Source organism: Pelophylax lessonae (genome assembly GCF_965119305.1).
Source record: "Pelophylax lessonae genome assembly, chromosome: 2".
Lineage (NCBI taxonomy): Eukaryota > Metazoa > Chordata > Amphibia > Anura > Ranidae > Pelophylax > Pelophylax lessonae.
The window spans coordinates 97,124,162-97,412,519 of record NC_138769.1 but is presented as its reverse complement, the minus strand read 5'-3'; the positions used below and the strand labels follow the sequence as shown (position 1 = coordinate 97,412,519).

Here is a 288,358-nt window from a genome sequence, read left to right as displayed (position 1 = left end):
AAGGAGGGTGGAGAAAATGGGGGGCCAAAGAGCACAGGGTGGGCCTAGAGCACTAGGGGGGCCAGAGAGCATGGGGGGCTAGAGAACACTGAGGGCTACGAGCACAGGGGGTGGGTGGAAAGCATAAGGGGGGCCAGGTGAACAGGGAGGCTGGAGAGCACGGGGGGGGACAGGAGAGCACTGGGGGGGGGTGACAGAGAGAACAGGGGGGGCTGGAGAGCACTTAGGGGGGGCGGAGAGCATAGTGGGCGGAGAGCACAAGGGGGGGAGAGAACATGGGGGGCCGAAGAGCACAGGGTGGGCCTAGGGCACTAGGGGGGGCCAGAGAACATGGGGGGCTAGAGAGCTCTGTGGGCTGAGAGCACAGGTAAGCAGTGGGGGGCTGGAAACCGTAGGGGGGATCGGGGAGAGCACTGGGGGGTGCTAGAGAGCACTGGGGGTGGCAGAGAGCATAGGGGGGGCTGGAGAGCACTTGGGGGGGCGGAGAGCACAAGGGGGAAGAGAGAATGGGAGGCTGAAGAGCACAGGGGGGGCCGGAGAGCACTTAAGGGGGCGGAGAGCACAGGGGGACCTAAGAGCCCTGGGTGGATGGGGGAGCACTGGGGTTGGAGTTGGAGGGCACTGGGGGGTCAGAGAGCCCTGAGGGGGGTGGTGAACATGGGGGTGGAAGAGAGCACAGGGGGGGCTGGAGAGCACTATGGGGGACGGAGAGCACAGGGTAGGCCTAGAGCTCTAGGAGGGCCAGAGAGCATGGGGGGCTAGAGAGCACTGAGGGCTGAGAGCACGGGGGGGTGGAGAGCACTGGGGAGGGACAGGAGAGCAGGGGGGGTGGCAGAGAGCATGGGGGGGCTGGAGAGCACTTAGGGGGGTGGAGAGCATAGCGGGTGGAGAGCACAAGGGGGGGAGAGAGCCGGTGAAACAGTTTTCTGATCCACAGCATTTATACATAGTGTGATCAGTAAGGGATTGATATGGCAATAAATATTAAACACGAACAAGAACTTACAACTTTAATGTGAAGCCTGGGATTATTTTTTACTGCTTTGCATTGGCGCCCTGTGAAAATACTAACTTTGCATTGGCGCTCAGTGACAACACTAACTTTGCCTTGGCGCTCATTGACAATGGTAACTTTGCATTGGCACTCAGTGACAACACCAACTTTGCCTTGGCACTCAGTGACAATGCTAACTTTGCATTGATGCTCAGTGACAATGCTAACTTTGCATTGGCGCTCAGTGACCACACTAACTTTGCCTTGACACTCAGTGACAATGCTAGATGTAGCCGTGCTAGAATTACTGTGTCTTTATGTTGGATCGCAGTTTGGGCCATGTTAGGATGCTCCTTTAATAGTTTCATAAGAATGATTGGTTTCTCCCAAGGAGTGCTGAACTGGATTACGGGGAATGTAGTTTGGAAAGAGGGCGGAGACCATGGGATGGATGACTGACTGAACTACACTCCCAGGGAGCTTATGGGAGAGGGTATATACTGGGGGCGTGGTCGGATACGCGCTCTCTTGCTTCGGGGACTCGTGGAGTGTGGATCAGAGAACGAGAGCTGCAGAGAGAGATTGACACAGACGGAGGCCTGAGAGTGCGGCCTAGAGTGCGGAGAGCCCACCCTGACTGGAGTGGATGGTGGAAGTCACAGGAAGGTGACTGGTCCAGTGTGAGAGCTGAAGGGACAGCGAGCGGCGCTGAGAAAGCGGCCTAGTACAGTGTATGCTGAGAGTCTTCCTGTTACGCAGCATCAAAAGGAGTAGACCTGCTGGAGGACCAGAGGGTCGTTCGTGGACACTGACGTTGCATTAAAGTATATATTTGCACACATAATACACTGACAGCAGTTAGGATCTCAATAACATCTATAACCTTGGATTACAAATATCACCTGAAGAGTGATAAAGAGCTCCAACTGCCGGTGAAGAAGTGCAAGGCCTTGCTAGCATAGAGAGTATATTTTCTTTCATCCTTAACCACTTTACCCCCAGCCCTATTTCGGACACTTTTTGTTTACAAGTTAAAACCAGTATTTTTTCCTAGAAAACTACTTAGAACCCCCAAACATTATATATATATTTTTAGCAAAGACTCTGGAGAATAAAATTTCGGGCATTGCAAAATTTTTTGTCACGCGGTATTTGCGCAGCGGTCTTTAAAAAGCCATTTTTTTGGAAAAAAATTAGAAAAATCACATTTCACTGCATTTAAAAAATACTAAACAGTAAAGTTAGCCCATTTTTTTTGTATATTGTGAAAGATGATGTCACGCAGAGTAAATAGATACCCAACATGTTACGGTTTAAAATTGCGCCCCCCCCCCCCTGGGATGGCGACAAACTACGGTCAATAGAGATCTCAATCTGCGACGCTTTAAATTTATTTAACGGTTACCAGTTTAGAGTTAGAGTGTAGCTCTTTTTTTTTAATTATTGCCCACGCTCTGGCGATCGCGGCGATACCTCACATGTGTGGTTTGAACAGCGATTTCATTCGCGGCTCGACTTGCGTATACGTTTTTTTTTGTGAGCGAGCTAACGGTGACGGGTGGCTAAATTTTTTTTTTTTCCTATTTATTTTTTCTTTTTTTTTAACTTTATTACAGGTTTTTTAAAAAAAAAAAAATCTGATCACTTTTATTGCTGTCACAAGCAATGTAAACATCCCTTGTGACACCAATATGTAGTGACAGGTACACTTTATGGAGGGATCGAGGGTCTAAAAGACCCTAGACCCCTCCACTACACTTCCCTGTATGCAAAACGCTGAAAACGGCATTTTTGCATACAGCCGTTTTTCAAATCTGCCGCCTTTTGCAGCACAGTAACCCGGAAGTGACGTCATGGACGCCGCCTCCGGGTTACGTCATCGGAGACCCGATCGATGCCGTTTCCGGCATTCATCGGGACTCCATCCAGCTGGCGGACGTGCCGGCTGGGTGCTCGGGCTCCCGGTGGGACGGGAGCCCCGAGCAAAGCCACGGAAGGCGGCGGGAGGGGGGGGGACGTCCCCTCCCGCCCCCCCCCGGGTAACGATCGAGCGGCTCCAACCGTCGGCTCTAGCTAGAGGCATCATCCCGGTATAACCCCTTAAAGTCAGCCGACGTAGGTCTACGTGGCTGGTCGTTAAGTGGTTAAAGAGGGCCCCCAGGTTCTAGAATATTTCTGACTGACACCATATCTACTACTACCTACAGATTTATTGTCCATTATTTGCATGCCTGTTTCATTTGCTATATTCCAGTAAATAGTTACACTGCTATCTGAGTGTTGAGAGTATTTTTACACAATTTCTAAGAAAATGACTGAACCTGTAGTGCCTAGTGGGTCGGATATTTTTCAGGGTCCAGGGAGTGCAGAGGATGTTCAATTAACCTGCAGCCCCCAAGGGGGTCGTGCTACATAACATTGCATTGATGCTCAGTGACAACGCTAAGTTTGCATTGGCCCTCAGTGACAACACTAACTTTGCCTTGGCACTCAGTAACAATGCTAACTTCGCATTGATGCTCAGTGACAGCGCTATCTTTGCATTGGCGCTCAGTGACAACACTAACTTTGCATTGGCGCTCAGTGACAACACTAACTTGGCATTGGTGCTCAGTGAAAACACTAACTTTGCATTAGTGCACTGTGACAGCACTAACTTTGCATTGCAGTCAGGGACAACAGTAACTTTGACTTGGTGTTTAGTGTCAACACTTACTCTGCATTCATGCTCAGTGACAGCATTAAATTTGCATTGGCCTTTGTGACAATACTAACTTTTCATTGGTGCTTAGTGACAACACAAATTTTGCATTGGTGTACAGTGAGAAGACTAACTCTGCATTGGCTCTCAGTGACAGCACTAACTCTGCATTTGTGCTCAGTGACAGCACTAACTTTGAACTGATGCTCAATGACAGCACTCATTTTGCATTGGTGCTTTGTGACACCACTAACTATAAGAAAACTGTATATACTTGCCTATTTTCAGCCCCCTCTGGTGCGGTCATGTGATCTCCTGTGTCAGTATGCATGGCTTTATGGCAGAGGAATGAGCGCTGACAGCGGATCGGCCAATGAAGCCTCTGGGTGATGTCACTACTCCAGGCATAACCAGCTGTTTTTCATGCTCTCCCCTGCATTTGCCGCTAGCTGACACAGGGGAGATCATGCATCCCTATCAGAGCGGACTGACAATAGGTAGGTATATACTTCTTTCTTACACAGGTTAGTAGGCAGTTTTTAGAGCAGTTGAGGGTTAAGCTGGAACTTCACTGTAAGGTGGAAAAAATTCTAACTATATTTTTAAAAAAATTTGTTCTGCCCTCCTTCTATCTATCCAGTGTATAAAAGGTTTGTGTTCTGTAAGCACTGACAACAGCTGGACCATGGGTGATGTCCCAAGTTCCGGAATTCACAGACATTGTCGAGTGTCCCTTTACACATGGGAGCCAGAACTGAGGAATCACGTGACTAATCAAGACTGTATTAAAAAAGGCAAGTATACAAATTTTTGTTATATAGGGTATGCATGTTTTTAGGAATAATTAGTGGTTGGTTTTACTACCACTTTAATATTTCCTATTTACTTGATTAAGAAGTAATAAAAAAAAGGCATTTTTATTTTTAGCCCAGTTCCTATTAACCACTTTAAGACCGGAAGGATTTGCCCCCTTCCTGACCAGGCCCTATTTTGCGATTTGGCACTGTGTTATTTTAACAGACAATTGCGCGGTCGTGCAAAGCTGTACCCAAATAAAATTGATGTCCTTTTTTTCCCACAAATAGAGCTTTCTTTTGGTGGTATTTGACCACCTGTGCGATTTTAATTTTTTTTCGCTATAAACAAAAAATAGCGACAATTTTGAAAAAAAAAAAACAATATTTTTCACATTCTGCTATATAACATTCTCAAAAAAAAAAAAAAAATGTAAAAATCTAAATTTTTAACATTTTAGGCCAATTTGTTTTTTGCAACATATTTTTGCACTATAAGTGTATTTTGCATATAATGCACTATAAGTGTATTTTGATTGGTTTGGGCAAAAATTATCGCGTCTACTAACTACGGGAAAGATTTATGTCATTTTTATTGGGTTTTCTTTCTACTAGTAATGGCGGCAATCTGCGATTTTTTGCGGGACTGAAACATTGCGGCAGACAGATCGGTCCCCTGACTGACATTTTCTACACTTTTGGGGGTACCAGTGACATTGCTACAGTAATCAGTGGTAAAAATGTGCACTGTTACTGTAATAATGACGCTGGCAGGGAAGTGGTTAACATTATGGGTGATCAAGGGGTTAAATGTGAGCCTAGGGGAGAGATTCTAACTGTGGGGGGCGTGGCTTCTGAAATGACCATAGAGGCATGTGATCCTATATAGAAGGATCACATGGGCTCTATGATCATGGCAGGGAGAAGAACAGTCAGGTGTCCATTCTTCTCTCTCAGCGGGGAGCGATCGCAGGTGTCAGGGGACAATCGGAGCTGCCTGCCCGCTGACGAAGCGCACTCTCCCCCTAGCCTCCCGAGAGCGAGTGCCGTACATGTACGGTGATTTGCCTGGGAGCGGCTGCCTGCCGCAGTATAACTGGGGCAGGCAGTCATTAACCAGTTAAAGAGGATCTTTAGCTTAGGAATCAAAAAATTACAAATACTGTACCTGTCAACTTGTAATAAAAGGACACTTACCTGTCCAGGGATCCTGCGCCGTCCTCACCCTGGCTGGTTCTTCACCAGTCTTCAGGTCCCCAGCTCTGAAATCTTTAGTGTCAGAAGCCAGATGTGACTCCTTACGGCTTCACAGCTCGCTCCCCGTTGTGCATGCGTGAGCTGCATTGTGCTTTGAGAATGGTCCCACAGCCTTCTGGTACTTGTGATGTGTTCCAAGAGGCTGTAGGCAGGGGGGGGGACTGCATGGCAGAGGGTATTAAATCTAGATACATGCCCCCCCCCCCCCAAAACAAATGTAATGTGCCAAAGGTTGTAGAGTGGTGAGGAGGAGGCAGCAAATCAGAACTTCCATTTTGGGCGAAGTTCCGCTTTAAATAAATGCACTAAATTTACACGTGAACACTTTACACTTCCTTTAAGCTATCATTCTACCCAGAATTCGAAATAATGTTGCCAAGGGGAAAAATTAGGCACCAAAAGCATTTCCAGTTGTCCTCTTTAGTCTTGAAGTTCCTTTCCCACAGAAAAGTCTTTACATAACAAACACAAATAAAGAAATATTAAGTTTGGCGTTCCTTTCATCTGTCACTTCTTAGGACATATATAAATAGTTCTGTGCCTCTTCTTCTTACCTCTAAGTTGAAATAAATTACAGGGTATGGCACATACACCAGGAATAAAGGCTGGAAGACAATAGGCAGTTGGGTGTAGACCCCTCTGAAGTCGGATCAGTAAAGACAAGAGACTGATGGCTAGATATGACCCTTGACTTCACAAAAGGTCAAGAACATTTCAAAAGCCAACAAAGAAAGTTTGTGAAACTGAATCCTAAACGTAGATAGATGGACTAGTAAAATAAATACGTGTTTCACTACAACAGTTGTTTAGGAGGATTGATGGTACATAGGAACAAATAATTAAGATGAGGAGTATTATCCTATTAAGATGTCTGAAGACGTGAATATTTCCTGCTCCACCAAAACCAATTATCTTCATGCTTATGTGTGACTGCATGGCAAATATCCCCAGCCAATTGTTTTTGTAGTTTAATTAATTTTTCAGCCTATGTGACTAGCTATGTCAGAATAAGACTTAAGGGTTATATTTTTGGACAATTGCTGAGTCGGTAGTAGTGAGCCTGACCAATTTAAAATAAAATGGTGAGATGCAGATGCTATGTTGTAGCAAGCAATGAAGATGTATTAAAACAATAAACTTCACTCAGTTTTCCTTAAAGCCAAAGTATGACCTCTCTTTTTTTTCCCCATCTGATGCCCAAATGTCAGCTCCCTATTGATCCATGGGTGGCCATTAGATGGATTTCCTCCTGATATTTCCCTTTCGTAGTAAACAAGCTTGAAGGACTTTAGTCTTTGATCTTTAACCTCTCCCAATTATTGCCTTCATTTAGCACGCTAGGCCATTGCCTGGGCACATGCTACAATTTAAATATCTGCTCTCGTCGAGTTAACGCAAACTGTAGTCCCTTCCCCAAAGGTCAGCCTGCTCATCAGTGAGGAATTAATCATGCAGCAAGGTTGTCAGATAGCCTGAAACAGCATACTTCACATGCCACTGAAACAATAAACCTACTGTGGCATTTTCTTTGGAAACATTAAATCTTTGTGCTGAGCTAGTGAGAAAAATCTCTTTGAACAGTGTAGATTTTAGGTAGGATAAGAAACTTGAACAAGTCTCTGTGATGTTGTTGGAGCATGAGGTTGTTGGAGTTTCCAGATACCAATAAAAAAAAAGCAACTTTTGAAAAAAAAATTAAAAAAAAATAACAAAAAACTAAAAAAAGATTAATATAACAAACATACAGAATTGCCATACATTTAATATAAAAATATAAAAGTACAAAGCACATAGCATATTTAATGTAGCATATATGTGGATAATGCTGTAGAAAACAGGATACATCACAACAACTTGTACCATTCCTCTAGATCAGGGGTCTCCAAACTGTGGCCAGTGGGAGCAGAAAATGCAAAAGAAAAACTACATCATTGGTTTCAGTAGGAGGAATAATGCCCCATCATTGGTGTCAGTGGGGTGAATTGTGCCCCATTTCTGGTTTCTGTGGGAGAAATATTTCCCCATCATGGTGCCAGTTGAAGGAATAGTGCCTCGTATCAGTGGAAGGAATACTGCCCCAAGGGCCAGATAGAGGCAAGCAAAGGGCCCCATTGGGTCCACGGGCCACACTTTGGAGACCCTGGCTCTAGATGCTACAGTAGGCAAACCATTTTGAACATAAAAAATAGGCAAGTCACTTATTCACTTATTGGAAGAAAAACCAGTAACAAACTATTACCACATGTAAGATAGTACTCATAATAGTGGGTGGCACAGTGGTGTAGTGGTTAGCACTTTTGTTGTTAAAAATTACTTTGTTCAAGAAAAATTTTCTATCCTGATCCTTCAAATTTTTTTTAATCACTGTGATCAAAAACAAATGTTGAGTTAATGATAAAAAAGCAAACAAATGTTCTTAAAACAAAATATTTTTTGCAAAATTCTACTAGCTTAACATTGACTCTGGTCTGAATCTAAAAGCTGGCCATACACAAAATTTCAATAAAAAGAAAATTTGCTCCCCAGAATATTCTTTCTTGCCATCATTGAATCAACTATGTTTGCTCAAAAGCACTTCACAGTTTGTCCAGATTTGCGATACGAATGGAATCCCAAATGTAACAAACAGGTTTCATTACAGTAGGTACGATTTTTCCTGAATGGGAATCACATTCATAGTTAGAATTTTGTTTATTCGAGAAAAAATTGCTCCCTTGATTTTTCACTGAAGTCAAAAATGAACAACAATTTGACTCCACTGTTAGAAAATCAAACATTCCAAAAACTTTTGAATAAAACATTGAACGAAAAAAGTTCTGTGTATGGCCAGCCTCACACTGACACTAGCACTAACATAGATTAATCCCTAAATCCAAGATTTCATTTATTTTTTTATTTATTTATATATTTATTGATGTTAACAGACTTTTTTTTGTTCACATTGACTTCTCCTCTTGTGAGAAGAAAAAGATACAACGTATCTGCTTCTTCTTACAGAAGAGAAACAGTGCAGGGACAGGTTTTACCAATGGTGGTCACTATAATTGGCTATCACAGAATCACGTGATTGAAGGATCAGATCATTACTGTGAGACCAGGAGCTGTCGGTGACAACTGGATCTCCGTGTTGGGGGCACGCAATGGGGAATGTTTCCAGCACAAACATGTGTGGATCCATGAAAGGCTCACTTCTTGATGTCACACCGTCAAGCGACACCCCTGACAAACCTGCAGCATCCCGATTGAGAAAAACTGGTCCATAGAAAATACAGGAGAAGACACGTGTACAAATGAAGAAGCAGCTAAAGTGGCTGCTGTAGTTAGTAAACATTGTTAGTCTTTCCTCGACCTTCTGAAATAATCTCATAACTGCAGGAGTTATGAGAGGGGCTAGGCTATTCACTGACATGGAGGTGGCGGTCACTTGATTTCAGATGGCTCTAATGTCTATAAGAGGCCTCCAACCCAATGGGCTGTTAGCTGTCTGGGATAACAATCAACTGCGCAGGTTAAAAATTCACCTCTTGGATCAGTGTTCCCGGCAAAACCTCCCTACACGATCTGCTCCATTCTTGCTCCATGTTGCTTTTCATGAACGAATTGGGTTTTACTGATGCTACCAAACAGTCTGGCACAGCCAACCACCCTCCTATGTCTCTGGGCACCCTTAATCATGCATTAGTTGAACCTTGTCCAGCCACTAGTAAGTGCTGGGAGACCTCTCCAAAACTGCAAGCACCAATGGTAAGAGGTGGCAGTAGAGGTTCAACCACTATCACCTTTGCATCAGAAAAACAGAGATGACTGCTAACAATTGCTTTAGTAAGTTGATTTAAAGTTCATCTTTAGGCAAAAAAAAAAAAAACCCATCCATAATTATTCACAAATTTAACCACTTCTGGACCGGAAGATTTCCCCCCTTAATGACGAGGCCATATTTTGCTATTCAGCACTGCGTTACTTTAACCGGTTGCCGACCGCCGCACGACTATATACTGCGGCGGTCAGCCCCGGCCAGGCAGAGTGACGTATCGGTACGTCACTCGCCTGTCACTGACTTGCGAGCCTATAGCGAGCGGGCGCGCGCCCGCCGAGGCGCGCGCCCGCCGCGGCTCGTTCACAGGCAAGTCAGTGCGTGTGACCGGCGGACTCGATGTCCGCCGGCCACACTACGATCGCTCCTGTGAAGGGAGAAAGACAGAGCAGCTTGTGTAAACAAGCTGCCTGTCAGTTCTCCCTGTGTAAAAGTAAAGATCTGACCGTTCTACTATGTAGAACGGTTGATCTTTGCTTTTACACCAATAGCAATGTCCCTACACAGTAGAAAGCACGCCCCTAGGACACACTTAACCCCTCCCTTCCCAATAAAGTTAACCCCTTCCCTGCCAGTGTCATTTTTGCAGTAACAGTGCATATGTATAGCACTGATTACTGCAGTAATGTCACTGGTAACCCCAAAAGTGTCAAAAATGTCAGTCAAGGGTCCGATCTGTCCGCCGCAATGTCGCAGTACCGAAAAAAAAATCGCAGATCGCCGCCATTACGCGTTAAAAAAAAAAACACCAAAAATGACAAAAATCTTTCTCTTTGTTAGTAAACGCGATAACTTTTGCGCAAACCAATCAAAATACGCTTTTTGCGATTTTTTTTACCAAACATAGGTAGCATAAAACAAATTGGCCGAAAAATGTTAAAAAATTTTGATTTTTACTTTTTTTTTGGGGGAATTTCATATAAAAAAATGTGAAAAATATTGTTATTTTTGCAAAATTTACGCTCTTTTTTTGTTTATAGCGCGTGATCAAAAAATCGCACAGGTGATCAAATACCACCAAAAGAAAGCTCTGTTTGTGGGAAAAAAAGGACGTCAAATTCGTTTAGGTACAGCGTCGCACGACCGCGCAATTGTCCGTTAAAGTCACGCAGTAAAAAATCGCAAAAAAACCCCTGGTCCTTTAGCAGCCAAATCCTCCGGGGCTTAAGTGGTTAATGGACAATTGCGCGGTCGTGTGATGATGTACCCAAATAAAATTTATGTCCTTTTTTCCCACAAATAGAGCTTTCTTGGTATTTGATCAACTCTCTCATTTTTATTTTTTATCGCTATAAACAAAAAGAGCGACAATTCTGGAAAAAAAACAATATTTTTAACATTCTGCTATACAGTAATCCCCCGCTCCATCGCGGTTCAGTTTTTGCGGTCCCGGTAATTCGCGTTTTTTTTTGTAATGTTACTTTACTATATAAATCATTAAAAATGAAATATTTTTGTGTTTTCCATAGCTCTTGTTTCTATTGTTTTAAAAGTGTGTTTAAAGACCTTAAAATGCTTTTACATGTACAGTGACAGTAAAAAAAACATGCCTACAATGCATTTTAATAGGGTTTTTCTATTTCGCGGAATTTCACTTTTCGCGGCTGGGTCCGGAACGTAACCCCCGCAATGGAGGGGGGGATTACTGTATAACATTCTCAAAAAAAAATTTAAAAATCAAAATTTTTAAACATTTTAGGCCAATTTGTTTTCTGCTACATATTTTTGGTAAAATAAAAAAAAATCGCAATAAGCATATTTTGATTGGTTTGCCCAAAAGTTATTGCGCCTATTAACTACGGGAAGGATTTACAGTATCTCACAAAAGTAAGTACACCCCTCAAATTTTTGTAAATATTTTATTATATCTTTTTATGTGACAACACTGAAGAAATTACACTTTGCTACAATGTAAAGTAGTGAATGTGCAGCTTGCATGACAGTGTAAATTTGCTGTCCCCTCAAACTAACTCAACACACAGCCATTAATGTCTAAACCGCTGGCAACAAAAGCGTGTACACCCCTAAGTTAAAATGTCCAAAGTGTCAATATTTTGTGTGGCCACTATTATTTTCCAGCACTGCCTTAACCCTCTTAGACATGGAGATCACCAAAGCTTCACAAGTTGCCACTGGAGTCCTCTTCCACTGTTACATGATGACATCACAAAGCTGGTGGATATCAGAAACCTTGAGCTCCTCCACCTTCAGTTTGAGGAAGCCCCACAGATGCTCAATAGTTTTTAGGTCTGGAGACATGCTTGGCCAATCTGTCAACTTTACCCTCAGCTTTTTTAGCAAGGCAATGATTGTCTTGGAGATTTGTTTGGGGTCGTTATCATGTTGGAATACTGCCCTGCAGCCTTGTCTCTGAAGGGAGGGGATTATGCTCTGCTTCAGTATGTCACAGTAAATGTTGGCATTCATGGCTCCCTCAATGAACTGTAACTCCCCAATGCCAGCAGCACTCATGCAGCTCCAGACCATGACACTCCCACCACCATGTTTGATTGCAGGCAGGACACACTTGTATTTGCACTCCTCACCTAGTTGACACCACACACGCTTGACACCATCTAAACCAAATACGTTTATCTTGGTCTCATCAGACTACAGAACATGGTTCCAGTAATCCATGGCCTTAATCTGCTTGTCTTCAGCAAACCGTTTGTGGGCTTTCTTGTGTATTATCTTTAGAAGAGGCTTCTTTTTTGGACGACTTTTTGGCACTGACTGGCTGACCCCCCACCCCTTCAACCTCTGCAGCAATGCTGGAAGCACTCATACATCCATTTTCCAAAGACAACCTCTGGGTATGACGCTGAGCATGTGCACTCAACTTCTTTGGTCGACCATGGCAAAGCCTGTTCTGAGTGGAATCTGTCCTGTTAAGCCGCTGTATGGTCTTGGCCACCATGCTGCAGGTCAGTTTCAGGGTCTTGGCAATCTTCTTATAGCCTAGGCCATCTTTATGTAGAGCAACATTTTTTTTTTTTAGATCCTCAGAAGAGAGTTCTTTGTCATGGGGTGCCATGTTGAACTTCCAGTGACCGGTATGAGAGAGTGAGAGCGATAACACCAAATTTAACACACCTGCTACCCTTTCACACCTTGGACCTTGTAACACTAACGAGTCACATGACATCGGGGCGGGAAAATGGCTAATTGGGCCTAATTTGGACATTTTAACTTAGGGGTGTACTCAATTTTATTGCCAGTGGTTTACACATTATTGGCTGTGTTTTGAGTTATTTTGAGGGGACAGCAAATCCACACTGTTATACAAGCTGTACACTCACTATTTTACATTGTAGCAAAGTGTCATTTCATCAGTGTTGTCACATGAAAAGATGTATTAAAATATTTACAAAAATGTGAGGGGTGTACTCACTTTTGTGAGATACTGTATGTCATTTTTATTTATTTTTTTTTTTTTACTAGTAATGGCGGTGATCTGCGATTTTTTGCAGGACTGCGACATTGCAGCGAACAGATTAGACCCCTAACTGACATTTTTTACACTTTTGGGGGGACCAGTGACATTACTACAGTAATCAGTGCTAAAAAATATGCACTGTTACTGTAAAAATGACACTGGCAGGGAAGGGGTTAACACTGTGGGTGATCAAGGGGTTAAATGTGAGCCTAGGGGAGTGATTATAACTGTGGGGGGGGGGGCGTGGCTTGCGAAATGATCACAGAGACCTGTGATCCTATATAGCAGGATCACAGGGGCTCTGTGATCATTCCAGAGAGAAGAACGGTCAGCTGTGTTTACAACAGCTGACCGTTCTTCTCTCTCAGCGGGGAGCGATCGTGGATGTCAAGCGGCAATCGGAGCTGTGCATCTGAGTCCCCACTGCCGAGTGGGGGCGGGAGTGCGCCGCCGCCGCAAGCTCGCCCCCTAGCTGCAGGCGCGCGACCAACATAAGTTTGTGCAGGAGAGCCGCACTGCCCCAGTAAAAAGGCGGCGGGCGGGAATCAGTTCTTTTTACTTGCTAGAGTCCACTGATGCATGACACTCCATGGCGCTGGAATGAGGAACAGTGATTCTCTGCAGGAGTCCAGGACCACTGACCAGTCTTGTTGCCACATTTCTTCATGATGCCACTGCTGGAAGTCTTCAGAACCCTAAGGATGGAGCTGGGGGAGGGGGGACTTAATGAACCACTTGGTCTTTGGCTATAGATCATATACAAAATAAGATAACAAATCCAAATAGTCTAGAGCAGGTTTCCCCAACCAGGGTTCCTCCAGAGGTTGCTAGGGGTTCCTTGAGTAATAAGCAATCTCTGCCTTTCAGATAAGTTCCCACTGATACCATTGTTCTTTTTAGATCTCTGTAAGGGGGAAATTCTTCCCAATGACCACAAGTGTAAGGAGCATTCTTCCCACTGAAATTAACTCTAATGTATCATGAGTTGAGGATATAGTCATTTTTAGTAGAGGTTTCTCGAGCCCGTAAAGTAATTTCAAGGGTTCAACTGTCTTCAGAAGGTTAAGAAAGGTTGGTCTAAAGGCCTGTACACCTTGGAGTAGTGGGTTATAGTGAACATAGCATTGTTGTTAAACTCCAGCATTTATTATGTTAAGACTTACAGGTGGCTTTCTGCCCTAGATTCTATTGACCACCAGCTTATGCTGATTCTGCGCTTTTGTAATGCTAATATACATCTCTTTTTGGAGGCTTTATAATGCTTCCTCTTTCTCAGCAATTGCATGAGCACTTAGACCTTTTATGTACCCTATTTCCAGTCAATATCTTGTCATTCTTAGTGTTGCTTAGTATTTTTAGAGTACCTTGTATTTTACTTATTCTAATATTGTATTCTGCTCCTTAAGGCCTGCTTTTGAAGCGATGGTACAATAAACTGATTGTTAGTACACAGCTTTTGAGAGCTGATCATGACAGTTCATCCAATATTATCTGATGGGACAATCACAATTTTTTTTCTCGCACGATACCAGATCATACGGTTTTCATTTAATCAGTGGAGCTGTCAATCGAAAATACAATACAAATACACTACAACACATGACATCACTTCTGAATTTTTATTCTGTCGTACAAGAATTTTAGAACTTTATTAAATGCTTGATTTTTGATATGAGATTAGCATGATAAAAAAAAATGGATGATCATTTATCCGATAATCTTATTGTGTGTACCAGGCATTAAGCATTGCTTCCTTGACTGTTTTCCTTAATTGTTTTACTTGTTGCTGAATTTGACATTTGCTGTGTTTGTTATTCCTCCTTGATGCTAATCACTGTTTTACCACTTACCTGTGTATACTTCGGTCACAATAAATTTCACCTTTGCACTAAGTTTTGTGTCTCAGTGTTGTAACTTTTGTGTTCCACATTCCTTATAATTGCTTTGCACATAAACAGTTAATTTTAGATAGGATTTGAGAAACTTTATTGGTTTACGTGCACCCACTGAGGATATTTACGTTCTCCAATTGTCCTGGTAGCTATTGTCACTAAATTAGAAACTGATGGAAAATTCTAAATTTCATATTTGTTTCTGGAACAATAGAAGAGGGAAAATGTTTCAATGGGGACACAATAAAAGGGAACTTTTCCTCATTTTAGAGAAATTGCCTTTCACTTCCTTTTGTTTCTTTCAGACAGGAAGCTTCCGCGGGCACATAGAACAAAGAAAAAAATTATAGCACCTTTATCCATTTCCTACTCTTTCAAAGAGATACTCTTTAAAATATAAAATGTTTGTATATGGGTGGCCCTCAGAGCCTTAATACACTTTGTATCATCTAATTTTAAACTCCATGAGCAGGGGTTGGTGCATCGTGGCCCTTGCATTCTACTCTAAAGCAGGCCATAGATTTTCAGATTTTCTTACCTGCAACTGCGGAGCTATTGTGTTATCCTGGCGGGGCAGGGAGTGGGGGCCCGGGGAGCCGTCCCTGTCGGAAGAACACAGTGATTACGGATAGCAGCTATAGCCACTGGCAATAATCGCATACTAAAAATCTGACATGTTAGTTGTACACAAGTTATTTGATAGATCGACTTGGGTACAATCAGTCTGCCCATACATGGATTGATGTTGGCTGAACCAGATTCAATCCATCTACGGCCGGCTTAAAGCGGCATTCTGGCTTCAAATACCTTTTTAACTAAAAATACCCCTATAATACTAATCCATCGCCCTTTACAGAACCGCTATTCTCATACTTACAAGGTGTACAGTCTTGGATTTTAGTCAAAATCTTACTTTTAAAAATGCTGTCTGAGCGTGGCCATCTTGGATGTGGGCATCTGAAGCCGCAGTGTAATCTGCTGTGTCCTTCTTCCTGATTCCAGGGAGTGTTCTGGGAGTTCTTCCTGATTCCAGCCTCCTGGGAGTGATGACAAACAGCTCCCAGGATGCAATGCAAAGGCAGAAGTGATGTTGATGGCCGTGGCCACAGAGGGGGGAGAAGGAGGAAGTACAATCAAAAATGCCCTGAAAATAAGGTAAGAGACCCCCCCAAAAAAATTAAAATGCCCAATTGTTGATCAGCATAGCGAGCACTCCAGGAATCACTAAAGTTGCAAAATAGGCCGGTACTCCACTTTAATTCTCCTTTTATCGCTCCCCATCCTCCTTCTTTAATTTCTCTATCCCCCTCTTCCCTTCTTCCAAGCCTTTCTGACTCCTACCACCTTTTTCCTTTCTTTCACTCCTATCTGGTTATCATATTACCTGCCTCCCTTACTTGGCTACTATTATTATTATTATTATTATACAGGATTTATATAGCGCGAACAGTTTGTGTAGTGCTTACAATCTAAAAGACCAATATAGCCATGCCTAGCTTTAAACAACTCAAGGCCATTACTTTTATTTCCATATAACATTTTCAAGTCTGAACATTGGACTTGTTTGTATGATTGCAACCAGAGTCTCATTTCAGATTCTGGAATTGGGTTGTATGATTCTTTATTCTTCCATGAAGGGGTCCATGTGACCTCTTGTCTTTGTGTATTGTGTGATCTATGATGGCTCTGTGGATCTCAAGTTGTCCTACTTGTTATACTGATCTCTATGCTTACTTGTTCACCTTAAAACCAATAAAAATTTTGTGAAAATAAAATATTTGCGTAGTAAAATATAAAAGCCATATGAATAAGACTAACATGACTTGTTTTCTCCAGGCAAAAGACAGCATGGGCCTGTGAGCATAAGACGAGCACCACATCTGAAAAAGTTCAATTAAAAATATTGCAAAGGTGATGAAGAAAATTCAGTGACAGCAAATACATTCATTTGCCAAACTCAGAGGCTAGAAAATCCCAATTTACTCAGTAATGGCCGGTGAACACAGCCTCTACAGTGAGGCAGCTTTACTGCAAAGTGTTAGAAGTTAAACGTATTTACATTTCTCATCTGGTCCTTACACATTTGAATTGCAGGCTTTATGTGTTTTCCTTGCAGATTTATGAAGGTTTTGCCCGAACATAGAAAAACAAATTGAGACTTGCGAAAGGTACATTTCACTGTGCCTGCGACCTTCGTCAAAATAAACCCGCGGGGTGTAGCGAGTGCAATAGCTGTCAGCTCCGAGCTTAGTTGGGGCTTAAAACTGAGGTGCTATCCAGGGAAGGGGAAGTAACGAGCTTCTATCAGCTCTGTGCATTCTCGAATTCTGGGCCCCCCGAGATTCTGCTTTTTATCAGAGAGGCTAACACTGAAGAGACTGTATATTGTACTGACACAAAGGGGTTCTATAATCAGTCTTTATTTGTTTTGGGGATCGGGAGTGCCAATCGTCTGGAAATGTAAAAAAATGGGAGATAATTAAAGCCAACCTGTCACCACATTGTTTTTCATAAAACCTTCACTGTTATCAGAATAATAAACAGAAAAAGTTTGGGATTTAAAGTGTATATAAATCTAAAACCTTTTTCCTAATTTTAAATCGAGTAGAGAATGGTGAAAACCCCTGACAGTTTATTTATTTTTTATTTCTGCATTCCAGCCATGAGTAGCACAAGAAAGTGAGAGGAATTCTCTGTACATAGAGGAGAATGTTCCTGTTGTCACTAGAAGAGGTTTACTCCGTTGGAATCTACCCAGTGGTGACATAGACAGCACTAAAAAGCAGGTCTTCACTCAAAAGTGAAAGTCCCTTTCATCCTCTTGCCCCCCTCTGACTCTAACCAGTTTGCAAACTTTTTTTTTTATACAGAGCACCCAACCTTTTGTGATATGTACCCACTCCCACTTCCTCAATGTTCGCCTAGGTGAGAATTACATCAGCTTGGCCCTCCCACTCCCTGTCCACAGCCTCCTGGGACACATCAAACATCCCAGGAGGCTGCAGGACCAGTCTCAAGGTGCTGGCCCGTCTTGCACATGGAACTCACAGCCGGCTCACATATCCAAGATGGTGGTGAGGTCCAGAAATAATTGGCTCCAGGGAAGACAGCATTGGACTCCACATTCTGGTAAACGTGTCTTTCTTAAAAATTGTCAGCAGCTACAGTATGTACAGACAAACAGGGTAAAAAATGTTCTTATCCTTCCCTGCTCTAACCAACACACAAAAAAATAGCTATACATACACTTTACGCCAGCCCTCAAAATTTCCACTCATCTGCTTGCATTAGGGGAGTGGAAATAAGCTGAGGGAGGGTAGGGGACCACTTTGGAGGGGGGGGGGGGGTGCTGCCTAGGTCCATCTTAATAAGTGTGCACCCCTGGGCACTGCCCATGGGCCCCAGCCTCATGGGGGGCCCCTGCACTTTCCCTGTCCCCTTGCTTCTTGGCCATGTCGATCGGGTCAGCAGCTGGCTTAGCAGTGCAAGGGAGGCTGCCTGTAACACTACCCTGTCATCCAATTAAGTTAGGCTGTCCCTCGGGGATCTGCAATATGTCCCGAGGCAGTCGGAGTTGGTGGGCAGCGCCAGGGATGTGATTGCATTCTCTACTCCTCCCAAAGACTTGTTCACTCAAGCTGAGGAAGAGAGACCACAACAGCCCCGGGAATGTTCACATCCAGCAATGCTGTAAGTGACTGAGCACATTGTCACAACATACAGCCCTATCCTGCTGCTATTTCACCCTATACTATTCAAACCTGCCACTATACTGCTCTATACTACCCAAACCTGCCACTATACCACCCTATGCTACCCAAACCTATCATTATATTGCCCTATACTACCCAAACCTGCCACTATACAACCCTATACTAATCAAACCTGCCACTATACCACCCTATACTACCCAAACCTATCACTATACTGCCCTATACTACCCAAACCTGCCACTATACAACCCTATACTAATCAAACCTGCCACTATACCACCCTATACTACCCAAACCTGCTACTATACCGTCCTATACTACCCAAACCCGCCACTATACTACCCAAACCTGCCAATAAGTGCCTATAGTAGCCAATCATTATTATTATTATATCCTTATTTTATTTATCAGTCAGATCAATGAAATATGCTTTGTTAATACTGTTAAAGTTGTTATTGTTGATATTTATTTTTGTAACCTTATTCTGTATAAAACATTTAAGAGTGTCATTTCATGAGATAATTTGCGAGGGCATGTTTAGGGGAGGAATTAGGGCTGGTCAGGGTAAGGGTTGAGTGGGGCAACTGATGGCGAATAACTCTTAAGGCCTGGCTAATAGCTCAGGACTTGAAATTTTATAACCTTGCTTTATGTAATACTCTTTAATGAATGAAGCTGTTTATTCAATTAATTGGAAAATTCTCAGTATATTTAAGGACTTGTCAAAAGTCATCAAAAAGTAAAAAAAGTACAAAATGTTGTGTGCTTTTATCATTTGATTTTGGAGTGAAAGGACTTTCCCTAACAAAAAATCACAAACACTGTTAAAAATGTGTTCATTTAAGACAAATATTCCATCTGCTCCATTGAATTTTCTCATTACTATGGTTGCAAAAAAAACATTGATTTGACCCCACTAACGTTTAGAAAAGCAAACAAACGTCTTTTAAACAAGAAATTCTAAAAGTATATAGCCATCTTAATGAAACCAGTTACTTACCGTTTGTGAACGGCCAATTGGTGGACACCTTTTCCTAGAAGGGTGTTTATACTGTAAATGGTGCTGTTAAAAACCACACTTGGGTGGCCAACTGGCCATTGCACCCAATAATGGCTGTAAACTGTCCTCAGACGGCATTACAGACACAGTGTACAGATCAGAGGTTTATAGCCTACTTTAGATCATTTTAGAGCAGTTAGAAAAAGTTGGGGAGTTATTGGAATATTGAAGGCAAGATTCAGTTATGAAAATGGTAATCCCTTCTCTGTTCCCTAATAATTTATAAATCTTGTCCATACTGTAATTGATACATTTGAAAAGGTTTTGCTCTTTTGCATCTAATAAGAGGCAGCCTGCATCTACTAAGAGGCAGAGGAGACAGTAGGTGGGGAATAATGGTACACATTCTTCCCCAATTTACAGTTGTTTGTGCATTCAGACAGGGCAGCAGTGAAGAGCATATTGCCTGATTAGTGTCTGATCAAAGACTGTTTCTACACAGACATATGTATACATGAACATAAATATATATACATTAAATATACATAAAATGCATACAAATTAGAGCATTGATGGGGGCAGGGAGCTAAGTACTGAAACTAATTGGAGTATTTATTTAATCTGTTTATTACAGTTGGAAGGATGAATGTTGCTGTAAGTTAAAGCATTTTGCATTTTGTGCTTCACCTTGTTTCATAATCTAATGATTGCTTTCATTATAAAACTATATTCTAAAAAGAGAGAGCGAGAGGAAGACAAGATTTGTATGCTATTACAACTAATTAGGATAAATGATAACTTTACTTCAGCAAAGGAAAATTGTGACTTTTACCATTTCAGACTTAAAGCCGAACTCCAAGAACCTTGAAAATAATTAATTGCTTAGTATGGGGGAGAGTAAAAGCACTTTCACTTTCCTGAGCCTCCACTCCCAAACGTTCTAGCAGTGAACTGTCTCTTGCCGTCATCACATTCAGCGCAGGGCTATAACCCCTTGATGACGTTTAGACCAGTGGATAATGGGGAAGACCAGGGGGACTGATTTAGGATTGTGGAGGAGTAGAGAAATGGGTACGTAAATCTACTTTAAAGAGGTGCTGGACGTTTTTGTTTTTTTTTATTTCGTACCCTGCAAGGTAATGTCATAATGTGCAAAGTAATGTTAGATAACACCCCGCTTCAATCTGTGGTTTTGGGGGGTCACTGGTCTATCACATCAGTTCTACAAAAAATTGGCCAGTAACTGTTGTCACTGTGTGTAGCAGAGTTAACGCAGCAAAAGAGGCAACATTTTTGCAGGACTAAAATACACTGTTATAAAAGTATACTGTTAGATAACACCCCACTTCAATCTGTGGTATTGGGGGGCCACTGGTCTATCACACCAATTATACAAAAAATTGGCCAGTAACTGTTGTCACTGTGTGTAGCACAGTTATCGCAGCAAAAGAGGCAATATTTCGCCGCGAATCAACCACCGGGCAAACCGCAAGGCCATCACTAATGTCAATATGTTAAACTTACCTTAAAACTAAGCCTCCAGCAGCAAGATGTTAGAGCCGCAGGCGCTTCCATCTTCATCTGTCTTGCTTCTGGGTTTGCGAACTCTAGCTCTGTGACTGGCATACGGGAGCTGCAGTTTGCGGCACAGGGCTCTGAAGGAATGGTTTGGATGGCGAATGCGCCAGTGATGTCACCAGCTGCATGTACAATAAATATCTCCTAAATGGTGCTCGTTTAGAATTTTTCACTGCCTATAGGTAAGCCTGATTATAGGCTTACCTAAAGGTAAAAGTAAGAGATGAAAGTTTACTTCCACTTTAACAGGTACCCAGACCTAAATAAGCAACTAACCCTTGCAGTACAAGTGCAGTCACACTGCAAGGGATCATTTTCAAGTTTCCCAGAGTTGCCTTTAGTCTAGGTTCACATCTGTGTGGGTGGTTCCCGCTGCTGGTCCACACATGTTCCTGCAGCCACAACCACCCACACAGAAAAACATGCTGAATGCATGCCAGTGCACTGGAAATCACACCCGCACTGGGAACTGCACTGCACTTACAGTTCCCGTTTGAGCTGTGATTTCTAAAATGCTGCAGGGACCTCTTCCCTGTGTTTCTGGAGGCACAGCAGCCCATTGAAATGAATGGGTTGCCGTGCCTACACAAAACCTGTATCGCAGAGCTGCATCAATGTGAACCTAGCCTTAAAGTCTATGTGTCTGGGCAAAATCTGGCAATATGAAAGTAGTTGGAAAGTCACATACATGAATTACTTGTATCCCTGGTGTTTTAGGAGCATATTAAGTACAGTGCGGGTGTGTGTTTTTTAATATATAAAGCTAAATACCTTCTTTTCCTATTGCGACTGTGTGGTCACATGTCCTCCCTCCACTCTCCTTCCTGATCTAAGGGAGTACAGTGGGAGGGTCTGAGATTCCCTTTGACATATGCAAGCTAGCAGAGGGAGGACACATGACCCACATAGAAGCACTTGGCGAAGAAGGTATTTAGTTTTATAAATGAAAAAAAAAACTCACACACTGCACTTAATATGTTCATAAAACAGAGGGGATACAAGTAATTAATATATGTTACTTTACAGCCTCAAGGAAACAGATGCAGGATGGGAGGGGCAGAGAGGAGAGGAGATCAGCTCAGAGCGTAGACTACAGAAATTACAGGGAGAGATGGAGAGGGAGACATCACAGCAGGATGACATAGGGACATAATCTGACCACGCTATCATGGATCAGCAGCCATGATTAGTGTAGTCAGTACACACAGGGCAGGGGTCTTCAAACTATGGCTCTCCAGTTGTTCGGGAACTACAATTCCCATCATGCCCAGTCATGTCTGTGAATGTCAGAGTTTTACAATGCCTCATGGGATGTGTAGTTCTGTAACAGCTGGAGGGCCGTAGTTTGAGGATCCCTGACATAGGGGAACACAGGAACAGGCAGGATCCACCAAGTATTGCAGAACATGTGTTGGGACAAATAACACTGCAAAAGCACTCTGCTATTGATCATGCTATAAAGGAACAGGAGCATTTTTTTTAGGGTTACAACCACTTTAATGGCATATTCAGTACATCTCTGCAATTCATGAACGTTTTTCCATGTTTTATCACTTTTAAAACTGCGAATACAGAAAAGAACCTGTTGAACTGCCAAAAATCTTTTGAGCTCCTATATTATATTTGGTGTATCCAGTAAATGCATATGGTTTTGCTTTGTCTTGTTCACTGTCTTTTAAAAGATGCACCATGTGTATTGCATCTTGATCAAACCTACTCAAAATTGTTTTAAAAACTTTGCTTTGGATTCCAGGGTATTTATTTTGCTATCCAGATATTATGTGTATCCATTTGAATCCCATCCCTTTATAACCTGCAGGTATAGTCTGCCAGTTTAATTTGTAATGATTGTTAACAATGGCTGCCTGGTTGTTTCAATGAAAATTGGCAGGCTGAGTTTTTAAATGAATTATTTACTTGGCTCATGCACTATCCAAAACCTTCAGAAAGTTTGGATACTAAGTTAAATTCTAAATCTTTTGCAGGCTCCGGCTTCAAAACAACCTCAGACTATATGACCTAGTGCCGCCTGAAACATACACTATATTGGCAGTGCAAAATTCCTACAGTCCCTCCTTAAACTTACCTCTCATTCCCTATAGATGAGTTCAATAGACCTTGCATTCCCAGTTTTGTGCTTACAGTGAATGAGCATGTATAAAGTAATGCCTCGTACACACGCAACGATTATTGGCCGTGAATTTTCAGCCAACGTCCGATCGGCCGATTTTCGGCTTGTTAGTATGATGCTTCTGACAACCGACTCCGACTTTTCGGCCGAAAAAAATCTGGTGTGCAGGCTATAAAATTTTTGTTGGCCGTCAACACAACGGCCGATTTTCCGTCAGTCAGTACAAATTTCGGCAGACAAAAATCTGATGAGCAAGACTGGGCATGCTCAGAGAAGAAAAAAACACACGGAAAGTAAACAAGCACATGACATCACTTCTGAAGTAGATTTTTGTTGGCCAAGAAAATTTGTGTGCAGTCTAGGCACATTCCAACCAACACAACAACACTGGACAAAAGTCGGACGATCGGTCGGCCGATAATTGTTGCGTGTGTACGAGGCATTAGGGGTACTATAGATATCATTAGGCTTAAAGGGAGTTTTCTGTTGGTGGAGAAGCACAGAACAGAGGTGAGAACTGACACCTGTGCTAATGGATTCTTGAAGATGAAGAAACCACCTTCATTGAATCTGTTACATTGAGGCTATCTAGAGCTAGAGTGATCTTACTGAATTTCCAACCAAAATATAAATGTCTTTGCAAGTTAAACACAGAATCTCCATTTAAATACCATTCCTTGCAATTGCAGATTTGAGCTTGGCATTGTTGGTGAAAGATGTTCTATCTAGTAGTATGAGGATATTGCTATCATCAGACTTCACACCTTCTGAAGTTTCAGTTGTTTTCCAAGTACAAGATTTGATCTTTTTTTTCTTTTTTTTTAACATAATTTTGCACACACTGTTGTTATACATTAAAAAGAGAAGTATAGGTTTTTTTCTTTTTCAAAATTATACTTACCTAGGTGGATGCAGCATCGGTTCGATCCTGCACTTGTCTCCAGCTGGCTGACTGAAATAAATCTGGGGTGGTTTTGTACCTCCCCTATTTATTATAAACATGTATTATCTTCTCTATTCCTATGATGGTCTATTAAAGCTCTAATAAGGTTAATGGAGGGTACAATAACAATGCTAGCATTAAAAAATAAACAAACTGCTTAAATAAGCAAGGATCTAATTTATTATAAAGAAAGTAGAAATGCTAACATAAAACACTAAAGGATACTACAGAGCATATAAGACAAAACAAGCACAGATAATACTTTACCTATGGGCATCCTCAGAATTCTGTATTTTTCAGGCTGGGCTCAAGTGCAAAGAGCAGCAAGAGAGACAGAATTCTAGTTGGTGATTGCTTTTAAAGTTCACTCAGACTCCACCCACATAAACACCCACTGTCTGCTTGTCCAATGACAATTCATAAGAGGCCACCCTTCCTAATCAACAGGAAGTATCTCATCTTTCCAGAAAGTATGTCATATTCTCCATTAGGGGCCCCATCTGTTCAAGAATCACTGTTTTTGACCCAGGTCATCTTTCAGTAACAGCTTGCCTTTAATGTTGGTATAACCTCCCCAGGAGGTCTTATGTGAGGCTCCTCTACCTCCATACCTCACAACAGGATGCCTATGTGAGAACATCCTGTGAGGATAGAATTTCCCATTTATGACTCTTTGTCATGAACACCCTGCTGGGTAAACTTGCTCTGCTGGCATCCCAGGCCAGGTGTAATCAGGTTTCAACCATCCAGAAACATCTGATATTAGAGCAAGAAAACATGGTGCGTTCCAACAATGAGTGAGAACCAAGTGATCAAAGACTGGCGATCGCTCGGTTCTCAGGGCTCTGTGAGCAGAGAGCTGGTGACTTCAGTCACCGACACTGCTCTGCCCCCTACCCCCCCTGCACTCACTGGAGCACTGGGCTGTGGAGGGGACAGGAGCAGACTGCTCAGGCTCTCTGCAGCTGGCTGAGAGGCTGAGCCAGGTGCCGGTTCAGACATGTGGGCAGATCCCGACTTTATTGTCACAATCTTGCTCGAGCCTGGACTGGTTTTGTGACATCAGCCAGCAGTGGGCTTTAGCAGATCCACAGGAGAAGTACAGCCAAATGAGCTTTGGCTGTACATCTTATTTTAAGTAATTCTAAAGCTTAAACAGTTTTTACCTTAATGCATTCCTTAAAGCCACACCCCCCCCCCTCCACATAGGCAGAGAAACAAAGAAACTTGCAGAGTTGTAGTGTGAATAGACCAGCTCTCTGCTTATCTATCTCTAAGCTTCCTCCCCGACACAAATTTCCAGCTGCTTTTATCTTGGTCAGATTTCATGAATAGGGCTTACAACCACTTTGAGGTAAAAAAAAATGTTCAGACATGAGTCTCCCCATTGGCTCCCACTGCTGTCAATCAAACCCAGTGACCAAGGAGCAGGGGGCGAGGCGTCCATTGACACAGACAGCAGGACTCGGGAGCGAGCACGCACAAGTGCCTCCATGGGAATCGGCTTCCTGTGGGAGGGGCGCTGGACATAGAGGAGAAGGCAAAATTGCCGACAGGGGACCCAAGAAGAGAAGGTTCAGGGCAACTTTGTGCAATTCTATTGCACAGAGCAGGTAAGTATAGAGATGTTTGTTATTTAAAAAAAAAATTCCCTTTACAACCACTTTAACACTAACAATGAAATTCTTCTATTTGCTCCTTTTTCAGTTTCCTTTTGTGAACTACAGAACAACTCTACAATGTTGTGGAACTGAGCGGAGGGAAATTTCTTCTGTGGTTCAAATCAGGAGCAGGCAACTCAGGGTAAAAATGAAAATTGTCAACCTAGGACAGTAAATGTGTGTTGGGTACTCGCAATACAGAGTCTAAATAACAATTTTTGGTCCATACCAGCGCATTCCATGTATTTTAAACCCAAATAAAGGGAGCGATGTGAGGTTCCCAAAATGCATTGGTTATAGCACCTTCTGTTGGGAATAAAACCTTATTTTGGACTCTAACATTTCAGTGTGGGGCTTCAGTCTTCAGACTCAAATATCACTTTCACATTCCAAGGTTTCTGTGACAGTCCCTCGATTCATGTCTGCAGTCCACGCATCACCTAAACACCCATTGGGATACCACCAGTACAGTTTTACAAATACACCAATAGCACTAAATTATTATCTACCTAAGGTTCCAGCGCCATCAATCTACCATGTCAAGTGAATATGTAACTGGCAGGATCTCCACGTGAAAAGATAAAAAATCCTGAAGAAAAGAAGAAAACGAATGCACCCACCACATCTAAGGACTGGTAAGCTACAGCATAAAAAACATGGTTCTAAATTTGGACCCCCCTGGTTCATGTACAGGGATGTTGACAATGTGGTGACTAGTCCATGAGAGGCTCTGGGGTGTGGTGAGTTCAAGAGGGTATAATTTCTCCGGTTCAAGGTGGGTTTGGCGAAAATGAGTAAAGTCTAAATACCATTGAAGTCAGAGAGAGCTGAATGTTAAAAAAAATAGGCAGTTTTTTAGGCTAATAGGCAAGGGGTTGTCAAAGAAATGGAATTGGGGGCTGGACACTGCCCTAGGAAACATGTACCAAAGTAAATTAAAAAAAAAATGGGCTTGGTGGGGGAAAAAATGGCAAGACCCTTGCTCAGGCATGCAACCTGGCTGGTCAAGAAAGAAGAGGATAAACATATGGGTCCTAACTGCTGAATCATACCAGGCCACATGCTCTTAACATGGTAAGGGTATCTTGAATCCCGCTGGCAAAGCAACATGTCCCCATGTTGATAAGGACAAGGGACTCTTCCCACAACTCTGGCCCGGTGGTTGTTGGGATCTATGGGTGGGGTGCTTGTCAGAAGTCATAATTACAAATTTAAAAAAAAAACAATGTAAGCTATGTTTGGACTGAACCAAGATTGCATTATTATTATTGTACAGGATTTATTTAGCGCCAACAGGTTGCGCAGTGCTTTACAATATGAGGGCAGACAGTACTCCCTACTTGTGAGGCTTGAACAAATGGCTAAACAGTACAGTACACTGAGCATTTCTATGAAGAAAAGGCAATACTTGGCTTGTCCATCCACCTATGTTATGTCCTGTTCTCTGTTTATTGGACAGATTATTCAGTAAGATATTAAACAAACATTAAATGCAGGCCATGCTTACTGTTTTTAGACCAGACTCAAAACAATTTAATTTTGGAAATCTCGTTTCTTGTGTAATTACACTGTTACCAAGGCATCATATGCATTTATTTTAACAGTATCCCCAAATAACCTATATGTTTTGTCTTCCAGTTTAATATATATTGATTGTTAGTGGTGACTACATGGGCATTCCAATGGAAATTGGCAATTTAAAATTTTAAATCAATTATTTACTGGCATGAACAATATAACCTGCAGAATGTTTGAAAACTCCAGTGTTTTAAGAATTAAAAGCATTAAAGTATGAATAGATGTACTGGCTACATTTTACTTTTTCCACTCTTTACTGACATTCATAGCGCATGCTACATTACGAAAACAAAGCATAGGGTTTTGGCAATTTATTGCAAAAAATCCTAATTATTACAAGAATTATAGAATTAAATTGGAAATCTAAAAATAAAATATATATATATATATATATTCAGTACATCTCTCCAATACATCCACATTTCTCCATGTTTTGACTATGAGGCTACATTTGCACTATAGAGTTTCGGGAACACGTGCAAAATTGTGTGGTTTTATGTGAGTTTGCCGAAGCACAAAAATCACATGTCACGCCTGCAGTGCCATATATTGTTACTGGCACCCCAAACGTGGCAAAACAGATGCACTTTTTTTGCATAAAGAAGTGTATGGCACACATCAAAAGCATGCAGTTAAAAAATGTGTAAAGCTCAAAAAGTTGCATGAGCTACTGTGCCATATGCAGGATAGTCCATTGAAATGAATGAGCTGCTCCATGTATATAGCGCAAAAAATGTGCTTATGCGTGTTGCACTGTTGCGCACAATCATGAAATGCTATAGTGTAAATGCAGCCTTAAATACAAGTATAGGAATATACTTATTAATTCTGTTAAAAATCCAGTGAGCACATTCCTGTGCTTTATGCATTTGCTCAAAGTAGATATCCGGAGTGGGGCAACCTTCATTCTCCTGCTGTACATGCAAATAGTCAAAGCTGCACACTTGTCTGTCACTTCACAAAGAAGAATATGCTTGCAGGCAGTGGCCTTCTGATGAGGTGGTATAAACAATGTAAACAGGGCAGTTTCTCTGTGCTTATTGCAGTCTTTTAAAGCAGAACCTTCCCCTAAATTTTTTTAAATTTCCTTTATACATACTTTTTTCCAGCAGTCATTTGTCATGCGACATGTCGTCAAGATGGCGGTGATCATGCATGCGCACAGCGCCGCCGAGCAAGGCTGGCAGTGGCGTCAGAGAGGCGCTGCTTTTAAACAGAGGCAGAGGTCCTGGTAGCCTCGAGAATGCTCGTGGGCTATGCAGCGACTTCACCAGGCACCAAGACTTTGTGATAAAGGTAAGTGGTGTCCCTCTGTCTGGACTTTATTCTACTGGTGCCCTCCTCTGACTTAGTTATATCTTGAAGCTCCCCTCCAGTCCTGCGTTCGGGAAGATGGAAGCATCACCACCTCCCTGTGGCCAGCCCTCACGCAGCAGATAGTTAATAGGGAGAATCTGCCTTAGGACACGTCCTGCGGGGAGGGAGGGGAAGGAGCATTATGTCCTATGTTTCCTTTTGTGGTTTCTTTCTTTTCTTACAGCCCTTACAGGTCTGATCCCCAGCACAGCGAACGCAAAGAAAGTGATCCTTCGAAATCGCAACACCGGCATTCCTCTTCCAGGTCCAGGAGCAGGTCCCTTTCTAGTGCAAAGCACCACAGTAAGGACCCAGGCTCCTCACCCAGGTCTTCCCGTCACCCCAGCCACTCAGACAGAACAGCTTGCTGGGGATGCAGGTCTCGGGTCCCAGAAGGAAGATCCCTTTGTGACCTTTGTTACACTCAGGCGGCGGGTGAGAGAGGAAGTACAGACAGATAGTTGAAGTTTATGGTCAAACGGGTCCTTAAAGAATCCTGCAACTAGTTGGGAGCCAGCCATATCCACAGTCCTTCTTCAGACCCTCCACGCTCTCTGGCAAGAGATGCTCAGGCACAGAGAAAGAGATGTACACCACTCAGGCAGTTGGAACTTCACAGCCAGCCATGGGTGCAGGACCTCGTATCACCACCGCAAACAGGAAGCAAGAGAAATGGCCGCACACCAATCGATGGCTTGTGATGAAAGGCTTTATTAAACAAGGATGCAAGGTACAGCAAAATGGATGGTAGCCATCCTTCACATGACTCACAGCGTGCTTGTTCACTACTACTACTACTCAGAGCCAGGATACCTTGAAGTCTTCCCAACCAAGCCGCCCATTAGCGTTTTTTTTCCGACAGTGAGTCTGAGGCAGAAGATCCCTGCGTGGGCTTCGATTTTTCCCTAGTCTCCCCCCTGGTCAGGGTAGTGAGAGAAGCCCTAAGCTGGGAGGAACCAGTGGTCCCCCCCTTCCCCCAAGCAGAGAAAGTTTTTTCAGAAACTGAACAGAGAGCGCCTGAATTTCCTGTTTCTGGGAGAACTGGGAGAAGTTAGAGCAAAGTGGAAAGGAAACATTTTTCTTCTTTCGAAAATGAGGAAACTCTATTCCTGTAAGGAGGTAGAGGTAAAACACCAGGAGTCTCCGCCACTTGTGGATGCAGCTGTGATGAGGCTTGTCAACATATGACCCTTCCGTTGGAAGATACAGTGTCTGTTACATAGTTACATAGTTACATAGTTAGTGAGGCTGAAAAAAGACACAAGTCCATCCAGTTCAACCTATGATGTGTGTGTGTGTTTGCTAACCGTACATTGTATACCCCTGTATGTTGTGGTCTTTAAGGTGTCCATCCAATAGTTTTTTGAAACTATCAAGGCTCCCCGCTGATACGACTGCTTGCGGAAGAGAATTCCACATCCTTACTACTCTTACAGTGAAGAACCCCTTACGCACTTTAAGGTTAAACCGCCTTTCCTCAAGTTTTAGTGAGTGGCCACGTGTCTTATTGTATTCCCTTACTCTGAATAGTTTGTTCCTTATGCTAGGGTCGCCAGTACAGTATTTGTACATTGATATCATATCCCCCCTCAATCGTCTCTTCTCCAGAGAGAATAAGTTCAGTGCTTGTAGTCTTTCCTCATAGCTGATGTCCTCCATTCCCCTAATTATTTTTGTTGCCCTTCTCTGGACTTTCTCCAGTTCCAGCACATCCTTCCTGAGGACCGGTGCCCAGAACTGGACAGCATACTCCAGATGTGGCCGGACCAGAGTTTTGTAGAGTGGAAGAATAATCTCTTTATTTCTGGAGTGAATCCCCTTTTTTATACAACCCAGTATTCTGTTGGCTTTGCTTGCAGCGGCTTGGCATTGCATGCCACTTCCAAGCCTGTTGTCTACCAGTACCCCCAGGTCCCTTTCCATCCTAGACTCACCCAGAGGTTCCCCCCCTAGTGAGTAGCTTGCTTTCTGGTTACTGGCCCCCAAGTGCATTACTTTACATTTTTCTACATTAAACCTCATCTGCCATGTAGTTGCCCACCCCGTTATTTTGTTCAGGTCTGCTTGCAAGATTTCCACATCCTGCATAGAAGATATTGGCATGCCTAATTTAGTATCATCTGCAAATACTGAGATTGTACTAGATATCCCCTCCTCTAGATCATTTATGAATAAATTAAACAGGATTGGTCCCAGGACAGAACCCTGGGGGACCCCACTTTCCACACCCGCCCACTCAGAGTACTCCCCATTAATCACCACCCTCTGGACTCTCCCCTGGAGCCAGTTCTCTATCCAGGTACTCACCTTATGGTCCATACCTACCTTCCTTAGTTTGTACAGTAAGCGTTTGTGGGGAACGGTGTCAAAGGCCTTTGCAAAGTCCAGATACACCACATCCACAGGCTTACCTTTATCTAAGTGGCAGCTCACTTCATCGTAGAAGGTTAATAGATTGGTTTGGCATGAACGATTTTTCATGAATCCATGCTGATTACTACTTATAATACCGTTTTCATTACTAAAGTCTTGTATGTGGTCCCTTATCATCCCCTCCAAAATTTTGAAGACTACTGATGTTAGGCTGACCGGCCTATAGTTACCCGGGATATATCTCGGCCCCTTTTTAAATATCGGTACCACGTTGGCTTTTTTCCAATCAGCTGGCACCATACCTGTCTGTAAACTATCCTTAAAGATCAAGAATAATGGTCTGGCAATCACCTGGCTGAGCTCATTAAGAACCCTTGGGTGCAAGCCATCTGGTCCCGGGGATTTATTTATGTTAAGTTTCTCTAGTTTAGCTCTAAGTCTATCCTCTGTTAGCCATGGCGGCACTTCCTGAGGTGTATTATTTAGTTCGGCCTTACAAGCTGGGTTCGTGTAGCCCCCCGATTCCTTTGTTAAGAATGCTCTGGAAAGACGGATTGATACTGATCTTAAACGGTTCTATTTAATGGCAGGCATGGCCTGCAAGCCAGGCCTAGATCTACCAAGGCAATGGATATCTGAACGGACAGCATGGATGAGACCCTAAAGAGTGTCTCGGAAGAGGCTGCCAGAAGCTCACCCCATTCAGGAGCTGAAGATGCCATCTGCCTTTTTGGGGGAGGCTTCTATCTACATCGTCCGCCTTGTGGCCCAGGTTAATCTTTCCTCTGTCACCATCAAGCGTGCCCTTAGCCCTGTCACCATCAGCCGTGCTTAACTGACCATGCATCCAAGCAGGTGTGATGCCGGATTTCGTTTGAGGGCCCCTCCCTCTTCGGCAACAAGTTAGATAGCGCCATAGTCCGGGCCACGGTTGGTAAGTCAGGGTTCTTTCCCCAGGATCAGCGCCTGCTAAACCAGAAGTGGGCTCAACCCAGGAAGCATAATCCGGAACGTGCTAGGGAGGCACGTAGTTGTAGATCTGGTCGAGAGTTCAGGAAAAGCTGGAAGTCAAGACAGCCCTCTTTTTGTAAACCCTCTAAGGGTGGATGTACTGAGAGGCCACTAAGTCCTTTTGAGATTGGGCCCTCTCAGACATGTTAGGTAGGGGCTCCTCTTCTTTGCTATCGACATGTCTGGACAGCCACAATCCGGGACTTCTGGGCCATCAGAATGGTCTTTTCGGGGCATGCCTGGACCTTCAGCAATGCTCCCAGGCTCAGGTTGTCCCCACTTCTCTCCCGCTTTCAGCAAAAAAGAGGCAGACCTTTCTGTCTTACGTGGAATCCCTGTTAACTCAGGGCACCGCTGTACGCGTCCTGGAAGTTGAGTGGGGTCAAGGGATCTACCCACCTCTCTTCATGGTCTAGAAGAAAATTGGCACATGGAGACCTGTCATAGATCTTACCCATCTAAATCACTTCATCAAGAAGGAGAGGTTCAAAATGGAAACACTGCTCACAATCAAACAGTCGGTTCAACCAGGAGACTGGCTAGTATCTAAAGGACGCTAATTTCCATGTTCCCATAGCAAGAAACTTTCAACAGTTTCTCCGATTTGCCATTGGCCGGGTTCATCTACAGTTTACCTGTCTACCCTTTGTGCTTTCAACATTGAACGTTTTCAAAAGTCTTGTTGGCCGTTATAGTCCTAATAAGAGGTATTCGTCTACACTATTACCTAGATCAGGGTTTCTCAACTCCGGTCCTCAGGGCACACTAACAGGCCAGGATTGCAAGAAAACTGAAATACATCACAGGTGATATCATTTGCTGCTCAGTGATTGCAGTATTCTAGTCTGCATCTCCCCAAGGTAATACTTAAAATCTGGCCTGTTAGTGTGCCCTGAGGACCGGAGTTGAGAAACACTGACCTAGATGATCTTCTCTTCCTGTTCCAACACAGTGATGAACTATTGGATCACAGGGGTCAAGTCATCACCACTCTCCAACAGTTTGGGTAGCTCCTGAACATGGAGAAGAGTCACTTAGAGCACACACAGTTCCTCGTGTTTCTCAGGGCTCAGTTTGACACGGCGAAATCTCTCAAGGCACCATCTCTCTGCCTGAGGAGAAAGTCCCGGAGAAAGTCCCGGTGGTTTGAGACAGGAATACGTCTAGCTCTCTCTTCATTTCATCTCGGCTTCGGCAGTGACTGAGGATTATTGGTAGCATGGTGCCACGGCACCCATGGTGAATTGGGCGCTGTGGAGAATGCGGCCCTTCCAGAGAGGCTTCCTCTAGCAATGGTGGTCAGAGAACAAAAAACAACGCATCTACTTAACCCCATCCATGAGTGCCTTCCCTTGTGGCTTCAGCAGAAAAAATCTTCTCAATTGCTATTCCATTACCCCCCTTTCATGGGTCACAATAACTTCAGATGCCAACAATATAGGTTGGGCCGCCCACTGTCAAACAGAAATGGTGCAGGGCAGATGGGAGTCCCCTCCTCGAGGGATAGATTCAAGCATCCTGGAGCTTTGGGCAGTGTTCCAGGCATTACAGGCCTTCCGTCACCTAACGCTGGAGTCTTCAGTGATGCTCAGTTTAGACAACATGACAGCGGTGGCCTATGTAAGGAAACAGGGGTGAACTGGCAGCCTGTCCCTGTTACGAGAGGTAGAGCCAATCATGACCTGGGTGTAGAACAATCCGTCCAACATATCAGCAATCTATGTTCCTGGAGTCCAGAATGTTCAAGCAGATTTCTTCTCTCGAGTCCGGATGGACAACCACGAGTGGGCTCTCCACAAGGAAGTCTTTGAGTGGGTCCTGACCCTAGGGATCTCCCCAGAGGTCGACCTCTTTGTGTCCCCATGCAACATCAAACTAGCAAAATATTACTTGAGGTTTCGAGACCCCCAAGCCATTGGGGTGGATGCCCTCACGTATCAATGGAAGTTTCGCAGAGCCTATGCCTTCCCTCTGATCCCGGTTACTATGGAGACTCAGGACAGAAGCAGCAGAGGTAGTGGCAATAGTTTCATACTGGCCCAACAGGCCCTGGTTCCCCCTTCTGATGCTCCTCAGTTACCGGGATCCGATTTCTCTACCTCTCAGACCAGACCTGCTGTCTCAGGGCACTACCCTACAACTATCCCCAGCTCATCTGCACTTGAAGTTCTGGGGAAGGGTGGAGGCTCTAGGCTGTCCTGAGGAAGTCATCCCCACGCTCTTAAATGCTATAAGGAAGAGCTCTAACAGAGTCTATGAGAGAATATAGTCTAGGCTCATGGACCATATGTCCACAAGAACCAGTCCGTGCAGTGCCCCTAGAGTCCAGGACATCCTGAGCTTCTTACAGTGGGACCTGGATCTGACCCTTTTGGTCAGCTTGCTCCAGGTGCAGGTGTTGGCTATATCAGCTTTTACTGGAGTGTCATGGGCCAGGCATATGCTTGTCCGTCAGTTCTTCAATGGGGAAATGAGACTCAGGCTCCAGAGGATGCCGAGATTCCCCAAGTGGGTCTCCTTTGATTCTCGCAACTCAGGTCAGAAGAGGGCAAGCCGCTATCAATCAAAGAACTTGCTCTAAAAAACATTCTTTTGGTGGCCATCACATCAGCAAAAAGGATATCCGAGATTCAAACTCTGGGCTCGAAGGAACCTTTTTTAACCTTCTTCCCAGACAGAGTGTCATCTAAACCTTTCCTTTGCTCAGCATCTGCCCACCTGGGTGTGTACAGCAAGTTATTTCCCAAACGTATGCTGCCATCGAGTCTGTCAGGAAAACGGAAAATTGGCTATCAAATACTTACCGTAATTTTCCTTTCCTGATGGAATCCATGGCAGCAGGAGTCCCCTCCCAGTTCCTAAGTAGGCTATTTACAGAACAAAGATTTATGGGAGTGGGGTCCTGTATCATAAGAATGGAGGCGGGGCTAAACCCAAACGTATGCTGCCATGGAGTCTGTCAGAAAAACAGAAAATTGTCTATCAAATACTTACCGTAATTTTCCTTTCCTGATGGACTCCATTGTAGCAGGAGTCCAAACGCATGCTGCCATGGAGTCCATTAGGAAAGGGAAATTACGGTAAGTATTTGATAGACAATTTTCCGTTTTCATTTTACTTTCTTTTTATTTATTTTTTAATTGTTCATTAATGGTATATTAATAACCTTTTTACTGCTAGACTAGCTCAGGAGCCCAGAAAACTTACAGACGTTGCAGACTCAGTATGTGAGCTCTAGTATAAAACCAATTATTATAGCAGAGTGATGAAAGTAATTTCATGTTCATTAGGTTAGCGTGTACCCAGCTTAATGAGATATTAAAATAGCTTTAATTATTTATGAGCCGGAATGAAAACATCAGTTCTGCATATATTGTAGCTTGTAGTAATGCATGTATTGTATTGCTTTCTGACAATTTTTAGGACTTTGTGGATTAGCATTAGGCTTGTGTCAATAAGCAATTGCAACCTGCTATTGACATCAGCTTGGCTAGATTCACACATTTGCAATGCTTTAATGCAGAAGTCTTCAAACTTTCTAAACAAAGGGCCAGTTTACTGTCCTTCAGACTTAAGGGGGGCCAGGCTGTGGCCACTGGGAGTAGAAAAGGTCTGATGTCAATGGGAAATAATGCCCCATCATTTGTTTTGGTTGGAGTAATTGCACCCCATCATTGGTGTCAGTGGGAGGAACTGTGCCCCATATTTGATGTCATTGGGTCTTATCGTTGGCATCATTTAGAGAAACTGTGCCTCATAGTTGCTGTCAGTTGGAGGAATTGTGCCCCATCATTGATGTCTTTGGGCCCCATCTTTGCTGTCAATGGGAGGAAATGTGCCCCATCATTGGTGTGATTGGGAGGAATTGTGCCCCTTCATGAGTGTCATTGGAAGGAATTATGCCCCTTCATTGGTGTCAGTGGGGGGGGGGGGGATTATGCTCCATTGTTGGCATTAGTTGATAAAATAGTGCCCCAAAGGCCGCATAAAAGCCAGTAAAGGGCCGCATCTGGCCCCCGGGCTGCAGTTTGGAGACCACTGCTTTAACATATGCATATTGATGCCCATTATGCCACACGTTAAGGATTCGTTCACACCATGTGCGATGACCAGTGTTTATCTGCACTGGAATATTGCAGGTCGCTGCAAGAAAATAATGTTTTTGTATGTGCCTCTTTGACACCACAATGTTGTGTACATGTGCATTGCAGTTTATTGCATTAAAATGCAACCTGACTGCATTTTAACAAATGCATGGGAATGCAATACAACGCAACTGAAAGTAACAATATCAAAAATAAACTGTTGCTAGTATTCTGTCCCATCTAGGGACATGAGAACGCATTCCAACGTGCATAAAAACTAAACGTAAAGCACTGCAATGTGCATGAAAATGCATGTTAAAGGCAAATCAATGTGCATGCTTTTTCATTGTGGTGGGTTTCTTGTCCAGCATGGTGTAAAAGGACTGTAATGTGTGTTGCATTAAGGCTGCCTAATCATTTAAACAGGCTGCCAACTCACTTTAGCAAGCACTGAACTATACCTGACTGGTTTTGAAATGTACCGAACTGTACACCAAAGCACATTAGTGCACTACAATGCAGTACAGTGGTGGGTTGGGGTGCTATTCAAAATGAATGGCATACTAGCATACTAATGTAGCACTACTCCCTTGGGAGCTGCTGGTTACGGGTTCCCCTGGGTTACCTATAGCAACAACTTGACAATACAGCAGCATATTCTAAGTGAATAAAAACAAATGTATGCAGCGCTAGCAATAAATAAGTGAAAATATGAAATTATGATAAAACCAATCTATATCATATAAATTCAAAGAATAATATTATATTGTATCAATCACATTAAGTGCATAAAATTATTGCAATAATTATATAAAGTGCATGATAAACTAAAAAAATTGAATATAATTTTCAAGTGGAAAGATTAGCACTGGGAGGAAGTGGTTGTGCGGCTGGCTGGGCATACGTGCTGATTTGTGTCATAGATGGGTAGTGTAACAAGTGACATCGGAGACGATTTCAACTTGGAGGTCACATCGGAGGAACCCCACATCAGATCCTGGGTAAATGTGCAATAAAATCAAGGGCTTTTTTACAATCTTAATCCGGTGAGTGGGGAACCAAGAGGGCACCTTCACCTATAAGCACCTTTATTCACTTGGCACTTTGGCACCTATTGGATCATCAATAAGGACATTTTTCACCAAATTATCTATTTATGCACTTTAATCTTTCTACTTGAAAATTATATTCAATTTTTTTAGTTTATCATGCACTTTATATAATTATTGCAATAATTTTATGCACTTAATGTGATTGATACAATATAATATTATTCTTTGAATTTATATGATATAGATTGGTTTTATCATAATTTCATATTTTCACTTATTTATTGCTAGCGCTGCATACATTTGTTTTTATTCATTTATTCTAAGAATTTTCTTAGTGTTTGCAGCAGCTGCACACTTTCACAGTTCATCACTAATAATTTATCACTATTGTGCAGCGCGGGTTTAAATTTGCTTTTTCAGCATATTCTAAGTGCTTGGCTCAGTCAAAAAACAGTCCAGGGATTTTGTTTTTTGTTGAATTATTTGAGAACTGTGATAAGAGAAGGGATGAGTGGGATACTCCAACTGAATAACTATGCACAATTTGCTGAGACTTCTGGTTAACACTGGATGTGGCAAGGCTGCTGCTTCACCTTGCCACCTTCGTGAAGAAGATTTAAATTAACTGTGCTGTACTGTGAATCACTCTTCAAGGTCCTACTTGGCACCCCCTTTGTCCTTACTCTTCAGGGTTCTAAACGGCACCCCCTTTACTCTGACACTCTGTGTGAGCTGACTTTACTGGAGTGGTCCCCTTCTTGGGCAGACCCTTTGGCAAGTCCTCTAGTACTCACAGACACTGGTTTTCTTGGAAGACTCTGCCAGCAGCTCCACTGTCAGCTTTACAGGATCCTCTGCAGCTCAGCTCCACACCTGGTTCACAAGGCCGACTGCCTAAGACCACTTTCCTCATGCAACAGGAGGAGAGACAGCTGTCCACCTCCTCCTGGGACTCTGCTTCCCGCCAAAGACGCCCTGTCACATGTCCCCTTGGCTTTTATGAGCAATCCCAGGATGCACTGCAAGAGTGTCCTCCCACTGGGACTCCCACAAAAGCCAATGTGTCACTGGCCAGGTTTCCTCCACTGTCCAACAGGCTCCCCTATTGGATGCAGTGGGGACACACCCTCAGACCCAGTGAATCACACCTGGGAACATGCAACAGGCAACCTAATAGATCAGGCTCCCCTGATAAGCAGATGGAGCAAAAAAATGCTTTGAACCTAGCACCTGACTGGGAGGGCGCTACACTAACATAAGCATAGTGCAAACTGTGTTGCCTTGTGTCTTGTCATGATACAAAAGTGTAAAACCAGCCAATGAGAAGCTTCTGAGATGATTCATAATTCATTGACAGGTTTATTTGACTTTCTTCAAGCTGTTTTTGCGTTCCTGCAGATATGAATGGGGATATAAGCAGTTATGACACTACAAAAGCTATTGGCACAGCCTATAAAGCTGTTCTCTGGACACCAGTGTCCCTCCAGCTTAATCCCAATACACATGGGCCCAATGTCAGGAGACATCAGCTGGTTCCAAAAAAATTGTCCGACATTGCGGCCTGTATGTACAGTATGCCACCCTGTCTGACAGAAGCTGGCAGACTCCCCATCAGCGCTCTCAGTGAATGGCTGAGAGCATTACCAAAGTGTTCAGGTGGGGCCTCCCCCTGTCAGAACACTGTTGTAGTGCATTCCTATGGGAAATACATTTAGAAGAGACAAAGCCAAACCTGGCTGGCTGAACCATAATGTTAAAAAACTTATTAGGAGAAAAAAAATGGCCTTCAAGAAATATACCGTAAATCAGAGGGCACATTATCAGCTTTCCAGCAATACAAGGAGGCAAATAAGAAAAGTAAATACGAAATCAAAATGGCTAAAATGAACTTCGAGAGACAAATAGCGGAGGATAGTAAAAAGAACCCTACGAAATTCTTTAAATATATCAACAGCAAAAAAACAAGGGCAGAGCATGTTGCACACATAATTAACGATGAGGGGAGGATGGTTACAGAGGACACTGAAAAGGCAACCGTGCTTAATGCTTTTTTCTCCTCAGTCTTTACACAGGAAAAGAAGGGGTACACTGACCATTACTGTATGGTTAACAGTAATTCACAGGACTTGCCGCTATGGCTAACAGAGGGTGAAATCAGGGAAAGGCTGGATAAAATTAATACAATTAAATCACCAGGCCCGGATGGCGTACATCCGAGAGTACTCAAAGAACTTAGTAAAACTATATCTAAACCACTGTTCCTGATCTTTGCTGACAGTATTATGACAGGAAATGTACCAGGGGATTGGAGGAAAGCTAACGTGATACCAATATTCAAGAAAGGGCAGAGGCATGTCCCAGGAAATTATAGGCTGGTCAGTCTGACATCGATAGTATGTAAACTTCTGGAGGGGATAGTAAGGGACTATATCATAGAGTTTGCTAAAGACAACATCATCAGCAGTAATCAGCACGGGTTTACTAAAGGGCGTTCTTGTCAAACAAATCTCTTAACATTCTACGAGGAGATGAGCTGTGAGCTAGATAGGGGGAGACCAGTGGATGTGGTGTACCTGGATTTCGCTAAGGCGTTTGATACAGTTCCCCACAAGCGCTTAATTTTTAAAATAAGGTCTGCAGGCATCGACCACAAAGTTTGCTCCTGGATACGGAACTGGCTAAAAGGGCGTGTCCAAAGGGTGGTATTAAATAGCGCATACTCAGACTGGTCTGGGGTGGTAAGTGGGGTCCCCCAAGGCTCCGTGCTGGGACCAACTCTGTTCAATTTATTCATAAACTGCATTGAGGACGGGATCAGTAGTTCCATATCAGTTTTTGCAGATGACACAAAATTGGGCAGGGCAATAACTGCACAGCATGAAGCAGATATCCTACAGAATGACCTGAACAAAATAACAGAGTGGGCAACGACATGGCAAATGAGGTTTAATGTGGAGAAATGTAAGGTTTTGCACTTGGGGACTAAAAACATAAAAGCACAATACACTTTAGGGGGGGAACCTTTGGGGGAGTCAAGAATGGAGAAAGATCTGGGAGTCTTGGTAGAGGATAGACTAAGCAATAGCATGCAATGTCAAGCGGCAGCTGCAAAATTAGCATGCATAAAGAAAGGGATGTATTCCAGAGATAAAACTATAATCCTACCACTTTATAAAACTCTGGTCCGACCACATCTGGAGTATTCTGTCCAGTTCTGGTCGCCAGTCCTCAGGAGGGATGTGTTGGAGCTGGAGAGAGTCCAGAGAAGGGCAACTAAACTAATTAGGGGATTGGAGGACCTTAATTATGAAGAGCGTCTACAATCGCTTCATTTATTCTCCCTGGAGAAGAGACGCCTGAGAGAGGACATGATAGCAATTTATAAATACCTCAATGGTGATCTTAGCATAGAAAAAAAGCTATTCAGTCGCAAGGATTGCATGAAAACTCGAGGACATACAATGCGATTAGAGGAGAAGTGTCTGGACCTCAGGCAACGTGGGTTTTTTTTTTACTGTTAGGACTACAAGATTGTGGAATTCTCTGCCACAAGAGGTAGTTTCTGCGGGAAGTATGGCTGCTTTTAAAAGACTCTTGGACGTACATCTCAAGGATCAGAACATTAAGGGGTATGGGAGATGATTACGGCCACGCACGCCTACAGGTTGAACTGGATGGACTATTGTCTTTATTCAACCTCAACTACTATGTAATTATGTATGTAAAACAACAGCTCAGCAAGGGAGATCGCTGTACTATCGCCGGATAGTTACAATGTTTTTCGTTCAACCCAGCGGGTTATGGTGTGTATCTGGCTTTATAGAAAGCTCAGTTAAAGCAGTTGTATCCCGCTTTTTGACACTTTTACCTACAGGTAAGCCTATAATAAGGCTTACCTGTAGGTACAAATAATATCTCCTAAACCGGCATGGTTTAGGAGATATTTACAGTGCATGCAGCCGCTCGCGCGAGCGGCGCATGCGCTCTGAAGGTCCGGGGGGACCTTCAATTAAGTTGCCGGGAGCTTGCCGGAAAAATCACTCCCGCGCAAATGCAAATGCGCGGGCGTGACGTCATCGCGGCTCCGGCCAATCAGCGCGCTGGAGCCGATTCTTCCGGCCAATCAGCGCGTCGGAGCCGCCGAACCCGGAAGAGACGACGAGGGATCATGGCAGCGCCCGCATCGATGTCCGGGGGTCCGTGTCGGGGCTTCATTTTAAGGTAAGTTACACATAATGGGCTAGTATGCGATGCATACTAGCTCATTATGCCTTTGTCTTGCAGGTTTTTTTTTTTAATTTTTTTTTTATAGGGTTTACAACCGCTTTAAAAAATATAACAAAAAGGGGATTCTTATTAACAACACAGCCCCTAGTAATGTATCTATATGTTTTTCTCCCCCGAAGAACAGAACCAACATTTTTCAGGATCATCCATTGTCAGCATCTACTTCCTTGACTGATATGTCTGCTCATGGTTATGGTTATATAAATCCTGGCACTTGTGCAGTTCTTGGTTGCGTTAACAAATGTCTGACACAGATCAACCCCACAACTGGGGACAGCCATCAGGTATATATGATTTCTGCTTCATAGTCATATGTTCCTCTATTCTCAAAGCAAGTCATATCAGGGTCTGTCTGATTGAAAACTATAAACTCTGATGAGAAATCCCAAAGCTGGCCATTGATGGGCATTTTGTTTTTGTTCAGTCAGGGCTGTCTTTAACACAGGGCAAAAGGGGCAGCTGCCCTGGGCCCAGTCATTGTTGTGGGGCCCAAAGCAGCTGCCCCTTGAGCCTGCACTACCTGGTAATAAGTGGGTTTTAGAGGGCCCAAGAAAATATTTGCCCAGGGTCCAATCAATATTACGGCCCTGTGTTCAGTCACCGGGCTAAGTGAAAAAAAAAAAAAGATCCACACAAATTAGGTGACCTGGTGCACTTAGAGTACACTGATCAGTGGCTGCAGCTGATTGCCTGATTGATTGACTTCCACTATGTTTAACTTTTTGCTTAAAAAAAGGTTTATTGAACAACTCACAAGGAGAGAGGAATGGACACCCTTGGGGAATGACAGACTCCAGCAGCTGAACAAAAATCACACTGTCAGTCTTCACAGTTAACAAACCTTTAAGCTAACCTGGCATCTTTTAAATTTGAACTCCTAGCTGGAGTATAGATGAAGTATAGTAAAATCCCTGGACAAGACACCGGACCTCCTATGAGGTCCAGACAAATTCAGTTTTTGGGTACCTCCAAACAAAGTTCCTGCCAGGTGCTTCTTCCCTGGATGGCTCTCTCCGGCTGGGAAAAGCCAACTCCAGTAGGACAGTGTGAGCCTAGGCTCTAGACTCAAGCCTTGGCTTACAAGTATATGGGTGCCATCCCTAGGCAGCCGTTCTAGAAGTACAAAATATACACCACACACGAGCCTGGAAGAAGAGACTTTCACAAGGTCCTACCCAAATATTTATATCCACTCCCGGCTTGCACCACTGGCAAACCTACTAGTGTTTGGCAAGGGAGGGACACAAATATTCCTAACCCAACTTTAATGGGTCCTTGTGTTTGAATGCCAGGGACACACCACAGCAGCAGGCAAAGACACACTTTGAGCTTAGGGGATACCCAGTGAATACAGAACTATTTGGTGGGTAGGAAAGTGCGCTGATTCAATATAGGGTGTGCTGCTACCTTAGAGTGTATGTTGTAGAATAGGTAAAGAAATCAGGTGCGCTGCCCTAGTGCATATGTGCAACATACAAAATGATGTAAACAAATAAACCAAAAATGCAATAATAATGCAAAAAAATGAAAACGTATGCAAATCGTGTAAAACAAAAAATGTCCAGAAGGTGACTAGTGATACACCAATGTGCAATAAACGTCCATATTATAAGTCCATAAATAAAGTGCAAAAAATGGTGACAAAAACTTCCAGCTTGGGGAAAGGTGAACTGTGATTGGAAGGTGCAAAGTCCCACCACCAGCTTGGCCTCTTACCAGAAGTTAAACGTTAAGGGCATATATGAATATGACCGCTCCAAAGGTCATGCAGCCAGGTAGAAAAGTTCCCAGAAATACAGAAGGCACTCTGACACACTCGTGCTCCCTAGACTCTTACCGGACAAAAGCCAAACAAGAAGCCTGGTTCTATGGTGATGAGTGGTTCCTGGGGGTTACTGGACTCTAGGATGGCTGATGTAGTTGCTTGTGTCCAAGAGGAACAGACCCAGTCAGAAAGCCTGACGAAAGAAGATCCTGCCAAAGGTGGCTAGACTCTGATTGGCTGCTGTAACTCCTTAGTCTGGTCGACCTCAATAATAGGGGACACAACAGAGGGGACCGCAATGGTGCATTACCAACAGTAGATTTTTATTAAAACAAATGGTTGCACTTACAGTTGTGAAGACAATAATAGCGAGTTCCCTCACGGAGGAGCTGTATGGCGGGGTCCGCCTGCAGTGCGGACCGCTGCCTGGTCTAGATGTGATGACGCGGCGCCTCCTCTCTGACGCGTTTCTCCCGATAGGGCATCCACTATCCTATCTAAGTGGATGCCCTATCGGGAGAAACGCGTCAGAGAGGAGGCGCCGCGTCATCACATCTAGACCAGGCAGCGGTCCGCACTGCAGGCGGACCCCGCCATACAGCTCCTCCGTGAGGGAACTCGCTATTATTGTCTTCACAACTGTAAGTGCAACCATTTGTTTTAATAAAAATCTACTGTTGGTAATGCACCATTGCGGTCCCCTCTGTTGTGTCCCCTATTATTGAGGTCGACCAGACTAAGGAGTTACAGCAGCCAATCAGAGTCTAGCCACCTTTGGCAGGATCTTCTTTCGTCAGGCTTTCTGACTGGGTCTGTTCCTCTTGGACACAAGCAACTACATCAGCCATCCTAGAGTCCAGTAACCCCCGGCAGGACCACTCATCACCATAGAACCAGGCTTCTTGTTTGGCTTTTGTCCGGTAAGAGTCTAGGGAGCACGAGTGTGTCAGAGTGCCTTCTGTATTTCTGGGAACTTTTCTACCTGGCTGCATGACCTTTGGAGCGGTCATATTCATATATGCCCTTAACGTTTAACTTCTGGTAAGAGGCCAAGCTGGTGGTGGGACTTTGCACCTTCCAATCACAGTTCACCTTTCCCCAAGCTGGAAGTTTTTGTCACCATTTTTTGCACTTTATTTATGGACTTATAATATGGACGTTTATTGCACATTGGTGTATCACTAGTCACCTTCTGGACATTTTTTGTTTTACACGATTTGCATACGTTTTCATTTTTTTGCATTATTATTGCATTTTTGGTTTATTTGTTTACATCATTTTGTATGTTGCACATATGCAATACAGAACTATTAATCTCAGCTTAAGTTAATTACAGCCGAGAAACACAAAATTTAAATCGTCCCACCTGTTTAGGGTTTAGTGACTAAAGACAATACAGCAACAAATGCCTTTTCTAAATACAGGCATTGTAGGTACCTAAATTTGACCTGGTATCAGCCTCTTGTTTTATCAACTTATTAACTCAGACTGGACGAAGGAGAAGCAACACAACGAGCCAATCAGTTGCGCTGCAGTGCTTATGTGCTGATAGAAGGACAGGGCAGAGTGACAGAGAGATGAGCGAATCAGTCTGCTTTTTCCACCCATACTGCCCAGTCACAGGGTGGGGGAGGGACAAGACCTACAAGTGTTTTGTAATTACAGCAGTGAAAAATCAGGTCTCTGCTAGACATGGTTGTATGATGGCACTTGTTGGCAGGTGTTAGTGTCCCTTTAATTGTTATCACACTTTTAGTGATGTAATTAGTGGAGATACTGGCCCTTTATATAAGCAAAGAAGGGACAGCACTCTGGTGTATACTCTGCAATCGTGTGTTAATTGGGGGGTAACAAATGACAGCCACAAATTTAAACGCGTTTCAGCTAAACTGGCCTTATTCAGGACATGAATGAATAATCATAAATAAGGCCAGTTTGGCTGAAACGTATTCCATCACCTGTGCCATGCCTATTCCATCACCTGTGCCATGCCTATACCATCATCTGTGCCATGCCTATTCCATCACCTGTGCCATGCCTATACCATCTGTGCCATGCCTATACCATCACCTGTGCCATGCCTATACCATCACCTGTGCCATGCCTGCACCATCACCTGTCCAATGCCTATTCCATCACTTGTGCCATGCCTATTCCATCACCTGTGCCATGCCTATACCATCACCTGTGCCATGCCTATTCCATGCCTATTCCATCACCTGTGCCATGCCTATTGCATCACCCGTGCCATGCCGATACCATCATCTGTGCCATGCCTATTCCATCACCTGTGCCATGCCTATACCATCTGTGCCATGCCTATTCCATCACCTGTGCCATGCATATACCATCATCTGTGCCATGCCTATTCTATCACCTGTGTCATGCCTGTACCATCTGTGCCATGCCTATTCCATCACCTGTGCCATGCCTATACCATCTGTGCCATGCCTATTCCATCACTTGTGTCATGCCTGTACCATCACCTGTGCCATGCCTGTACCATCACCTGTGCCATGCCTATTCCATCACTTGTGCCATGCCTATTCCATCACCTGTGCCATGCCTATACCATCACCTGTGCCATGCCTATTCCATCACCTGTGCCATGCCTATACCATCACCTGTGCCATGCCTATACCATCACCTGTGCCATGCCTATTCCATCACCTGTGCCATGCCTATACCATCATCTGTGTCATGCCTGTACCATCACCTGTGCCATGCCTATACCATCTGTGCCATGCCTGTACCATGACCTCAAAGTCACGCAATTTTTTACCGCGTTTTTTGCTGCGAAGCAATACCTATTACATTTTTCTTTTTGCGCCCCCCCCCCCCCCCAAAAAAAATTTTGAGTACCAGCCGCCACTGGATCTACATAGATGTAGTGCTGTGCTGGACCTGAACTAAACAGCCCGTTGCAGGGCTAACTGCTGGGAGGGAAGAATGAGGACACATTGGGGACAGAGAGAGAGAAACCTTGACCCCCTCCCTTGACCCTTGCTTAGCAGGTCCCATGGCTTGGTTTAGAGTGGCCCCTGGGCCTAAGGAGGATCTCCTTTGTGTGAGAGAAATGAACACCCTATGTGAGTAACGTCTATTGCTAAAGTGACTGTAACATCTAAGGGGCATGGCTTTACCGTTGTGTAAGTCGATTTTGAAGTGTTCTGCACTTATGTGAGCACTGCATAGCTAGTTATGGGAAAGAAGAAAGTGTTCTGCATTGTGAACTGCTATCAGTGAATCTGAACTTTTAATGTGTTACAATGTACCTGTAACCTTAAGGCCCCATTTGCATTAGGTGATTTGGAATCACGGGCAGAATTGCCGTTCGTGGTGCGATTCTGTGCGATTGCCGGCTTTTATAAACTGTGCTAAGCTTGTTGCCCACTAAGGAGCAGGAGCTTCTTTTTGGGCTACAAATGTGCATAGGACAGCCTGTGTGCTTTTAAAATCACTCCTTTCCGCAACACGATATCTGAAGGCCTAAGAGAAGTGCTGGAGAGAAGTTGTGCAGTAAAGCAGTTAAAATGCACTTGAAAGTTGTTCAGACTGGGAAAATGTGTATGAGAGGGCTTCAGGCCAGAAGAAGGTGACAAAATGGGAACATTGCTCTCATTTTCTCTAATTTCAGAGAACTGGATTTATTACATTGTATTTATCCTTGGTGGTTAGAGTTGTTTTTTAATTTTTATGGGACCCCACTATGAGAACTAATAATGGAATTGTTCTATATAACTTTTTACCAACAAAATCATATGTAATGGTTTCACTTCGAATGAGGAGTGCATTAAGATTCACATATTGATACAAGGGATTTACTAATTGTTGCCAGCACCCATCACCTGAATTGAGAAAATAGCAGTTGGTGGCTCATTTTAGAACAGACACATTCCTTACACCCATCATCATGTGTATGTCCACCCTTAGGATAGAAGGCTCTTGATGTCACTTTAGAATTGTTATATTTGCTGCAATCACAGCAGGTCTGTCATCATTTTTGTTTTATGACCTATTTATTATTTCAATCCATGTCACTTACGTTTCGAACATACTTGACATGCCTAACAAAACTCTAGGCATTTACTTATACATATTTAGACCCAACTTTCTCCTCCATTTAGTTATTACTGGTAGTTTAGAAAACGCTCTTTTGATTGAAAATGTGCCAATGCATGTCCTAATGAGTCTTATTCTTGATCTAATTTGCCAACCATCATTGGACTCACCTCTTTAGGCTATCCATCATTTCTCACAACTGCCTTTCTTATCAATTTTTCTTATTCACAATAGTTCACTATGGTCTCATTAGGTCAAGGCATGTAGGCCAAACAAATATTCTTTGTAAGACTTACTCCCTTACATGTACAAACAAATGGCCACTGCCCTTACAAGCTCAACTTACCGACCAGCCTGCTAACCAACCGAATATGAGTTAAAAACGGAATTGCGTTAAAAACAGGGGCTTAGTTTGTACACATTTGCAAATACATGCGTAAACTACAGACCCCCATGGAGGCACCCAGTATTTTCTGTAGTCCTAACTCTAAATTTGAGAGCCTCCACAGTGGAAGCACATGCATTATAATTGATAGGTAGGGGGCAGGTGAGCCTGGAGGGGGCCCATCCCTCCTTTAAGGCACAGGGGCGTACTGGATACCCAGCACATAGCACAATGGCAGCAAAGGTATCTAATACGTCCCCTCACCAAGATTTTAAAAGTACAAACACATGGCCACTGACCTCACCTATAACTGGCCTTTGCAGCAAGGAGCACATGGAAGGGCAATGCATGAAAAACACAACCAAAGAAATTTCAAGCACAATTTATTGGTCAGCCTGCTAAACAACCGAATTGTCCTATCTAACAGTTTGCGTTATAAACAGTATCGGTGTGCCTTGACGGGGCTTTGTAGCTTACGTATGTGTTTGCAAATGTGTGCAAACTAAACCCCTGTTTTTAACGCATACTGTTAGACAGGACAATTCAGTATGCTTTGCTCCCTTACATGACCTAGAATTTTGGCATGGAGCCAGTCCATCCTTGCATTGGTGCTGGCAATGGGTCCTTGACAATGACTTTCTCCTCTACGGCGGCAATTTAGGCCTTTCATACATGGACATACCTCCCAATGGCATCTGGGGAGAAACCTATCTTCTTTGCCACACCAGTGCCCCCAGGTTAGTTTCTAGCAACCAAACACAATAAAATCATATTTAATGGTTTCACTTGAAGAAGAGTGAATAATGCTTTTTTATATCTTATAGACTCATATATTAACCCTTCAGTTAAACTGAGAAGATGAAAGTTGGTGGCTCATTTTAGAATGGACAAATGTCGTACACCCATCATTCTGTATATAACCAATCTTAGCCTAGAAGGCTCTTGATGTCACTGTAGAATTGTTATATCTGACTGAAATCACAGCAGGCCTGTCACCATTTTGTTTTATGACCTATAAGTTATTTCAAGTCATGTCACTTACATTTTGAACATGCTTGACATGCCTATTTAATTCCCGGCATTTAGATGAAGGCATAACACCCAACTTTCTCTGTCATCTAGTTACTAAAGGCAGTTTAGAAAACAAGCTTTTCATTCAAAATGGGCCCATGCATATTATAATATATCTTAATGTAGACCTACCTTGCCAACCATCAGAGTCCTTGGTCTCACCTCCTTTAAGGGGCACCAGTTGTAATTCACAGTTGTTTTTCGTTAAAATTCTTCTTTCTTTTGCAGTTTTTTTTTTTTTTTCATTTTAAGCAAACCTAAATTTTCACTATAACAAAAAAAAGTAAAAAAATACAAAAAACAAACTTGGTTTGGTTTTTAAGAACCAAAGACAATTCCCACCACTTGACAGAAGAAGACCCTAGAAGCTAAGCCACAAATGGCCATGAAGCCAGTAGGGAATCAAATACTGATCATGTCCACTCAAAAATAAGATGTCTAGTTGGGTGGAGTTGTTTACTAAGTGGCAGGAGAGAGTTACACACTTCTGCTTAGGACCAATGACCCAGAATGAAACATGTGGGTGAACATAAAACAAGTCAATACATTTTCCTTCCAGTCCAGCTGAGCCCATTAAACTCACTATTTTGCTCTCACACAGATTCATGCGGTTCTAGAAGCTGCCTGTCATTTTATATTAACATGAATTATTTCATTGCTCGTGACAGTTCAGAGACATATCAGGACTGACTTGCTGTGCTGCTGGCATACGCAAGGCCTAAGGGAGGGGTGAGAGCAGTTTAATAAAGCTTGCTCAATGACAATACCAAACCAACAAGTTGTTCCATGCTTAGAAATACATGCATTGAGGGCATAGTGAAGACAAATCACACATTATGTCTGCTGGATTTATGAATCTGGGAGATGAAAACTTAATGGGCTGTGTTTCTGAGGTTAATAAATTAGCATATGGTGTGGTGTGCACCGTATGTATTGTTTTCAGCCGAGTTCCCTGTGGGCAATCCAATGTTGGATATTGATGTCAGCTGGGGATAAAGCAAGGGATAAAACAATCTTTTACTCATTAACTTAAACGATATGGGTGATTGTAGAAGATTTTAAATCGCATTAAAACAGAACTCTCCATCTTTATTGCCAGCAGACGATCACTTAAGTCAAACTCCAAGCAATGACTACATGGGATCTCTAAATAAATTTCTATTATAGTAATTTGTGATTGAACAAGTATATTATAATTGCAAAGGAATAATATAGTATACATTTCTGCCTTGCTTGTGACTTAAGCTGGCTATACGTGGATGGAAATTCATCTGGTTCAGCAGGAACTGATCCACATATGGGCAGGCTGGTTGTATAAAAGTCAATCTATGTACAACCAGCCTACTGGAAAATGTTCTTTTGATCAGTGCCTATGGCTATAGCCAGCGATGCTAAAGAGTGTATTCTGAAAGTGGGGAACTTTCCCCACTGTCAAAATACAAAGGCTCAGTTGGGGGGATTCCACTAGACTAACCAAGGCCAGGGCATAGTCGGATATTTATATTTTATGGATGTGAGAGTTAGTAGTGTGTTTTAGCAAGATGAAATTACAAAATAAGTAATCGATTCTAGGCATAGTGTGTGTGCATGTGTGGTGGGGTAAACAAGTATTTTTTGCCATCCGAGTGGGCTAGCCTACAGAGTTCCACTAGCTGCAGGCCGTCTGCAAAGTGCGTTAAAGGGGTAATGACTAATGAGGGAGGGGCACCAGGAGCTTTCTTGCCCAGGGATTTGTCCTCCAGAAGATTACCACGTTAAAGTCACTGCTGAGGGAGGTGAAGAAATGAAACTAGGCAGGAGGAAGAAATGCTTTGAAGAGGAAATCCTGAAAATGTACCATCATTACCAGAAACAATATGATCCCCCAACTTGTTATTGTTAGTGCAATTTATTTCTGAGAAGACTGAACAGAAGTAATTGTACATTCAGTTTTCCCTTAAAGTGAAGTTCCACCCTAAAATGTAACTTCCATCCATCTTCTTGCTCCGGGTCACCTGAAAAACAAATGGATAATTGCAATTTTTATTTTTTTTTACTTACCTTGTTTTAGAAGATAATATACTTACCTTACTTCCTCTTCCTCCCTCGGCGGCCACGGCAAATCGTCACTTCCTGGCTTGCAATGATTCCTGGGAGCTGAACGTCATCGCTCCCAGGAATCAATGCGCCTGCACCGGCCCCGACGTCAGTTCCGGTGCAGGCGCAGTCATACCTTGCTAAACAGCTTCTGGGCATGCCCAGAAGCTGTGCAGGGATGACGCTGCACCCCCGGAAGTGACGGCGGGGCCGGTGCAGTGCATCGTGTGACTGAAGAGGACGCAGAAGAGGATCGCGCAGGCTTCAAGCTGCCCACACCTGAGATGGCAGCGCTGGACAATACATTTTCAAGGTAAGTATTTCTTCTTGCAGGTAAGTGCAACCCGGGACAGTTCAGAGGCTATCCATTGTGGAATGCACTAGCCCTAACTGTCCCGGGGGTATTTTTATTTATTTTTTTTTTGTTTTAGGTGGAACTCCGCTTTAATATAAGTGTTGTGCCCAGTTTTAATTTGAGTGATCCCATTGTATTTTTTCCTTCTCACTGATGTACCTAAAACTGATTTTGTCTCCTTTTAAATTGATTTAGTAATTTCCTCCTCTTTCTGTGCTTTGGTAACAATGTGTTTGGACTGTGTTTTTCTCCTTTACTATTCTACTTACCTATTTAGTAAACTAAATAGGTTTTTTTTTTTCTTGTATTTAGAAAATATTTGCTTATTCATGAGTTCAGCTTTAAAGCACAACTCCAACTTCCATTTCTGGCGCCTCATGTGAAAGAAGCAAGGTCTGGTGGGTCTCATCTGCTTATAAAAGCAGCTTTCTGCAGCCTGCGGACGCTTACCATCCCCTCTATTCTCCCAGGTGACTTCGTTGGGGATTGCGACATGGACTGATTTATTGTGCACGGGGCTCTGGCTCTGTTCCAGCATCCTGCCCGGAACCAGCACCCCCCACCGTGCTAGCAGCCATCATGGCTGGCGGGACAGAAATGAGCGAAACAGCGGGACCAGTTATGCCTGCAAATACTGAGCCTTCCCTCCCTGATGAGCAATAAACCAAAATAGCTCGGGATGTGGCTGCCCTGTTGTCACCGACCATCACGGCAGTGTCGGACAAAGCCAAAGCAGTGGGCATCACACAGCTCAGAAAGGCACTAGGAGATTATGCCAAGCAGGTGTCAGAACTAGAGTATTGCATGTCAGATCTGGAGGACGAGATACAGAGCTCCCAGGCCAGTGATCAGCATAATGTTCGAACACAGCAATACATATTGGAAAAACTTGACAATCTTGAAAATCATTCCATCCGGAACAACCTAAGGATAATAGGCCTCCCTGAAACGTTCACTCCCAGCTCTCTAAAAGATCTGTGCCACATGCATCCCAGAAGCCCTGGGGATCACAACACCATGTATAATGGAGAGGGTACACTCCCTCGAATAACCAGCGCTCTCCTTGCCCTGTCATCTTCCTCTATCTTAATTCCTCGGATAGAGTGGTCTTACTAAGGTTTTTTCGCAACTCCAAAGACCTTCATCTGGATGACCATAACCTTCTCATGTTCGCTGACTATTCTCAAGAAGTATCCCGCAGATGGAAGTCTTTTCAACCTATTTGTTCTGCCCTTTTTTTTAAAAAGTTGTGAAATTCACAATGGCCCATTCTGCCATACGTTGCTTTACTGATCCATCTGGTGAATCGAAATCCTTCTCACATCCGGAGACAAACTACTTGCAAATGTATCTCCACATGCCCATGGAGCTTCATGGAGCCTCAATCGCCTTTTGTGTCTCTTTGCCCAGCTGGTTCCAGAGATCAATGCAGCCTGAGGAAAGACCCTCCAAAGAGGCCTTGCCACTCCAACAACTCAGGTCGAAACAAGCCTCGTTGATATTTCTGCAAGTTACCTCTAGTTGTTAGCACTTTATAATCAACATAGACTACTCTGCCATACTCGCTAGCTTGTTACTATTGGCTATTGTCAATCTGTACTAATTTTTTTCTCTTGTTTAACCTTGTCTTGTTTGCTTTTACCTTTACAGCCTTATCAGGGATCGCTCACACTGTCTCTTTTGCTGGGGATACATTACTTGCCGTTTACACCCCACGCACTCCCTAGGGACTAACTTCTCACCACAGTCCGCAGGCAAGTGTCTTGTGCATCTCCGGTAATTCTGTCCATCTATTGGTGGTACACATGTGGAAGAAAGAGAAGTCAACACTGTGTTTTGGTATACAGTATATGTGTTTATTATCCCTCATAGACCCCTGTTAGGTTAGTTTTTCCTCTAAACCCTCATCATTAGAATTCAAGACCCTTCCCCCTCCCCCCCTCCTTCCCCCAGATGTCTTCATCTTCAAATGCCTTAAAACTTATATAGTATTGCTACAGGAAGCACATTTGACAGAGGAGGATTTTATTCTTATGCGTAAATTATGGGTGGGAGAGGTCCATGGGTCAGCAGCAATCAAGGGGAAAGTAGGCATTCTTGTTCTTTTTCACAAAAACCTGCCTTGAGATGTGATTTCGGTAGAGGGTAATGATGAGGGTCATGTGATAGCAGTTAAGTTGAAGCTCTCATCTCGGCAATGTGTAATCTCCAATTTCTATGCCACAAATTCCCCCTCAAAACATTTCTTCCAAAAACTAACCTCCCGCCTAGTCTCATTTCTTCACTTCCCTCTACTAGTCAGCAGTGACTTTAACGTGGTAATCTTTTGGAGCACAAATCCCTGGGCAGGAACGCTCCTGGTGCCCCTCCCTCGTTAGTCATTACCCCTTTAACGCACTTTGCAGATGGCCTGCAGCTAGTGGACCTCTGTAGGCTAGCCCACTCGGATGGCAAGAAATACTCGTTTACCCCACCACACATGCACACACACTATGCCTAGAATCAGATTCTTATTTTGTAATTTCATCTTGCTAAGACACACTACTGACTCTCACATCCATAAAATAGAAATATCCGACCATGCTCTGGCCTTGGTTAGTCAAGTGGATTTTGCACCGCAGAACTCTGTTCAAACATGGTGCTTCCTGTCTTATCTAGCCAATAATCAAGATCTTCAAAAGGTCATAAGGGAAACATGGGCGGATTATGTTGCTACTAACTTGGGACATAGAGATAATCCCAATCTTATCTGGGAGGCAACTAGCACCGCAGAATTCCCCAGAGCACAGAAAAGTTTGGAGTGAGGCCAAATCCCATGTCGATCTATGAGCAGACTCTAAGGAATGTACCCACCAATCACTTCTGGACCTCCAATGCCACAAATTTGGTAAAAAGTCAGGTAAGTTGTTGGACCCTCTAAACAGGGGACACCGTACCCCCACTCACATCTCTGTATTGAAAGACTCTCAAGGGGGGCTCACTGCATTTCCTAAGAACATTACTAAATCCTAGAACAATTCTATGCTACCCTCTATGGCCCAGCTTTTTGGCTCAGGTTTTCCTCCCATGGGTAGATCAGACAATCCTAAAACAGCTCAACATCCCTATTACCCCCATGAAAGGATACCACAGCCATTGCGTCTCTGGCCAATGGCAAAGCCCCCGGCCCCGACAGATATATGTCAAGTTCTTCAAGTTATCGTCTGACAGTATTACACGTAGTATCCATATACCAGACAATTCTGGAAGGAAGTCATTACCTCCCTTGGGGTTATCAAGTCCATATTAAACTAATCCCAAAAAAAGGTAAGGACCCTATGGTACTAGGCTCCTACCGCCAAGTTTCGTTGTTAAACCTAGACTCTAAAATTCTCTCAAAGATTTTTGCCAAGAGATTAGCGCTGATCATGCTCACTCTGATCCACCCCTCTCAAGCAGGCTTCACTCTGGAGCGCTCTGCCACCTTACACATACCTAAAGTTCTTGCGGTCCAGGAACACGCAAAAGCTAACCCCTCTAGTGATCTAGCCATTATCACCTTTGATGCCGAGAAGGTCTTTGATAATGTGAGCTTTCAATGGTTGTGGATAGTTCTTCGGAGTTTCCGTTTCTCTGGCCCTTTCCTTCATTTAATTTCCTCTATGTATTTTGCCCCTTTAGCGAATGTGATAGCAGCTGGTCATGTCTCCAGCAGGATCCAGCTACACAAAGGAGCTAGACAAGGGTGTCCCTTGTCATCCCTTTTATTTAACCTTGCACTTGAACCCTTAAGTACCTCCTATTCCATTCCCATTTCCACGGGGTCCAGGTGGGTAAACACAAACTGCGCATAGCTTTATTCGCTGATGATATCCTAATCTTCACTTCCAACCCCCAAATAGACATGCTCCATATTCAGGAGATGTTTACCTGTTTTCAGGCCTGCTCAGGACAAATAATTAATTTCTCTAAAAGTGAAATCCTACCACTTTACCATGCCTGCCCCCCTTTCTGGACAGGTAACTCTTTTTTTTACATAGCTAAGACCCACATCACCTACCTGGGAACTAAAATATATAAAATAACCTCCTCCGACCCCGTTTGGGGGGCGTGGCCTGGAGCAGCATGGGATAGGACGTGAGTGAGAGCAGCTCCGCCGATACACACACTCCTTACCTTGTAAATCCTGCACTTGGAGATTCTTAATAGCCTCCCCGACATCCTCGCACCTGAAACCGGACTGTCTGCAGTATGTCTCCGCCGAAGAAGCAGACAGATACAGCCGCCAAACTTGAGAAATATCGCCGCACGGACAAGGATCTCCCCGCTCCAGATGGCGCTCAGGCAGGACCGGAGACGAGCGCCATGGGCGCTGAGACAGCTAAGGTGCTGGAGGCTATTTCTCAATGTCAGGCTTCACTAACTAGTAAGATCGAGGAGGTGAAAGCCGATATCTCCCTGATCAGACAGGATCTCCAGAAGGTGAGGGAGAGAGTGACCGAGGCTGAGCAGCGGATCAGTGCTGTGGAGGATTCCCTCCCACCTCTGCAAAACTCCTTAGACCGTCTCCAGCTCCAAGTTACTCAGTTAATGATTAAACAGGATGATATGGAGAACCGACTGCGAAGATGTAATATTCGGATGATCGGATTGCCTGAGGGAGCAGAGGGGGCCCATCCATCAGATTTTCTTGAGCAACTCCTGATTAACACCTATGGCCGTGCGGCTTTTTCCTCGACCTTTGCAGTGGAGAGAGCCCACCGCCTATTCGGCAGACCACCGCCGCAGGGGGCCCCCCCTCGCACTTTCATAGCCAAACTATTAAATTTTAGAGATAGGGACGCTGTGCTGCGTCTCACCAGGGAGAAGGGCAATATCCCCTTTGGGAATAGCAGGCTTGCAATTTTCCCGGATTTCTCGGCGGATGTCCAGAAAAAACGCAAAACCTTTATAGAGGCAAAACGCAGGCTCCGCATAAAGAACATTAAGTATGCCATGTTATTCCCTGCCCGCCTCCGTGTGGAGGGCGAAGACAGAGTACACTTCTTCGATGATCCGGAGGCAGTTATTTCCTGGTTGGAACATCTCGAGGCGCGGGGTTAGGGCTACCTCATGCCTCATCTCCCCTGTCGTGCTGGATCCTGGTTGGATCTTCTGAATCTCTGAGTTTCTAAACTATTGGATTGTTCTCTCCTCTCCTTGGCTGGAAGATACATTTGCTTATTTTTTTTTTCTTTTTTTTTTTTTTTCTCTCGAGACCACCCAGATTCTTATTTTTGTAGACATGATAGATAGAACCTGAGATGGTCAGGTATCACCCGGGTCCTTCGGTGGGGTGGCTGGTACCTCCCCCCCCCCCCCCCCTATGGATGTTTCCCCTTTTTTTTTTTTCCCTTCCTTTTTTTTTTTTTTTTGGGGTATTTCGTCCATGGAGGGGGGGGGGGGGTTAAAATAAGGAAAAAAGGAGGGGAGGAGGGGAAAAAAAAGGAAAGGGAAAGGAGGGTAAAAAATGTTTTCCTTTTTTTTTTTTTTTTTTTGGCGGAGTCATTGAAGTCTCTCACTTTCTGTCCTAGATACATGTTCTGTTAACCAGCGAAGTTTCGCCATATGATTGCCTATGTTAGGCACATGCACCAACCATCCCTCTGCTACCGCCCTGCGGGACAGAAGGGATATCTCTCACACGTTTTTGTATTTGATCCCTTCCATTTGTTTTTTTTTTTCTGTGTGTGTGTTTTTTTTCTTTTTTCTCCTGGGTTTTTCACGGGTTGATAGGGTGGATGGAGTTTTCTTTCTTGGATCAAGAGCCCGCACTAGTTGGAGTAGGAGCGGGGCGGGGTGGGTGGTTGGGATGTCTTTATTGTCGCTATATGTTTTTTCTTTTTATGTATCAAGGAATGAGTACTGCAATATTTTTTTACTGTGTTATTTTTCCCCCTTCTTGCCGAGTGAAATTATATATTTTTTCATGTCTTTTACTGATATATATTCTGTTTTTTTCATTTTTAGTATGTATTTCCCTAGATATCAGAACCGAACGGAACCCACGGAGCTCCTGCATGATATTATGCTGATCCATCTCCATGGCGCACCTTAAACTCCTTACTTGGAATGTTCGGGGCATGAGGGACAGACTTAAGAGGTCAGCTGTTTTTGATGCCTTAAAACGCCATAGGGCAGACGTTATAGTTTTACTTGAGACCCATCTAGAAGGTACTCTTCAAAGGGCGCTGAAGCGCCCTTGGTTGGGATGGACGTTCCATTCCATGTACACTTCTCATTCCCGTGGTGTGGCAGTCTTGGTTGCCAAAGCAGTGCATTTTGAGCTCCGGGGGTCCTTAGTAGATTCGCAGGGCAGATATGTGTTTTTAGATGTACTGCTGTATGGTGAGCCTTATTTGTTATTAGCCTTTTATGTTCCTCCACCGTTTTCGGCTTCTATACTGCATGAGGGCCTGGACTTCATGGTGTTGCATCCACGGATACCAGCGATCTGGTTAGGGGATTTCAACAACACCTTGAACCCCAGTTTGGATAGGTTACTTGCTCCCGGAGCCACACAGCCCCAGACATTGACAACTAGGTTTGCACGGTTGATGGAGGAATTTAATTTGCTGGACACTTGGAGGGTTTGTAACCCGTCATTAAGGGCGTACTCCTATTTTTCTGCCTCTCATAATTCTATGTCTCGTATCGACTTTATTTTTATATCCCCCTTTTTACTCCCCAGACTTTTGGATGCAGGCTTTTCAGCCCGCAGTCTTTCAGATCATTGTCCCTATTGGGTTACGCTCCGGATTCATAGTGAACGAATTCGGCCAGCCTGGCGATTAAACCCGTTTTGGCTCCCCCTCATCCCTGAGGAGATAGACTTGGCCGCTAGGTGGCAACAATTTTTTGCCGATAACGTCGGCTCGGCCTCCCCCTTGGTAGTGTGGGAGACCTTTAAGCTTCATGCTAGATCGACATTAATGACCACCATTAATTCTATTAAAGCAACTTCTGCTCAGGCGCATACCGAGGCGATTGGAACCTTGGCCTCTGCAGAAGCTGCGTATACAGCTGACCCGACACCCACTGGTGCGGATCAATTAAAATTAATGACAAGGGTAGTTGAGCAGCTGGAGTATGAAAAAGCCCGTAGGACACTTTTTTTTCAAAAACAAAAGTTGTATGAGCATGGAGAACGGGCGGGTAAACTTTTGGCCTATCTAGTACATTGCAACGATAGGCCTCCGGTAGTGATCACTCTTCATCCTTCAATGGGACCTCCTGTAACCGACCCTGGGTTAGTGGCTGACCGATTTCGGGATTTTTTCCGCGACCTTTACACTTCTACAGCCCCGGCCGATGACTCTCCGATTTCCCTGTATATGTCCCCGGATGTTCTTCCCCAATTGTCGGTCGAGCAGCTGGAGCTTCTCGAGGCCCCGCTGTCGCAGGAAGAGATTATTGAGGCTATGGCTAGAATTCCCAGGTCTAAGTCCCCGGGAACAGATGGAATGCCCATAGAATTTTATTCCACATACTCTGAGGTATTGGTGCCACACTTGTTGTCTATGTTTGAATGCGCATTTGAATCCTACACACTGCCCCCTACTATGCGGGAAGCTTTAATTGTTCTTATTCCTAAACCAGGTAAAGATCCCCATCAACCCACCTCTTATCGCCCAATTTCTTTGTTACAAGTTGACGTTAAGATTCTGGCTAAAATCCTGTCTATTCGCCTCAGTAAGGTCATTCTTTCTCTTGTTCATGCGGACCAGTCGGGTTTTATGCCAGGCAGGAACACCTCATTCAACTTGAGGCGTCTCTTTATGAATTTACAGGCTGCTCATGACAACATTGGCTCAAGAGTTGTGGTGTCCTTAGACACAGCAAGGGCATTTGACTCAGTAGAATGGGGTTTTCTCTGGAGATGCCTGGAGGGATATGGCTTTGGCCCCAATTTCATCCGGTGGGTACGGATTCTCTACCAGGCACCGGTGGCTAAAGTACTGGCTAATGGGAGGACATCGGAGGGGTTTTCTCTTACTAGGGGTACTAGGCAAGGTTGTCCTCTTTCGCCCCTTTTGTATGCGCTGGTAGCAGAGCCACTTGCGATAGCGATCCGGTCGCACTCTGATATACATGGTCTCCGGGTGGGAAGATTAGAAGAAAAAATTAGTATGTATGCAGATGATACCCTGTTGTACCTGGCTGACCCAGATTCATCCCTCTCGGTAGCCCTTTCCCTTATTAAACAGTTTGGCCGATTTTCTGGATTACAAATCAATTGGGACAAATCTCAAATTCTCCCCATAGATAATATTTCCCCCTTCCCTGTAAACCCACTTTTCCCTTTACAGGTAGTGAATTGTATTAAATATTTAGGGATCCAGGTGACTAAATCTTCAGTGGATTATATACAGAACAACATACAACCCTTGTTTACATTGTTAAAAGCTAAGACACAGATATGGGCGCGTCTTCCGCTGGGGGTTTGCGGCCGGATTAACCTCGTAAAAATGGTGTTACTACCTAAGTTTTTGTATATTTTGTGGCATTCTCCAATTTACCTTCCCCTTAAGTTTTTTCTTCAGATAGAAGCTATACTTAAGCCCTTTATTTGGGGATCCAGTAGACATAAGTTGGCATGGCGGAAGCTTAAGAGTCCCGTTGACCTGGGTGGTATGGCTCTCCCAGATTTTAATTTATATTACCTGGCATCACAGTTATCCCACTTCTTTCATCTTCATAGTTTTGATAGGGAGAGATTCCTGGCCCTTCTAGCCCCTGCATGGGCCCATGCATTAGTTGAACCCCTATCCTTGATTCTGGTGGGCGTACGGGGGGCTGAAACCCGGGGGGATAAGACCTCTATGTTATATCAGTATAGGCGAATATGGGAGGTGGTGTCAACCAAATTGGATATACCCTCGCTACATGCATATACGCCGCTGTGGCATAATACCAGTCTCCGTGAGTGTGCCTCTATTCTGGATGCACATGTGTGGGCCCACTATGGAATTTCCTATTTGGTTGATATACTTACCAATGGTGAACTCCAATCTTTTGATGAGTTAAAAGGGCAACACGATCTCCCTAACCATATGTATTTTAGGTACCTGCAGCTTAGGCACGCTTTCGCAGTTCAATTTCCCCGTCCTATTCAAGAATTGACCGTAATCCCAGTCTTGGAGGTGGTAATGGGCTTTGAATCTAAACAACTTATTTCATATATGTATAATGCACTCCTTTTGCCAGAATCAACGGTCTTGGCGTATGCCATCAAGACTAAATGGGAGGGAGATATCGGGACGCTTGAGGATAAGGAATGGGGGGAAGCCTTAGATAACTGCAAATTGGTTTCTCCGAAACTCTCGGATCGCCTGACTCAATTATATATTCTACATAGAGCCTACCTGACACCGGCTGTGGTGGCTACCTATAGTAGCGAGGCTACTGGCCAGTGTCCCATGTGCAGGGTGGAGCGTGGCACCTTTTACCATTTGCTCTGGACATGTACCGAGGTCCAGGGCTTTTGGGAGCAGGTGGTTAGATTTCTACATGATACCATGGGGTCTCCTTTGACCCTGGTTCCGAAATTCTGTTTACTAGGAATACCCCCTGATATTAATATAGATAAATATACCACACTGTTTTTGCATGAGACAATGTTTCTCGCTAGGAAGTGTTTGGCCCGCCGCTGGATGAGAGATTCCCCTCCATCTATACAGGACTGGCTCCGGGAGATCAATGTAACCTTGCCCTATAAAAAACTGATCTACTCCCATAGAGGAAGTGTATCCAAGTATAATAAGATATGGGATAGGTGGGTTCAGGCCCCAGAGACGTGCATGCCATCTGAATAAAGCCACATAAGAGATCGTTCTAATTTCAGGGAGTGGTACAGCTGTTTGTTTTCATTCTTTGTGTTTCCTCTGTTTCCTTTCCTTCCCTAGGGAGGGGACGTATTAGTAATGCATATTATTAGTAGTATGTACAAAATGACAGATATCAGTCTACTTGTATTGTGTTCCTCGGCTTCCTTTAATTGCAGTACAGGTTCCTCTATATGAACCCTTGTTTGATATATGTAAATTAGTTTGGTTTACTCATTCCTTAAAATTTCAAGATGTGTATTGTACAAAGTTGTATAGTTTTTGCTTTGATTTATTACAATAAAGAACTTGTTGAAAAAAAAAAAAAAAAAAAAAAAACCTCCTCCCTTTACTATCTTAACAACCCCGCCCCCCCCCCCCCCCTGTCATTTCCAAAATCATTGGAGAGTTGGAAGCATGGGCTGAGCTTCCTCTCGCGTTCCTTGGGAGGTGCTACCTATTCAAAATTGTTAGTTTTCCTAAACTCCTCTACTCCTTCAAACTATTCTCCTCTTGCTGCGACACAAAAAAACCTCATAAGGCGCTTGCTGTTTCTCTCTCTTCAAAAATATGCCTTACTAAACACGAAGGGGGGGGGGGGGCAACTTACCTAATGTAAGGGTCTATATCTTATCTTGGCTCCTTAGAGTAGGTTTAGACTGGATAACACAGGTGTCTAGATAATCCAATTTTGGGCTAGAATTTCAAATAGTAGATCCATTTGGCTTATCCGCCTTGCTGCACTGCAGAATCCCGTACCATCCCCCTCAATTGAAACACAACCTACTACTATGAGACACGCTGGTAGCCTGGAGGGAGCTAGGGAAAAAATTGAGCATTTCCCCATTTGTCTCCTGCAATTTCCCTATTTATAGGCATCCCATGTTTCCACAGGCACAGCAATATGTGGCATTTACTGTATAGGCCTTTTTTTACCTATCCTCTGGTAAAGCTCTGCCATTCCCAGAACTTATGAGCCAATAAAACCTACCTGCCCACCACCATATATGCTTCGCAAGCAGTCAACTTTTTTTCCCAACTAGAGATCTAATATTTCACACCTCACTCCTTGACACTTTCCTAGACCATCAACGTCATAAGATCCCTAATATTTATAAGCCTCTTAACTCTCATTTCACAAAATCACTCCACTCCTGCTCAACTGCTTCTTGGATTAAGGAACTTGACACTCCAGAGGCCATAGAGCGTATACTGGCCAGCTACAACACTATTTGTGCTTTCATCACCAAAGTTCTGGCGTGAACAAACATTTAAAATCATGCACTGTGCCTACATTCCCTGCTCCACAGACTGTGGTCTTGCCAACTAGCTTCTGGGAGCAACTGTAGAACTTTGCTGCTATGGTCACAGGTTATTAACTGTGCAAAGATCCATTTCTTTATTGTTTGGATTTCTAGATGGCTCTATCCTAGGCCTACTGAAAACACAAAAGATGATCATTCAATGCAACAGAGCCTGGTTAACCACCTGCCTAATGGCTGCCAGGAGAGCCATATTCAAACAGCGGACTTCTGCCACTCCTCCGACCATCACAGATGTGAAAGCAGATCTTCTGGGTCTACTACGAAAAGATAAGCTAGTCATGTGTCATTATAACCATTCAGTACGTTTCCACAAACAATGGGATCAATAAATTGCTAAAGTTCTGCCAGCATCAGAGGTACCCAGTATATGCCACCAGCCTCTGACCCCTGGGGTGACCCAGCCTCTTTTCTATCCCTGACAAGGCTAATGCCAAAGGTTCACTTTCATGTTTGTAGTACCCTCCTAGATAGGTGCTAGGTTAAAAGCATTGTTGCTCCATTCTGCTTATCAGGGGAGCCTGATCTGTTAGTTATGTGTCCAGGTGTGAGTCATTTGGTCTGAGGTAGTGTCCCCACTGTATCCAATAGGGGAGCCTGTTGGACAGTGGAGTAAACATGGCCAGTGCAAACTGGCTTTTGTGGCAGTCCCAGTGGGAAGGCACCACTGCAATGCATCCTTGGATTGACCATAAAAGCCAAGGGCACATGTGACAGGGCATCTTTGGCGGGAAGCAGAGTCCCAGGAGCAGGGTGACGGCTGTCTCTCCTGCTGCCTGAGGAAGGTGGTCACTGGCAGTCGGCCAAGTGAACCAGGTGTGGAGCTGAGCCTAAAGGATCAGAGAAAGCTGACAGTGGAGTTGCGGGCAGAGTCCTCTGGAAAAAACAGTGTCCGTGAGTACCAGGGGGCTTGCCAAGGGGTCTGCCTAGGAAGGGGGACCACACCAGGGAGGGCAGAGGATAAAAGATCAGCTCACACGGTTAGCACGAGTAATAGGGGATGCCAAACGTGACCCTGAAGAATAAGGGCAAAAGGAGTACCAAGCGGGGCCCTGAAGAGTGATTCACTGTGTAGTTCACTTATCTTATACATATAGTTCATATTCCTATAGCACACGTTCCTTGTTTGTAGGCTCGTGTATGTTGGGTGCTGAAGCAATCACCAGTTGGCAACTGGATTAGTTACAAATAAATACATATTCGCCAGCACACCAAGGCTCTTGCAAAAGCAGTCCAAAACTTTATTGAAGTTACGATCACATCAAAAATAGTGCAACGTTTCGGAGCCGCACAGGACCCCTTCGTCAGGCATGTGCGGCTCACATGCCTGACGAAGGGGTCCTGTGCGGCTCCGAAACGTTGCACTATTTTTGATGTGATCGTAACTTCAATAAAGTTTTGGACTGCTTTTGCAAGAGCCTTGGTGTGCTGGCGAATATGTATTCACTTATCTTATACTTCACTACAGTGGCAAGGTGAAGCAGCGGCCTTGCCGCATTCAACTTAGCTAGAAGTCCTCAAATTGTGCATAGTTTATCTAGTTGGAGTATCCCACTCATTCCTTCTCCCATCCCAAGTTTTACAATAAACAACAAAAAAAAAAAACAATCACCTAGACTGTTTTCTGACTGAGCCAAGAACCTAATGTACTAAGGATTTGCATGTTGTTGCTATGGGTAACCCAGGGGAACCCGCTTCAAGCAGCTCCCAAGGGAGTAGTGCTACATGTTTATCCAGCCTTGAGTCCTTTCTATACTACTGTTCTACTCGTTTTTTTTTTTTTTTGGGATAATGCGATTAATGGCTAATTGTTGAATACTGTTCTTCAGCTACCTAGTTACTGATATGTTATAGCTCATTTATGTACTTATAGCATCTGGGCTCATGGATAGCTCATGTGTTATAAAGCTCTAGCTTCTGTCTTACTCCCTCCTCTCCCTTTCCTCCCTCACCCCCCCCCCCCCCATGTCATATTATGTTATTTTGTGTGTCATTTACTTGGATTGTAATTGTACACATTATAAACTATTTGACTTTATTTATTGGAAAATTCAATAAGGTTTCTTTCACAAAAAAAAAAAGCCCAACTCCAGGCAATTTTAAAATTCACCCTTGCAGTGGGGCTGCAGCCCCATACTTAGGGTCGCCGATAGGGGGTACTACTCGGCCTCCTGTAAGGGTCCCAGGCACACAGGGGGCCTGGACAGCAGGGGGATCGGTGTGACGGGAAGGGAGGACAATTACAAAATGATGCACTGTGTCTGTGTCTCTTTACCCAGCAGCTGAAAGATGGTTTCTCCCCCTCTCCCTCCTGCCAGCTTCCAGCTGCTGGAGGGAGAGACACAGGCACAGTGCATCATTCTGTTATTGTCCTGCCGTCCCTCTGCACTGATCTCCCTCCCTGTGCTGCCCACATCTGTTTCCCCCCTATGTGCCCATGCCCCTCCTCGCCCCCCCCGCAGCACTGCTGGCTTTCCTCTCCTGCCGGCTGCTGCAGGTACATAAGCAGATGTAGAGTGGAGGAAGGGGCCAGAAAATGTCACTTAGAGGCCCCTTCCTTTTCTGAATTGGACACAGTGAGTAATCGGTATGGAACGCTCCTGTGTCCATTGATAACTAAGCATAGTAAACTGCGCTTACTATGCTTCAGTTTATGAATGAATAGGAGCAGCTGTGTCCTGTTCATTCATCTTCAGTGCAGCTGAGGCTACAGAGAAAGGAACTGAAGATTATGTGCCCTTAATACCTTTCTCAGTCTTAAAGGTGAGATGCCAGAGGGATGTTTAGACCCCTGATATTACATCCAAATCCCCACCCCCTCAACAGTAGAGATGTATAGAACTGTTCGCCGGCGAACAGTTCCCGGCGAACTTAGCATGTTCGCGTTCGCCGCTGCCGGCGAACATATGCGATGTTCGGTCCGCCCCCCATAAGACATCATTGAGGCAAACTTTGACCCTGAACTTTACAGTCAGCAGACACATTTCCAGCCAATCAGCGTACCTCCCTCCCACACCCTCCCACCTCCTATAAATAAGCAAGGGCAGCATCCATCTTAGATCATTCTGAAGCAGTGTGTGTAGTGAGAATAGGGAGAGAGCTGCTGCTGCTGCTGCTGCTGTTAAGCTAGGGACAGTTAGTCAGTGTTCCTGGTCTTGCAGTGTTCTTGGTCCACTACTGCTGTAATATCAGCACCCCAAAAAGCCCTTCTAAGGGCTGGTATTTGTGGTTTTTTTTTTTTTTATATATATATATATATATATATACCTAGCGTCCCCAAAAGCCCTTTTAAGGGCTGGTAATTGAGTTGTTTCTTCATATATATATATATCTATATCTATCTAGTGTCCCCAAAAGCCCTTTTAAGGGCTGGTAATTGAGGATTTTTTTATTTTTATATATATACATATATATATATATATAGTGTCCCCAAAAGCCCTTTCAAGGGCTGGTAAGGTAATAGATTTTTTTCTTTATATATATATATATATATATATCTATTGTACACTGCAGTTGCCTGCCCGCTGTGTGTGAGAGGCCACAGACCTACCACAGACTGTACTGTGTGCACACCACACTCATTTCGGGTGGCACAGGCACAGTACCTGGCATTTTAAAAAATATTTTTTTTTTCTCTGTCATAATTGCAGTGAGTGCTGTGTCAGGTCCACAGAGTGCACTGTACCCACTGCAGTGCACTGCCCACCACTGATATATATACGTTGGCACAGCATCTTGTTGCAATAAATTGAAAAAAAAAATATTTTTTATTATTGCAGTTGCCTGGGCTGCCAGTGACTGTCAGGTCCACAGAGTGTACTGTGCCCACTGCAGTGCCACTGTGTGCCCACCCACCACTGATATATAAGGTGGCACAGCAGCTTGCAAAGTAAAAAAAAAATATATATTTTTTTAAATTGCAGTTGCCTGGGTGCCAGTGACTGCTGTCAGGTCCACAGAGAGTGTACTGTGCCACTGCCCACCCACCACTGATATATAAGGTGGCACAGCAGCTTGCAAAGTAAAAAAAATATATATATTTTTTTAAATTGCAGTTGCCTGGGTGCCAGTGACTGCTGTCAGGTCCACAGAGAGTGTACTGTGCCACTGCCCACCCACCCACCACTGATATATAAGGTGGCACAGCAGCTTGCAAAGTAAAAAATATATATATATTTTTTTAAATTGCAGTTGCCTGGGTGCCAGTGACTGCTGTCAGGTCCACAGAGAGTGTACTGTGCCACTGCCCACCCACCACTGATATATAAGGTGGCACAGCAGCTTGCAAAGTAAAAAAATATATATATATTTTTTAAATTGCAGTTGTCTGGGTGCCAGTGACTGCTGTCAGGTCCACAGAGAGTGTACTGTGCCACTGCCCACCCACCACTGATATATAAGGTGGCACAGCAGCTTGCAAAGTAAAAAAAAATATATATATTTTTTAAATTGCAGTTGCCTGGGTGCCAGTGACTGCTGTCAGGTCCACAGAGAGTGTACTGTGCCACTGCCCACCCACCACTGATATATAAGGTGGCACAGCAGCTTGCACTCATAGTACAACAGTAACAACACATTAAAAAAAAATGACAGGCAGAGGCAGGCCACCCCGCAAGGGCCGTCGTGGTCGTGGTGCTGTGATTTCCTTAGGCTCTAGAATAATGCCCAGTGTTCAGAGGCCACCACAGCCCCTGAACTCAAAAAATTCTGAGGCCATAGTTGACTGGCTTACACAGGACACCCAATCGTCTACAGCTTCCGCTCGGAACCTTAATGCACCATCCTCCTCCAGCTCAGCTTCGGGCACCTCTCAATTTACCACTCGCCAGCCCGCCGGCACCACCACCAACACTAGCACCACAGCCGCTTCACTTGATCCGTCAGAGGAGTTATTTTCACATCAGTTTGAAGAAATAAGTGATGCGCAACTATTAGTGCCAGAGGATGTAGATAACGGGGATATGTCTCAGTCAGGCAGCATTATACACATGGACGTACATTGTGATGATGATGATGTTGTACCTGCTGCTGCTGCCTTTGCTGAGTTGTCAAGTGAAGCGGCTGATGATGACGATGTGTCTGTGGATGTCACCTGGGTGCCTGCTCGAAGAGCAGAAGAAGAGGGGGAAAGTTCAGATGGGGAGACAGAGAGGAGGAGGAGACGAGTTGGAAGCAGGGGGAGGAGGTCATCGCAAGGAGCTAGTGGCGCAGTCAGACAGCATGTAGATTCGGCACCCGGGGTCAGCCAGACAGCACGCCAATCAACGCAAGCTGTTGCCACCACCAGAATGCCGTCCTTGCAAAGCTCAGCAGTGTGGCATTTTTTTTGTGTGTCTGCCTCTGATATCAGCGATGCCATTTGTAACCTGTGCCAAAAGAAACTGAGTCGTGGGAAGTCCAACACCCACCTAGGTACAACTGCTTTGCGAAGGCACATGATCTCACATCACAAACGCCTATGGGATCAACACATGAGTAAAAGCAGCACACAAACTGAAAGCCACCATCCTCCTCCTGGTCCAGCATCTTCAGCCACGTCAACCACTGCTGTCCTCCATGCCCCCTATCAACAACCCGCCCCTCCGCCTCTCACCTTCAGCAGTTCCTGCTCGTCACCTGCCCACAGTCAGGTGTCTGTGAAGGAAATGTTTGAGCGCAAAAAGCCAATCTCGCAGAGTCACCCCCTTGCCCGGCGTCTGACAGCTGGCTTGTCGGAACTCTTAGCCCGCCAGCTTTTACCATACAAGCTGGTGGAGTCTGAGGCCTTCAAAAAATTTGTCGCTATTGGGACACCGCAGTGGAAGGTACCCGGCCGAAATTATTTTTCACAAAAGGCAATCCCCAACCTGTACTCTATTGTGGAAAAAGAAATCATGTCACGTCTGGCACACAGTGTTGGGGCAAGGGTCCATCTGACCACTGATAGCTGGTCTGCAAAGCACGGTCAGGGCAGGTATATAACGTACACTGCGCATTGGGTAAACCTGCTGGCGGCTGCCAAGCATGGAATGCGTGGCTCTGCTGCAGAGGAGTTGGTGACACCGCCACGACTTGCAGGCAGGCCTGCTGCCACCTCCTCTACTCCTCCTACTCCATCCTCTATGCTAACCTCCTCGGCTGAGTCCTCTTCTGCTGTTGCGTCTTGCTCCACACCAACTGCACCCCCCCAGCTCCCCAGGGGCTATTCCACATGCCGGATACGACAGTGTCACGCTGTCTTGGGGTTGACTTGCCTGAAAGCAGAGAGTCACACCGGACCAGCACTACTGTCCGCCCTGAATGCACAGGTGGATCAGTGGCTGACCCCGCACCAACTGGAGATCGGCAAAGTGGTGTGTGACAACGGGAGCAATTTGTTGGCGGCATTGAATTTGGGCAAGTTGACACATGTGCCGTGCATGGCACATGTGTTGAATCTGATTGTGCAACGTTTTGTGCAGAAGTACCCAGGCTTACAGGACGTCCTCAAGCAGGCCAGGAAGGTGTGTGGCCATTTCAGGCGTTCCTACACGGCCATGGCGCACTTTGCAGATATTCAGCGGCGAAACAACATGCCAGTGAGGCGCTTGATTTGCGACAGCCCGACACGTTGGAATTCAACACTGCTAATGTTCGACCGCCTGCTCCAACAAGAAAAAGCGGTCAACGAGTATTTGTATGACCGGGGTGCTAGGACAGCCTCTGCGGAGCTGGGTATTTTTTTGCCACGCTACTGGACGCTCATGCGCAATGCCTGTAGGCTCATGCGTCCTTTTGAGGAGGTGACAAACCTAGTGAGTCGCACTGAAGGCACCATCAGCGACATCATCCCATATGTTTTTTTCCTGGAGCGTGCCCTGCGAAGAGTGCTGGATCAGGCCGTAGATGAGCGTGAAGAGGAAGAGGAAGAGTTGTGGTCACCATCACCACCACCAGAAACAGCCTTACCATCGATTGCTGGACCTGCGGCAACACTGGAAGAGGAGTGTGAGGAAGAGGAGTCAGAGGAGGAATGTGGCTTTGAGGAGGAGGAACACCAACCACAGCAGGCATCCCAGGGTGCTCGTTGTCACCTATCTGGTACCCGTGGTGTTGTACGTGGCTGGGGGGAAGAACACACCTTCAATGACATCAGTGAGGACGAGGAATTGGACATGAGTAGCTCGGCATCCAACCTTGTCCAAATGGGGTCTTTCATGCTGTCATGCCTGTTGAGAGACCCTCGTATAAAAAGGCTGAAGGAGAACGACCTGTACTGGGTGGCCACGCTACTAGACCCCCGGTATAAGCAGAAAGTCTGTGACATGTTACCCAATTACCGGCAGTCGCAAAGGATGCAGCAGCTACAAAATAAGTTAAAAACTATGCTCTACACAGCGTATAAGGGTGATGTCACAGCACAACGGGAATCCAACAGGGGAAGAGGTGAAAGTAATCCTCCTCCTACCACCACAACCACGCCGGCAAGGACAGGACGCTTTACAGACGTCTTGTTGATGGAGGACATGCGGAGCTTTTTTAGTCCTATGCATCGCCACAGCCCTTCGGGGTCCACCCTCAGAGAACGACTCGACCGACAGGTAGCAGACTACCTTGCCTTAACTGCAGATATCGACACTCTGAGGAGCGATGAACCCCTTGACTACTGGGTGTGCAGGCTTGACCTGTGGCCTGAGCTATCCCAGTTTGCCATTGAACTTCTGGCCTGCCCCGCTTCAAGTGTGCTGTCAGAAAGGACCTTCAGCGCAGCAGGAGGTATTGTCACTGAGAAGAGAAGTCGCCTAGGTCAAAAAAGTCTTGATTACCTCACGTTTATTAAGATGAATGAGGCATGGATCCCGAAGGGACTGACAGTGGGGGATGCATTTGACTAAAAAAGGCCTGGTGATGACTGAGATGCCTTGGCCTAAAAATGGTCCACACGCTGCTGTATATAATCATTCTCTGCATGCCGGATGACTTACGTGACGTCTCCGCCACCAACTACGGTTCAAGCAGCAATGTTTTAGTGCACTTTCTGCCTTAAAACCTCAATTTTTCAGGCCGCTGCTACAGCAGCGGCTGCAACAATACCTACTTTTTCATGCATGTGTACATGCCTAATTTTTCTGGCCTCTGGTGCTACACTGTGGCTGCAAAAAAACAAAAAACAAAAAAAAAGGCACATACATGTGTCAATTCCCCTTCGTGATCGTTACCTTGTCGTGGTGAAGGGGCTTGCGTATCACAATGAAGCGATCACCTCTAGGATTGTGTTGGCACACCCCAGATGATAAGGTCGTTGCTTCATTGTGTACAGACCAAAAGCGATCCGCAGGATAATTTTTCATAAAAAAAAACATTCATTTTCTTTCATTCTTTCTGCGGAGCTGGGTATTTTTTGGCCGCGTTACTGAATGCTCATGAACAATGGCTGTAGGCTCATGCGTCCTTTTGCGGAGATGACAACCCTGGTGGTCAGTCGAACCCAAGGCAACATCATCGACCTCATCCCATATGCGTTTTTTCTGGAGCGTGCCCTGCGAAGAGTACTGGATCAGGCTGTAGATGAGCATGAAGAGGAAGAGTTGTGGTCCTCATCACCACCAGAAGCAGCCTTGTCGTTGTCAATTGCTGGACCTGTGGCAACGCAGAGAGAGGAGTCTGAAGAAGAGAAGTCAGAGGAGGAAGGTGGCTTTGAGGAGGTGGAATACCAGCCACAGCAGGCGTCCCAGGGGGCTTGTTCTCACCTTTCGGGGACCCTTGGTGTTGTATGTGGCTGGGTGGAGGAAGAGACCTTCAATGATGTCAGTGAGGACAAGGAACGGGACATGGCTAGCTTGGTATCCAACCTTGTGCAAATTGGGAGTTTGCGGTTGTGCAAATGGACTGACTGACTGTTAAACGGGGAGTTTGGTCTGTCAGAGTTTGGTCTGTCACTGTGAAGCGGGCAACGGGCGTAACCCTTACACTACTTGACCGATAAAACATCATACCTGATCGTATTCACACACTGGATGTTTTAGTGCTGGTTTACACTGCCGCTACCACTAAAGTAGCGTCGCTTCCAGTGCGACTTTGGCGCGACTTAGCGCGACTTTGGCGCGACCTCATCGCGAGGTGACTTTTTATTTGGCCAATCACAATATCATGTTTTGTTACCGTCACCTAATTTCCTTTTCCTGTTTTTTGTTTTACATATTTCCCCATGTGTGCAGTGTTGTCTGTGTCATAGCTCAACTGATAGGCATGTTTGCCTTGGCATATCATATTTCAGCTTGCCAGAAAGAAAAAAAGACAGCTGGAAAGACACTGCATTAGTTTTCTACTAAAAATCATAAGAAAAATGCTGTTTTTTTTGGGTTGTGGACATACTACAGAGCTGAAACTTGACAGGTACACTTTTTAGACCCCCCAGACACTAAATACAAAAAATGACATGCCTGCCTAAAAAAATGCCCGATAAATGCCTGCAAGAGAAAAAGACAGCCGCAGAGAAGCCGTATTCCTGAAAATATAAGAAAAATGCTGTTTTTTAGGGGTTCTGGACATGCTACAGATCTGAAACTTGACAGGTACACTTTTGTGACCCCCCAGACACTAAATACAAAAAATGACATGCCTGCCTAAAAAAATGCCCGATAAATGCCTGCAAGAGAAAAAGACAGCCGCAGAGAAGCCGTATTCCTGAAAATATAAGAAAAATGCTGTTTTTTAGGGGTTCTGGACATGCTACAGATCTGAAACTTGACAGGTACACTTTTGTGACCCCCCAGACACTAAATACAAAAAATGACATGCCTGCCTAAAAAAATGCCCGATAAATGCCTGCAAGAGAAAAAGACAGCCGCAGAGAAGCCGTATTCCTGAAAATATAAGAAAAATGCTGTTTTTTAGGGGTTCTGGACATGCTACAGAGCTGAAACTTGACAGGTACACTTTTGTGACCCCCCAGACACTAAATACAAAAAATGACATGCCTGCCTAAAAAAATGCCCGATAAATGCCTGCAAGAGAAAAAGACAGCCGCAGAGAAGCCGTATTCCTGAAAATATAAGAAAAATGCTGTTTTTTAGGGGTTCTGGACATGCTACAGATCTGAAACTTGACAGGTACACTTTTGTGACCCCCCAGACACTAAATACAAAAAATGACATGCCTGCCTAAAAAAATGCCCGATAAATGCCTGCAAGAGAAAAAGACAGCCGCAGAGAAGCCGTATTCCTGAAAATATAAGAAAAATGCTGTTTTTTAGGGGTTCTGGACATGCTAAAGAGCTGAAACTTGACAGGTACACTTTTGTGACCCCCCAGACACTAAATACAAAAAATGACATGCCTGCCTAAAAAAATGCCCGATAAATGCCTGCAAGAGAAAAAGCCAGCCGCAGAGAAGCCGTATTCCTGAAAATATAAGAAAAATGCTGTTTTTTAGGGGTTCTGGACATGCTACAGAGCTGAAACTTGACAGGTACACTTTTGTGACCCCCCAGACACTAAATACAAAAAATGACATGCCTGCCTAAAAAAATGCCCGATAAATGCCTGCAAGAGAAAAAGCCAGCCGCAGAGAAGCCGTATTCCTGAAAATATAAGAAAAATGCTGTTTTTTAGGGGTTCTGGACATGCTACAGAGCTGAAACTTGACAGGTACACTTTTTAGACCCCCCAGACACTAAATACAAAAAATGACATGCCTGCCTAAAAAAATGCCCGATAAATGCCTGCAAGAGAAAAAGCCAGCCGCAGAGAAGCCGTATTCCTGAAAATATAAGAAAAATGCTGTTTTTTAGGGGTTCTGGACATGCTACAGAGCTGAAACTTGACAGGTACACTTTTGTGACCCCCCAGACACTAAATACAAAAAATGACATGCCTGCCTATAAAAATGCCCGATAAATGCCTGCAAGAGAAAAAGCCAGCCGCAGAGAAGCCGTATTCCTGAAAATATAAGAAAAATGCTGTTTTTTAGGGGTTCTGGACATGCTACAGAGCTGAAACTTGACAGGTACACTTTTGTGACCCCCCAGACACTAAATACAAAAAATGACATGCCTGCCTAAAAAAATGCCCGATAAATGCCTGCAAGAGAAAAAGCCAGCCGCAGAGAAGCCGTATTCCTGAAAATATAAGAAAAATGCTGTTTTTTAGGGGTTCTGGACATGCTACAGAGCTGAAACTTGACAGGTACACTTTTGTGACCCCCCAGACACTAAATACAAAAAATGACATGCCTGCCTAAAAAAATGCCCGATAAATGCCTGCAAGAGAAAAAGCCAGCCGCAGAGAAGCCATATTCCTGAAAATATAAGAAAAATGCTGTTTTTTAGGGGTTCTGGACATGCTACAGAGCTGAAACTTCACAGGTACACTTTTTAGACCCCCCAGATGCTAAATCCAAAGAAATTTTTTATTTTTATTTTTTTTTAATTTTTCCAATAATTGGCTCTCTATCAAAAAATTATAATTTTTAAGAACTTTTTTTTGCGTGATCCCTCTCCGGCATGCCACAGTCCAGGTGTTAGTCCCCTTGAAACAACTTTTCCATCCCTATTGTGGCCAGAAAGAGTCCCTGTGTGTTTTAAAATTCGCCTGCCTATTGAAGTCTATGGCGGTTCGCCCGGTTCGCCGGTTCGCAAACATTTGCCGATGTTCGCGTTCGCCGTTCGCGAACCGCGAATTTTAGGTTCGCGACATCACTACTCAACAGTGTTAAAAAAAAAGTTTAAAAGAATGAATTTAATAAATGTAAAATAAATAAATTGTTTAAAATTCTTTTTTAAATTGGAAAAAAAAATTGGAAAAAAATATTTTTAAAAATTTAAATTTTTAAAATTCGGGGGAGGTGGGGGGTGCTGTCAGGTAGGCCCCACGATTTCTAACGGCAGCCCTGCCACCACTGCATTGTTAACTGCTCGTTTATTCCAGGGGAAAGTAAAAGCGTTTTTACTTACCTGATCTTCCACTACCCCAGCAGAGGGCACGCTTGAATGCTTTGGCAGTGGACTGCTCTTTGGCATGATCACATCCTGTGCGGAGCAATGGACTCTGCATTGGTCCTGATGACATCACTGCTAAAGCATGAGGGAGACGTATCTGTGTGGGGAGCAGTCTAGCAAGAGGAGCAGAGAATCAGGTAAGCAAATCTACTTTTCTTTGCCCCCAAGGCGTAAATGAGCAGTTAACCCCCTACAGTGTGTGGTTGGAGCCCCACTGCAAGGGAGAATTCCCAAGTTTCCAAGAGTTGGGCTTTAAGTAAGTGCAAACTTGAGACAAGCATATCACAGTGCAACTCCCCTGCTCTGGCTCTGACCGCAATGATGCGTCCTGCCATTATGGTTGTGTGCAAAGTCACAGGCAAAGTCAAGATGGAGAAACTATGAAATTTGTCCATTTCTCAAATAATGACATTTAAAAAGGCATTCAGGTAAATTGTGTAATTAAAGACTTAGTGTCGCAGAGGCAGAGTATCTTGTGAAATTATAGGTGTAACTTTTTCCCTGCGCTGACTTTGTCACAAGTCACAGGTAATAGGAGCCAGGGAGGCTCTTTAGTTCTGCTGTACATGTGAACAAATCCACAGGGGTAAGCCTTTAAAAGCTAGATTAAAATACAAACCCAGCTTGTCAAATATTGCAATTTTTAGGGGGTTGGGTCCAATTTACGAGGCTGTTCTGCAGCACATTTAGATTGTCATGATTGTTTATACTTTGCAGAATTCTGCAAGCTTTCTGGTAATATCTAGATAAACTATTCAAGTGCTGTAAAGATGAAGGGATAAAGCTAGAATGGGAGTTACAATACTGGGGTTAACATATGAAAGGTTTATGAGTCCCTGAAATCATCAGACACGGAGTATGAGAGGTGCAATCGGGGGGAGCTCAGGAAGGATGGGGTTATAATGGCACATTACAAAAAAGGAAATAAAAATATTTAGAAAAAAGGTATTCACAAACACAAAAGGAGAAGGGGGACTCGGAGCTGGGGCTAGGGAAAATCTCCATAGGGTGCCTGCTGGTGGGCCCACTTGTAGGATTGTGCCACTGAGCAGTGATATCGCTCAAGTACTGACACCCACTTCCTTACTAATTAGTTCCAGAAGTACTGTGAAAGGACAAACAAACACAAGGGCGCACCAGCCTAGTGCATTATCTTTTAAGTAAGTTTATTAAAATAATGGATTGAAAATACTCACAAACGAGTTCTTGATAAAAGGCACGTCAAACAAAGTTTAAGATCCTCAGCATCGAGATCGGATTGGATCGTCCCCCGAAGGTGTACAGGCTTACGTGTTTCGAGGCCAAGCCTCTTCTTCAGAGCCTGAAAAGCATGTCTGAACCCATGCCTTATATAATGGACAATGAACAATGAGTCAATGGGTCAGAAACAATTAGAGGAGGTCCCTCCCACTCCAGGGCATGTGCATGAGGTGCCCGCCCACAGGCTCCCATCTATTGTGGATAGAATCATAACCCAAGAGGCAGGGGAGGGCATAATCAAAAAAATATATAATGAATAAAATGTAGTAAAAAAAAACACAGAATTTTTACTTGCACATGATTGGATGATGAAAATCAGCAGAGCTTCACCACATTCAATAAGCGCACAAAAGTGATAGATCCGTTTTAGCTAGAATTGGATTTTTCACATAACCGAGAGTACTGTGTATTCAAAGGGAGTTCTAGACTGCTGAGATTATGATCCAGTGACATTCTGCAGACATCATTGTATTGAACTTACCGCTATAGCTGGGAGTCAGTTCAGTTTAATGTCATCACATAAGAACAGACAAGACCTATCTATAATTGGCAGCAAGGGGCCACACTTCATTTTCTCGTCTGTCGACTGGAATTACAGCAGAGAAATTGAATAATAATATGAACGTGGCTTGGATTCAAAGCCCAGGAGGGTCAGAAAAATTCAATGATTTCAGGCCAGGCAGCGATTATTGTTTTGCGTCTGTTGCAATTTGGATCTCACAGAAAACAAACAAAAATAAGCATGACGCCAAGTAAACCGTTTAAACACAGTTGAAATACATAAATGTGCAATAATGTTTCTTCCAAAGGATTAGTAACTCTCATCAGTGAGTCTAATAAGTTAAACAGCCCTGTCATCTCTTTGTCTCCTGCTTGTTTATTGGACAATGAATCACCCTTGTCATGTGAAAACCTGCAAATTTGCTTTTCTTTTTTTTTTAAGCCTAAATGCAGCCAAATAAAAAACTGAAAAATCATTACAAGGGACCTAACTTACAGTCTGTAGGATATGTTCCCGTATGTTGATGCCTCATTAAATCTTCCTCTGTCCATGCTCCTCCCCACCACCCCACTGCTATAATCTTTCAGTAGGCGGGGGTTAACAGAACTGAGTTGAATAGAAATAACACAGGCTCTTATCGAGAGAGCCTGACTATGCCCACACTTTCTGCTCCGCTGCTCCATTCTTAGAAGTCATACTACAGCTTCAATAAAATAATCAGTATCTATGAATGGAGGATGGGTGGTCTGTTGGAGATACAACAGCTTTTAGCTTATTACAGATAAACTGCAGTTCACAAATAAGACAGTAGATGTCGCTAATGCTAAGTGATATGCTATGCATTTTCTATGATGTTGTCATTTCCTGTACACTGCACTGTACTTGTTGGTTATCTCTTCCTGTCTGTGTTCTTATGGTACAGTAGGCAGAACACCCAAGGAAATCACTTAACTTAACTTTAAATAAAGAAATAATAACACCAAAATTATGGATTTGAACTGGCCACGGCCCTTTATTAGCATTGATATAAACCAGCAACGTAAGTATAAATACTTATACACATACTTTAGCTTAGCTAAACAGCTCAAGCTAATAAATAACTTTAATAACAAATACATCCAAGATATGCACAATAAAGGACCGCGACATGGGAGGGAGGGCGGGACAATTCTTCTTACTGTCCCCGCCGGCGTCTGTAGATCCAATGGCGCAGCAAGCAGTTTATAAATGCATTGAACTAAAGAAAAACCGTTAGTCCTGCCTTTAAAAATTCCTAACCAATCAAATAAATATTTTAAATACATTTTTAATGAGCTACTTTCCTATAGGTCTGCCACTGCCCCATAGGTGTAGGTAGTGCAATGAATGCCCCCCCCTCACCTTATATGGTACAGTAGGCAGAACACCCAAGGAAATCACTTAACTTAACTTTAAATAAAGAAATAATAACACCAAAAATTATGGATTTGAACTGGCCACGGCCCTTTATTAGCATTGATATAAACCAGCAACGTAAGTATAAATACTTATACACATACTTTAGCTTAGCTAAACAGCTCAAGCTAATAAATAACTTTAATAACAAATACATCCACACGCCAGGCTCAAAAACATGGAGCCTGGCACCCCACACCAACAGTGGCCAGTTCAATACAGTTTTGAAGACCTATATTAAAAACATCTAAGGCAATATCAGACAAATGTACTAAATCAGGGCGATAAAAACCCGGCAAAAAACCTTCCAGGTCAACGTGTCTGTATGAAATACCTTCGACTGAAGGAATAAATTTAGCAATTGCTCGATTAATTCGCTTACGAATTTTTTCACAAAAATAGAATTCAGAAGAAACAGACCACAGCATTCGTGGAACTATTTCCGAAAAAATTAAAATCGCATCCGGAAAAATAGTATGCAAATTGATAAACTCCAATCTAATATCGGAGATAATATTTAAGTCCTAAAAGCACCAATATCATTTCCCCCTAAGTGAAAAACAATAAAAGATGGAGAAGGCCAATGTAACATAAGAAGTGACAAAGCATCATGTAAGTCCTTCCACTGCATCCCACGTTTACCGTACCACCAAACTTGTAAAGAATCCAAAGGAAAACCCAGATTAGTACCGTAGGGTCGTCCTGCAGCTCTCTTGAAGGACCAAAAAACAAACGAATGGCCAATTATCCATACATGTCTTCGAGCTGTGGGATTCAAAAACAAAGGTTAGGTCTGACATATAAACGGTAACACTTAGAAGACCACCCACCAATGCGCTGAACATCAGGAGCAGAAAAACCCAACATAGCAGCCTCAGTAGCAGCCCCAATACGAAAGGAATGTGAAGTAATATGCAAGTGTTGCAGATTAAGATAAACAAGACATTTCTTCAAAACTGATTTAAACTGAAAAATAGTAAGGGGTTTGCCAGAAACGTGCAACAGAAGATGACTCCCTGATGGACGTACCTGCAAATATTCCAATAGCAAAGACACAACACATATAGAAGAACCTTCTAAGGTACGAAGAGTAATCCAGCGCCCTTTACCCAGTTCATCAGTTTTACTGAAACGTAAATATAGTTGAATAAAACCATTGCAGACCTTCAAATCTGAAAAATGAAAACCAGAAAGACTACTTGAATTATTGGGCAACAATTCAGAGATGCGGAAAGCACCAAAAAAACATAAAGCAAAGGCCACTTTAAACAATAATGATTCAAAAGGAGAATTACAAACATAACCAGTAGAGGAACATAAACGTCCCAGGAGACCTACCGTAACAGGAATTCTATTATCAATTGATGAATGACTTCTGCGGTAGCCCTTTAAAGCTTGTTGAACAGAAAAATACTCTAAACATGACGGTGCATTGGACAATTTCAAGAAAAAGGAAACACCACATAACGTTTTTCTAATGTAAGAATAAGAATAAGCTCCAGTCATTAGAGTATTCAAAAAACTCAAAACCAGCCTCTCAAAAGACAAAACAGAAATATCCGTCAAAGAGGATAAAAAATCGGTCCACAATTTCCAGGCGGCAATATATTGTGCCCACGTGGAGGACGCCAAGGAACCACGAATCGCGCCATGGAGAGGAGTCATACCAGGTCCCATAAATGAGGTGGGCATAAACTGCCATGTAGGTCCGCATCCGGCACCAGCCTCCCAAAAACATTCAGCTGTAAACGCGACAAAGAGTCAGCAATTAGATTCTTACTACCAGGTATATATTTGGCTTTAATCCATATGTTAAGATCTAAACATTTAAAAACCAGGTGACGTAAAACAGCTAAAACAGGCAAAGATTTCGAAGAAAGACAATTAATGGCATAAACTACACCAGAATTATCAGAGTGTAATAAAATATTTCTATCCTTAAAATGAAATCCCCATAGTTCAAGAGATATAAGCAACGGAAAGATTTCCAACAAGACAATATTCTTAGTATAACCATTCAAGAACCAAGAGGCAGGCCACAAACCAGCTGTAACGCTCCTGCGTTTTACGTATGATGTGGATTTTCAGCTGCAGAAATATTCCACTTCAGTAGTCATGTAGAGAAACGCTGAGACACCATTCCCAACTCTCAATGACTCATCATGTGTGGATGATCTCAATTCAGCAAGTAAATACACACACTCAATAAGATGTTTCCTAGAGTGACTTATGTATATAGTAACACAGTGATGATAGGCTGAAGAGACAGGTTGGGTAGAGATGGTAGATGACAGACACTTGAAAGGAAATGTTCTTGAAAGTAAGATAGTAGCAGATGGGATGCAGATAGGTTTAGCAATCATGTATGGTAGCAGATGACAGAGTAGCAGGTGGACATACAAGAGAGATCAACCCAGTGCAAGAACAGGTGGTAGTAGGCTCAAGAGCTAGCAATCTTAGATAATGCAGATGTAGTAATAGTCCTTAGTATGCAGAGCTAGATAGTGTAAGCTTTAGTATAAAGGTTATAGAGGTTTCCCCTGTGGGGTACTTATCAGTAATAGCAATGTAGCAGAGGAGAGGTTCGGCAAGAGCGGATGATCCGGTAGCGGGATACAGGGATCAGCGCAGCGTGGTTCCGACAGCGAGGTATGCTTGCAAGCATGAGAGCTTTAAGACAGGTTAGCATCAAGGCACAAAGCAGTTTGAACGAACACATGTGAGTGAGAGCCGGCGATCTAAATAGCCATCCAGTCCGGCGCTCAGTGATGACAGCATCAGTCTTAAAGGTGTATGCGCACCTTACCAAAAAAGAATGGTGGGGCGCATACACTTATGAAAGAGTAATTAGGGTACCCAAAGGTACCAGAACATTACAGTACCCCCCCCTTAAGGCCGGCTCCTGAAGGCCTCTGGAGCTGGTTTGTCTGGGTACTTAGTATGAAAATTGCGGATTAATCTAGAGGCATGTATGTCAGAGGTGTTTAGCCAGGTGTCGTCTTGGGGCCCATAGTTCTTCCATCGAACCAAGTACTGAAGTCTTCCTCTGTGGATACGAGAATCCAGAATCTCTTTTATCTCATATTCTTCTCCACCTTCAACTTGTACAGGAGGAGGAGGTGGGATAGTAGGCCTTATTCCTTGGTCAGGAACATGGGGCTTCAGTAGCGACACATGGAAAATGGGATGTATTTTGAGGTCTATTGGCAATGTAAGCTGTACTGCAGCTTTTCCAATAAGTTTCTTGATTGGGAAAGGTCCCAAGAACAGAGGTCCAAGCTTTTTGGTAGGGATTTTCAGTCTTAAATTTTTTGTTGAGAGCCAAACGAGGTCCCCGATAGCGTACTGAGGAGAAGGTCTTCTGCGAAGATCATAGTACTTCTTTTGTTGACTATGAGCGTGTGCAATGGTAGTATTAAGCAAACCCAGAGAGTCCTTTATTTGGGTAAGATAGTCTGAGGCTACTGGGTTATTTGAAGGAAGGATGCGTGGTGGAAGAATAGAGGGATGAAACCCATAGTTCAAGTAGAATGGACTCTGCTTGGTCGTACTGTGGGTTGCGTTGTTGTAGGCAAATTCTGCCAGAGGGAGAAGATCCACCCAATCATCCTGTTGGTAAGAAGTGTAACAACGTAAATATTGCTCGATGCATTGGTTGACTCTTTCAGTCTGTCCGTTGGTCTGCGGATGGTAAGGAGAAGTGAGCTTCCGCTCGATCCGTAGTATGTGACATAGTTCTTGCCAGAACTTGGAAATAAATTGTGATCCACGGTCAGACAGAAGAGTTTTTGGGATACCATGTAACTTAAAGACATGTTTCATCAGGAGTTCTGCCGTTTGTTTGGACGAAGGTAGTCTGCGAATATCAATGAAATGTGCCATTTTTGTCAGATGGTCCACTGACACTAAGATGGTATTAAATCCTTTGGAAGGAGGCAATTCCACTATAAAGTCCAAGGACACAACTTCCCATGGAGTTTGGGGTATTGGTAGACTGCATAGTAGACCGGATGGTCTCGTAGTGTCAATTTTGGACCTGGCACAGACATTGCATGAGGAGACGAATTTTTGTATAGATGTTTTCATGTCAGGCCACCAGAATTGCCTGGTAATCAGATTAAGAGTCTTTGTCATACCCATGTCCTGCCATAGGCACATCATGCGATAATTCCAAGATCTTGGTGCGTATGGTAGGTGGTATGTAAAGTTTGTTGTTGTAGTAGAGGAAGCCTTCTGCATCAGTATTTAGTTGTGGTGGGGGTGAATCCAAACTTATACCATGCAAAACCTCTTCCTTCAAGGAACGGACAACTCCAATAATGCGTTTGTGAGGTATTATAGGAACGGAAGGGATTTCGAAGTAGTTTTCTTCAGTTAGTCGTGATAGTGCATCCGCCTTTTTGTTCTTATCTGCAGGTGTGTAGGTCACTAGGAAGTTAAACCTTAGAAAGAATAGTGACCATCGTACCTGTCGGTGAGAGAGAGTTTTGTTAGTCTGAAGATATTGGAGATTTTTATGGTCCGTGTATATAAGTATTGGTAATTGGGTGCCTTCGAGTAGATGTCGCCAATTCTCCAGAGCCAATTTTATAGCAAGCAGTTCCTTTTCACCCATGGGGTAATTTATCTCTGGACTGCTTAGGGATTTAGAAAAAAAGGCAACTGGATGAAGTGGTGAAGTGTGAGTTGGTCGTTGGGAGAGTATTGCTCCTACTGCCATGTTTGACGTATCTACTTCCAGAATGTATTGGAGGGATGGGTCTGGATGGCGTAATATGGGAGCAGAAGTAAACCTTGTCTTTAACAGGTGAAAAGCTTTATTTGCTTCCTCTGACCATTTGAATGGTTTTTTAATGCTAGTGAGCTGTGTGAGGGGTCTCACAATGGCAGAGAAGTTTCTGATGAACTTCCTGTAGAAATTCGAAAATCCAAGGAATCGCTGTAGCGCCTTGCGTGTGGTTGGTGTAGGCCAATCCTGAATGCAGGATATCTTACTCATGTCCATCTCGATTCCTGTTTTGGATATGATGTAGCCTAGAAACAGTACCTCTTCTTTATGAAACAAGCATTTTTTCAGTTTCACATAAAGGTTGTGTGCAAGCAATCTCGATAATACTAGTCTTACATGTCTTATGTGTTCAGACAGGGATCGTGAATATATAAGTATATCGTCCAGATATACCACAACACAGACATCTAGTAAGTCTCTGAAAATATCGTTTATAAATCGTTGAAAAACTGCAGGGGCGTTGCATAGCCCGAATGGCATTACAAGATATTCGAACAATCCGTATCTGGTTCTGAATGCAGTCTTCCACTCGTGTCCATCACGAATTCGAATGAGATTGTATGCTCCTTTCAGGTCCAATTTTGAAAAATGGGTAGCTCCACGCACCTGCTCAATGAGCTCAGGGATAAGCGGTAGAGGATAGCGATCTTTTATTGTAATAGCATTCAATTGCCTATAGTCGATGATAGGCCTGAGACTTGAGTCCTTATTGCGGACAAAAAAGAGTCCTGCTGCTGTGGAAGAAGTGGAAGGTCTAATAAAACCTTTCTTCAAATTCTCATCCAAATAGTCTTTGAGATGGGAAAGTTCATCCTGTGAAAGAGGATAAACATGACCGAACGGCAATTTGCTATTTGGGAGTAGATCAATGCTACAATCATAGTCTCGATGGGGAGGTAGTGCTTGAGCATTTTTTTCAAGAAAAACCTCAGAGAGATCCTGATAACATAGTGGTGCAATCTCATCTGTCACCACAGACAGGATCTTCCCGAAAGACGGGAGGTTACACGTACCCTCGCAATAGCAAGAGAGGAAGGCCAGGGTCCGTTCCTTCCAATCTATGGTTGGTTGATGTGTGTGCAACCAGGGAAGTCCCAACACAATGGGAAAGTGGGGTGAAGGTATTAGATCGAAGGTAGTGGTCTCCATATGAGACCCGTTAGTAGTGACTAGGAGTGCCTGTGTCTGATCAGTGATTGGACCAGAGGATAAAGGAACACCGTTAATAAGACTTACTGAGACAGGTTTAAGTTTAGAAATAATAGGAACTTTATTTAAAGCAGCAAAACGTATGTCAATATAATTTCCACAAGATCCTGTGTCAATCATGGCCTTAGTAGTAATCCTGTTCTGGTCCCACTGTAATGTTAAGCAAACAGAAAGGTAAGGGTTAGTGATTGAAGTTGTCAATCCCCCTAGGAGGACATGTGAACACTCACCCTTCTTTTTGTAGACTAGGGGACAGACGTTTATCTTGTGATCCGGGGATGCACAGTACAAGCAGAGATTACCAGATCGTCTTTTGGCTCTTTCCATAGTTGATAGAGGTAGGCGTATGGTTCCTACCTCCATAGGAACGGGGTCAACGGCCGAAATCCGAGAAGAACTGGATAATGGCATTCCCATTTTCTCAGCCTTTCTTTCTCGTAGTCTTCTATCTATGGTGATACTGAGTTGTATCAATGCATCCAGGGTTTTTGGCAGATCCGCTCGAGCGAGCTCGTCTTTAACGGCCTCTGATAGGCCAAGCCTAAATTGGGTTTTCAGAGATGCATCATTCCATTCTGAATCAAGGGTCCATCTCTTGAATTCTGCGACAAAGTCTTCTACAGGTCTCCTACCTTGTTTCAAGGATCTTAATTGAAGATCGGCAGTACTCTGCCTATTGGGATCATCATATAGGCTAGTGAGTTCTGCTAGGAACAAGGCATAGGAGTTGAGAAGCTGGTCGTTTTTCTCAAAAAGAGAGTCTGCCCAGGCCCGAGGATCGCCTGTTAGGTAAGAAATAATAGTACAAACCTTAATGTGATCAGTAAGGTAGGTACGGAGTTTTAGCAAGAAAAGTAACTCACATGCGTTTTTAAATTCGCGAAATTTTTTGCGATCGCCTGTAAATACCAAAGGAGGATTTATTTTGGGTTCAGGGGACTGAGCAGTGGTAAGTTGTGTCAGTCTAATTACCTGCTGCGACAGAGCCTGATTGTCTTCTTTTAATTCAGCAAGTGCGTGTATTAACGCAGTTACTTGCTGTTTTAATTGTGTCATCTGAGTGGTTATTTCTGCTGAATCCATTTGGGGTTCGTTCAATCTGTAACGCTCCTGCGTTTTACGTATGATGTGGATTTTCAGCTGCAGAAATATTCCACTTCAGTAGTCATGTAGAGAAACGCTGAGACACCATTCCCAACTCTCAATGACTCATCATGTGTGGATGATCTTAATTCAGCAAGTAAATACACACACTCAATAAGATGTTTCCTAGAGTGACTTATGTATATAGTAACACAGTGATGATAGGCTGAAGAGACAGGTTGGGTAGAGATGGTAGATGACAGACACTTGAAAGGAAATGTTCTTGAAAGTAAGATAGTAGCAGATGGGATGCAGATAGGTTTAGCAATCATGTATGGTAGCAGATGACAGAGTAGCAGGTGGACATACAAGAGAGATCAACCCAGTGCAAGAACAGGTGGTAGTAGGCTCAAGAGCTAGCAATCTTAGATAATGCAGATGTAGTAATAGTCCTTAGTATGCAGATAGTGTAAGCTTTAGTATAAAGGTTATAGAGGTTTCCCCTGTGGGGTACTTATCACTAATAGCAATGTAGCAGAGGAGAGGTTCGGCAAGAGCGGATGATCCGGTAGCGGGATACAGGGATCAGCGCAGCGTGGTTCCGACAGCGAGGTATGCTTGCAAGCATGAGAGCTTCAAGACAGGTTAGCATCAAGGCACAAAGCAGTTTGAACGAACACATGTGAGTGAGAGCCGGCGATCTAAATAGCCATCCAGTCCGGCGCTCAGTGATGACAGCATCAGTCTTAAAGGTGTATGCGCACCTTACCAAAAGAGAATGGTGGGGCGCATACACTTATGAAAGAGTAATTAGGGTACCTAAAGGTACCAGAACATTACACCAGCAGTCCAGTGACCTTGCCAAAACGCACCATAACCTACCGAACCTGCCGCATCAGTGAATAAATTCAATGAAGACATATCGCAAAAAGGTTTACGCCAGACCGCACAACCATTAAAATCCTTCAAAAAGCGACGCCAAACTAACAAATCAGAACGCAAAGAACTACCAATATTAATAAAATGATTAGGAGAAGAAACCCCAGACATGGCCTTGTAAAGGCATTTCGAAAATATTCTGCCCAACGGGATGACACGGGAAGCAAAAGCAAACAAGCCCAAAAGGGACTGCAAAGTCCTCAAAGTAACCTTGCGTTTGGACAGCACGAAATCGACCAATTTAAACAATTTACAAATTTTGTCAACCGGAAGGCGAAACTCCATTTCAACAGTATCAATGGTGATACCAAGAAACTCCAAAGAATTGGTAGGATAAACTGACTTTTCATCCGCCAACGGAACGCCAAATTCAGAACACACCAATTTAAATGTCGAAAAAAGAAACAAACAATCATTAGAATCACGATTGCCGACAAAAAGAAAGTCGTCTAAGTAGTGAACTAAATTGGCAGACCCAGCGCGATAACACACAACCCACTCCAAAAAAGTCGAGAACATTTCAAAATACCTACAAGACAACGCGCAACCCATCGGAAGACAACGGTCAAAAAAATAAAAGCCATCAAATTGAAAACCCAGAGAGTTAAAAGCCCTCGGATTGATAGGAAGCAACCTAAAAGCCGATTTAACATCAGCTTTCGCTAACAAAGCAGAATCACCAACTTTCTGAATAATACGCAAAGCGTCATCAAAAGATGAATAAGACACCGTACAAATCTCAGAATCCAATTCATCGTTCAATGACATCCCTTTCGGATAACTCAAATGATGTATTAAACGAAAGGAACCACTCTCCTTTTTTGGAATGATCCCCAGCGGGGAAACCCTAAAATTTGGAAAAGGAGGGTCAGTAAAAGGGCCAGAAACTCTACCTTCTCGAATTTCAGTCAAGATTTTGTCAGCAACAATACCAGGATGTCGACGAACAGAAGGTAAGTTCTCAGAAAATAAACAACCCGATCCGCAAAAAGATGGCAACAAAAAACCATCCGAGAAACCTTCACAAAGAAGGCCTGCCATCCGTCTGTTTGGCCAAATGTGAAGCCACGGCAGCATGGCTCCCAGTTTCACCGGTGTTGCTGCTTTTACGAAAAAGATCACCCTGTGAATGAGAAGAAATAGAATTCAATTTTCTAAAACAACGAGAAGCAGAATGGTTTCCAGCACAATGAGCACATTCGTGCTTAAACCTGCATGTACCTGGCCACTTACACAAACCCTCGTTAAAACTAAAACAAAAACCTTTACGAAAATTACCAACCGGAGCAACAGGCGAAGGTTTGACAACAGGACGCTGAGGCAAAAGCAAATTGAGCCACAGCCCAACATCTTTCATACCCCAACACAATGACGGGTGGACAGCCAACTTTTGCCGAAACGATTCATCGTAGTAAAACCAGGACATACCATTAAAATTCTTGTATGCTTCTAAAATTATTTCAACGTGTTGAAATAACCCGCTACACTTTTCAGGGCATTTTTCACCCATAACACTAGCAAATATACAAAAGGCTTGAAGCCAATTGTTAAATGACCGCGGAACAGCTCTGCGTTTCGTATCCTCATCAGATTTATCATTGTCCTTTCTACTATCCACCCGAACATCTTTAGAGGAAGGCAACAAGGTAAGTAGATCAACATAATCCCCTTTCCATATTTTCTCTTTAATACTGTTACTCAAATGAAAACCTAGTGGCGAAAGAACGCACGACATAGCTTCTTTATAACAGTATTCAGGCACATTAGGAACATGTATAGGATTAGAAGGCACAACAGAAGATGTCGGGACAGAAGTAGAAATTGTGGAAACAGGGAGAACAGGGACAGAATTATCCCGCCATACAGGTGTCACATTAACAGGAGGAACACAAACATTAGCAGCAACTGGAGGTACACACACAGGAGCGACATCAACAGGAGGCACACAATTTTGATTTAAAAAATTAGAGAACGAACGTGCCAATTCCAAAAGCAAACTGCAGTTAGCAGACTCACCACTAGATGGGGTAACAGCAGCAGTTACAGGACAATCCACTTGGGCCGGCGCCAAAACTGGCCGCTCAGCGTGAAGAAAATCAACCTGTGAAGGGAAAGCAGAGGAGGGGGGAGGAGGAGCCTGACCCCCAATTATTAAGTCTACAGCTGGCCCAGTTTTATTACGTTCACTGTCCATAGATCTGGCATTGTCCCTGCTCTTCTTTGAAACTGCAGGGCGCCGAGGAGGAGAGGGAGACTCGAACCGGCGCGGCGTCTTCTTATTTCTGCGCAGTTCCCGAACAGCCGTCGGAACTGCGCATGCGCCTGAAGTGGAGGGCCTCGCATCGTCAGCCGGCAAGTCCCGGAGGCTGCGAGGAGGAGACCTGTGACGTACCGGAGGCGGGGATCGGTGATGACGCCGGAGAGGGGAGTTGCGGCCAGGCATTGGAGGCGATGAAGGACTGAAAGGAGGAGAATGTTATCCGAGGGAAGTGACGGAAGACGCTGCAGAGACCAGGTATGATGCGGCTGAGGAAGCTGATCCATAGATGGAGGGGGAGCGCTCGCAGGTAAACCGGAGGCGCTCTGTTCCACAGGCAATGAGAGACATCGGAGTAACCACTGGTCACCGCCAGCGGAACCGGCACGGTCCAGTACTGCCTGTAACAAGGAATCCATGGCAGAAAACCCGGTACAGCAGAAAGCACGGCAACCGGGCACAGCAGAGAAGCACAGAAACAGTCAAAGCAGGAGCAGCACACAATTCTTCTTACTGTCCCCGCCGGCGTCTGTAGATCCAGTGGCGCAGCAAGCAGTTTATAAATGCATTGAACTAAAGAAAAACCGTTAGTCCTGCCTTTAAAAATTCCTAACCAATCAAATAAATATTTTAAATACATTTTTAATGAGCTACTTTCCTATAGGTCTGCCACTGCCCCATAGGTGTAGGTAGTGCAATGAATGCCCCCCCTCACCTTATATTACAATGAGAAAGTGACATCTTTGATATCTGTGATTATGTTCCAATAAAAGAAGCCAGTTCCTGTTTACTCCACAATGTCTGATCTGAATGGACTCCGCTGCATCCAGTGATCGCACTCTGCAACAGGTTATGGGCCCAGGATCCGGATAAAGTCTTATGACCAGGTGCGGCCCAGGCAGAACAAAGCCTTGAATGGGAGACAGTGTGACTGATGCGGAGATCGACATAAGGAAGCTTTCCAGTGACATCTCCAATAGACAAGTAAGACTGTTTATATATAAAGGAGGGAAAAATGGCCGGAAACTCAGAACTTAAACTCTCAGTGGCCAAGCTGAACAATGACAATTATCAGCTATGGAAGTTTAAAGTGGAAATGCTATTATCAAGAGATGACTTGTGGGAGGTTACCACTACAGAGAGGCCACAGGACAATAATCAGGACCAGGACAAGAAAAACAGACAGGCACGGGCCACCATAAGCTTGCTAGTGGAGGATGATCAGCTCATACATATACGCCATGAGGACACAGCGAAAGGCATGTGGGACATACTAAAAAGACTGCATGAAAGATCCAGTTTAAACAGCAAGCTGTTTCTACTGCGGAAACTTTACAGTATGAGACTTAGCAGAGAACAGGACATGCAGGCGCATATAAATGCAATGCTGGAAGTGATTGCACAACTCAGATCAATCGGGGAGAATATAAAAGACAGCCACGCTGCAGCCTCGTTGTTATGCAGTTTGCCCGATACATATACTGCACTGATCAATGCACTGCAGACACGACCTGAGACAGATCTGACGCTAACATTTGTAAAAACCAGGCTCATAGATGAGTATCAGAGAAGAAAGGAATTAGTGCATGACTCCACAGAAACTGACACCAGAACCGCTCTTAAAGCTACAGACGCAAGGTTACACAGGAAAGAGACCAGAGTGTGTTTCAGATGTCACGAACAGGGACACATAAAGAAAGACTGTACTATATGGAAAGCAGAGCAAAGAAGACAGCGTCCATCTTATGCTAAACAAAAGGTCAAAGCCATAATCAATGATCCATGGGAAGGAAACTGGAATGCCACATTTAAAGCGACAGGCAACAATAAATGTCAAGGCTGGTGCATCGATTCGGGGGCAACCAGTCACATGACAAGTGATAGAAGTTTTTTCACAGAACTTGATCTGAACAACAAAGAAACTATTTATCTTGCAGATGGAAGCAAAATACATGCAGAAGGATATGGGCATGGAACCCTTGTATGCCCTGATGATGCGGGACACAACCTAGCCATACCAGTGAAAGATGTGCTTTATGTTCCTAATCTAGAAGGAGGACTGTTATCTGTGAAGCATCTGACAGCCAGAGGACTAACTGTAACATTCCAAGGTGACAAGTGTTCAATCCTAAACGGCAACCAGACAGTAGCAAGTGCCAAGCTGGATGATCATCTGTATCACCTCGACACAGTGAAGGAAAAGGTGAGACTATGTGCACACAAGCACAATGACTGTATACATATATGTCACAGACGTCTAGGTCACAGACACCCAGAATGCATACAGGAACTACAGAGGAGGAATCTGACAAGGGATCTAACAATATTCCCTTGTCCAGTTACTGTTAAGTGTGAATGTTGCATTAAATCCAAAGCTACAAGAGCAACACTTCCCAAAGTCAGCCAGAAGAGAGCTTCAAGACCACTTGACTTAGTTCACAGTGACGTATGTGGGCCCCTAAATCCACCTACACCTGGAGACAAAAGGTACATAGTGACTTTCATAGACGACTATTCAAGATACACAGTCACCTACTTAATGCAACACATGAGTGAAGTTTTTGACAAATTACAAGACTATATAATAAAGACCAGTAACAAGTTTCAGAGGAAGCCTCTCATACTTCGGAGTGACAATGGAGGTGAATTCACAGGATATAAGATACAAGAGTACTTAAAACAGAATGGAATAGAACATCAAAAGACAGTCCCATATACACCAGAACAAAATGGAGTAGCTGAAAGAAAGAACAGAACTCTGACTGAAATGATCAGATGTATGCTGACAGACTCTGGACTACCACAAAAATACTGGGGTGAAGCAGCTATGACAGCTACATATTTGCAGAACAGACTTCTTTCCAGAACAATAGAGAAAACTCCATATGAACTTTGGCACAATGAGAAGTCAAATGTAAAACACCTAAGAGTTTTTGGATGCAAAGCATTCATCTACATACCTGAAGAAAAATGCACCAAACTCCAAAACAGAGCATTTGAAGGTATCTTTGTTGGATACAGTGACAATGTCAAAGGTTACAGAATCCTAAATCCCAAAACAGACAAGGTTACCATTAGCAACAGCATAACTTTTGTTGAAGATTTCAGAGACAATGTAATGACAACAGTAGAAGCAAGAATAGAGGAGAAAACTGACATTGACCAGCCCATCTCTGTAACTTCTGAACAAACAGTTGAAGTGAGCGCAGACTCTACCAGTACTGAAGAGCAGATACAATAAGAAAATATTTTTGTGGAAGTAGTGGTGCGGTTCAGGGGTTAACTCTTGTAGATCTCTATTTAGGTTGGTGAGTATAATGTGTACAAATCTTGATCTAAAAGTGCTCGGTGTAGTAAATCTGTGTATACGTCTGTATTCCAAGGAATAAATGATAAAGGTGCAAATGCGTAGTGCCAATCAAAACAATGTGTGTGTCAATAAATCAATAAATATCAAAATTCTTCTTCTTTGCATATAAAAATATATCAATAAATAAATATATAAATACAGTGTTGATCTTCAATCCAGTTCATAAAAGGTGAAAAGTATATATATATATGTGCTCAAATAAAGTGCTGCATGCTAGTTATAATAAAACGGTGCTAAAAAAAACTTGTGAACGGTTCTGTTACAATCCTTCAAATAACCACTAAAATAGTCCAAAAAGTAAATAACTTCCGAAGAAAACTTGTATAAATAAGCTCTTCGTTTGTGACCGTGCTTCACTAGTTAAATCAAGTGACTGTGATCTCCTTCACCTTGTGTGTCACCTCTATGTGCTCTAGCCTCTCACCTTATAGGCAAGACAAATATGCCTTTGGTATTTATCCAGACTTATCAATGGACTCTGTTTGCCTCATTCCGGATCCTTAATCCCTTTTTGAAGCAGACTTCTTGAATTCCTATGGGTGTTTGTCCGGTTCGCTTTCCTAGTCCTATCCTCCTTATCCGGTCTTAATGTGCCTCAGAAACAAAGACTTTTCATGGTGCAGTATATCAAGCTTATTTATTTAGAATATACAGATTTGCACTTACATTCTAGCGAAGTAAAATCAGCATGTAAAAAACAACCGCCTCTGTGGAGATCGGGCTCCGTTGTAACGTCACTTCCGGGTATAGGGCTCCTCCTACGCGTTACGTCACGAGGTCACGTGACTTCCTGCACCATGAAAAGTCTTTGTTTCTGAGGCACATTAAGACCGGATAAGGAGGATAGGACTAGGAAAGCGAACCGGACAAACACCCATAGGAATTCAAAAAGTCTGCTTCAAAAAGGGATTAAGGATCCCGAGTGAGGCAAACAGAGTCCATTGATAAGTCTGGATAAATACCAAAGGCATATTTGTCTTGCCTATAAGGTGAGAGGCTAGAGCACATAGAGGTGACACACAAGGTGAAGGAGATCACAGTCACTTGATTTAACTAGTGAAGCACGGTCACAAACGAAGAGCTTTTTTATACAAGTTTTCTTCGGAAGTTATTTACTTTTTGGACTATTTTAGTGGTTATTTGAAGGATTGTAACAGAACCGTTCACAAGTTTTTTGAGCACCGTTTTATTATAACTAGCATGCAGCACTTTATTTGAGCACATATATATATACTTTTCACCTTTTATGAACTGGATTGAAGATCAACACTGTATTTATATATTTATTTATTGATATATTTTTATATGCAAAGAAGAAGAATTTTGATATTTATTGATTTATTGACACACACATTGTTTTGATTGGCACTACGCATTTGCACCTTTATCATTTATTCCTTGGAATACAGACGTATACACAGATTTACTACACCGAGCACTTTTAGATCAAGATTTGTACACATTATACTCACCAACCTAAATAGAGATCTACAAGAGTTAACCCCTGAAGCGCACCACTACTTCCACAAAAATATTTTTTACTGTTTTAGTATCAGTCCCAGTGGCGCTGCAGCAGGGATTCTCTTGCCACCTCAGATAGCGCAGGGATCACACACACCCTCAGATACAAGAAGGCTCAGACACAAAACTGAGACGTTCAATAAGAGAAAACAAAGGTAAACCACCTGTACTTCTCTCATACAAAGCAAGTACTGCCAGCATCAACAAACCTGCAACCTGGGAAGACATATCTCAGCTTTCAGAACAAGAAGCAAGTAAATGGATAAAGGCTGCTGATGACGAGATAAAATCCATGCATGATACTAAAACATGGACACTTACAGAACTACCACCCGGAAGGAAAGCCATAGGCTGTAAATGGACTTTTAAAGTGAAATACAATGCAGATGGCACAATTGAGCGATACAAAGCAAGGCTAGTAGCCAAGGGCTATTCTCAAAAATACGGAGAGGACTATGACGAGACATTTGCACCAGTAGTCAAGCACACTACAATATGGACTTTACTGACAGTAGCTGTCACAAGGAAAATGCAAGCGAAACATTTTGATGTGAAAACCGCGTTTCTACATGGCGAGCTAACAGAAGAAATTTACATGGAACAGCCGCCAGGGTTCAAAGATGAACAAAGGCCAGACCTAGTTTGCAAACTTCGCAGGAGTATATATGGTCTAAAGCAAGCAGCCAGAGCGTGGAATATAAAAATAAATGAAGTGCTTACACATCAAAACTTTCTGAGGAGTAAAGCAGACCCCTGCTTATACACAAAGAAATTGGGAGACAGATGGGTCTATATGCTTATTTATGTGGATGATATCCTGATTTGCTTTGAGCAAGAAGGGGATGAAGCAGAAATACTAGAAAAATTAAATCAGAACTTCAACACCAAAGATCTTGGCAACATAAATAATTACCACGGCATCCAGATCGAGAGAGAGGAGGATGGCAGCTTTCTTCTGAACCAAAGACACAAAATACAAGAAATAATTGAAACATTTGGAATGGAAGACGCCAAACCAGTAAAGTCTCCTATGGAAACCAACTACCTAAAGGAGATGAATTGCCAAGATAACCCATTACCTACTAATACTCAATACAGGAAGGCAATAGGGAAATTGCTATATCTTACCACTGCTACAAGGCCGGACATTGCAGCAACTGTTGGAATCCTATGCAGAAAGGTTTCAATGCCAAGTCAAAAGGACTGGAATGCTGTAAAGCGAATCATTCGCTATCCTAAAGTGACTTCGCACTACAAGTTAAAGTTACCAGCAAGTGATGAAAGCACCTTAACAGGATATGTGGATGCTGATTGGGCAGGAGACACCAGCGACAGGAAATCTACCAGTGGATACCTATTTTTTCTGTCAGGAGGTGCCATCAGTTGGACTAGTAAAAAGCAACTATCTGTTTCACTGTAGTCTACTGAAGCAGAATACGTTGCTGCAGCGCAGGCAAGTCAAGAAGTTATATGGCTGAGACAGCTATTAACAGATTTGGGTCAACCACAGTTGGGATCAACAGAAATCTTTGAGGACAATCAAGCATGCCTCGCACTTGCGCGCATGGAAGGAGTTAATTCAAGAACCAAGCACATTGATGTGAAGTTCCGCTTTCTTAGGGATCTCCAAGAGCAAGGTCTTCTTGAGTTACTTTATTGCCCAACCGAGGATATGACAGCAGATATCCTTACGAAGCCTCTGACCGCTGAAAGACACTCAAGGCTTACAAAGAAGATGGGTTTAATAGACTAAGCCTTAGCTGTTGAGAAGGGGTGTTGGAGATACAACAGCTTTTAGCTTATTACTGATAAACTGCAGTTCACAAATAAGACAGTAGATGTCGCTAATGCTAAGTGATATGCTATGCATTTTCTATGATGTTGTCATTTCCTGTACACTGCACTGTACTTGTTGGTTATCTCTTCCTGTCTGTGTTCTTATTACAATGAGAAAGTGACATCTTTGATATCTGTGATTATGTTCCAATAAAAGAAGCCAGTTCCTGTTTGCTCCACAATGTCTGATCTGAATGGACTCCGCTGCACCCAGTGATCGCACTCTGCAACATGGTCCACCTCTTCCCTTCTATGAATGGCGCAGCTAGGTAGAGAGACTAAGGGCAGGCATAGTCGGGCTCTCTTGTTGAGAGTGTGGGACAGCCCCTCAGTTGCATTTATTAATCACCACCACACCAGGACTTTACAGTGGGGGGGGGGGGGCACTCCAGCCTCTAAAGTCACACATCGTCCAAAGTCATATAAAACATTGCATTTTATCATATTTGAATATGTAACCAGCAGGTGGAGCACTTGTCTTCTTTTGATGCTTTCCAGGTAAGCCTTAACTCCTTTGTTGTAAAAAAAACTTTTTTTTCATAGAGCTTATCAGCTCAAGCGGAAATGTACACATACATATACACTATATTGTCAAAAGTACTGGGACGCCTGCCTTTGCACACACATAAACAGTCTTAGTCCATAGGGTTCAATATTGAGTTGGCCCACCCTTTGCCGCTATAACAGCTTCAACTCTTCTGGGAAGGCTGTCCACAAGGTTTAGGAGTTGTGCGTCTATGGGAATATTTGACTATTCTTCCAGAAGCATATTTGTGAGGTCAGGCACTGATGTAAGAGGAGAAGGCTTGGTTCACAGTCTTCGCTCTAATTCATCCCAAAGGTGTTCTTTTGGGTTGAGGTCAAGACTCTGTGCAGGCCAGTCAAGTTCCTCCACCCCAAACTCTCTCATCCATGTCTTTATGGGCCTTGCTTTGTGCACTGGTGCAGTCATGTTGGAACAGGAAGGGGCCATCCCCAAACTGTTCCCACAAATTTGGGAGCATTACATTGTCCTGAAAAACTACCCCACACCATAATCTCCCCTCCACCAAATGATTTGGACCAGTACACAAAGCAAGGTACATAAAGACATGAATGAGCAAGTTTGGGGTAGAGAAACTGGACTTGTCCTGACCTCAACCCGATAGAACACCTTTGGGATGAATTAGAGTGGAAATTGCGAGCCAGGCTTTCTCATCCAACATCAGTGCCTGACCTCACAAATGCGCTTTCGGAAGAATGGCCAAACATTTCCATAGACACACTCCTAAACCTTGTGGATAGCCTTCACAGAAGAGTTGAAGCTGTTATACCTGCAAAGGGGAGGCCAACTCAATATTGAACAATATTGAACCCAACGGACTAAGACTGGGATGCCATTAAATTTTTTATGTGGGTGTAAAAGCAGGCGTCCCAATACTTTTGACAATATAGTGTACATAAATAAAAACAGTGACACCCCTTTCTTCTCCTTTCTCCCTCATATGACTCTGTTGAAGATTTCTATCAGAGAGGGGGTCACTGAAAGTGAATCTTTTCTGTTCCCCTTAACTATTATTTGAAAGAAAAAAATTGTATGCCAGTTGGGGCAGTAGGATTTTTTCTGTGCCATCATAGGACATACGAAAGAATTATTTTAAAAACAATAAATGTTATTATATACAAAAAAGTTTTTCTTATAGATTAATCACACAATATGAAAGGTCCGTAAAAATTTCCAACTGTACAGAAATATCCCTCTTGGCGGTTACTACACCCCCAATGATGTGGCCACTTTTGCCTGGAAAGCTATCAAAAGATAATGGGGAATGCTACTTCAGGATTCCAAACTTGGGCCCTTTTCTGACGAAATGCTTGACATGTCAATTCGTACAACATAGCCAAAAATCCTTCAAATATAATGGAAAAGAACATCTAATTTCCCATTTCTATACTTGTTCCACCAATTTTGTGATTTACGCCCTCAGGTGCCCTTGGGGGCATTATTTTACCGTTATTATATATTGGCAGAACAATTTGACTATTACGTGTTAGATTCGGTTAACATCAACGAGCCATTGAACAAGATAGAGGAAAATATAGTGTGCCCAAACATTTTAAAGCTGTCCACAACCAATCCACAGATGTTCTCAAAGTTTGTATATTAGACCACATCCCCAGTCTTGGCTCCCAAGCAGAGAGATTAAAAAAATTATGCGAGCAAGAAGCGTACTGGATCTTTATCCTCAATACTCTCACTCCCTTTGGACTCAATGAGGAAATCTATACCAACACTAACATATGACTCATGTTCAAATATCTGTTCAATTATCTGTTTTGCTATCCATCTGTACATTTTAGATTTTTCACCTGTACACGACATGCCCATCTGTACACATGTTCTTGGTACCACTTACATACCACTAATTAGTCATTACCTTTTCCCTCCCCCTACCCCCCACCCTGTTTTTTGTACCTTTGTAAAAAGTGTTGCTCTTTTATATACAACTATCCATCTGTACACAGTAACATATACCACTTCTTGGCTGATCTTACAGAGAGTTCCTTGATATATCTAGTTCTATTTCACTTAAATCCCCTTTTCCCTCCCAAAAAAAATGTATATATGTAATCCATCTGTACTAAGTTGTCCATATGAACCTTCTGGGTTTTTGTCCCCTGTGTAACTGTCATAATACACCTTTGTGACATATATTCCCTTTTCCACTATTCTATTTTTAATCATCCTTCCCATCTTCTTATTATTCTCTTTTAATTGATCTTTTCCCAAAAACACATTTATCCATCTGTACCAAAATGTGCATAAGTATTTTTTAGGCTTTTCTTCCTTGTGCAACTGCCACAATTCAACAGACTCCATTCTGACATTCATTTTACTATCCTTCCACATCATAATTTTAACCACTAGTAATAAATGTGTCCCTTTTCGTTTTTTGTTTATTTTTTGACAACTTCTAATTGTGTTATGCCAGAAGGTGAAACATCAACAGCAGATATGAAGATCTGTCACAGTCAAATTGGATTACCTAGTTCTCCCCCTTTTTTTTTTCATATCTCCGCCCAGCCCCATCCCCTTTTGCCTTCATAAGCACTCAAGCCTATTGGTCTGTATGGTTTGACAAAGGGGCAGTCCTTGTTGCCCCGAAATGTGTAGCCACGCCTCCACGCCACCCACGTCCTCCTTTTGGAACTTGCGAGTCTCACACTGCCACCTCACCGCTCCAGCTCTAGCATTGGTTTATTCCCAGACATCAGCTCTTCCATCCTAGCCTGCTGACAGGACTACCATCCTTGCACTGCACCCAGCTAGCCAATTACTACAGACTCCTGCCGCCACTGCCACGTGGCTGATCAGTCACCATTCTCAGAGTCTCCATCAGTCACCACAGCCTGCCGACCTGACCTTCATCACCTTGGTACATCCCCTCAGCTAATCTCCACAGTCTCCTGCTGTTTCAATCTTGCGGTTGACCTGTCGCCATCCACAGCACCTTCCCAGCCAAATGGTTCTTTCCCAGCGGCTCCCAGAGCCTGATTGTAGAGACCCAGCCGTGACCCTGCTGGGCTCTGAATAATTTCCACCAGGATATATGTTTTTACATTTTCGCCAAATAGGAATGCCATCCATCATTTTATCTCTGGCTTAAATTGTTTTTAGACTGATTGGGGTACTGGTAGACAACAGGCTTGGCAGTGGCATGCAATACCAAGCCGCTGCAAGCAAAGCCAACAGAATACTGGCATGTATAAAAAAGGGGATTCACTCAAGAAATAAAGATATTCTCCCACTCTACAAGACTCTGGTCCGGCCACACCTGGAGTATGCTGTCCAGTTCTGGGCACCGGTCCTCAGGAAGGATGTGCTGGGACTGGAGAGAGTCCAGAGAAGGGCAACAAAAATAATTAGGGGAATGGAGGACATCAGCTATGAGAAAAGACTACAAGCACTGAACTTATTCTCTCTGGAGAAGAGACGATTGAGGGGGGATATTATATCAGTGTACAAATACTGTACTAGTGATGACCCTAGCATAAGGAACAAACTTTTCAGAGAAAGGGAATACAATAAGACATGTGGCCACTCACTAAAACTAGAGGAAAAACGGTTCAACCTTAAAATACGTAAGGGGTTCTTCACTGTCAGAGCAGTAAGAATGTGGAATTCTCTTCCACAGGCAGTCGTATCAGCAGGGAGCATCGATAGTTTCAAAAAACTATTAGATGGGCACCTTAAAGACCACAACATACAGGGGTATACAATGTACGGTTAACAGCAAACACACACACATCATAGGTTGAACTGGATGGACTGATGTCTTTTTTCGACCTCACAAACTATGAAGCTATGTTTGCACTTGGCTGCGCTTCACACTCCTCCCTGTAAGGATTGCATAGGCACCAGGATTTATATGACAGCCTCATCTTTAAGCCAGCATCTCAGTCCACGAATTAGATGCTGACCTTGGATGATGGCTGAACAAAGATAGAGTCATCCTTTTGGAAATAAAAGCAGATGGAGACATTGTTGGAGGAGTACTGTAATCTGTAAGGTTACATTATTTACCATGCATGCACTAATCATGAAAAATATCTCTAGTGACATCTACCTTAACATTACTCTTTAAGTACATACCTTCTTAATGCAGTTATAACTGCTATGTGAAAGAGACCTAAGGGCCTCCTTCACACATTGTGAAATATTTTAATGCAATTCTGCAAAAAAAAAATCCCTACATAATTTACAGCTACAATAAAATAATTAATATACAATAGTCTTTTTTATTTTTAAAGCAGCATTGGGAGCAATATTTCAACAAGCAATATAGCGGGAAATGTTTGCAGTGCAATAAAGCTCGTTTTGAGTTTTAGCAGGAACTTTTATTGTCATATTTAATAAAACTAACTTATAACCAAACTGACAGCAGCAGAGCTACAAGCTTTCCCCCTCAGGTGCTGGCTGCAGGCAGACGAAGCCTGATTCGCCCAGACGCCCAATATGTCCCTGTACGAGAGATAGAAAAAAAAATAAATTGCTAAATAGCTGCTAAACCGAGAATCAGAGGAGAGAATGTACAAAACCATTTCCCAGCGTAGCCATAACAACTTCACAGATCTACCCACTATCTTGTGCCGCTGCTCATGATAAATTTAGCTTTGCACAACCCTCAAAATACTTATATATAGTATAATAACACTTGGAGAAAACATTTTAAAGCCACAGTAGGCCTTTCATTTGCTGGGAATGCAGAGTGGGTTTTATGTATTTTACTTATGAATAAATAACATATTTTTATTTTAGAGAATGTAATATTTTGCATAGTATTTCACATTTATTCAGCAAGATTGTGTAACCCCAGGTTTCTTTTCACATGTGTTTGCATCTCTATTCTTAGCGGCTGTGATGAAACAAATGCCTATTGTTCACAGAGCACAGTAGCTCAAGCTACACAGGGAAGCATTCAGAGGAGAGCTCTGTAAAGAGTTTCAGTCATGCTGCATGGATGCATCCTGTCATCCAGCCCGATTAGATGCCTGCTGTTTCAGTCCAGCCTGATCAGATGCCTGCTGCTCCAGTCCAGCCCAATACCTGCTCTTCCAGCCCTGTCTAAATGGATGCCTGCTTTTCCAGACCAGCCTGATCTGATGCCTGCTGTTCCAGCCCAGCCTGATCTGATGCCTGCTGTTCCAGCCCAACCCAATCTGATGCCTGCTGTTTTAGTCCAGCCTAATTCAATGCCTGCTGTTCCAGCCCAGCCTGATCCAATGCCTGCTGTTTTAGCCCAGTCTGTCTCTGATGGTCCTTAGCCTGCTGCCCAGCCTACTGCCTATGATCCTGCACCCACTATCCAGTCAGCCTCTGGTACTGGGGTTAAGCTCTTGCCAGCTGCTGGGACTAATTCCTGTGAGTCTCCATGTTTGTTGCATGTCTAGCATGAGTTACCTGGCTGGTCCAAGATTCCTACAGCCACCTTGCCTGAATTCCTTTTTCAGCCATTTGCTTCTGTTGTGCCAAAGCCTGGAAGTCCAGACATCCACTATAAATTCAATCATTTGCTATAACAGCTCCAATAGTAGAGGTGAAGGGCAGAGTTCCATTGAACTTTGTCAAGACCTAGGCATAATCTTTGCGACTCCAGGTGCATTAGGGGAACCGGTGTTCCGCCGAAAACTCCAACTTGCCGAGAACGACGTTACATCTGGCGAAGGGACACCTGGGCATTAGAGTAGCTAAATTGGTTAAGGACTCCAGTGTTAGGCCTTTTGATGGCCCAAGGGATCCCAGCTTTGGGATATGTGCTGCTGTGTCAAAATGCAAATTCCAAGTGTTGTGCCTTCTAAAGAATGTGATCTGCGAGCCCCCCATCCAGTTTCCAGACCCGGATGGCAGGGCAACTAGCCACTTGCCAGAAAACAGGAAAGTCTTCAGACATAACTAATGGAAGATCTCTTTGGACTCATCCTGAGCAAGAGATACAGACTCAGGGATGTAGATAAGGGGAGGTTAGGGGGGTTAAACCCCCCTCCCCCCAGAGCATCAGTGTACAAAATATTGGCACTAATGCATTGTTATTTTAATGCTGCTGCTGCCTGCTGTTACTCCACCTGACCACCTGGAGCGCCGCCTGGGCTGTAGGCTTGGTTTGGGATGATGGAGGTTCTGGCTGACAGTGCTCTCGTCTGTCTGCTCCGCCTCCACACCTCCTCTCTAGTCCAGACTGAGACTCCAGAGACATGTCTTGAATTGTCCAGCCAGTTACAGAAGCTTCCAGGAGGACAGCAGCACTGAGAGCAGAGCGGGAGGGAGCGGGTAGCACCTATCCCACCCACTGACACAGAAGATTGGCTCCTCCTCTCTTTGAGCTGCCACTTCCTGCCTTTGGCTGTCGCTTGGGGAAGGAGCTGCCTGAGCCTGAGTCTGAGTGCTGTTAGCTCAGCTGAGCCTGCCTGCCTGCTTGCCAGTACCACGTGGAAGGATCATCTCAATTTTCTCTGAAGTGTTGCTGTGCAGTGCTGGAGTCTGGACCTTAACCTTAACTCCAGGAGAACAGGTCACCAACAACCACCAGGTGTGTCCCTCTCTGTGTGCTGTATCTCAGATCTGAACTTCAACCAGGGATCTAGTTCAGGGCTGCTAGAACAGTTGGAGTTCAGTTTTTGTCTTCTGTTCTTTCATAAACTCTTTCATAATATCTCTTCTTATCCTCCTCTTAGTTCATGCGTGCAATGCATACCTCAGTCTCAACATTAGAGTGTAAAATAGGTGTAAGGTTGATGATCTCTTACAAAAGCCAATCCTGCCATTCTGAATATAAGCACAGTGGGCAGGATGGATTTTTTTTGCTCTTGTGTTATCTATTTTATGATTGGCTCTGAAAAAAAGGAAGGAAACCTACAAATGAACAGGCTCTCTCTCCCCATGTGTGTGCTATCCGCACATTCACATAACAGTGGGAACATTCTGAGATTTACCCTTAGCTGTATGTAGTGCTCTCTTACTACATTTCAATGCTGCCCTGAAGGTTATTAATCTCTATTTAAACGTATGCTGCTAGCCTGCTACATAGTAGTCCTGCTGAGGAAGTTGTTGACCCTTTCCATGCAATGCTAGGCCTACTGGTCTTAGCTTAAAGTGGTAGTAAACCACAAAAAATCTTCTCCCTAAAAGGTAATGGCATAATGTGCTAGTATGCATCACATACATTGTTATTATCACCTTGTTTTTTGAGCGGCTCTTTTGTTACATATTTGAATGTATTCCGTGTTAATTATCTCACAGCACAGCAGAGTCGCTGTTTATATCACCAATTAGTTGTGGTTTTAATAATGATGTTTTCCAAGCGCAGTTTCAAATTTTGGATTATATGTATATATATATATATATATATATATATATATATGTGTATATGTATATGTGTGTGTGTGTGTTTGTGTGTGTGTGTGTGCCTCTTTTCCTTATGTGCTCCTCAGGCTAAAACTGCAGTGCAGAATTTCTTCTTGTCATTGATTCATACTATAGCTAGGTATCTGAGATTGTGGGAACTGCTGGCAAAGTTTGTTGATTGAGGTGCTGGGTGCTGAGTCTTCTTTAATTGCTGTTGTGTTAGCCTGTTAGGCCCTGACAGTATAAATGTAGCAATTTGGGATTGTGGTCAGAATATCCTTGTGATTCCGCCCAGATTCCAATCCAAATTGCATGGCAATTCTGGCAAAACGCAGCACGTGTGTTGGTGTTCTATTCATTTATAGTGACACCAAAATGTGGTGTGGTTTTGCTGTGATTGTTGAGCGATTTATCACACAAGGATCCAAAACCACACCATGTTTTGGTGCCACTAAAAATGATTGGAACACAAACACACATGCTGCGTTTTGCCAGAATTGCAGTGTGTTTTGGAATTGCAGGCAAAATCACGGGGATACTGCCAGCCCGTGATCCCAAATCACTACATGTGAACAGGGCCTTAATGACATCGACTAAGGCTGGGCTGAGTCTTCCATTAGTATTGTGATACTGTTGGTTTCCTGAGTGCACCGCATTCTAAGTATCTTCTCTTTTTCTGTATGTATGGACTCTGCGGTGTCTGCAAAGTACCACTTATCTTGTCCTGTATGCCTGTTTAACAAAAAATCAGTGTGTGCTTTGCTGCTTCCTTCCACCAGATGGTGTCCTTTGCATCTGCCCAGTAAAGATCCCAAATTGCTACATGTGAAACATAAAAGTCAGGGCCTAACAGACTAACACAACAGCAATTATGGAGGCCCCGGCCTTAATGTATTTTATAGGTAAAAGGAAGCCCAGGTTTTGTTTAACCATGTCTCTTAGACCCTCCCACTCTGTTTTACCACACCCACTCTTTTGCGGCGAGCTACGCTTCCTCCCTGTCATGGAGTCACTTTCTCCTTGTCATGTCAGGTATGTTCTGTAAGTATAAACAATGCACAGTGCCACTTCTCTTGTCTGGTATGCCAGGTTAACAAAAAATTCAGTGAGTGCTTCCTTCCAAAAAATGGTGCCCTTTTCACCTGCCCAGTAAGATTGGCAGTGCACCACTATCACGTACCTAAAGGGGAGCCTGAACGGTGAGGAAGGCCTCTCTTACGCCTCTAACTCGGGGCCCCTGATAGTGCAGACAGGAGGCGCCGGAGTGTAGAGTAGCACGAGTGCCTGATGTAAGCTGGAAGCAGGCTGATGTCCACAGACAGGGATAGCCAGGTAGGTCCAGTGGATAAGCAGGTATGCAGGCAAATAGTGCTGGTGGCAGGAGCGTAGTGAGACAAGCCGGGTCAGAAGCCAAACGGTAATACAGGAGCCAGAAGGAGCAGACTGGAGCGGAGGTCAAGGGACAAGCCGGGGTCGGTGCAGACAGAGAGCAGAGGATAGTCAGGACAAGCCGGGTCTGGTACTGGTAAACAGGATACAGGTTAGCAGGTTCAGGTCAACAAGGCTGAAGACAAAGTAGCACTGGAGCTGAGCAAAGGCTGGGTTTAAATAGCCCATTTGGCGCCAGCATCTGTCATGTTGCGTTTGCGCGTTCGCGCATTTGCGCATTAGCCAAGTCCCTGTGGGATTTAACAGAAACACAACTTTGAACAGCAAGCCTCTTCTTACAACCACCCTGTGGGCAGTCCAATGGCTGAGAGTACTGTCCACTGTGTTCTGGTGAGGGGGGGGGACACAATAGCACAGCTGGGGAGATCGCTGTACTAACACAGCGAGTTTTAGTACAGTGATCTGTCAGTTTTTTTCCTTCAGCCAGTACCCAGTTTTAGACTGGACAATAGCCAACCAAACTGGGCAATGTTAATTAGAACTGGGAGAAGGCAAAACTGAAATCAGGCTCAATTTTCAAGAGGATCTGAGAAAATAGAATTAAGAATGTGATTGCTTATGACTATGAGCAACAAATAGTTTTCTTTTTTCCAGCTTTTTTTGATTTGGCGCAATTTGTTTTATTTAACCACTTCCATACCGCGTCATTGAAAAATGAAGGTGGCAGGAAGTGCTCCTCGATCCGGGCCGACGTCATATGACGGCGGCCCGCTCTCACCGCTACTGCGCGCCCCCGGGGGCTCGCAGCACGGCGATCAGGGATGAGGCTCGAACCTCGGACTTAGCCCATCCCTGATCAAGGTAAACAGCCAATGAAATTGGCTGTTTACCACGTGATCGGCTGTGTCAATCACAGCCGATCACATGAACGTCTCCAGCGCGAGCCGCTCGTTCTCTCCGCAATGTGCTCCCACCGGGGGTGCGCAGCGCGACGATCGGGGACGAAGCTCATCCCTCGGACAGAGCCCATCCCGATCTAGGTAAAGAGCCAATGAAATTGGCTTTTTACCACGTGACCGGCTGTCAATCACAGCCGGTCAAAGAATGTCAACAGAGAACACGGTAACTAGCTGTCACCGTGTTCTCCTCCTCACACACTGATCCTGTGTGAGGAGGAGATTGTGGTAACAGCTAGTTACCCATCATAGTGCACCCCAAAACACACTGATTGCCCCCCCAATAAAGAGGACCTGTCACTAGCTCATCAAAGTACCTGTCACCAGCCCATCAAAGTAACTGTCACTAGCCCATCAAAGTACCTGTCACCAGTCCATCAGAGTACCCGAGTACCTGCCACCAGCCCATCAGGTACTCTGATGACAGGTACTTGGGTACTCTGATGGGCTGGTGACAGGTACTCGGGTACTCTGATGGGCTGGTGACAGATACTCGGGTACTCTGATGACAGGTACTCGGGTACTCTGATGACAGGTACTCGGGTACTCTGATGATGGGTACGCGGGTACTCTGATGATGGGCACTCGGGTACTCTGATGACAGGTACTCGGGTACTTTGAGTACCTGTCATCGGAGTACCCAAGTACTTGTCATTGAAATACTTGAGTACCTGTCATCGGAATACCCCAGTACCTGTCATCGGAGTACCCAAGTACCTTTCACCAGCCCATCAGGTACTCTGATGACAGGTACTCGGGTACTCTGATGGGTTGGTGACAGGTACTCAGGTACTCTGATGACAGGTACTCGGGTACTCTAATGGGCTGGTGACAGGTACTCGGGTACTCTGATGGGCTGGAGACAGGTACTCGGGTACTCTGATTACAGGTATTCGGGTACTTTGAGTACCTGTCATTGGAGTACCCGAGTACCTGTCATCAGAGTACCCGAGTACCTGTCTCCAGCCCAGAGTGCTCGAGTACCTATCTGCACCCCATCAGATTACCCGAGTACCTGTCTCTAGCCCATCAGAATACCCATGTACCTCTCTGAAGCACATCAGAGTACCCGAGTACCTTTCTAAAGCCGATCAGTGTACCTGAGTACCTATCTGCAGCCCATGCCTCCTAGATTATGTGTTGGGGTGTTTGCTTTCCAAAATGGTGTCATTTTGTGGGGGTTTCCCTTGTCCCGGTGTTCCAGGGCCTTCAAAAGTGTGATAGGTTGTAATGAAATTATATGTGTGATTTATGCTCCTAGAACACCTGATGGTGCTCCTTGCATGTTGGGCCTCTGTATGTGGTTATGCTGTGTAAAAGTCTCACACATATGGTATTGCCATACTCAGGAGGAGTAGCAGAATGTATTTTGGGGTGTAATTGCAAGTATGCATATACTGTGTGTGAGAAATTTCTTGTAATTATGACAATTTTGTGTAAAAAAAAAAATGTATATATATTTCTTCATTTTCCCAAGAATTGTGGGAAAAAATTAAAACTTCAAAAAACTCACTATGCCTCTTAATAAATACCCTGGAATGTCTACTTTCCAAAAAGGGGTCATTTGGGGGGGTATTTGTACTGTCCTGATGACTTTTCAGGGCCTCAAGAAAGAAAGAAAAGAGGCCGTCGGTACATCAGGTGTGAAAGATTTATTGGGGGTGCCACAAGGGGGGACTTTTCAATTGGGGTGCTTAAGTATTCCTTGATATATAGAGTAAGACTAGAGAGAATTTATTTTTAGTAAAAAAACATGAGAAAAATTTTATTCTGAAACAACAGTAAAAAGTATACTGTAATTAGAAGGATTACAATATACTGTACAAAACTGAATTGTGTTAAAAACATATACAGTAAACAGCCATACAGTATCATACAAATATATATATATTCTCCTAACACAAGGGTAGATGGTATATATACTTTATACCCAGTTGCATCCACAATGGATGGTCTTTGTGCAGGAGGCGTAGTGGCCCACAGCCATTAACCCAACATGTTTCGCGGCACTGCCGCCGCTTCTTCAGGGGTATCTTTGAGGGTGTCACATAGATATATTTGTCATGAAAATAACGACTTAAGTGGAAAAAATGAAAATAAAAAAGAAAAAAGAGAAATCAATACAAAATCATCAAACGTATGTTTACAGTGACTTATGCAATTAATGATATAATATTACAACATATAGAAGTCATATCTATAGTAAACAAATATTGCATGGTGTCCATCCATCAGGTGTGATCAATTTTCAGTGATTGGCACCATAGCTTGTAGACTCTATAACTTTCACACAGACTAAATAATAACCACTAATTTGGGTTATTTTTACCAAAGATATATAGAAGTATAAATTTTGGCCCAAATTTATGAAAAAAAATTACTTATTTGCAAAATTTTATAATAGAAACTAAAACAAAATGTGTTTTTTTTCAAAATGTTTGCTCTTTTTTCACTTATATCGCAAAAAATAAAAAAAACCCAGTGGTGATTAAATACTACCAAAAGAAAGCTCTATTTGTGTGAAAAAAAATGCTAAAACATTTTATTGGGTACAGCGTTGCATGACTGAGTAATTATCATTCAAAATGTGAGAGCGCCGAAAGCTGAAAATTGGTCTGGGCAGTAAGGGGGTGTAACTGCTCTGTATGGAAGTGGTTAAAAATACTTTTACTTAGTACCTACTGCTGAACCCCCCCCCCAGAACAAAAAGTATCTACGGCCCTGTACAGACTATTATGCTCAAGGCCAAGTGGAGCATCCGGAGGTTGCTCCTTAACCACTTGCCGACCGCCGCACGACTATCTACGTCGGCGGTCAGCCCCTCACAGGCAAACTAACGTAGGGCTACGTTGCTTGCTTGTGAGGGTCTAGGGAGCGAGCGCGCGCCCCCCGGGGCGCGCTCCCGCTCCCGCGTGGTCACGGACCCCCCCGCGCGTGTGACCAGCGGACCCGATGTCCGCCGGTCACTCGGCGATCGGCGGGGGAGAGGGAGAATGTCAGGCAGCTTGTGTAAACAAACTGCCTGTCATTCTCCTCGCTGCAAAGACACTGATAAAACGGATCTGGTATGTAGATCCGTTGATCAGTGTCCTTACAGCTAGAGCCACAGCCAATCACAGTAGAAACCACGCCCCTAGGGACACACACAGCCCCTCCCTTCCAAATAAAGTTAACCCCTTCACTACCAGTGTATTTTTACAGTAACAGTGCATATGTATAGCACTGATTACTGTAGAAATGTCACTGGTAACCCCAAAAGTGTCAAAAATGTCAGTCAAGGGTCCGATCTGTCCGCCGCAATGTCGCAGTACCGCAAAAAAAATCGCAGATCGCCGCCATTACGCGTTAAAAAAAAAAACAACAAAAATGACAAAAATCTTTCCCTTTGTTAGTAAACGCGATAACTTTTGCGCAAACCAATCAAAATACGCTTTTTGCGATTTTTTTTACCAAACATAGGTAGCATAAAATAAATTGGCCGAAAATTTTTAAAAATTTTGATTTTTACATTTTTTTTTGGGGGAATTTCATATAAAAAAATGTGAAAAATATTGCTATTTTTGCAAAATTGACGCTCTTTTTTTGTTTATAGCGCGTGATCAAAAAATCGCACAGGTGATCAAATACCACCAAAAGAAAGCTCTGTTTGTGGGAAAAAAAGGACGTCAAATTCGTTTAGGTACAGCGTCGCACGACCGCGCAATTGTGCGTTAAATTCACGCAGTGCCGAATCGCAAAATACCCCCTGGTCGGAATGGGGGTAAAATCTTCCGGGGCTTAAGTGGTTAAAGGGGGAGGGGGGACTGTAAGGATCTGGATCACCAGCTGGCACTGTGGCTCAGAGAGCTGTCTTCTGGTGGCCACTAGCGACTGTCTCCCTGGGAAGGTATATAACCCCTGCCTTCATTTGCATCAATGCTTCGATGTTGTGCCTGTCAGTCATATACCTGTTCACTTATTATCCTGATACCTGCCTTATCCTGTACCTTGCATCTAGTACCCTGCATCCTGTTACTCCATCTCTGCAAGTGTTTTAGGTTTGGTTGTTGGTTTGGTTTTCCTTCACTGTCATGTTTTTTTTTTTTTTTTCTCATTTTTGCTTTGCTTTTGGTTTGTGTATTTTGTGGCAGAATAAATCTTTTAATCTAAAGCCTAGTACACACGGTTCAAATGTCAGGTGACATTGACCGGTTCAATATAAACCCATGTGTAAAGCAGCCGGTCTGACAGAAGGCGGCCGTTTGCCAAGATTCTGTCGGACGAGCATGCTGGAAAACCAACAGCCGAGCAGCTCCTGATCAGCGCTCTCAGCCAATGGCTGAGAGCACTGACTGGAGTGTTCTGGTGGGGACGTCCCCCTGTCAGAACACAAAAGAACAGCAGGGGAGATCGCTGTAAGAACGTTGGATCGTTAGTACAGCGTTTCCGACCAGAGATGTAAGTTTTTTTCTGTTCAATCCATTAATATCCATTTTGCTTGGTGAAGACATCCATCACTAGCCAGAAAAATGAAAATTGAAGTGCCACACCACTGGTAGGCGGTCCAGATAAAACTTTATTTCAATAAAAGTCAGGGGGACAATCCAAAAAATAGTCAATGCATTTTAGGGGTCCAAAATGGGTTCCTTTATCAGGGCTTGATTGTAACTAGACTGAAAGTGCACTGGAACTTTAACGTAAGGCCTTGTCATCAGCTGGTTTGGCCTCACACTACAAACCAAGGAGACCATGGGGAGCCTCTGGGTTGTAGAAGCCACCTGCCCAGTAGCTAGATCACTCACATGAACATCAATACTTTAAGACAGAAATACCATTATGATAACCTTACAGATCCAGTGCTATTTTTTCACTTTTCTCAATTATCTATCATTAGCCAAGCAGAAATTCACTTCCAGGAATTCTAGTAGAGCAGTTAGAGTCATACAGTTTTGGCACTGGGAGCCCAATTATAGCCCTGCTCCCAGCTCTAGTGGTCTGAAGAGAATTGAAGCTGCTATTTAGAAATATCCGGTACTACAGAAAAAATATTTTCAGTGTCCCTGTACAAGGTAAGTTAAAAAAGAGCAGGCATTAAAAGCAGGAGTGAGAGCAGAAAAACAAAATATGTTTTCGACTAAGGACGGGCTTTAACTTGCGAGCAGAAGGCTATAACCTGGGAGACTAATGGTTACACCATGATGATCCTGTCCAGACATGGTCTGTTACTGACAAATGTCTGTGCCTTGACTTTATCATGTGCAGGGACTGGTCATATTACAGGTCTGACCCTGGGTACTGTACCTTCATAATGTAGAACACTGACAGATTCAACAAAGTATAAAACAGGAGAGCAGCCAGTTCACAGTCAATGACTCTGTACAAATAGGAAACAGCAGAGCAGTAATAAAGGCGCTGTCATCCTTCAACAGGGCGGACCAGGTTCCATTGTATACAGAGAAGAAATGTTACCCTGGTCCTGAACAATAGATCATCTCTAAACTAACACATGAAAAGTTGCAAATGTTTCTTGTCATCTGTGGGTCGGTTCACATGAGAGCGGCGTGTAGAAGCACGTTGAAGGGAAATAAGAAAAAAGATGTTTTGTGTGTTTGTGTAAGTTCCCATACATGCATTAAAATGGGTTTTTAATACATGGTCCAAGTGTTTAAAGCTAAACAAAAACTTTTATCTAACCCTTTCGCTGCCAGAGCTGGTTTTGCATTTTTTGCACATTTAAAAGAAAAAATTTTTAGGCCTGAAGATTAGTTAAAACCCACAAAATGTTAAATGTCTGAAGAATAAAACTGTGGCAGTTCCATTTTTTTATGTTACATGAGATTAGCAGAATGGTTTATCAAGAGTAAAAATAAAAAAGTGGAGAATGAGGCTTTTAAGGTGTAACCTCTCAAAAAATAGTCAATTAACACATGAACATTGCTAAAATAATTCGTTTTTTTATTGATGTAATAAAACAGTTAAAATCCAAGAAAAAAAAAAAAGCGATTTCATTCTCATATGACATTTCAACCCTTATGAGCAGGAGCCCATCCAGCCGGAGGTAGAAGTGGTGGACTCTATTTCGATCCAGTAACTGGGGAAATTACTTTAACCACTTTACCCCCGCTAACATTGCTGCATACTGCGGCAATGTGGCTCGTTATCGTCCAGCGACGTAGACCTACGTCGCTGAACTCCTCCCCTTGTCAGTCACATCGGGAGTCAGGCCAGTGGTGATCACCGCCGCTCTTCCCCGATCGTCGGGGAATCGAGTGTGGAGATCCGCCCGCTTGTGTAATCTCCTAAGTGACAGGCAGGGTCAGATTGCAGGGTTCAGCATAGCTGAACCTGCGATCTGTCACTGTGTCACTCAGTCACCTCCCCCCACACATGTCAGTAAGCACCAGGCATACATTAACCCCTCCCTCTCCAATAAAAATGAACCCCTTCCCTGCCAATGTCATTTTTACAGTAACAGTGCATATTTATAGCACTGATTACTGTAGTAATGTCACTGGTACCCCCAAAAGTGTCAAAAATGTCAGTCAAGAGTCCGATCTGTCCGCCGCAATGTCGCAGTCCCGCAAAAAAATCGCAGATCGCCGCCATTACTCGTTAAAAAAAAAACACCAAAAATGACAGAAATCTTTCCCTTAGTTAGTAAACGCAATAACTTTTGCGCAAACCAATCAAAATACGCTTATTGGGATTTTTTTTACCAAAAATATGTAGCAGAAAACAAATTGGCCAAAAATGATAAAAGAATTTTGATTTTTAAATTTTTTTTGGGGGAATTTCATATAAAAAAATTAGATAAATATTATTTTTTCAAAATTTTTGCTCTTTTTTGTTTATAGCGCAAAAAGTAAAAATCGCACAGGTGATCAAATACCACCACAAGAAAGCTCTGTTTGTGGGAAAAAAAGGACGTAAATTTCGTTTGGGTATGGCGTTGCATGACTGCGCAATTGTCAGTTAAATTCGCACAGTGCCGAATCGCAAAAAGTGGCCTGGACGTAAGACAGCAAAATCCTCCGGTGGTAAAGTGGTTAACATCTTACGAATATCCGATGGACACTGCTCTAGAAAATCATATGTGTTAACACTATTGGCAATGATTGTTTGATATGTGCGGCCGGACCTTGTTGCTTCCTTGGTTGCCACCATTAGGCGGTGATCATATGGGCTCCTTACTTTGACAGACTGCATTCTCTTTTGAATGGAATTCTCTTATCATGGACTTTCACCCTGTTTCCCCTGATGAATCATATTGTGAAACGAGTTCTGAGTATGTCCGTAACGAATGCAACAGGTTTACTACCTGGTGATTGAATCAGCAGTGTTGTGTCTGTTCTGATACAATAGTACGGTTAATAGGAATAAATCTCTCAGGCGGTAGTTATGGGCTAGTTATAAGGTGTGATCAGCAATGTCATATGAGACTGAAATCATTTTATTTTTATGAATTTTAACTTTGTTTTATCAATAGAAAAGTAATGATTTAGCAACATTTGTGTGTTGATTGACTATTTTGTGAGAAGTTGAAAGTCCCATTCTCTGCTTTCTCTTTCACTTTACATATTCTATTTGGGATGTGGTATTGATGTTATCCACTGACATACCTGCATACTTTGGAATAGTTTTTCAAGTGCAAAATTTTAGTGAAAGATAAACTATATTACCCAATTCTTGGTAAAATGGAAAAGATGAGGTTGCTCTGAGTAAATACACACCAAGCATGTCAAGTCTTAAAATTGTGTACGCCCGTGAAAACTGTGGCGCTTTAAAAGCCCTACAGGTCATCAGTTTAGAGTTAACCATAAATAACAGATCTAGAATTATTGCTCTCAGCGACTGGTTTGTAACTGTGTCAAGGCAAGGTCACCTGGCACCCAAGTTAAAGATGCCTACGTGAATTACACTGGTAAAAAAGGGATGCTCTCCAACCAATACCTCTCCGTATATGGCCAGCCTTACTGCCCAGCTCACAGCAAAAACAATGCATTTCTGTATCTTCAATATTCTGTATTCAATATCATCAGGTTTTTTTTTTTGCACTTACTAAAATTGTTCTTAGCATGAAAAAAGAAAATGAATGCAGCCAGGACTGGTAAGCTGTATGACATTTTTTGTTTTTAGGGTTTGTTACCTTTAAAGTCACTTTTAGCTAACACATACACCATGATGATGCATTAAGAGTCCGTTCACACCAGTGCACCCCACAGGGTGGTCTGTAGTGACACAACTGTTCAAATTCAACCAAAGAGAATGACAACAAAGACACATCTAGTGCAAGGTCATTGCAAATCACAAACTAAAAAATGGAAGATCTGTTGAGAAGGATAAAGAACATTAGCTCTTTGATTGGCTACTACTGTATAGAGAGAGTTAGGTGAGGCACAAGCAATATCCACCCGATAATACTATTTATTATATGTATTCGAATTACAAATTGTGCCTCACCTTCAAGCAAGCGAAACTTAAGTTGTACCTTTTCATACACAGTCAGTGATCAGTGGTTTTCCAAAATCTTTATACCATGTAATCCTTTTTTTAGAGGGCTGTATGGTAGATAGTTGAGCTGTGCTTCAACCATGCAGTGGTGGGACTTGCCATTGGTTCCTTTTAGAGACATTATTTGCATAGCCCCAACAGTCCCTCATTTGCCAGGATTGTCCCTCTTTTGGAATTAAACTCCTCTGCTCATCATTTCTCAAATGACCCTCTTTATGTTCTGCTGTAAAGATCTGTATAGATAAATGCTCTCTTTAACTACCAAAGCCCTTTATAATGCATTCGATATTTTAAATAGTGAAATGATTACATTATTTAGTTATAAATGCTAAAATAAAGTGGAGTTCCACCCAAACGTGGAAGCTCCACTTATCTGTCTCCCCTCCCCCCCCCCCCCCCCCCCCGCCAGTGCCACATTTGGGACCTTTCGGAGCCTCGGAGGGGAATGTTTTTGACAGGTTCCCGTCTCCAGTTCCGTGTGCATGTTTTCTGTAGGTTGGCACATACAGATGTCTTTCCTCAATCCAAAAACATTCTGGTGTTTTATAGGGCCATAGTCAGAATTTCAATGCAGGAAGCCTGGTAATAGTTCTGTATCTGGCAAAGTCACAACAGGACAACTAGCAAAAGCCTATAAGTTGACAACAACAGCGGTCTGCTATGTCTGCAGGCCAAATCTGGCTCACTACAAGAATGTATCTGACCCGCTGCTGGAGCCAATGGCATATCGTCAGGGCCCAGTGTGTTTTTTGATCCTACTTCAGTTTATTAGAGGTCTGCTTCTATCTTGCCACTAGTCGCCAGCACAGGTTCCCCCTTCTGCACTGTCATCCTCCTTGCCTTTGGTTGCTAGGACTGCCAGGATCCAACACTCATTTATGTGCTTCCTTAGCATTCACAGGATGACAGAACGTCCTCTGTCCTTACCTGCTACTACAGCCATGCTGCAAGTGAAAAGTAAGGGTGGACTCCTGATGGGAATCCTGATGTAAGAGGGGATTTCTGATGGGGACCTTGGTGTAAAGAGGGACTCTGATTGGAAGCCTGATGTTAGAGAGACCTTGGATAAGGGACCAAATGTAAGGGGGAGGGGCTCTGATTGGGACCCTGATGTAAAGTATGCACGGATGTGAATCCTGATGTAAGAGGGGGACTCAGATAGGAACCTTAATGTAAAGGAGAACTTAAAAGGGGAGTCTGATATAAGAGGGGACACTGATGGGGACCCTTGTGTAAGGGACCAAATGTAAGGGGGGGGGCTCTGATTGGGACCCTGATGTAAAGTTTGCACGGATGTGAATCCTGATGTAAGAGGGGGACTCAGATAGGAACCTTGATGTAAAGGAGAACTTAAAAGGGGAGTCTGATATAAGGGGGGACACTGATGGGGACCCTTATGTAAAAGGGGACTCTGACATCAGGAAGATTCTGATGTAATGTGAGACTCTGATAAAGGGGGACTCTGATGGGGATCCTAATGTAAGGAGGGGTTCTGACAGGGGCTCTGATGCAAAGTGGACTTTGATGAGAAAAGTGCAGGCTGAATTTCTTTTTCTTGACCTTAATTATTGGCCTACATTTATTAGGAATTTCTTTGCTTTGTTTAATTAAAGTTCTTTCTCTGTTGTTCTGAATCATATCACACTGATTAAAAAAAAAAGCTCTAAGTAAAACCTATTCAAAAATTTTAATTGTATTAATTCATTTATAAAACAGATTTTTTTGGGCCCATGAATATTTGTAAGATTGTGGCATTCATACTGAAAAATAGTCCTCACGGTATATAAAATTGTTATCCATGGTCCATACACATGTAGCAATATTTCCAGGCCTTGGGCCTGCTGTTGGTCTGCCATTGTTACCGGTGACACTCCCAACACATTTAAGTTGTGAACCCAAGTGTGAGAACTGAGACAATGACCATTCCGGCATCTTTGGTTTGTTTTGTTTATTGTATTCTGGGGATGGGAGAAGGGAATGAGTGGGATACGCCTCTGGCTCAGCTAGATTTGACTGGGACACTATACAGAAAAATGCCCGTTGGCGCTGTCTTGGCGCCAGCTGAATGCCGGCCAACGCTTCCTGAAGTTCAAAGATACTGTGATACTGAACTTGTGCTGAAACTTTGATTTTAACTTGTATGTTAACTCAGAAGATCCAGGACTGTAGAATACTTGACTCCTGACACTGCTTATAACTCAAAAGTCACTGAACAACTCCCTCAGCTCTGCACTGGCTTGAGGTAGCTCCTTGTAAATACCGGTGCTGCTGCAACTCTTAACTTTGTACCCTTCACACTGTACACTGACTCTTCAGGGCCCAACTGCTAGGTACCCCCTCTAATACTTCAGGGCCCTCTGACTAGGTACCCCCATTAATACTTCAGGGTCCTCTGACCAGGCACCCCTTTTAACAGCTAGCTGACTCCTGGATCCCTAGAACCTTCTCTGGAGTGGTCCCCTCTGACACTAGGCAGACCCCCAGGGGCAGTCCACAGTACTCACAACCTTTGTAGGCTTTCCTGGAACTGGACCCCTCTCTCTCTCTGCTGGTTCTCGGCACACCGGATCCCCTCTGTGCTCAGCACTCTCTCGAATCTCAGGAAGCCACCCGAGACACCCGCTTCCTCTGACAGGAGGAGAGACAGCCGAACTCTCCCTCCTGGGACTCTGCTTCCCGCCAAAGACGCTGCGTAATGCGTTCCCCTCAAACTTATACCCACTTCCAGAATACTCCTTCTGGGGTAGATACAGGCCTGAATGGGCCACTGATTGGGTTTCCTCCACTGCCCAATGAGAATCCTCTCACAGAGCTAGTGGGGAGACTCCCCTCTCAGCAACCACACCTGGCAGACATGACAGCCCAGCTGAAATCATGGTCCTGCTGTTAGGCAGCCAAGGCCCACTATATTTTACCTAGCACCTACCTGTAGGGTGCTACACATGTCTATACATATTTTCCAAACAAAGTATTTATGCCTGAAAATAGACATACAGTATATCCATTTTTTGTACAAGATTGGTTGCTTTCTGATTGTATGTGAAGTGGTAGACATACCCCTTGAACTTAATGTACCACTCTAGGTATGTGTACAGTACCAGATGTGTACAGTTGTGAAGCTTTGATCTTGGTACAAAGGCAGTCAGGAGCCAGAAGAATGGAACTTGAGTCACTATTATATATGCTTGGATCTAGACTGGAGTTACAGAAACCACTCTAGAATCCAGTGCCACGTTATTGGACAGACTCACAAAGGTATTTTAATTTAAATTTGAGATTTGCACCTTTTTGTTACCTCTGGGTTATTCTTGAATTCTGTTTTTCCCCTGTTTTTTCCTTTAGCGTGTTACCTTGTACCTGACATTAATCTGGGTGTCCATCCTCTCGGTATCTGTCCCCACCAGCCATTATTTCTGCACTGTTTGATCTTAGTATGTTTGTGTTAGTGCATAGCGAATAGACCTTTTTTGAGCACCGATCCTATAACTGTGCTGCATTTCTTTCCTGTCTGAACAGATTCTATATCTGTGCCTAAACTATTTGTCTGCATGGATCCTGGACCAGCAATCTAGTCCCTACTTGTCTGCATGTATCCTTGACCTGTACTCCAGTACCTACTTGTCTGCTTGGATCCTGGACCTGCTCTTCAATGTCTACTTGTATGCATGAATGCTGGACCTGCAATCTGGTTCTTAGTTGTCTGCCCGGATCCTAGATCTACATTATTTTTACTAGATGTCTTCATGAATTCTGGACCTGCACTCCAGTACCTGTCTGCTTGGATCCTGAACCTGTTCTGCATGGATCCTGAACCTGCACTTAGTGTCTACTTATCTGCATTTATCCTAGACCTGCAATCTAGTTCTTAGTCGTCATGCATGGATCCTTGCTCTGCATTATTGTTAATTTGAGGTGGATTTACTAAAACTGGAGAAAGCAAAATCTGGTGCAGCTGTGTATGGTAGTCAATCAGCTTCTAACTTCAATTTGTTCAGTTAAGCTTTGAAAATAAATCCTTGAAGCTGATTGGTTTCTATGCAGAGCTGAACCAGGTTTTGCACTCTCCAATTTTAGTAAATCTCCCCCTATTTGTCTTCATGAATCCCGAACCTGTGCTTACCTACTTGACTGCTTGGGTCCTGGGACTGTTCTGCATGGATCCTGAACCTGAACTTTAGTGTCTACTTATTGCATTTATCCTAAACCTACAATCTGGTTCATAGTTGTCTGCATGGATCCTTGACCTGCACTCTTGTTACTGTATGTCTTCATGAATCCTGGATCTGCACTCCTGTCCATACTTGTCTACATGGATCCTGGACCTGTACTCCAGTCCCTAGTTGTCTGCATAGAACCTGGTCCTGCATTCCATTTTTTTACTTGTCTGCATAAATTCTGGACCTGCACTCCAGTTTCTAATTGTCTACACAGAACTTGGATCTGCACTCCAGTTACCTGTCTGAATGCATGTCCGTACTGCTCCACATTTCCCCACACCCAAGTGCCAAGTGCACCTCTAGCTTGTTTAGTCCTACTGGTGTTCAAAAAGAAAACAGGTGAAGAAACAGCAGAATAAATCATTTAACTTCCTTTCATTTCATTAAATGCAGGTTGGAAAAGCTGACAGGCCTTTTACGTGTTTCCTGCTGAAAAGCTTACTTTATAAGAACAGTAAGTAAACTGTTTGGTCTATAATACATGCAAGGTCCCCAGTGCCGCATTTAATGCAGTAAAAAGAATTTATGCAACATATGCTGGTGTGCCTGTTCTTTTGCATTACTTGTTCTCATGGAACCTGGACCTGTACTTCAGTCCCAACTTGATTTCATGGATCCTGGACCTGCAATCCAGTTCTTTTTTGTTTGCATGGATCCTGAACCTGCACTCAAGCTCCTATTTCTGTGCATAGATCCTGTACCTGCCCTCCAGTCCATACCTGTCTATATAGATCCTGGTCTTGCACTGATGTCCCTACTTTTCTGCACAGGTCCTGGGTCCTGCACTCCAGGCCCTTTCTCTGTAAAGACACTGCTGGTCTTGAAAGTTAAAAAATACAATTGGGAACCCCAAAAATAAAGAACAAGAAGGAGAATAACCTTAATTGTTCCTTGTGGGTAGGGGGTATATGAAATTTTCTTCTGGACCCTATGACATTTATATTTACACACTTTTATTTATGTAATAAACTATAGCTTAAGAGTATACCATAAGAATTTTTGCTTGCTTGGGTGCAGGGAAGGCTCAGTCAGATGGCCCTCCGGGGCGGCTTGCTCCTCCTTTAAATCATCACCATCTCAGTCTGTCCTCTTCTTCTTCACCAACAGACCAGTCCTCCAGTCCCAGCGGCCAGCAGCACTCCCGAGTTCTAGCTCCCCCTGCTGCAGTTCATAAAAGACGCCATGACGTCACCGCATTCCTGCCCGGGTGATATTTACAAACTGTCCATTTATTTATGGACAGTTGGCAACTCTTTCCCACTGGTTCTGGGGCTGCATTTGCTGTATTAACGCTACAAAATTATTTAGAAAAGTCTTGAGGAAATGCTTGTATTTCTGCAGTGTATGGTCTATGTAATTTCCTGATAAGACAGCAGATGGAATAGATATACTGAATAAACTAGCTACCATAGCAACCGATGCAAAATTTATTAAAAGGATCTGCACTTCCATGAACTATTAGCAAAACACATAAAAATATTTTTTTCCCCACAAAGGGTGGAGTTGAGAATACCTTGCTTGCACATTAGCAGGCTGCAGCTGACCTTACACCAAGCGAATTTCAGATGGTTCCTGAAGAACCGGATGAAATTCGAGCTATGGGTGACCCTGTTGGCATCCTCCGGCTCAACATCCTTTGAACTGAATAAGTGCAAAAGAATGTGGGATTTTAAAGGTGCAAATATTTTATTCCTTTTACTGTTTAAAAGACATCACAAACACATATATATTCACAACAAACAGTCTCTGTATCATCCTAGCAACAAGTAGCAACAATGATGTTATTTCCCAAAATGTTTCACCTACACATGGCTTCTTCAGTAGAAATACAGCTCAGCAGCTCCAGCCATTTTATACCATTTAACTAATAAGAAAATTAGTATTGAGCTTTTATTAGATTCTTTAAATATGTTAATAAGTAATAAGGTGTCGAGGGGGTACCCTAACGGGTGGTCAATTTGTGGCCGAAGGAGGGACAAGAGACCAAGACAAGATTATTTAAACACAGGAGGAACGCCAGGGGGTGCCAGTCTGCCAATACCCATCCCACTCCAACACTGGGGAATAGTGGGTATGATGGTCTCAGTAAGCAGTTTTGTCCAACAGAAGAACAGTATTTCTCCTGAAGAAGCCTTGTGTAAGTAAAACATGTTGGGAAATAACATAATTGTTGCCATTTTAAAAGGATAATACAGAGACTTTTTGTTGTGAATACATATTTTAATTATTTCCTTTTAAAAGTAAAATTAATAAAATTGCATATAACTTTTTATGCATATAATTTTGCTTCTTGCACCTGTAAATTATTTTCTTGCGCTTATTATGTATAATAAGGGATGCGTGTTGCATATCCAATACCCGTCTCCTAACCTCATACCCAGTTTGAACCTTTGATCTGAAAATCAGGATGAGCTGGTTGGAAAGTTGTCAGCCATACAGCAGCTGCATCCAATCAGATGCAACCTCTGTTTATTTATCTGACAGCCACAGGTGTCGGCTGTCAGTATAAGAAAGTCAGTAGGAGAGATTCCTCCATCCACGCTGAATGAGAGAAGTCTTAGGCTGGCCATACACTATACAATTTTCTTATTCAATTTCCTTTAGATTTACCTTAAACTATGTAGTGCAAGGGCCTGCCTGATTGCATACAAATTGAAAGTGTTTAGGTTTGACCCTATATTACATGGTTTTGGTAAATCTAAAGGAAAGTTGAACAAGAAAATTGTATAGTGTATGGCCAGCCTTACTGTGTATAGCTGGCTTCAAAAAGTGGTTTTCACAGATCAACAGAATAAAACTGAAGTTTAGGCAATTTTTACATGTCACATTGATCCCTGTGGAATCCCCATGGAAGCTGGAATTGACTGCAGAAGACACCGCTGTTACATTGATTGTTGCTGCCTCCCGGGTCCTGTGCCGAGCGACTGCCCTGCTGCTTTTTAAAACAGGTAATTTGCTCAATACTGTTAAAATGCAAAGTGTTCTGTGAATGGACAAGTTGGAGATTATGATATAAACTCCCAGCCTCTCCTACTTGTCCAATCAGAGAACACATTGGGGTTGATTTTCTAAAACTGGAGAGTGTAAAATCTGTTGCATGGTAGCCAATCAGCATCTAACTTCAGCTTGTTCAATTAGGCCCTGAAAAAAACCAACAACCTGGAAGCTGATTGGCTTCTATGCAGAGCTGCACCAAATTTTGCGCTCTCCAGTTTTGGTAAATCAAACCATTTGCATTCATTAAAATGCAAATTGATCCCTGAATGGCACCCGTGCCAAGCAAGGAACCTTCGGTGTTAACAATGCAGCAGGCAGAGCCAGGACAAGGTCATCCAGCTCCCAGGGCAAGGATGCCAAACTGCACCCCCCTCCCTTCCCTTATGGTTAGGGTCAAGGCGTCCCCCCCATTCCTTCATTAAACCATTGCTCCCATGGCATCCGTCCCTTCTGCCCACCCCTTTTCCTGGCCCTGGCAGCAGGGCAGTCACTTGGCACAGGACTCAGTAGTTAGTGGTGATCACTGGAGTAGCAGTGCTTTCTACAGTGATTTCCATCTTCTATGGGGATCCCACAGGTGTGGCACATGCATACTTACGCTGGACCAAGCCAGAACAACGTAATTATGTAAAAATTGGCATACCTAAACCTCAGCTTTGGTGACATCACAGTTATTTTAAACAGCGTGGTCAAGACTGTTTAAGACACGTTGATATTGATTTACTAAAGGCAAATAGACTGTGCACTTTGCAAAGTACAGTTGCACTCTGCAAGTTCAGTTGCTCCACAGTTTAGTAAATAAGGTAAAGCTTCACTTTGCAAAGAATACCCAATCACAAGTATGGAAAATGGAAGTCTGCAGAGCTTCTGCTCATTTACTAAGCTCTGGAGCAACTACTTGCAGAGTGCCTTTAGTAACCCAGTGGAGCCAGAGTAATGGTAACTTAAAGAGGAAGTAAACCGTCCTCTGACACTTGTACCTATAGGTAAGCCTATGATAAGGCTTACCTATAGGTACTGTAAATATCTCCTAAACTTGTACCGTTTAGGAGATATTTACCTTACATGCCGCCAGTGACGTCACTGGCGCATGCGCTCTGAAGGAACGGCCGATCGTGCCATTCCTTCAGAGTCCCATGCCGTGACTGTCGGCTCCCGCGCGCGTGCGTTGGAGTGACGTCACCGCGGCTCCGGCCAATCAGATGGCCGGATGCCGCGATCCCGGAAGACGGGCGACTGAACATGTCGCCCGTCATAGAGGTGAGTCAGCGGCACGGCGGGGGCTCGTTCTAAGGTAAGTATTGCATAATGAGCTAGTATGCGATGCATACTAGCTCATTATGTCTTTCTCTTGCAGGGTGTAAAAAAACAAAAAAAACAAACGGGTTTACAACCTCTTTAATTTGGTCCACCTTTATAAAACCTAGTTTTTTTTTGTCTCGGAGGAAATATCTATCTTTATACTTAGAACAGTGTTTCTCAACCAGGGTTCCTCCTGAGGTTGCTAGGGGTTCCTTGAGCAATGAGCAACGATGGACTGATCTGCCACCTACAATTACCATCAATGCAACAGGAAAAAACTTTCACTACCACTTCTACACTGACACTTATTTTTAAAGGACACCACAATTTCAGTCTGCCACTCTTTTCTTGACTTGACATGAATGGGTATATTTGGTAAGCTGCACCACTGCCAAACGTGACAATGCAAGGTGAAACATCGCAGTCACTCAAGTGAACTGAGGGAGAGCAGCTGCCATGGTCAGAAACAGACTTAAAGCGTTTGTTACCCCAACATTTCATATTCTTGATATGTGCCTGCTGTACCATGTACTTGTATAAGAAAGTATCTTGCTCTCCTTGTATTGCCCCTTTGAGGAAAATCCCTGGTGTTCCTGCCAGTCTTTCTGCTTTCCTAATAAAAACAGATCATACTAAGCTGGAGAGCACACCGTGGTCAGTTCTCTAGCTATGCTGGAAACTCAGTGCACTCTCCTCCAAAGGTCAGACTTGTCCTAACCCCCCCCCCTCCCCCCCCCCTGATGCACCGCCTGTCACTGGGAAGCTCAGTATACTGCTGCTTCTCCTCCCCCAGCTCTTATGCAGCTGAAAGCAGAGGGAATGTGATCACTTATAATACATATACACAAATGTTTTGCCTTTCATTCCTATTTTAAACGGAATGGTTTGTTTTACAAGGTGAGGGTTTACCTATACTTAAAGTCTAGTGCACACTACTAGTATTTTTTTTCCGTTCAACCCAGTAGGGTTGAACGAAAAAAAAAACTGACAGCTCAGGAGGAGCCACTGTACTAATAATCTGATGTTAGTACAGTGATTCCCCCTGCTGTATTATTTTGTTCTGACAGGCGGACTGCCCCCCTGCCAGAACACTCCGGTCAGTGCTCTCAGACATCGAGAGCCCACCGGCAGATCTTTTTCGGTCATGGCCCTTCTACAGAAACCGGCCGAATGGCAGGCTTCTGTTGGACCGACTACAGTACACATGGGCTGAATGTCAGCCGGTTTCTATTGAACCAGCCAATGCCATTCGCCATTTGGCCTGTGTGTCCTAGGCTTTATACAAGAGGCAGCCATTCTCTTACCTAGAAAACTGTTTTTTTTTTTTTTTTTTTTTTTTGAAGAATGAGTGTTTTGGATCCAGGCATCAAGTTAGGACAGCCTTTCTCAACCATTTCAACACAGAGGAACCCTTGAAATAAATTTTTGGTCTCTAGGAACCCCTGCTAAAAATTAAAAATCTACAACTTAGGACACATTAGTGTGACAGTCAGTGGGAAGAATGCTCCTTACTCTTGTCATCATTGAGAATTACCCCTTACAGATAGCTAAAAGGAACAATGGTGTCATTGGGAACTTATCTGAGAGGCAGAAATTGCCCATTGCTCAAGGAACCCCTAGCAACCTCAGGAGGAACCCTGGTTGAGAAACCCTGGGTTAGGATGATGGTAATGACACTATTTTTTATTTTTTGCTTGCAATCAGAAAACGTAATGTTCTATGTTTTAGGCCCCTTTCACACAGGGAGTCAGACACACGGACACCCCATGCATCTCTATGGGGCATCGGATGTCCGCTGACCATCCATCAAAACCGGATGGATGGAAACCCTATTTTCCATCGTCTGGCAGATCGGATCGGATGATAACGGACAGACGGTCCGTTCCCATCCGATTCCCCCATAGAGAAGAATGGGGACCTGACAGCTGTGTCTCTGTGCTGCATGCGGAGACACAGCTGTGCTGCATCCGCCGATCCCCCGCTGAACAGACGGATGACAGCTGTGTCTCTGTGCTGCATGCGGAGACACAGCTGTCATCCGTCTGTTCAGCGGGGGATCGGCGGATCGATCCCCCGCTGAGAAAAACTGAGTCCGTCTGCCTAAGGCTCCATTCTCCATGTTTAAGGCTTCCGTTCAAGATACTGTGCTGTATATGTCACCTTTAGCCGAGCAATACGATGTGTAAACCGACAGGAACGGCGTGCGTTCCACTGAAAGCGGAAGTGACGTCACTGGATAATCGGAAGTTTCAGAGGGAAAACAGACCACAATGCATTTCGCAAAATTTGCGTCTTCAGGAAGTCGTGAAGAGAATGTGATTCCTCTCTCTCTTATCAGTGCCAGGTGGTATTTTGTTTATTAAACGGGATTACCCTATATATACCTTTTTTGTGTGTCCATATATCGTCCATATCTTTGGAGTGTGGGAAGGATCCCAAGGGGATTTGAGTTTGAATATCGGTCTACATCAAGTGTTTATATCCTTGGAGCCAGAAGCTGTTTTTTGGGTCCTTATTTTGCCTATGTCCTTGGAGTGAGGGAGAGATCTCTGGGTGAATTGCAATCGGCAATCTGTCTTTACCAAGCGTTATAGGTCCTTGAGGCCTGAAGCTGTCTGGTGAGCACATATTATTTATTGTTTCCCACCGGGTGAAAATTATCTTACTATTATTTTTTATGGTGTGGGGATCCTAACTGCCATTATCATCACTTTATTATAGGATATTACCCACTTTCATTGGACGTTGGAAGATTGGACTATCTAATATTTACCTATGCACCTAGCACTTTATTCTGATACGTATCGTTTGCACTCAGTTTTTTCACTTATTGATCTTATGTTATTTATTCATTTATAGAATTTAGAATGACCTGAACCAAATAACAGAGTGGGCAACTACATGGCAAATGAGGTTTAATGTGGAGAAGTGTAAGGTTTTGCACTTGGGGGCTAAAAGCATAAAAGCACAATACACTTTAGGGGGGGAACCTTTGGGGGAATCAAAAATGGAGAAAGATCTGGGAGTCTTAGTAGAGGATAGACTAGGCAACAGCATGCAATGTCAAGCTGCAGCTGCCAAGGCCAGCAGAATATTAGCAAGCATAAGGAAGGGGATGTATTCCCGAGATAAAACTATAATCCTACCACTTTATAAAACTCTGGTCCGACCACATCTGGAGTATTCTGTCCAGTTCTGGTCGCCAGTCCTCAGAAGGGATGTGTTGGAGCTGTAGAGAGTCCAGAGAAGGGCAACAAAACTAATTAGGGGATTGGAGGACCTTAATTATGAGGAGCTTTTACAATCGCTTGATTTATTCTCCCTGGAGAAGAGACGCCTGAGAGGGGACATGATAGCGATTTACAAATACCTCAATGGTGATCTCAGCTTAGAAAAAAAGCTATGCAGTCGCAAGGATTGCATGAGGACACGAGGACATACAATGCGATTAGAGGAGAAGCGTTTTAACCTCAAGCAACGTAGGGGGTTCTTCACTGTTAGGGCTACAAGACTGTGGAATTCTCTACCACAATAGGTAGTAACTGCAGGGAGTATGGCTACTTTCAAAAGACTCTTAGACGTACATCTCAAGGCTCAGAACATTCAGGGGTATGAGAGATGATTACGGCCACACACACCTACACAGGTTGAACTGGATGGACTGTTGTCTTTATTCAACCTCAACTACTATACTATGCATTTATAAGAGGCACTAACTTGATTGTGTGCCAAAGTTATGTATATTTATTGGTAGTTTTTTGCAATTAGCACACTCGCACAAAGCTTTATAGCTGCACAAGAATAAGCTGCAAGGTCCGGGAAAAGTCTTCCATTATAGAGTGCTATTAAAACAGCAAGACAAGACGCTTAAACAAATTGCAATTTTATGAAAATGTTTCAATTACAGTTAAAAAAAAAAAAAAACAACAATTCCAGAACATGTGTGAATTAAATAAAATGTACAGTGACTTAAACACCATCCATGTTACAAGGAAACGAACAGCCTTTGATGGTTTATGTTACACGTGGCAAGGAAAAACACCAGGAACATTTTCTTCTGCTACATCTTCTAACAATAAGCGCTAATTACATATTCATGTAATATGTTCCCGTATTTCTGCCCAAATCACTGACATCTTCAGAAAACATTCTTTGCTTCGGAGTGAGAACAAAGGATTCATTAGCAGCAGTATAGCGCGCAGCTGACAGATCTGATCGGCTAGTGACTCTGCCAGGTTTTGCTTCCTGTCTACACACACTCATAAAGAGAAAAAAAAATCCCTTCACACAGGGTGTTATTAACAGCGTGCGTTTCAGCTGAATTCCACAGACCCCCCCCCCCCCCACCTTATAAAAGGCGCCGAGTTGTACATATGCAGAGAAATCTTAGCAGGCAGTCTGTATTTATTCTGAAAACATAAAAGTTTTACAGAAATGTGTTAAAGCGTACCTACCTAACCCCAAAAAAACAAAAAATTAATATATTGCAGTGTTACCAGTCCTTACATGTGGTGGCTGCTTTTGTTTTTATTTTCAGGCCTTTTCCCTTTTTTTATACCTGGTTATCTTGTGCGTTACACACTTCTGGTCACTTGGGGGTTGATTTACTAAAGGAAAATAGACTGTGCACTTTGCAAAGTGCAGTTACCCTGTGCAAGTGCAGTTATTCCAGAGCTTAGTAAATGAGGTAAAGCTTCACTTTGAAAAGAATATCCAATCACATGCAAGAAAAAAAAAAGCAGCAATTTTGCTTGTACGTGATTGGATGATGGGAACCAGCAGAGCATCTGCTGATTTACTAAGCTCTGGAGCAACTGCTCTTGCAGAGTCTATTTGCCTTTAGTAAATCAACCCCTTGGTGTCTACACTCATTTCTCCACTGTATCTATGGAGGGATCCATGATTGTCACCAACGTTGGACTTTGTTACAGGATTTATATAGCGCCAGCAGTTTGCGCACTGCTTGCCTTTGTCCATCTCTATTAGGCCCAATGTACACTATATTCTTTATGATGCCTTTTCTCCTACAGGTTAGCAGCATAAAAACACAGTAGAAGGATGCATTTTTGCATGCGCATTCGTGTGTTTGACGTTAATGCATTCTATTAGCCGGAATGTTCATTTATTCTGGCCATTAGATAGTATTAGCACACAAACGTACATAATTGCAACTAGACATAGATGTATATTTATGACTAAAGCCTATGTAAGAGGCTGAAACCCGTTAATAACTACAGGTGTTGATTCCTTTTAATGGATGGACTTTAAAAAATCGTATGCTTTATTTTTGAGACATTGTGGTGGCGGATTTTTTATTTTTTTTTTCTCTTGGATTGGACGTTCGGATGCCTGAATACCGGGGGGCCATCTGAACATGAGTCTCTGTCTCATTTTGTTTATCATTATTTTGGGGCAGCAGCACTATTTCAATAGATACATAAACGCGACTAGCGGTAATGGGCGTTTATACGCGTTTAGGCGCTTTTGAGCCTTTTTTTTTGCTCCTCTCCTGAAGGCCACTTTGGTGGAGGGTTTTTCTGCCTTTAATCGCCCCTGCCTCTAAGCTCTAATAGTGTGCATGGACACACAGGCTAACAAGGAGGGACGTTTAGAGGCTGAGTAAAAAGAAGCGCAAAACCCTGTGAAAGAAGCGTTTTTTTTTAGCTCAAATGTGCACGAGCCATTATGTGGTGGATTGATAGGATTAGTAGTTTTTAAAGGAGAGAAAACATGGTTTATGCTGTTTTTGCAGGAAGTGACAATGACACTTTTTGAATGTTTGGTAAGATCAATGTTTTTTTCTGTACTTGCTAAAAATGTTCTTAGTCTAAAAACGAATGCATCCACCCATATCTACGGACTGGTAAGCTGCAAATATATTACATTTTTGCTATCGGATTTAAATGGCTTTCAAAGAATTGCAAAAATGTTACAAAGGAAAACCCGCTGCTCAAAGCAAATCTTAAAAGTGGTACTACACTCTACATTTAAAGCGGACCTTCACCCTCTTCCACCGATTCCTTCCATTCCGCCCCTCCTCCCATGCTGCAGAAGTATCTGTTCTTTTTATCTTTTTTTTGGAAAAAAAAATCCAGCCCCGCCTCCCAATGCATGTCAATGCGATTGACGCATACACTGCCCGCTGTGCCTCCCATGATATGCACATTACATATCCCAGGAGGCATAGCCTTTCATTCAAGGAAAGGAGAAGGGGACGTGTCTATCAGTGCATCGTCCAAAAGACTGCTGAACTCCGAAGAGCCAGCGGGCCTCTCGATGACATCAGAGAGAACATGGCACCGTGGGACGGAGCTGTGGCCAGGCATGAGAGGATCTCAGCGGGACAACGCTGGATGGGTGAGTATCTGAAATGTGCAGCGGTTGGGCTGGAGGTCCCCTTTAAAGTTTGACCTACAGGTAAACTTTTAGCCTAACCTGTAGGTACCCTGGAAATAAACTCAAGCCTATCAGAGTCCACATCAGAACCCCCCATATCAGAATGCCTATTAAAGTCCCTCTAGCACTGGAGTTCCCCTTACATCAGAGCCCCCCCCCCCCCCCATTACATCCAGGTCCTCATCAGAGTCCCCCCTTACATGAGGGTCACCATCAGGGTCCCCCCTTACATTCAGAGCCCCATTTACATAAGAATCACCAGAGTCCCCCCTTACATCCAGGTCCCCATCAGAGACTTCCTCACATGAGAGTCCCCTTTAGAGTCCCCCCTTAATTCCAGGCCCCCAGCAGAGTCCCCCCTTACATCCAGATCCCCATAAGAGTCCCCCCTTACATCCAGGTCCCCATCAGAGTCCCCCTTACATCAAGATCCCCATAAGAGTCCCCCCTTACATCCAGGTCCCCATCATAGTCCCCCCTTACATGAATGTCACCCATCAGAATCCCCCCTTATATCCAGGTCCCCATCAGACTCCCCTCTTACATCAAAGGGCTGCATAAAATCTTGAAATCTTGCAGTGGGCTGCAATTTTGAGACCCCTGGTCTTGGACACTCTATATGAGAGAAGGCAGGAGGAGCAATTATACCCTGCAAGGGTTTGTGAAGTCATAGGAAGGTTATTATGGAAAACAGGTTAAAAATGCATTCACGTAAATAGACCTAAACACATATTGTGTTGTCTTTTATCTTGTGAAATTGTAGCAGTGATGTCTGGGACCGAACACAAAAAACAAAATATACAAAGACATACCAGTCTATTCATTGTCACTGGGTTGTATAATTGTAAACAGAACATTATGGAAATGCTATTGTACTTCAAAGCCTTCGCACTTTGATCATCCTATGGTTGCAACTGGCGATCTTTTCAAGAATGTTGAGATTCATGTTTTTTTTTCATAAGTTGCTGAATTCCAGGGAGATAAGACTAATTTACTCAAAAAAGGGTTTATAACCATCTCAGCTCTAGAAGAGGAAACTTTGTTTTAGTTTAAAAAGTCAGTAAAGTAGTTTTGGCCTCTATCTTCCACTTAAAACGAAACTACAGTCAAACACTTACATTAACAGTTCAAATGTATACATGGGAGCTGCTTTGCCAGCCCAAAGGATTATACTTCAGTCCATCCAGTCCTGAGATTTACACAGCCTCAACATACAGCACAGCCACCTGACCTGACTTTTCTCTGCAGGCCCCTAGCCTGTGAAGGGAAAGCGAGGGAGGAGCAGCAGTAATCTGATGAAGTCCTCTCACTATCCTACCCTCCTGTCAGTATGTTCCTTGTTAGCAGTACAGCACACCTAGTTGGGTCTTTCTTTCTCCTAGTCTACTCCTAGTCTTCTCCTGCCGGGAGAAGACAATGGCTGATTCCCCTGTCGGCGCTGTCTGTGTTGATGGAGGAATTCGCACCGTGTAAGGCCCCATTCACATTTAAGCGTTTTGTAGCTTGTAAATTTGTAGCTTAAAAAAGTTCAACAAGCAAAAGCCTATTGTTTGTAATAGCCCTTGTTCACATGAGCGTCGCTTGTAGGAAAGCGCCTGTCGCTCAAAAAAAGTACAGTACTTTTAAGGCAGAATTGAGAGTTTCTTCTCCCTATAGACTTTGACGGAAACACCTGAAAAATGCAACATTAGCTTTTTTCTAGCGTTATTTTCAAGCATTTTCAGCTCAAACAGTAGCTATCTGCCCTTTTTTCAGCAGCACTGCACACCTTTTAGTTGAAAAACACCTAAAAAAAGCTACAAAAACGTGCAAATCTGCTCAAAAAAGCTTGAAAATGTAACCCTTAGGTGTGAATGTAGCCTTAAAGAGCGGTAAAATGGCTACTTTCAATTTGCAAATATAACAGGCCAACCTTAAAAGTAAAATAGGGGCACAAAAACTATTCATTAAAATATATTTAATAGGATATAAATCCACTTTGTGTGCAGCCTTTTCCTCTGCCAATCTAGACATTACTTCGTGAAAGCAGCAGTGACATCACCACTGTGCTGCATGTAGCCTATGCAGAGAGCAGAGCTGTGGGAGGAGCCTAGCAGGTCCATCAGGCTGCCTGTGCAGGAGTGGGCGTAGACAAGACCAATCACCCCTGTGAGCAGCAGAGACTGGTCTTTATTACAGAAAGCTCCTGCACAAAGGTAAAGTTGTATACAAGATTAGGCCCCTTTCACACTTGTGCGACTTGTCCTGCCACTTGGGTCTGCAAAGTCGCATGACAAGTCGTATCCCGTGATTTTCAATGAGTACCATTCATATCTATGCAACTTCCAATCGCAGCGACTTCAAACTAGTCCCTGCATGACTTTGGTCTGACTTTGATGTGACTTTAGGTCCATAGGCCTCAAGATTACACAGGCATTGCTTCAAGTCACCAAAGTTTGAAAGGGGTCTTTACTGTATACAGGAAAAAGAACACAAAGGGCACCAAGATTCAAGAAGAATACACCATGCCCAATGTCTTTAGACAATATTTGCTTTGCTGGGGATGGACGAATTAACCACTTTACGTCTGCCTGCAGTAATATTACTGCGGCAGAGTGGCTCGTTATCGTCTGACGACGTAGTACTATGTCGTCAGACACTCCCCTTTCCCGGCGGCGCGCGCGCGCCGCCGGAGGCTCGCTCCCGCTGTATTCAGTCACAGCGGGAGTCGGGCCAGGGGTGGAGCAGCGGTGATCGCCGCTGCTCTTCCCCGATCGTCGGGGATCTAGTGTGGAGATCCTAAGTGACAGGCAGGGTCAGATTACAGGGCTCAGCATAGCTGAACCCTGGATCTGTCCTTGTGTCACATAGTCACCTCCCCCCACACACGTCAGTAAGCACCAGGCATACATTAACCCCTCCCTCTCCAATAAAATTAACCCCTTCCCTGCCAGTGTAATTTTTACAGTAACAGTGCATATATATAGCACTGATTACTGCAGTAATGTCACTGGTACCCCCAAAAGTGTCAAAAATGTCAGTCAAGGGTCCGATCTGTCCGCCGCAATGTCGCAGTCCCGCAAAAAAAATCGCAGATCGCCGCAATTACGCGTTAAAAAAAAAAAACACCAAAAATGACAGAAATCTTTCCCTTTGTTAGTAAACGCAATACCTTTTGCGCAAACCAATCAAAATACGCTTATTGTGAATTTTTTTACCAAACATAGGTAGCAGAAAACAAATTGGCCAAAGATTTTAAAAAATTTTTATTTTTACATTTTTTTTGGGGGAATTTCATATAAAAAAATTTGAAAAATATTGTTGTTTTTTCAAAATTTACGCTCTTTTTTTGTTTATAGCGCAAAAAGTAAAAATCTCACAGGTGATCAAATACCACCAAAAGAAAGCTCTGTTTTTGGGAAAAAAAGGACATAAATTTCGTTTGGGTACGGCGTCGCACGACCGCGCAATTGTCAGTTAAAGTCGCACAGTGCCGAATCGCAAAAAGTGGCCCAGACGTAAGACAGCAAAATCCTCCGGTGGTAAAGTGGTTAATGTAGGGGTTGGAAAGTGGTATGTCTAGCCTGTAGTATATACAAAAAACTCATTAGGAGCGAATTAGTAGTAGTAATAAAACACTGACCTATATACTAGATGTTCTGACTGTAACAACAGCTGGCAGTGCTGTATCCTGGCATATGTGCCATTGGGCAGAAGCATCAAGCTCATGAAATAGCATGGGGGAAGGTAGGGGAGGTTGGTGGTAGAGGCAAAACTCTTCTGCTGAGATGCATTGGTAATTGAACCCTTATTTCAGGAAACACGGTCACCCTTTCATGAGCCTGTCCTGTGAACACCATACAGGTATGTACAAAACATTTTGTTGGGAACATACTGGAAGATGGAACAATGAACGGAACGATAACGCAATATGAAATATAAACACTGTTACTCTTCAACAAGCTGTGAAAAGATTCTGTCCTTTTTATAATTGCTGTTTCCAGCACAAGTTGCTCCACTTCTGCAGTTTTTATTTTTAAAAGAGTCAAGTGCATCAAGGTCAGTGCAAGAAAGCAACCTGTCAGAAACACAGGTAAGTACCCTGGTAGGTAGTGTATCTTCTTCACAGCCTTGCTTATGTCAATAAAGTTTAGTTACAGCAGATTGAAGCACTTGGTATGTAGCAAATGTCCAAAAAACACAGTTTTGTAGTCTTCAAGGGAAGTTTGCCTTTTTGTTACACTGTACCAGACAGGTGGAGGTTGGAGACTCACCAACATCAATACCATAGAAGTGCAAGCTGAGGAAGTGACATTGTTTATCAGAGAGGAAAGAGAACAAAATCAAGCTTTATGGATACACTCTGTCATTTTACAAAATTCACATTTACAAGAATAGCAACATTCTCCACTCTCTCTCTCTAAATCTGGGAGTTCCTCAGAGGCGGGGCAAAAGAACAGTTCTTTAAAGATGTCCATCAGCAAAACACATTCACGTCACTGGAGTTGAAGCTGGCATATCCCGGGCTCATCTGATGCAAAGCTGGCATTCGGGATTCAAGGGCATTATCAGGTTTTGGAGAGGTAACTTGGCTCCTCTTCCTCAACATCTGTCCAATACCCATCATGGGAAATCGCCCTCGGCTTCTGACACAGTTTGGGCTACCTAGGTTTCCATTGTTATTACAGGATGGGGAGTGGGGGGAAGTTGGGGACATGGACTCAGAGCTTGACGGACTGCTCTTGTCCTCGTAGGTGAAAGAGGACAGTGTGGAATGGGCCTTCACTGGTGTGGTGCTGTCAAACTGAAAGATTGGGGACAGAGTTCTTTCACTGGAGTGACGAGGAGAGAAGGAAACTGGTGAACCGATCACTCGGTACTGGTGGGATGGGGATAAAGACTCTATTTGGTCTTCTCTGTTCACAGACTCGAAGGAACGCACAACATTAAGGTGTGGTTCTCTCATGCGACAGCTCATATTCATGTTTACAGTCTCTTGGGAATGGGAGTCTTGGCGTCTCATCATCTTTGGCGTTCTTGGATCCGGACTTTGCATTTCCAGATACTCCAAAGAGCAGGAAGTGACACATCCAGTTTTGTTATACCTGACTTCATGGAATGGGCTTAACCCTCCAATGGATTCTGCAATAAGGAAACAAATGTCAACATCCGCTTTCTAAATTCAAAATGTATTACCCTTCTATCACTAGCTCATACATTATTTATTGATATTTACATGGGTTTTACTTGGTTTGTTGTGTTAGGACATTTGAGGACTGTAGGTATTTCATTACTCCAAGCTCTTAAGGGATCTACCAGTCCAAGCAGTAGATCCCTCAAAAGCTTAAGCTGAAAAACAAACCATTGCTGGACCTACAGTTCCCATTGTGTTGTCACAAGTGCACTGATAGTGTTATAATCACCTTTTTCTTAAGCTGGCCATATATTGAGCGATTTTCTTTCCTGCAACCCAAGAAAATTGCTCAATTCCCCCATGTTTTTGATAATAAACATATCTTGTTCCTGATAAATGATCATACAAGTTTGTCTGTTTAGCAAGAATGCCATATATATATGTGACATCCAGTGTTGATTGAGGATCCCATAGGCCAGGGGTCTCCAAACTTTTTATACAAAGGGCCAGTTTACTATCCTTCAAACTTGAGAGGGGCCGGACTGTGGCCAATGGGAGTAGAAAATGGCGTGGTGTTGATAACAATGCTCCTTCATTGGTGCCCATGTGAAAAATAATACCCCATTTTTGGTGTGGGTAGGAGGAATATTGTGGCATCATTGGTGTCAGTGGGAGGAATAGTGTCCCTTCGTTGGTGTCAATGGGAGGAATTGTGTCCCTTCATTGGTGTTAATGGGAGGATTAGTGTCCCTTTGTTGGTGTCAGTGGGAGGAATAGTGTCCCAATCGTGGTATTAGTGGGAGCAATAGTGCCCCACTGTTGGTGTCATTGGCAGGAATGATGCCCTATTGTTAATGTCAGTGGGAGGAATAGTGCTCCAAGGGCCGGATAAAGGCAAGTAAAGGGCCGCATCTGGCCCCTGGGCCACAGTTTGGAGACCACTGCCATAGGCAGTAACATTTACCTCTTTCAGACTTGGAGGATTTTCGTTCCTTGACGGCAGGCTTTCCATTGTGTGTGATTTGACATGGTGGCTGCCTGTGGGATGGGGAGCATTTCTCAATCTTCTTCGGAGCAGAGCGCTGCTCCCCTCGCTTTTCATGGTCTTTAGACTTTCGTTCCTAAAAATCAGAGCACAGTTCACTGTCAGACCAAACCATCCATACAAGAAATGTTAGATAACAAAACCTAAGATCAAAGCAAAGGGCAGTAAGACAGAGCAAACAAGCCATCATTCCTGTTTCATGAATGTAACCTGTCAATCACAACTCGGCAGATCGTAATCAGAAAGTTATTTTTCTCCAAAAGTTTGCAAAGTTGCATGAGTTCATATACTAAATCAGGGGTTTCCAAACTATCTGAACAAAGAGCCAGTTTACTGTGTTTCAGACTTTGGTGGAGCATCGGTGGGAGTAAAGAATGTCCCATCTTTGGTATTAGGGGCATTATTAGTGCCCCATCGCTGGTGTCAATGGAAGGAATAGTACCCCATCATTGGTGTCAGTGGTAAGAATACTGCCCCATCATTTGTGTCAGTGGAAAGAATATAAACCCCATCGCTGGTGTCAATGGAAGGAATAGTACCCCATCATTGGTGTCAGTGGTAAGAATACTGCACCATCATTTGTGTCAGTGGAAGGAATATAAACCCCATTGTTGGTGTCAGTGGGAGAAGCAGAGCCCCATCAATGGTGACAATGGGAGGACAAGAGCACCATCATTGGTGTCAATGGGAGGACTAGTGCTCCATCATTGGTGCCAGTGGTAGGCATAGTGGCCCATAATTGGTGTCAGTGGGGGGGAATAGAGCCCCATCACTAGTGTCAGTGGGAGGTATAGTGCCCCATCGTTGGTGTCAGTGGGAGGAATAGTGCCCCATCGTTGGTGTCAGAGGGAGGAATACTGACCTATTGTTGGTATTAGTGAAATGAATAGTGTCCCATGATTGGTGTCAGTGGGAGGAATAGTACTCCGCTGTTGGTGTCTGTGCATAAATTATTGCCCCATTGCTGGTGTCAGTGGGAGGAATAGTGCCCCAAGGGCCGGACAAAGGCCTGGAGATTTGAGATCACTGTACTAAATAATAAAAGCTTTGTTTTCTTAGCTAAGTTTTTTTTCATTAGGCAAAATAAATTTCTCAGCATGCTGGATGATATAGTAAAGTAATGCTATAGATTGTTTTTTTGCCTAGCATCTGCTGCCCATACTCTTTATTTATTTATGACAAGCAATATTTACCTCCTATAGAGGCTTTTAAGGTAGGTTTATTCCATTCCCTCTTGAACCTATTATTAACTAAAAAACAACTTTTTTCTCCGCATTTCACTCATTTACTGCGCAAATCCTTCAATGTCTACGTTTTTCCAGCATGTGAGTGGGCAGGCAGGTTAAGAACAGAATTTTTGCTGGCTAGCTTCAAAATGTTGCAGACAGTGTGCATCTGAGTCCATTTGCCCGCTTCTGCCTGTCTGCATCCCCTTCTATAGGCTGCCTGCATGCAACTCGGGGTGAATGCAGATGTAAAAAAATAGTGGCTCATGCAAGCAGGATGGGTGTCCTAATGAGCCCTGAAAAATATACAACCGCTATATATAAACCTCTTATGGCTTCAAAATGGCTTGGGAAAGGATGACCACTGCAACAGAAGAGGTGCTATCTGTGGTTTGATTCATGAGTGTCTACCAAAAACTGACAATTTAGTTGTGCCGTGGACTGATCCTTTAACCCAAACAATGGTAATTGCAGTTCAAAGCTCAGGAAATAAACAGAGGTGTTATGACTTTACTTCAAACCAGCCCTGTATTTAGCAAGTATCTGTAACTGGCTAAAGCCCTGACATACCTTTGTGGTATCCCTTCTGTGATTGACTGTGATCCTACATACCAAAGCCACCGAGTCTTGTCATCTGACCTCTGCTCATTATTAGCTTGTCATAATTATTTTTATTCTTTGAAAACTCGAGACTCCTTCATCAACAAACTTGTTTTTAATGTTGCGTGTGATTTTTAGACGTCTCCTTCGTTTTCCTAATACACCGTGTTTCAGCATGTCTACAATTTTCTGCACCTCTCTGCTCTGTTGAGGTGTGAACAGAGCACATAGAAAACAACTGTTTTATGTCTGCCATTGTGGGGGCTTATGTATCAGTTGTATAACATACTTGTATTAAAAAGCATTGTGTTATTTTTGTGTTGATTCCTTTGTGTTAAATTCCTGGTGATCTTGCCAGTTCTCCTGCTTTCCTAATTTAAATTGACCACACTAGGTATGAAAGCACAATCATCTCAGCGTGGTCAGTTTTCTGGCTGTGCTGGGAGAACAGCCTGCCTGTCCTCTAGTGGTCAGACTTGTGTTGACACTCCCCCCCCCCCACATGGCTTGGGGGGAAGATCAATGGTATGCTGTTTCTCCACCCCCAGCTCTCTAAGCCCCTTATGCAGCTGAGATCAGAAATTATGTGATCACTTATTTATATATTCATATATATATATATATATATATATATATATATATATATACATACACACACACGTTTTGTCTTTCATTTCCATTTTAAACCGAATGGGTTGTTTTCACTTTACCTTTCTGTCAGGAGCTGTCAGAATAACCCAGCATCAGGCCTCGTTCACATGGGCATACCACAGCGTACACCCATGCAAGGGCAAGCTTTATCTCCACAAGAATGCACAAGTGTTCCATGCATCCCCATGTAGGCAGTCCCATTCATGTCAATCGGAAAGCAGCAGCTGCACAGACACAGCTGCTGCTCCCAAATTGACATCTCTGTGGGTGCAGAGCCCCCAAAGCAGACAGTGTGCATTCGGGGGGCGTGCACCCGCACAGATGTCAAATTAGCAGCAGGGGCTGTGGCTGTACAGTCTCTGCTTCCCAACAGACATAGCGAGGAGTGCCTGTACAGGGATGCATGGAACACCTATGAAAACCCGTGCAGGTAAACGCGGCCCTCAAATGGGTGTATGCTGTAGTTTGCCCGTGTGAACGAGGCCTAAAAAAAATGCTTAATCTGGTGCAGATTTACGTGCGTTGATGCATGTATGTATGCGCGTTCAATTTCCTAAGCCAGGGGCGTCAAAGTCAATTTTATCACAGGCTGCATCAGCATTATGGTTGCCCTCAAAGGGCTGGTTGTGTATGTAAAACTAGATGTCCAGAGCACCCCCCCCCCCCCCCATTACATCAGATGTCAAGAGTCCCTCCCGACCATCAGAAGTCAAGAGTCCCCCATCCTTCCTTACATCACAGTGCACCCCCCTTATCTTGTGCTGCTGTCAGGAAGAAGCTAGGGGTGGAGCTAGGTAGCAGAAAGCGCAGGGTCTGGAGGAGGACCACAGTGATTGGAGTCAGCTGCTGGAGTCTGCATGCTGGGACCAGGGAAGATGGAGATCCAGGGGGTATTGTAGCTGCACAGAGAGATGGAGGATCTGTAGGGGTTCTGTCCTCCTCTCTGCTGCTGATTGCTGGGATGGGGAGGGGGGCAGAGACAAGCCTCTTCGCACCTGCATGGAGAAGTGCAGGACCTGGAGGAGTTCAGTCCTTCTTCCTGCCATCGACTGCTGAGACAAGGTACGGGAAGAAACATGGGGATTGCTGCAGCTGCAAGAGAGGTGCGAGGGCCACATGAAATGGGCAGGGGGGCCAGATTCAACCCGCGGGCCTTGTGTTTGACACACGTGGCCTAAGGCGTATGCGTGTAATGGCATTCTAGTGGCTAGAATATTTATTTAAATGTGAAATGTGCATATGAGTGTTTATGCGCGTTTTATATTCATCAATGAAACTTTTGAAGATAAAAAGATAGATTTTTTGAATGATGTGTTTTTATGCTGTGAATGAATGAAGTGGTTTTACACTGCGGTATGTTGGAGATCCCATGTGTACAGAGGTGATGTAACAGTTGAGTGCGGAGTAAGGGGAAGGGGGGTGCAGCGTTTCCTTGTATCACATGTTCCAGGCACAGCCTCTGCTTTCATTCCTTTAGAAAGTGGAACCTTAGGAGGGGTTTCCGATTCTCTCCGGGCTTTTCACTGAACAGGAAGCTTCTCCCCTGACCATCGCTGACACACGCTCCATCTGCCAAGCCTTAACCGCATTTCATCACTTGCCTATTGTATTACATCCTGAGCCAGCGGAGAAACCACTGAACCAGACCGTGTCGAGGTTCTGTTCTCCCTAAATAACCGGGCTTGTAACATTAGACATCAACAAAGAGGCTTCCTTATCTGCAGCAGGCCAAGGAACACAATGAATGGAGCGCTGACATCCTGCAATGATCTGTTTTTACTTTTCAGTGATGTTTATGAGAATTGCTTTCCAAATGCTTTGATCTATTTTGTCTGAATGTATTGCCGAAAACTGACCGGATGAGTATCATTAGGCCTCCCACAAATATTAGCTTCAAAATGTTTTTTTTAAGACCTTGATCTGTTTAAAGTTGGCCATACACCAGTAGAAATTTGATAGAGAATTTTAATTTTCAGAATGTTTGTTCAATTTTCTAATCGTTAGTGGGGGCCAAACAAAACTATTTTAGACCAAATTATGAAAAAATTCAATGGACAGGATGGAAAATATTTCTTAAATTAACAAAGTCCAAGTGTATTTGGTTGTTATTCAGGAAGCTTCATTCATGACAAAACTGAATATTAACCACTTCCCGCCCGCCCTATAGCAGATCGACGGTGGGAATGTGGTTGTATTATCCTGACCGGACGTCATATGACGGCGGCAGGATAATACAGCTTTGCTGATTACCAGTGCAGACCCTCGGGGGGGGTGCCACTAGAACCACCAGGGATGCCCACCCATGACCCCAGGGATGCCCACTATGGCCAACAGGGATGGCAATCAGGACTCAGGGAGCCCCCCATTGCCCTCCCCATCAGTGCTGCCTGCCAGTGCCCTCCCTATCAGTGCTGCCCACCAGTGCCCATCATTGCCATCTTTCAGTGTCGCCCACCAGTGCCCATTATTGCCCACCAGTGCCGCCTATCAGTGCCCATTAGTGCCGCCCGTCAGTGCCGATCAGTGCCGCCTATCAGTGCCCATCAGTGCCCACCAGTGCTGCCTATCAGTGCCCATTATTGCCCATCAGTGCCACCTATCAGTGCCCGTCAGTGCCCATCAATGCCGCCTATCAGTGCCTAGCAGTGCCGCCTAGCAGTGCCCACCAATGCTGCATATCTGTGCTACCTATCAGTGCCACATATCAGTGCCGCCTATCAGTGCCACCCCATCAGTGCCACCCCATCAGTGCCTCCTCATCAGTGCCTGTCAGTGCAGTCTCATCAGTGCTCATCAGTGCAGGAAAAAACTTATTTACAAAATTGTATAACATAAACAAAAAAACTTTTTTTTTTCAAACTTTTCGTGTTTTTTTATTTGTTTAGCAAAAAGGAAAAAACCCAGAGGTGATCAAATACCACCAAAAGAAAGCTCTATTTGTGGGGGGAAAATGACATAAATTTGGTTTAGGTACAGTGTTGCATGACCGCGCAATTGTCATTCAAAATGCAACAGTGCTAAAAGCTGAAAATTGGCCTGGGCAGGAAGGGGGTGAAAGTGCCCTGTATTGAAGTGGTTAAAAGAAAACGAAATTTGGAAATACTTTTGAGAGACATTCATCAAGTCTCTGTTGGCATTATTTAACGTACTGCCAACATTTCTTGAGTGAAGGTTTGTTGAAAAAAATCTACCAGTGTATGTCCAACTTAACCCGTTTAATGTCATAAAGCTGATATCACTGCATGTATGGAAGCTGAAACTACTACCATTAAGGCCCGTACACACGATACGAAAATCGGAAGGAAAATTTCATCCGAAGAACGATCTGCCGAATAACGGATTGTTAGTATAGTGCTTTCGACAGCCGATTACGAATTTTCGGACGACAAAAATTGGATGTGCAGGCTATAAAATTTTTATCGTACGTCAACACAACATCCAATTTTCATTTAATTAGTACAGTTTTCGTCCGAAAAAAATCGTAAGAGCAAGACTAGGCATGCTCAGAAACGAAAGAACACATACAAAACAATTTAACACATGACATCACTTCTGAAGTTGAAATCTGTCGTATGGGAATTTTCGTATACTAAAATAACCTCTTCACTTTCAACATCAGACTAGCATGCAACAAAAAACGGACGACAGATCGTTCGATAATCTGATCGTGTGTACAAGGCTTTAAAGTGAACCTGTACTTTGACCATACAAGAAAATACAACAGGTCCACTAAACTGCCACCATCCCAGCTCGATAAACACACCCCATTCACACTTGTTTGACTTGCCATACGACTTTGAACATCAAACTTGCATGGCAAGACTGCCCCAATTTTTTTCAATGATACCCATTCATATATGTGCGGCTTAAAGGAGCAGTGACTTCAAAGTAGTTCATGCACTACTGGTCCGACTTTCATGCAACTTGAGGGCTGTAGACTTCAATGTTAACCCTCAAAAGTTGCATGAAAGTCATACCTGAATGTTTTACATGCAACAATGGGTTTCACTTTGCAAGGGGACAACAAGTCACATCCAAGTCGCACCTATCCAAAGTTGCGTCAAATTTGCACCAAAGTTGCACTCCAAAGTGTGAATGGAGCCTCATTTGCCCAAAGTATGAGCACCTCCAACCTAGTAACAACAGTTGTAGTATGAGCATTTTTAACCTAGTGACAACAACTGTAGTATGAGCACTTCTAACCTAGTGACAACAGCTTGGTAAATGTAAATTTCTGTTCCAGTATGATTGTCCTATTTATAAACTCAAATCCAGTAAGACATGGTTTGATGAGTTTGGTGTGGAGGAACCCAAGTGACCTACACAGAACCCTACACAGTGACAACAACTGTAGTATGAGGACTTCCAACCTAGGGAAAACAGTTGTAGTATGAGCACTTCTAACCTAGTGATAACAGCTTGGGAAAGGTCCATTTCTGTTCCAGTATGATTGTCCTATCTATAAACTCAACTCCAGTAAGACATGGTTTTGTGTGGAGGAACCCAAGTGACCTACACAGAACCCTGACCTCAACCCCGCTGAACACCTTTGGTATGGGATTTAGCATATGCGCCTTAGTGTACAATCTTGGCATACCTTGGTGTAGGGATGAATTAACTCCTGTGCTCATGCCTTGCCAAGCAATATGCCAAACACAGAAGAAGAGCGGGCAAAGATGTCAGTGGTGCCAAGAGCACTCACAGTCACTGCAGAGCTGGATTAAAGGTGGGTCATTAAAAGTGGAGTTTATTTCCGTTTCAACTTGCTTTCACTAATGCCTACCCATGTGTCTGAGCCAAACACACATGATCACTTACTGAGGTGCTCAGGGCCCATTCACATCTATAAACTGCAGAAAAACCTTGACACAATGCACATTAGGAGCTCACTGGATTTATGGCAGATCAACAGGTATTTTTATGTACTTGCAGGATTTTAAAGCACACAACCTGGGGAAATGTGCATAAATTGCAGACGTGTACTGAATATGTTTTTATTTTTGGCTTTGCCCAGATATACGCTTTAGGGGCGATTCACACTATAGCAGAGAGCTGTGTTTTTCTGCAGAGTTGAAACTAAGCTCTCCACAAAGGCACACAGAAAACAATGTTCTTTGTAGGACCTGTTTGCAGTGCCACATTGCAGAAAAAAAAGGTAACCTGTCTGCATTTTTCTGCACCGCTCCGCAGCTGTCTGTGCGACCCTGCATTTATATGCACAGCAGATGAGCTGTCGTGCATAGAATTTAATGTAATGTTGCTTTGTGACATTCCATAAAAAGTGAAGAAAAAAAAGGGGAAACAGTGCCTAGCATTGTAAAAATGCAAAGCTGTGATCGCTACCGGCAGAGTAAAAGGGAACATTTTTCTCTGCGGGTAATGTGAACTCGCCCTAAACGTCCACTGATACACCGCTCTTTTTTATATTTTCCTGGTATTTTAGGAAGAGAAAATTGTGATGATTGGGGTTCTCACCTCGTAGGAGTTCTTGTTTCCCTTGTATTTGTCTAATGGATGCATCTGGTTCTTGTGGCACACATTGTCATTAATGTCAGGTTTCTGGCATGAAAGGAAACAGATGTTAATTACACAGCGCAGCACATTCTGCAGTAAAAGCAGATAACAGAGCAGTGTGATTGTGATAATCATTGCTTCCAAGTAATCCTCACTAAATCCTTCATCCCTATCCTTCAACGACCCCCAACCATCCCCCCTTCCACCATCAAAGCCAGCCCCAATGCCAACCATCCCCCCTTCCACCATCAAAGCCAGTCCCAATGCCAACCATCCCCCCTTCCATCATCAAAGCCAGTCCCAATGCCAACCATCCCCCCTTCCACCATCAAAGCCAGTCCCAATGCCAACCATCCCCCTTCTACCATCAAAGCCAGTCCCAATGCCAACCATCCCCCCTTCCACCATCAAAGCCAGCCCCAATTCCAACCATCCCCCCTTCCACCATCAAAGCCAGCCCCAATGCCAACCATCCCCCCTTCCACCATCAAAGCCAGTCCCAATGCCAGCACAGCCAACATGGCACAGATAATAAAGGCTAATAATTATAGAGCTCAACGTACCCTCATGGTGATTAAGTAGCGCTCCAACTTTCTGTTTAACAAGAAGTAGACGGCGAGGGTATGACAAGCCCGATTGGACAGAATGACGTTGATGACGTCGCTGTGCTTGTAACCAAGCTTCTCCGACATGTGACGAATTACGCTTTGGCTCAGATCTTCCAGGTGGATTCTAAACAGCAGGAAAGAATAATTACTCACTTTATTCCTTAATAAAGATCCAATATATTCTGTTCTACAGAGTATAATGGAGAAAAATACACACGTAATTCATGTTAGCAAAAGATTGAGGTAGTCAAGCAAATCAACATCAGCAAGAAAAACTTTTTACTATTATATTAATTATATTATTATAATAATATTATATATATATATATATATATATATATATATATATATATATATATATTTATTATTAATATATATATATATATATATACTGTATATTACTATATATTATGATTATATATATATATTATACATATATATATATATATATATATATATATATTATACATATATATATATATATATATATATATATATATATTACTATTTTACAAATATATTAAAAAGCAAAGAATGAGAATCCATTCCATTTTTTTTATGTAACTTTTTTTTATCTTTTTTTTTTTGCTCATATTGTTTTGCTTGGCTATCTTTAAAATTGTGCTAGTATGAATTACATGTGTATTTTTTTGGAGGTGATCAACTTAGTAGACAAGGGTCTGGTGTATACAGTATACAATACAGAAAACACAACGTTTTAAAGTGGCAAACAGCTAAATGCATAGATATAATTAATATATGGGGTTGAATTACTCACACATGCATCTGTATTTTTGTCCACCCAGTTCTAAGGTTTACACAGCTTAGTTTTAGATTGTAAGCTCTAACAAACAGGACCCTCAGATTCCTCCTTTATTGAATTGTATTGTAATTGTACTGTCTGCCCTCATGTTGAAAAGTGATGCACAAACTACTGGCCCTATATAAATCCTGTATAATGATAATAATATTTTGTGTTTTTTTTTTTTTTAATAAAAAAAAAGAAAAATAATTACTGTAGTTTCTTTTATATCTGCCTGGAATTTTGAGCGTTAACCTTTAGAAAGGCCATAGTTCCCTACTATAGCCCCATTTTCAATTATAATCCCTCTTTTCCTCTTTCATTTACAATGATCCCTCGTCTACATCTTATGTACAGGTCTATATAGATATTGTCCCTTTTTTTTGCTACCAAAGTTTTATGGATATTGCTGAAAAGTAATTCTTTTGAACAGTTTCAACTGTTTGGTTGCTCTTTAGGATCTGTCATAAAGGCTCATCTTTAACAAAAGACTGGAGTGTCAATAATTCATTTGCCTGTATGATGTTTAAATACCACCCTAAAGGCATCCTCTCCCTTACCCCTGACCTAATGATCTCATCATGGTAGTGTTCTGAATACCGATTCCCACCCGCCCTGTAATATATACTTGATATTCTATACTACCTCTCTGTGGGATACGTACACTATGACATTTCACAGGAGTGTACGGCTGCCCTTCTTGAAGCTATTGCTGGAGGGGGTCTGTTGGCTTTAGTGGTCACATATATTTCCTGAAAGGGTCTTCTCAGCAAATGAGCTATATTATGAACATTTACATGGAAAATAAAATCTAAAACTGCTCATAGACATTAGAAAATGTTCAGATGTGCATAAATGATCCAACTGTCCCCTGGGCCAGTGTCTCCCTTAAACAAGATAAGGAATAAGCCCTTCAGTGGCGGCTGGTGCACTAATCTAATGCGTCCGGCCCCTTAACCTACATGCGGGGCGCCGGACGCATGGACTTCAATGGGGCTTTTTTTTTTTTAGCCATGTCATTAGAGCCAGAGGCTCTAATAAGGCTAAAAAAAAGGGTGGGCTCGGGGCGCAGTGGCCACCCAGTTGTGTGACAATAGCGAATGAAAATTCACTATTGTCAGACGGATCCTCCTCCTGGCCAATCAGGAAGTGGGTTCTAAAAACCCGTTTACCCGTTTCCCGATTGGCCGAAAGGAGAAGCCATGCCATTGGGCATGGAGGAGAAGGGAGGAGGAGACGCAGAAGGAGCCGCTGCCGCCACCGTCCGTCTGCTGCAGATGGGTGAGTGAGCCGTGGGGGGGTCCTGTACTGTACTGTCATGTCATGCTATGGGTCCTGTACTGTAATGCTGTGTGTACTGTGTGCGGCCTGGTGCGGTGGTGGGGGGTTATTGTGTGGTTCGTCTGCAGCCCCCCCCACGGAGCACTGCTCTCTCCTCTGCCCTTTCTTCTTATCAGCATGGTTCCTGCTCTGAAGCACACCTCACTTGCTCCTTATGCTGCTTCCTCCTCCCCCTTTCTGAGCTCTGTTGTACAGAATGTACAGTACATTGCAATAGGCTGATACTAAAGCTATCCATACACATCTGAAATTTTGTATGATTCCTGCTGAATGGGCTAAAATTCGATTTAGCAAAGGTTGATTTAAAAATTGACTATTCCAGGTGGAAAACTGTCAGCTGAACAGTGCCTGCGCCCAATCAGATGCAGTCACGGTTGGGATATTCAGACAACCATAAGGGCTGCAGCTGCTTGAATACAATAGCTGAAAGTGGAGATTCCTCCTCCATCATGCACACGGACATATCTAGCCATATAATGTACATTCTGATGTATTTTCCTTCCACGGAATCCACAGGTTCTGTGTACAGCCACCTATAGCAGTCAGTGGTCGTACATGGCTATACAGAAGTACAACACTGGACACTATTCGATGGCTGTACTCAACACCAGTGGGCTCACTGGCAGGGAAAAAAAAACATGATTTACGATATATGGGCAGATACAGCCAGGTGCATGATTTAAATTTTGTTCCGGGAGCAGCATCTATCTCACAGGCTGGATGCAAGGAAGTCGATTGGTAGACAGACTTCTGTACAGCCAGGGTGCCCAAATATGCATTGAAATTCTGCCTGTCTCTGCTGAACAAGCTGAATCTCAATCCATGTGTGGCCAGCCTAAATCTAATAGAATTCATTATTTTGGGTGCAGCCATTGAGATGGGACCCGGTACTCAGTAGACAGTCTTCTGCATCGGTGTAGGCGGAAGTTTCCAGACATATTTCACAGTCTATATATCCTTTTTATGAGACAAAATCAACAAACGATCCACCGCCCAGCCCTGCCCTTCTGTAATACCGTCTGTCATCGCCCAATGCAATTCTCCTATTTACATATAAACAAAGGTGTAAGAATTAGCACCTGGGAGAGCTCACCTGCCACAGTCCAGTCAATCAAAGATGATTTATTTAATTTGTAATGGCAGGAAAATCCGGGGAAGGTCTACCACTTTTTTAATTGCTAAATTATATTTGCAGGGGTTCATTGTGCCTCTAAAGCTAAAGACAGACATTAAATCACAGTCTATGGGCTTTTTCATATGCCAGATTGAGCAGTGAACCTTTGTCAATGGGCCAGCGCCCAACAGCTGTGAACGAACGTTTCTGAAGAACAAAACGATCAGCAATGTGGATAATCCTGCCTGATGGTTATTATTTTCCCCAGCGTTGGGAGTGTCCCAGCCCTGCTTCATTACCCTACAAAGGTGCAATTTTGCTTGGTCAGAAACCATGTTTAAAGCTGAACACCAGGCAGATTTAGGGTACACATAAATGGGGAGGACTCCCCCAGCGATCTGCTTGCTCAGCGGGGAATCTGTCCACTGATCCCCGCTAAGCGGGCGGATGACAGGTCCATGTCCTCTCCGCTTATGCAGAGCAGACACAGCCCACTCTCCTCTATGGCCAGTTGGATGTAAAGGGTCCGGCTGTCCATTTTCACCCTACTCCCTCTGATCCGATCTGCCAGACGGAGGGGAACGGATCCCCTGTAAGTTTGTTTTTGGTGGATCGGATTGGTGGTAGGCGGGTGTATATGTCCGTTTACACTCATGGCTCCATAGAGGAGAATGGAGATTCTGATTGGGTCCGCTTGAAAAACAAGGCTATAAACAAAGTCACACATTAATGCAACTCCAAAATCACTGATACATCTTGAGCACAGTTTCACATCGCCAGGCTGTGGTTAGGCAGTGTCCCCCATTTTTATAGCATTTTCTGAACGCACATCAAAAGTCCTGCATGCTGCATCTTTGGTGTGGTTTCAGAAAATACACCAAAAACACAGGATATAAAAATCTTTAGGAAACTGCATGCATGGGTACACCGCACTGTGCCCACGCTGCGGCCAAGCAGTAGTGCGACAGTGAGAAAGGGGCCATAGATATATTTTATAAATGCAAGCAGTGTAAAAATCTAGATTTTATTAAACCATACACTTTAAAGCCGGCTATAGGCGGATTGAAATTTGGCCAGTTCAGCGGAAACCATCAGAGTTTAGTTCCATCTATGGGAAGGCTGGTTGTACTGAAGTCAATCTATCTATTGACTTTAGTACAATCAGCCTGTTGGGTAATTTTTTCGATCACTGCTGGTGGCTATAGCCACCGGCAGTGATCATTGTATTCTGACGATGGAGAAATCTCCCCCTCTCAGAATACAATAGCGCAGCGGGAGGGATTCAGTCAGTGTTGGTGGGGAGATCAAGCAATTTTCTTTCCTTCAACCAGTGGTTGAAGAAAAGAAAACTGCATAATGTATGGCCTACTTTAGGGATAGCTTGGTACAAACAAACTATTTAAAGTTAAATTAAACTTGGAGATCACCTTGAATTTGAAGATATTTTTTTTTTTTTTTTCGGAATGTCAAATTGTAGTGGGGTCAAATCGTTGATCGTTTTTTTTGACCGTAGTGATGGGAAAATTCAAAGGAGCAAGTTGGAGAATTTTTCCCAAACTAAATTCTAATTGTAAATTTGGTTTTGATTTGAAAATGATGGCAAGAACGAATGCTCCAACGAAAGTTCTTTAGAAATTGCATACAAACATTTCAAATTCTACTTTGTATGGCCAGCTTAAAGAGGAAGTAAAGCTTCTTCTGTACCTTTTACCTAAAGGCAAACCTATGATAAGGCTTACCTATAGGTACTGTAAATATCTCCGTTTAGGAGATATTTACTTTGCATGCAGCCAATGACATCACAGGAGCATGCGCTCTGATCGAATGGCCGCCTATGCCATTCCTTCAGAGCCCTGTGCCGTGAACAGCGGCTGGCAGGAGTGACATCATCACGGCTCTGGCCAATGAGATGGCCAGAGGACCCGAACCCGGAAGAAAGACTGGGTATAGATGGAAGCCGTGTCACCAAGTGAACGGGCGGCGCTGCAGGGGCTTTGTTTTAAGGTAAGTATTTCATAATGAGCTAGTATGCGATGCATGCTAGCTCATTATGTCTTTGTCTTTCAGGTTTTTATTTTTTTTAATTTTCTTTTAAGTATAAAAGGACTTTATGGCAGGACAGTGGGGGATGGGGGATAACAACACAGTTAAGTCTGCTTTAGGATCCTTGTTTGTGCAGTAACTCTATCTGCATGTGCAGAGTATTGTTAGCGCTCGATAGTCTATGCCTTATTGTTAAACAATCATGTGTCACCTGTGTTAATTGATAAGACAAAGATCTTCTTGTTTGTCTGGCAACCATCAGATAAACAGATTACAGTCACTAATGTCTCGGTGGGAATGGCCTCAATGCATTAGGCTGGCCATCACACAAACCAGCAAGGCTTGAGCAATACTTGTGAAAATCCTAGGCAGGAACACGTCGTACACACGATGAGAATATCAGCGAATGATCTACGTTTTTTTTGAATGCTAGTACCATAAAAATGAAGAGGCAACTCAATTTACGAATACAACTTCAAGAGTGATGTAATATATTGTATTGTATTCTTGGACGAATACTTTACTGAATTAACAGAAATCATATGATCTGGCATCGTACGAGAAAGTTTTGGATGAGCGGTCGTGAACGGCTCTCAAAAAGCTGTGTACCAACCGTCAGATTATCATATGATCACTTCGGAAATTGTATTTTTCATACAATTTTCTGATTGTTTGTACTAGACTAGGCTTGGAAGCAACCTGTCAGAATCTGATTGGATGAAGCCCATGTTTGGATCACAATTTTCCTCCTGGTTCCTTTAGTTTTCAGATCAAAGGATGTCAAGCTGGAGGGTGCCAACAGGGCCGCCCATTGCTCGAATTTGCCCATTTCATCAAAACCAGACAATAATTGCTTTGTGTATATCCAGCCTAAGAGTAATCTTCAACAGTTATATCTTCATAGTATGTCAAGAAGCCCCCTAACATTATATCTAAACACACACTGGCTGTAGAAATCACACATTAGTCACTATTGAATAAAGCTGGCCATAGATGGATAGAAATATCCCACTTGATAGAAGTGGTTTTACCAATTGACTTTTGTCAAACAAGATGTTGGAAATTTTTCATTCGATCAGCAGCTGCAGCCAATTGATGCAGCACTGATCACTGTATTCTAAAAGTGGAGGAGTCCCAACTGTCAGAATACAATAACACAGCAGGGACAATTCCTCCATCAACCTTGCTTGTGACGATGGGAGAATCTGTTGGGGTTTTGTTTAAAATCAAACTATCAATCTATGGCCAGCTTAAGCCTTTGTGAATATTGGCACCAGATACTAACAGGCAATGTGTGTTCCTAAGATCGTGTGACCCCATAATCTGAGGGTATTGTGCATATTTCTGTAATATAAGAACTACAATATAGTAAAACAGACCATTTCATAATATAAAACACCAACATACTGTATTGGGAGCACAGAAGGAGTTGCTGTACCTACCTGTTTGGGTAGGTGTGTGTCTGCACGGCCTTTCCATGATGGTTGTCATTGAGCCAGCGGTTGGCCAGTGCTTGTTGGATATTGGGTCTCTTCAATGGATCTGGCTCCAGCAGCGAGCGCATGAAACTGACAGCAGCTGAAGAAGAATGGAAAGGGTTACCGTTAACTGCATGGGATCCATTCTTGTATGTTACTGACATATTGTCAATTTTTAGGTACCAAAACATATTCCACACACTTTCTTAAACATGTCTCAGTCCTGTAAATGCTAGAAAACCCTTGTCAAGTTTTTTTCTGCCATATATGTCCCATTGGAAGTGATTTTCCTTCACTTACCATCCCACAGACAGAGCAGGAAGTGAAAGAAAATCTCTCCAGTGGGGGGGAATTCCTCTCCTAAATAGTTTCCACCATTAGAAAATTTCCCCTCTATTCCTGTTCTCATAAAAATTTTGGATTTCCCTGCACTTCTTCTTTCGGTGACAAAGGTCACAAGAAAAAATAGAAAGCATTAGGTTGGCCATACACTGTAAAATCTGTACATTGTTCTTACAATTTTCTTCTTCTTAGATTTACTAAAGATGAAGATAACCCTAAACAATGCATTCAATATATACTAAATTAGGCAGGGCCTTAAATGACATGGTTGATGGTAGATACAAAGGAGATTGTACAATTGAATAGTGTATTGTCAGCCTTCATCTTTCTAACAGGGACACAGACAGCAATATAAACCTGATAGTGCTACTAACTCTATCTAAACCTCCAAAAAAGAAATACCGGTAAATAATAAGATTTAAAGTGGTTGTAAACCTCTGAAATGAAAAATGAACAAAGCAAATCCTTCTATAGTGTGTGCTTGTCTCAGGCCAAAGCCCTGAGTGCATTTTCTGTCTGCTCTCTCCTCCCTTTGCTATTTGCATAAGTCACTTCTGACAGTCTGTGCCCACACCAGACAATCTCACGGACCTCCTGCCCCCTCCAGCACAAGGACCTCCTGCCCCCTCCAGCACACAGCAGGTGATTGACAGCCTCAGCTGTGCATATTTCCATATGAGACTGTGCCCATTCCCTCCACTCAGGTCTTAGAGTAGACTCAGCTCCTTGCTCTGTCTCAGGGACCTCCTGCCCCCCTCCAGCACAGGGACCTCCTGCCCCCTCCAGCACACAGCAGGTGATTGACAGCCTCAGCTGTGCATATTTCCATATGAGACTGTGCCCATTCCCTCCACTCAGGTCTCAGAGTAGACTCAGCTCCTTGCTCTGTCTCTGGGACCTCTTGCCCCCTCCAGCACAGGGACCTCCTTCCCCCTTCAGGGCACAGCAGGTGATTGACAGCCTCAGCTGTGCATGTTTCCATATAAGACTGTATAGAGGGAGTATGCCCATTTCCTCCACTCAGGTCTCAGAGTACACTCAGCTCCTTGCTCTGTGCTATGCAGTGTGATATCAGATCCCTGCCCCTTGTCTTCTGAATTTCAGAAATGCTGTGTAAATTCAGAATTTTGAAGGGATGTAGAAGAGATAAACGGCAAATAAACAGGTACAACTTATGTAAGAGGGTTTCCTTAATATCTCTGTTTCACCTGGGGCCAGTAACTTCAGTGGGTATATGTAAGAGTTTACAGCCACTTTAAGGAACAAAAACCCTATGATATAGCTTTTGTAAATTGGCTTTTACATACATACACCAGAAAAATTGATAACATAACAAGAATAAAATACATACAAAAATAAACCCTAATTTGTGCAATAAAATCTTTAGGAAAATTAATTGTTTGCAATCAAAATTATTTCAAAACACACAACAATGAAATGATGTTATCGTTTAGTCACCTGACTTGTACAGGTGACAGATTATGCCTGTAATAGGAAAAGGCCTGCTGTGCACGGTGCATTCGATTTATCCTAACAGTTTATTATAATTACAACTATTACCTTTTATTTATGTAGCTTCATTCCTTTCCCGGCACATTACAGCAGGGTGCACTATAAACATACGCACGTTGCTAACAATACAAAACCCAGCAGGGAACTGAGATATAAGTGCCCCTGCATGATGGAGCTTACAATAAAAATTACTAAACCTACATGGCACAATCCAAGAGCTCCTTCTACAAAACCTACCAGCACGTTGCAGGCGTTTTCCTACAAAGAAAGAGAATTCACAGAAGATAATTTCCTTTAACAAACCGCCGTGTGCAGTAATAATGACATTACTTAATGTACTCTTGGTCTGGATGGTTGGCGAGGCAAGCTGGTCACAATCACTGCAGAGACACGTGTCTGATGGTGACTGGTATCTAAGACGTGGCACTACTTACCAGGAGAGAGGTGAGAAGGGAGCGGATTCATGGATTTGTCCACCATCTTCTGATACAAAGCTCTCAGGCTAAAAGGCTCCACTGTGAATGGCAAGGTGCCCGTCAGCATGGCAAACATGTTCACGCCACTGAAAAAGAGAACATTGAGAAGGTCATGGTTAGATTCGGGCAACACAATAAGTGATTTATAAGACATAGGCCCTGGATCATCAGGCATATAGGGTATGTTCACCTTTTCACTAAAGAACACTATGGGCGTAATTTACTAAAACTGGAGAGTGCAAAATCTGATGCAGCTCTGCATAGAAACCAATCAGCTTCCAGGTTTTATTGTTCAAGCCTAATTGAACAAGCTAAAGTTAGAAGCTGATTGGCTACCATGCACAGCTGCACCAGATTCTGAGTGCTCCAGTTTTAGTAAATCTCCTTCTCTGTTGTCTAGGGGCTCCAGTGTCTTAAAAAACAAGGTGTGGTTAGTGCCTTAATTTCAACGCCTTTCCAGTAGGCCATGACCGACATTGCCAAAGCTTGCCACAAAAACTTCAATGGAAGTGACCAGCCGCATCCTGCCCAACTTCCTGGACATTCCACTCATTAGACAAGCCTTTCTCAACCAGGGTTTCCATGAAATCCTAGAGTTTCTCCAGAGGTTGCCGAAATCCTAGGGTTTCTCCAGAGGTTGCCGAAATCCTAGGGTTTCTCCAGAGGTTGCCGAAATCCTAGGGTTTCTCCAGAGGTTGCCGAAATCCTAGGGTTTCTCCAGAGGTTGCCAGGGGTTCCTTGAATAATGGGCCATGCCTGCCTTTCGAAAATAATTATTGCACTCAATGAATATTTTTAGCTAAGTGTAAGGGTGGGGGTTAGGGTCATTCCCAATGACCACAAATGTAAGGAGCATTTTTCCAACGACCATTATGATTATTAGTAGGGGTTCCCTGAGCCTGGAATTTTGTTTCAAAGGTTCCTCCATGTTAAAAAGGTTGACCAGGACCTCAATAGACGCTCGCTCTCAGCATCTCAATTCCTGCAATCCAAACCTATGCATGCTCAGTACGTTCTCCCTACCCTATAGCAGCAACAGCTGAGGGTGAGAGCACTGCATGGGTTTGGAATGCGAAAGTGTGCTTGTTCTTGTGATTCCGGGAGCAATCATCCAAAATTTTCACCATCCTGGAAATTGGACAGGACGCGGCTGATCATTTCAATGGGAGTTTTCATGGCAGGCTTGGGATGCTGGTCATGGCGTACTGGTAAGGCAATAAAAGGAGCGACACTATTTGAAAACCGCACAGCAATTTGTTTTTAACACTGAGGCCCCTAGACGTCATAGTGTATTGTACTGGAAAGGTGAACTTAGCCTTTAAAGCAGCACTTAAGGAATGCTTAAGTGGCCTCTGAGTCAATATTATCATATGTCAGGTCATTAGCATGCCTTAAGCGTTATTTAGCACATCTTAAGGTTGATGACTTAGGGCCATGGAGTTTTAACCCTCTCTGGTCACCTATCCTTCTACTTAACCATGGAGAGAACTGTGTTACCATAAGCCATTGCAAAATGGTCATAAATACTGCACGCTATGGCTGTATAAAGAACTTTATGGTTTGCTCTGCCAAAAGATCCATCTACATTGGAATTATATTCCAATTATATGTTGGGATTTGGCCCCCGTTTGCATCTCTGCGATTTGTAGCCCTTCAGCCATTGCGCAACAATGCCGGACGAACTGAATCACATTATTGTCTATGGGGGCCCGTTTACACCTATGCAATGCACTTCCATGTTACTTAGAGAAAGTTGTAGGCACTCCTTTTGGTGCATTCTTGGCCCCACAGACTTTAATGGCAGTGCTTTAAAAGGGCACAAAAAGAATTAAAAATGAAAAAAAAACACATTAAAAAAAATGCAGATGCACAAGTATGAACCTAGCTCTAAAGGGAAGCATTCCCATATACCGATACTGCACATACACTGTTTTCCTTCTGCACAGTCTGTAAAATGAAAGTGATGTGCAAGACACTTTTATAATGTCTGCAGGGAGTGAACACCTGGAAACCCCCAAAAAGCTCTAACAGGTAGGAAAATGAAAAGGAGGAGTATGGACAGCAGCACAGAATATTTCAGGACATGAGCAGAGTCACCCCACGGGAGGCCGTGTCCTCCATATTGGTTGCATGTTATGTTCCCTGCTATTACTGTAGAATATTCATAAAAAGTTTTAGCATGAAGGTGCAAAAAGGAAAAAGTGTTTGATTTCATAGGCAGTGAAATGTTTTTAGTATTTTATCTAGCAATTCCCACTTGGTGCCAACTGTTTTCACATCTCCTCAACGCATGCAGTGGAAAGTGAGAGTTTCAGATGTTCTGCTTCCCTCCATGCGGTTACCATAGTAACCTGCCAGTCTGCGCCATGCTCCTGGGAGACAACCATTAACAGCTACTAGACGCATATTTTAAATGGTAATATCAACGAATGTTAAATGGCAGTAATATAGCAAAGATAAAGGAGGCGGCTTTGGAGCTTACACAGATGTCTACTCAACTTACAAGACCAGCAAGCCTTAACTCAGGAGTTGGCTCAAAGTGGAACTAAACCCCTCTATCCTTTACAGCCAAGGAAGCTGCCATCTAAGCCTCTGTTTGATCTGCCATTGCTATGGTGCTGCACATGTGATCACTTATGACACCAGTAATTTGATGTCTTGACATGCATGCCTTGAATGTAACTGTTTTGGGAAACTGTTAAAATGACAGGTGTAGTTACACTTTAAAAACAGATATTATCCCATAAAAAAATTGTATCTTTCCTTGTACTTTCCCCCACCCTCTTACACAGTTGGATATTCTTACACCCCCCCCCATTTTTTTTTAACTTTTCCTTGTACTGCACCACAGCTCTTCCTTTCTCCCCTAGGTACGAATAACATTGGGCACCAGCTGCCTCCTGGAATTCTAGGCACTATATTGTTTGCGGGCGCATGCCTGTCTTTGGTAACTGTGGCACATCTGCATGGGTGTACAAGGTCCAACACCAAAAACCAGAGGAATGTGTGTGCATGTGTGGGAGTACACCCGCACCTGCACTGATGTGACACACATGCCGCTGCCAGGTTCCGGAGACCTGTGGCACATCTATGCATGCACAGGATATCCACAGATGGGAGCATGGAAGAGGTGGGAGAGGAGAACTCCAGGCTGAAGTTCTTCTTTACGCATTTCATAATATAGCAAATACAGTGTATTTCATATATCATCAGTAAGTAAATAATATGATTCAGCATAGATAGGGTGGGAGGGTGCAGATTGTCAGACCTCTGCAGAGACACCACTGCTTCCACAAACAAAGAAAGGGTCCTTATCTATAGCATGTCGGCAGGGGACAGGCTTTAACACTAATGCCTCGTACACACGCAACGATTATCGGCCGACAGATCGACCGACTTTTGTCCAGAGTGGTGTTTTGTTGGATGGAATGTGCCTACCTAGACTGCACACAAATTTTCTTGGCCAACAAAATTCTACTTCAGAAGTGATGTCATGTGCTGGTTTACTTTCCGTGTGTTTTTTCTTCTCAGAGCATGCCCAGACTTGCTCATCAGATTTTTGTCTGCCGAAATCTTTACTGACTGACGGAAAATCGGCCGTTGTGTTGACGGCCAACAAAAATTTTATAGCCTGCACACCAGATTTTTTTCGGCCGAAAAGTCAGAGTCGGTTGTCGGAAGCATCATACTAACAAGCCTAAAATCGGCCGATCGGACGTTGGCCGAAAATTCACGGCCAACTATCGACGCGTGTGTACGGGGCTTAAGGATGTGGCTGCTTGCTTTGCACACCACTTGCTTTGATACACCTAAAATGTATTTAGTTGATTAAATCTAAAGCATTCGTTCGCTTTAAGACTGGCTTTGGCTGGCTTGGCTTTATTTCAGTGAATAGTCAGTAATTTAGACATTAGACCATCAGAGACGTGTCCATCTCAAGCTTTCCAGGAGAAAGGGACATTTATCCAGGCTGGTTTATTCACAGGAAATTATTATTCGAAAGGCTATTACTAATGATATCTGCTAAACATTCCCCCTATCTCCTTCCTATGCACAATTATGCTCATGTGCCCGAGTTTTACAATTGTTTTTCAAGATCTTTCATCAGAAAGATTGTCAGGCATCAATTAGTTGGTTGTCTAATTGTTAAAGCCTAACGGTAGCTTTCCATTGGCATACAACTCAGCACCATTTGCTTAAGCAAACCCCAGAGCCCCTGCTTGTTTATTCATTTGGGAAATAGCTAGGGTGGCTTACTCATTAGAACCCCTGTGCTTTACGCGTCATAATAGAGTGTAAACTTTTGGTGAAGGACATCTGCACATGCAAAGGTCAACAGCTTTAAAGGGCTGTGAAGGCTATTTATCAACATTCCAGTCTCACTGTATCTGTCTGGCCTTATAGGAATGACCATATAAGCAAGGTGTCTAAACATCTACCATGACGTAAGGTGTCTTTCCTTATCTTTTCCTATAGCAGGACTAGCCTGAGGAACTCCTGGAAGCCAGGATGTGCTGATGTTAAGGGTGTAACTACCACCATTGCTCTATATGCCCGGAATTACAGATGACCAAAAACATAGAGCTACCTTGCGATTTCAAGTAACCATGTGTTGAAGCACTTATTACAGTCATACAGCTCTGTATAAAAATGCTCATAGGTCTCCCCTTGTCCTATCTATAAATTGCAATGGAGAAAGCTAATATACTAAACTTTGTAAGTTGTTACACTACACTGTACTACCAGATGCAAAGCCTTGTGCTTTGCTGCACTTCTGCGGCGCTAATACGTTTTCCAGAATATGATCTGTGCAAGCTTATTTGTTTTATGTATAGATGATAGATCATTACTTACTATAATTTAATTACCTAGAATTCTAGTGACATAGCTATGGGAATAGCCAGATGGGCTAAATCACCCATTGGCTTCATATGCCCGACATTCAAAGGTCTAACCATCAGAGTTGCTGGTCCTATCGCTCATCCTCAAACATATAGTAAAGTATCCCGCTCTCTACAGCAGCAGCAGGAGTCTTCATCTTCTGGTCACATTCTCATTATTGCAAAACAATGTAAAATTAATTAAAAGTAAAATCACCTTCTATTGGCTAATGTAAATAAGTGGAGTTGGGTCACCAAGATAACTACCCAAAAATCACAGACCCTTTAAAACTGTAAACACGTCAGAATATGTTTTAGTAAAATGGAGAAAAAATACTTACATAGACCAGACGTCCACTTTGGGGCCATATTTTTTCCTTGCAAGGAGTTCTGGGGCTGCGTAGGCTGGGCTGCCACATTGTGTGCTGAATGGGTCCGTGTAGCCCAAGATTCCGGCACAGTTGCTCAGGCCAAAATCTGCAAACAAAGACCCTCATTTTACAATTCTTCAAACAATTTAAACACATTTAATATGGATTTAAATCAAATTTGTCAGCTATTTTGGAATATCTTTGGATAGATAGGGGTAGTTGGTAGGGCTTAGTCCTTAGGTCAGTCCTAAAAACGTGAAATCAAAGAGGGGCACAAAGGAGGGTATTCTGGCTAATGAAGATAATAGTAGTCACCTTATAGTGTCTACTTTTAGGCTTAATGTTATAAAGAATAAAAAAAGGCAATTGCCTCTCCTGGAAAGAATGCTTCCCCAGGCTCCCATTTGTGCTGACCTCTTACCAAAAGCATATGCCTTTGGGCTCATTATTTTTTATTTTTTTTTGCTAAAGGGAATGATAAGCCAATCAGAACTATTCTCCCACTCTACAACAGAGATGACATGTCCAACTGCCTCGAACAGTAATGGCGAACCTTGGCACCCCAGATGTTTTGGAACTACATTTCCCATGATGTTCAAATACACTGAAGGGTGCCAAGGTTTGCAATCACTTGCCTAGACCATCCTTTCCCAAACTTTTTACCATGGAAGAACCCTTGAAAAAACTTTCCAGTCTCAGGAAACCTTTGATAGTAATTACTTTATCTACAGGTAGCAGTACTTTAGAGTGATGGTCACTGGTTAGAATGCCCCTTACATTTGTGGTCGTTGGGAAGAATCCCCCCCATCCCCATAGAGATAGCTAAACAGATCATCAGCGGTTACTTATTTGAGAGGCAGAAATTGCTCATTGCTCAAGGAACCCCTAGGAACCTTTGAAGGATCCCTAGGGTTCCATTGAATTCTGGTTGAGAAAGGTTGGCCCAGACCTTAGGTTAGATGGCTGAGTGAAGAACAGCATATGGCTAGCTTGGGTAGCATTTCTTCCAGGAACGGAATTTGAGCCATTTCGTTCCTTATTTTCCCCCCTAGTAAGAGTGTTAAAATAGCTTTCTGTTAACATTTGAGTACAGGGCCACTTTTAGGAATCAGTCAACTAAAATTTTACAAAGGAATCACCAAAGAATGCAATAAATTGATGGATGTTTCAACCTATACCATCAGAACACTGCAATATCAGTTGTCTTTTTATTGATCCTTTAAAAAATATTGGCCCCCTCCACTCCCAAGTGGAGACAATAATGTACATTCGACTTATTTCAATGTTTTTTTTTTCCAACAAAACAAACGCAAGGGTAATTACAGGACTGCAGAGTCAGCAGTGATATTTGGCACTGAGGAAGGAGACAGGAAGAAGGACACAACAGAAGTCCTATTGAAGCCTCGTGTAGCCTTTGCTCAGTCATAGCAAGAGTAAACTGAGGAATACAATGCTAATGGGGAGCTCATTAGGGATTTGCATACCGATGAGCTTGATGTCGTTGTTCTCATCCAGTAACAGGTTCTCAATCTTCAAATCTCTGCGGGAAAGACAACAATTAATGAGGGTGAGAACCACTGATCCCAAACAAGTTAATGTAACAAAGATTACAAGTCATTATTTAGCTTACAGAAGAATTTACTGGTTAATGAGAGGAATAACTGGCCATAATGGGTGCTGCAAAATAAGTTCAAAACCTCCAAAAATAACTGCTTTCCCAAACAGTATAATGTGGATATGACCTGCATTTAACTTATTTTACTATTTATAATATTGTTATTTTTTTATTATTTCTGGCTTGTTTTATAGTGTTTTTAGTGCTTGCTCTACCTGCTTCTAACAGCTATTATGAGGGACACCTAATGCTCCATAAAAATGCACCTTTACGCACACACATGGATCTAAATGGGCCCCAAATCTTAAGCTGGCATTACACCTGTAGAATTTTGTTTTAATGTTTAAACAAGTATAAAAAATGCTCGCCTGACCATTTAATGGACCTTCATTGACTTAATATAGAACGACTTTTGGTTTGAGTATCATGTTCATGTCTTGATTTTGGTAGAAAGATTTGACAGATGCATGCGCATAAACTAGTTCCAACTGAATTGGCCAAGAGCCAATTCAAGGATTAGAAATAAATTTGTGGCAATTTGGCAATATTTCTTCAATTCTGTCTATCATTTTTTTTTTTTGCTCGCTCTTGTCAAAACTGATTGTTGAATCGTCCCATTTAACTCTAAGGCTGGGTTCACATCTCTGCGAGTGGGAAATCGTACACGTTCCCGATCCGGAGAGAGACGTTCTGCACTTTAGCAGACATGCTGGGATGACATTACTTCTTAAACCTGGTACACACAATGAGATTATTGGACAAATGATCGTCCTTTGTTTTACATGCTAGTCTCCATATCAAAAATGAAGAGGTTATTAAAGTATACGAAAATTCTCATACAACAGAATAAAAATTTGTAAGTGATGTAACGTGTTGTATTGTATTTGTGTTGTATTTTCAGATGAATACTTTACTGCTTAAACAAAAATCATACGATCTGGTATCATATGAGAAACATTTTCATGTTTGTCCCATCGGATAAGTTCGTACGACCTATCCTGATCAGCTTTAGAAAGCTGTGTAATCAAACAATAACATTTTTAAAGAAAACTCCAGGAAGTAAATGCTACATGAATCATGTGCCCTTGCTCAAGATTGCCATGGCTAGAAATGCAAGGAGGTGTTTTTTCAAAGTAATTTCTCAACAAAATAAAGTATGGAAAATGGATGGGTGAGTTTAATTTGTAAATTAAAAATGAATTAAAAGAGATGTATGGGATTTTTTTTTTCAGAATCATACTTACCCAGGTGGATTCAGCATGGCTCCGATGCTGCATCTGTTCCCCGCCGGCTATAACACCACCGATCGCTCTGTTCTCAGAGCTCTCTGAGCAGAGCTGGTGACTGTCAGTCCCAGGCTCTCTGCTCTGCCCCCTTCCTCGCTCACTGGACCGCTGAGCAGTGGAGGGGACGAGTGGCCGGCTCAGGCTCTCAGTGGCTCGCTGAGAGGCTGAGCTGGGTGCTGGTCCAGGCATGTGGGCGGGATCTTGCCTGAGCCTGGACTGGCTCTGTGATGTCAGCAGACAGAGGACTTCAGCCCGCTGTCTGCTGAAAACAGGTCTTGGCTGTTCTTCTCTTTTAAATAACGTTTTCAGTTTGTGGTGCTCAGATAAAGTTTAGTTCCACTTTAATAAATCGCTCACCCACAACAAGCACGCAAGTCAGGAGTTCTGATTTTCTTGCCTGGAGTCAGTGACTTACTAAATAGTCCAGAAAGGATAAAGATTTTATTTAATGTTTAACTTCCCATTGCAGTGTGCATTCAGCCATGCTTTTCTGTAACTGGCAACAGAATTCTAAGTGTGTCTTCTCTGCAACCATGGCAAAGGTATACAGTTTAAAGATTGGATTTCCAGAAGGATTTCCTAACCCTTCCTCTCATCCTTCTTTCCAAGAAATCTGCACAGAGTATGGGGTTACATTACAAGCAGAGGAGGACTGGGCCAAGGGGCAGGGGAGCAACTGCCCCCCTGGGCCGCTCTGATGCCACGTAAAAAGGCTGCACCGCTTTTGCCACAGACATGCCTAAAGGATTCCTGGTGAAGAGAAGTGAAAAGTCCCCACCGATAACCTACCTAGTGTGGGTTGAAGACAAGGGCAGAGTGAAGGCCTCCCCCCCAGCATGGATGGTGTAAAATGTGTCTGAGCAGTGGTCGGTTCCATGCCCCAATGGAGACTCTCCTCCCCCGGTCAGCTCGGATCAAGCTGTCCCAGCTCCCCCAGCCCCCTGCTGGCCAGGTCAAGAACCTGGATTCAGCCAGTAAGTAGAGAGTATCTGGAGCAGGGGTTCAGCCTGGAATGGGGGTCAGGAGGAGAGGAAGAGTGTGAGTGGGAGGGGGGCCAAGTCGCTGCACCATGGGCCTCTGGTTTGTACTTGCCCCCTGGGATGAACGTTGCCAGTCTGCCCCTGATTACAAGCCTCCCATTCTAAGGAATACTGCATTCCTGGTAATGTTATTAGGTTTACTGCATTTGGATTTTCCTCTTTGGTTAGATACAAGAAAAAAGAATCGTACACCTAAAGGGATATCGGATATGTAGTGGGAATGATTCTAACAATGAACGTCTCTTTTTTGCTCCTTTTGATCTCTGTTAAATATATAATTGAATGCATTTTGTTACATCTGTTTAATAAGTGCAAATAAATACCTGTTGATCCTGCCAGAAATCTTATGCGCTCATACATTTTTGAGCTTCTGCTACAATGTTATCAGTTAACACTGTTCTCAGTTCTCTCCTGGACTCCAGAACTCCTTATGTTATGGAGAAGAGAAAGGATTGATCTGTGGTCCTGTCCCAGGGGACAACACAGCACCTCCACAGATACAGTGCGATGAATAAACATTGTCACCCAGTGTGTTACTGGCAGGATCACCAGGTGAGAATGAAGGAAACAAATCCTGAAAATGAAAACTAATGCGGCCACCACATCTAAGGACCTGAGAGCTGCAATGTATTATATTTTTTCTCTTGGGTTTAGATTTAGATACACACTAATAAATAATGTAAAGCTGTGTTCACTTATATCTTCCATCAATATGCTAGCAAAATTCCTGTTTTTTTTTTACATACCATTTGGTATTCAGAATTTCAGAGTGAACTCAGGATTACCTTTTTTTCTAACATTCACTTTGCTCAGTGAACTGCTTGTACCGCTTCCCTCACACATGATTTGGTATTTAAGATGAACCCCGCATCCCCTTATTTACTACTAGTCACTTTGCTAAGTGTACTGCTTGTACTGCTTCAATAAATCAACCCCAGTGCACCATGCTAAAAGGCTGGTATGGATCATATCATTCGAGTAATGGCAAAACATTCCGCATTTGAGAAGATCTTACAAACTGCAATGGTAGAGCCTATCTCACTACACACAGAACAGAAACAGATAAGGATCTGTAATATGGTTTCCTAATATCCTTTTAACATATACAGTATAGCACGGTGGTTATCAATATATGAGGTGTAGGGGGCTCAGCTTCAGCCCCTAAAAGCACTTAAGGGCCCCACATAATATTTAGTATATGTAAGAGTAGAGAGGACTGTCAGAAACTGCAGATATAATACAGCAGATGGTCAGAGACTGCAGACATACTAGAGGAGAGGAGATGGTCAGAGACTGCAGCCATCCCGGAAGAGATGGTCAGAGACTGAAGCAATCCCAGAAGAGATGATCAGAGACTGCAGCCATGCCAAAAGAGATGGTCAGAGACTGCAGCCATCCCGGAAGAGATGGTCAGAGACTGCAGCCATGCCGGATGAGATGGTCAGAGACTGCAGCCATGCCGGAAGAGATGGTCAGAGACTGCAGCCATGCCGGAAGAGATGGTCAGAGACTGCAGCCATGCCGGAAGAGATGGTCAGAGACTGCAGCCATGCCGGAAGAGATGGTAAGAGACTGCAGCTATGCCGGAATAGATGGTCAAAGACTGCAGCCATCCCAGAAGAGATGGTCAAAGACTGCAGCCATGCCGGAAGAGATGGTCAGAGACTGCAACCATGCCGGAAGAGATGGTAAGAGACTGCAGCTATGCCGGAAGAGATGGTCAAAGACTGCAGCCATCCCGGAAGAGATGGTCAGAGACTGCAGCCATGCCAGAAGAGATGGTCAGAGACTGCAGCCATCCTGGAAGAGATGGTCAGAGACTGCAGCCATGCCGGAAGAGATGGTCAGAGACTGCAGCCATGCCAGAAGAGATGGTCAAAGACTGCAGCCATCCCGGAAGAGATGGTCAGAGACTGCAGCCATGCTGGAAGAGATGGTCAGAGACTGCAGCCATCCTGAAAGAGATGGTCAAATATGGCAGACATAGAGACTGCAGAAATACCGAAGTAGAAGGTCACAGACAGAAAACATAGCAGAGGAGATGGTCAGGGACAGCAGACATACTGCTGTCCCTGACCCTAGAGTTATTAAAAGAATAGGAGAGGAGAGGCTCACTGAAATAATACCTTTTTGGATGTGATAAGTTAGAGTCGCTCTGACTCCTCTAGAGGAAGTTGGGAGATGGTCAGACATACTGGTTTGAAACGGCAGAAATACCAGCGGAGATGGTCAGAGATGGGAGACATAGTAGAGGAGATGGTCGGAAATAGTAAACATAGCGGAGGAGATGGTCAGAGACTGCGGACATAGTGGAAAAGATGGTTTGAGACTGCAGCCATGCCGGAAGAGATGGTCAGAGACTGCAGCCATGCCGGAAGAGATGGTAAGAGACTGCAGCTATGCCGGAATAGATGGTCAAAGACTGCAGCCATCCCAGAAGAGATGGTCAAAGACTGCAGCCATGCCGGAAGAGATGGTCAGAGACTGCAACCATGCCGGAAGAGATGGTAAGAGACTGCAGCTATGCCGGAAGAGATGGTCAAAGACTGCAGCCATCCCGGAAGAGATGGTCAGAGACTGCAGCCATGCCAGAAGAGATGGTCAGAGACTGCAGCCATCCTGGAAGAGATGGTCAGAGACTGCAGCCATGCCGGAAGAGATGGTCAGAGACTGCAGCCATGCCAGAAGAGATGGTCAAAGACTGCAGCCATCCCGGAAGAGATGGTCAGAGACTGCAGCCATGCTGGAAGAGATGGTCAGAGACTGCAGCCATCCTGGAAGAGATGGTCAAAGATGGCAGACATAGAGACTGCAGAAATACCGAAGTAGAAGGTCACAGACAGAAAACATAGCAGAGGAGATGGTCAGGGACAGCAGACATACTGCTGTCCCTGACCCTAGAGTTATTAAAAGAATAGGAGAGGAGAGGCTCACTGAAATAATACCTTTTTGGATGTGATAAGTTAGAGTCGCTCTGACTCCTCTAGAGGAAGTTGGGAGATGGTCAGACATACTGGTTTGAAACGGCAGAAATACCAGCGGAGATGGTCAGAGATGGGAGACATAGTAGAGGAGATGGTCGGAAATAGTAAACATAGCGGAGGAGATGGTCAGAGACTGCGGACATAGTGGAAAAGATGGTTTGAGACTGCAGACATACCAAAGGAGATGGTCAGAGATGGAAGACATAGTAGAGGAGATGATCAGAGACTGCAGATACACTAGAGGAGATGATCAGAGACTGCAGACATACCAGAGGAGATGGTCAGAGATAGATGACATAGTAGAGGAGATGATCAGAGACTGCAGACACACTAGAGGAGATGATCAGAGACTGCAGACATACCCAAGGAGATGGTCAGAGATAGATGACATAGTAGAGGAGATGATCAGAGACAGCAGACACACTTGAGGAGATGGTCAGAGATTGCAGACATACTAGAAGAGATAGTCAGAGACTTCAGACATACCGTAGTAGATGGTTAGAGACTGCAGACATACCGGGGGAGATGGTCAGAGGCAGGAGACACACTAGAAGAGATAGTCCCAGATAGGACACATTGTAGAAGAGATGGTCAGAGACTACAGACATACTTGAAGAGATAGTTAGAGACTGCAGGCATACCAGAGGAGGTGGCCAGAGACTGGAGACATAGTAGAGGAGATGGTCAGAGACTGCAGACATACTGGCAGAGATAGTTAGAGACTGCAGGCATACTGGCAGAGATAGTTAGAGACTGCAGGCATACTGGAGGAAATGATCAGAGGCCAGAAACATAGTAGAGGAAATGGTCAGAGCCTGCAGACACACTACAGGAGACGGTCAGAGAATGCAGACACACAACAGGTGACAGTCTGTGTTAAGTGTTATCAGAGACTGAAAGCCTGCTGCAGAAAACAGTCAGAGACTGGATATATGTAATGTGTGACTGCCAGAGATCACAATTAGCAGCCTATTAGCAAATAACTGATTCTACTCGGAAAACTGGGGTCTGGAAAAGCTGCATGTGGCCATTGAGCTGCCAGCATAACAGGGGTATTATTGATAAACCAGTGGGAGTTACATTTTATAAAGGTAAATAGTCACAAAGCCCCCCCAAAAAAAGCACATTCTTCAAAGCAAAGTGAATATTTATGCCTCACTATGGAATACCAAGCTGTTTATAGAGTGTTATTTCAATGGAGCAGCACTGACAGCAATTACACCGCTGATAAAAATAGCGCTCATCCGAGCTTTGCTGCAAATTGAGGTGTGCGACCTTTCCTTTCGTCTCCGCCGCTTTTCGCCTGAACTAGAGGTGCATTCAGAGCGGCTCCAACATATCACATCCAAAAAGATATTATTTCAGCGAGCCTCTCCTCTCCTATTCTATTAATAACTCCATCGTCTTCACAAGAGAGCCAGGTATGTCCTCGTCTTGTCGTGACTTCTCCTGCGCTGCGTTTAGAGCGCCTGCCTTTCATGCCTCTGAAATCCATTTTCCGGCAGAGATTTATGAATAATGGAATCTTCACACAAACTTGTGATCTTCCTGCTAACAATAGGTGTGAGTCACCCATTCATTCGCTCTACAACAAACCGTTTACAACTGAAATTGTCCTGTGCCACTTATTTTTTTCTTTATGCCGCTGTCGTAAGTAAATGGCCTTCTTCCTATTGAAGAGATATTTTCTTTCTGATGGGAAATGAATGAACTGACACAAGAAAAAAAAAAAAAACAGCGAATATCCAGAAAGGGCTCTAACAGGCACAGCAATTATCTGCCGTGTGTTTTCATAATCTATTTTTATGTGCGTTTTCTTTGTAAGGTCTAATAATAGCATTTACCCTTTTCATAGGATGTTTGTGCTTGCAATGGTTTTGTTGCTGGGTAAAAAGAGCCAAGGCTCCCTGCTTAGTTCTGCCTGATTGACAAGGAATTGGAAAGCAGGTTTTATGACCAGCAAGTTATACCAATTTCTGATCATGCTGTGTTATTTCTAGTTTAACTGTAATGAGGAATCGAACGATTAACAATTTCTATTAAGGGCTCTTTCACACGGGTGGTCCGATCAGATCCGCCTGTCAGTTTTTTAGGCGGATCTGATCGGATCCTCATGCAGCTCTATGGGGCAGCGGATGCCAGCGGAGACACCTCCGCTGACACCCGCTGCCATCCGTATCTGATCCTGTCCGTGAAATCTGGACGGATGGAAACCCTATTTTTCCATCCGTTCAGTAATCGGATCGGATCTGATGAGAACGGACAGGCGGTCCGCTCTCATCCGATCCCCCATAAAGGGCAGCGGGGGCTGAGACACCTCCCTCTCCACTCTGCAAGCGGAGACGGAGCTGTCATCCGCCGGCTCAGCGGGGATCGCGGATCGATCCCCCCTGAGCAACACGGATCTGCCTACGGAGGCGGACCGTGTGAAAGAGGCCTTAAGGCGGTATAAAACTCAAAAACAAAAATGTATTTTTTGCAGCTTACTTATTTTTAGATGTGGTGGCTGCATTACTTTTCTTTTTTTAGGATTTTTTTTCTTTATTTTCACCTGGTAAATCAGCCTTTACCAGGCTGTCCAGCAAAAGTGGCAGTTAGAAGGCTGAGACAAACCATTTACCACTCACAGGGGTGCTTATAATGGTCAGGTTTTATTAATTCATATAAAACCTTTATCCCAAAAGGAATATGCTTAAAAAATGTTCATGTTGGAGATCCGTTTTAATTGTGTTAGTCAGGTCTATTGAAATATGATACTGCAAACAAAAAACAAAGAAAGGGCGCACCGGCCTAGCGCATTATCCTGTCAGGTCACCTGTGGCCAGGTGACGACTGCACCCTGTTGGAGGCAGGGGTGCACCACAAGGTAGTGAACCCAGTAGCTGACTGCTGCAGATGGACAGGAACGTGAGCCCAAGATTCCCCAGGGCGCGGAGTCTAAGACTCAGCAGGTGTTCACCAGAGCCTCTAGTGGTGAGGATGGACTTGGCTGCAGCTGGGCCCAGGTCGTGGCCCCTGGGGTCCCCTGGGTCACGCTCTGTAGGGAGAGAGGGGAAGCAGCCACTCAGGACACAAGGGATAGTGATGGGTAAGCCGAGGTCGGGACAACAGGCAGACGAGGGTAACCAAGGAACAGGCCAAACGTCAGGGTCACAGGCAAACAGGAGTAGTCAGAGACAAGCCAAAGTCGGTACACAGAAAGGTAGATCAAGCAAACGGCAGACAGGAACACAACTAATGCCCCGTACACACGTTACACACGTGTAGATTATCTGCAGACTTTTGTCTGCAGACTTACCTTTTCTATGTAGTGCAAGGGCCTGCCGGATTGCATACAAATTGAAAGTGTTTAGGTTTGACCTCATATTATATGGTTTTGGTAAGTCTGCAGACAAAAGTCTGCAGATAATCTGCACGTGTGTATGGGGCATAACAAACACTGTTAAACAGCAAAGCAGACCTGCAGTGCACTTTTTAATATAGGCTTCCTGGAATGGCCTGGGGTGGAGCCAATCAGGGAGGAGAGATGATAAAAAGCAGCCAGAAGTAGAGTCTGGCCTCTAATGCAGACATGAAGGAGCAGGTAAGCTGCCAGACACTATTGCAAGTCCATGACATATCCTCAATATAGGCTTTATTGATAAAAAGTAAAAATGACTACTCAGAAACAATGGTATAAACCAGCATATCAAATCCAAACATCAGGAGCAGTCCATATAAATGTCCACTGTCCTTGACGGATGATAGCTGACGCGTTTCGAGGCTTCGCCTCTTCCTCAGAGCCACTGGGCCATGTCAAGCCCACCAGCAAAAAGTGGCAGTTGGAAGGCTGAGACAAACCATTTACCACTCACAGGGGTGTTTATAATGGTTAGGCTTTATTCTTTTATATAAAACCTTTATCCCAAAAGGAATATGCTTAAAAAGTGTTAATGTTGGAGATCCGCTTTAATTGTGTTAGTCAGGTCTATTCAAATATCATAGTGCATCTACTGTAACACTACCCTCTCCCCAGATTGATAATCCTGCTGTCCATGGGTGGCCCTGTTGATCCTTCATCCAGAGTGGAGACACCCTAAGGCAGGCCATAGATGATTTGATTTTCTTTCCTTTCACCATAAGTGTGAGAAAAGAAAAATCGCTAATTTCCCCTATCAACACATCCAGTTTTGATGGGGGAATGCCTTTAGCAGCACTATTGTGTGGGGAGCCTTCCTGAATGGCAGAACACAATGATTACTGCTAGAAGGTATAGCCGCCATCAGTAATCGTATACCAAAATCAGACAGGCTGGTAGTATCCAAGAAAGAACAAAATAATTGTGCACTACCCTTATAACCAAGTTAAATATACATAAAAAAGCTACTGCTACCACCAAAATGTGTTCCCACATCCCCCTTATATTATTAATTCTGGTTGTACCCAAGTCGATCAATGAATAGACTTGGGTAAAATCAGCCTGCGCATACATGTATCAAAACTTGGCTGGCTCCTGCTGAACGGGGCGGACTTCGATCCATGTATGGCCGGGTTTAGACAGGAAGAATGGTACTGCCGGGATCACCAGTGGTCACGCATACTTTTCATAGACCTGGCTTTAACATTTTGCTCCCATTTTTCTGTGTATGAACTCCCATGAAAAGAGCTAAGACACTAAACTGCTTGCGACCAGTAGGATCACGATGGGAAATATTTTCAGCACTGGAAACATTTTTCACACACAGTGAAAGAACAATGGAGAAGTGCAGGAAAAATGACACCTATGCTCACCTGTGTACCACCCCGGCGCGGTGCAGGTGCTCTACTGCCTGAATCAGCTGGCGGATGTATTTCCGGGCTTCGTGTTCCTCCAATCTTTTCTTTTCGTAAATTTTGTGCATGAGATTCCCGCCTGTGCAGAGCTCCATCACCAGGTAGTAGCTGTTCTCCGTCTCTAAGATATCGAGCAGCTGGCTAATGTTGGGGTGTCGGATCATCTGCTGGATCTGACCCTCCCTGCGCAGGTTCTTGGTCACATAAGTGTCCTTCTTGGCTTTCTTCTTATCAATCACCTTCACAGCCACCTGTAAGAACCAAAACAGAGGAAATCAGATTCCGAAGAGCAACACAACCTCTCTCCATCTATAATCCTAGAGCTTTCTACCCTGCTTCCTCTGTCCCACCATCCCCCAATCAACATACTAATTCAATTATTAAATAAAACCTTTTCATTATCATTACATTCTTTATTTTAGAACCAATGGCATCATCCTTACAATGATATAAAGAGTTAAGTCTACAAGACTTGTCATATGCATCTTGTGAAGTGAAAAGACAGCTGATAGTATACACGTAGTTAGGAAAACTTCACTGCAGATTTTTACCTGCTTCTGCTTTGTATGTATGGAGACAGGCCATTCCTCTCAATTCCTCAAACTGAGAAAGTGGGAGTGTCTACCTGCTATGATCACATGATCAGTACCAGTGTTGTCATACGCTATGATCACATGATCGGTACCAGTGTTGTCATATGCTATCATCACATGATCAGTACCAGTTTTGTCATATACTATGATCGCATATTCAGTACTAGTGTTATCATATGCTATGATCACATGATCAGTACCAGTTTTGTCATATACTATGATCACATGATCAGTATCAGTGTTATCATACGCTAAGATCACATGATCAGTACCAGTATTGTCATATGCTATGATCACATGATCAGTACCAGTTTTGTCATATACTATGATCGCATATTCACTACTAGTGTTATCATACGCTAAGATCACATGATCAGTACCAGTATTGTCATATGCTATGATCACATGATCAGTGCCAGTGTTATCAAACACTATTATCACATGATCAGTACTAGTATTGTCATATGCTACGATCACATGATCATTACCAGTGATATCATATGCTATCATCACATGATCAGTACCAGTATTGTCATATACTATAATCACATGATCAGTACCAGTATTGTCATATACTATAATCACATGATCAGTACTAGTGTTATCAAATGCTATTATCACATGATCAGTACCAGTATTGTCATATTCTATGATCACATGATCATTACCAGTGATATCATATGCTATGATCACATGATCAGTACCAGTGTCATCATACACTATGATCACATGATCATTACCAGTGATATCATATGCTATGATCACATGATCAGTACCAGTGTTATCATACACTATGATCAGTACCAGTGTGATTACATGATCAGTACCAATGCTGTCATATGCTATGATCACATGATCAGTAGCAGTGTTGTCACATGCTATCAGCAAACGATCATTGCCAATGACATGAGCAGAAGAAAAAATGACTGGGACTGTGCTTTAGACCAGGGGGTCTCCAAACTACGGCCTGTGGGCCACATCTGGCTTGCTAAAATATTTTATCTGGCCCACAGCTAGGGTCAGTGGCATATTCTCAATGTGCAATAACTGAGGATTAAGGTGAGCAAAGGCTGCCTATGGTCTCCCTTTTTGCTGTAATGGGGAACTCCAATGGGGACAATGGTGGGACTGCTAAGGCAGACTGACGTAGGGAGATCTGATGGGGATCCTGATGTCAGCGGGACTCTTATGGGGATCCTGATGTAAGAAGGACTCTGATTTAGGGCAGGACCCTGATGGGGGACTCTGATAGGGACCCAGATGAAAGGAGGACCTAGATAGAGATTTGTTTTGGCCCATGATTATTGGTAAAATATACAGTATGGCCCTCGCATTTGACTCTTTTTGCCTGTTAAAGCAATTTATAGCTATTTACACACACACACATACTTTAATTAGCGTCGGTTGAGTTTTCCTTTAATTCAACAAGAAGGGATTGGATAATAATAGCTAAAGCAGAAAACCCCATTAATTTCTACAAATCCTTTTCTGAACATGAACACGTCCCTTGCTGAAATGTCCAGTACATCCATCCTCCACATTACATAAAAAAAATCTCTAAGACCGCTTCAGATTGTTCGCTCTCATCTTGCGTTTCATTTTGTGCCGCAGGGAAACTCCCTAGAGATCTTACACAAGTTTTAGAACAGCGCTTTTTCGTGGGAAGCAATTATCAGGCAACTTACTTTTTGATTCCTTCCCGAAGCACTTAAAGGGCTGAAACGCTGAGGAATGAAAAGCAAAAAGCCTGCGAGTAAAAAAATGTTTTAAAGCCTATCTATCATCACTCGGGAAAATGGAATCTGCGTAACGGAGAGAAGAAGGAACTTTTTTTATTTTTTAATGGGCTCCAGCTATGAATAAACTCCCAGAGGCTGCGATGGATCATTAGAGGAAGACTACGATTAAGTATTTTGTGTTTGATGAGTGTGAGGTGAAACGGGTGTATAAAGACAACCTATACCCAATTGTTAACAGAAAACTATGATTACTGTCTTGCTGAAGTAAAAGAATTAAGACTCACTGAGTTGGGGTAATGTGTGCGTTACTGCAACAAATGGTAATGCACGTAACATGCGTTACTGTGTTTCGGTGATATACATTTTGAATGGCACCCCAACACACTAAGAGCCCCTTCACACTGAGGCGCTTTGGCCCTAAAAAAAAAGTGCCCAAAAAGCTCACAAAAAAAACCTATTCCCATCAAAATCAATTAATGCTTTTACACTGGGGCAGTGCGCTGGCGGGGCGGCAAAAAAAATCCTGCAAACAGCATCTTTGGAGCGCTCAAAAAAAGCGCCTCAAAAACACTCCTCTCCATTAAAATGAATAGGAAGCGCTTAAAAAAGCACAAGCAAAAGTGCTCAGCGTTTTATGAGCAGTTTTCAAGCGCCTTAGTGTGAAATTGGTGCCTGTGTTGTAGCACGATGTTGCAATACAAAAAGAGGTCATCTACAATTTGTACTGCATTAGGCTGCTTTCACACTGAGGCGCCTGAAAACTGGCCATAAAACGCTGGGCGCTTTTGAGTCGTTATCGGTGCACTTTTTTTGAAGGTCGCGTTACTCGAAAGGATAATTTTGAGGTGCTTTTGAAGCACTTTTCGTGTGCTTTTCAGACGCTTCCCATTCATTTCAATAGAGAGGGGCGCTTTTGAGGCACTTTTTTTAGCACCCAAACATGCTCCAAAGATGCTGCTTCCAGGAGTTTTTTCACCGCCCCACCAGCGCACTGCTCCAGTGTGAAAGCATTAATTAATTCTAATGGAGATTGGTTTTCGTGAGCTTTTCAGGCACTCTTTTTGGAGGAAAAGTGCCTGAAAAGTGCCTCATTGTGAAAAGGGTCTATGCATTAAGGTAAAAACCCTTCTGGGTGCAGCTCCCCCCCCAGCCCCCACTAAACTTACCCTACCCAGATCCAGAGATGTGCATGAGAGTAGTGGCTCACCCGGGTCTCTGTCTCCTCACTGGCTCACTCAGCCTTTGGCTCCTACTGCTGTCAATCACTGCCAGTGAGCCAATAAGGAGAGAGCAGGGGGCGGGGCAGAGCCGCACTGTGTGTAAATGGGCATACAGAGTGCGACTCCAGAGCGAACCTCTCGAGTGCTCACAAGCAAGAGGCTTGGCAGGGGGGGGAGAAGCCAGGACAGCCGCAAGGGGACCAAAAAGAAGAGGATCGGGGTTGCTCTGTGCAAAACCATGGTATGATCGAATTACAAATTAGTTCGGCCATATACGGAGTGAATTTCTTTCCTGCAACCCCGGTTTCTCCATCAAAACAGACAGTGTTGATGCAAGAATCCCTCCTGCCAGGCCATTGTCTTCTCCGGGGGAAGCTGTCCCCGCCGGGTTAAGACAATAACTGTTGCCAGCGGCTATAGCAGCCACTAGCGATAATCGCAGGTTAAACCTGGCATGCTGGTTGTACCCAAGTTGATCGATCAATCAACTTGGTACACTCAGCCTGCCCATACATGGTGTATGGCCTGCCTTAGTTGACGAAAGTGGACCCATAAGGTTATCTTATTGGTATTGCTATCTTAAAGTATTGATGTTGATGATTTAAATAATAAGATTTCAGGGCAGGCAGCTTCTAAACCCCAGAGAATATCCACAGTCCTTCATGGTCTCTTTGGCTTGTAGGGTAATGTAACAAAAAGAAGCATTCCAGCACTGCTCAGAGCTTCAGATACAACTTTACTCCAATAAAAGTCATGGGGACAATCCAAAAAGTAGCCAACGCATTACGGGTTCCAAAAACGCCCCCCTTCATCATGGCTTGGTTGAAAACAATGTGCATAGACTAGAAGTGAACTGGACCTTTATTGGTATTTCTTCCAGTGAGATTGGAAGCATCGGTCTTGTCAGCAGTTGGTATTGTAACGTTGTATCTGGACCTCTTAGTGGAGTGGTGCTTAAATTTCCATTTTTGTTAGAATTGCCAATTAGACTGCATGTAAACAAAAAAATAAAATCATAACATAGCATTTTACCATTCACTCTTTTTTTACCCTTGTTCTACCTGGGTATACTGCCAGTTCCTTCATTTCCTGTCCTAGGGTGACAACACTGCCTCAGCTTCTCGCTAAACAGGAGCAGCGTTGTCACCCTATGTTGTGCTATGGACTGTGATAGCATGTGCAAGTTGAATACACCCAAAGAACATCCATGCTCACAACCCGCTTGGCCACTCTGACTAGCCACATCTCCAAGGAAAGACATGCACCGTTGTCTATGGTGCCGGCTCTCAGATCAGAGGAAGTGAAATGAAACTGCATGGAGTCCAAAAGACCAAAAAGTAAGTTCTAAATATTTTATTTTTCATATTTTACCCTAGTGATACACATAATAGAGACTTGTAATATAGTTCAAGTTTTTTTTGGGGGAAGAGTTTAATTAAACTTTTAATTTCTAAATTCCGCCATTCTTTACCCCTTTATATCTTGTGGGGGGAAAAAATAATGGGAAATACAATCTTCACATTTATATTATGGGCCTAAGTAGTTTGCAGTGATGACACAGGCCTTAGGCCAACATATTTTACTACAAAAAAACCATCATAGTAGTTTGAGATTTAGGATATGCATTCCAAATCTTCTCTTCCATTTGAAACATCAACATTGGACAGGGCTATAAACCACACACGCACACACATATACTACAAATGCCAAGAAGCATGTGGTTCAAACACTAGAAAATTGACTTAAGTCAGCAAATACCACCCTGGCTTTGCTCCAACTTCAGTATGCAACAGTGATTAAACACGTCCCAGGATAACAGCAAACTCACACAGCCACTAATGACAAATCGCTTCTGAATATGTAATCTGTATAAAGCTTGCCTTGGGTCCTATTCATTATTTCAATATTCTAAAACATATTTATTTTAGGAGATGTTTGACAGCTGTGCCTTTTCCTGGGGGATCATACGAGGGATCGCTGTATAGACATCTGCTGTGCGTCAGCCTGTGCCACAAATCGCCCTGTCATTTCTAATGTCAACTGGTCACTGTTACTTTATTACTACTAGGATGAGAAAGAAGGTACATTTGGGTATGTGGTTCTGACTTCTAAAAATCTAATCTCATTTAATCTCATTAATGCCTCGTTTCCACTGAGTGGTACGGTACGGTTCGGTTCAGTACGGTACGGTACGGTACGGTACACATTGCGTTTCCACTGCCAATAGTACCCTTTCATGATAGGCGTGGTGTAGCAGGAAAGCTCTGATAGATGATTCTCTGTCAACCAATCAAAGTTCTGCAAAGTGTAGCTCCACCCTGTTGGTACGGTTTGGTACGGTACTAATGTGCTTGGTACCCCAACGAAAGGGTACCAAAAAGTGGTACGGTACGGTTCGGAATTAGGGTACCATTCATAATGGAAACGGCATAAATAGCGTACCGTACCGAACCGAACCAGAAAACTCAGTGGAAACGAGCCATTAATGTAGATTCAAAGCCAATCAAATCCTTCATGGTGTAAAACTGGTCCCCCAAAGCCTCTTTTCTAAGGCTCGCCAGCTGGAGGTTGTGCCCTGACATCATCACATACAATGTACAATAAGTAAAAAAAAGTAAACGTTGAAGTCTATACATCAATGATGGCAAACCTTGGCACCCCAGATGTTTTGGAACTACATTTCTCATGATCAGGGCCGGCCCTACCATAGGTCCCAATGGGTCCATTGGACCCAGACAGAACTTTGAGAGGCATAAAAGAAGAAAATGGTCGCACACCACCTCGGTCCAATGAAGAAAAGTTGCTTTATTCACTTAAGTGTTACAAAGTACAGCAGGTTAGGACGGTAGATGCGTTTCACACGGCTGCTACGTGCTTGTTCACTAGTGAGACGCGTCTACTGTCCTACCCTGCTGTACCTTGTACCACTTATGTGAATAAGGGCTCTTTCACACGACCGTTCAGTTTTTTGGCTCCACTCCGGTCCTTTTTTTTTTTTTTACATTTGTGTCATCCGCTCCGTATGTCCGTATATCATCCCATCTGTTTGCAGATGATATACGGACATAATGTAAGTCTATGGGCATTGCGTATGTCAGCGGATGACACCGCTGACATCCGATTTTGCTTCCTTTCCGTTTTTTTAATGGAGGAAAAATAGGGTTCTGTTCCGTTCCAAAAAACGGAAAAGAACTGAAAGGAAGAAAATCGGATGTCAGCGGATGGTCATCCACTGACATCCACAATGCCATGGACTTACATTTTGTCCGTAAATCATCCGCAAAAAAATAGGATGATTTGTGGACATACGGAGCGCCCGTGTGAAAGGGCCCTAAAGGAACTTTTCTTCATTGGGTTCCGTGGTGGTGTGTGACCATTTTCTTGCTTCTCCCGGTGGCGAGCCGAGGTTCAGCACCCACCTTGAATCGTGGACTTGGATTGGCCTGAGCAGTGTTATCTCTCTTCATTGGTCAGAACTTTGATAGGGGCAGCAAATTGATGCCCAATATTTTTTTTCCCAGCAGTTTTGTGTCATCAGTTTGCGGCGCATTATGGGTGGCATTTTCCCCATCTCATAGTGCAAACTGATGAGTATGAGGAGGCGGAGGGCGTGCGCAATGACGTCAGACATTCAGACAAACTAAATAATACTGGAGTTTGTGGTTTGGAATTGAGGATAATGGTACGATATATAATTGGGCATGTAGACAAGGTGCTGTTGCATATAAATCTGACTTCCTGATAAATTTAATTTTAGTTTTAATTATTAAAATACAAAATAAAATTGTGTGGGCCTTTTGGCGGGCATGATTTTTTTTGGGGGGGGGGGCATCATTTAATATTTGGACCCAGACAGCACAATGTATTGGGCCAGCCCGGCTCATGATGCTCCACTACACTGCAGAGTACAGGAGCATCATGGGAAATGTAGTTCCAAAACAACTGGGGTGCGAAGGTTCGCCACGACTGCTATACATAATGTGCAGAATTTATTTATTGAAAATCAAGCGGCCAAGTAAACAGCAGAAACTAACACCTTGCACCTACTCAGGGCTTTGCAAGCCAAAACGTGTTTGTTTTCTGCTGTATGGTGGATCACTTGATTTTTAGTAAACTCTGTGGATTATGTATGGACTCCAGTGCTGACTTTTTCAAGTACCAAATGGACGGGGCTGACGGATTATTTGGTGAGGCAGGATCAATAGTCCTGCATTATATATGAGGATGGCGTGGAGCAGCCCACAACATGGAGCGTGAAACAGAAAAGCTAAGAGTAGAGTTAAATTAAAGGGTAACTCCACGTTCGTAGGGAAAAAAATAGCAAATGAAGAAATAATAATATAGCGTATACAATTGTGACACACATCATATTGTAATTGAAAGTTATTAAAAATTACCTTTCCTTTTTAATCCGCAGCTGTTGTCATTTTCTGAAAATGCAATACAATATGGCCACCTAGGGCTGTTCTGTACACAGAATGTATACTGACCACACCCCAGAAACATCATTTCCTGCTTGTGTGATTGGCTCACCAATTTTCCCAGAAGTCTGCACTAAGATACAAGTCAGATTTCTGGCATCCGCTGCAACAAAAATGTCACTTTTGTTGAGATACTACCAATAGAAACAAGTCTAAAGGGATGCAGGCCCAGCAGATTTCCTCATTAGAGCCCTGCAGCTGCACAGCTGATTGATAATTATGAAACCACTCCCATTAGACCCACTCAGCACAGAGGAACAATCAGTGATTTCTTCAGAATAAAAAAAAGGTAGGAATCTGCAACAAAGGTTGTTATAATCCTCGCAGATCACCCAGAGGGGAATGTTTTTTTTCTCAACAAACGTGGAGTTATTGTGTTTCTTCTGTAAAAAATAAACCTGCTTGCAGTCTTCTTTAAAAATGTATTCATTCTGGCATGGTGACTGTGTGCTGGGATATCTGAACACTGGCTCATGGAGTTAGACCACCCCGTACCGGCCAATAAAGAAGGATGAAGACAGAAGCAAAGGAGAAGGTGTTGGCACCGGCAAGGGACCTTGTTGGCTTCGGACTGTTGCTGCTAAGGTAAATACTGTGGACTTTAGTTCTGCTTTAAGCCTTGCAGTGGAGGGGGCCCCACTGCAAGGCTACTTTTTTGCAATTCCTGGAGTTCAGCTTTAAAGTATAGCTAAAGTCAAAACTTTTTTTTTAGTTTTTGGATGTGAGTGGAAAGAGATTAGACCACCTCCGTTAAGGAAATTCATCCTCTCTATTTGACCTGTGTAATGTTATTGTCAAAAATGAAAGTAAAAAAATAAATTAAAATTTTGGGTTTTCCCCAGAACAGCAATGGAGGAGAAATCTTCCAATGGGGACAACCGAAAATTCCCTCATTTTGGAGGGATTTTATCGATGGGACTGAAAGTGAAGGAAAATCTCCCCAATGGGACACAGATGGAAAAACCTGACAGGGATTATAACTCTTCCTAAAGCCCCACACACACGGGCCAAATGTCGGGTTCAATACAAAACCGGCCAACATTTGGTATGTGTGTATGGCCAGCTTCTGTCGGACGAGTGTGCTGGAAAACCAGGAGCGGAACGGCTCCCGATCAGCTCTCTCAGCCAATGGCGGAGAATGCTGATAGGAGTATTCTGGCGGGGGGCTATCCCCCTGTCAGAACACAACAGCTCAGTGGGGGAGATTGCTGTACTAACGTTGAATCATCAGTACAGCGGCTACGACCGGAGCTGACAGTTCTTTTTTTTTTTTTACAAAAAACTCAGTCTAGGGCTGCACGAAATTGGGGAAAAAAGAACATTGCGATATTTCGTTTTCAACGATATATATCGCGATATTTTTCTGGGTGGAACGCAGAAGATGGATTAGGCAGAGTCGGGACTCACAGTTGTGGTAGGAGGTAGAAAAACACAGCCCGACATGACATCTGTCCCACACGTTCCCTCTGCCGCCCTGGAGCTAGTTCTCTTGACGGAGCGGTGAGCGCGGCACAGCGAACCAATCACGTGAGTAGCGGCACAGGGAAACAATCAGATGTGCAGGCATGCGTGATTGGTTAGCTGTGCAGCTGCTCACGGCGCGCTGCTCACCGCTGAACATGTGGGACGGCTGCCAGCACTGTGAGTCCTCCTCCTCCCCCCGAGTCCCGACTTCTCCCTGCCTCCCTGCCTAATGGTAAATATCACGTCTTCGGCGATATGAATATCGCCCACACCCGCAGAGCGATAGTCGATATCATATCGACTATCGTTCAGCCCTAGTGTGTACCAAGCTTTACTCTATCCATTAATTTTAAATCTGTAGCTTGTATTAAGATTCTACCTGCTGATCCTGCTATAAGGGTCCTTTTTTAGGCACTTCCTGCTATAGGGTGACAACACTTTGTCCCTGTTCACCAATTATGCTTTTGTATTGTTACCCTGTCATATACAGTAGATTTCCAAAGGAAATAACAAGTGGTTCTTTCAACATACATAATACATGGTCAAGTGTGGCCAGTACCAAGAAACCCAACCTGAGAAATGCCATGTAACCATCACAGGAGTAGATGTAGACAGAAAGTTGCTGCAAAAAGACTGCAGGGGATCAGCAGCACTAAGATATAACAATGGATGAAAGAAAGGTGAAAACTGTATTTTACAGTAAAAAAAAAAAATGGCAACTGTTTATTATACAAGAGGCATCATTTGTGGTTTACATGTTCTTGAACCTAACCCTGGGAATGTAACTCCACCTATAATGACTATATAGGTAAGGGGGTCATTAATCGTGCCCCCCACAGAACAGCATGCCATAAGCTAGAATTTCACTATAAGGAGCCAAGGAAGAAAAGGGAGACTTGAATTGGCTGCATTTCCTATAAATATCGTATGAATTATGATGGGTCTGGGGGGGTCTAATAATGAAACCCAGCCCTAAGGCTAAAACAGTTACAATGTTTAATAATAAAATTGTCTATTTTTTTTATTTTTTGCAGTTTGGCACCTTAGAAAATGTAAATTTTATGCTCCTATATTCTTCCTCCACGGGAGCCAAAATGTTTTACGGACCACCAGTGGCAGATAAACTGCCGATTGTTTTAATTAACAGTACAGCGGCGGCAATTCATAATATTATTTTATCAAGTCTGCATGACCGGCCAATTACACATGCCGCTATTATAAATCTTTCACAAACACATTCAGTCTTCCATATCCTCCATAGATTCATGTGGATTGTATTAATAATTCAGTGTTTTTGTTAAATGAACTGAGCGCTTGAAAAGATATGAATCCAGTAGATGTTATTACTTCAATGTGGAGTTATTTTAATAATTTAACAGGATTTGCTTTTAACCTCTGAATGACCCATTCCCATCTCTCCGTCTTATGTTCAAGAAGCAAGAGATTCATAGGGCAAAGCTAAGCTTATAAAAGCAAAAGCTGTATAGTACCGCAAGGTTGACATATACAAGTTCAGTCAAGGGAGACAACGGCTACTAAAGATACCCAAACTGTCCACTTTTGCAGGTTGGGCAATGACCTAAATTCTATCATCCTTCGTATATGACAGCAAGGTGAACATTTTTGGTGAAGGGGGGTAATGTTGAACAGGCAAGATAGAAAAAGTGTCCCAATAACTTTTAGTCCTACTTTGCCACAGCAACTCTCCTCTTTGCCCATTTCAGCCAGGTTGGGCAATGACCTAAATTCTATCGTCCTTCCTATATGACATCAAGGTGAACACTTTTGGTAAAGGAAGGTGGTATTGATCATGCAAGATAGAAAACGTGTCCCAGTAACGTTAGTCATACTTTGCCACAGCAGCTCTGCACCTTACCCATTTCAGCCAGGTTGAGCAATGACCTAAGACCCGGTTCACACTGATGCGAGTGCCGGGTTCGCATGTAATGTCGGAGCGCACTGCTCCGACATTACATGCGATCAGCTGTGCGGTGCGAGTTTAGCCATACAGTTTGTATGGCTAAATTCGCATCGCACCCGGTGCAAACACGCACAGGAGGCATTTTTGCAGCCGCATCAGGATCGGATCGCACAGCGGTTCACACTTGTGCGATCCCATCCTGTGCGAACTGCACGATCGCACTGCGATATGCGATCAAACTGGGGGTGTCGTTAAGATTACATTGACACCCCCAGCGGATCGCATATGGCAGTGTGAACTGCCGGGGGTGCGTGTGCGATGCGGGAAAAGGCTGCGAATTCGCAGCCTTCCCGCATCGCAATAGTGTGACCCGAGCCTTAATCATAGTAGGGGGTTTCTTTGGTGCCTCAGGCCAAGTTGTGGGACTTTGTGGGCAAGTGATTAATACACAATTGTATATGTAAAATCTAGGATGATTTATTAAACGTATATTCAATAAAAATTATAACAGACAGTCATAGTGTGTATAGGTGTTGGGTTATAGACCCAAGGTGCATAGAGGAAAAGTAAGTTCGGAAACAGGTTTCCGTGACATTGGTGAAAATAAGGTGACTTTTTTGGATGTGATTCTCTGTTTTTCCAGGCTTGCTTGCTTGGAACTGTATTCACAGAGGTCATCCAATATTTATCCAACGCATTTCGGCTAACAATGTAGCCTTTCTCGAGGATACCTAGGTGGTCAGTCTAGGCATACCCATTCAAACCCCCTCAGAAGTCTAAGGGCATCTTGACGCATGCACTTGGCCGAATTTAGCTAAATTCCAGCGTATTTTCCCACCAGGGAGCCCACAGGTGCTGCGTACAGCTGCCTGTAGAAGTCAATAGCCAAATACAGCCATGTGCAGAGAAGTTTTCCTCCTTACCCACCTCTCTCCATTCACATTCTCCATTTTGAACATTTAACCAAGATACATGCCCCTCTCTTTTTTGGTAGTACCACCCAATCCTGAATAGTCTTTGCATGCCCATCCAATCACCCTCGGAAGTCTATGGGCATCTTGAATCATATCTATATCTAGCCATATAGCAAAATTCCAGCATATTTCCCCACCAGGGAGTCCACAAGCAGAGTACAGCTGCCCATAGAAGTCAATGGCCTCAATGACTCATGTTCATGAGTCCTAAGGGCCACAGCAGGGTTGACTGACACAACATCAAGCCCACTGTCTGCCCAATCTGCAGGTCTGTAAGACTTTTTTAACTTTGACAAAATAGAAAACCTCCAACGACATTGTCCCCAGGCCTGAAAGTGAGGGGTAGTCTATCTAACAGGGATATGTCTGTAAAAAAAAAAACACATTCTTTAATACAGTGGAGAAAGGTTAGAACTTCTGTCTGCTATTTTACTACTTCCCGAATGGAGATTTTTTCTCATTTCCTGTCCTAGTAGCAACACACTGTCACTGGCACAGGAAGTGAGATTAATGCCTCGTACACACGCAACGATTATCGGCCGAACGATCGGTCGTCTTTTGTCCAGTGTTGTTGTGTTGGTTGAAATGTGCTCTAGACTGCACACGAATTTTCACGGCCAACAACAACCAACTTCAGAAGTGATGTCATGTGCTGGTTTACTTTCCGTGTGTTTTTTCTTCTCTGAGCATGCCCAGTCTTGCTCATCTGATTTTTGTCTGCCGAAATCTGTACTGACTGATGGAAAATCGGCCATTCTGTTGACGGCCAACAAAAATTTTATAGCATGCACACCAGATTTTGTTCGGCCGAAAAGTCGGAGTCGGTTGTCGGAAGCATCATACTAACAAGCCGAAAATCGGCCGATCGGACGCTGGCCGAAAATTCACGCCCAACAATCGTTGCGTGTGTACGAGGCATTAGTCTCCTAATTGGGGTCAAAGACAGTAATAAATACTTAACAAAGGATCTAACCCTTTTCAACTCTATTAAAATGTTGTCTGGAGGTTGCAGGTAAAACCAATATACGAGGCAGCTAAAGGGTGTAAATCGTAGCAGAAATATGCCTATCTGTGGTACAGACTAATATTAATATGAAAAAAAAAAAAGGAGTTAAAACAAATGTAAATGTAGCATAGCAGACCTCAGAAGCCAAGTTTCTACTGGAATCCAAGAATTTGGGGTTTTGGCAGTCTGGTCTACAAACAGCCTTGTAAGGACATATTATTACCCGATTATGGATGATGAATAATAGCTCTAGAACATGGGCCGATTACGTGATGCATACAGAATGTGACAGCCTGGTCAAGTAACAAAGAGTCTGATTCAGTTGTCCTCCATTTAATGCAGACCCTCTGTTATGCGGGAAACCTGACCTCTGTGCATGGGGAAGCACGCATTAAAATGCACTTGGCGTTTTTCCCTTATTTAAAGGTGGACTGGTACTACGGTGCACCTTCTTTTCACATGCAGCTAAAAAATCTTAAAAACTCAATGTGGTCATGTTATTCAACAGCGCAACACCCACCAAAACCTTTTATTTAACGCTTGATAAAGCAGGAAAGAGTTACAGTCTATGTCAGGTTTCTATTGTTTTCTGTGTCCCCAATAGGGCCCATTCATAAATGTTTGTAGAGGTTATACGCAACACGTGGCAAGGCACTTTACATATACTGGGGTGACTGGATGGAACCTCAACGCATGACGGATGTGCATTGCACCACCAGAAATGGAACATGTACCTTTTCTGCTGCATTCTGATGTGTTAGGCAGCCCTTTTGATTTAATGGGTTGCCCTAATCCTATGTATGGCATAATGAACATTACTGAACTGGCCCTTATGCACCACAAAGGCCCTTTGAGAGATTTCCCTCATTGCCTTTCCTGACAAAATGAGAAGTCTTGAAAGTGGGGATGGGTTACAACTTCTGACCATAGTATTGCTGTCCTTACCTATTCTATCCTGGTGACTCCTGCACTATACATTTTATGAAAGGGCTTCAAAGGGATAGGATGTAATGGAAAATGTCCTAAATGAGGTCACTGACAAAAATGAATTCAATAGAGATGTTAGTTTTTTCTATCTATGGATACATGTTTAATGTTAGGCTTTAAAGCGGTAGTATACTCATTTTTGGCACTTTGCACAATCTAAATCATATTTGTCCGTATGACATCACTGACCTTTTCTCCTGTCTGTCACTTCTGCCGTTCTCTGAATATTTTGTTAGTTCGGGTCAATGACGTCACCCGCACATGCTCATTTGACCCTGATTTTCCGGCAAGCTAATGATGCTGCCGCCTCCTCTATTCACCTCTGCAGATGACGTGGCGGTGTCTTTCGTCCCACCTCAGCCCCGCCTCCTCTCAGGCAACTGCCCGCTATGTGTTATAATTTTACCAAACCAAGATAATGTCTTGTGCGCATGCGCACTTGGGACGCCCATCAGCTGTTTCATGATGTAGGGCCACCGGAAGTGACGAGGTCCGATTTTTTCACAGGTCCGACCAAATTTTAGAACACCGGAAAAATGTAGGGTCTATGCAGGGTCTATGCCGGGGCTGCGTCATTTCCTCTGCTGGATATCAGCCCCGTGCTCACGCGAGACTCCGACCGTCCCCATGAAGAAAATTCTCCACTACCCCATGTGACTTGCTACGTCACAGGGGAGTGCTAGTGGAGAGAGAAGAAGAAGAGAGGGGAGATAGTGGACAGCCTCCTATTGGCTGTCAAAATGGTTAATGAAACCAAAACGAGGCTTGGTTTCAACGTCTACTGCGCATGCGCAGGATTTCCGAACACTACACATAATGTGGGCGGTAATACTGCAATGCTCAGCAGATGGAAACCATAGCAAGGATGGCGGCGCACAACACGAAAGAAGACAGTCCGGAATGGAAGAAAATACAATTGTAAGGAAAATGTGTAATACAATGATTACATGCTATTTGATTGAAAATTAAATGTTACTGGCTTAGATTGCATTTACAGATATCGAAGTGCTGAGTATACTACCGCTTTAAGCAATTCTATTTAAGACGGAAATTTTACATATATAATGACACTGATAATGTTCTATCACAGAACGTCAATGGCTGACAGCTTTCTTTGTTTTTCTGCACTAACGCAACCTTCCAAATGCATTTTGCTCAGACTTCAACATTAAGCATGGAAACACATGACAGCTGCTCTTGTTTTCCTCCAAACAGAGCACATTTTTCTTTCTGACAGCAAAAGGTAGAATGTTCTCAGATTACTGCAAAAAAAAGCTTATGCAATTTAAGCAGGCCAGATGATCCAGCACGTTGTTTACAGGTGAATTATGCTGTAAAACAAGTTTGCCGATGGCCCCAAGGCCCAACTCAGATGCCAAGTTTAAACAGATTCAGTGCTCATGGCTTAGATAATAACACTGATTCCTGGATTAGTGAGGTCAAATGTTCAACAGTGGCTGAATAGTGAAAAATATACAATTTTTTTTGCTATGTTTTGTGACAGCAAAAGAGGTCGGCCCATCAGCTTTACCATATTTTTGAATTTCCCTTAGATAAAATAAATGTCACCAAGCCACTGATACTGATTTAAAGTACCTGTGCAAGTTGAAGGAAGCCTCATATGGCGCTTCTCCACTGCATGAAACCGAACGGTTCGGCTCGCTTTTGTGCTTTTCCACTGCTGGTACCGCATGGTATGGTGTAGAAACGGTTCGGTACGGTACGGCAGCGCTTTTCCACTGCATGGAACCGAACGGTACGGCTCTCAAAAACAGTACCTACTCGATTGTGGTTCCAAGAGGTACCATACCCGGTACCATATCCCACAATCCTTTGCATGCAGTCACTACTAGCCACTGATTGGTCAGAGAATCCCACCCACCCCGTTGTTATCCCACCCACTTAACTTTAGTACTACTTTAGTGGAAAAGCAAACCATACTGTACCGAACCGTTCCAACACCGTACCATGCGGTACCAGCAGTGGAATAGCAAACCGGGCCAAGCAGGGCCGAGTAGAGCCGAGCCGGTACTTGCAGTGGAAAAGTGCCAAAAGACATGATCTATAGGGGGTACTTGAGGCCTGAGTTTGCTAACCAATGCCCAAGAGAAGAACACCTGAATATAGAGGTTCAGGAGTCAGTCAGACTAATACAGGACTCAGCAGACATTTTAACTTAAAGCTGCAATCTAATTCCCCTTTAAACCTCTTGGACATCAGAGTATAAACTTTTTATGTATCTTAGCATACAGCCTCTTTATGCTTTTCATTCGTCTGAGCCATCTCCAGTGGGTTTCTGCATGTTGGTCATTAGGTAGCTCAAGTACAGCAGTATATCTTCATTCTACAGAATTTAGCAGGTGAAACTTCATGATACACATGACATACTCTAACGCAATACCAACAAATTAGTATATGTGACTTTTACAGGTAGTGAATGGCTTGTGCAAAGGTTAGATTAAGTGCCATGGATAACAATACACATAGGTTCATGGATTTTCAATTCATCCATATCAGGGGTCTCCAAACTAAGGCCCGAAGGCTGGATGTGGCCCTTTGCTTGCCTTTATCCGGCCCTTGGTGCATTACTCCTTCCACTGATACAAGACAATATTCCTGCCACTGACACCAGCAATGAGATACTATTCCTCCCACTGACACCAGAGATGGGGAACAAATTCTTCCACTGACACCAATTATGGGACACTATTCCTCTCACAGACACCAATAATGTAATTCTTTCACTCCCATTGAGCACCAAACCAAAGACATTGTTTACTGGGGCATTTCTACTCCCACTGGCCATAGTTTGGCCCCCAAAGTTTGAAGGGCAGTTAATTGGCTCTTTGTTGCAAAAGTTTGGAGACCCCTGATCTATATGAACTTTTATAATTTGTGTCATGTAAAAACAACATGGTACGACATGAAATCCCCTTTAAAGCGGTAGTATACTCATTTTCGGCACTTTGCACAATCTAAATCATATTTGTCCGTATGACATCACTGACCTTTTCTCCTGCCTTTCACATCTGCCGTTCTCTGTATATTTTGTTCGTTCGGGTCAATGACGTCACCCGCGCATGCTCATTTAACCCTGATTTTCCGGCAAGCTAATGATGCTGCCAGAAAAATGCAGGGTATATGCCGGGGCTGCGTCATTTCCTCTGCTGGACGTCAGCCCCGTGCTCACGCGAGACTCCGACTGTCCCCATGAAGAAAATTCTCCACTACCCCATGTGACTTGCTACGTCACAGGGGAGTGCTAGTGGAGAGAGAAGAAGACAAGAGGGGAGATAGTGGACAGCCTCCTATTGGCTGTCAAAATGGTTAATGAAACCAAAACGAGGCTTGGTTTCAACTCTACTGCGCATGCGCAGGATTTCCGAACACTACACATAATGTGGGCGGAAATACTGCAATGCTCAGCAGATGGAAACCATAGCAAGGATGGCGGCGCACAACACGAAAGAAGACAGTCCGGAACGGAAGAAAATACAATTGTAAGGAAAATGTGTAATACAATGATTACATGCTATTTGATTGAAAATTAAATGTTACTGGCTTAGATTGCATTTACAGATATTGAAGTGCTGAGTATACTACCGCTTTAAGAAAGCCAATAGATACTGAAAAGGAAGGGAGCTTGATGTGCAGGTACCCTGAGCCAAATATATTTTTGTTGTGAATTGAGAGGCAAAGCTAAGATGAGGAGATGCTCTTGGCATGGCTTATCTCGGTAAGGGGGAATCTAAAGAAATTGGGGATTGGAAATATATAACTGTTCCCTTGACAGTGGATATCAGTAGGGGTCAGGCAGCTCCCACAGACTTGAAGTTGTCACCCAATCAAGCTGAAATGGTAGCTAAAGGCGTCACCTCGGACTTGTCCATTAAAGGAAATACGGTAGTCATAACCAACTATGTCAGTTCAAGCCAGGGCCACCTTGAAAAAAATATGTAAAATATATAAACTTATATCTAAGTTTCTTACGGCTTAAAAAGAAATGTGTCATTTACAAAAAACAACTAAAACGTATTATGAACAGTAGATACACACATAACAAAAACACTCTAGAATATTGCATGTACATTGCTGGAAGACATAATTGGGAAATGTCACTGGTTCAAGGACTTGTTTAGCTGTTGTCAGCACTGGTCTCTGTCAAAGCACGCTATACAAGAAGATGTGAACACAAGGGCATTGTGGGTCCTCACGCTAAAAGTAATATTTGCGCTTGTGTCTGTCTGAATGAGGCAACCCAGTGAAGCAAAGCTCACTTGCAAGGACTGACTTTCAGCTTGTTAAACTCAATCACGTCTGAGGAACAGGTGAGGAGGTGATAAGTAGGTTAGCTGTCTAAACCTATTATGTTTATACATGACTGCAAGCACTGTACAGATCACGACATCCTATTTTTTGTTAAATAAAATTGAAAAACTGTCAACCCACAGAAAGGTCTTCCAGGAAATTTACATTCTACAACTAACGGCAGATATCTGGTGTAAGCCAAGCGCAATCACGGGACTTAATATATAAAAAGGTCAGAGGGAGGACACTTCTCAGACAACTCAGGGCAATCAATCAGATCCAAGCTTTGGTTATCCAAATATCATTCTTCAGGTTTGAAATTAATTGGTCAGTTGTCTGATATAGCTGTGGAAAAAATGTCCAATTGCCATACATGGACAATTTTCTTATAGAAAGTGACTCATGGATATGGTCAAATTACTTGACACCTTTGCCAAGGTGACATTTTTGGTTTTGGATAGACCTGTTAAATTGAACCATCTATCAGTATTAAAAATAAAAATCTCTTATGATCGAAACCCACTGTAAAGGCCATAACAAAGCTAGGTTGGTGTCATTCACCTCCGTTTTAAAATATGCTATAATACTATATCACCATACTTTTTTGAAAACCTGACTATCACACCTACACTATATGGCTATAGGTTTGGGGACACTTGACTATCACACAACAATCTATATAACCTTGTTGGACATCCCATTACAAAATATGAGCTTATTATCTAATCACTGTCCAAATCTTGCCGCCTCAACCTCCGCAACATCTCCAAAATATGCCCCTTTTTAACCAATGACACAAAAAAGCTCCTAGTTCACTCCCTGGTCATCTCGCGCCTCGACTACTGCAATTCCCTTCTAATTGGCTTACCTCTACATAGGTTATTCCCCCTTCAATCCATCATGAAAGCTGCTACCAGACTCATCCACCTTACCAATCGCTCAGTGTCCGCTACTCCTCTCTGTCAATTCCTCCACTGGCTTCCGCTCACCCAACGAATTTATTAAATTCAAAATGCTAACAACATCTAACAAAGCCATCCACAATTTGCCCCCCAGCTATATCACCAGCCTTATCTCAAAACAACAACCAAATCGCTCTCTTCATTCCTCTCAAAACCTCCTGCTCTCTAACTCCCTCGTTACCCCCTCCCATACAGGCCTCCTGGACTTTTCCAGAGCCTCTCCAATCCTATGGAACTCCTTACCTCAATCTGGCAGATTATCTACTACTCTATTAGCTTTAAGATGATCCATGAAAACCCTCCTCTTCAGAGAAGCCTATCCTACCCACACCTAACAAATGTACTTCCAATTTCTCCATCAGCTCATCCCCCACAGTTATTGCCTTTTGTTTCACTTGACCCTCCCTTCTAGATTGTAAGCTCTAACGAGCAGGATCCTCCAAATCTTCCTGTATTGAATTTAATTGTAGCTGTATTGTCTCCCCTCATATTGTAAAGCGCTGTGTAAACTGTTGGTGCTAAATCCTGTATAATAATAATAATAATAATTATAGCGTTCACCCTACCAATTTTCAGCTTTAAAGTCCTCCACTCTTCTGGGTAGGCTTTCTAGATTTTGGAGTGGGTCTTTGGGAATTTGTGCCCATTCATCCAAGGTCAGCTACTGATGCTGGGTAAGAAGACTTAAATAGTGAATAAACAAGATACCAATCAGTGCAGTAAAAAAAAAAAAAAATAAAATAATAAACATAAATGGTTAGCAGCTAGCTTCATGTTACTGGTGACTGAGATACATCTAGCATTGTTTATCTGATTTTTGAAGATTGTTAGCACTTGGTTCAAGATGGTGATGGAAGACTATGGACTATATGGACTATTAGTATTATATGGTGTTGCCCTACACTTTTGTTGTTATTAATGGATAGGAAGACTTGACTTGGAATCAGTGTTTCTTTCACTTAGATTTATTTGAAAATAATCTGAATCAGTGTTTCAATTCTCAAAGATGTTCAATAGGGTTGAGTGCTCCAACCGGGTCACTTGAGGTCATCCACATCAGACTCATCAAACTATATCTCCATCAGCTCACCCCTTACAGTTGCTACCTTTTGTATCACTTGACCCTCCCTTTTAGATTGTAAGCTCTAACAAGCATGGCCCTCTGATTCCTCCTGTATTATTATTATACAGGATTTATATAGCGCCAACAGTTTGCGCAGCGCGTATTGAATTGTATTGTAACTGTACGGTTTGTCCTAACTTCGTAAAGTACTGCGCAAACTGTTGGTGCAATATAAATCCTGTATAATATTGATAATAATAATCTTTAAGAAGCTGGCTATTTGCACAGAGGCACAGTCATGCTGGATCCTTAAATGGCCTTCCCCAATCTGTTACCACAAGCAGAAATTGTCTAAAATATCTTTGAATACCTTAGCATGCACAGTTTCCTTCCATAAAAACCTAAGTTCAGTTTGAAGTGGTCTTAAAGCGGAGTAACGTGCACAAAAACATTTTTTCAATGAAGATACCCCCAGGACAGTCAGGGCTAGTACATTTCACAATGGCTAGCCTCTGATCTGTCCCGGTTCACACTTACCTTTTAGAAGAAATACTTACTTTTAAAATTTCTTCTACAGCGTTGCCATCTCTGTTGTGGGCAGCTGAAGCCAGCGCGATCCTCTTCTGCATCCTCTTCCGTGTCTTCTTCTCCCAGAATGCTCCTGCACCGGCCCCTCTCGTCACTTCCGGTGCGGCGCCGCATTCCTATACAGCTTCTGGGCATGCCCAGAAGCTGTTTAGCAGGGAATGCGGCGTCGCTCCGGAAATTACGAGCGGGGCCGGTGCCGTCGCATTGATTCCTGGGAGCGATGACGTTCAGCTCCCAGGAATCATTGCAAACCGGAAGTGACGGCGCGGCCCGCGGCCACAGAGGGAGGAAGTGGAAAATAGGTGAGTATTTCTTTCTACAATTACAAGCTAAGTAAAAAAAAAAAAAAAAAATAATCCTAACTATCCAATTCCTTTTCAGGTGAAGAAGAGCAAGCGGATGGCCACAAAATCGATTAGGTCGATTTTGTGCCCGGAACTCCGCTTTAACATACTTTTAGCTATGTAGTACAGATGTGCTCAGCTGTCCACAAACCTTCGGCTATATACAGTACTGTGTTGACAAGCATAAGAAAAGGAAAAAGGCAAGAAGATAGATGTCCATTTTGTAATGGGCACACTAGGCTGGTAAAGGATATTAGGCTGGTAAAGGATATTCTTGCCTTTCTTGAACCCTCCACACCCATTTTATCCCTATGCTACCAGATCTCAAGTTGCCTGATTTAGACAAAAACATTAAAAATGGATAGCATAGTACAATAGAACACTTACAGACAAGGCCCCCACAGAGAAAAACTCAGCAGGATCCAAAATCACTGCTGTGATCATTATAATATGCCTTCAACATCAGCAAAATACTATTTCACTATGCTAGAAAATGGGAAAAACTGTCATCTGTATAGTGTCTTCTAATAATCATAATAATACTGATATATCACATTTTCTGTAAAACCTGGAAGCACTGCGGGAAGCCGAATAATGAATTCTAGATTAAGCAGGGGAAATCTACACCGGAATCAGCTTTTCCAGAGGAAGAAAACTTTTTCAGAAAAAAAGGGACTCCAGTTACAAAACTTTTACTTTAATGATCAAAAACAGCCCTATGATGCATCTGAGCCGGACCATCGCTCTACAGGGACATTGTATTTAATATATAAAATAGGAGCAAGAAAATCACTTGAATATGAGTAATCAAATCTCACTCACCCAGCGCTTAATAACAATATTCATATAAAACATATACCATAAAGGCTGAAGCTGCTGCTATAAAAACAAGTGCATAGGAAAAGGTGTAACAGATCAAGCCCAAAATGTATTAATCTGTAACACTAGCAGCGCTACCACATATTCAATAATCATATAATTAATAATTATCGTCTAAAGCAGGCATGTCCAACCTGCGGCCCGAGGGCCGCATGCGGCCCAGAACCGCAGGCAATGCTTCCCACTGCCCCCTGACAATTTATTTTTGCTGGGGATGAAGGAAGTCGGGTCAGGGGCACGGCCACAGCAGCTTCCAACTAACGATAGGCAGAGGCTGCCTCAGAGGGGAGGGGGGGGGGGGGGCGAGCATGTGCAGTGTTTCCGACTCCTACCACCATGACCACTTCAAATCACTGAAGTGGTCATGGTGGTTAGAGTGTTCCTTTATTATCTCTCAGAAGAAGTAAACCTCCGTATACTGATTCCATTTCATTTGATCATCCTCTAGTTGTGTTAAATTAGTGCGGGGGGCGCGGCGGCGATTTATTACTTATATACCTTAACTATAGTATATATTTTATATGCGGCCCGAGAAAATTTCTCTACACTCAATGTGGCCCAGAGAAGCCAAAAGGTTGGACACCCATGGTCTAAAGTGTCCATAAAACATAGCATGCAATCACTGGAGATAAGAAAATCACTAGACCCAATGATGCATTCCAGGTTCAGGTGCAGATGACAGATATTGGTGAGAAAGAAGTGCAGCTATCTGTATAATCAGTGCACCTCCACCATCAAGCTTCGACACCCCATCAAAATGGACACTCACCAAATCGATGATCAATAAAAGCTTGCATAAATCTGAAAGTATTCTCCACCAATGGACAAGTATGCACCAACAGCTTGGCTCTCAGAGGGATTCCATATCTCAAACGCCAACCAACTCATGCAAGTGGAAGCAAAACAGGGGACACATAGCGTAATTCCGTACACATTTTATTATAAATACTAATAAAAGCAAGTCCCCAGTTCCCAACAGAGTGCTACTCACAAACAGAGAAGGTATTCAGGTATTACGAATGCATAGGAAGCAAAGCCCATCCGCCTCTGTCCTCACGAGCCGACCGCTCGGTACCTAGCAAGCCGGAACTGACAGCGTGGCGTGGCGTCTCACGTTGTTATGGCGACCGCGCACTCACGTCCTAATGCGTTTCGTCATCACAGACTTCAACTGACGACACTTTAGACGATAATTATTAATTATATGATTATTGAATATGTGGTAGCGCTGCTAGTGTTACAGATTAACACATTTTGGGCTTGATCTATTGTATTTAATATGTTCTACCCAAAACCTTGAGTGGAGCCCTTATTTTAATGATGCCTACTCTACCAAATTCCAAAAATTTCAAGTATTACTAAAGACAAAACGTTTAGAGTGGAGATGGATTAGAACACCTATTTGGTTGGTATTGCTGTCTGTGCCCCCCATTAGAGAGATTCGCCCTCTCTATTTGTCCTGTTTACCATTGTCATTGAAAGTGAAAGTAAAAGAAAATCCCAAATGTTGGGTTGTCCCCAAAAACGTAATAGAGGATTTGAAACCTTTCTATGGGGACACTAGCTCTGGTAGCCCTGGGGCCCCATACACATACAGACATTGCATGTGATTTGCATAGCAGTGCGGTGTGAATCACATGCAATGTCTGACATTGCATATGTGTGAACCGGCACTTAGCTCCTATTAATGAATAAATAACAGGATTTTCATATATTGCTCTCTACAGTAACAACTAATAACTTCATCTCTCAACTCCTAGTATTGCTTACAAGATAATTCCTTAGAAAACAAACAGGCCACAACACAGAGAAGGTGGAAAAGAGATTATAGAGAAGAGGATCAGCGAGTGTCTGCCACATGTGCGCTGTCCCAGACGTCAGGCCGCAAGCCGGAAACCAAAGCCCTGTGACGCGGTACAATCGTAAAAGCTGCAACACTCATAGAGGCATTAATAAAACTCCCAGGTCAGCTTATTGTAGATAAGGCTCAGCTGGCCTGTAGATATAATAATGCTCTATTCATACAGCGTGCCACTACAGTAATCCAAAGGCATTAATCCCTGTCATTTAAAGGGACAGTTCACTCAAAACTGATTTTTTTTAGATTTTGCTTAATGCAGAAGAGTTAAGCCACCTGGCAATTTCTTTTATCGCTAAGGAATGCTATTAGTAAGAAGCCTGGTAACCTGACTTTTCTCTGCAACACTCATGATGTGTTACCTCCCTGCCCCCAGCCTGTGACTGTGGAGGGCAGGAGTAGCAATAGCATGATGAGGTCATCCCTCTTTTCCTATCGCCAGTTCCTGGAGGAATCCCGATCGGCTCTTGGTAGTGCCACCTTCCTCTTTCAAACTATTGCAGTACAGGCGAAGATAAAGTTTGCACTTAAAATACACTTATTTTTAATTAAATATATAATATATATCTTTTTTTTTTTTTTTATTAAATACACAGCATTCATTTGTATTTTTTTTTTTTTCGCCTGCCTTGCATTCAGCTTTAATAGGAAAGATGTCATATGGCTAGTATTCCTTTAAAAGAAGTTATATCTTATGGCTAGTATTTCTTTAATAGGAAATATATCATATGGCTAGTATTTCATTAATATAAATTATATCATATGGCTAGTATTTCTTTAATAGGAAATATATCATGTGGCTAGTATTTCTTTAATAGGAAATATATTATATGGTTAGTATTTCTTTAATAGAAATTATATCATATGGCTAGTATTTCTTTAATATAAATTATATAATATGGCTAGTATTTCTTTAATAGGAAATATATCATATGGCTAGTAATTCTTTAATAGGAAATATATCATATGGCTAGTAATTCTTTAATAGGAAATATATCATATCGATAGTATTTCTTTAATAGAAGTTATATCATATGGCTAGTATTTCTTTAATAGAAGTTATATCATATGGCTAGTATTTCTTTAATAGAAGTTATATCATATGGCTAGTATTTCTTTAAAATAAATTATATCATATGGCTAGTATTTCTTTAATAGGAAATATATCATATGGTTAGTATTTCTTTAATAGAAATTATATCATATGGCTAGTATTTCTTTAATAGAAATTATATCATATGGCTAGTATTTCTTTAGTAGGAAATATATCATATGGCTAGTATTTCTTAAATAGAAATTAAATCATATGGTTAGTATTTCTTTAATAGAAATTATATCTTATATCATATGGCTAGTATTTCTTTAACAGAAATTATATCATATGGTTAGTATTTCTTTAATATAAATTATATCATATGACTAGTATTCCTTTAATAGGAAATATATCATATGGTTAGTATTTCTTTAATAGAAATTATATCATATGGTTAGTATTTCTTTAATAGGAAATATATCATATGGCTAGTATTTCTTCAATAGGAAATATATCATATCGATAGTATTTCTTTAAAATAAGTTATATCATATGGCTAGTATTTCTTTAATAGAAATTATATCATATGGCTAGTATTTCTTTAATAGGAAATATATTATATGGCTAGTATTTCTTTAATAGAAATTATATCATATGGCTAGTATTTCTTTAATAGGAAATATATTATATGGCTAGTATTTCTGTAATAGGAAATATATTATATGGCTAGAATTTTATTAATCGGAAATATGTCATATAGCTAGTATTTCTTTAACCACTTCAGCCCTGGAATGTTTTACCCCCTTCATGACCAGGCCATTTTGTGCGATACGGCACTACTTTACTTGAACTGACTATTGCGCGGTCGTGAGACGCTCTAGCCAAATAAAATTGATGTCCTTTTTTTTCTGACAAATAGAGCTTTCTTTTGGTGGTGTTTGATCACCTCTGCGGTTTTTATCTTTAGCGCTAAAAATAGCGACAATTTTGAAAAAAAAAAAAAAAACAATATTTTTTACTTTCTACTATAAAACATATCCAAGAAATAAAATGTGAAAAATCTAATTTCATCATCACTTTAGGCCAATATGTATTCTGCTTCATATTTTTTTTGTAAAAAAAATTCCCAATTAGGGTATAATACTTGCTTTGCGCAAAAGTTATAGCGTCTACAAACGATGGGATATTTTTATGGAATTATTATTTATTTTATTTTTACAAGTAATGGCGGTGATCAGCGACTTATAGCAGGACTGTGACATTGCGGCGGACAAATCAGACACCTAACTGATACTTTTGATACTTTTTTGGGGACCAGTGACACCAATACAGTGATGCGTGCTATAAAATATGCACTGTTACTGTACTAATGACACTGGCAGGGAAGGGATTTACATCAGTGCGATGAAAGAGTTAAGTGTGCCCCTAGGAGGTGCTTGCTAACTGTTGGGGGGGGGGGTTGCTTTGACTGGGAAAAGACAGAGATCTGTTTTCCTGCTTAGCAGAAACACAAAATCTCCATCTTCTCTTCTGTCAAAATGGCAATCTGCCTTGTTTATATAGGCAGACCACCGTTCTGCCTTTCTCAGGAATGATCGTGGGTATTGCCGGACCTTCTGATTGGCTCCCCCTCTCTCCAATCAGCAAGCGATCGGGTCTCCGGCGCCACCTAGATGGTACATACAGGTACATGATTTTGCACAATAGAGCCGACGACCTGCCGCAGTAAATTTACGCTACGCAGTCGGCAAGTGGTTATAAGGAAAGATGTCATAAGGCTAGTATTTCTTTAATATAAAAGATGTCATAAAGCTAGTATTTCTTTAATATGAAAGATGTCATAAGGCTAGTATTTCTTTAATAGGAAAGAAGTCATGAGGCTGGTATTTCTTCCTACAAAACAGGAAAACTCTATCTACGATGGATACATTTTGGGAGTAGAAAATACGGAGCACGCACAAGTCAAGTCAATCTCGCCATCTCTAGTACTGAGTTTCACTGGGACATGTTCCCCACATTCCCATGCAGTCATACAGCATAATGTGGTATGACCAGTCCATGAAAAATCTTTCCTTTGTATAGGATGGAAAGCAGCAATCTGATAGCCCCTAATATTAAAGAGGTTTCAGCTACGGGGGGAAACTCAATCCCAAAGAAAAACAAACCAACCAAAGTTTAAACCGTATTTCCTTCTGCAAGCAATTTAAAAAAAGTCTGCTTTCCTCACACATTGAAAAGTATTTTTCACATTAAAATAACACGGAGGGTTTACATTTGAAAGCTATGTTAATGTCATTCAAAGATGATACTGATACTGTCACCCACGCGCTAATTCACAATAACGATAACCACCAAAAATGATTTTTTTTTTAATGGATAGAGATACTGATTTCTGATAAGCAAAGAAAAATATATAACATGGAATTTGCAATAATCAGTGCAACAGTCTTATTAGCCAATCAGAATTTATTTTACTGATACAGAGCCCTACAAAATAGATTCACATTGGTTGCTCTGTGTAATAATCTATCTTCCTTACGCTGCTTAATAAGCCTATGAATCGATTCTTTTTATTTTTTGTCTACTTTTAGTAAGTAGAAATATAATACAAGGGCTGTACTGAAAATAACGCATAAGTGGGCATAACTTTTTTTTTTTAATATCTTACATAGGCCATTCAAATTTCACAGGTTGGTAGAGTAATGGCCCGAATATACGATAAGAAAATCGGGTGAAAATTTCCGTTCAGCGAGCGATCGGCCGATATTCTACTCGTTAATGCCCAGCCATCAATGAGCGATATCAATATTGTGAACGAAAAACCCGAAAAATTCTGTCGTCTCGTTTTCGAATGAACGATATTCTTTACGTTGGTGTTGAGGTCGTTCATTTGAAATCTGTATAACCTCATCACTCATGCCCAGAAATATTTTTCGATTCGACTGTTTCGATGGTCGGCGGGCAAAGGTCGGCCGATATTCGGACCGTGTATGTTGGCCCCGTTTTCGACCAACAAATACTTTTTCAAAAGTCGAATGATCGGGCGATATTCTAATCGTGTATTCAGGCCATTACTCTTCCTCTATAGTAACACTTCTTCTGTTTTTCATTGCAGGTAAATAATGAATACCAAGCAGAAGCCAAATGTCGTCATTAAGTTATTGACGAAGGTGGGGTATTAGGGTCCTTTTACACGGGCGGTCCGTATGTCCGTTTTTAATCCCATCCGTTTGCGGATGAAAAACGGACATAATGCATGTCAATAGGATTGCGGATGTCAGCGGATGACCATTAAATTAAAATGATAATGAATTAATCTTTATAGTAATTTTGGTACACACGTTCAGAAGGCCAGGCAAGTTCCTACGCATCGTTCACTTGCCTCAGGGTAACTTTTCCCCAATTCAATGTGACAAACGAAGCGTATAAGGAAATAAATAAAAACTAGCTAGATATAACGGCAGCCAAACCATAGCTAAACATTATTTTTTCTCTGCATATTATCACATTCCATAGCTACGGTATAAGGTTCATCCAGCTAAAGGACCCTCAGGGATTACATTGCTCTTAATACAGGAGCCCCAGTGACTCTTGACTCGGATTGACATCAGCAGTGAATATATGTCAACATGTCTGATCTGTGACCTCGGCGCTCCGCCGCAGCGATGGGAGGATTTGGTCACTTTCGTGCCTTCTTTAATCTGGTGCTTGTCTGGTACACAGACTCCCTAATGTCATTACAGTGTCTGCTGAAAACTAAACCACATTATAGTTCTTTTGTGGCAGAACAGAGGTGTGACAGTGTCTCATGCTGTGATGGAATTGGTGTTCCCACAATGCCCCCTCCAAAATGATTATTAATAATTATTAAAGTTATTGATAAATCTGATCAAAGTCAGTAGTAGCTAGGTATTAGATGCCATTTGAGAGCTCAGAACAAAAATGTATTTTGCTAAACCAGGCTTAATTCACATATTACTAGAAACATAACATAGTGATAGCAAAAAGAGACCAAATGGTCCATTAAGTCTACCTCGTTCTGTTTGTGCCAAGCATGTTTGGACTCCCTTACCTCTGCTTGTTGTCTATTCCAAGCTCTAACTACTCTTCTGGCAAAAAAAAATAAAAAATTCTAAGGTTAGTTTTGAACTTTCATCCTGCTAGTTTGAGGTCATGTCCCCGTGTACTTGAGCTTGACTTCATCTTGAAATAATGCCCTGCTGAACCTTTTTCACACTCCTAATGTATTTAAAGGTCTGAAGAATGTTTCCCAATTCCTTGACTTCCTTAAGACTTTACTTTATATTCCTCTGGTTTTTCCTGATATACACTATATTACCAAAGGTATTGGGACGCCTGCCTTAACACCCATATGAACTTTAATGGCATCCCAGTCCGTAGGGTTCAATATGGAGTTGGCCCACCCTTTGCAGCTATAACAGCTTCAACTCTTCTGGGAAGGCTGTCCACAAGGTTTAGGAGTGTGTCTATGGGAATGTTTGACCATTCTTCCAGAAGCGCATTTGTGAGGTCAGGCACTTATGTCCTGACCTCATCCCAAAAGTGTTCTATTGGGTTGAGGTCAGGACTGGGTGCAGGCCAGTCAAGTTTCTCCACCCCAAACTTGCTCAGCCATGTCTTGCTCAGTCGTGTCTTTATGGACCTTGCTTTGTGAACTGGTGAGCAGTCATGTTGGAACCGGAAGGGGCCAACCTCAAACTGTTCCCACAAAGTTGGGCGCATGAAATAGTCCAACATGTCTTGGTATGCTAAGGCATTCAGAGTTCTTTTTACTGGAACTAAAGGCCATGCCCAACTTCTGAAAAACAACCCCACACCATAATCCCCCCTCCACCAAATGATTTGGACCAGTGCGCAAAGCAAGGTCCATAAAGACATGGATGAGTGAGTTTGGGGTGGAGGAACCTGGCTAGCCTGCACAGAGTCCTGAACTCAACCCGATAGAACACCTTTGAGATGAATTTGAGCGGAGACCGTGAGCCAGACCTTCTCTCCAACATCAGTGCCTAACCTCACAAATGCGCTTCTGGAAGAATGGTCAAACATTCTCATAGACACACTCCTAAACCTTGTGGACAGCCTTCCCATAAGAGTTGAAGCTGTTATAGCTGCAAAGGTTGGGCCAACTCAATATTGAACCCTACGAACTTAGGTGTCCTTTTATGAAACGGAGATGACCAGTGATCCTGCTGATCACAGCTCATTTCCGATCATTCTCAGTTTATGAAACAGAAATGATCGGGGGAGAACATGTTCTCCGCTGATCATCTCTTCACACAGGAATCTGTCATTGCCTGACACAGAAACAGCCAGACTATGAAGCTGCAATCCCCGCACTTCACTGGCGATCTGTGCCAGAATTCACATTCCCGGGTTCACCAGCCTGGAGCTTGTGAAGCGGGGAGTGAAGACCAAATCGGGGGAGAACTGAGGGGGAAAAAGGAAGATTATGGACTTCCTTCTTCCTCGTTCAGACCCCCCAACACAGTAATCATGTCCCCCTGCCATATTTATGTATATATATACATGTATATATATGCACACATACACGTAGATATCTATTTAATGTGTATATATATATACAATGTATGTGTGTGTGTATTCAGTGTATATATATATATATATTTATGTAAGGGGACTATTATTTATTAACCTGGTGTACTCAGCAGTGATAATTTATCTCTGCTTGTTAAAGCGCGCCAGGGATTTTCATACTACGGTAATCTCGCTTTGTCTCACGAGATTACAGAGGCCCCATTGACTTCTACACAGATCTCCGAGAAAACCGTTCTCCTCTGATCACCCTGGGCGAACTGAAGTTCTCCCATTCATAAAAGGGGTGCCAGATGTGATCATTTTCCCTGGAGAACTGTAGAGAAGCCAACGGAGAAAACAATTCACCCGTTCATAAAAGGACACCTAAGACTATTAAAGTAAAAGACCATTAAAGTTCATGTGGGTGTAAAGGCAGGCATCCCAATACTTTTTGTAATATAGTGTACTTTATCCTTCAGATCTTTCGGTAACAAAGACCTATTTTTATACCGAAAGAACAGACTTTGTTGCCCAAAGCAATTAGGCTCTTCCATTTCTAACCGCACAAATGTTGACAGCTGAAATTTGATTGGTGGCTTTCGGTAACACAGATACTTTTAACACTTAAAGGTAGGCTTTAAAAAGACTCCAATTTTGATGTCTTTAATGGGTTTGGGACTTTACATTTATTAAATGCCTTCTGGCTGCACTTTCTAGGGTAGTGTGGTGCAAAGTTCTTTCTTAATCACTTGCCGACCAGTCACTGGGACTGTACTGCGGCAAAGTGGCTCGATTCCGTCCAGCGACGTAGACCTACGTCGCTGGACTCCTCCCCCTGTAGGCGGCGCTCGCGCGCCGCCGGAGGCGCGCTTCCGCTGTTTTCAGTCTCAGCGGGAGTCGGGCCAGGGGAGGAGCGGCGGTGATCGCCGCTGCTCTTTCCCGATCGTTGGGGAATCGAGTTTGGAGATCCGCCCGCTTGTGTATACAAAGCGGGCGGATCTCCTAAGTGACAAACTGTGACAGATTGCAGGGTTCAGCATAGCTGAACATGCAACCTGTCCCTGTGTCACTCAGTCACCTCCCCCCACACACGTTAGTAAGCACCAGGCATACATTAACCCCTCCCTCTCCAATAAAATTAACCCCTTCCCTGCCAGTGTCATTTTTACAGTAACAGTGCATATTTATAGCACTGATTACTGTAGTAATGTCACTGGTACCCCCAAAAGTGTCAAAAATGTTAGTCAGGGGTCCGATCTGTCCGCCGCAATGTCACAGTCCGCAAAAAAAAAATCGCAGTTCGCCGCCATTACTCGTTAACCACTTAAGCCCCGGAGGATTTGGCTGCTAAACGACCAGAGGGTATTTTGCGATTCGGCACTGCGTGACTTTAACGGACAATTGCGCGGTCGTGCGACGCTGTACCTAAACGAATTTGGCGTCCTTTTTTTCCCACAAACAGAGCTTTCTTTTGGCGGTATTTGATCACCTGTGCGATTTTTTGATCACGCGCTATAAACAAAAAAAGAGCGTAAATTTTGCAAAAATAGCAATATTTTTCCCTTTTTTTTATATGAAATTCCCCCCAAAAAAAATGTAAAAATCAAAATTTTTTAATATTTTCGGCCAATTTGTTTTATGCTACCTATGTTTGGTAAAAAAAATCGCAAAAAGCGTATTTTGATTGGTTTGCGCAAAAGTTATTGCGTTTACTAACAAAGGGAAAGATTTTTGTCATTTTTGTTGTTTTTTTTTTTAACGCGTAATGGCGGCGATCTGCGATTTTTTTTGCGGTACTGCGACATTGCGGCGGAAAGATCGGACCCTTGACTGACATTTTTGACACTTTTGGGGTTACCAGTGACATTTCTACAGTAATCAGTGCTATATATATGCACTGTTACTGTAAAAATACACTGGTAGTGAAGGGGTTAACTTTATTTGAGAGGGAGGGGCTGTGTGTGTCCCTAGGGGCGTGATTCTAACTGTGATTGGCTGTGGCTTCAACTGTATGCAGAGTGATCAATGGATCTACATAGTAGATCCATGTGATCAGCTCTCATACAGAGAGGAGAATGACAGGTGGCTTGTTTACACAAGCTGCCTGACTTTCTCCCTCTCCCCCGCCGATCGCAGAGTGGCCGGCGGCGATCGGGTCCGCCGGTCACACGCGCGGGGAGGTCCGTGACCACGCGGGAGCGGGAGCGCGCCTCCGGCGGCGCGCGCTCGCTCCCTAAACCCTCACAGGCGAGCGACGTAGACCTACGTCACTTTGCCTGTGAGGGGCTGACCGCCGCCGTAGATAGTCGTGCGGCGGTCGGCAAGTGGTTAAAAAAAACCCACCAAAAATGACAAAAATCTTACCCTTAGTTAGTAAACGCAATAACTTTTGCGCAAACCAATCAAATTATACGCTTATTGTGATTTTTTTTTACCAAACATAGGTAGCAGAAAACAAATTGGCCAAAAATGTAAAAAAATTTTGATTTTTACATTTTTTTTTGGGGGGGGGGGGGAATTTCATATAAAAAAATGTTAAAAATATTGTTATTTTTTCAAAATAAACGCTCTCTTTTTTTGTTTATAGCGCAAAAAGTAAAAATCGCACAGGCGATCAAATACCACCAAAAGAAAGCTCTATTTGTGGGAAAAAAAGGACATAAATTTCGTTTGGGTATGGCGTCGCACGACCGCGCAATTGTCAGTTAAAGTCGCACAGCGCCGAATCACAAAAAGTGGCCTGGACGTAAGACAGCAAAATCCTCCGGTGGTAAAGTGGTTAATAGCTGCCTAGATAGAATGAGCCACAAGGAATCAATACAGGGGTGCAGAATCTGCTTAGCACCCTTAGAATAGGAATGGCGGGAATCATATTATATACAAACAGCTATGATGTGCACATGTCCACAAAACGCATGTATTCCAAAACATTTCCAAACATTTCCTTTCATTCCTTCATACTGCACCGGAGTCCACCTCCCTTTCCTCCTCCTGCTTCACAATGAATGAAAGAGGGAATCAAAGAATCCAGTTTTAATGAGTTTTCTATTATAATTAGCCTTTGCATTAATCTGAAATAATCACTGCCTTATTTATAGAAATCCATTATCGAGAAGAAAAAAAAATGAAAATCAGAATAACCTACAAACATTCATTAAGCACAGACAGCGGAAAAAGCAAAGTGAGTGGGCAGCCTGTCTTTATTATAATCTAAATGAAGCTTCTTTAATGAGAGTCAGTGGCAAAATGTCATACTTGCACATTTATGTATTTTGTATAAAGGCCCATTATGCTGAAACGATGTTTCATGTCTAACATGGCAAATGCTTCGGTGATGTCAGTGTTTTTTTGGACCTGGAAATAGCAAACACAGTGGGCAGACTTCAAGAATAAGAACACTTGAATTCTGATTGGTTACTCTTTCACATTACTGCTATCTGCACATATATATATATATATATATAAATATATATATATATATATATATATATATATATATATATACGTATCCATTCCTATATGTTTGCAGATCTATAGTTACTTGCATGCCAATAACATAGTGATCAGAGTTTTTGAGCATCTTTAGAAGTGCTGAAAGGGCCCTAAAATTCAAATGCCAACATCAACTAAAAAGTTGTCTTTCGTCTGCCTCTTACCACTGATTGGTAAGGCCAGCCATCTTTAACACCACAGAAGTCATTACAGGTATACTCTAAAACAAGGGTCTCCAAACTTTCTAAACAAAGTGCCAGTTTACTGTCCTTCAAACTTTAGGGGGCTGGACTGTGGCCAGAGGGAGTAGAAAATGTCCTGGTGTCACTGGAAGCAAACAGTGTCCCCTCTTTGGTATCAGTGGGAGGAATAATGCCCCATCACTGGTGTCAGTGGGAGGAATAATGCCTCTTCATTGGTGTCAGTGGGAGGAATAATGCCCCATCACTGGTGTCAGTCAGAGGAATAATGCCCCTTTACTGGCATCAGTGGGAGGAATAATGCCTCATCACTGGCATCAGTGGGAGGAATAATGCCTCATCATTGGTGTCAGTGGGAGGAATAATGCCCCATCACTGGTGTCAGTGGGAGGAATAATTCCCCTTCACTGGTGTCAGTGGGAGGAATAATGCCCCATCACTGGTGTCAGTGGGAGGAATAATGCCCCATCACTGGTGTCAGTGGAAGGAATAATGCCCCATCGTTGGTGTCAGTGGGAGGAATAATGCCCCATCACTGGTGTCAGTGGGAGGAATAATGCCCCATCACTGGTGTCAGTGGAAGGAATAATGCCCCATCGTTGGTGTCAGTAGAAGCAATAGTGCTCCATTATCAGTGTCAATGGCAGGAACTATGCCCCACTGTTCCTGACGGGGGGGAATAATGCCCCAAGGGCCCGATAAAAGCAAGCAAAGGGTTGCATCCAGCCCCTAGTTTGGAGACCACTGCTTAAAAGGTATTTTTCACTTTAAAGAGAAATAGGAAAACCTCCTGGTTAATCCCCCCACTGCTAATCATCAAGTATGTCACAGATGGACTAGACCACCAAACAGAGCTTGGTACAGGGATTATTACACTAAGAACATTTATGAACTTATTTGAGGCAAGATTTGACCGAATTATGGAAAGAGCTATTATGTCTCAGATTTTTAATTTTACACAAGTCATTTTGTACCACGTTCAAACACACAAAGAGATGGAATAAGGCAATCTACCAAAGTTTCTGCCATAAAAATATAAAAACGGTTGCTGGTAGGTTGCCTGGATCTGTTTACCTACCAATTTTTGCAATCAAAAACTGTCTGAAACCTTCAAAAACTGCTTAGTGTGCAGCAGGACTATCCTAAACTCACAAAAACAACATACCAAGCCAAGGCAACCAACCTTCACTACTACAGTCCATATCATTTCTATGCTGTTTCAAAATTTGTTGGTGGTAGGTTGCAGGCACCTGTTTGCATATATATAAATATATTTTAAGTACTGGAATGTACCACAAAATTGCGTGGTTAGAATAAGGCTTGTCTAACAGTTGTCTAGTGACTCCCTGAGTGCCATTTGCGTTAAGCTATAGCTATCCATTCAGTCAAACAGAATCAAGCTGAACATAAGGGATGGTCTCCATATCAAAAGTTTCTGATATGCCTGAGTTGTCAATAGGAACCAATCAAATTCTCCCAATGTCATATGAAAGGATATGGGGGAGAATCTGATTGCTAAAAATGGATCTTGCCTCAGACAGAAAGCCTACAGCTTTCAGAGAAAGCAATGTACTAGACCAGGGGTGCCAAACTCAACGTCATCGAGGGCCACATCAGCATTATGATTGCCCTCAAGGGGCCAGTTGTATCTGTAATACTAGAAGTCCAGAGTATCATAACCCCCTTACATCAGATGTCAAGAGTCCCCCCACCCTCCCTTACATCAAAGTGCACCCCCTTACCTTGTATTGCTGCTGAGAAGAAGCTGGGGGCAGAGCTAGGAAGCAGAAAGTGCAAGGCCTGGAGGAGGCCCAAAGAAGGGCTGGAGCTCTACTGCAGCTCCAGGAAAGGTGTGAGGGCCACAGGAAATGGCCTGGAGGGCCAGGTTTGGTCCGCGGGCCTTGTGTTTGACACTTGTGTACTAGACATTCATCACCTCGTCTCTGGATGCCAATTCTGGTCTGACTCTTTCACTATACTGTACAACCTGTAATGTCTAACATAAGGGTCAGTAGAATTACCCCTTCACCATCCCCACTGTAAAACAGGGTAGAAAGTTAAACACACTGTTTCCGTATACTAAAGTGTTTCATCCGGGGATCTGCTCTGAAGTCTACAGTTCAAATGTGTTTCTTCCTATTCCCCTTGGGTTAAAAGGAATAAAAATTCAGGATCTAGGCGGTGGAGTCTAGACCTGTATACAAGATAGAGCCAGAGTATATACGCCTTTGCCAACTGTCAGGGGATGACGGAAATAATCATAAACAACATGATGAGGAAGCGATTCATCAAGAGGATTATGTATAAATCTCCTACGCCAGTTACCTGCCTCAAATTACATAACTGGATTATAGTTCTGCGTCCATAAGGTATATAACGTGTCAACTCACAGGGCTCCTGGCCAAGTGCTAGCATTGCAAACTGGAGATGTATTATTAAATAACACAGGTCATATCTCCTGAGTTAATGGAAGCCTAGCGTAGGGCCAGCTTCAAAAGGCCTCACGTAAGAAAGAATTGCAAAAAGGATTGGTGCTTTTCCACTGCATGGAACCGAATGGTTCGGCTCGCTTTTGTGCTTTTCCACTGCTGGTACCGCATGGTATGGTGTAGGAACGGTTCGGTACGGTACGGCGGCGCTTTTCCACTGCATGCAACCGAACGGTACGGCTCTCAAAAACAGTACCACCACGATTGTGGTTCCAAGAGGTACCATACCCGGTACCATATCCCACAATCCTTTGCATGCAGTCACTACTAGCCACCGATTGGTCAGAGAATCCCACCCACCCCGTTGTTATCCCACCCACTTAACTTTAGTACTACTTTAGTGGAAAAGCAAACCATACCGTACCGAACCGTTCCAACACCGTACCATGCGGTACCAGCAGTGGAAAAGCAAACCAGGCCAAGCAGGGCCGAGTAGAGCCGAGCCGCTACTTGCAGTGGAAAAGTGCCAAATGTTACCCAGAATGGTCAACTGTTTTTCCTTTTTGTAACCTAACTTAGATCAGCAGAACTCTGTATTGCTTCTTGTAACCAAAAGAAAAAATTGCAAACAGCTCAAATAATTTATTTAAATTAATAAAATATTTTCCCATGAAGCCCCCAAGATGGCAGCCTTCTCGGTGTCTGTGATATAAACTGATACAGTTTTACGGTGCAAAAAGTTTTGGAATACTCCAGAGCCAAAATAATCTTCTAGCGATTAAGATCAGGATCACGCAGAGAAGGACATATATACTGAGTAAATCTAGCCATTTAGTTTGTTTGTAGAGGTTTTTCACTTTAAATATTACAGCAAAAAACTACAAACTATTTAACATAACCAGAGCTGTCGAGGGAATGAGTTTTGGCTGCTCATCAAGGATAGTCTAGCGCAGATGTGAGTGTCTAAATATACACATACAAAATATCATACACTATTGCTATTGTAGACCTCTGACTGACAGGATTAGGAGAAAGACATAGACAAAACACTGAGGTTCAGCAGATTCACAGCCAAAACACCAACTCGGCGCAACAAAATGAGGGCCTAAATGGAGTCGGTCAGGACAAAATAATGGGATCTGCCACTGTTAAGACTTTTTTGAAGAAGTATACTACGGGCACAGAGCTGACATTTTTTTTTTCCTTGCTGGGCTCTGTAGTAAGATACCAACTCAGAATAAGTAAAAGCATATCAGATGTCTCAGGATGGATTTACTGTCCCCATGCCTCTAACTAACAAAACACTAAGGAAAAATTTTAAACATTTTTTTTTGGGTGGTTACTTATGTTCTGCAGTATTTACTACTGAGTAGGGCAGAATCAGGAAATAAAATTCAGAGCCGGTTCACACTGGGGCGACTTGTCAGGCGACTTGGTCGCCTGACAAGTCGCCGTGGGTCGCCTGCCATAGATTAGCACAGGACCCGTTCTAATAGGAGCGACACAAGTCGCTCCAACTTAGAAAAAGGGTCCTGTACTACTTTGGGGCGACCTGGAGCGACCTGCATTGACTTCAATGATATGAAGTCCATGCATGTCGCTCCGAGGTCACGGTGCGCGCTGTGCACCGCGACTTCACAGGTCGCCCCGGCAAGTCGGATCGCCTCAGTGTGAACCGGCTCTCAGTCTTTTTTATGTAAGCTGTGTTGTCAAGCGGCACAATAGATGGACTTCCTGCCCACGTAACGGTCATTCCCAGGAATGCAAATGAGAGTAAATTTCTTCAACAGGGATACAGACAGCACTAAATAATCTGTGTAAAGGAGAAGTGTGGAGCCATTTGGGTTTGGGGTATAGTAGACTTGGGGAAGATGTGCCCTCGTCAGGGTTGCCAACCATCAAGAAATTCAAGGACAGTTTGTAAAATCCATGACACAGTAAAATCTGTACGTCCTTAGCGGACATTCATGGACAGATGTAAAAATCATGGATTTTACAACATGTCCATGAATTTACTGACAGTTGACAACTCATGTTCGTAGGTTTATTTCATGGGTTTTGCTCGTAGCTCCCAATCCATACTGGGATCTTACTAGTGGTCCTTGTAGAAGCCTTCAAGGATAAGAAATGATGTAAGCACCTCCTGGCGTATACGAGGACGAGGAATATAAATTTCCTTTCATTAGAATAACTTATAGCAGTTAAGACTTTTGAACTACCATTTCTCAGCCCTAAAGATAGGGGACTTTTGTAGCCTGAGAAACACCTTGGCTTTTCTTTGTAGACTGGTACTTCTAATACTGACAGTTCTAGACACTTACTAGTTGGTTGTTGCATTCGTTATTTTTTATCTTGAAAGTAGTAGTACAGTAGTAGTATTTTAGTAAAGTGGAGAAGAAATAGAAACTTGGTCCAGGTTTTTTTTTATTGATATCCATGTCTTTCTATTTCAGTTACACCCATACTCCCTAAGCCTTGGTTTGGTGTCACAGGGATTGAAAGTAAAGCCCCATACACACGCGTCGAAAATTGGCAGGGAATTTTCGTCCGGCGACCGATCTGCCGATTTTCGGCTTGTTAGTATGATGCTTCCGACAACCAACTCCGACTTTTCGTCCGAAAAAAATCTGGTGTGCAGACTATAAAATTTTTGTTGGCCGTCAACACAACGGCCGATTTTCGTGCAGTCAGTACAGATTTCGACAGGGAAAAATCTGATGAGCAAGTCTGGGCATGCTCAGTGAAGAAAGAACACAAAGAAAGCAAACCAACACACGACATCACTTCTGAAGTAGAATTTTGTTGGGCGAGAAAATTCGTGTGCAGTCTAGGCACATTCCAACCAACAAAACACAACTCTGGACAAAAGACGGACGATCGGTCGGCCGATAATCGTTGCGTGTGTACGGGGCTTAAGGAAAAATCTTCCAGTAGATAATTCTGACCCTTCTCCATTGTATTCACAGTTGGGATGTCAAACTAGACAGAACCAACATGAAGGGCTACTAAGAGCAGTTCTCAAAACTAGTCCCCAAAATGTAATGAGCAACCTACTGGTGGCCCAGCCCAGCAGACTCCACCTGAAACAATACTTTTTTAAGTGAACTGACCTAAAGTCTTCTTTGATGTTTACCAAGTCATATGGAAGTCAGGGCATGTCTACAATAAAATTACGGTCAAGCAAGAGAATAAAGAAGTTTTATTATACTCAAATTCTGCAGGACCAGGCAAAGACTGAAAGCCACAATCATTTAGACCTAGGGCATTTAAAACTGGCTCCCTTGCCGCAGCAACATTTTTGTTGCTTCTACTTATCAATTGACCTTTTGAACAATCCTCAGTGCCATGGTAACTTGACTAACTTGAGATCACCTTGAGATTCACTTACCACGAAACAAGACAGCCATCAAGAATTTATATTTAGAAAGACCAAAATGGCATATTCTCGGTGTAATAAGTGCACAAAGGACGCATTCCACTTCTATTCTGAGAATTCTGAAGGAGCTATAAAAAATGACAAGGCTCATCGAACATGCCCTTTTTTCCCCCATATATAATAGGACGTTGAGCATTATGACGCAGGCTCTGAGACATTGTACCTGGTACAAACAGTTAATCAAATGCTGGACCCTGTCATGAGAACTCAAGTTACACGAGTCTCAGCCCATTCTTAATCATCTCATTAGTTCAAGTATCTGATGTCTATTTTTAGAAGCCATTTAAATGGGGCCTTTGAAACACTGCAAAAGAAAGATAGGATTTGCTTTCCTTGGGGGATATGCATGTTAATATGGTTACAACAAAAAAAAAATTACACATGAAGTGGTACATGTCAAAGATGATAAAATAGGAAGTGGCAGATAATTTAACAAAAGCGATGGCCAATTCCCATAAGGTAGGTAGTTAGTGCACTTAAAGACATACTGTCGGAAAGGATCTTTTTTGATAATGTTGAGACCTCAATCCAATCTTAGAAGATACAGTACTACACTTTAATTAATTAACACCTCTTCCAGTAGGAGAAAAATAACAGCTTTCAGCACTGAATAGAAATCTATGTAAGATGCTTGAACTAACACAAATCTTTTTTTTTTATCTTTTCCACAGTTGTCAATAGAAAGATATTTTCCAGATGGTTGTTAATGCACCCATCTTTCACATTATTGCACCCTTGGCTGTAGATTTAAGCCCCGTACACACGAGTCGAAATTCGGCCGGGAATTTTCGTCCGACGACCGATCCGCCGATTTTCAGCTTGTTAGTATGATGCTTCCGACAACCGACTCCGACTTTTCGGCCGAAAAAATTCTGGTGTGCGGGCTATAAAATTGTTGTCCTCCGTCAAAACACGTCCGATTTTCGTGCAGTCAGTACAGATTTTGACAGGGAAAAATCCTATGAGCAAGACTGGGCATGCTCAGAGAAGAAAGAACACAAAGAAAGCAACCCAACACATGACATCACTTCTGAAGTAGAATTCTGTCGGTCGACAAAATTCGTGTGCAGTCTAGGCACATTCCAACCAACAAAACACCACTCTGGACAAAAGATGGATGACCGGTCGGCGGAAATTCGTTGCGTGTGTACTAAGCTTTAGGCTAAAAGTAGTTGGAAATAAGAGGAGGACCACTCTTAATCACAAGTATGTATTTTGGGTGTTAATTGTAGCTTTCACTAGTTTTAGGGACAGTTTTGGGCTTTAGCTATTTTTACTGTATGTGCCCCACTAGGAAGATTCACCCTCTCTATGTATCTTGGTTAAAGGAAATCCAAAAGGTGAAAAGTGTCACTGGAACAGGTTACATGTGATCTTCCAGTGGAGACACCTATTATAGCAACTTCTGTGTTAAAGTGGGAGTAAACTCTCCTGCGTGATTTTTATCTATATCCTATACCTATATATATACCTATCTAAGCCTATAATTAAGCTTACCTATAGGTACTTTAAATATCTCCTAAACCTGCACCGTTTGGGAGATATTTACTGTACATGCAGCCGGTGACATCACAGGCACTTGCGCTCTGAAGGAATGGCCACCCGGGTCATTTCTTCAGAGCCCTAGGCTGTAAACGGTGGCTCTTGCCCACATGCACAGGAGTTACATCATAGTGGCTCCGGCCACTCAAAAAGCCGGAGTCAGCGAACCCAAAAGGAAGACGGGTGAAGATGGAAACCCGGTGACAGCTCGCGGCTGCAAGGGATTCGTTCTAAGGTAAGTTTCACACTTGCGATGCGATGTATACTAGCACATTATAACTTTGCCTTGCAAGTTAAAAAAAAAAATTGGTTTACTACCGTTTTAAGTGGGGCACACACTATGAGAAAATTGGAAGAAAAATTCTGCAAGAGGCACAATTGTTCGATTTTCGTATAATGTGTACACAAAGTTCGACATCCGAATCCGACTTTGCAAATGAAAATTAACGAAGGGGCAAACTCCAAAATGTTTCTAGAATGTGAACAGAACGAACTATTTTCGTTTAATGTGTACTGTTTTCATACGATAAAAATTAAAAACGATAGATTGCGCATGATCAGAAACAATAAACAACAACAAAAAAAAAAAGCCTTTGTCGTGCAAGAATTATTTCCCTCCATGGTTCCGACTTCCTGTGAAACATCGAGGAAAACCGGACAATCATTCGCCTGATTTTCTTATAATGTGTACCAGCCTTTAGAGGTGATTCCTCTTACTTCCTGTTGGGTCCAACGATTTTAAAATTAGGGGAAACCCCCTTAGGCTTGGTTCAAACTGCCGTGACCTAAAAGTCGGCTCGACTTTGCCTGGCTACTTCGAGGCAACTTCAAGGGTATTCTTCCTATAATGTTGGATCCAAATCACATTAATCAAGATAAGGATCCAACATGGAGGCAACTTCCATTAAAGTCTATGGGACAAGTCGGATAGAAGTTGCCTTGAAGTAGTAGAGGAACCTTTTCCAAAGTCGCAGTGACTTCAGTAGTACTAATCAAGACAGCTCTCATTGACTAAAATGGGATTTCACATGTCACGGAACTTGTGCCTCGTTTCCACTGAGAGGAACGGTTCGGGTCGGTACAGTTTGGAAGGGTTAGAATGGTCCGGTCTATTCAGGTGAGCGTTTCCACTGCAAGTCGGGCCACCAGGGACCATGCGGGGTTTACACCAAATGAGGTGTTTGTTTTGCTCTTTCATTTGACGTGAGCACTGAAGTTTTCCTGTCCGCCAATCAGTGGAATCTATTGTGTTACGCCAGTAGCTCTGCCCTAACCGTACCGTACCATTTCCTATGGCCCTACATCTGAAGCAGGACCAGGAATGGTGCGGTTTGGTTCGGTTGTATGGGCCACTTTCATAATGGAAACACTCAAATTAGCGTACCGTACCGAACCGACCCGAACCGATCCGCTCAGTGGAAACGAGGCATTGGAGTCTCACAAGTCCGGATCCCAAGTCGCGGCAGTGTGAACCGGGCCAGTGTGAATCGAATAAATAAAATCCAAGGCCTAGTTACAGATACATTTTATGAGTCTTAGCCCCCGTTCACACTGGGGCGACCTGTCAGGCGACCTGGTCGCCTGACAGGTCGCCGTAGGTCGCCTTCCATAGAGAAGCTGCGGACCCGTTCTAATAGGAGCGACACAAGTCGCTCCGACTTAGAAAAAGGGTCCGGAGCTACTTTGGGGCGACCCCGAGCGACCTGCATAGACTTCAATGTTATGAAGTCCGTGCCGGCCACTCTGAGGTCTCGGTGCGAGCAGCGTGCCGCGACCTATGAGGTCGCCCAGCAAAGTAGCTTCGCCCCAGTGTGAACGGGGCCTCAAAGGAGAAATAAGAAAAATAAATAAATAACCAACCTATAACAACTAATCCAGCTCCCCACAGATCAATTTAGATGGTTTCTGACTGCTTACCATAAATTATGGCAACCTGTAAACCGTACGGCATACTGTATATTCTATGTGTCATAACTGGAAAAGTAATAGGAAAAAAATCGTCTTTTTCCCATATAATAGCTGAAGATGTTTTTTGAATACGTACCTTTAAAATCTAAAACAGCCCGGTTGTTATGTCTGGGGCCTCATCCTGTATGGCTGTGAACTTATGCCCTATATTAAAGTATTATCCCGAGTTTTCTTATAGACAATAATGGATGGATCAGAATAAATAACAAGTTTAAGTCTTCCCAGGTGCGGGATTACTAGCGAGGTGTGCGCAGCAGCCAGCAAATCTGGAACACTTCAGCAAAGAAAGGTTTAAATCTTGGAGATTTTCATGTGAGATCCACTGGACTTTGAGCACAGGATATCATTTTACATAATGGATCTTCACACAGTACTATCATGACAGATACACAGCTGGCTGCCATTGCTGAGCGTCTTCTGAAAATTCTGATTCCCTGGTTCTCGCCAGCACACCACGGATCTTGGTCCAAAACTTTTATTGCAGATCACATCACAAAAGAATCAGTGCAACGTTTCGGAGCCGTGCAGGACCCGTTCATCAGGCATGTAATGTGATCTTTCTGTAAAAAAAGTTTTGGACTGCAAATGAAGATCCATGGTGTGCTGGCCAATATGTGTACTGATCTGTCAAATACCCAGTGTCCAGCTGGTAATCACTACAGCACGCGCTACCGATGAGCCTGTAATCCAGGAACATGTGGGATGGGAAAATATACAAGAAGAGCAGTCAATGAAATCAGAACTTCTGATTCTTAAACCACATACACATGGGCCGAATGCCAGGCGACATCAGCTGGTTAAGAAAAAAACGGCCGACATTCAGCCCTGACTTTATGCCAGCCGATCCAACAGAAGTCAGCTTCTGTCAGACGAGCATGCTGGAAAACCAGCAACCGTCCAGCTCCTGATCAGCGCTCGCAGCTAAGAGCGGAGAACGCTAATCGCAGTGTTCTAGTGGGGGGGGCACCCCCGTCAGGACGCAAGCGGGGGAAATCGCTGTACTAACTTCGGATAGCTTCCGAGATTAAAGCTGGCTACACACTACACAATTTTTATACAATTTTTCTTGTACAACTTTCCTTCAGATTTACCAAAACCATACGAGGTCATATGAGGTCAAACTTAAACACTTTTAAATTGTATGCAATCAGAACGACCCTTGCACTATATAGTTGAAGGTAAATCTAAAGGAAATTGAACAACAAAAATTGTGAACAACAAAAATTGTAGAATGTGTATCCAGCTTAGTCTAAAGCAGGCATGTCCAACCTGCGGCCCGGGGGCCGCATGTGGCCCAGAACCGCAGGCAATGAGGCCCACTCCCCCCTGACAATTTTATTTATTTTTTGCTGGGGAGGAAGGAAGTCGAGTCGGGGGCACGGCCACAGAGGCAGCCTCGGAGGGCATCATCCACTAGTTGTGTTAAATTAGTGTTGGGGGGGGCGGGGGGGCGCGGCAGCACGGGAAGGGTGCGGCGGTGTTTTATTACTTATGTACCTTAACTAATAGTATATATTTTATATGCGGCCCGAGAAAATTTCTCTACACTCAGTGTGGCCCAGAGAAGCCAAAAGGTTGGACACCCATGGTCTAAAGCCTGGTACAAATGATCCTTTTTTTATTTTTTTTTTACGTTCAACCTAGCAGGAAAAAAAAACCTGTCAGCTCCAGTTGGACCTGCTGTACTAACAATCCGACATTAGGACAGCGATCCCCTGAGCCCCCTGTGCCAGGACACTCCGATCAGCACTCTCTGCCATTGACTGACAGCGCTGATCAGGAACCGGCAAACTGTCGGTTTTCCAGCATGCTCTTCTAACAAAAGCCAGCCAAACGCCCAGCTTCTGTCAGACAGGGTGCCATACACACCAGGATGTCGGCCGGCATTTGGCCCATGTATACAGGGCTTAAGGCACAATAAACAGAGAATACTGGACTGTCTATAAAAAAAAGTGATTTTCCGTCAATCCAGTGCACTCTTTCTTTTGAATAATTCAGGAGTTTTTATAGCTGTTTCCCTGTTAGGGAGATTTCATCTCACTTTTTGTCCTGGTGACCATACAGGAAGTGGGAAGATTGCCCCATTGGGGGACAGAGACAGCAATAAACACCCGGCAAGGATTCTCACCCTTTCCAGTTGTACTTTTTTCCAAAAATTGGATTATCCCTATGAAGGGATGGTTACAATAAAATAGAATTGTGTGAATGGCAAATGAGATATAAATACAAAAGAAGTCAGCCACAGCATCAAGACATTGTTGTGTCTGTCGGAAATGTCAATGAATGAGTAACACCATGGATCACTTGCTTGATGTATTTTTTCTCTCTCTGTAAAACGACTTAATTACACACCCACTGGCACATTGTTTAACAGCTTTTGTTCTGCCAGGTGTGCTATGTAGAAAGTGCCACAAGGTGTATATAGGACTATAAGGGCTACAAACAGCCACAGGCAGTTCCTCTGGGACAGGGACCACCCGAATGTAAATTACTATCTAAAAAGCCTTGTCTGAACCATCTCTCAATAACGTGACCCCAAGGACAGGACAAGGCGATGTACTATTGTCTGTTTTCCAGATATTTTCCTTTTTTTGCATTAGGATCTTTATTTCCTGGACACATAATTTAATGCTATTCCCAAAAAAGATTAGGATACGCAGTCAAATAGTAACCACTCTTAATGAATGATTAGGACTGGAAAACTATAATTGTTTTATTGTCTGATTCAACTGTCAGTCACTTTCAACAGGATTCTTTGTTATTTTTAAGCTTTTTTAAAGTTTCTGTGCCCCTCTAGCACCAATAGGAAGAATAAAATCTGGTAATAACAGAGGTGCTGCCTCATTGCAGATTGGATCACTCCAGTTTTCGGGCTTCAGGTCCCTCTACTTTAGATCTGATAGGATATGCAGGGAATGTCTGCTTGGCATCTATTTCAGCCCACGGGTACATAGAATCTCTATGAAAGCTTGCTTTAAAATCAGAAGACAAGTCCTGATTGGCAATTACGACACAACTGTTCTTTTCAGCATTGCTGAAATGTGTCATTCTAGCTGTGCCTCCTCGGTGGCAGTATATCAGAGTTCCCACCCACAGTAGATGATCATGTCATGCATCAAAACACAAAAACACATGTCTGACAACATATCTATTTCCAAAGAAATGTTGCTGCTAAACAGAACTAACTAAGCTCTTCACCAAACGGGTCTAACTAAAATCTCCACTAAACGGATAACTAAACTCTCCACCATAGAGGTCAACCTAAACTCTCCACTAAACAGAGTCTCGCTAAACTTTCCAACATATGGGTCTAACTAACTTCTAGACTAAATGGGTCTAACTAAACTCTCCACCAAACAGGTCTACCTAAGCTCTTCACCAGACAGGTCTAACTAAAACACTCCAGCAGACAGGTCAGAATAAACTCTCCACCAGACAGGTCTAACTAAACTCTCCACCACACAGGGTCTAATAAACTTTTAGGCAAACGGATCTAACTAAACTCTCCAAACGGATCTAACTAAATTCTCCACCAAACATGTCTAACGAAACTTTCCTCTAAATGGGTCTAGCTAAATTCCCTGCCAAATGGGTCCAAATTCTCCACCAAATGGGTCTAACTAAACTCTCCACCAAACAGGTCTACCTAAGCTCTTCACCAGACAGGTCTAACTAAAACACTCCACCACACAGGGTCTAACAAACTCTCAGGCAAACGGATCTTACTAAACCCTCCACCAAACATGTCTAACTAAACCCTCTACCAAACAGGTCTAACTAAATTCTCCGCCAAACATGTCTAACGAAACTTTCCTCTAAACGGGTCTAGCTAAATTCCCTGCCAAATGGGTCTAACTAAATTCTCCACCAAATGGGTCTAACTAAACTCTCCACCAAACAGGTCTACCTAAGCTCTTCACCAGACAGGGTCTAACTAAAACACTCCACCACACAGGGTCTAACTAATCTCTCCACCACACAGGGTCTAATAAACTCTCAGGCAAACGGCTCTAACTAAACTCTCCACTAAACAGGTCTAACTAAATTCTCCGCCAAACATGTCTAACGAAACTCTCCTCTAAACGGGTCTAGCTAAATTCCCTGCCAAATGGGTCTAACTAAATTCTCCACCAAACAGGTCTACCTAAGCTCTTCTCCAGACAGGTCTAACTAAAACACTCCACCAGACAGGTCTAAATAAACTCTCCACCACACAGGGTCTAATAAACTCTCAGGCAAACGGATCTAACTAAACTCTCCACCAAACGGATCTAACTAAACTCTCCACCAAACGGATCTAACTAAACTCTCCACCAAATGGATCTAACTAAACTCTCCACCAAATGGATCTAACTAAACTCTCCACCAAACAGATCTAACTAAACTCTCCACCAAATGGATTTAACTAAACTCTCCACCAAACAGGTCTAACTAAATTCTCCACCAAACATGTCTAACGAAACTCTCCTCTAAACGGGTCTAGCAAAATTCCCTACCAAATGGGTCCAACTAAATTCTCCACCCAATGGGTCTAACTCAACTATCCTCCAAACAGGTCTAACTAAGCTCTCTGCCAGATAGGTCTAACTAAGCTCTCTGCCAAATGGGTCCTTCTAAACTCTCCGCACACTCCGATCACAGAGGAACCCCAGCAGACTACAGTTCCAATGAGATGAACTTTAGTATGTTGACAAATAATCACAATGACGTGTTTTTATGCTTCTTACTTTGAAAATAACTCAATATCCCATGGTAGATCAACAGGTGATAAAACCTGAACTGAAGCAGAATGTATGCTATAAAAGTTGGACCAAAATATCTAGGAAGAAATCCTGAAAAGCAGGAATGGTCAGAGTCCAGGACCAACACAATCTATCAGATCACAGGACTATATATATATAGACAAGGTTTTTTGATATCATCCAACCTGGATGGAAAAGCCAACTACATAGTATTCACATTAGAGAGGCTCATCCTGTAAATTTGTGTCAATCTTGAAGTCTGCCAGTCACATGAAACAATCTCAACATCAAAACGTGTACTCGTTCAAATAAAGTTGTACCATTATTGCAAACATTTTAAATCGTAGACGAATCTTAGAACAAAACAGCTCTTAAGATGGCCAAACACATTACAATTGGACTGTAAAATCTGCTCAGTGTAGGTTGAATGGAGTAAAAATGAAACTATCAAAAAGTATGTCAAACTGGATGAAGGAAGAGGTTGCAAGGTGTGTGGAAAGCTCTGCTAGATCTAATTCAAATTTGTCACACTTATCCAATCACCGTTTTATACATTGTCACTCTGATGTTAGGAATATGTTGGATCCTATGTAAACTCAAACATATTTTGTACTATTCTCTATAGTCACAATGCACAATCATATTGTAAGCGGTCAGCTTTACCCCTGGACCATATGCTGGCCACAGACATATCAATATAATCAATTAAATAATCTTTGTTATACCCATTCTGGTCACTATCATTTTAAGACTTTTAAACATTTTTTTTGCAAGACTAGAACATAAGATTACCTTGATCAGATGAGTTGTAAAATTCTGATCGTTTTTACAACTGTGGTAGTTTTGCAATTTTATCTTCTGAATTCTGTGTAGTTTTTTTCAATAATTTTTGGTCATTTAAAGGGATCAATGTATAAAAGCGAGTTTACCGTCCCGACTGCAAGCAGTTGGAGCGACCCAATTGAAGGGTCAATTTTTATTAATAAGGTTGATGATATATTGATATGACCAGCAGTAAAGCCCAGCACCTCTGCAAATGTCAGATGTACTAAGATGTGAGCACACAGAAATATTTCAATGTAAGAGAATATATATAACACAGCACAATTGCACAGAGATATACTATGTTGTGGTGTCTTACCCGCTCTCCAGTGACCACATGCAGCCCTTCTCGGACTTTGGCGAAGGAGCCCTCTCCCAGCTTCCTCCCGATCAGGTAGTTGCCCACTCTCTTGGTATGCTGGAAGTTGCGCAGAGTCTCCCGGGACACGATGCTCACACAGGATGGAAGGAAGGACTCTTCCAGCTGCACCGGCGCCTTCTCCCCAAGTAGAAACCTGGGGGGAGACTCGCTGAGCCCGTCCCCAGCTGCGGCTGGCATCCTGGAGGAGACAGAAGAGACACAAGTTAGATCCACTGAAGTAAACTGGAAACCAGGGGGTCCACAGCTAAGGGGCTTCTAGTGGGTGCACAGAACTAGCACATATAGGTAATACACAGCCCTGGCACAGATAACCAAAACCCTGGCAAAAATGGGGCACACTGCAATTAGGCTTCTAGTGGGTGCACAACCCTGGCACATATAGGTAATACACAGCCCTGGCACACATAGCCAAAACCCTGGCAAATATAGGGCATACACAGTATTATTGCTTCTAGTCAATGCACAGCCCTGGCACAGATAGGTAATGCAAAGCCCTGGCAGAGAAGGGGTATACACAGCAATAATGCTTCTAGTGGGTGCACAGCCTTGGCACAGGTAGTAATACACAACCCTAGCAGAGATGGGGTATACACAGCAATAATGCTTCTAGTGGGTGCACAGCCCTGGCACAGATAGTTATGTACTGCTCCAGCAGATATAGGGTATACATTTTATTAATGCTTTTAGTGGGTACACAGCCCTGGCACAGCTAGATAATGCACAGCCCTGGCAGAGATGGGGTATATACAGCACTAATTCTTCTAGTGGGTGCACAGCCCTGGCACAGATAGGCAATGTACCGCCCTGGCAGAAATAGGGTATACATTTTATTAATGCTTCTAGTGGGTACATGGCCCTGGCAAAGCTAGGTAATGCACAGCCCTGTCAGAGATAGGGTATATACAACACTAATGCTTCTAGTGGGTGCACAGCCCTGGCACAAATAGGTAATGCACAGCCCTGGCAGAGATGGCATATATACAGAACTAATGCTACTAGTGGGTGCACAGCCTGGCAAAAATAGGTAATGCAGAGCCCTGGCAGAGATGGCATATATACAGAACTAATGCTACTAGTGGGTGCACAGCCTGGCAAAAATAGGTAATGCAGAGCCCTGGCACTGATGGCGTATATACAGCACTAATGCTACAAGTGGGTGCACAGCCCTGGCACAAATAGGTAATGCACAGCCCTGGCACAGAAGGCATATATACAGCACTAATGCTACTAGTGGGTGCACAGCCTTGGCAAAAATAGGTAATGCAGAGCCCTGGCACAGAAGGCATATATACAGCACTAATGCTGCTAGTGGATGCACAGCCCTGGCACAAATAGGTAATGCACAGCCCTGGCACAGAAGGCGTATATACAGCACTAATGCTACTAGTGGGTGCACAGCCCTGGCACAAATAGGTAATGCACAGCCCTGGCAGAGTAATGAATCGCTGCAATGAGGATTCTACTTGATGCACAACCCTGGCAGAAATAGGGCATACACAGTATAATTCTTCTAATGGGTGCACAGTCCAGGCAGAGTAGGGGTATTCACAGCAATAAGGATTCTAGTGGGCGCACAGCCCTGGCAGAGATAGGTAATGCACTGCCCTGGCAGAGTAAGGGGTATACACAACAATGAGGCTTCTAGTGAATGAAAAGCCCTGGCAAAGTACAGACCTGGCAAAGCTAGACAATGCACTAAAATAAATCCTGGTAGGCATAGGCAATGCACAGTCCTAGCAGAGATGGGCAATGCACAGTCCTGGTAGAGAGATAGGTAATGCACAGCCTTGGCAGAAATAGGCAATGCAAAATCCTGGCAGAGATAGGCAATGCACAGTCCTGGCAGAGATAGGCACTCCTCAGTAATGGTAGGTGCAGAGTCCTGGCAGAGCCATAGTCGTTGTATAGGGAGGGATCAGCAGTCCGGTGCTAGGATCTGACTTTACAAAGTGCTCCCCGTAGATCCTCATAGAGCCGGGTGCGGTGTGATCCGGTGCTCGGGGTGGGAGATTACAGGCACATGATCCGGTGTTAGATGAATGCACGGGCCGGGGAGGGAGAGGCGGACACACTGACTATAGAGCCTCATTCACTCCCAATGTACAGAAATGTAATCCCATCCCAGGCGGCGGGGAACAGATGTGATCAGTGCGCTCACCAATCTACAACTCTCTCCATCCTCCCCTCCCCTCCCCTCCTCTCCCCTCCTGACCCAACACAGCCAGGGAGAGCCGCCTTCACACTCCGCTCAGGGGGCGGGGAGGAGGAGACACAGGGGACGAGTCACTCACTGGTCACACTCATCACCCAGGTCACAGCTCCTTCACTGCTCACCCTGAGCCCAGACACAGCTCCTTCACTGCTCACCCTGACCCCATAGAAGACACAGCTCCTTCAATGCTCACCCTGACCCCATAGAAGACACAGCTCCTTCACTGCTCACCCTGACCCCATAGAAGACACAGCTCCTTCAATGCTCACCCTGACCCCATAGAAGACACAGCTCCTTCACTGCTCACCCTGAGCCCATAGAAGACACAGCTCCTTCACTGCTCACCCTGAGCCCATAGAAGACACAGCTCCTTCACTGCTCACCCTGAGCCCAGACACCGCTCCTTCACTGCTCACCCTGAGCCCATAGAAGACACAGCTCCTTCACTGCTCACCCTGAGCCCATAGAAGACACAGCTCCTTCACTGCTCACCCTGAGCCCATAGAAGACACAGCTCCTTCACTGCTCACCCTGACCCCAGAGAAGACACAGCTCCTTCACTGCTCACCCTGAGCCCAGACACAGCTCCTTCACTGCTCACCCTGAGCCCATAGAAGTCACAGCTCCTTCACTGCTCACCCTGACCCCATAGAAGACACAGCTCCTTCACTGCTCACCCTGAGCCCAGACACCGCTCCTTCACTGCTCACCCTGAGCCCATAGAAGACACAGCTCCTTCACTGCTCACCCTGAGCCCAGACACCGCTCCTTCACTGCTCACCCTGAGCCCAGACACCGCTCCTTCACTGCTCACCCTGACCCCATAGAAGACACAGCTCCTTCACTGCTCACCCTGAGCCCATAGAAGACACAGCTCCTTCACTGATCACCCTGAGCCCATAGAAGACACAGCTCCTTCACTGCTCACCCTGACCCCATAGAAGACACAGCTCCTTCACTGCTCACCCTGAGCCTATAGAAGACACAGCTCCTTCACTGCTCACCCTGACCCCATAGAAGACACAGCTCCTTCACTGCTCACCCTGACCCCATAGAAGACACAGCTCCTTCACTGCTCACCCTGACCCCATAGAAGACACAGCTCCTTCACTGCTCACCCTGAGCCCAGACACAGCTCCTTCACTGCTCACCCTGACCCCATAGAAGACACAGCTCCTTCACTGCTCACCCTGACCCCATAGAAGACACAGCTCCTTCACTGCTCACCCTGACCCCATAGAAGACACAGCTCCTTCACTGCTCACCCTGAGCCCATAGAAGACACAGCTCCTTCACTGCTCACCCTGAGCCCATAGAAGACACAGCTCCTTCACTGCTCACCCTGAGCCCAGACACAGCTCCTTCACTGCTCACCCTGAGCCCATAGAAGACACAGCTCCTTCACTGCTCACCCTGAGCCCAGACACAGCTCCTTCACTGCTCACCCTGACCCCAGAGAAGACACAGCTCCTTCACTGCTCACCCTGACCCCATAGAAGACACAGCTCCTTCACTGCTCACCCTGAGCCTATAGAAGACACAGCTCCTTCACTGCTCACCCTGAGCCCATAGAAGACACAGCTCCTTCACTGCTCACCCTGAGCCCAGACACAGCTCCTTCACTGCTCACCCTGAGCCCATAGAAGACACAGCTCCTTCACTGCTCACCCTGACCCCATAGAAGACACAGCTCCTTCACTGCTCACCCTGAGCCTATAGAAGACACAGCTCCTTCACTGCTCACCCTGACCCCATAGAAGACACAGCTCCTTCACTGCTCACCCTGAGCCCATAGAAGACACAGCTCCTTCACTGCTCACCCTGAGCCCAGACACAGCTCCTTCACTGCTCACCCTGAGCCCATAGAAGACACAGCTCCTTCACTGCTCACCCTGAGCCCAGACACAGCTCCTTCACTGCTCACCCTGACCCCAGAGAAGACACAGCTCCTTCACTGCTCACCCTGACCCCATAGAAGACACAGCTCCTTCACTGCTCACCCTGAGCCTATAGAAGACACAGCTCCTTCACTGCTCACCCTGAGCCCATAGAAGACACAGCTCCTTCACTGCTCACCCTGAGCCCATAGAAGACACAGCTCCTTCACTGCTCACCCTGAGCCCATAGAAGACACAGCTCCTTCACTGCTCACCCTGACCCCAGACACAGCTCCTTCACTGCTCACCCTGAGCCTAGAGAAGACACAGCTCCTTCACTGCTCACCCTGAGCCTAGGCACATAACACAGGTCCTTCACTGGTCACCCTGAGCCTAGACACAAGACACATCTCCTTCACTGGTCACCTTGAGCCTAGTCACAGACCCTGGCCCTAGTCACAAGGGACAGCTCCCTAGCTGGATACACTGGCCCTAGTCACAAAGCAATGGTCCTTTACTGGTCACACTGGCCTAGACACAAGGCACAGTTCCTCACTGGTTCCCCTGCCGACACAGGGCTCAGATTCCTCATGGATCACACTAGCACCAGACACAAAACACAGCTCCCTCACTGGTCACACTGGCACTAAATACAAGGCACAGCTCCTCACTGGTCACCCTGGCACCAAGCAGAAGGCACAATTCCTTCACTGGTCACCCTGGCACCAGGCAGAAGGCACAATTCCTTCACTGGTCACCCTGGCACTAGATAGAAGGCACAATTCCTTCACTAGTCACCCTGGCCCAGCCAAAATAAAAAAAAACCCTATTTAAATCATTTTCCATATAAAGCAGACACCTCACTGCCTCTAAGGCTCCATTCACACCTGGGCGTTTTCAGCTCCAAAAACGCTCAAAAGAAACGCCTCCAAAACGCCCAACAAGTAAAACCCCATTCATTTAAATGGCCCCTGTTCACATCTGAGCGTTTTGCAAAACGCCTGTAGCTGAAAAAAGTACATGAGCTTCTTTTTGGGCTGATTACCAGCGTTTTTGATAGATGTCAATGAAAAACGCCTGAAAAAATCGCGGTAAAATCGCGGTAAAAATCGCGGTAAAAATCGCGGTAAAATCGCGGTAAAAAACGCTCAAGTGTGAATGCAGCCTAATAGCACAATCACAGAAGCTTTTTTTATTGTATGATGCAAATTTCCATCACAGATGCTCAATAGCCAATTTATATCAGGCATTGCCTACTTTTAATACATGGACCGATGACTAGGCAAAAATGGTTTGATGATCATTAGGGTCCTTGTATGGGCTTCTCTAGAGCAGCCTTTTTCAACCAGGGTGCCCAGGCACCCTGGGGTTCCTTGAGGTTTCTTCATGGGTGCCTCAGCAAAGTGGAAAAAAATTACCCAGAAATTGTATATAAGGCAGTAGGTGGATGAAGCCTGCCTTTTAGATACAAAAAGCCACAGGTTATCATTGTGCACCATCAGAGGCGTAACTAGAACCTTCAGGGCCCTGGTGCAAGAAACCATGAAATGCCCCCCGACCCCTGGCCGGGGCCCTTCCCGTCAAGCCTGGGGCTCTTCCCACTGATCCTGGGGCACTTTACTCTCGTTGCGGGCCCTTTATTACGATCCCGCAGTGGGACCCTTTCGCAAGTTCTGCAGGGAGCCCCCATCTTGGGGTCTCCCCACGGTGGTGGAATGCCAGGGCCTGGTCACAAGTGTGACCTTTGCCATCCTGGAAGTTCACCCACTGGTGTCAGTAGTTTTTTTTTTTTTGGTATTTCAATTGTATTATTTTTTATAATTTTATTATATTTTTTTACGTCACTGACTATGACTCTGTCCATTCAGAAAAGGAAGGAGCTGGTAAATTACATATTTACTGACCCCTTCCTGGTTCTCTATTGTGACACATCCCCTGCAGCAGCCGGCAGGAGAGGGGAGAAGCACAGTGGGGGGGAGCACAGTGGGGGGACCGGGGGAGCACACAGGGGCCCAGAGACAGCAGAACACAAGTGAACTGGATAGGAGTGGCGGGGGCAGCATACAGAGGAACCAATCTCCTCCATTTTCCTCCTGCAGCTACAGGAGGAAAAAGGAGGACAGTGAGTTCTCTACATGCTGCCCCCGCCACCCTTCCTATCCAGGTGTACAGGGGAGCCGCACAGGCCCCCTGGAGCATGGGGCCCGGTTGCAATTGCAACCCCTGTAGTTACGCCCCTGTGCACCATAATGACCTTCTTCTAACTGCCGACCAGCTAATGACCAATGACATCATCAGTTGATAAGGAGGATGTCAGTCACGTGCATAGCATGCTTGTTTGACCCTCCCCTGCCTCTCTCCATCAGTTTTGGGGTCACATTAGCTGTTTGATGGAGAAAAACTGAAGAAGAGGAACATTGGAATACTAGTCAGTACCAACTTGCACCTCTAGCTTTGGGGGTCCTATGTGTGGATGTTGCTGCATTATGTAAAGCTATTAGAATTGTTTTTGCATTTTAAGATGTGGTGCCTCAAGACTGTTAATAATTTTTGAGGGTGCCAAAAGAATGTCAAAAATTTTTAAGGGTGCCTTCACCCTTGAGAAACACTGCTTTAGAGTAATGCTGTAAAGGTAAAAAAAAAAAAGCAACGAAAGGCATGTGGTTGTCATTTAGGTTTGTAAATAAAATAAGAATTGACCTCTAATTCCAACCGCTTGTTTCTTTTTTCTTCTTTTTTTAAAGGACTGCGGCTGCAGAGTAATGGTGTGATTTACCGGCTAATTGTACGCAGGCTTTATTTTTATAGGCCCCTGTCTACAAATATATACCACTGGCTGTGTGATAGCTTTACAGCCGTGACGTGGGAGTGTGTACGGGCCTAAGTACAAGGTTGTGGCGAGTTAAGTACTGCCCGCATTAAACATATATGAGAAGAGGAAACACTGCTATTTTTATATTTATTATGTTTCATACTGCTCGGCGTTCATTTTAACAACAGGGCGTTCTGGTTAATGGATATGACACAGCCATGTTGGGAAAATAATAAATGTAAATGGTGCAGCTCCAATAAGTGGTTTTCTAATAGCGGAGATGATTTAATAGGCTTACTTTGACAGGATACTCTGACTTGTGTCTGACTAACAGTATGCAAGTCATTAGTAATGTTTTTTCCTTTAATATACAAAACACAGTTCTGAGCTGGCCTAATCTACTGGTTTCTTACTGGACTATTGAAATGGGTTAAATTCCAAAATGATTCAGCCTTAAAGCTGTGTTTGCTTCTAAGACCCAATAGGGTTCTATTTTCCCAAGCAGAGGTCATGGAGGTGAGTGTACACCATGGGAGGGATTTACTAAAATTGGAGCATGCAAAACCCAGTGCAGCTCTGCATAGAAACCAGCCAGAGTTTATTGTCAAAGCTTAATTGAATGAGCCGAAGTTAGAAGCTGGTTGGCAACCATGCACAGCTGCATCAGATTCCGAGTGCTCAAATTTTAGTAAATTTCCCCCTATGAGGTATAATCATGCCTCATATGTTCCAGATCCAATGCTTGATTGTCCTGGTAGGCTCCTTTCATACTAGTCAACTCCAAAGTTGCACAATTTTCAGTGCAACGTTGGAGTCCGACTTTGATACCACTTTGAAGTGACTTTGATAAGACTTTTACACTCTCTGGCATTGAAGTCGTGTCAAAGTCTGATCAATTTAGATCTACTCCTTACCTCTATGAGCGATTTCCCTGTAGGTTACTATGAAGTCAACACCTTGTGGCTGATGGTCAAATAGCCAAAGTATGAAGAAGTAGGAATTTGGCGTACTTAGTTCACTTATAGTGTTAAATCTGAACTTCAGGATTTTTTTTACTTACATGGTTCAGCTTGGTTACATTTGATTCTTCATATCGCACATCCACAAGGCCATTTGGATACAGACATTTACTGTAGTCTTTGCTACATACAGTCAACACTGGTCTGTTCTGGGTGTCGCCTCAATCTGGGCACTGAACCCAGGAAGTCACTTGCTTGGCAATTCCACCATTCACAGAATTTTTTTCAACAAATACAAGACATTCTCTGATTGGATGAGTCAGAGATTGTGACATCATCTTCCTCGCTGCCTTGTCCATTCAAAGAATGCTTTGTGCTCATTGACAAAAAATAGAAGATGTTTCCTGAAGAATGGTGGACATATTTCCCGTTAGGCTTAAAGTGTCCCCAGCTAGGGCCACTGGTAGGCTTTGGAAATGGCATATGAAGACACAGCAAAAAATACCTTGTAGTCCAAAAGAAATATATTGATTACAGTATTTGTTAAAAAACAACATGTTTCAGGGGTTCTGAAGGGCTCACTTCATCAGGGTCTGATACTTTCAGACAGCAGAGAATTAAGACAGGAGAAATACTTTTGGAATGCCCAATTTATTACTGTATGAACATAAAAGTCTGTTTTCATGACTGGTTTGGTGCTCCAGAGCCCTCGAAACGCCTTGGATAATTATCGTGATTAATATACTTTATTACTTTGGCACTAGAAAACCCACTGAGGGCTTCTTTTCCTATGTTTCTAATACCCAACTTGACTTTTTTAACTCTTGCCTCTCTGGGGACTCGTTGACTCTGTACCACTTCCTGCCTGCTCTGTTGACTACTAGCAACCATTACCGCACCAGTCAAGATCAGACTCTACAGGCTCTGTGATACCAGTCTTTCTCCTGCCTGCTCTGTTAACTACAAGCAACCATTACCGCACCAGTCAAGATCAGACTCTACAGGCTCTGTGATACCAGTCTTCCTCCTGCCTACTCTGTTGACTACTAGTATCTATCCCCAAACTAATGAAGACCGTCCTATGCTCTTTTCCTTCTTACCATCTGCTTACATATCTGGCACTCTCAATATAAGCTTAATTTTGACTTTCATATTGGAGGCCATAGCTTAATTTAAAGACAGATTTCAGATCATTATACTGTCCAAACTGAAAAATAATGTTATATGCCTTTTGGAGGAATATATGGGGCAGGACAGTGGCTAAATAGTTAGCACTTCCAACTAGCAGCACTAGGGTTGTCAATTCAAACCCAATCACAACACTACCTTCCTGGAGTTTGCATATTCTTACTGAGCCTTCATTGGTTTCTCAAGGTACTCCGGTTTCCTCCCATGCTCCAAAGACATGCTGTGAGGCTAATTGGATCCTTTCTAAACTTGGCACTAGTATGTGTATGTATGAATGTGAGTTAGGGACCTTAGATTGTAAGCTCCTTGAGGGCAGGGACTGATGTGAATGTACATTATACTGTATATGTAAAGAACTGCATACATTGATGGCTTTATATAAGTACCTGTAATAAATAAATATACAGTAGGTGCATTTAAAGTTTCCCTTTAATATATTTGTTTGGAGTTGTTCCTTCATAATTTGTTAGGGTTCTGGAAGTGAATGCAGATTGGATTAGGAGTGTGGACCTAGCAAACCTCAGTCTCATGGGCAACAAATCCAAGACCCCAGATCTATAAGGCCACCAGGCTAAGCACATCATAATCACTGTGCTGGCCCATATGTCCCCCCTTATTTCTGCCCACCTGTATAACAGGAGATCCAAAATGTTTAATGTAATGGTTCTGTCTATAAGAGGAACATTGAAAACATCATTTTGTGACACAAAATGTACGGTGACTGTAACCAGCTGAAATGTCAGTCTGAAGAACAAAGGCTGCAGATAGGCACTTGAAATTCATGGCATTGCACCTCTATAATTAGCATGGAAGCATAAAAGTGATAGACAGGCTAAATGTGATTTTTTTTTTCCTACAGATGATCCTTCTGCTTTTTCAAATTTAAAATTGCAGTCTTTATTTTTTTTATGCTGAGCCTCACCTGTCTTGTCATGACTTTAGTTCCCAAGCTCCGAGGTCACTTTTTCCATTTTTAATTTGGTGTTTAGCATTAATTTGCATTTTGTTTTTATCTATGCTGATGTATTGCCCCACACAATGGTAGTTTGGCACTGTACTTCTTTGATCACTAAAAAGGCAGTAGCAAACAATATGTGGACCTGCTAACACCTTATTTAGCTTAATGAGCAATGCAAGTAATCACCTTGAATCTTGCATTTTCAACTGTTGCTATTCCTGGCCTAAGGGGACAATAGATTTGGCTCAATAATAGGTTCAAAGAAGGGTCTCTTCTAGTACACCCTGTAACTCAGTAAGGTCATTTAAACCCTGTGATTAGGTCAGTTTGGTCAAGTGTACATACTGTATAATTGTAGAAAAAGATATTTTATAGATCAAGCCATATATAAATCTATTGATAAAGAATAATATACACCGCCCAAAATGAAATTTCAGTCTTGAGTTGCAGTTCTTCTGACCAGTGTAAACCATTGACTGGAGAGGAGGCAGGTTGTGTTGTCAGTACAAGGTCAGTCTATGGTGGACCTAATGCTGGCCATAGACAAGAAGTGTCTCTCAAAAGCAGCAGAAAGTGAGGCATCTCTTTCTTCCGATTACTACTATATTGGCGCTTTACCACTGCATGGAACCGAACGGTTCGGCTCGCTTTTGTGCTTTTCCACTGCTGGTACCGCATGGTATGGTGTAGGAACGGTTCGGTACGGTATGGCGGCGCTTTTCCACTGCATGGAACCGAATGGTACGGCTCTCAAAAACAGTACCACCTCGATTGTGGTTCCAAGAGGTACCATATCGGTACCATATCCCACAATCCTTTGCATGCAGTCACTACTAGCTACTGATTGGTCAGAGAATCCTTGTAATCCCACCCACTTGGAAAAGCAAACCATACCGTACCGTACCGAACCGTTCCAACACCGTACCATGCGGTACCAGCAGTGGAAAAGCAAACCGGGCCAAGCAGGGTCGAGTAGAGCCGAGCCGGTACTTGCAGTGGAAAAGTGCCATAAGAGCACCAGAACCCACATCAGTCTTCTCCATGATAGCCAAATGTCCAGAAGAAAAGAGGATGATTGGTAACAGCTTGAACAGATATGTTCCAACAGGTTGACAACAAGCACTTTTTACCACTGTTTGGGAAAGCCTACAGAGCCTGAAAACCATCCAGTCTTAGTGAAAAGTTGAACTATCTGACTGGTCACCCTAAGAATGCATACTCTATGTACTTCATAAAATAGTCAAAATACTGGGTTTGTAGAATCTATGGCCAGTCATTTTTTAAAAGATGAACCAATAACTGGATGAATGCCCAAAACAATTTCTTTTGGAAGTCCTAGTCTTCATGGTCAACTTTGGGGCTAAAGCTTTAGAATAAAGCTTTTCAGTTTGGTGGGCATTGGTAACATCACCAGAATTATTTTAACAGCCAAAAACATATATAAAAGACACACACTGCATAATGATTTCTCAAAAGGATAAAGAAAGAAATACTGCTGAGAAAATCACAACAGTTTACTGAGACACTTTTCATGCTTTGTCTATACAGCTGATTTGAGATGGAGCTTAGGGCACGCTAAAACTAGGTCAAGATTAGCCAATTGGGTAACTCCTCTCTTAAAAGTTTTTCTCAAGAAATCCTGTCACTGTGGAATGCGTACATCAAGATACAACTCATATACAGGTCCGTAAGGTGTCACGTTAAAAGAGATCCCTCAGGGCATCTTACTCAAATACCATGCCCTCCTCAGGCTGTAGAAGTTTTACTTAAAATGAAATGCAATTACTATTAGCATTAGAATTAGTGATCTTGTAAAAACAGCTGGATTAAGGAACCTGTTAAACTTGTCTCTGTAAAACCAGACAAAGCTGGGGCTTTAGACTGGGGAAACATGCCAGAAAGTCACCCCGCTCATCATAAAACATTTGCACATGTGTACTAATGTGTTCTTGGGCCTGTTTTAGAAGGCCTGTTCGTGAGGGAGCAGAGATACATCTGGTTTGTGGCAAGTGAAAATGATGCACGAGAACTGGAAACACTTCAGGTCATGGAAGGTTTGATGTATGGTCTGGAGGCAGATGTTGAACAACTGAAACTGTACGCTTCAATAGCAGCAGAGCACATGATGGAAACCAGGCTGCTGGAACCAACATGCAACTCTCCAAGATCTGCATTTAAAAAAGTGTAACTCTTTAAAGAGCAGTTCCAGGAAACAAGTGGGACTGATCCGTGAAGTGCTAATGTTATTGCCAGAAACTGATCTCTCTAAGATCCCACCACCAACACCTTATATCATATGAGTGTCCGCAGAAACAAACTGCGGTAGGTTTCATTCATCTGATTGGTTGTTTTAAAATTGAAAACTGGTTGAAGTTACTTCAACATGCTTAGAATAAGGTGTTCGTTTAAAAATACATATTCATTATCATTCAGAGTCTATAATAATTTTAATTTGTCTGAGCCCTGGACAACATTACTAAATAAAGGAAAAGGAATTGGCAGCACTCCAGGTTGAGTCAAAATCCAGATTTATTGACTGGACATCCAAATTATGACAATCGTGACAAGGTAGACGCGTTTCACACACTGACTGTGCTTAATCATTACTGCAATGATTAAGCACACAGTCAGTGTGTGAAACGCGTCTACCTTGTCACGATTGTCATAATTTGGATGTCCAGTCAATAAATCTGGATTTTGACTCGACCTGGAGTGCTGCCAATTCCTTTATCAAGTTTTCACGGAGGCGAGCCGGGGCATGCACCGGTGTGAGTCATCAGGCAATTACACCACCTTGAGCAGTGAGTCCTTGTCTCTTCAATTGCAACATTACTAAATACTGAGGGTTACAGCAGCTATATAATTTAGCAGAGTCTACAATAATTTTAGGTGTTCTAGGTTTCTGATGCCCAACCTATGGACCTCAGCAGTCTGTAGCGAAAGATGCTTTCTGCAGCCTCTTTCATTCCCATGGATAAACTATACTCATGGTGGCCTCCAGCAGTCCCTCAAAGTGTGGCTCACCCATGAAAATGAATGAAGCATGCATTTGTAATAAAAAGGAAGAAGGCTGAGATCCTGTTGAAATAAAGATTCTAGACTAGGGGAAGAGGGTAATTATTATCCCAAGTGAGCTGCCCTTAAAGGTAGGGGGGGTTTAAAAAAGGGCAGATTCAATAAAAAGCCCCTGATGGTTACAGAAGCTATTACATTCAGAATAGTCTACAATAATTTTAGTTTGTTTAGGCTCCTGGTGCCCAACCTGTGGAGCTCAGTCAGCAGCTTGTAGTGAGAGAGGGAGCATAGATTTGTAAAGAGTTAACACTTGTGATCCCTACTAGCCCCATGTAGGATATTCCCAGTCTCTCATTGTTTTCTGCAGCATATCTCTAATCTCTGACTAAACCTGTAGCATGTCCCTAGTCTCTGTTCATCATTTCCTCTGGTTCAGGGATTCCCAAACTACGGCCCTGCAACTGTTCCAGAAGAACCACACATCCCATGAGGCGTTGTGAAACTCTGACATTCACATACATGACTAGGCATGATGGGAATTATAGTTCCTGAACAACTGGAGGGCCGTGGTTTGGGAATCCCGGCTCTAGTACGTTTGTAGTCTCTGAAGTCTTCTCTAGCATTATATATTCTATACATTATGTACAGGTCTTTGTTGATGTCAGTGGCCACAATTGAGACCCTATATACCTAGTAAGTTCACAACCACTGGTCTAAGTCAAAGAAACTTGCAAAAAACACTGAATAACCATAGGTGGCTTTGGGTCACCATTTGAATGTCCCTGTAGTAGATCAGATGATTAGTACCCCACCACTAGGGAAAAGCGCAGTTGAGAGTTTTAATTTCCTTTTCCAATTTTAATGAAAATCATATTTAAAATGGAGTTTTCACTGGTCGTTTTTAAGGGTAAAGTGAGCTTTAAAGGACATCCTCGCCTTTATTGGAGTTGATCTTTGATAAATCCCTTCACCCCTTGAGTTCAGCTAACCTGGAATAATACTTCCCTTCTTTCACAACCCATGGCAAGGTCCCAGATGGCTCTTCCTCATACAAAGAATGTGTGCTGTTGCCTTTTTCACTCCTATGGGCAAGTTATACTCATGGCAGCACCCAGCAATCCCTTGGAATGTTCCTTACCCATGGGAATGAATGAGGCGCACATATGTAGTATGAAGGGAAGATGGCTGAGATCCTGTTGAAGTAAAGCTTGCTGGATCTGTAAGTAGGGTAATTATTATCCTAGGTGCTCTGCCCTCTGGGGTGGGTAGGTTTAAAGGACAACTTCACAAAAGATGACTCCTGTATGTTTAGAGAGAATGTTGAGGCTGCCTAAGCAGCTCTGTGGGCAAAATGTGGAGTTTCTGCTTGGGCACAATTTCACAAACAGGAAAATTGGTCATTTTGCCCCAAACCAATTTTTCCATGATTGCTCATCCCTACCCAGCAAAGCAAAATGTTTCTGTTTGGCACTGAGCTGCACGTTTGACCGGCAGCTGAGCCACCTTTTGAATATGGATGCATTGTATGCTGCCCCATCATGAGACCAGTCGGTAATGTGTAACAAGCCTAGGGGGGATTTGCTGTGGAACTCTTCCAAGCAGGTCAGCCAACTCCTCAATGCATACAATGTATACATATTTTTTTTCAGGTTTATTTCCTTAACTCAAGTCAGAGCATGTGGCCAGAGATTATCATCTGCTCTCTCAGCTCTGATTTTATTAACTTCTCAGTTTGAGTGATGGCAAACCAATTCAAGCACACGGTGATGTAGGTCACCAGCCAGAGATATTAACTTGCCTAGAAAGCTGAGTGTCTAATCTCAGCGCCAGGCTGTATTTCAGTCACTTCACTTGCACGTTACAGATGTGATCGCACTTTTGCAACAACAAGCTCACACGGCTGGGTGAGAAGTCTGCAGATCTGCAATGTGTTGTTTACTACATTCCAGACTGCGCCTTAAAGAGAAACTATAGTCTCTTGACTGCTGAGAAGCATAGGCTCATTTAATAAACCAATACTTTGCCCCCCAAAAAAGACACAGAAGCTGATTAAGTTGGAAATAGGGCAAGGCCACAGCTTTATTGAACTTTGCAAAAGTAACAACTTTCCAAATGTACCAAACAACAGTGCCAGTCACGGTTATACTGTGAGCACCCAACAATACCAGTCACAGTTCTACCGTAAGCACCCAAAAAACATAAACTTACATAGTCTAAGAGGCCTGTCCTTACCATCAGTGCCAGACAGACATTAGACTGACCCCAGAATTTAACTTGAGGGCATAGCCCATAAAGCAACATCAATTGCTGGCAAGGTCAAAACCGCCACACGCAAGTCAGTGGTAGACTGACGAGTGCCCCACAGCAGCCAGAACCTGCTCGACACCAGATTGTAGGCCGAGATTACCATATTTAGGATAATCGTTTAACCACTTTACCACCGGAGGATTTTGCTGTCTTACGTCCAGGCCACTTTTTGCGATTCGGCACTGTGCGACTTTAACTGACAATTGCGCGGTCGTGCGACGCCGTACCCTAACGAAATTTACGTCCTTTTTTTCCCACAAACAGAGCTTTCTTTTGGTGGTATTTGATCACCTGTGCGATTTTTACTTTTTGCGCTATAAACAAAAAAAGAGTGTAAATTTTGAAAACATAACAATATTTTTCACATTTTTTTATATGAAATTCCCCCCAAAAAAATGTAAAAATCAAAATTTTTTTAAATTTTTGGCCAATTTGTTTTCTGCTACATATTTTTGGTAAAAAAAATCACAATAAGTGTGTTTTGATTGGTTTGCGCAAAAGTTATTGCGTTTACTAACTAAGGGAAAGATTTCTGTCATTTTTGGTGTTTTTTTTTTTTAACGAGTAATGGCGGCGATCTGCGATTTTTTTTGCAGGACTGCGACATTGCGGCGGACAGATCGGACCCTTGACTGACATTTTTGACACTTTTCGGGTTACCAATGACATTACTACAGTAATAAGTGCTATAAATATGCACTGTTAATGTAAAAATGACACTGGCAGGGAAGAAGTTAATTTTATTGGAGAGGGAGGGGTTAATGTATGCCTGGTGCTTACTAACGTGTGTGGGGGGAGGTGACTGAGTGACACAGGGACAGATCGCAGGTTCAGCTATGCTGAACCCTGCAATCTGTCGCTTTTGTAAACAAAGCGGGCGGATCTCCACACTCGATTCCCCGATGATCGGGGAAGCGCAGCGGCTATCGCCGCTGCTCCTCCCCTGGCCCGACTCCCGCTGTGACTGAACACAGTGGGAGCGAGCCTCCGGCGGCGCGCACGCGCCGCCCACAATGGGAGGAGTCCAGCGACGTAGGTCTACGTCGCTGGACGATAACGAGCCACATTGCTGCAGTAGCAGCAATGTGAGCAGACGGCAAGTGGTTAAATGAACCCCATAAGGTCTCAATAAATACTGTTATCTCCACCAAGACCCCTTGAGGCGAACAACAATGCCACCAATCCTGTGGGCTATTTCTAAAAACATAGGCATTCACCGTGCGGGGAAAAAGCTCCAAACAAGAACTAGAAACAAGAACAAAGTATGTGACGGGCCACAACCAGAATAAGGGGACAATGTTGGACCAAACGATAGATTGGTAAAAGTGTCACAACATCGAGCAAAAAACATGCTTAGCTGGGGAGATTGAACCTACAGACTGCTAATGCCCACATTTGTTCCCTATACATGAATGATAAGAACGAAGGGACCTAAAACCAATTGTCTCAGGTAATATGCCATGCTTCCAGCAGTCAAGGTTCCCTTTCCCCTAAAGGAGGTTCAAGGGGGCCTTCATTATTGTGTGTGTATGTTTTTTTAGATATACATATGAAAGCAATTAGTGTAATGTAAATAACCTTTGTTAGACACATACCATAGCTACATACATATATTAAATCCATACAAGGGAACTGTTTTACCTGCCAAAATATTTGTATTTCTATCCATCCAGTCCTGGGATTATCCAGACAACACGGCCAGATGGATGACACTACTTTCTTGTTAGAGTTAAAAAGTGTAGAAGAAATACAGCGATGTTCTCTCTCCACTCCCAGCTGATTGGACAATGAAAGAGCAGCAATAGACTGATGAGGTTTTCTCTCTACTTACTCTGCTCTCTCCTCCTATCAGCACATTCCTTATCAGCATGTTTGCATTCATCACACCCCATTGGCTCCTACTCCTGCCCTCCATCTTCCAATCTTAGTGCTACTGTACATGGATTGGAAAAAACTGACAACAAATTAAGGTCAGGTACTTACAGCAGTTGAATTTATAAAAATACAATTTATGATCACCTACCTATAAAATGTGTATTTTATATCTGTCCGGAGTTCAAAACTTTGTACAACTTCTAGTGATGTATAAAAAAGTGGGAGCAGGCAGCCATATTAGCTCATTGCATATGAATGCTCTGCTTCCTGCTTTGCAGCGCTGTGCAATGGTTGTGCTTAACTGTTCATTTCAAGACTTAGTTGGGTCTTACATGTTGGGGTTAATTTACTATAAGAGAGAAGAAGCTTCACTTTGCAATGTGAAGCTGGGTTCACTTTAGTCAACCAATCATGTGAATGCAAATCTTGTTTTTCCGTTTGCATTGCATATGATTAGGAATTCAGCATTAGGATAGCGTCTCCTTATTTACTAAGCAATATGAACATTCTCTACTCCTTTAGTAAATCAAGACCACTGTAAACAATGTTCTCTGTATGTGGGCCATTACCATACCTCAACAGTTGTTAAGCAAGGGGGTCTGGAATTGTAATGAAATGCAGATCACCTTCTTGTGGCTAATATACAAATCTGTACATTTAAAGCGTAACTCCACTTTTGTTGAGAAAAAAACATTCCCCTCTGGGTGATCTCTGTACATTGCAAGGATTTTAACAAACTTAGTTGCAGATTCCTACCTTTTGTTATTCTGAATGAATCATTGTTTGTTCTTCTGTGCCTCTGTGCTGAGTGGGTCAAATGGGAGTGGTTTCATAATAGTCAATCAGCTGTGGCAGCTGCAGGGCTCTAATGAGGAAAGCCGCTGGGCCTGCATCCCTTTAGACGTGTTCCTATTGAGAGTATCTAACCAAAAATGAAATTTTTGTTGCAGGGGATGCCAGAAATCTGACTTGTATCTTAGTGCAGACTTCTGGGAAAATTGGTGAGCCAATCACACAAGCAGGAAATTATGTTTCTGGGGTGTGGTCAGTATACATTCTGTGTACAGAACACCTCCGGGTAGCCATATTGTATTGCATTTTCAGAAAATTACAACTGCTGCAGATTGAAAAGGAAAGGTAATTTTTAATAACATTCAATTACAATATGATTTGTGTCCCAATTGTATACTCTATATTGTTTTTTCTTTATTTGCTGATTTTTTCCTCCACAAAAGTGGAGCTACCTTTTAAACAGACCCTTTGCACATGGGCAATTCAAACTGGATTTCTGATACAACCGGATCCCTTCAACTGTACACTCATATGCGATGGAAGGACTGGTGGGCTTTATTGCCCAGCACATATGATCCATGGGGAAGCAACACTCTGTGCTGAGTGTGTGTTCTTCGCACACTCCCAGTGCAGTGAATGAGCTGGCACCGACAGCTCCCAGTAAGCACAGTGGGCTTGGTGGTTAGCACACTTGCCTTGCAGCACTAGGCCCATCAGTTTGAGTCCAAACTGTGACACTACCGGCATAGAGTTTGCATGTCCTCTCTTTGCATGCGTGAGGTTCCTCCCACATTCCAAAGACATACGGGTACGTTAATTGGCTCCTGTCTAAATTAGTCCTATAATGTGTATGTATGCTTGTGAGGTAGGAACCTTGGATTGTAAGCTCTTTGAGTACAGGGACTGATGTGAAAATGCATTATGTGCAAAACACTAAATAAATCCATGTAATAAAATAAATCATGTAGCCAAATCACAGTGGTCACATGATCAGGAAAATCGCCTTTGTCTGTTAGCGTTATGGGGTGGCGGCAATGGGTAAAAAAAGTTCATACCTTGAGTAAAAAAAAACATATCTTGGCCAAAGATCTATTTATTTAAGTTGAGTTTGGTGCGTGCCTGCTCACTTTTACCACCCAAGCCTCTGATATGGTTGTTTAACGTGATAGGTGGTGTCACTGACCAATAGGAGGACTTGGGAGGTGAGAGGGGAAAAGCCAAACTCTGCTTTTGCCACACACAAAAAAATCCTGGGCATTTAGTTGGATAATCTTTCTAAAGAACAAGAGTATCAGCCTATCTGTATTCTTGTATTCCTTAGAGATTAGGTGACCAAATGCCCAGTATCCCAGGCAGAATAACATATACTTAATAATAGGCATTTGATTGGCTACATGTAGCCCTGTAACTCTCCCAGAGCCCGGCTTAGCTACTGGTTAATGAGGCCCTACAAAATTTCTAGTGCTTTCAAAGGATGCAAGTTGCTGTAACTACACTTCTGTTTGATGCACCATGGCCCAATGCTGAGATAGACTAGGCCTGTATACATTTTAGCTTAAGTGCCGGTTCACACTGCAGCGTTACGACTTCGGGGGTCGACCTGTGAAGTCGCGTGCACCGCGACTTCGGCGCGACTTGCACAGACTTCATAAAATTAATGTCTATGCAAGTCGCCCGAAGTAGTACAGGAACCTTTTTCTAAGTCGGAGCGACTTGTGTCGCTCCTATTAGAACTGATGCTGTACTACACAATGGACCGCGACGGTCCACGACTTGTCAGGCTGACAAGTCGCCTGACAAGTCGTACTAGTGTGAACCGGCACTTACACACTTCAGTTTACATTTTTATTTATTTATTTTTACAGTTACCTTAAATTATTAATGGACACGCATTGGAACAATTTTTTTTAAAGGACACTTCATGTAAAAGCAGTGTCTCCATTTAAATAGCTTCTGTATCTCTGACACTAGCCCTTAGTAAGGGTTGTAAGTAACCCTGCCTTCCAAGCCCTAAAGTGATTGTAATGTCTCATTTATAAAAAAAAAAAATAATAATAACAAACATGTTATACTTACCTACTCTGTGCAGTTGGTTATGCACAGAGCAGCCCCGATCCTCCTCTTCTCAGGTCCCTCCTTGCTGCTCCTGGCCCCTCCCTCCTGTCGGGTGCCCCCACAGCAAGAAGCCTGCTGTGGGGGCACCCGAGCCGAGCTGCTCTCCTAATTGGCTAACTGACTTTGATTGACAGCCGTGGGAGCCAATTGCGCCATGGCTGTGTCTCAGCCAATCAGGAAAGAGAGTCCTGGACGGACGAGGGACTCGTGGACATTGCTAGACAGAGATGGGGCTCAGGTAGGTTTTAGGGGGTGCTGGGGAGGCTGCTACACAAAGAAGACTTTTTATCCTAATGCATAGAATGCATTCAGATAAAAAAACCTTCTGCCTTTACAACTCCTTTAAGCCCCGCACACAACATAAGAAAAATTGTGTACAAAAAATAATGCTTACAACGCGATCATATGATAATCTAATGGTTAGTACACAGCTTTTGTCCGAAATTTTTCAAAGGAACAAACACAAAATTTTTTCTCGTAAAAATACCATATCATATGATTTTCATTTACTCAGTACAGTTTTCGTCTGAAAATACAATGCAAATACAATACATTACATCACTTCTGAATTTTTATTCTATCATACGAGAATTTTTTTTTTTAACCTCTTCTTCAAACTCGAGTCTAGGATGCGAAAAAAATAAAGGAACGATTATTTGTCCAATAGTCTCATAATGTGTACTAGGCTGTAATTAGGGAGGAATCTCAGCTGTTGCTTACCATTAGAACCCATTCACACTGCCGCGACTTGTCAGGCGACTCGTCAGCCTGACAAGTTGCGGTCCGTCACGGTCCATTGACTGCTACAGGACCCGTTCTAATAGGAGCGACACAAGTCACTCCGACTTAGAAAAAGGGTCCTGTACTACTTCGGGGCGACCTCGGAGCGACTTGCCTAGACATTTATTATATGAAGTCCGTGCAAGTCACGCCGAAGTCGCGGTGCACGGGACTTCACAGGTTGCCCCCCGAAGTTGTGCCGCTTCAGTGTGAACTGGCACTTAGTCTCTATTTTTCTTATTCCTCTACTGTGTCAAATCTGCAGGGTCCTCAATAATGCCAGCAGACCCTTGGATGGAACATGGCAGTCATAAATTGACAATAACTACAATGCTGGGATAAATAAATATTAAATAAAAAGATAAATAATGAGACAACATCAAGGTTTGATTGAAAAGGCTATAGTCAGGGATGACCCAAACTTGATTAATACTTGACCATTAAACCAAGGGCTCAGCACAGGTCAAACTACAGATAACAAAAAGTTACCCATGGTAAACAGGACTAAGTCCATCTACTTGTAAGCTGGATGAGCATCCCCCACAATAACAGATGTCACAAAGTCAAACTAAGGAGGGAGGGGAGGGAGATATGTGGTGAGGAAATAAAATGGATAGGAGATTGCTGAGCATGCATTTCTAAAGTTTGCTCCCTCACACTCAACCAGCCAACATAAAGGGCACAGGTCAGGAAATGGGAGACACTATCTTCACTCAAAAAACATTAGCTGTTGCAGTCAAAATGTTGATTGGAAGAGTAAGCTCAAAAGATGACTTCACACGTTACAATGTCGTTACTTTATGTTTACATCTATGCCAACAGATGGCCTACCTAAATGCATATAGGTGGAAAAGATTGTTTAGATAGACCCTCATACTGCATGGCTGCTAGTAAATCTAATAGAGATTGTGTAGAGATTGTACAATCAGATTTAATGTTCTACTCACACTAGACACAGTTGTTCATATTGGGCCAGGCCCAAGCACATTTACATCATCAACCCTGTCTCACACAAATGCGAACTGTGCCCAAGTCCAACTGAACCGTGCCTGTGCTCAACTCTTCAAGTGTATATAAAACCAAATTAACACAGCGCTTGCATACAAAAAATCAATAATAAGTGAAGTAAAAAAACAAATGTGACCCAAAAAAAAATAAAATAACTGTAGATACTGAATAAGTGTCCAAAAACTACTTCAATGCAATAAATTTTCAAAACAGTGTCCAAAATAAGTATTTCCGATACGGCACCTTGGATTCGTAACTTCCGGTTTACTTCCTGGCCAGCCGTGGAACGCACGCTGTAGCGGCGTTCCTGGAAGCACCTACAGTTTATCTCGCTCTTATTATACCACGTTTGTGAGTATGTATTTTGGCTTTTATTATATAAAAAAATTTCCAAATGGGCTTCACTATCACTGGTCTTCTTTTTTGGCAATATTGCTTGGAGCCATTTAGGACCGAATTTCTATCCAGCCCTTTTATTGCTAAGGAGAAGCTTTGGTGTATTCCTACATCCACTCATTTACAGGCTTATCTGACCCTAGCCAGGGTCCATATTTTCTGGTGAGTAGGGTTCCTGGAGGGGTCCCAGTCACCTGGAGCACGAGTGGTTTTATATCTGCACTGGAGCACTTTACATTTTATTGATGCATCACTTATTTTGGACACTGTTTTGCAAATTTATTGCATTGAAGTAGTTTTTGGACACTTATTCAGTATCTACAGTTATTTTAATTTTTTTGGGTCACATTTGTATTTTTACTTCACTTATAATTGATTTTTTGTATGCAAGCACTGTGTTAATTTGGTTTTATATATTCTTCTGAGTTTTTACTTGGTGAGCAGCAGCTGCAATTTTTATTTATACACTTACCACTATTTGTTTTGAGGGTAGCGCAGGGTTTAATTATTACTTTACACCAACTCTTCAAGTGGGCACTGAACATGGTACAGAGTCATCAAACTAAACTTTGGGGGTCAAATGTTCTTGGGCATTGTACAAATCACCCAGCGTGGGTAAGTGCTAAATGTGTGACCAAGTTAAAATGTATCTGTAGCCCAAAACTTTTTGTTTTAGCTGTGGATTGCATGAGAAAGGTTCAGAACCCTGTGTCAGGTTTTTTTTGTTGTGCATGTGCCCACTGTTAAGAGTCACCCTTTCTATTTATGACCATAAGTGAGCTCGGGTTTAGCTTAGATTCAAATCCAGACCCATGTCTGTTCAATCCCAGAAGGTACTTGTCAGTGCTGGGCCTATCAGCTGCAGGCCATGGCCATGTGGCCATATTAGGTCAAGACACAAGCATCCTAGCCCCTTTGCCAAACATGTAGCTTCACTCAACCTAGGGTTTACACCTCATCCGTTAGACCCCTTTCACACATACGGTCCGTTCAGTTCATCAGTTCAGTCACGTCAAAATATATCAGATTTTCATCCGTTTTTTCATCCGTTTTTGCATCCGTTTTTTATCCGCTTTTCATCCGTTTTTTTTTTACATCCACTACTAATGCAAAAACCAATGAAAAACTGACCATTTGTCCATTTACATCCGTTTTTCATCCGATCCGTTTTTTTTTGACGGATGAAAAATAGGGCATTCATCTGTTCCAAAAAACGGACTTTGACGGAAGCGGATGAAAACAGATGTTAATGGATGATCATCCGTTGTCATCCGTTTTTACATAGAGATGCATTGATGTCCGTTTTTCATCCGTCAACGGATGGATGAAAAATGGACAAACGGACCGTATGTGTGAAAGGGGCCTTAGAAACCAGAACAAATTTGAATTACACAGATTGTCAGGCAGATAAAGGCAGATAAGGCACTAAGTGTGTTTAATCAGCCACAGAACCTTTGTAATTAGTATGTGTTCAGTTTTAAAGAGATGAGGTGGCAACCCCAGCTCATCCTATTATGACAAATATCACTGGGTCAGAAAATAATAGGAAATCTAAAACTTTAACTTTTTCAATAGAACAACAGCTTCTAGAGAGGTCACCTTCCACTGGGATACATGTTCCCTTGACAACTGTCTAAGACTCGATTTCTCCTCACATTTAAGAGATTTCTACCTTTATCCTGTTTTGTATCTGGAAAATGAAGTGAAAGAAATTCTCCCCAATGAGAAACAGATATCAAAAAATAAACAAAATGAAACTGACAAAAATTGACCAAACATGGCCAGAAGTTTGAATGATTGATGGTTGACTTCAAAATCGAAAAAGTCAGGTGGCAAATTGTCAACTGTACAGTGTGAATGCATCCAGTCGGATACATTCACTTTTCGGGTATTCGGTACTGTTTGTGAGTGCTTTGACTGTCTGAATACAAAAACCAGCAGTGTGGATTCCTCTAACCACAGTTTACCATGGATGTGGGCTTAACAAGAGGAATCTAAGCACCTATAGCAAGCCTAATGCCTCGTACACACGCATCGATTATTGGCCGGGAATTTTCGGCCAACGTCCGATCGGCCGATTTTCGGCTTGTTAGTATGATGCTTTGGACAACCGACTCCGACTTTTCGGCCGAATAAAATCTGGTCTGCAGGCTATAAAATTTTTGTTGGCCGTCAACACAACGTCCAATTTTCCGTCAGTCAGTACAGATTTTGGCAGAAAAAAATCTGATGAGCAAGACTGGGCATGCTCACAGAAGAAAAAACACACGGAAAGTAAACCAGCACATGACATCACTTCTGAAGTAGATTTTTGTTGGCAGAGAAAATTTGTGTGCAGTCTAGGCACATTCCAACCAACAAAACACAACTCTGGACAAAAGTCGGACGATCGGTCGGCCGATAATCGTTGCGTGTGTACGAGGCATTAGTCTTGCTTGTATACAATATAAAAATAAGTTTAGGCTACCTGGGTCGATGATACATGTATGGTGGGAATGTCCAGGGATTAGGGGATTTTGAAATAACATTTTCTATCTAATTTGCAAAGTTACAGGCTGTCAGGTTTCTGAGTCCCCCTCAGCAGCTTTGCTCAATTTTCCTGTATCCAAGGTTTCTAAAACCACTCAGTCTCTAATTTTTTCATCTTTCTGGGAGCTAAATTGGCCATAGCCAAGGCTTGGAAGCAACCCAAGGTATCCACTGTTGCTGCCAAAAGAAAAAGCTCCTGGATAATGGCACAAAAAAAAATGTTAAGCACCCTGTCAGAAATTTGGGAACCCTGGGCGGTCTATATGGGTATTCCCTGGATCACGTAAAGTATGAACTATGGTGTGGATGGTGAGGCTTCTGAGGGTTTGGCTACCTTTCCTCTCTTCTTCTTTCCATCCTTTCTTTTCTGACTCAATCTTCTTTCCAAACATTTTTACATTGCCTTTTTGTGAGTACTATTTATACATTATTCTTTATAACCAAGGGTCTTGTTTCTAGAGGCCTACTGAACCAATTGATACAATATTTCTAGAATTGTAGAACAGTTTCCATGTGATGAGTTATATAGATCTGTTATTTTTTATTTTTTGCTCAAAGCTTTTATTCTCAATAATATAATTTGAATCTGTTCCTTTGTATCAGTGATAATGTATGACCATTTTCGTTTGAAATTTTTACACACCTTACACAGGTCATGGACCTCTGAAGTTAACTCATTATTATTGCTCCCTTGTTGTTTATTTAATACTGAAATTTTGTGATACTATTAGAGCCGGTTCACACTAGCGCCACTTGTCAGGCGACTTGTCAACCTGACAAGTCGCGCTCCCTCGCGGTCCATTGACCGCTACAGGACCCGTTCTAATAGGAGCGACACAAGTCGCTCCGACTTAGAAAAAGGGTCCTGTACTACTTCGGGGCGACCTCGGAGCGACTTGCATAGACTTCCATTATGTGAAGTCCCTGCAAGTCGCCCTGAAGTCGTGGTGCATGGTAATGCACAAGTCGCCCCCGAAGTAGTAAGGAGTCGTGTCGACTCTTATTGTTTGCAATAAAAATGTATTGAAACTAAAAATAAGTTTAGGCTAGAAAAAAATTGTTAGGGGAGAATAAGCTCCTAGCAGACGAAAATAGCCTACACAAACAACCTAAAAAAAGCTGTTTCTAAAATATACAAGAAACCAAAGCCCCGACCATGCCTCATCCCATGGGGTCAGCCCCTGTTCCCCCATTCCCCTCCTATTCCACTGCTGAAAACAATCCTAAATTATTTTTTTGGTGATGCGTGAGCAGTCGATAAGCATTTGCCGCTCTGATTAGCTGTAGATTGCTGTTGATTCTATGAGCACATTAATATTGACCTGCAAATCGCTATCACTGAGTGGCCAAGCTTTTTTTAGAAATGGGCTCTTTTGAAACTTTAGTGCTCCTGTAAACTGATGGTGGATGCAGAAGTTCATCTACAGCTGCAGAACTGCAATTCTCTATTAGGTGCTGTGTGTATGTACAGAGTCATTTAGTTTAGTTCTTCTCAGGGAGTGTACAGTGCCCATTGGTGATTGTGACACCTGGATGTAGATGGCCATATGTTTATGTAAGGCAATGAGCATCAGTGTTTAAAAAATCTGGCACCTGTTGGCCTTCCCTTCTGTAAACCCAAAAGTTATCTTGAACCCAAAGCCAATCTCAAACTTTTTACCCCAGAGGTGTCCTTAAAATAAATTTCCAGTCTCGGGAAACCCCTGCTAAAAAATCAGTTAGTCTGGGATCAGTAAATAAAATGCCCCTTACATTGGTCAGAATGTCACCCATACAGACCAATAAAAAGATCTTTAGTGTCAAGTCAATGGCTCTACCGAGAGGTATTAGCCCCGAACTATGCAGGTGCTATCAGATATGAGGTCAAGCATCCACAACGTAAGGAATCCCTAGCAGCCTTCTGAGGAACCCTCAGGGCTTCTGTGGAAACCTGGATGAAAATGACTGCTCTAGACTTTACCTGCTGGTGAAACCTGGTATTGCAGCTTTTTAAACATAATGAGCACACATGAGCACGCTTAGTAGCCATACACACTATAAGATTTTCTGAAGACTTTTTCCTTTAGATTTACCAAAACCATATAATATGAGGTCAAACCTAAACGTTTTCAATTTGTATGCAATCTGGCAGGCCCTTGCACTACATAGAAAAGGTAAATCTGAAGGAAATCTAACCACAAAAGTTGGATAGTGTGTATCCAGCTTTAGACCACTAAATACACCTTTGAAATACATATTGCATATGGGAGCTTTTTTTCCCCCCCAAAGCATTTGTATTCTGTCAATCCATCCCCGGTCTGTAATTGGAGAGAAAAGAAGCAGAAACATATTGATGAAGTCCTTTTTCTTGTCAGCACATATACACTGTTAGTACATGTGCACTGCAGAGCACTTGATTGGCCCACAGTTCTGCCCTTCTCTCTCTCTCAGTCTTAGCTCTACTGTAAAAAGGTTTACAAGAAGATGACATCAATTGAAATTCAAATGTTTACACGGTGACATTTTTTAAAATAAATTATAACTGCATTCGATTCACTTTTTTAACCACTTGCCGACCGCCGCACGCCGATCTACGTCGGCGGTCAGCCCCTCACAGGCAAAGTGACGTAGGGCTACGTCACTAGCTTCTGAGGGTCTAGGGAGCGAGCGCGCGCCGCCGGAGGCGCGCTCCCGCTCCCGCGTGGTCACGGACCCCCCCGCGCGTGTGACCGGCGGACCCGATGTCTGCCGGCCACTCTGCGATCGGCGGGGGAGAGGGAGAAAGTCAGGCAGCTTGTGTAAACAAGCTGCCTGTCATTCTCCCCTCTGTATGAGAGCTGATCATATGGATCTACTATGTAGATCCGTTGATCACTCTGCATACAGCTGAAGCCACAGCCAATCACAGTAAGAATCACGCCCCTAGGGACACACACATCCCCTCCCTCTCAAATAAAGTTAACCCCTTCACTACCAGTGTATTTTTACAGTAACAGTGCATATATATAGCACTGATTACTGTAGAAATGTCACTGGTAACCCCAAAAGTGTCAAAAATGTCAGTCAAGGGTCCGATCTGTCCGCCCCAATGTCGCAGTACCGCAAAAAAAATCGCAGATCGCCGCCATTACGCGTTAAAAAAAAAAACAACAAAAATGACAAAAATCTTTCCCTTAGTCAGTAAACGCAATAACTTTTGCGCAAACCAATCAAAATACGCTTTTTGCGATTTCTTTTTACCAAACATAGGTAGCATAAAACAAATTGGCCGAAAATGTTAAAAAATTTTGATTTTTACATTTTTTTTGGGGGGAATTTCATATAAAAAAAGGGAAAAATATTGCTATTTTTGCAAAATTGACGCTCTTTTTTTGTTTATAGCGCGTGATCAAAAAATCGCACAGGTGATCAAATACCGCCAAAAGAAAGCTCTGTTTGTGGGAAAAAAAGGACGCCAAATTCGTTTAGGTACAGCGTCGCACGACCGCGCAATGTCCGTTAAAGTCACGCAGTGCCGAATCGCAAAATAGCCCCTGGTCGTTTAGCAGCCAAATCCTCCGGGGCTTAAGTGGTTAATATCTGCCTGGAGTAAAGTAAACAACAGTGGGATGCTGTTTGAGCTTTTGAAGAGGGAATTACAATCAGCAATTTGAGGAAGTGTATCAGAAAAAACAAAATGGACATCCCCTTTAAGTGATGGATAATAATCCCCCAGGCCATATTCTCAACTGTAAAATCTTTCACTCAACAGTCCATCCACTGCTGCTTTTCCAACATAAAATGATGTAATTACATCAGCACTTGTGTAGCTTATCCTGCTTGTGCACATCAGACTATAATCATAGAGTACAAGCGGTGGCTCTTAAAGAGAACTTGACTATGTTGACGGTCAAGCGGCCAGCATTAGTACTATAAATGAGGTTCTGAAATTGGTCTTTAAACCTCAATTATCCCACAGCAACTATAGGCCCCATTCCAGAAAGTTTAGAGGCATCTCTCAGCACAAGGGATTATACATGAACATACACACCCAGCTAAGAGTGTGTTTCACACATATGTAATCCTGTTGTATCACTACTCAGTATTAACAGGGATCTGGCCAAAAAATTTACAGCGACAGAACATAAACAGTCATTTGTAAAATGGGATGAGAAAGGATAATGTGTAAGTGCCATTTTGCATTGTTAATGTTGCATTTTTTAACCCATCATTTTAAAAAGATAGAAGCTCTTCGAAGGTTCCCATTTATTCAGGTCATGGTGTACCTGGTAACAGTTAGTAATGTACAATTAATCTTGTCATGTAATGTTGAAAATGTTTTGCTGCTCATCTAAGTTGCTTTTCAGTTCTAATGAATCAGGAATGCACCTCAACATTTATAGCATTCGATGAGGTATGTTACTAATACTCATTTGAGATGAAGATGCTACTTGGATTAGTGTTGAAAAGTCTTCAGCATTACATAATAAGTCCAGCTGTATGCAACTTACTACTACTAGTTATAGCAGGGGTATTGAATTCAAATGCAAGGAGGTCCGGTCAGTAAAATTTCCTTTTAGAAGAAGTCTGAATCTCATGTTTGTGTTGTCAGGGTACCCTCTTACATCAGGTGTGCCCCTCAAAGTATCCCCTAACTTTAGGTGCCCCCCTCAAAGTACCCCCTTACATCAGGTGTCCCCATCAGAATACTCCTATACATTAAGTGCCCCCAACAGATTACCCATATACATCAGGTGCCCCCAGAAGAGTATCCCCTTACATCTTGTGCCCCCTCAAAATACCACCTTACATCAGGTGCCCCCCTCAAAGTACCCCCTTACATCAGCTGCCCCCAGCAGAGTACTCCTATACATTAAGTGCCCCCAGCAGAGTATCCCTATACATCAGGTGCCCCTAGCAGGGTACCCCCTTATATCATGTGCCCCCATCAGAATACCCTTATACATCAGGTGCCCCAGCAGAGTTCCCCCTTACATCTTGTGCGCCCATCAAAGTACCCCCTTATATCAGCTGCCCCCAGCAGATTACTCCTATACATTAGGTGCCCCCAGTAGAGTATCCCTATACATCAGGTGCCCCTAGCAGGGTACCCCCTTACATCAGGTGCCCCCATCAGAGTAACCTTATACATCAGGAGCCCCTTACATCTTGTGCGCCCATCAAAGTACCCCCTTGCATCAGGTGCCCACAGCGGAGTACCCCTATACATCAGATGGCTCCCTCAAAGTACCTCCTTACACCAGGTGCCCCCAGCATAGTACCCCCATACATCAAAAGCCCCAAGCAGAGTGTCTTCATACATCACATGACCCTTCAGGTACCCCTGTAACTTAGCAATATGCCACGTCTAAGCCAGGCAGGTGGCGGGACGAAGTAGGCTGCAGGGGGATGGGCACGCACATGATGTCCTTGGTGTTAGAATGCCTGTGCTCCTAGCAACCAATGATTGCTGTGGAAGTAGGTATCCTGCGTTGGGGATTGGTGGTTTGCAATTTAGTGCAGCCGGGGGTTATGCCAATTTACGCATGCTTGTTGATTTATATTGTAAGGATAGTAATTCATATATGCGGACATATACAGTTACACCTATATGCCAATAATTGTTGAGGATGTGATAAAGCTGTTGGGTTTTCAATGTTAGACCTCCCTTACACGGACGTTTATGCACGTACACCAGATTCCAGAATGCAAGAATTAGTGGATGATATTTCTTCTGTGAGCAGAGAGCGGGACAGGGCTGAGCTGCGCTGTTTGTGTCTATGGACGCATACAACATGGCATGGGAGCAAGCCCACAGGTGGGCCGTCATAGGAAGCACTTCCTCTAGGGGGGCACCGTGAACAGGAGCTGCCAAGAGCGGTGGCTGAGAACCCGAGAGGAGAAGGAACAGGGCCGCTCTGTGTGAAACTATTGCACAGAGCAGGTAAGTATAACATGTTTGTTTAAAAAATGTGAAGCTTTACATACAGTTTAATTACCCATCTATGAGAAATCAACTAATGAGTCTGGATGAGTTCCTAATTGAAGTTTATTTGTCAGTTTCTAAAAGTGGAAGCAGGACAAATCTTAATTACACCTATAAGCTAATTTCAGGAAGCATAGCATAATGACCTGTGCCAAATGGGTGTAATTCGATTCTCTTCCCATTGGCCGGGATCATTACTGAACTGTTACCAGCTGTTGCAAGAAAGGGAGTTCTGCAAAGACGGCAAACTGTAAGAGAATTTCCAGCAGGGGTGCAGAAGAGCCGTATGTTTATTTTGTTATATCCACAGGTCTTCCTGTTAAATTAGACCCATCTTCCAAGCACAATGAGGGTTGAAGTTCATGAGAATGCCATATCCATTCCACCGATCCTGAGCTATCCATGAGAGGAGGGACATGTGAAATAGACATTCTTTGTCAGTTGATTGCAATGGGTCAAAGCAGCAGGGAATATTTTTCCAATGATGTGTAATCATTCGTAAGCGGGAAATGTACAAAAAACAATCACAGGTTGATTTCTTTTCTGTGTTGTTAGCCTATGGGGTGTATTGCTTTACTAGAAATTCATGATTTTTCTTAGACAAACAATAGACTTAGGTTTGCTCTTCTGTTCTTTTTAAAGGGCAGGGTTACAGTTATAGAGCATGTTTAGCAACAGCATTGATACATTGGTATTCATGCATGGAATGGAGTAGACCCCAACCGCTGCAGTCTCTTGTAGCTTAAGCTGACCATACACGGGCTCTTGATGAATCTGGAGAAAGATTGCCCTGTCAGCACCCTCCCACTCAAAATCCCTAAATTTGAAAGGCTGGAAAATAATTGGCCCAACAGTGGTTGCATCGAATGCAGACTTTCAAAATACAATACAATAGCCAGCAGGGGAGATTCCGCCATCCAAAATGTTTAGCAAGAATGGGGGATCAATAGATTTCTTGTTCAGCCCATGAGCTCAGCAAGATTAATCTTATAATGTATGACCAGCTATAGTGACATATAATTTAACCAATTGTGCTTGAAGGATTACTTTTTAATGTGCACCTGACCTAAAATGAATCAAGATTTTCTATCCTATTGAGAGCATCTAGCATAGGTAATTGTCCCTAAGTAGCACCCTGAAAATGTACAATGTGTGTTGGATACTTCCTGAAATATAATAATATTGAAATATAAAAGTGATAATCCTCCGCGCTAAGTAAACTCAAATGTGATCCAAAAATTAACAATTCATTTGGAAAAAAAAAAATTAACAATTCATGCTTCTACTTCAAATATAGAAAAATCTAAAAAAAATAGTGAAATACAAACATATGAAACCATACATATAGGTGTATTACCAGTAGCACAGAAAAACACTAAAATAATAAAAATCAGTGATTCAAATATTAAACAACTCCCAGACTTGGTGCCCCTCTGACGAAGTCGGAAGTGATGAAAAGCGTTGGGGCGTGACTCTACGGCAGCGGGACTAGCAGAGTGAGAGTAAGTTATGATCCCTGGATGATCTGTACCCAGAGTGGAGGTGGTGAGGTCAATGGGGACAAGATCGCATGTCCATTACATATGTTTAATGCCTACGATTACGTTTTAACATGTGAGTGGATTGTAGTTAATTTTAATATATACTTGAGTGTGTAACAACTGTATATTACACTAGTGGAACCCTTCTTTTTTCATGTACCCTCACAAAGTGATAAGTACCACAAGAGGGGTGGAGGAGCGAACAGGCTTACTAAAGGACCTTGCAATACCGTTCTTAACCTAAGGGTATTTGCCTAACCATGAGAATGGGGTCACTATTATTTGGTGAGTTACCATCTGATGGGAGTGGGAAGTGATGATCCATTACAGTGGTGGAGCTTTGTGGTGATTTAAATTTAATCGGTTTTTCACTGGACTCACTACTTTGTGGATTCTTTTGGATTTCTTTTGATTTCTCACTTTATTATCACCAGATGGACAATTTATGGGACAATCTTACCTTCACTTGTTTATGTATGTTTTATATTTTGCATATTTTGTTATTGCTTATTTACTCTTCTTGATACAGAAACCGAGTCTGGAAGTTGTTTAATATTTGAATCACTGATTTTATTATTTTAGTGTTTATTTGTGCTACTGGTGATACACCTATGTGTGTGGTTTCATATGTTTGTATTTCACTATTTTTTTATATATAATAATATGCCTAGCCAGCTCTTTGTCTTAAGTCTCATAGCTGTATATCTGCAGTGTTCGATCATCTGAGGTACTGCTGTCTCACAAATCTGCTGTGAGATTTGGTAGTATCTCCACTGTGGTGCTCATTGTTCTCCTTGCTGCAGAGGAAGCAGTACCTGAAGAACTGTAGTGCAAGGATCCCCCTGCTCCTAATTCATTCATTCTGGTAATCAGTGCTACCATCGCCTCCTCTGATGCTTCCTCATCATTAACCCATCAGTCATCGTTGGGGAGAAGCTCTGACATGGAAAGGTAAAGCCTCCTCTACCAAGATGACCTCCTCTATACAGATACACAATGAGGAACAAGGCATGGTAAGTCAGTAATGGGGAATTATATTGACCACAGGCAATACTGACTGGCTGTCTTTTTGGGCAAAGCTTCCAGAGTTGCATAAAAAGTAATCCAGGATCAAATGTCTGCTTCTAAAAGCACAAGGTCATCATAACTAAAAGAAAGAAGTAAAAACTTTCTTTTATCTAGGACTAAGACAGGAAATAGGAAAGTCTCCATTATGTAATCGACTGAAACCTTTTATCTGCACCTGTAAAGTGTGTTTAATAACTCTTATAGAAGCCATTTAAAGTTTATTGGCCTTTAAGTAATAGACAACCAAGTATAAAGAACTGTAAAGTACACCAGTCATTTCTGCCAACCCAATAAACTGAGAACATTTATGAAGTTCCGGCATCTAGAGGTGTCTTCAAAAACCTCTAGTTTCTCTTAAGTATCCCAGAAACCCCAAATCATGGGAGCTTTAATATGCAAATAATGATACATCCCTGCAGTGTCAAGACTGGCATACCCCCCCCCCCCCACCTCCCTCACCTTCCTATTGGCCAATACGGCTGTCTGTCATAGTAGTTACAAAGAGGATTTAAAGGAATCCATTTAATTGCTGTATTGTACTTTAAAGGGCCCAATAACACCCTCACACACCTGTTATGCTTCCTATAATGCCCACCTGCTAGTGTGTGTTGTGCAGGGGCAGTGCCATACGCTGGAAGAACACTTCGCACTGTTTCCTACTTTTGCACGTCATAAGTAATATTTAATTAAATTATATGCATTTTAGCCTGTTGCTATGCATTGTAGTATATTGCACCAAGCTACTTAAAATGCAACCAATCTTACTTCAGTGAACACATTGTGCATTAGTCTGCCCCTATGTGGCTCTGTCGTAGAAGAGAGTGTGGTTGCAGGGAATTAGGTGATTAGGTGCTAGGTCCCTTTTGATCTAGAACCCCCCTGTAGTGATGTAATGGGTGAGTTAGTGCCCACATATAAGTCAAGTTGGGAGAGAAGTCATTGTGCAACTGGGGTATGGGAACCAGAGACCCCACCATTGGGCAGATGTAGTTAGAAAGTGGAAGCGCTAGACAGGGCTGGAGGAAAGGAAGAGGGGGTAGACCTGCACTCAGAAGAGCCAACTGTAGACTTCCAGACACTTATGGTATTGAGGGCTGGGAAGGGTTGCAAAAGGCCTTTTAGGCCAGGCCAAGAGTTCCCTGGAGTGACGCTATCCCCCTGGAGGGCCTGGGACTATCTACAAGGAACGGTGAGTGGACACAGGCAGCCTAAGGTGAGCCAGAACCTCTGAGTGAGCACCATTGTCCCTGAGTGGAGAGAGACTAAACTAGGGAAGATGGATTGCTATATGTGATGTTGGATGCTTTTACATATGACTGCTGCGAATTGGCCACTATATGAGACAGACAATGTAATGTCAAGTGAACCCGGATAGTATGTCGATGTGATGTAACTGTATTTGCCATATTTCAACTACCATCAGTAAAGTGCAGCAATCCTACTTCTGTGTGGACCCCTTTCACACTTGTCCGATCTAAAAGTCTCGCGATTTTGCCGCAATTTTACCGCAATTTTTTTGCCATGATTTTGACTGGACTTGACGCAATGCCTGTGTCTATGGAACTCAAAACGCATTAAAATTGGCCCAAGGTAGTGCAGGGACCAGGGCCGCTGATAGGGGGGACCACCAGCCCTCCTGTAGGGGGCCCGAGCACACAGGGGGCCCACACAGAGAGGGGGATTAGTGATGGACAACAAATACAGAAATCTTCCTCCAGCACCTGAATCTGATCTGTCCCTCTCCCTGCTATCAGCTTTTATCTGTTGAGAAAGAGACAGTTGTCCCTCACTAATCCCCTCCCTTGTGTTGGCCCCCCTCCCAGCACTGGCTCTAATGTTATCTCTACTCAGGAGTTTATTTGTAAATTGTAACTTTGTTTCTCTCTGCCTCTCTGATCACTGAGCTCCAACTGCCCAGCCTGTATATTTTTCTCATCTCATCTTCTTTTTTATTTAACATAGTTTTTTTTTTTTAGATTTAGCAGGAATTATGCGAGTTATGTTATATTTGTGTCTGCTAATAGTGATTTTGTTGTAATTTTAGCTAAATATATCTTTAATATTTTCTTGGGGGGGCCCTGCCAGGTAGTCTGTACGGGGCCCCGCGATTTCTAACAGCAGCCCTGGCAGGGACTACTTTAAAGTCATTGCGACTTGAAGTCATATACATATGAATGGTACTCATTGGAAATCATGGAGTATGACTTGTCATATGACTTTGCATTCCCAAATCGGAGGACAAGTCGCTCAAGTGTGAAAGAGGCCTAAAGGTTGAGGAGCAGGAATGTCATGAGGAGGCCTCTGGTATCGAGAGGGCACAAGATGGTGGAGGGTTGAAGCCTCAAGCAGGTGGGCTGTTGTTCTGGAAGGGAAGAAGCACGGCAGGGACTTGTGCTCTTGACGTCCTTCCATATCCGATCACAAGCCCCCTTAGAGGATGGTGGAGATGAGCCCAGAAGCCAAACCCCAGATAAACTGTTAAATTTATTTACACTTCAAATACATAAAGAAAAGCTGTTTTACCTACCCAAACAAAACTGTATTTTTGTTCAGGACCTTTTGTGATCCCAGCACCTATTCCAGACATCATAACAAGACCTTCATCCTCCTTTGAAGCACAAATCAACAGATCAAATCACATTCTAGTGTATTTATTGGCCAGTAAAGAGGCAGCAGAAGACTCATAGGCTCATCCCTCTGCTCACTGAGTTTTTAAATCTTGTCAACATGTTCCCTGTCAGCACACATGTCTAACGCTAGCTGCATTTAAAAATACATTTAATTATCCTTTGTTTTTCTCTTATTTATTTCAACCTATTTCAAATACCTTTGCTGCTGCAATATCCAGCTTTGAACAGCATTGTGAGTGAGCCTCCCAGTAAGCAGCTTACTTTAACCACACTGCCATCTAGTGGGACAAAACTCGCACTACAGCCACTCTGTGCAATATATCTCTTTGTCTTCATGATTGCTTTTTGTGTTCTACCAAGCGTACAAACTAAAGCTGTTATTTTTTGTTAATGCAGGGAGAACAGCCACAGGCAAGCTTCTGTTGTTGCTTAGAACACTGTTTCCTTTTTGGAATTGAAGAAAAAAGAAAAAATATTGCTGTTCGGTGAAGAAAAAGACTGGAGCGCACACAATGGAGAGGGCACAAAGGGATTCTGTTTATGCTCAGCTCCTCAGCATGCAATGATTTCTTACTTATTTACAGCAGATGAATAATACAGAACTGAGCTCAGGCTGGGCTCTGAAATGCCATTTGAAAAAAAAAAAAAAAATGCAAGCTAGTATTACAAGGCGTGCTTTGCAAAATTACAGTCTTACCCTGCACAAGGCGGAATTACACTGCCATTGTGATTACATTGGAACTTTGTGACCTGACGCACCAGGGATATAAAAGAACAGTGCCATCGCTGTGCCGCCAATAGAGATGGAGGAAATCCCGGAGGAAAAGGAGTTATTTGTTAGAGATAATTTTAAGTCCACCAGATTAGGGGTCGACTGATATCGTTTTTCAGGGCCAATACCGAGTTTTCGGCCAATAGCCAATATCAGGTGGAAAGGAAGAGAACTCACTGCTCTAGGTGATTCCAGAAGCCTAATGACACACCGGTGCACGCCTCGGCTCGCCTCCATGGATAATCAAATCTAGAAGAAATGGCTGCACTCCAGGTGTAATCAAAATCCAGGTTTATTAGCTGAACATCCCAATGTGACAAATGTGGCAAGGTAGACGCGTTTCACACACTAATATGTGTGCTTAATCATTACCGTAATAATTAAGCACACACACTAGTGTGTGAAACGCGTCTACCTTGCCAAATTAGTCACATTGGGATGTTCAACTAATAAACCTGGATTTTGATTACACCTGGAGTGCAGCCATTTCTTCTACATTTAGGCAATATCATGTGCCCATATTCTGTACATTTAACGTTTTTATTTTTACACTGTCCTTTTAATTTTTTTTTTTTTTTATCAATTTAATTGCTGTCACAAGGAATGTAAACATCCTTGTGATGGAAAAAGGCAGTGACAGGTACTCTTAATGGAGGGATTTGGGGTCTATAAGACCCCAAATCCCTCTTCTGCACTTAAAAGCATTCAAAATGCTACGTTTCACTGTTTGAAAAATACTGTAGTTTTTTTTTTTAAATCTGGCACCTTTAGGGCTCCAGTAACCGGAAGTGATGTCATGACATTGCTTCCAGGTTACTACATCGGAAATCAGAGCCCATTCCAGCTTAGTTCGGGCCTTCCAACGTTCCGGCTGATCACTTGGGCCCCCTGGTGGGACAGGAGACCCGGGCAAAGTAGCTGAAGGCGACGGGAGGGGGTGTCACCTCCCACTGCTTGTAATAAAAGCGGAGCGGCTGCTTAGACGCATTGGTTGTTATTACAAGAAAGCCGACCATCGGCTCTAAAAAAACGGAACAAGAAAAGGCAGCTGCAGGCATCACCCGGGTACAACCCCTTGAAGCAATATCAGTAATAACGGTAAGTCTGTGACTGATACTGATTCTTCAAAATAAGTGAATATCGCCCCCCCCCCCCCCATAATCAGCCGCACCGATAATCAGTCAACCTCTACACCAGATGTTCAATTACCTGTGTGGTGGTAGACTGGGCTCTGGGACATGTTGTCCTAGTCATTTCTGAACCCAAGAAAAATGCTAGAGTATAGTTTGCCATCTACAACAATCAGAATCTTGAAAATTTTAATTCTTAGAATCCATGCGTGCTTAAAGCAGAACTATGGCCTTCCATTAAAAAAGAAAAGAAATGCTGCATTTTTTCATACATACATCTGCACTTACAGAGGTTGATTTACTAAAAACAAATAGACTCTGTGCAGTTGCTCCAGAGCTTAGTAAATGAGCAGAACTTCTCAGCTGACTTCCATCATCCAATCATGTGCAAGCAAAAAAAAACTTTTTTGTTTTATTTTCCTTGCATGTGATTGGATATTCTCTGTGGCAACTGCACTTTCCAAGGTGCACAGTCCGCCTGCCTTTATTAAATCAACCTTACAGTTTTCTCTTAGCCCCCCTACAAAGCCCCACAATAACCTGTTTATCCACCTAATGCAGCCCCCTGTGATGGGGGTGGCAACAATGCTGCACTGCTCCTGGATTCGGAGCATAGTTGCCATTTTCACATAGGCTGTGCCTGCTTGTGCTATAGTAAGATGAGAAGGTGTTGCTGGGATGTGGCTATTAGCATTCTTACTACTGATTTACAAGCCTGTAACCTGTCAATCAGCACCTGGCAACACCTAGTCCCTCCCACAGCCTTCTAGAATGACAGCACTGTCTCTGTTGCTGAAACCCTCCCATTGTGAGCTGCAGTGTCTGGTAGGGGGAGCTGTGTGAGACACATAGCTCAGTCAAGGAAAGTAAAGGGAGTTTTATGTTTTCTTTATAAGGCTTTTACACCACATAATAACAGGACTTGGGACTTGTTTAGATTGTAATAAAGAAGCCATTAAAGAAGTACATCAAGTACCTCAAGGTACATCAAGTACCAAATTATTGTACAATATGGCAAAGATCTTATAGAGGAGAACCAACAATAGCTGACATGAAAACATTGACTTTGTAGGCACCAATATATAAAAATTAACACATTTTACTAGGTTACATCTTAAAATATTAATAGAAATCAAACAATAAAAATGAGGATGAGTGGTAGTTGGTAAGTATAGGTCACGCAAGCCAATGAAAGGCCACACAGAAGCAATGAAGATGCCTGAGCTGCAATCAGACCCAAAGCAGAGGCATGGGGCTAGACAGCCTGGTGGTAATCTGTTCTATATGTTTCGCAAATATTCGCTTATTCTGGAGCTCATAGGGTGGGGAGAGTGTAGGGTGTTAGTTCATCTTTTCATTTTCTCTGAAAATATTTTAATTAGTGAACAATTGCATGCCCACTCTCTTATCCCTTCAAGGTGAACTTACACTATAATTACATTTACAGTGCAAAATTAGTTCACAAACCGCATCAGCACCCAGAATTTTCCACATCAGATTACTCAGCAAAGGCAGTATAAATGCAAATAGCAGAGGTGATTTCTGTGCTAGACAACACCAATCTTAAATCATATGTAAATTAAAATAGGAAACCTAAATTAAACATAATTTGAAAAAGATTTCACCAAAATGATATTATTTGTTTATTTTTTTCAGTTTAAAGAAAAGAGAGGGGGGGGGGAGCACATATTTGATTACCAAGACATCCTGGCAGGATTAGAAATAATCACCCCTATGTGCTCTGGATTGTTTCCTGTCCTGCTGTGCTTGCTGATTGCTGAATAGTCTTCTTGCTATTAAGTTCTGAAATTGCGCCATCTAGTGGATAAGATCTGTAAAGCACTGTACAGCACAGTCAGGATTATTGCAATGTGCCAGATTGCTCCCAAAGGTAACATAATGTGCAATACTGTATGCCTTCAAGACACTGAAAATGGTGTTTGCTGAAATTATGTGAATTTTATCCTGCAATGTTGGCTTTATTGGCCCACAGCTGATCTTTTCTTCTCATCGTAGTGCAGTCAGCCTTTAATGTAGTTTTAACAATATACTTTATGTAACTGCACAATTAGGTTCAGTGTATCTGTCTATACAGCACCGACGTAGCATGAAAGTGGAAGAGCCCTAGACATAAAAGCTAACAATTTAAAATCCAAAATGGTTCCAGGATATATAAGCCTTAGCTGGGGCCTGTAGGTGGATGCTGATAAATTGACAGTGGTGGTACAGTTCTTGGCTGTACTATGACTGTCATGAAGTCTCACTCCTAATGCTGCAGATGAGTTCTTGGCTGTACCAGGACTGTCATGAAGTCTCACTCCTAATGCTGCAGATGAGTTCTTGGCTGTACCAGGACTGTCATGAAGTCTCACTCCTAATGCTGCAGAAATAATTAGAAATGCCTATAATAGCACTTTGCAACTGTGTTTATACAGCCATGACTTATCATGAATACAAAAGTCTGATGGTGTAGAGTTTCCGGCTTGGGCCTGTATATATCTGCCTCTATCAAATACTAGTAAACCTTAAAAAAAAATCCTCAAACAATGAGTATCTCTGATTTTGTTTTGGGTGGGGGCAGTCTGTGTGTCACATTTAGCTATGTTCTTTATATCTAGAAGCATGCCTTAGCCAACTTCTGCCATTGGAGCACATGCAACAAAAAGTCAAATGCATTTACTTATTGGGCAGTGCAGTGCAATATGAAGAACACCTTTCCCATTTCACCATTTATGTGTTGTAGCTCCAGTACACTTTTCCATCTATTTAGTGGCGTCACCAGTAGGGTCTTTTGACAAAACCAGTTCTTGGGCCCCACATTTAATGATTGGCAAAGTAGGCTAAAAAACAGAACTGAGTGCACTTTAGCACAGTTGCAGAGTTTGCTGTATAGCATTAGCAACTCACTGATTGCTTCCATTTGCTGTCTAGAATTGCTGTTTAATGAGTGGAATATTTAAAAAAATTCGAACTGAAGTTTAGATATGACACTTTTTACATTGTTACATTGGACCAATGTAAGTATGTGTGTGCCATACATGTGGGATCTCAGTAGAAGCTGGAAATCACTGTACTAGGCCCTGCTACTCCAATGATCACCACTAGCTTCTAAGTCCCGTGCCCAGTGGCTGTCCTGCTGCATTGTGAATACAGGTGTCTGCTTGCTCAGCATGGGCACCATTCAAGGAACATTTTGAATTTCCTCAATGAATGCAAAGCATTCTCTGATTGGATGAGGTGGGGAAGCCGGGCGGTGACATCATGATCTCTACCTCGTTCAATCAGAGAATACTTTATATTAATTTAGAAAATGCAAAGTGTTCTCTTATTGGATGAGGTGGGGAAGCTGGGCGGTGACATCATGATCTCTACCTCGTTCAATCAGAGAATACTTTGCATTAAGTTAGAGAATGAAAAGTGTTCTCTGAATGGGGCCCCTGCCAAGTAGTGGTGTCTAGTTCAGGGATAGCCAGCTTCCACGAGGATCCCACAGGTATGGCACATACTTACATATTGGTCCAAGCTGGATGTAAAAGTTGCTTCAGCTTTAATAGTGAATCCCGAGTTCATGATAAAAACCCCTTAAAATAAAATAGCTATTGCAGGTATAGGCAGCTTGAATACGGCATGCAGAAATCTTACTGCCTTGGCCACATATAGATATAAGAGGCCAAAAGGTGAAAATGGAAAGACCAACTTCCGATTTTGTGATGTGACGTCATCTCTGCAGGATTACACAAATCCCTACAAGGGGGGGATTTACTAAAACTGTATCGTGCAAAATCTGGTGCAGCTCTGCATAGAAACTAATCAGTTTTGAGGTTTTATTATCAAAGCTTAACTGAACAAGCTGAAGTTAGAAGCTTATTGGCTACCATGCACAGCTGCACCAGATTCTGAGTGCTCCAGTTTTAGTAAATCTTCCCCGATGTGCGTATTTTTTTTTTTTTTTTGTGGGGGGTGGGGGCAAATTATAAACTATCCTATAGCTCTAGCAGATCTTAGGTGTACACTATATCAAGGATACCCATTCTTTCTATACTTTTGTTGCATGTTTTGCATTTCCAAGAAGCAATTCGTTAAACAGCATCTCTAGCTATAATGCAAATCCCATTTCCAGAGAGAGGTTTACCGCCTTTAGGTTTTACTAGCTCGGTGTGCTGGGCAAATATCACACTAAGCACCATCTGCTGGTGAAATCTGGTATCACAATGTATCCATCCATAGTGACTACCAGTATAGGAATGGTCAGATTTCTGTCCGTGGCATGGGATATCCCTCTGCTAGTCTGATTTGTGAAAAATGGAGCAAAGAGATTGGGGGCAGCAGACAGGTTATGCATTCAAGTGAGATTGTCAAACAAAAACAGCGCATTTTCATATATCAAGCCATGTGTGTTATCTATCTATCTATCTATCTATCTATCTATCTATCTATCTATCTATCTATCTATCTATCTATCTATCTATCTATCTATCTATCTATCTATCTATCTATCTATCTATCTATCTATCTATCTATCTATCTATCTATCTATCTATCTATCTATCTATCTATCTATCTATCATCCTTATAGGATTAAGCAGTTAGTTCATATGTGCATTGCTGGGAGCTTTATCTCTATACATACCGTGCAATTTATTCCTGGTCACCTCTTTTAAATTGAGTCTACGCACAGCATACTACATTACCTATGTATCCATTTATCTGTCTCTACCATCCATATATGTATTAGTAAGCAGTTAGTTCAAATATGCATTGCTTGAACATCAGCTCTGTACACACCATGCAATGTGTTCCTGGGCATCTGCTCTGCCACGAGTCTACACATAGCATTAGTAACATTGCCACGTGTATTTACATGTGATATGGGGCACCGCTTTGTGCTACAAGAAATCCAAAGCAGCTCACATTGAACGTACACATGTACATTTCATTTTTGATCTGATATCAAACGTATATACCCAGCAAGGGAGCAGAGCAAGTTTGGACAACCTCACACCTTCCTGCTATCAGGTCTTCCCCTACCGTGCCAGCAGTACCTAGCATGGTATGCTAAGACTTGTAGTTCTTCAGTAACAATACAGATTCTTGATGCCTCTAAAGGGAATACTTATATAGATATATATGTGCATTCTTCTATTGTATCCACTATGACAGGTTAAAAATAAATTATATCAGCACACTATGATATATATAGAGATAGATAGATAGATAGATAGATAGATAGATAGATAGATAGATAGATAGATAGATAGATAGATAGATAGATAGATAGATAGATAGATAGATAGATAGATAGATAGATAGATAGATAGATAGATAGATAGATAGATAGATAGATAGATAGATAATATCATACAAGGAAGAATATTTAGACTTCACTCTGTAACACTCGTGATAGAGGTGGCAGACAGCAAATCCTAATATGTTCTTTATGCGATAACCCATTGTTACCCAGAACACTACTACCACCAGAATTAATATGCAGCAATGACTGTATGTCTCACATCTTTATGCTGGTACTGTTATAATTATTATTATTGGCAGTAATTAGTCTTCCTGAATGAACAAAAGGAGCAGCTTACAAATGAGTAACAATGCAAAAGCAAGTCACAGAGTGTGAAAACATGAGTCTCCCGGTGAAAATAATCTGGGATCCCACCAAGCCATCATAGTGACAATCAGCACTTAGAAAGAATTGCTAACATGGCACAGAAAAGCCAAGTGCTTTGTACTCTCACTAGGGTAAGCACCATGTAGATTGTACTCAGATGGCCATGATGTTAGTCTGCAAGTTGATATATACTATATATATATATATATATATATATATATATATATATATATATATATATATATATATATACTGTGTGTATAAATAATATATATATATATATATATTATACATAAAATATATAGCTCTAACTCTTTGCTTCTTGTGCAGCTGTTGGAGAACTGGCTGCAGGGCACTACACATATAAAATACAGCAATATGATTTATTTCTAAACAACTCTGAAACCGGTCCCACAAAGGACCACAGGGAGTATACATTAAGGGGGATTTACTAAAACTGGAGCATTCAGAATCTGGTGCAGCCGTGCATAGTAACCAACCAGCTTCAACTTCTTCAATTAAGCTTTGCCAATTAAAACCTGGAAGCTGATTGGTTTGCACCTCATTTTGCACTCTCCAGTTTTAGTAAATCATTCCCAATTGTCTTTACAGGATTCCAGGTGAAACAGCGTCCTTTGAGCAGGGAAATGTGGAGTTAAACTTTAAGTGCCGGTTCACACTACTCCGACTTGTCAGGCGGCTTGGTTGCCTGACAAGTAGCTCCATGCTGTGCAATGGAACCGTTCTAATAGGAGCGACTGAAATTTTTATTTTTTTGTTCACACAAATAGTGTTTTCTTTTGGTGATATTTAATCACCACTGGGTTTATTTTATGCTAAATAAATTTTAAAAAAGACCAAAAATTTTGGTGAAAAAACACCTTTTTTTTTTTTTACTTTCTACGAATTTTGCAATTATTATACAATTGTGCAAATAAATAATCTTTCTCCACTACTCTTGGGCGAAGTCGGAGCGACTTGCATTGACTTCTATTATGAGAAGTCGTTTGCAAGCCGCGATGAAGTCGTGCTGCACGGGCGACTTCAATGTCGCCCAAAGTCGGGGCGACTTTGAGTCTTGGTAGTGTGAACTGGCTCTTAGAGGTATATTTATAAAGCTGTGAAACTGGCATTCACCAAACATTCACTACAGGTGAATCCTGTCGCATGGGATTTAAATAAAAGTAGTTGATTCACTGTCATTGAATGTTTTTTTGACAGTCACATGCAGTGCTTCGTAAATATGCCCCTTGTCTTTTATTGTAACCTGGTGCATTGTTTCATTGGTACCCGATTGGTTGCTATATCAGTATCGGCTTCCCATCTGCCCCTGGATTGTGTGCTATTGTTATTTTTTTTTGTTTGTTTTAATCAATTAGCGCAACTGTTCCTGTAAACTGTTACCAATGAACAGAACTGTGCTTTTACCTGAAAGTGTTAAAACAGGCACTGACTGTGGTTCCCTAGAACTGGAAACACTCCCCTTAAAGTACACCTGTATAAAAGGGGCTGACCCTAAGTTGGCCAAACACTATAGAATCTTATTGTCCAATCTCCTTTAGACTTACCAAAACTATGGAAAAACCCAAACAATTGATTGCATTTTTATCCATGAGGCATGCCCTGGCACTGCACAGCGGATGGTAGATCTAGAAGAGATTGTACAATCAGATTGCATAGTGCATGGCCTGCTTTATTCTGCAAAAGCTAGCGTCCAAGCTGTCTTTACTGCTTCTAAGCCATATCTAAAAGAGATTGTACAATCAGAGTGCATAGTGCATGGCCTGCTTTATTCTGCAAAAGCTAGCTTCCAGGCTTCCTTCACTACTTCTAAGCCATAGACTCCAAACAATCATGCAGCAAGTGAAAGCCAGAATTTTTTATCCCAAATCTCTGAAGTTACTGAAGCCACGGCATCCTTATAACAGCCAGGCAGCTAGCAATTTCAGATGCAGAGGTCAGCAATGGAGGTCTTCATATTTCTCCATATTTATTTGATGACAGATTAAAGTGTATTGAAGGAAACCTAAGGACATGTGCTGCAAAAGAGAAAAAAAATAATGCATCCCATAGAGGAGAATTGGTACCCCAGAAGCATGCAAGTCTGTCCAATTTCTAATATGCAATATACCATATTTATATACATTTGCTGCATTTAGCAGAATAGCAATACATGCAAATAAATGGAGAAGTGCAAGCTAGAAAAAAAAAAGAAAACACTTGAATTGGAATAAAAAAAAAAAAATTATATATAAATATCTATATATATATATATATATATATATATATATATATATATATATATATATATATATAGATATATATAGATATATATAGATATATATAGATATATATAGATATATATAGATATATATAGATATATCTATCTATATATATATATATATATATATATATATATTTATAGATATATATATATATATACATATACACACACATATATATATATATATATATATATATATACATATATATATATATATATATATATATATATATATATATACATACATACATATATATATATATATATATATATATATGTTTTTTTTTTTTTGCATAAGATATATTGCAACTCAGCATTCATTATCTTTGATGCACTGTTGCAAATAAACGGTGTAAAATAAATAAAATGCAATTATTACTTGTTGCCCTGTTCATCTTCCTCCACGTTCCAGTCCAGAGGAAGCTCCTTGGCATTATTTTCTTGGTTGCAGGGTGACCTCAGGGTAGTTAAGACGACCATGCTTGCTGCGATGTGACTAGTTTAGAGGCATCAGTTGATGTGCAGCCCCCTTCCCTGAGCTCCGCCAGATATAAGAAAAATCTCATGCAGCCAGCAATACGGCGCTGATGGATTCTGGTTGGTTCAAAATAGTCACATTATCAACTTAGATTGCACGATTTCCTGCATATTAACAGGGACCGCGTTATAGATTGGGAAGGGAAGGGAGGGGGGGGGGGTGTAACAGACGTTGGTATCTTGTTGCTTAGCAACAGCTGAATAGGACCACAGGATGGAGACAACAAAATAGTGGGGAGATGTACATCGTGATCATGCACAGCCAGAAACAATGAAAGCAGAAAGGGAAACATAAAAAGGCCGATCACGATAAAAAAAATTAAAAAAAATGAAAGGGCTCACTGGTTGGTGGCAAAATATTGGACGGCGTGGCACAATGGTTGAAGGCGGATGGGGTGCTGTGATTTAATTGGATAACGTATATCAGAAATGTGAAACCTTTAGTTCCCGAAGGGTTTGTGGGTTTAGACCATGGCTTGCAGCTAGGCTGTTAATAATGCATAGTGTAGACAACACAGGCTAGGTTCTGATTGATGGAGTCTAGGCTCACTTTGTTGGTATACATACACAGGGTTGGGTTTAGAACGTCTGCTACTCCAGGCACATGGAAGTCCTACTCCCTATTATACAGGCGCTGTCCTTTCTGTTATCAACAATGCTGTCATATCTGGAAGTCATAAAATTTAGAGCGGGATGTTGCTCATAGCTCCCAACTGTCACTGATTTGGAACAAAGTCCCTCTTTCCTCCGCATTTGTCCCTCATTTTGGTCCGATCTGCAGAGTAGTATATACAGTAAAATGCATTATTTATTTATCAAAAAGGTTTCCCAGTGCTAAACCTTTCCTCCAATTTCTATATTGCTGCATTTGAAAAATTTAAAAGGCAATGTAAAGGAATAATAGTGGTAAAAAAAAAAGAAGAAGGGTTTTACCCCCTTAACCACTTTAAGACCGGAAGGATTTGCCCCCTTCCTGACCAGGCCCTATTTTGTGATTCGGCACTGCGTTATTTTAACAGACAATTGCACGGTCGTGCAAAGCTGTACCCAAAAAAATGTACGTCCTTTTTTTTCCCATAAATAGAGCTTTCTTTTGGTGGTATTTGATCACCTGTGCGATTTTTATTTTTTGCGCTATAAACAAAAAAAGAGCGACAATTTTGAAAAAAAAAAAATATATTTTTTCACTTTCTGCTATAAAACATTCTCAAAAAAAATGTAAAAATCTAAATTTTTTAACGTTTTAGGCCAATTTGTTTTCTGCTACATATTTTTGGTAAAAAAAAAATCACGATAAGCGTATTTTGATTGGTTTGCGTAAAAATTATCACGTCTACTAACTACGGAAAATTTTTGTGTGATTTTTATTGGTTTTTTTTTTACTAGTAATGGCGGCGATCTGTGATTTTTTGCAGGACTGCAACATTGCGGCGGACAGATCGGACCCCTAGCTAAAATTTTGGACACTTTTGGGGGTACCAGTGACATTACTACAGTAATCAGTGCTAAAAATATGCACTGTTACTGTAATAATGACACTGGCAAGGAAGGGGTTAACCCTGGTGATTAAGGGGTTAAATGTGAGCCTAGGGGAGTGATTCTAACTGTGGGGGGGGCGTGGCTTCTGAAATGATCATAGAGACATGTGATCCTATATAGCAGGATGACATGATCTCTATGATCATCCCAGGGAGAAGCGGGAAACGATCGCAGGTGTCAGGCGGCAATCGGAGCCACCTGCCCCATGCATCGGTTTCCCCGCTAATGAGCGGCCGCGCGTGCCCCCTAGACTCCCCAGAGCGAGCGCTGTACATTTACATTTGGTTGGGAGCGGCCGCCTGCAGCAGTATATCTGCGGCGGGCGGTCGGCAACCAGTTCATAACCAGACCATTTTTTGCGATACGGCACTGCGTTACTTGAACTGACAATTGCGCGGTCGTGCGACGCTGTTCCCCAAATAAAACAGATGCCCTTTTTTCCCCACAAATAGAGCTTTCTTTTGGTGGTATTTGATCACCTCTGTGGTTTTTATTTTTTGCGCTATAAACAAAATAATAGCCACAATTTTGGGGGAAAAAATATTTTTTTACTTTCTGCTATAAAACACAGCCAATAAAATGTTTTAAAAATCAAATTTGTTTTCATCAATTTAGGCCAATAAGTATTCTGCTACATATTTTTGGTAAAAACAAATTCCCAATAGGCGTATATTGATTGGTTTGCGCAAAAGTTATAGTGTCTACAATTGATGCAATCTTTTTATGGAATTTTTATTTACAGTATATATTTAATTTTTACTAGTAATGACAGCGATCAGCGATTTTTAGTGGGACTACGACACTGTGGCGGACAAATTGGATATCTAACTGACACTTTTGACACTTTTTGGGGACCAGTGACACTAATACAGTGATCAGTGCTAAAAAAAATGCACTGTCACTGCACTAATGACACTGGCAGGGAAGAGGTTAACACCAGGGGCGATCCCAGGGTTATGTGTGTCCCTAGGGGGGTGCTTTCTAACTGTGGGGGAGGGGGTTGCACTGATTGGGGGAAGACAGAGATCCGGGTTCCTGCTTAGCAGGAACACAAGATCTCCATCTTGTCAGCTTGCAGTACAGTGATCTGCCTTGTTTACATAGGCACGTCGCCATTCTACCTCTCTAGGGGATGACCCTCTGATTGACATCCCGCTAGCCAATCACGGTGTGATCGTGCCTCCAGCGGCGCAGTGATGCTATCTAGTGCAGTGGTTCTTAACCTTGTTGGAGGTACTGAACCCCACCAGCTTCATAAGCGCATTCACCGAACCCTTCTTAATTTGAAAAATAAAATATGATTTTATGAGCCTAGTCTCGGGAGGGGCACTGCCAGAAAATAAGGTGTTGTTTACAGAACTGAATTAAACGTATCATACAAAGTAAAATGTACAGAGGTCAGTAGGCTGTAGGGCAGCGTACAGAGGTCAGTAGGCTGTAGGGCAGCGTACAGAGGTCAGTAGGCTGAAGGGCAGCGTACAGAGGTCAGTAGGCTGTAGGGCAGCGTACAGAGGTCAGTAGGCTGTAGGGCAGCGTACAGAGGTCAGTAGGCTGTGGGGCAGTAGTGAGTAGTTTGTAGGGCAGTGTGCAGTGGTCAGTAGTTTGTAGGGTAGTGTACAGTGCTCAGTAGTTTGTAGGGTAGTATACAGTGCTTAGTAGTTTGTAGCGCAGTGTAGCAAGGTCAGTAGCATGTAGGGCAGTGTATAGGGGTCAATAGTTTTTAGGGCGGTGTAGAAAGGTCAGTAGGATGTAGGGCAGTGTACAGAGGCCAGTAGCATGTAGGGCAGTGTATACGGGTCAGTTGATTGTAGGGAAGGATAGAGTGGTCAGTAGGCTGAAGGACGGTGTACAGAGAATAGGGCAGAGGACAGGAGTTGACAGGACAGAGGATAGGACAGTGTACAGGGATCAGTAAAGCCACACACCAGGGGGCTGGGAGGGCACACACCAGGGGAGGGTCAGGAGGGCACACACTGGGGGGGGGGGGTCAGGAGGGCACACATCGGGGGGTTATGAGGGCACACACCAGGGGGTTGGAAGGGCATACACTGGGGGGAAGGTCAGGAGGACACACACCGTGGGGGAGGGTAGTGAGGGCACACACCAGTGGAGAGTCAGGAGACCACACACTGGGTGTCAGGAGGGCACACATCAGTGGTTGGGAGGGCACACACTGGGGGGGGGGGGGGGGTTGGGAAGGCATACCATGGGGTATCATGAAAAGGACATGCATTTCCATTTGTCAGCTAACAGCACCTCTATGCTAAGCTGCAGTAACTCAGCAGACTTAGCATAGAGGTGCTTGCAAACTAATCCACCATGTACAGCTAGCTGAGCCTACCTCCAGGAACATTCACTCGACTCCCTCTGCTCAGCTGCTCACACTTCCCTCTTCCAGGCGGGCACAATCTCTGTAGGCAGGTACATCCCCATCCCGCCCACTCAAGCAGCAAGCAGCCTGCAGGAGATAGGCTGGAAACCTGCTGGGGGAGGTACAGGGGGCAGAGCGTCAAGTGTCTATGTGTAATGGCTGTGAGTAGTCCCGACCGCAGCTCTGATTTCCCGGGGGGGGGGGGGGGGGTTGGCCTCACAATCAGTAATATTTTCTCGGGGGGAGCAATTGCCCTGTTGCCCCCCCGCCGAACCCCTGAGACTGACTCACCGAACCCCTGGGGTTCGATCGAACCCAGGTTAAGAACCACTGATCTAGTGGCTATTGAATGAAACGATGTACAGATACGTTGTGTCGTGCAATAGAGCCGCACTGCTGCAGTAAATACACAGTGGCCGGTCGGCAAGTGGTAAAAGTGATTGTAAACGATCACATTCTAAAACAACCCATTCAGTTTAAAATAGAAATGAAAGGCAAAACATTGTGGTATAGATATATTTTAAAAAAACATTACAAATACCTTTTTTTCCCTTTTTTATAAGTGATCACATTCCCTCTCTTCTCAGCTGCATAAGAACTGGGGGAGGAGAAGCAATAGTCATGTCAGGACAAGTCTGATCATTGGAGGAGAGTATTCTGAGTTCCCAGCATAGCTAGAGAACTGACCACAATGTACTCTCCTGCTTAGTGTGGTCATTTTTTAACAGGAAAGTAAAGGGACTGGCAGGATCACCAGGGATTTCACGCAAACAAAGCAATACAAAGAGAACAGGATACTTTCTCATACAAGTACATGGCACAGAAGCCACATATCAGGTATATCAAATGCAGGGGTAACAAACACTTTTTTTTGTTTGTATAATTTGCCTTTAAAGGGGTGTGGCTGGGGGTGTGTCCTATGTCTACATACTTTTGCTAATAGGTGTCCCTTGTACCCATCTCTAAAAGTTGGGAGGTATGATGTTGCTTGGATGAAAAATGCTGATAAAAGCATTTTTGTGCCAGCTTCTAGTAGCATTTTAGTAGCTTTTAGAAGCTTTCAGTACCATTTAGGAGCATTAGCATTTTATTAGCGTTTTTGCAGTACATGTTAAAAAAAAAAAAAAAAAAGCTGTTAGAAGCATTTTAGTAGCATTTAAAAGCAGTTAGGAGTGTTTAGGGGCATTCAGCATTTTTCTTTCTCCTGTAAAAACACTCCAAAAAGCTCTACAAAAACAATTTTTTTTCTGCTCCTAGATGCTGAAGCTCAAAAAATGCTAATAGCCTAAAGTAGTGTGCATGGACGGACACATAGGAGAATGCTATTTAGTTATTAGGCCTCATGCACACAGGACTTGCAGACCAGCAACCGCAGATCTATGGTGGCAGTCAGCAGGTTCCCGTGAATCGGCGTACCTGTACAGCAGTTCGCAGGAGCAAGCGGGAAAGCCGATCCGCAGGGCCAGCGGCCGTGATCACTGCCTGTAGAGAGAGAATGGCGGTCTGCTGTTGTAAACACAGCAGACCGTTGTTCTCTCAGCAATCAACACAGGGCTCCTGTGTTCCTCCTATTTAGGAACACAGGTCTCTGCGTTGATTTCATAAGCCCTCCCCCCCCCACAGTTAGAAAACACCCCCTAGGCTCACATTTTACCCTTTGATCGCACCAGTTGTTAACCCCTTCCCTGCCAGTTTCATTATTACAGTAACAGTGCATATTTTTAGCACTGATTATTGTAGTAATGGATGAAAGGGAAAATTCACACTCTAATGCAGAGCAGCTGGAGTGATTGACCACTACAGCCGCTCTGTGTTGCCGGCTATGGTAGGGAGGGTTGCCACCTCACCCCTTAAAAACTGAATACATGTCAATAAGGCTCAATTCACACTTGTGCGACTTGTCATGCAACTTTGGACATCAAAGTTAACAAACAGAGGTGCTTTATTATAGACAAGTAAGACAGACAATAATGTAAGGTACAGTACAGTAGTCAACAAAGGAGCATACAAACATGGTATAGCTATGATTAGCAGGTATAACTACTTCAGGAACAGTATATAGCAGAATGCAGTGTGAAATGGCAAACATGCATACATTACCCCAGGGTTTCTCAACCAGGGTTCTGTGGAACCCTAGGGTTCCTCCAATGCTTAATAAACGAAACAAGGGCGCCAGGTCAGAGTAGTGTTTAAAGCGGAGTTCCGGGCACAGAAGTCATTTTTTAACAAACATACCCCCGGGACAGTCAGGGCTAGCATATTCCACAATGGCTAGCCTCTGATCTGTCCCGGTTCGCACTTACCTTTTAGAAAAAATAATTACTTACAAAATTTCTTCCACAGCGTTTCCATCTCTCTTGTGGGCAGCTGAAGCCGGCACGGTCCTCTTCTGTGTCTTCTTCCGCGTCTTCTTGTCCCAGAATGCGCCTTCACCGGCCCCTCTCGTCACTTCCGGTGCGGCATGCCCAGAAGCTGTTTAGCAGGGGAATGCGGCGTCGCCCGGAAGTGACGAGCGGGGCCGGTGCCGTTGCATTGATTCCTGGGAGCGATGACGTTCAGCTCCCAGGAATCATCGCGAGACAGGAAGTGACAGCGGAGCCGCGGCACTGAGGGAGGAAGTACCCTGAGGTGAGTATTTACGATCTTCAATTACAAGGTGAGTTTTAAAAAAAAAAAAAAAACCTAACTATCCAATTCCTTTTCAGGTTATGTAGAACTAGCGGACGGGCACAAAAAAAAATATCGTTTTTTGTGCCCGGAACTCCGCTTTAAATTAAAAACAAATTTATTGCAATGCACTTACATTTAAGAGAATCAACATCAGCATTCAGGCCTGACGAAGGAGGTTGATCCTCTGAAACGACGTTGCGTCCCACCCTCTCCACAGTCTCAGCTGTCTCCTGGCGGCTTCCGTGGAGGAACCGGCAGTGTCTTGTTACGCTGCATCCGGCTTGCGGCTGTGTGCCGCGGATGTCCCCAGGAGGAGGAGGCACAGCGAGATCCCCTTCCCTCTGGATCTCCGGACCATCCACTCCCCATCCTCCATCCCTGGATCTGTGAACCCACCTTTGGCTGGGTGCTTGCGTCCCAATCACCCCTTGGCACCTATCGTTGGGGACCCATGCTTTTCACCTGAATGCTGATGTTGATTCTCTTAAATGTAAGTGCATTGCAATAAATTTGTTTTTAATTTGAACACTACTCTGACCTGGCGCCCTTGTTTCGTTTATTCTGCATGTCTGAAGGGATCCCTCACCTCTTCTAGAGCAGCCGGTCTTGCACCTCAACACAATTGGACTCTCTCCCCCACATATACTACAGAGACCATCTCATCTTTCAACCCAGGATACCACACTGAAGCACACCTGCGGACAGTTTTTTTGGATTTATGACTATGTGCCATATATAACATTATGTACAATCCTTCATTATGTGATTGCAGTGAGCGCTGATCCATCGATCCTGGTCGGTGTAGTATTGTTTTCCTCCAATGCTTGCTAGGGGTTCCTTGAGGAATGACCAATTTTGTTCTCTCAAATAAGTTCCACCTTGACACCAATTACTTTTTAGCTATCTGTAGGGGAGAAATTCTTTCCAATGACCACAAATGTAAGGAACAATCTTTCCACTGACCGTCACACTCAGTTGTAGATATAGTGATTTTTTAACAGGGGTTCCCTGAGACCAAAAAACTATTTCAAGGGTTACTCTGCGTTGAAAAGGTTGAGAAACTCTGCATTACACAGTACAATGACAATGGGAAATATCTCTTATCCTGATGTAGAGATCATTCATATCCCAAGGACATATCAAGGCATTGTTGGAGAAGAAAGTGGGGAAATAGAGGAGAAGGGTGTGAAAGGGGGGGGGGGAGCCATTTAAGTGGGGTAGACACTAGTAGAAAATCTAGCGAAAATTCCCGTCCGAGGTAAAATCGTACAATTTACGGCTAGTGTGTACACAACTTTCAGAAGCCGATGCCAACATTTTCAACCAGGCCCGGACTGGGACAAAAAATAGGCCCGGGCATTTTGGACTGAGCAGCCCACGAGGGGGGGGGGGGGGGCGCGTGGCGGGCGTGGCGTTCGTCGGGATGGTTGATGACAAGATTTAATGTTCCAGGATGTGTGGATTCGATTACGGTACCTTTTTTACTTTAATCTTCAATTTAGATCAGAGCTGCCATATGATGCTGTTTTTTTTGTCTTACTTTAAATCCTGTTTTGATGGTTGAGTCCTAAAAATAGTATGAAGCAGATCAGTCCCAATTCCTGCACTATCACACATCAGATCAGTCCCAATTCCTGCACTATCACACCTCAGATCACCCCAATTCCTGTACCTTCACACCTCAGATCGCCCCAATTCCTGCACCTTCACACCTCAGATCACCCCAATTCCTGCACCTTCACACCTCAGATCACCCCAATTCCTGCACCTTCACACCTCAGATCACCCCAATTCCTGCACTTCACACCTCAGATCACCCCAATTCCTGCACCTTCACACCTCAGATCAGCCCCTGGTAGGCTGGCACTGGCAGCAACAATTTAATTTAAATCAGGATTTCTTCTGCAAATAGGCTGACCTGGCACTGGCAGGCATAGTACTAGACTAGTACTACGCCTGGCTGCCAGTGCCAGGCCAGCCTATTTGCAGAAGAAATCCTGATTTTGAATTAAATTGTTACTGCCAGTGCCAGCCTATTTGCAGAAGAAATCCTGATTTCTTTGAATAAAATTGTTGCTGCCAGTGCCAGTCCAGCCTATCTGCAAAAGAAATCATCAAGTAGAAGTCACTCCTCTCTCCAGTCCTCCACTTACCTTGGGTGTGCTGTGCGGCTGCAGAGTGTTCCCGCTGGACATAGTACAGGAGATGGTCAGAGACTGCAAACATGATACAAGAGATGGTCAGAGACTGAGGACCTGATACAAGAGATGGTCAGAGACTGAGGACATGATACAAGAGATGGTCAGAGACTGAGGACATGATACAAGAGATGGTCAGAGACTGAGGACATGATACAGGAGATGGTCAGAGACTGAGGACATGATACAGGAGATGGTTAGAGACTGAGGACATGATACAGGAGATGGTCAGAGACTGAGGACATGATACAGGAGATGGTCAGAGACTGAGGACATGATACAGGAGATGGTCAGAGACTGAGGACATGATACAGGTGATGGTCAGAGACTGAGGACATGATACAAGAGATGGTCAGAGACTGCGGACATGATACAGGAGATGGTCAGAGACTGCGGACATGATACAGGAGATGGTCAGAGACTGCGGACATGATACAGGAGATGGTCAGAGACTGAGGACATGATACAGGAGATGGTCAGAGACTGAGGACATGATACAGGTGATGGTCAGAGACTGAGGACATGATACAAGAGATGGTCAGAGACTGCGGACATGATACAGGAGATGGTTAGAGACTGAGGACATGATACAGGAGATGGTCAGAGACTGAGGACATGATACAGGAGATGGTCAGAGACTGAGGACATGATACAGGAGATGGTCAGAGACTGAGGACATGATACAGGTGATGGTCAGAGACTGAGGACATGATACAAGAGATGGTCAGAGACTGCGGACATGATACAGGAGATGGTCAGAGACTGCGGACATGATACAGGAGATGGTCAGAGACTGAGGACATGATACAGGAGATGGTCAGAGACTGCGGACATGATACAGGAGATGGTCAGAGACTGCGGACATGATACAGGAGATGGTCAGAGACTGCGGACATGATACAGGAGATGGTCAGAGACTGAGGACATATGATACAGGAGATGGTCAGAGACTGAGGACATGATACAGGAGATGGAGAGAGACTGCGGACATGATACAGGAGATGGTCAGAGACTGCGGACATGATACAGGAGATGGTCAGAGACTGCGGACATGATACAGGAGATGGTCAGAGACTGCGGACATGATACAGGAGATGGTCAGAGACTGAGGACATGATACAAGAGATGGTCAGAGACTGAGGACATGATACAGGAGATGGTCAGAGACTGAGGACATGATACAGGAGATGGTCAGAGACTGAGGACATGATACAGGAGATGGCCAGAGACTGAGGACATGATACAGGAGATGGTCAGAGACTGAGGTCATGATGCAGGAGATGGTCAGAGACTGCGGACATGATACAGGAGATGGTCAGAGACTGCGGACCTGATACAAGAGATGGTCAGAGACTGCGGACCTGATGCAAGAGATGGTCAGAGACTGCGGACCTGATGCAAGAGATGGTCAGAGACTGCAGACATGATACAGGAGATGGACAGAGACTGAGGACATGATACAGGAGAGACTGCAGATGTGATACAAGAGAAGGTCAGAAACTGCAGACATGATAGAAGATAGGACACTAGGGGGGCTGGAGATCACAGGGAGAGCAGATAGCATTGGAGGAGCTGAAGGGCAAGGTGGGGGGGGGGGACTGGAGAGAATTAAGGAAGGCGCAGGGTGTGGAGAGCACTGGGGTGGGGGGGGCAGGGAAAACCAGGGGGATGGAGAGCAGGGGGGGGACTGGAAATCACTTAGCCAGGGAGCACAGGGGGGTGGAGAGCACTGGGGGAGCCAGAGAGCATGGGGGGACTTGAAGAGCAGGGGGGGTAAAGAGCACAGGGGGGGCAAAGATCACTGGGGGGGGGCTAAGATCACTGGGGGGGCGGGGCTAAGATCACTGGGGGGGCAGTAAAAGAAGTTGAATAGGAGGGGGATGGGACAGCTCAGCTGCATGAATGCCTGCAGAAGGGAGGAGGAGAATCAGGCATCCATCCAGCGGCAGCAGGAGGAGGAATAGGGAAACATCAAATCCTCTATATGAAGCCGCCCCATCCATCCCCCTCCTATTCAGTAGAAGTACACACAGCCGGTGACACCGGGGCTGCACAGCACTGCAGACGCTGGCGTGAGGAGCCGCACTTACCTTCTCTCCCCGGCCCGCCGCCACCCCCGCCCCCTGCGAGCAGCCCGGAGTCGGAGCCAAGGAGCTGCCATCTGCAGCTGCTTGCTTTGATGGCCGATGCTGCGAGTGCGGGCTGTGCTGCTGGCCGCGCCGGGAAGGAACACACTGACAAACTTCAGGAACATCTCTTCACTTCCGGCTCCCTGGCCAATGAGCCTTCTGCCCCCCCTCCCCCCCCCCCGAGCAGAAGGCTGATTGGCCGTGGAGCCGGTGTAGCTGGAAAGTACACCGGCCACGGCCGCCGCTGCCGCAATCAGGGAAATGAATGTCTGACTTCTACTGTGAGGCAGGCCCGGACTGGGACAAAAAATAGGCCCGGGCATTTTGGACTGAGCAGCCCGCGAGGGGGGGGGGCGCGTGGCGGGCGTGGTGTTCGTCGGGATGGTTGATGACAAGATTTAATGTTCCAGGATGTGTGGATTCGATTACGGTACCTTTTTTACTTTAATCTTCAATTTAGATCAGAGCTGCCATATGATGCTGTTTTTTTGTCTTACTTTAAATCCTGTTTTGATGGTTGAGTCCTAAAAATAGTATGAAGCAGATCAGTCCCAATTCCTGCACTATCACACATCAGATCAGTCCCAATTCCTGCACTATCACACCTCAGATCGCCCCAATTCCTGCACCTTCACACCTCAGATCACCCCAATTCCTGCACCTTCACACCTCAGATCACCCCAATTCCTGCACCTTCACACCTCAGATCACCCCAATTCCTGCACTTCACACCTCAGATCACCCAATTCCTGCACCTTCACACCTCAGATCAGCCCATGGTAGGCTGGCACTGGCAGCAACAATTTAATTTAAATCAGGATTTCTTCTGCAAATAGGCTGACCTGGCACTGGCAGGCATAGTACTAGACTAGTACTATGCCTGGCTGCCAGTGCCAGGCCAGCCTATTTGCAGAAGAAATCCTGATTTTGAATTAAATTGTTGCTGCCAGTGCCAGCCTATTTGCAGAAGAAATCCTGATTTCTTTGAATAAAATTGTTGCTGCCAGTGCCAGTCCAGCCTATCTGCAAAAGAAATCATCAAGTAGAAGTCACTCCTCTCTCCAGTCCTCCACTTACCTTGGGTGTGCTGTGCGGCTGCAGAGTGTTCCCGCTGGACATAGTACAGGAGATGGTCAGAGACTGCAAACATGATACAAGAGATGGTCAGAGACTGAGGACCTGATACAAGAGATGGTCAGAGACTGAGGACACGATACAAGAGATGGTCAGAGACTGAGGACATGATACAAGAGATGGTCAGAGACTGAGGACATGATACAGGAGATGGTCAGAGACTGAGGACATGATACAAGAGATGGTCAGAGACTGAGGACATGATACAGGAGATGGTCAGAGACTGAGGACATGATACAGGAGATGGTTAGAGACTGGGGACATGATACAGGAGATGGTCAGAGACTGAGGACATGATACAGGAGATGGTCAGAGACTGAGGACATGATACAAGAGATGGTCAGAGACTGCGGACATGATACAGGAGATGGTCAGAGACTGCGGACATGATACAGGAGATGGTCAGAGACTGCGGACATGATACAGGAGATGGTCAGAGACTGCGGACATGATACAGGAGATGGTCAGAGACTGAGGACATGATACAGGAGATGGTCAGAGACTGAGGACATGATACAGGAGATGGTCAGAGACTGAGGACATGATACAGGAGATGGTCAGAGACTGAGGTCATGATGCAGGAGATGGTCAGAGACTGAGGACATGATGCAGGAGATGGTCAGAGACTGCGGACATGATACAGGAGATGGTCAGAGACTGCAGACATGATACAGGAGATGGTCAGAGACTGCGGACATGATACAGGAGATGGTCAGAGACTGTGGACATGATACAGGAGATGGTCAGAGACTGCGGACCTGATACAAGAGATGGTCAGAGACTGCGGACCTGATGCAAGAGATGGTCAGAGACTGCGGACCTGATGCAAGAGATGGTCAGAGACTGCAGACATGATACAGGAGATGGACAGAGACTGAGGACATGATACAGGAGAGACTGCAGATGTGATACAAGAGAAGGTCAGAAACTGCAGACATGATAGAAGATAGGACACTAGGGGGCTGGAGAGCACAGGGAGAGCAGATAGCATTGGAGGAGCTGAAGGGCAAGGTGGGGGGGGGGGACTGGAGAGAATTAAGGAAGGCGCAGGGTGTGGATAGCACTGGGGTGGGGGGGGGGGCAGGGAAAACCAGGGGGATGGAGAGCAGGGGGGGGGGACTGGAAATCACTTAGCCAGGGAGCACAGGGGGGTGGAGAGCACTGGGGGAGCCAGAGAGCATGGGGGGACTTGAAGAGCAGGGGGGGGTAAAGAGCACAGGGGGGGCAAAGATCACTGGGGGGGGCTAAGATCACTGGGGGGGGCGGGGCTAAGATCACTGGGGGGGCAGTAAAAGAAGTTGAATAGGAGGGGGATGGGACAGCTCAGCTGCATGAATGCCTGCAGAAGGGAGGAGGAGAATCAGGCATCCATCCAGCGGCAGCAGGAGGAGGAATAGGGAAACATCAAATCCTCTATATGAAGCCGCCCCATCCATCCCCCTCCTATTCAGTAGAAGTACACACAGCCGGTGACACCGGGGCTGCACAGCACTGCAGACGCTGGCGTGAGGAGCCGCACTTACCTTCTCTCCCCGGCCCACCGCCACCCCCGCCCCCTGCGAGCAGCCCGGAGTCAGAGCCAAGGAGCTGCCATCTGCAGCTGCTTGCTTTGATGGCCGATGCTGCGAGTGCGGGCTGTGCTGCTGGCCGCGCCGGGCAGGACACCGGCGCGGCAGGAAGGAACACACTGACAAACTTCAGGAACATCTCTTCACTTCCGGCTCCCTGGCCAATCAGCCGGTGTAGCTGGAAAGTACACCGGCCACGGCCGCCGCAATCAGGGAAATGAATGTCTGACTTCTACTGTGAGGAGTCGGACTGAGTGAGAGCCGGCGCCGCGGCCCACCGGGAATATGCCCGCTGTGCCCGATGGTCAGTCCGGCCCTGTTTTCAACAACAAAAAAAAACGGAGGGACAGACACCAAAATTTTTATCGTCTGTCCCCAGACGACCATTTTTCGTTTAATGTGTATGCAGTACATCCACGAAAAATCAGATACGAAAGACCACGCATGATCTGAAGTTGCTGACGACCCGGAAGTCTAGGAACAAATGTCCCAAAAAAAAAAAAAAAAATCGGACGAGAAAATTCATGAACATTATGCACTGTCAACTAAAAACAGTTATGACCGCTGAGCATGAGAGAGAAAAATCGGAGGATATTTCGTCCGATTTTCATCAAGTGTGTACGAGCCTTTAGTGTCAGCGTATGGGCAATACATAGTTTTCTGCTCTTCTAGTAGTGGGAGCACCTAGGTTAGAGTCCAAGGGGTCCATACTTTATCAAATTTCCAATGACATCCCCTTTTCATATAAGTCATTTTGTATAAGGGGAGGGCAGCGTTCACCATGTCCTCCCAAGAGGACACAGCCAGTGGGACAGTAAGGCCCGAAGTAAAAAAAAAAAAAAATAATGAGGGGGTTTACTGGGCCACAGGCAGTCAGGGGTTAAGGACATCAGGCCATGTAGGTCAGGTCACGGATTGGACAGGGCATTTCATAGGTGGGGTCTACAGTAGGGTAAGTGGGGGGGACTTACGGTCTTCCAGCACATTCCCCGAGGCAGCAAGAAGAAAGGATCCCCTTGTTTTCTCCCTGTGCTTGCTGCTGTGATCGGCTTTGATGGGGGACTTGGAGGCTTTCATCTCTCGGCTGCGGGAGGCGGCGGCGTCTCGTGGGACCCGGTGGCTGGAACGTCACCTGGAGGCGGCCATGGAGGAGGACATTGCGGAGGTGGGGGAGCAGCATTCCCGCGCTCGGCGGTCACGGCCGCCGGAGCGCTACAGCCCGGATTTCTCCCCTGGAGCTCAGCGCCACGATGGGAGCCCCGGTGGGGACCCTCCAGGGCCGCCGTCCCAGCGTTCGCCTGCTGTGGGCGGCGGGGCATCTGGGAGGAATCCTCGGCGTCAGCGGAGCTCCGGTGGGCGGGGCCATTCTCGTGCAGGGCCGGAGGCCCTGCCCGCTCGTCCGGATGAAGGAAGTGCAGCGGTCTGCTCGGCGGGGGAGAGGTACCAGCAGTCGCCCTGGCCAGTCGGGTGGAGCGGCCGGCACTGCTACACCGCGCATGTCCGGTGCGGCGGTGGCCCCGGAAGTGGATGCGGATGCTGGTCCCGGCAGAAAACGTCAGCGGAAGTCGGTGGGGGACGTCACTTCCGGTCATCGGCGGGGGGGGGGAGGCGGAGCGGAGTGCCCCCCCTGCGCTTGCTGTTTCCAGGTCGGTCGTGGTGGAGGAAGATCCGGAGGTCCGGTCAGAGGGCGAGCTGTCCAGTTCCAAGGAGGGAAGTGCTCCTGGTCCGTCGTCTGCTGTGGCTGCGGGACCAGCGGCCGCGGGGTCCCAGTCAGGTGAGCCTTTATCTTTGCACCCTTTGTCTGTCCGGTCTGCTTTGTCTGCGTTGGTGGGGGCGTTGGGGGTGGAGCAGAACCGGGGGGGGGCCCGCGGTGGTGGGGGGGGCTTCGGGGGGGTGGGCTCTCCGCAGGTCGCGGAGGGGAGGGTCCCAGGGCCTGCTGCGCCGGTTGCGGCGGGGGGCCTGGGGGACTTGCTGGCGGGCCTGCGGTCCTTGGTCCAGCGTTTTGATGGGAGTGTGGGGAGTTCGGCGCCGGTGGCGGCGTGGGGCTCGGTGGGGGCTCCGGTTGCGGCGGCGTCTGGCACGGGACCTGCGGGGGCTGGCTCAGCCCCGGCTGCTTCGGGGACAAGGTGGTGGCGCCGGTGGAATCGCCTCCTGCGGTGCCGGCGGTGGACAAGATTGCGGAGCCCAAGGCGTCAGGTAAGGATGATGCGATTCGTTTGGCGGATTCCGCGAAGTGTGAGGTGTACGTCTGTTTTGAGGGCCCCTTGGGGGCGCACCTCAAGGCGGAGGTACGGGAGAAGATCTGTAAGGATGAGTACGTCGAGATATTCACGTTGCTTCCGTTGGAGAAGTTTAACCTGGATAGGGTGAAGCCGGAGGAGTCGAAGAAGGAAGATGAGGAACGGCGGCGTTTTCGTTTAATTCCGCGCACGTTTAGCAATTGGCTTCAGGCGTTTGCTATTTTTGCGAGTGTGGTGGGCGAGAAGCATCCGGAGCATTGCTCCGCTTTGTTTTGCTATCTGGATGCGATCGGGGAGGCCCACAGGGTGTATGGGGGGGGTGGCGTGGCTCCGGTATGACGAGCAGTTCCGTCAACGGAAGGCGGTCCGCCCGTCGTTGAGGTGGGATCATAAGGACATTAGTTTGTGGATTACCTGGATGATTTCCTGTTTATTGGCCCCCCGTCTTCTCCCTTGTGTGGTGTCTTGTTGGCTTCCATGCAACATGTGGCGGAGCGTTTCGGTATTCCTTTGGCGGCTGATAAAACGGAAGGTCCAAAGACCATGATCAGTTTTTTGGGCATTGTCATTGACTCGGTGGCGATGGAATGTCGCTTGCCGGATGACAAGTTGCGGGACATAAAAGCGGAGATCTGCCTGTTGGTAGGGAAACGAAAAGTGCAACTTCGACGGTTGCAGTCGCTTCTCGGCAAGTTGGCGTTTGCATGTCAGATCATGCCTATGGGTCGGGTCTTCAGTCGCCGTTTGTCGGCCGCTACGGCAGGGATCCGCTCTCCGCATCATTTTGTCACGCTGTCGGCGGACCTGGTTGACGACTTACGGGTCTGGCACGTTTTTCTGTCAGCCTATAACGGTCGTTCGCTTTGGCTGCGGGGTCCGGTCAGCAATTGGGACATTGATTTGTTCATGGATGCTGCGGGATCCGCTGGGTATGGTGCTTACTTGGGGGGCCGTTGGAGCGCCGAGCGCTGGCCGGCGACTTGGCGGGAGGAAGGTTTCTTGCGGAACTTGGTTCTGTTGGAACTGTTCCCCGTGGTGGTCGCGGTGGAGTTGTGGGGGGAGGTCTTCCGTGACAAAAAGGTGCGTTTGCACTGCGATAACATGGGGGTGGTGCAGGTCATTAACAGCTTGTCGGGTGCTTCCCCGCCGGTGATTCTGCTGTTGCGCCATCTTGTTTTGCGTTGCTTGCAGTTAAATGTTTACTTGTACGCCGTGCATGTCCCAGGTGTTACCAACTCGGTGGCGGATTCTTTGTCTCGTTTTCAGATGGACAGGTTTCGGGAGTTGGCGCCGGCTGCGGAGCAACGGGGGGGGCCTTGTCCATCGGAGCTCTGGACGATTGCTTTGGGATCGCCACCGACTTGATCAGACGGTCCTTGATCGCCGGCACTTGGGCGGCGTATTCTAAGGTATGGGGGGAATGGCGGGCCTTGTTGACTCGGACAGGAGTGGAAGGGGTGAGTATGGGCTCTCGTTCTCTTTTATTGTATTTCGTTTGCTTGAATTTTGAACAAGGGGTGTCAGCAGCGGCCATCACTTGGAAGTTGGCTGGCTTGGCGTTCTTGTTCAAAATGTCTGGGTTGGAAGATTTTACCAAGGATTTTGCGGTACGGCAGGCGTTGAAGGGGTACAGGAGGGGTGTGAGGCGCCCGGATGGGCGTAGGCCGGTCTCCTTTCACCTGCTGGGGGAGTTGGTGGGCAGGTTGGGGTGCACCTGCTCCTCTGTATATGAGTCGCTTTTGTTTACAGCGGCTTTTGTTTTGGCCTTTTACGGGGCATTTCGCATTGGGGAATTGGTTAGCCCTTCTAGGAATGTGCACGGCGGACTGCAAGACGGGGAGGTGAGTTGTTCTGCCTCGGCTGTGGTGATCTTTCTGAGACGTTCCAAGATGGACCAGGATGGCAGAGGTGTGTATGTGCGCCTGTATCGGGTAGGGGGTTCCTCTCTTTGCCCGGTTGCGGTGGTGGAGGAGTTCAGGCGGGTGTGTCCGTCGGTGGCGGGTTCCTTTTTGATGCACAGGGATGGTTCGGCTCTGTCGAGGTTCCAATTTGTGGCTGTATTTCGGAAGTGCTTGTCCGAGCTGGGTCATGATGCAGGTAGTTACGCTTCTCACTCCTTCCGCATCGGGGCGGCTACAGAGGCGGCCAGGTGGGGTGTGGATGAAGCGACGTTGAGGTGGATAGGCAGGTGGGAATCTTCTCGTTTTCGTTTGTATGTTCGTCCTCATTTGGTTTAGATGCTTGTGTGGTTCGGGGGGTGGCTGGTTGTTTTGATGTTTCATTGCCGTGGTGCTGTTTTTTCTTTACAGGGGGAGCTGCATGCCTCGTGTGGATCTTAGGACACTCGTATGTGTATTGGGGGGCCAGGAGGGCTGAGGTGAGGCATGAGGGGAGGCAGATGGGTTTTACGAAAGAGGAGGCCACCGTCCGGTGGATTGGCGTCCCGGGGTTGCTTTGGTGCAGGGTCCTGCCGGAGATCAATCGTTTTGTACAGTTGGACAGAGCCCCTGGGATTTTGGTGTTACATGCAGGGGGCAATGATTTGGGGGTCAGGTCCATGCGCCACCTCATCCGGGACATTAAATACGATTTTCTTCGGTTGCGATTGGCCTTTCCTGACACGGTGGTGATCTGGTCGGAGATTGTCGGCCGCACGGCTTGGCGTTTTGCCAGGTCGGTCGCCAAATTGAACAAGGCCCGCATCAAGGTTAATGCGGCGGTTAGCCGTTTTGTCATTAGGAACGGGGGGTTGGTGGTCAGGCATCGGGAGTTGGAGGTGGATACCTGGCAGTATCTGCGGGGGGATGGGGTTCACCTGAATGCTGTGGGCACGGATTTGTGGTTCCTCGGCATTCAGGAGGGTGTCCAGCGTGCCTTGCGTTTGTGGAGGGGCTCGCAGTTGTAAGGTGTCACGCCTGCGAGCGGTGGCGGTTGGGGGTCTTTGGAGGTGGTATAAAACAGTGTTGGTATAAAAGTGTTTAGGGTGACCCATCTAGGTATGGAGCCCTCCGGTATCCCGGTTAAGAGTGGATATTAACCGGAAGTGTAGGAGGTATCAGTGGTCAAGTGGGTTGTCCCTGAGCTGGTGTTGCGCGGCTGGGGACCGTTTAACGGATTACGCTGATACCAGGTTAATTGGAATCTTGTGCCTCCCAAGACCAACAACTTATTTATGGTACTGGAATATTTATGGTTATGTTAAAATGTGTTTTGGTTATTTTGGTTATTTGTTAATAAATGGCCCACCGGGCCAATTTTCTCCAAACTGGTGTCACTGGTATTTTGTTTAGTTTAAGTATATGGTTGGGGCTAACAGGGAGTAAGCCTTAGGAATACCCTAATCAAGTAAGGCCCGAAGTAAAAAAAAAAAAAAAATAAGCGAAGGGCCTCATGAGGGGGTTTACTGGGCCACGGGCAGTCAGGGGTTAAGGACATCAGGCCATGTAGGTCAGGTCACGGATTGGACAGGGCATTTCATAGGTGGGGTCTACAGTAGGGTAAGTGGGGGGGACTTACGGTCTTCCAGCACATTCCCCGAGGCAGCAAGAAGAAAGGATCCCCACCCTCCCGCCCTGTTTGTTGAGGGTTGTTTGCGGTGGGAATTTTAGGGGACGCTTTGAGGTTGACGGGGTTTTTGTTTTGTTCAGATAATTGATGTTGGCGGTTGGGGGTCTTTGGAGGCGGTATAAAACCGTGTTGGTATAAAAGTGTTTAGGGTGACCCATCTAGGTATGGAGCCCTCTGGTATCCCGGTTAAGAGTGGATATTAACCGGAAGTGTAGGAGGTATCAGTGGTCAAGTGGGTTGTCCCTGAGCTGGTGTTGCGCGGCTGGGGACCGTTTAACGGATTACGCTGATACCAGGTTAATTGGAATCTTGTGCCTCCCAAGACCAACAACTTATTTATGGTACTGGAATATTTATGGTTATGTTAAAATGTGTTTTGGTTATTTTGGTTATTTGTTAATAAATGGCCCACCGGGCCAATTTTCTCCAAACTGGTGTCACTGGTATTTTGTTTAGTTTAAGTATATGGTTGGGGCTAACAGGGAGTAAGCCTTAGGAATACCCTAATCATGAGGAGGACCATTTCATCAGAATATCTTTTTTGGCATAATATAGTAGATATGCTACGAGACGTTTAGAGTGGTGTGAGCGCTGCTCATCATCTGGGGTTCCCAATACGGCTAACGAAGAGGTGGGTGATGATGTGAGGTCTATGGCCTTCCAGTAGGACATAACCCTAGGGCAGTCCCAGAACTTATGTAGGTATGAACTTGGGTGGAGTTTACAGCATGGACAGAGGGTTGGGCATCAAAGTTGCATGGCACGTCGTTCCCCATGTTTTCCAACGATAACCATTTTCGTATATGTGCCACTTAAAGTTGCAGCAACTTCAAAGTAGTTCATGCACTACTTTGGTCCAACATTCATGCAACTTGAGGGCTTCAATGTTAACCCTCGGAAGTTGCATGAAAGTCATACCTGAATGTTATACAATGCAACTTGTGTGCAACAAATGTCCATTATGACTGGTCAAAGCCAAAGTCATATCCAAGTTGCACCTATCCAAAGCTGTGTCAAAGTTGCATCAAAGTTTCACTCCAAAGTCGGCGCAACTTTGGAGTCGTGCAAGTGTGAATGGGGCCTTAGACAGGTTCTGTGGCTGATTAAGGTGGTAATTAAACTCATTTGGTGCATTATCTGCATTAAATTAGCCTCAGAACCTGTGTAATTCATATGTGTTTGGGTTTAAAGGGATGAGGTGGAAACCCTAGCAGTGGGGAGTGTAATTCCACACATCACACGGCTCCCTTTTTTTCATTATGTTTTTAATAAACTTTGTGCTAAGTGTACAAAACATACACTTCATTCACTTACAGTGCAGCACTAATTGGTACAGTGCTCTGCGATAAAATAGAGCATGCCTGCATTTTACCACAGCACACTACAGTGTGGCACTAGGCTGCATTGCAGTGTGAATGGGACACTTGTGAATGGGACTGCATTGCAGTGTGAATGGAACAATTGTGAATGGGACTGCATTGCAGTGTGAATGGGACACATGGGGCAATTGTGAGTCACTGCAGTGACAGATGTTTACAATGCAGTAAAACATCTGTCACTGCATATAGTGTGAATTAGCTGTTATAGTTACCAGACTGATATTTACTGACACGACACTCAAAATTTACTGGCACAGCCAAGTTTATACTGGAGTTTCCAAAAGTTACAAGATTACAGTTTTAAGTGCAATTTTCAGTATTTAGGCTACAAACAAGTACAATATGCAAATAGCAATGTGATTTAACCACTTGCCGACTGCCGACAGTAATCCTACTGCGGCAGTGCGGCTTCCCTGGGTCCAGCGAGGTAGACCTACCTCGCTGGACTCCTAGTGGTCTCGGCGATCGCTGCCTCTCTTCCCCGATCGTCGGGGAAAGTGTGAGAAGACCCGCCTGCTTATGTAAACAAAGCAGGCGGATCTTCTCAGTGACAGACAGGGAGAGATCACAGGATTCAGCATAGCTGAACCTGCGATCTCTGTCTGTGTCACAGAACCCCCTCCCCCCACACACGTCAGTAAGCATGAGGCATACATTTAACCCTTTGATCACCCACAGGGTTAACCCCTTCCCTGTCAGTGTCATTATTACAGTAACAGTGCATATTTATAGCACTAATTACTGTATTAATGTCACTGGTCCCCCCAAAAGTGTCAAAAATGTCAGTAAGAGGTCCGATCTGTCTGCCGCAATCTTACAGTCTCGCAAAAAATCGCAGATCGCTGCCATTACTAGTAAAAAAAAAATAAACAATAAAAATGACATAAATCTTTCCCGTAGTTAGTAAACGCGATAACTTTTGCACAAACCAATTAAAATACGCTTATTGCTATTTTTTTTACCAAAAATATGTAGCAGAAAACAAATTGGCACAAAATGTTAAAAAATTTAGATTTTTTTAATTTTTGGGGGGGAATGTTATATAGCAGAATGTAAAAAATATTGTTTTTTTTTTTTAAATTGTCGCTATATTTTTTTGTTTATAGTGCAAAAATTAAAAATCGCACAGGGGATCAAATGCCACCAAAACAAAGCTCTATTTGTGGGAAAGAAAGGACGTCAATTTTATTTTTGTACAGCGCCACACGACTGCGCAATTGTCCGTTAAAGTAACGAAGTGCTGAATCGCAAAATAGGGCCTGGTCAGGAAGGGGGTCAAATCTTCCGGTCTTAAAGTGGTTAAGGTAGATTTCAAGGCAAAAAAAAATATTTCTTATTTTATTCTGATATAGTAAGTAAGTAGCTCAGGGACAGGACTCAGGAGGGCAAGAAAATAGAATGGGCGCACACACACATGAATCTGACTGTCACAGTGACACTGACAGCAGTGTGCAGCAGCACAGACATGTCACCTCCTAAATCACAGTGACAGTCTCTGACCACGCCAAGTGGTCCCTTCAGTCCAAACAGTACTGACAGTCACGCTCCCGGCTTGCCTTGCTCCCATCCCGCAGACTTGCACACAAAGCTCCGACCGCTTTGCTCAGCTCACTTGCACCTTTAATCACATGACACACGCTCAGGCACCGCCGCTTCTGCCAGACCCGACCCCCTCCAACGCTACATGGACACACTGTAGCAGGCACTCGGATCTACAAAGTACAGTAACTAGATTTTAACTCTGCTTACTAAACTTTTCACATCAGTATTTATCTATGTGGGCATCACAGTTGGCAAGTGATTATGCAGTACTGGGGTTCTCACTTCATATCTTGGCCAAACATGGTGCCCCCAGATCTGGCCCATAGAATTACCAAAAGTCAGATATAACTAAACACATATATACAGTACATACATTGATCTATGTACAGCCTTATTGAGTAGGCTCAGTAGGGCAAAGACTTGCATGGTTCTCGTTTGAGGTTGGGTTCACACCTAATTCGACAACGGCTCGCAGCAGGGGTCGGGTGCATTCCTGTTCTCAGTTTCAGGGACG

The 288,358-nt window shown here is 43.6% G+C and overlaps 1 protein-coding gene across 2 annotated transcripts; it reads right to left on the bottom strand.

Annotated features, from left to right (window-relative positions):
* Positions 1-132,343: 132,343 nt before the first annotated feature.
* Positions 132,344-265,570, bottom strand: HUNK (hormonally up-regulated Neu-associated kinase). 2 transcript variants are annotated; one of them, XM_082246282.1, is made up of 11 exons: positions 265,350-265,570; positions 219,099-219,339; positions 169,131-169,423; positions 158,920-158,975; positions 157,406-157,541; positions 152,143-152,270; positions 149,819-149,954; positions 143,032-143,200; positions 142,430-142,513; positions 134,397-134,553; positions 132,344-133,440 (listed from the first exon to the last, which is right to left on the bottom strand). In XM_082246282.1, the coding sequence occupies exons 1-11, from the start codon at positions 265,448-265,450 to the stop codon at positions 132,776-132,778; spliced, it is 2,166 nt and encodes a 721-aa protein (XP_082102408.1). In that variant the 5' UTR covers positions 265,451-265,570; the 3' UTR covers positions 132,344-132,775. The 2 variants fall into 2 exon arrangements, with proteins under 2 accessions (XP_082102408.1, XP_082102409.1); XM_082246283.1 differs by lacking the exon at positions 265,350-265,570 and adding an exon at positions 220,836-220,904.
* Positions 265,571-288,358: the final 22,788 nt, after the last annotated feature.

What these genes read in the sequence shown, in the direction of transcription:
- HUNK (XM_082246282.1), bottom strand. Translation starts at nt 265,450, where the DNA reads ATGGTCGTCTTAACTACCCTGAGGTCACCCTGCAACCAAGAAAATAAT. An exon ending in GAAGATGAACAGGGCAACAA is followed by an intron (nt 219,340 to 265,349) that starts GTAATAATTGCA and finishes TGTCTCCTCCAG; the next exon opens with GATGCCAGCCGCAGCTGGGG. An exon ending in CAACGACATCAAGCTCATCG is followed by an intron (nt 157,542 to 158,919) that starts GTATGCAAATCC and finishes CTTTGTTTGCAG; the next exon opens with ATTTTGGCCTGAGCAACTGT.